The sequence below is a fragment of the Saimiri boliviensis genome, chromosome 5, assembly GCF_048565385.1.
Source record: "Saimiri boliviensis isolate mSaiBol1 chromosome 5, mSaiBol1.pri, whole genome shotgun sequence".
NCBI lineage: Eukaryota > Metazoa > Chordata > Mammalia > Primates > Cebidae > Saimiri > Saimiri boliviensis.
Genome location: NC_133453.1, coordinates 147,031,317 through 147,319,674, shown reverse-complemented (window position 1 = coordinate 147,319,674; position 288,358 = coordinate 147,031,317). Strand labels below are relative to the sequence as shown.

Sequence of the window (288,358 nt, the reverse complement as noted above, 5' to 3'; positions counted from 1 at the left end):
CTACAATTAATTCTCGTTCTACTGAGATGGCAATTGTTTTTATTGCAGTCATGCTAATTGTCTTCTCTAGTCTACTATGAGCTTGGCAGCTTTTTCAAAGTGAAACAGTCATTAATTAGTCTGCTTCTCAGAATCCAACATGTAAACACTTTACGTAAGTCATATTTGTGATTAGACTTTTATCCCCAGTATTTTATTTGCATAATTCATTTTGCTAAATTTCTAGTGTCGCCCAAAAATTTCTCCCAAGCTTAAAAAAAAAAAATTAAACCCTACTACTATTAAAATTTTTTTCAAAGTTTGATGAGACTGGGTACAGATGCTCACGCCTGTAATGCCAGCACTTTGGGAGGCCAAGGCAGGCAGATCACCTGAGGTCGGGAGTTCGAGACCAGCCTGACCAACATGGAGAAACCCTGTCTCTACTAAAAATACAAAATTAGCCAGGCATGGTGGCACATGCCTGTAATCCCAGCTACTTGGGAGGCTGAGGCAGAAGAATCAATTGAACCTGGTAGCGGAGGTTGCGGTGAGCATAGTCCACTGTACGTTAAAGTGGCTCAGTAAACATTGCATAAGGATGAGTGAGTGGAAGAGAGATAAGACTGTTAAGACTGAAATCTGATTGGGCCCTAATCCATGATAATTTTACTCTTATGAGAGGTAAAGCACGATAAGAATATATATGGCTCATTTCTGAGCCACATGACGGACACATCAGGTGAGCAGCTACCAAACGACAAAGATGATTAAAATATCACATCAGCAAATCTAAAATGTGTTGCCAGTTATCTTAGATCTCTACATACAAATTTTTGTGTAACTAGTGAAATATAAAATGATCAACTCCTATCCCCAGAACAGAAAGTAACAAACCATGACAAAACATGCCTTACTCGAGTTTTCTTCAACCCTATTAAGCAGATGTTGAACATATTCTCAAAGGAAATGTGTGAATGGAAACTCAATCATTAGCCTGCCCTGTACCCACGTATTTTGGAAGGTCCTGCCTTAGTCTTACTTCACTAGACTCTTGTTGAATCTGGTAACTGGACCCATTTACTGCAAGATGCTCAAGCACAATTATTTCGGATGGTGGATTGGTTTTGCCTTTATAGAAAAAATGTTTAAATACATCTGAAAGTTTTAAAATAGGAATTATGTGCTAGCCACATGAGAATAAAATGAAACAGCCTGATAACTGAAACAATAGTGTGTGGCCAGGGACCTCTCAATATGGTACAGAATAGCCTTTAAAATTTATCCAAGTATCTAGATTGATTTTAGAGACTACTTTTAGTTTTATTCATCTGGCCTTCTTTTAAGATTTTGATTATTTAAGGAAAAGACAACACCCACATCTGTAATTGCTAGACATCTCCTCTTCTGGGTTTTGAGCTTCTCCAAAGCAGAAACCTTGTTTTTTTTCATGTTTGCAGTCATAGCGCTTAACATAGTGTATTACGCAGAATCAGCACAAAATGCATATTGATCATCTGGATGAACAGACGGATGGAAAAATGGATTGATAGATGAACTTATTCCTAAACACTTGAATTTCAGGACTCATTCACTCAGTAAGAAAATCACATCTTCTCATGGTACTTATTTCAGACAAAATAAATCAAGTTCTAAATGTTATGACCTGGTTCTGCAGGACACGCATTGAGGCTTAGTCTCCAGGATGACCAGCCACCTGTGATTCTTATCTCGTCCTGTTTTTGTCATCCTCCTTACACTCTTTATCCACAAGCTTTCCTAGGAAAGGTCTACAAATAAACTTCTCTCCTTCTCTCATCATTTGCCTTCTCTGAGGAATAAGAGCAACAATACGTCTTTATATTTTGTACAATCCTTTGGGTTACGAAACACTTTCACGTTTCTCCTTTCATTCTTACACTATCCATGTGAGAAAAAAAGAGGAAACTGAGGCTGGGAGTTGAAGAGCTGGTTAACCTTTACAGTTAGCTAAGTGGCAGAGCCTCTTCTCAGACTCAAAACTGCCAAATGCAAACCCAGCATTCTTCCATACTCCCTATAGTACTGGCAGAGTTAAAAGTACGAATCCTACCGCAAGTCCTACTGCTGTGTCTCCATCCTTTATTTTCTGTTAATTTTCACACTCGCTGTCAACACTGCATATTTCAAGGAAAGTGACAATTCAACTTCCTTCTCTCTTTTTTTTTTTTTTATATTTTATTACGTTTTAGGTTTGGGGGTACATGTCAAGAACATGCAGGATTGTTGCGTAAGTACATAGATGGCAGTGTGGTTTGCTGCCTTCCTCCCCATCACCCATATCTGGCATTTCTCCTCATGTGATCACTCCCCAACTCCCCACCTCCTGCTGTCCCTCCCCTAGTTCTCCCCGACAGACCGCAGTGTGTAGTGCTCCCCTCCCTGTGTCCATGTGTTCTCATTGTTCAACACCCGCCTATGAGTGAGAACAGGCGGTGTTTGATTTTCTGCTCTTGTGTCAGTTTGCTGAGAATGATGGTTTCCAGGTTCATCCATGTCCCTACACCGGACAGGAATTCATTGTTTTTTATGGCTGCATAGTATTCCATGGTGACTTTTGAAATCTTCCTCTCCAGGAAGACAGCAGGTCTTGAGTGAGCTATGGGAAGGGCTGGGCCAAGAATTTCTCCCACAGTTGGCAGCTTGTCTGCCCTAACTTTGAATGGATTCAAAGATAGAAGAGGTAAAGATGGACTGGAGAAACGTGCTATGCATAACACTTAAATGTTCTTCCATGTGCCAACCAAGTTGACATATATGGGATTTAGCTGAAATATTGCCCGACTAGTAAGGTATAAGTTATAGAAAGAATGCCTTTAAAATAAAGAGGATTCTTCACGCAGTTGAAAATGTTATCAGAGAGAATGAAATTGAGCAGGAAGCAGGAAGGCTTCAAAAGCATCTTGCTGTTTAACTGGGGGAGCTGCTCCATTAGTGCAGCTAATTGAACACTCCGTTATCTCACTTGGATTGTCACTGCAGAAGAAAAAAAGGCTCTATTTTTGCTCCCTGCAACAGAATCTGAAACTTGTGAAGAGAGGCAAGGGCAGGATATATGCTGATTACTTTACTTTGACATTAGATCTGTGCCTAGAATTAGCTGTGCACAGATATAAATATCCTTTAGACATGTCCATCCACAAGTAATCTATATTATCACTGGCAAAACTGGCCAATAAGAAGTGAGAGTAAAGGAAAAGTTTGCCAACAATTAGGAAGAAATAAAATCTGTGTAGTGTTTTGTTTAATGATGCAAGCATATAAAATAAGATGAGCAGCCATCTTGTACTTAAGCATGAATGGATGCAAAGTTATAAGTAGAAGAAAACACTTTTATACATGATTTTAGCTTTGTAAAATGCTAAAAGGCACATCTCCTGATTCCAACTAACTTTAATGATACAGGCATACTTGGACTGGTTATATGGCTGTTGTTTAAAAAAATGTAAAGTCAGATCCACATTTTATATCATAGGTTAAAACATTTCAGTTAGAATATAAGTTAGTTTTTAATAAAAAGTGCCAACAATATGAGGTGGGAATGACTTATCAGTCAAACGCAATACAGGAAATGACATTAACACAAATTTTAAAATTAAGGATGTAAAGATTGAAGCTTCCGGATGCCAAGATATCCTTTAACCATCAAATCTTAAAGAGCTAAAAACTAACATTTCACAGGTATAATGAAGGTTAAACTTAATGGAGATTCTCAAATTAAGGTGAAAAGCATTGGAGCCAAGTAGAAAAACAGGTAATTTCATTAAAGAACTAGCAACAGAAGTAAACACCCTTATCAGTATAGAAAAAATAGCATAATAATTAAAGTAATTAAGACATAAATAGAATTACTCTTTAAAAACATTGTAACATTAAAAAGCCAAGATTTTTTTTTGTAAATAATTATTGAAAAAATATATAAAGCTTCAAGTGTTTGAAATAGTCCAAACGTGCTGGTCAGAAATGGTGATAGAATACATTTTCTAGACAACTGTTTGGCAACAATCATAAAAGATATTTAAGAACATTTCTATTTGGGGTTTTCACAACTCTACTTACAGGAACTACATAAAGGAAATAATGTAGTTCTATGATGTGGATACATATCTGTATACAAGGACAGTTATTATTGCATTATATGAAATAACAAAAAGAAAATAATGTTTGTTTTTGAGACAGTCTTGCTTTGTCACCCAGGCTGGAGTGCAATGGCACAATCTCTGCTCACTGCAACCTCCGCCTCTCAGGTAACTGCGACTACAGCCATGCACCACCATGCTCGGCTAATTTTTGTATTTGTAGTAGAGACACGGTTTCACCATATTGGCCAGGTTGGTCTTGAACTCCTGACTTTGTGATCTGCTTGCCTCAGCCTTCCGAAGTGCTGGGATCACAGGTATAATTTTTTTTTAAGTTCAATTTTATTCAATGCATATAGAGGAAGTGCATATATTTTAAAAATAACAATTTTATAAGGTATAAGTCTAAAAGATAAAGGACTAGTTTTTAAAAATATCTTGCTAGGCCGGGCGCGGTGGCTCAAGCCTGTAATCCCAGCACTTTGGGAGGCCGAGGCAGGTGGATCACGAGGTCAAGAGATCGAGACCATCCTGGTCAACATGGTGAAACCCCGTCTCTACTAAAAATACAAAAAATCAACTGGGCATGGTGGCACGTGCCTGTAATCCCAGCTACTCAGGAGGCTGAAGCAGGAGAATTGCCTGAACCCAGGAGGCGGAGGTTGTGGTGAGCCGAGATCGCGCCATTGCACTCCAGCCTGGGTAACAAGAGTGAAACACTGTCTCAAAAAAAAAAAAAAAAAAAAAACCTTGCTTACATAAAATGGAACACTATGAGTCTTTTAAAACATTTTGAAAGTACATTTAATAATGGAGAAAAGCATCTCCAATACACTATTAGGTGAAGAAAAGCAGGCTACAAGAAAGCCTGTATAATATAAATTTGTATTTGTCATCAAAGCAAATGATAACAGCTGCTATAAATAGGTGGTAGTAATTTTTAACTCATTATCCATATTGTCTAAATTTTCTAACTCAATATGTATTACTTTTGCAATAAGAATATGTAAAGAATGAAGTTTCTCAAGAAAGCTTTGTATGAAATGTTCTTTATATGGTAATCAGTGTTATACACAGGGTGCATATGTGCATGTGTGTGTGATTAGAGTAAAATATATCAAAATTGAAATAAGTTTTGCATATCATAATTTTTATGCCTCTCTACAATTAAAATTACAACACCAAATTTTATACAAAAAAATAAGACATTACATGGTTCCTATAAATATACATCAATCTCCAAAATAATAATTTTTTAAAAACTACAAATTCTGGAGTTTAAGAAATAAATGAGTAACTGAACTAATGAGAAAATAAGCACTGATCAGACACCAAAAACTGAATGACAGCTGGAATCCAACAGATAAAACCAGCTTAGATGTTGATTTTCACCATGTGGCATATGCCAAAATCTCAGGGAACTTGGCTTTTGTTTCGATGTGTCTGTTTTCAAGAAGAATGAGGGCCAAGAGAGAAGCCTAGATTCTGTCCAATGCTGACAATCTAATGGGAAACCCCTGCAGAATCCTAGCTCCAGGGCTCCATTCACAATGTGAAGATGAACTACAGCTCAATCCGCCCTTTAACAGAATATTAACCTCAAATTTGGCAATTGGTAGAGGAGTAAATTAAAATTTTGTAACTACAAGCAAACATGGGTTTGAAGGTTTGAGGCCTAAATCTACACTGTGGCATATGGAAAACTAGAAGGTAAAAAATGAAATTTAAACTTGTCTCTATTTGCTAGTATGTTCAGAACTTTTCAGAGGTGAACATAAACCCTATGTATAGAAACATAATATAGCCCAGGCTTCAAAGAATTACCACAGGTCTATTTTCAAGGAACATGAACTCACAATCAAAATGACAAAAGCACTGGAAGAGCCAGGAGAAGTAAATGGAAATATAAGACTCAAAAGGATACATGATTTTAGAATATGGGTATATACCCAAAGGATTATAAATCATTCTATTATAAAGACACATGCACTGGTATGTTCACTGTGGCACTGTTTACAATATCAAAGACCTGGAACCAACCCAAATGCCCATCGATGCTACACTGGACAAGGAAAATGTGGCACATATACACCATGGCATACGAGGCAGCCATAAAAACGATGAGTTTGTGTCTTTTGTAGGGACATGGATGAATCTGGAAACCATCCTCAGCAAACTGACAAGAACAGAAAATCAAACACTGCATGTTCTCACTCAGAGGCGGGTGTTTAACAATGAGGACACAGGGAGGGGAGCATCACACACTGGGGTCTGTTAGGGGGACTAAGAGAGGGACAGTGGGAGTAGGGAGGTTGGGGAGGGATAACATGGGGAGAAATGCCAGATATGGGTGATGGGGGGGATGGAGGCAGCAAACCACATTGCCACGTATGTACCTATGCAACAACCCTGCATGATCTGCACACGTACCCCAGAACCTAAAGTGCAATATATATATGTGTGTGTGTGTGTGTGTGTGTGTGTGTGTATATATATATATATATATATATATATATATATATATGAATTATTTTTTTAAAAACAGTGCTGACTAAAAACTCCTCCAGGTAGAGGACTTGATTTGGCTATTTACAGAACTCTACACAGCAGGTTAACTGGCCACTAACCTTCTTAAAACACTGATGTGGATTAAAGTGAATACTGGAAAGGTGAGGTCCACTTCGGCTCACACAAGTTTGTTTTAGTTTTCCTGGGGAAATGAGTCATGTGACAAAAGTAGGTCATCCAAGTTTATAATTAATGGAAGTATGAATATATAAGGAATTAAAATGAAGATTAATTTTATTTCTCTTAAAATCAAAGGTTACTAGCCATGGGTATGTTACATAACCCACCTATTTGCATTTCAGTTTATGTTAATCACGTTATCATTCCTAAATCCATTTTCAGAAGTGAGATTTACAATTTGTAATCCCTAAGAGATTTGCTGAATTTGATACTTCTCGGCCCACCGAAGGAAGTCTTAATTATTTTTATCTAACAAGACTACCAGTATTTTTTTTTACATACATAGCTTTTCTCTAGACTTTTCCTCAATATAAAAAGCTACAATTCTGAATCCTACCCTCTTATTAACCACATCCATTTGCGATAATTTTGCACCTGTTGTGGTGACTTTCACAAATGCATCAGGCTGGTGCTGTGGTTTATGCCTGTAATGTCAGTGTTTTCTAAGGCAAAGGTGGGCGAATCACCTGAGGCCAGAGTTCAAGACCAGCCTGGGCAACATAGCCAGACCCCACTTCTACAAAAAATTTAAAAATTAGCCAAATGTCATCAGGCACACCTATAGTCCTAGCTACTCAGGATGCTGAGGGGGAAGAATCGCTTAAGCCCAGGAGTTCAAGGCTGCAGTGAGCTATGATCACACCACCACAAGTTAACCTAGATAACAGAGGGAGACCCCATCTCTAAAACAAAACAAAATACACAAACAAACGTACTTCATTGGTTCTGCAAATCTTAGAAAATAACCCATTGTACACAGTATTATAAAAATAACAGTGTACAATACTGCAATGAAAAAAATAATAAACAGGCTCTAAACCAGGTTGACTGCAGAGGAGACAGAAGGAAGAGAAAAATCATCTTGTTGCTCAGTTATTTTGAAATCAGCTGAGTGTCAAATCATGACCAGTAAAGAATGTGGCAGATGGCCAGAGAGCTTGATCAAACAGATCAATTCAAAGATTTCCTTCCTTCATTAAACAACACAGCCATCAAAATTGAAATGAGAATTTAATCAAGAGGAGATTCCTGAAGATTCATCAATTTGTAATTCAATTCAAAAACCGGGCAACAGATAACCACATCTATTTGAGAAACAATTTTTAGCTCTGAAATGTGCTTGGCCCATTTTGAGAATATTAAAAATATTAAAATGCTGAAAGGTGTTTAAAGCCTCACAATGTTACAGATATTGTGCCTCATAACAAAATAATCAAATACTAAAAAAGCCTTCCAAAAATAGAAGCAGATGTAAACATAAGTGTATGTATATGAAATATGACAGCAAGAGGGTTAAAAGAGAAGGCATAAAGGCATTTATAATAAACTGCAATCTCTCTTCTTATAGGTCTTTTTATTTTACCTGTAGAATATCAGTTAAATTTCACTTTAATAACAGAACACACACACACACACACACACACACGATTAAAACTAATGTTTAAAATTGTGGCTGGGACTCTAAAGTGATGGAATACTCTGATGTGAACTACATTTCAAAAGATTAGCTAATTCCTCCCTCTGGAATCAATGTCCATATGACCAGAGTTGGAACATAAATACCTCAGCTCTTCCGGCCCTTGACCAGGATAACATGCAGTGGCCAAGGGCGTGGTCACATCCCCTAACTGACTGCCTTCTACCCTGCTTCACTTTCCTACTCCCATAACAGAACATTTTAGTATCACTTTCCAAATAAACTACTTGAAAACAAATCTTTATTTCCATGACCAATTTTGAAGAATTCAAATTAAAACATATGACGAGAATGTTTATTTTTCTGAATTTCTGTTAACATTTTATAATTTTCTAGATGTTCAGTTTTGCTAATTTTTATCACACTCAATTTTTAATTTGCAAAATACAAGAATATTTTTAAAGTTAAAAATACTTTAAAAGTTAATAATCTTGTTTCCATTTTTATTCCTGCTTTATTAATATGACCCCATTTTTCCAAGGCATAATGTATAGCCTTCCACAGTTTATTCTATATTCATAAAACATGCAAATCTTTTTTTTTTTTTTTTTTTTTTTTGAGACGGAGTTTCACTCTTGTTACCCAGGCTGGAGTGCAATGGCGCGATCTCGGCTCACCGTAACCTCTGCCTCCTGGGTTCAGGCAATTCTCCTGCCTCAGCCTCCTGAGTAGCTGGGATTACAGGCACGTACCACCATGCCCAGCCAATTTTTTGTGTTTTTAGTAGAGACGGGGTTTCACCCTGTTGACCAGGATGGTTTGGATCTCTTGACCTCGTGATCCACCCGCCTCGGCCTCCCAAAGTGCTGAGATTACAGGCTTGAGCCACCGTGCCCGGCCAAAACATGCAAATCTAAAAAAAGAGATTATTTGTTCTTTTAGTGCTCACTCTCTTTTCATTCACTAATAGGTAAAAATCAGTCTCATACTGGATTATAATTCACAATCTCTTAACTGTTACTGAGATTGTAGCAGTTCTTCTGTAAATAATCAGTTTATAACTTACCCATCATCTATTGAATTTTTACATTATTTATGCTAATTTTTAGAGATTTGTTCCTATTACTTGTATTAACGTGTTAGTTTAAATATTACATAAGACAGATTTTTCTCTAACAATAAAGTTGTTGTTTAAATAAGAGTGAAAGGAGTCCATAATTTATGTATATATACATGTGTACATATATTTATGTATAGATATACATGCACATATCCAAATGGACAGAAATTAATATACAATAAAAATGATATAATTTTAGGAGGAAAGACTTTTCTTTTAGTAAATGGCACTGGTATAATGAATAACCTCTGGGAAAATAAATTTTGACCTTCTTATGTCATATAAATATGCACTGGAACAGGAGAAAAATAAAATTAAAAAAGTTTTCAATTCTGAGTCAGATTTCTTATCTGAAAAGTAAGGACACATGCTCTCTCACAAGGAAGCTATGGCATAATAAAAGTGACAACTGTTATCAGCAGAACAGCATCATCTGTAACGCAAAACAGAAATACTATCATGTTTTATCCAATGAGTCGTTCCACTGTAGGGAGTGCTCAGCAGCTGGAGCATGCTATTAGGTGGTAAGGCATAGGCCGCTCGGGACCAAATGCTTCTCTCAAAGAGGAGAAATTTCAACAAAAGGTAGAAAAAATTACTAAACCTCTGTGATCATAATGCACATCGTTTGCATAAAAGGAATAAAAATGAGACATTTCTCCCGCAGATTGTAAGATATAAAATGAAGCAGACGAAACCTGCTTTCTTCTCATTAAATCAAAAAGAAATTATTCATCTCCATGAATGCAAATGAAAGCTTTCCAAATGCTATCGTCATAACACGGCAACTAAATGCCTGAGTGCCAGCCAGGTTCCTTCATTGTTCTAAATTGTAATAATTACAATTGACCATTACCGATAATTACAGTGATCAGAAAATCAAATTCCAATTTTTCATTCTCTTTCAATAAGTGTGTACCTTCCTTCCAGCAAAACCACCAAGTTTTCTTTTTCTTTACCCAAATCTCTTCTGCTCTTTTGTCCCATGCTCATGCAAAACAGCTCTCTCTCATGCTCTCCTTTTTATTTACCTTACAATGATGGTCCATTTTTCAGATTTCTCCCAGGGGCTAATCAGGAGATGTCCTTTACATGAGCATTAAATGAAGGTAGAATTGAAAGATTAAGTATTTCAAAAAGAGTTCTATATATTCTGAGTGCCTGAATCACTTCATACATACTCTTAGTATCCCAGTGATCAAAATAAAAGCCAGCAATCAAAGGTCCTAACAAATTCCTTGAGGAAAGCATGCAAGTTAAAAAAGAAATGATTAACACTCAGTTTTGCAGTCACACCATGTTTCTCATCCCCATAAATGTATCCATTTACTAGCTATGTAGCATATCTTGAGGTTTCTGTTGTTGGACTTTAAAAGGATACCTACAAATAAAATATTCAGTATTTATTTCCTTGAATTAATTCATTCTGTTCTCCAAGTATCTTCCTTGAAAATAAAAATGACTCTGAGTAATTCAAGCTTCCCTTAATCATCCGTGGCATGAGTTTATGGATTTGCTTCTTTTTAGGAGCATAATTCACAACAATCATTTAGGGAATCCTGGAGGTCATATTTGCAATCCAAGTTTAAATTTCAATGCATAGAAACTTTGGCTCTGGCCAGGCGTGGTGGCTCACGCCTGTAATCCTTTGGGAGGCCGAGGTGGGCGGATCATAAGGTCAAGAGATCGAGACCATCCTGGCCAACATGGTGAACCCCATCTCTACTAAAAATACAAAAATTAGCCAGGTGTGGTGGTATGTGCCTGTGGTCCCAGCTACTTGGGAGGCTGAGGCAGAAGAATCGCTTGAACCCAGGAGGCGGAGGTTGCAATGAGCCAAGATTGTGCCACTGCATTCCAGCTTGGCGACAGAGCAAGACTCCATTTAAAAAAAAAAAAAAATTTTGGCTCTGCAGTAACAGCTACAAAAAAGCATGAATAAATGGGCATGTTGCAGTGCGATGTATTTCAGTACAAAAAAATGTAAACTTCCGTGTCCACCAATAGATGACTTACCACTTAAATTATAGCACAGATATACAATAAAAAGTGTTCATCTATTATAGAATGATTAGATACATATGTACTTATTACATGAGAAAGCATCCAGGTACATGATTCCCCCTTACATGTATTTTAATGTGTATATTTATATACGAGAACACGGAGAAAGGACTGAGAGAATCTTAACCGCATGTTAGCAGTAGTTTAATCTGCCAAGATCTTAGGTAAATTTAATCTTACATACTTGTATATAACTTTTCTGTCTTTGATTCTAAGATACCTATGTTGCCATTTATCATCACATGCATGGTGATTTTTTATTATAGAGTTAAGAGGAAAGTGAATATATATAGAGAGATTTTTTTTCATGTGCCGTGGCTGCTTCTCTCATTTGCAGTCAGCTTAGTAGCCCTTATAAGCATTTGTGTTTGTCATCCCTGCCATAGGGGAAAGACAATTCATCTCTGGGATGAAGCCTACTTGATCATGATGAATAAAACATCATGCTGCTTGACTTCAAATTATACCACAAGGCCACAGTAATCAAAACAGCATGGTACTGGTACCAAAACAGAGACATAGACCAGTGCAACAGAACAGAGGCTTCAGAAGCAACACCACACATCTACAATCATCTGATCTTTGACAAACCTGAGAAAAAACAAGCAATGGGGAAAGGATTCCCTGTTGAATAAATGGTGTTGGGAAAACTGGGTAGCAATGTGCAGAAAGCAGAAACGGGACCCCTTCCTGACACCTTACACTAAAATTAACTCCAGATGGATTAAAGATCTAAACATAAGACCTAACACCATAAAAACCCTGGAAGAAAACCTACTCAAAACCATTCAGGACATAGGCATAGGTAAGGACTTCATGGCTAAAATACCAAAAGCAATGGCAACAGAAGCCAAAATAAATAAATGAGATCTAATTAAACTCCAGAGCTTCTGTACAGTAAAGGAAACAATCATTAGAGCGAACTGGCAACCAACAGAATGGGAAAAAATTTTTGCAATCTACCCATCTGACAAAGGGTTAATATCCAGAATCTACAAAGAATTAAAACAGATTTATAAGAAAAAAAAACAAATCCATTCAATAGTGGATGAAGGATATGAACAGACATTTTACAAAAGAAGACATCTATGAGGCCAAACATATAAAGAAATGCTCATCATCACTGGTAATTAGAGAAATGCAAATAAACCACATTGAGATACCATCTCACACCAGTTCGAATGGCGATCATTAAAAAATCTGGAGACAACAGATGCTGGAGAGGAGATGGAGAAATAAGAACACTTTTACACTGTTGGTGGGAGTGTAAATTAGTGCAACCATTGTGGAAGACAGTGTGGCAATTCCTCAAGGACCTAGAAATAGAAATTCCATTTGACCCAGCAACCCCATTACTGGGTATATACCCAAAGAATTATAAATTGTTCTAGTATAAGGACATAGGCACACATAGGTTCATCGCGGCACTGTTTACATCGCGGCAAAGACCTGGAACCAACCCAAATGTCCATCAATGATAAACTGGATAAAGACAATGTGGCACATATACACCACGGAATACTATGCAACCATAAAAGACTATGAGTTCGTGTCCTTCACAGGGACATGGATGAGTCTGGAAACCATCATTCTCAGCAAACTGACACAAGAACAGAAAACCAAACACCACATGTTATGACTCATAGGCAAGTACTGAACAATTAGAACACGTGGACACAGGGAGGGGAGCATCACACACTGTGGTCAGTTGTGGGGGCTAGGGGAGGGATAACAAGGGGAGAAATATCAGATATACACTATGGCGGCTGAAGGCAGCAAACCACACTGCCATGTACATACCTATGCGACAATCCTGCAGGATCTGCACATGTACCCCAGAAGCCAAAGTACAATTAAAAAAAAAAAAAGCTTCTGTTGTCTATTCTAATGGCAAGTCACCTTGAATGATTTGGGAGCACTGAAAGGGCAAACAAAATATATTTTAAAATATAACCTTTTAAATAAAAATATAAAAGCATAAATGTAGAAAAATAATATGCAAATAATAGAATCTCTGGAATACCAAGCATTGTACATAAAATTATAGATACTAACTTGGGTTTGGATGAACCATCACAGCTGGGAGGCTGTTTCTGGAGGAGAGGTCAGGCACAACACCCACCAGAGAAGTCAGCCCTCTCTAAGAAGGATTCAACATGGAGGGCCAAGTTTTGTGGTTTTTTTTGGTGATTTTTTATTTGTTTGTTTTTTGAGACAGAGTCTTGCTCTGTCACCCAGGCTTGAGTGCAGCAGCACAATCTCAGCTCACTGCAATGTTCACCTCCCAGGTTGAAGTGATTCTCCTGCCTCAGCCTCCCAAGTAGCTGAGATTACAGGTGTGAAAAGTAACTTTAACACGATAATGCAACTAATCTATAGGTTTTTTTTAAAGAGCTATTTGTACCCTTTATAAGCAAAAGACAATCCTGGATTATTCAGTTGTCCTATCTCTTTAGTCTTCTTTATCTGTAACATTCTCTGCCTTTCTTGGTCCTTCATGCTATTGATGGTTTTCAATGGTACAGGTCAATTATTTTTGAAGAATGCCTCTGAATTTAGGCTGGTCTGCTGGTTTCTCATGATTAGATGAAATGATGAGTGTGTAATCTACCATGGCAAAGAACACATACATACCCACTAGAATAGAAATTAGTAATAAATGTTCTACTTTATTTGAAAAATTATGGAAGAAAACACGAGTGCTCATCGGTGAGAGAAGGCAGCAGACTATTTTAATTCATTTTATCCTGGTCATGATTGGCTTAAGAGATTTAGAGGAGACAACGACCCTGGAGGCCCTCGAATATCCTCTCCCTGTTCCTCTAGAATAGCAAGCTACTAAACAATGTTTCTCAGGAGGAATTCTGAGAGATCAAGTTTGAAGATGTCTCAGTGCAGAAGGGAACACTGTGTGAGCAACAAGTTGTGTAGATGAAAAGTAATGCATATAAGGCCAGGTGCAGTGGTGCATGCCTGTAATCCCAGCACTTTGGGAGGCCAAGGTGGGTGGATCTCCTGAGGTCAGAGGTTTGAGACCAAACTGAGCCAGTTGGTGAAACCCCATCACTACCAAAAGTACAAAAATTAGCCAGGCGTGGTGGCAGGTGTCTGTAATCCCAGCTACTTGGGAGGCTGAGACATGAGAATCTCTTGAACTCAGGAGATTGAGGTTGCAGTGAGCCAAGATCTCACCACGGCCCTCCAGCCTGTGTGATGGAGTGAGACTCTGTCTCAAACAACAATAGAAAAAGTAATGCAGATAAAAAGTCAGAGAGAAATGTTGAAGATACATTGAACAGGTAAAAGAAGAGAAAGAGTGTGACAGAAACAAGAGAAATAGAATGCAGAGATGTTGAAATAGAGAAGAAAAGGAAGTCAAACATGTTACCCAGTCATGCTGTTTCATTTTACTGTGCCCGGTGTAGAGGAATATCTTGAGTAATTCTCTGGAGTTCAATATTTTTATTTTGTTCCTGCAGCCCATCACTTCATTTTGTCCAGAACAAACAACTGAACTTTTCTATGATAATTGATGAAGAAACCTGTAAGTCCTTGGAACATTATTTTATTGCCACAAGCCTGATCCTGCCTCTTCTACACATGGCGGTACTAGAATGTATCTTTTCTTTCTTTCATCCCAAAGGTCATTCTGCAAATTCAAACATCAAAGAAAAGGAGAAACTGGTGGATTCTTTTTCTGACTTTAGCAATTATTTTGTAAGTTTCATTTTGCCTTTTTTTTTTCCTCCCACAATAAGATTGAACAGAACACACTTACTAAATCTTCTGCCAAGCCAGGTCTTGCCACACAGTAAGCTTTTGAGTTACAAGAGCAAGTAGTCAAAATACTGAAAGTGACATCGTTCTTCTTACCACCAAAACCATGTGATTTGGGGGAAATTATTCCCCCCTCTGGGTTTCTGTTTTGTCCACTGAAAAATAAGAATCCTTAATTTGGTGCCTGCTAATGTCTTTTGTACCTTTGAAATTATGTTGGTCTATAAAACATAGACCAAATAATGATTTCTAAAAAATTGTCACCTAATTCTTTTTTGACTTAGTCCTTTATAATGTGCATATTTAATGTTTTAATACATATTTAAACATTTTATATTGTAGTCTGAACTTCTGTCTGATGATTTTTAATGCACCTAATTCTACCTGGTTGTCATGGGAAGGGTTAAGGCACAACAGCTCTATTAAAGTGAAAAATATTAGTTTGTTGAAAGGCACACCAAACCTATCATTTCCTCCCATCAAAAATGATTTCTTTCATGACAAATGGTGGGAAGAAGATAATGTCATCTTCTTTAGTCAAAAACTCATGTTATAGTATCAAGAAAAATGGATCTCAAAAAATATGCACTAGTTTTTAGCAATCAAAAAACATAGTGTAAATATTGGCTATTTTTAAAAGGGGTGCTGAGCTTGAGGTTATCTATGAATGTGTACCAAAAAACCCCCCACGATTCCTCTTAATAAGTGCAATTATCTCGGCAACAAATGATCATACTGTGGGAAGTGTAAGCAGAATCTTATAGCAATAACCTGTGGGAAAATCTAGCAAAATTCTAGAGTATCAAAATTTTGCCAATAGTCAAATGATGCCCCAGTCTTCAGATTATACAAACGACAAGTTAACCCAATGACTTGATACCCAGGAAACATCTGGAGTAATCAGTAAACATGAAAGTTCATTCACCCTTAGACAAGGCTACAATGATCTGATGAACCACCAGAGCCATGGCTCATGCCACGTTAAATGGGCTTCTTTTTGTTAGAAGTATATTAAGATTTTTAAGCCATATTGTTACATATAACATACTGCAATACCACCTTGGTTCTACTAAATCTAACATTTTTTTAATCAATGACCTGAATGAATACATTGTTATTTGTGGACAAACATGGTAACTTTTGTAATAGATAAAAGAATCAAGGATAGACATAGTATCAAATGAAACAGGCATAAATTTCAGCTCTAAATTGGGTTCTAGAACAATTGTACATATATACATTCAGGAAATCAGATCTTGAAAGTAATTCTTGTGAAAATTATAATGAGGTACAGCTCGAGCTAGAGGTTGCTCTATATGTGCTTTATAGAAATACGTGTTTACGTAAGTACTAGGTAAATTATCAAAACCAGAGAGAATGAGATCTGCCTCAATCAATCTCCATTCTTAAATAGCAAGTAATAAGGCCCTATCATTAAAATAAAATGAACAGGTAAGATCTATTGAGTATTTAAAGAGTGCTAGGCAGTATTTTAAGCACTTTATACGCATATTTTACCATCGTGTAAATCTCATGAAATAGCCACTGTCCATTCCCATTTAACAACCTAGAAAACTGAGGCTTAAAAAGGCTAATGAACATGTCCAATGTAACACAGCTAATGAGAGGCTAAGTCATGACTTCAAAATATTTTTTGATATAAGATCCACCCCCCCACACTTTTTTTTTTTTTTTTTTTTTTCAGAGACAGACTCTTGCTCTTTCCCCAGGCTGGAGTGCAGTGGCACTATCTCAGCTCACTGCAACTTCTGTCTCCCGTATTCAAGTGATTCCCCTCCCTCAGCCCCCTGAAGAGCTGGGACTACAGGTGTGCCACCATGTCAGGCTAATTTTTTTTTTTTTGAGACAGAGTTTCGCTCTTGTTACCCAGGCTGGAGTGCAATGGCGCTATCTCTGCTCACCGCAACCTCCACCTCCTGGGTTCAGGCAATTCTCCTGCCTCAGCTGAGTAGCTGGGATTACAGGCACGCACAACCATGCCCAGCTGATTTCTGTATTTTTAGTAGAGACAGGGTTTCACCATGTTGACCAGGACGGTCTGGATCTCTAGACCTCGTGATCCACCCGCCTCAGCCTCCCAAAGTGCTGGGATTACAGGCTTGAGCCACCGCGCCCGGCCTAATTTTTTTTTTATTTTAGTAGAGACGGGGTTTCACCATGGCCAGGATGGTCTTGATCTCCTGACCTCATGATCCTCCCACCTCAGCCTCCCAAAGTGCTGGGATTACAGGTGTGAACTACCTCGCCTGGCCACAACACCTTTTTTTTTTTTTCCACTATCACCTATAACCTCCCTAGTACAAACGTTAGAAAGCCAGAAACCCTGAGCTAAGTTTTTAGATAAATTACGTATACTAGCTAACAGGAATAGAAACATCTTGGTATTAATTATATGTCCTCAATAGCACACCCCTAAAATTGTCTTCAAGAAACATTGCCGAGAGATATCATACAGAACTCAGTATCAATTAATTTCAAATGAAAATAGTCCCTGGTAAATACATTTAAAATTTAGTTTAACAATGATAAAGCAATATTATTTCTGGACCTGAAAAAATACATTTTAGAACATCTAAATCATATGCAAAGGAAATCACTGAATCACTTCATTTGATCATTATTGGAGTTTTCAAGAAACTGCTAAGCTTAGGGTAATTGTAGAAAGTGGACACGAACAGATGTCAATATTTTAAAAGGATAAAATTCAGTGCATTTTCTGTAACACAGGACTAAATAATATGAACTCTCTTGTTAAGACAAATGAAAAAACTGGAAACTATGGAGAGGCCACCAATAAAATCCCCTTAAGAAGAAAACATCATTCTAGGCCTCAGATTATGTCCATAAACAATTTTCAAGTATAATACTCAACAAACATGAAAATGAGATAACATAAAGGGAAAGTAACAGTAAATTTTATCAACATTTAATATTTCAAAATTACTAATAGCATACTTAAAGGGAGACTGGATATAATTACTAGCCTTAGACTTTTAAATAACTGCTTGTTCAAGAATTTGAACAAACAAAAGTTTTAGTAGAAAACGAAACTATGAAAATTACTTTGCAGCTTTAAAAAACCCAAAAATCTCTAATTTACAAATACACGAGCTAAAATTTTAAAATGAGATGTGTTTAATAGTAAATTAGACACAGCTGAAGAGATAATTCGAAACTGTAAGTTATGTCAGAAAATACTGATTGAGAATTAAGCATAGCGGAGAGACAAAAACAAGAATGGGTGAGAGACATACTGGACACAGTGCAGAGTTCCAACATATGCGTTCTTAGAACTTAAGAGAAGTATATGGGACACAGGCAGTATTAAGCAAGAGCTTTCCAAAGCCAATTAAAGACATCACTTTACTGATTCAAACATCCAATTATTCCCGAAGAACACTAAATTAAAGAAATCTTCACAAAGATACCGCGCAGTAAAATGCAAGAATACAAACAACAAAGAGCTAAATTTTCTTTAAAGCTGATTTCTTAACAGAAACAATGGAACCAAGGGAAATAAATGAATATTTTCAATGTTCTATCAGTTCATTTTCATGCTGCTATAGAGAACTGCCCAAGACAGGGTAACTTGTAAAGGAAAGAAATTTAATTAACTCACCGTTCCATATGACCCAGGGTCCTCAGAAAATCTTACAGTCATGGCAGAAAGTACCTCCTCACAGGGCAGCAGGAAAGAGAATGAATGCCAGCCCCAGAAATGCCAGATGCTTCTATAACCATCAGATCTCGTGAGACTCACTAATTATCATGAGAACAGCGTGGGGAAAATCACCCCCATGATTCAGTTACCTCTACCTGGTCAATTATCCACACCTGCTCAATTACCTCTACCTGGTTCTTCCCTTGACCAGTGGGGATGACCAGAATTACAATTCAAGGTGAGATGTGCATGCGGACACAGAGCCAAACCATATCAAATGTGCAGAAAAAAAAATACCTACCAATTTTTAATTCCATACCCAGTGAAAATAAGAGTGAAAGTAAAATGAGGACATTTTTATACAGCAGAATTTAAGAAAAATAATCATGTAAGATATATAGATACATATTCGAATACACATAGACATACATATATATATGAATGAAATAGAGATTTATATGTAGATACATTGATTTTAAAGTGTTCTAAGATCTTTGCATTGTCTGGGAGAAGGAAAGAAGAATAAAAGTACAAATTAGTATATTAATACGTCTAATGTGTTTTTAATAGCCTCTAGCATAGCCACTAATAGAAAGTACAATAATAAATGAATTCCAAATAAATAGTAAACAAAATGGAATAATATAAACTAATCTACCAATGGAAAGCAAACAGGAATAAATTTTTTAAGAAAGCAGGTTTGAGAAATAGTTACCAAAAAGAAAATTGTAAACTCAAAAAGTTTAGTAATTACACTCAATGTAAATAAATTGGAAAGTCAATGAGAAGACAAAGACTGTAAGATTATACTGAAAGACCCATATTTGTATATAAAACATACAGAAAGGTTACTTCAAAGTAAAATTGTTTCTTAAACTGTACCATGTAAAAATGATAAAAAATAAAAACTAAAATAAATACATTATTTCAAAATGAGTAAACTTAAGGACAACAGGCATTAAAAGGAATAAAGTGAGGCACATTTTAAGAATAAAATGTTCAGTTCACCAGTAAGATAAAACACTTGAATTTATATGCAACTAACATAATCATTTGAAAATATTATAAACCAAACTGATATAACTACAAGGAGACATTCATAATTATTACAGAGGTTTTTAAAGCGACTTTCACAATATTATGGAAAAGACAAAAAATATATAAGGCATAGATTTAAACAAAAGGATTAACAAATTTGACTAGATAAGACATGATTTGTTGCACCCCACAACTATAGAATGCAAATTATTTTTAAGGACACCTAAAATATTTATAAAAACTGACCAAAGGAAATGTCAATACATTTTAATTATTAAAATGCTACAGAAAATATGTGATCACATTACAATTAAAACAGAAATTAATAATATCTTGCCATCATTTCTGGAAATTAAGAAATATAATTATTTATAACTCATGGGTCAATGAATGAATTATAAGAAAATAGTATTAATTAATAGATAGCTAAGATTCCACATATCAAGGTTATAAAAAGCAACTAAAGATAGGAATTTACAGCTTCATTTTTATGGATGAGAAAAAGGATAGGACTAAAAATTTAATAAACACTGAATCCAGCTCAAGATGTTAGAAAGGAGATAAAGATTAAAACTCTGAATAGACCAATAACAAGGGCTGAAGTTGAGACAGCAATTAATAGCTTGCCAACCAAAAAAAGCCCAGGTCCAGATGAGTTCACAGTCCAATTCTACCAGACATACAAAGAGGAGCTGGTACCACTCCTTCTAAAACGATTCCAAACAATCCAAAAAGAGGGAATCCTTACCAAATCATTTTATGAGACCAACATCATCCTGATACCAAAATCTGGCAGAGACTCAACAAAAAAAGAAAACTTCAAGCGAATATCCACGATGAACATAGATGCAAAAATCTTCAATAAAATACTAGCAAAGCAATTGCAATAGCACATCAAAAACCTTATCCGTATAGTGTAAATAGTATAACAAGTGGCACCCTTTTGTAGGCTGTTTGAATGTTAATACTAAATTCATCATTAAAAAGTTAACATGATCTCAAGGTCCTGCCTGTTTGGTCTATACACAGAAAATAGGGACTACCCACGAAGTGGAAATTGCTGAGAAGAGGGAGAAAGAAAGAGAATGACTAAATCCTCAGATAATTCTGTGGGGTTTTAGCCTTACATTTGTAAATATAAAACTACAAGGGTAATAATATTCTTAATTAAAGTAAAACCTTTGTAACACAAAAATATTGATTTTATGCCGGTACTTGAGATACTATTTAAAATGAAGTACTTCTGTTGTATAGCCCCCAGTGATGCTCTTGACTGTCTTCTAGCTCAGAAAAAAACAGAACTGCAAACATCAATCCAGCTCATGAGCAGCCCTTGCAGACATCCACTCCAAAAAGGAAACAGAAACAGACAATCGACTGTGAAATGGAAGCAACTAGCAACACCTTTAAAAATAATAATAACCCGATAGTGACTTTTTAGGGTTATATTTGCCAAAGAAAAGCAGCATACAGTTTTAGACATATTAAGACTTTCATAGCTAAATGTGACTTTGTGACCTTTAGTTATATTACCTGGTCTGTGATTCTGTAGGTGTTATTAATGTTTTACGGCACTGAAATCAAACAAAACTCGTGATGCTAAAATATAAACAGTTTTGCCCGCAGGACCACTGGTAATTGGTTAAGGTGGGATATTAACGTACATTAGAACACTTTTCCTAAGCTAAAAACTCATCCTTCTTCCTATGGGCCTGTTTCTCGACTTACTAGTTCTATTTTCTCCCTAAAAAGTAAGAAGAACCACATACAGATGTGTAACATTGTTTTCTGTTCACGACAGTTCCTAGGATGAACGGTTAAGAGGTTCACTCTGGAACTAAAAGAGGGAAAAAAAGCCTTTATAGATCTTTCTTTAAACTAACATAGGGGAAGGTGGTGGGGGGAGTGGAAACACAGAACGCAGGTCTCCATATCCATATTCCTATTGAAGCAATGCATCAAAACTTTTATTGAAGATTGTACACGCTGTCAAAAAACGGATTTAGAGCTTTCAGAGAACTGTGCTAAGTGCTGTGAATGTCAACAGGCATGTTGCATGTAACTTAGTTTACAAGTAACAAAGACAGATACATTGTAGGACACAAAACAATACACAAACCCAGGAGGTCCACACACAGTGAAAAAGATTCCAAACTGTAGCTCAAGATTTATGCAAATTTTTTTCCACTGGTTAGCGCATCTGAACTAGCAGCCAAATGGAGCAAAGGATCCTCTTTCCCAGCGAATTCCAGTCTGTGTTTTCTGAAGGCCTTTTCTGATTAGATGAGGCCCCCACACATGGAAAGCAATCTGCCTCACTGAGAGTCTACTGACTTAGATGTTTATCTCATCTAAAAAATACCTTCATAGCAATATCCCAGACTGGCGTTTGACCAAATAGCTGAGTAGTTTGGCCTGGCCAATTTCATACATAAAATTAACTATCAGGAAAACAAAATAATCTATATAGGTAATAAATATGCCAGAATGCTGTGATGTTTCAGGATGACCTTGTTTACATTTACATTGTCAAAGTTTGCCTTCACTTTTTATATGGGGAATTAAATCTGCTACTGAGAGCATCAAGTACTGATTTAATTTACAATCTTGATAGATGAGATACATTTCTGTTTTCTCCGCTCATAAAAGTAATAGGTTTAGATAAACCAGGCTGGAAATACCGCTCCAGACTTTAAAGTATAAGCCCTTGTTTGGAATAACAAGTGTGTATATAAGCATCATAAAATATAAACCCAAATATTTTATGATTCTTTTATACACATTATCTCCTTGTATTTTTTTAAAAATAAGGGGCAGGGCGCGGTGGCTCAAGCCTGTAATCCCAGCACTTTGGGAGGTAGAGGTGGGTGGATCACGAGGTCAAGAGATCGAGACCATCCTGGCCAACATAGTGAAAACCCATCTGTACTAAAAAAATACAAAAGACAATTAGCTGGGCGTGGTGGCAGGCACCTGTAGTCCCAGCAACCTGGGAGGCTGAGGCAGGGGAATTGCTTGAACCCAGGAGGTGGAGGTTGCAGTGAGCTAAGATCATGCCACTGCACTCCAGCCTGGCATCTGGCAACAGAGCAAGACTCCGTCTCAAAAAAAATTTTTTTAAATGTAAGTAAGGAACGCCTTATTAGCCATATTTTAACATGATTAAACCAACACCCCTGGCTCAGACTCTGCTATGGTGGGATCCAGGGTCGTTGATAGCCGATCCCATGGTGTTTTCACTATGCCCCACTCTTTCTTTGCATGTGGCTCCTTTTTAGCTGCATTCTGAGTAAACAGGTGTGGCTCTTTTCAAACCAATTCCATGCCTATGTAAAAAAAAAAAAAAATGGATCCTGAAGTGCCTTTTGCCAAAGATGCGTATGGAGAAGGGTCTGTGTGTGGAAGCTGCCAGGAGGCTGGTAGAGGATTGGCTATCTCTCAGTCTGGGCTGGATTCTCCCTCTGGTCTCTGGGGTTCTTTTTTCTGCTCAAAAAAAAAAAAAAAAGGTGCAGCACCTCAGAGATGGTTTAATCTCTATACACTGTGGTCCATGAGTACAAGATGTCACCGTGGCTAACGGGGCTTTCATGAGAGTGGCAGTCAGGGGTCTCCAGCTTCCCATGACATTTTGGGCCCTGGAATCAGACCACAGTTCTGCACTTGTCCTGGCACTAAAACTCATGAGAAGGTTGTGACTAGACAGAAGGAGAGAAGGCTGGAGGCCGATAGGAAGCAGTGCCAGTGAGCAAATGCCTTTATGGGTTTGGGCACCAGATGGTCAGGGAGCTGCTGGTGCAGACGGGCTTGGTGGCAAAGCGATAACTGTGGATGGCCATTTTATGGCAGCATATTACAGCACTTTATGAAAGACATGCGTTTCATGAAAATGTGCATTTCATCATGGAAATACTATGGATGGAGGAAATTTCTCAAAGCTGATAAGTGTAGGTGATTTTACTTGCAAAAGATGATCATATGTGAGAAAGGATATCTTAAGTGAGGAAATAAGTTTAAAAAACCTCATATGTATTGATTTAAAGGAAAATATTTTGGTGCTCATCAAAATAAAAGGCTAACTTAATAAGCTGAAAGGCTGCTTTTTTTGTAAACATAATTTTGGATCACCAGTGTTTTTCAACAGGACTTGAAATGCAGAAAAAAAAGGTAAGTTAGAGAAATCACGAGAAAAGGGCAAAAAAATAAAGCATAGGAAAATAAAGCCAGAAAAAGGTGAATTAGTGCCAAAAAAAAAAATCCACTCAGATCCTGGACACTTTGTTAGAACTGGGAACACAGATCCAGAACTTTCTAGCAGTTAGCGTAAGTGGGAAATATCCTTATTCATATAATTCAAAGGGGTTTGAAGACCCAAAAAAGCATAGATACATAACTCTGAGATCTCACAGTTCTCTGATGGTTCTAATAAGGAGGACACAGCATGAACGAATTATGCCTTAGGCTTCGCTGAGGTTATATCAATGTCCAAACATTTTATTCGGCAAAGCAATCACGACGGAACACAGGTAAATGATGGTGGTGCAGACTTAGTTTCTCAGCAGCGCAGAGCGTCAGGGCTCACCAGGGCAGAAGATCCCTGGACCAGAAGCCGGCAGTGCCCATGTGCTTTGGTCAGGGGAGAAGCACGACCATGCCACATGGGGCTGAGGACCCAGTGGCTGGAACAAAGACACGATTCCAGTGTTTTTGATACCTTATTTCTGACTTTGCCTTTGGGCCTCAAGGAGGTCCTGTGCAGCTGGTGAGGCCAGGGCCTTTGTACAATGACCGAGTCTACACACATTCAGAACAACGGCCTGAAACTCTGTGGACTGCGTCCCCTTTATTTTCCACAGGATTAACGCCCCTCATTGAATTCCCATCTCAAAGCTTGGCAAAATTGAAACTGATTATGGGGAAGCTAGAAATACTTCGATCTACATTTCAAATCCCAACATAACCAGAGGAAGGGAATTGCATGCTTTTCTCATTGAAAGTTTAGATAACCTTAGTAATGGTTCAAAATTGTTTCCTACTGGCTTCTCAATTTAGTACATTAAACGGTCTTTCAGATCATTGCTCATCTTTGGACTAAAAAAGGCACAGTAATACATGTTCATTTCCTTGGCCTGAGCTATTACAATAGCCTCCTAATAACTTATCTTCATCCTTTTCACTCATTCTATACTGGGCATCATGTCTGATCATTTTTTTTTTTCTTCTGATAACGGGATCAGTTCTATTCAACTGACAACCCTGTGATGTCTTTTCTTCCTTCAATAGATGTTTAAATTCCCATCTCCTTACCCTGATCTATTCTTTCCCAATACAGCACCATTATTCACACCGCTCCCAAAAATCTATTCCATCCTCTGACTTCTCACAATACCTTTCTGTTCTAAGACTCCATGATAATAGAGAAAAGAATTTTGGTCTTTGCAGAATGTATTGACTTAATGATATTCAAAATTTCTCTTGGGAGTCAAATACACTTCTCACCAAGTATGACTGAAAGAAAATTCCATTTACCATGAATTTAAGGATCTCGAAATTATAATATCTTCTCCACTCTCATAATTCCACAGGCCCTGCTGTTACTAGAATGATCTATATTGTAAACGAGTGAATTCAGTTAAGAATCTAAGAGGAAAACTGCTGGTATATTTTTCATCTTTTGCCATCTCATACCTTATAGACTGTAGTTAGACCCCCTGTTTGCCTCCCAGCATGCCAAAATTATGGAGATTTTTAAATAAATTCTACTGAAAACATGCATTTAAAAATTTTTTTTGTCGGGTGGGGGGGCGGACAGAGTCTTCCTCTGTCACCAGGCTGGAGTACAACGGTGTGATCTCGGCACACTGCAACCTCCACTTCCCAGGTTCAAGTAATTCTCCTGCCTCAGCCTCCCGAGGACACAGAGAAAAATGGAACAATCTTGAGAACAGGAGAGCTGGCGCTGGGGACAGAAAGGCAGAGTAAGGGAGGCGAGGGTGCTCACACTCCAGCCAGGCATGCAGTAGAGAAGAGGCGATGGCGCGGAGGACATGGCGGGGATCAGCGGGGAGGGCCTCACCTTGTGGATGCGGAAGAGACGGAGACGCGTCTCCCTCCTCTGGGACTCGAAGTCGCACGGGCGGCGACCCCAGCTCTCCGTCCGAGGCCCCGGACCCCTGCTCCCTCGCCGAGGCCCTGGGCCCGGGCACCCTCAGGAAGGCGCCGAGGCCACGGGCGAGTACACCGCGCGCGGAAAGCGCACGGCCCGGCGGGCCGGCGCCTGGGAGGGAGACTGGGGGTCGCGGGTCTGGCGCTGCAGCCTCCCGAGGCAGGAGAATTGCTTGAACCTGGGAGGCAGGAGAATTGCTTGAACCTGGGAGGTGGAGGCGCCACCACACCCAGCTGATTTTTGTATTTTTAGTAGAGACGGGATTTTACCATGTTGGCCAGGATGGTCTTGATCTCTTGACTTTGTGATCCCCCCACCTTGGCCTCCCAAAGTGCTGGGATTACAGGCATGAGGCATCGCGCCCAGCCAATTATAGAGGATAAAACCAGCCATAGAGGTAAATTCCTTTAGCCTTTCTCCTAGAAACAAACACTGTTCATTACATAAAGCCTTCAATTGCAAGGACAATTCTGTAAACCACGGTATTTGACCCTGGAAGCTTCCTAGTTTGAACACAAAAAAGGGGGTAGAGCGTTTACCTAGCTACAGCTCGAAGCTGTGTGCCTGGCCTATTTCGCTACAATGTGGTTAAGCCTCTCCCTCTGCACTGCCATTCACCCTATTCCTCATGCCTCAAGTCACATCACAAATGTCAACTCTGTCTGAGCTGCCTTCCAAAGTCAGCAGAGAACCCAGGACTGGGAAACCAGCTGGAGCTGGCTTGGGAAGTATGGCCTACCTGTTTCCTCCATGACCAAGCACACCACCACATGGGGGGAATGAAATGTGACCAGGTCCCAGAGTACCTGGGAAACAGAACCTCATTTTCAGTGAGGATTTTGGGCAGGCAGGTTAGAGGTGGACCTGAGGCCAACTCACTGTGATGGGTGTCACCAGAGAAGACGACATGGCTTCAGGAGAGAGTCTTCCTGAGAAGCTGGGCCCCTTTCTCATGCCGCTGCAGAGTAATCCATCCCTGGGTGGAGCTGACAAGGGCCAGACCAACCGGGGGTGAGACCCTTCAGACATCCTCTCTGATCCTCTCAGTTAGCTCTGAAGTCTCTCTGGTTTGAAACCTCATGTCACTTTTCTGGTATGTTTCTATTGCATTGGACATCTTGTGCCTTGTATTAGATGCATTGTGTAGTGTTTACTTATCCCTAATTTGCAGCCGCTTACCTGAGCATAGACACTAAACGACTCCATCTTTGCCTCTGGAAATACCAGGTGTAGGGTCTTGTACTTGGCAGGTGCTCATTAAGATCTCTCTCTCTCTCTCTCTCTCTCTCCCTTTTTCTTTTCACTTGAGTTCAGGTGATGAGGGTCTAGTAATAGGTATTGCTAAGCAGAGCAAATTCAAATAATTGTTTAGAAAAAAACAATTATATCTGATTAAGAGTATATAAAGAATAATGGGGGACAAGCTATGCTGAGCCCCCAATTTTAAGTTAGAGACAGGAGAATTCTGATGCCTGCCACAATTTTGGTTTCTTATAATGCAAACTTAACATTCAATGATTTTTTGAGTCCAAAGCAATCATTGACCATGGTGCTTGGGTATTGGCTATGAAGCCTGAATTTGAAAACACACTTGTAAATGTATTTTGCCTCATATTGAGATAAGCACATACAATACTTACATGCAATATTTTAAAGAAATACCAAAAAAAAAAAAGAAAAATGCTAACTGGCCACATCAGTTCTTAACTGTTTTATTAACTAGGACTGGTTTCTTTTTGTTCTTAGTTCCAGAAGAAAAGACTAAATCAGAATAGTTCTATATAGTTCTATGTGTTTTACCCTGTGGTTAGGTATTAATTGTTACACAACAAATCATCCCAAAACACGTAGACTTAAAAGAGCCATGGTTCACAGCTTCTGGGTGCTAGGAAACTGGATATGGCTTGGATGTATCTTCAGCTCTGAATCTCTCACAAGGTCACATCCAGGTGTCAGCTAAGATGATAATCTTGCCTAAAAGTTTAATTGAGCAAGGAGCTGCTCCAACTTACTCCTGTGATGTTGGCGGGATTCAGCCCCTTTTAAGTTATTGGGCTGAGAGCTCAGATCCTTGCTGGTTTTCAGCTGAGGCCACCCTCAGCTCTTCGCTCTCTGGTCTCCCCATTAGGAAGCTCACAGCATAGCAGTTGGTTTCCCTCAGGCTGAGCAGAAAGCAAGAGAGAGCGCTCAAGGCAAAAGACACTGGTGTTTTTTAGCTTAATCTCGGAAGTGACATCTGCTGTGTTCTGCACGTTAGAAGTGAATCACTAGATCCAGATGAAACTCAGGAAAGGGCTTGCCTACCAAGAGGCAGGAATCACCAGGACCCATCAGAGACACCGTCTACCCCAATCTGTGCTCAGGTCCCTGGTGTTCATGTCTCTTCCTCCTGAAATTCTGTAGATTCTGCAAAAGAAAAAGCCTTGATCCAGGCCGCCTTCTAGAATGCTGTAGTGAAAAGCAAGTCAATATGGTACATTCAGAGTAATTTTATAATTTAAAAATAATTGGCATTATTCCCAGGACTACCAAAGTTGCCAAGATCAGCTTTTAGATGCTCACTTAGGTCATCTGTGTTTAATGTATATTGACTATTTGCTCAATCTCCATCCCAAGACAGAGGGACTCAGATAACTGGCAAATGATATGAAGGAAAACCTTTCTGGAGTGTTCCATCCAGAGGCCACATCGGGACTAGCCTCACAGATTACAGGCGTTCTGAATTTGGGAGCATTGAAAAGAGCATCAGACCAAAATATCTGATTCAGCCCTACATAATAGCCTACATAATGTCCCCAAAGATCTCCATTTTAAATTAGAAATAAAGTTAATGTTTTACTTGAACATTCTGCAGGAAAGTGGTACGAGGTCAAGGTATTATTAACTATTAATACCTGGCCGGGCACAGTGGCTCATGCCTGTAATCCCAGCACTTTGGGAGTCCGAGGCAGGTGGATCACCTGAGGTCAGGTATTCAAGAGCATTCTGGCCAACATGGTGAAACCCTGACTTTACTACAAAATACAAAAATTAGCTGGGAATGACGATGTGTACCTCTAACCCCAGCCGAGACAGAAGAATCATTTGAACCCAGGAGGCAGAGGTTGCAGTGATCCAAGATTGCGCTATTGCACTCCAGCCTGGGAGACAAGAGCAAAACTCCATCTCAAAAAAACAAAAAACAAACAAAAACTATTAACAACTTAGCACAAAGCACTCTGTCACCTGATAAAAACTGAGAAAATGCAGCACAGGAGAGATCAGGTTTGTCTTGATGGAAGAAAGGAACGAGGGAATCACTGATGGTAATCTTGAACTGAGCACAGAGAAAGGCGAGAAGGGATGGCTCTGGTTTCAAAGAACCCATGTCTGATTCCTCCCAAGCCCATTCTTTCTGATCTGCTGTAACGTCAATTCTCATATTTAGGTAAGGGGTTCCCTTTAATGATCTCTAAGGGTTCTTTCAGCTTGAAGAGTTGTATCCATTCCTCTGCTAATCTTCTTCATCAAAGGACAGGTGGAAAGGATGCTGCATTACTCCTTAAAAGAAAGTAGAAGTCTAATTTTTTTTTTATTTTTAATTTTTTTAGTTAGAGTCTTGCTCTGTTGCCAGGCTGGAGTGCAGTGACGCTATGTTGGCTCACTGCAACCTCTGCCTTCCGGGTTCAAGCAAATTTCCTGCCTCAGCCTCCCAAATAGCTGGGACTAGAGGCTATTTTTAATAGAGACGGGGTTTCACTGTGTTGGCCAGGATGGTCTTGATCTTTTGACCTCATGATCTGCCCACCTCTGCCTCCCAAAGTGCTGGGATTTACATGCATGAGCCACTGGGAGTCTAATTTTTAAACTATGAGCTTTTACCTTAAAGTGAGCCCTTTGTTTTTAAGCTAGGCATTTATATGTACTCCAATATAATTTCTTAGTGCAACATGTATATTTTTGGTGCAAAACAAAATTATTTAGTGCAAAGATACCCTTCACTGGCAGTGAAAGACTTTCATTGTACAGTACAGTAATTCATCGAAATATTACTTCCGAGTCTTTTTAAAGTTAAAGAAGAATGTTTTAGGGCCCATTTGAAAAGTGTTACTCCTGTGAACTTGAAGGTCATTCATCATAGATAATATTCAAGAGAATTCCTGGCTAGGCCAAGAGCAGCCGCTTTTGTGCTATTTCAAGTTTTCAGACAGAAACCATAGTACCTTTACTCCTCTGTAAGGTAGAAAAACCATATCTAACATATTTGATTTATTAAAAAAAAAAAAAACTCAGTAATGTCTATTTCTTTTTCGCTCTTTAGAGGAAAGTAGAAAATGAGGGAAATCACTTTTTAAAAGAATTCATCAAAATAACTCTGTTAAAGGCTTTATGATTTCCAGGCCCTGAGCCAGGTTCTGGAGTCAAAGAGGTAGAAAAAAAAGAAGGAAATATGCAATCTAATGGAACTTATTAAATCAAATGAACCCAAGGACCTGATTTCTGTAGTAGATCATGCGGTCAGCTAAACAGAGCTCTTTGAGATGCGAATATGAGCTGGCAGGCACTGTCAACAACGGTGTCTGTACCTGGAGGAGTTTCCACAAGCAGCAGAGCCTGAGGTTCTATGCATTTAGGTTTGGAAACCTCATTAAACCAGTCATACAAGGATAGATCTCCGGAAGGATGAATCTCATAAATCGAACCCATAGAAAAAGTATAAACAAATGCTTGGATCATTTATAGTGAGATGTTCGTTCCCAGCAATAGAGCAGACCAGATAATTGAATACCTTCCTAGTCCAGAACATTCAGAAGTACTGATACTGCAGCAAACATAGCTTTAAATGGAGAGCTGAAATTCCAGCAAAGTCCCAAGGCCACAGTTTAAGAGGAATCTGCAAACCAGAACTGTAAAGCACGTGAGTGGACCCCACTGACATCCTCCTTTTATAGTCGGAGGTGGTGCTTCGGGCGGAGTCAGGTAGAAATTAGACTTAGATCCACAGTAAGCCTGTCCCACATGCTGCCACTGCCCTTCCCTCCCAGTAAGCCAGAGAGTAGAAAAACATCCAGCCTCCCATGGTTTCAGAGAAACAACAGGGAGCATGTTTGACTGACGGCAGGTTCTAGGTGGTAAAGGATTTGTAGGCAGAGGCTGATGCCCCCAGTGTATTCATGTATGAATTTATGCTCTCCTTATGGCTTGGGCGTGTATAAGGTAAGACGCTAATAGGAATTGTTTCCTGGATGGTCATGCCACTGGGACACTGTGGTGGGAAGCACGCTCTGAGACTGACATGCAGGAGAGGTATGAGGGAATGCTCTAGGAATCTCTGCCTGGAAGTGAGGAGTAGAGAGCAGGACTGAGGCGAGGAAAACAGCAAGACTCAGCCAACCTTGCAGGGAGTTCTAAAGATTGCATGGCTCTTAAAAATTATCTGGATTAGGACGAGAGGTGAGGCCCTTAGTGCTCCAGGTTGATCAGTCTTGGGATCCTCTGGGAGGGGGTCATGACTTTGAGTGGTGGGGCAATGTCGCAAGGGGCTTGTGCCTGGCTGCACTGTCAGATGGGGCAATAAGTCCTTACTCCTGAAAGGACTGTCTGTCCAGGGCTTCTGCTGGCAACACTGTCAGTGTCGGGGCAATAAGCCCTTTACTCCTGAAGGGATATCCGGGTAGTCATCACTATGTCACCGCAGGGACCCAGGGGAGCAAACACAGGCAGCTGTGAAGGGCAGGCCCTCCACCCAGGATTCCAGTGGACCCATCTGACAGGATAAAGGTAGAAAAGGCTGATAGTTCTCATAACTACAGCATAATTAATTTCAGATTTAAAAAACCTAATGAAGCCAAAACACCAGATTTTAAATAATGAGGTCGAAAGGGAGAATTCGCAAGTCCTAAGATCTTTGGATTATTCTGGTTAATTGGTGGAATTAAAACGGTATAGTTAACTATATCTATTAAAATATAAAAGGGAATCTTTAAAAATAGAGAAATAAAATGTATAGCTCTCCAGCCAGATACTAAAAAACAGTAACAGAAAATTGAGTATAATACATAGCATGTAATGACTAGAACACATCTAAATATATTGGTAAAATAATAAACATAAACAATCAAAAGATGTTATAAGGCATAAAATTAATATGCGTGTCACTTTAATACCTAGAATCCAGAGGATCTTAAATAGTCTAACTATAAGCCCCCTCTCCACCCTGCTCTGGCAACGGGCCCGCTAGACACCTTCATTTTCACGGGTGGCAGAGCCAGGAAGTAAGGGTCACTCCACACTCTTGTGACTACAAAGCCTGCCTCCCTCACTGCCTCAGCCCCTGCTTGTTCACTCTGGCCCCAAGTGCAGCCTTCATGTGGCCCCATGTCATGTGGGTTCATCCTCACCTGGACTGTGTTGTGCCCGTGACTAATAAGCTGGCATGAACTCATCTGTCCAGTGTTGTGTTTAGTTATTTCCATAACCCTAGTGTGGGAATCTCTCACCCACAAATGGGAGGAAGAGGAGATTAACATGTGCCAATAAAAAGACACAGATGTTCCTACTGAAATATTTTATAACAGAAAATGTAGTTGAGAGTAAACATGTATGTAGTGTAGGGAAATAGAAATATTAATGCAAAAGGAAGGAAAATATATAGCAGGCATAGCAGACATTTTCTTTTTTTCCTTCTTCTTTTTGAGATAGTCTTGCTCTTGTTGTCCAGGCTGGAGTGCAGTTGCACGATCTCAGCTCACCGCAACCTCCGCCTCCCAGGTTCAAGCAATTGTCCTGCCTCAGCCTCCCGAGTGCCTAAGAGTACAGCCACCCACCACCAAGCCTGGCTAATTTTTGTATTTTTAGTAGAGATGGGGTTTTGCCACATTGGCCAGGCTAGTCTCGAACTCCTGACCTCAGGTGATCTACCCGCCTTGGCTTCCCAAACTGCTAGGATTACAGGCATGAGCCACCATGCCTAGCCTCAGACATTTTCTAGCCAGAAGAAAGCCACCGTGGTATTATTACCATCCAGAAAAATAAACCAAACAGCAAAATGTATCATTAGGAACAAATAAATTCAGAACTTGAAGGTCAAGTATACAACTCCACAGAAATAGACAACAATTTTAAGTTTGTCTAAACCTAGCAACATAATATCAACTACGCAGTCAGAACTTCAAGGAGAAATTGGTAAGTAAAGTGATCACATATTTATCAAGTGTGTCAGTATTTAACTGCAACAAATAATTAAGAAAGTACATATTCTGCTCATTCACTCATGGAACATTTATAAAAATGGGCTGTGTGCCATAAAGACGAGAACATTTTCAGTAAAGATATGCAGACATTGTTATCCGATTGTTCTTCAATCGTAAGGCAATGCAATTAGAAATCAAAACATAACAAAAAATTATATGTTAATATTATTAAAATCCTTATAGGTCATTAGTGAACTATTTTTATTTGTAATGATAAGAAAACATTTGTATTAGTAATATAGTGTTGCATAACGGGTCGCCCCCCTACTTAGTGATTTCAAAACAATAATCTTTTATCATCTCTCATTTGTGAGTGGGTCATGTACTTAGGAGCAGCTCAAATATGCGTTTCTGGTTTGGGAGCTCTCAGGAGGCTTCAGGCGGATATATGGGGTGGCGGCCATGTCAAATTTGAACTGGAGAACCTTCTTCCAAGGCACATTTCTGGGAAGTGGGTGCTGGTAAGTCCATCCCTTCCCACCTGGCCTCCTACCCCAGGGCTGCTTGAGTGTCCTCTCACAGTGGTGGCTGACTTCTTCCAGAAATGGAGAGATCTGAGAGCCAAGGACAGCCAGGAAGAAGCCGTGTTTGGCAAACTACAGGTCTGCTAGACAACCTACAACCACCTGTTTCCTAGAAAACTTTCTAGCAGCTGAAGTAATTACAGAAGAGACAAAACTTAACGGTCCTACATGAATTAACTGAATTACACCAACTCTTGAAACTTAGCTTCAACAAAGTGCCAAAGAGGTATTGCTAATAAATTCTATTCAAGGTACAGATACTTCTAGTCTTATGTCATCTGTACTAGAGAATAGAAAAAGAACCATAAATAAATGAATAAATAAATAAATAATCAATAAAAATCTGTGGGAACAAAGCATTACAGTCCAACCTCATTGATGGAGAAGGATGCAACTATCCTGAATTAAAAATATATATATACTTTACAATTCTCACAAAAAGCAATGTACCTAGAATTAAGTCTAACATAGATATGCAAAACTTTTGTGCAGAAGTAAATGTAGCATTGTCTTTCAAGACAGAAAATAAACTAAAAAAGAATGAGTAGCCAGACAAAGCTTTTGTATCAGAGGTCTAAATATTATGAAGATATTTAATAATTAAATCAAATTCAATTCAAATGTAAATACCAGCAGCGTATTTCATTGAAAAAAGTTAAATATAAAATTTACATGAAAGTATATACGGCCAAGAAAAAAACAAAGCAACTTTGGAAAAGAAGAACTGTGCAGTAAAGTGTTAACTCAGCAGCCTGGGCTGCCCAAACCCTGCGTATTCCAAAGGGCTTCAGGATAGTACCTGACAGGCTCCTGGAGATAGCCTCGGAGCCGTCGTGATATTCTGTGTGCTGTGAGTGCCTTTGTAAACCTGAAGCTTTGGGTCACACCAGATGCTATCGACGTGCTTTATGGTGAATACCTGTTTATGCATGCCTGGGCTTTGGGTCAGACTGTCACTTTGACTTCTGGGGGTGGTGGACAGCTGGCTGCAGAATGAATGGTTACGGTCAGTCATGTGGAGCACAACTGGAAGCCCATGCCTCCCTCATTGGCGCTGGACTCTGCTACGGGCACCTTTTTTCCTGGCTGCTTCTAATCTGTATCCTTTCACTGTAATAAACAGTAGCTGTGGATCTAACAGCTGTTCTGTGTCCTGTGAGTCCTTCTAGCAAATCATGCACTGGAACCAAAGTGGGTGGGCACTTACTAACGAAAACTATCAAACCCTACTAGGAATCTGTGGAGATTAAAGAACGTGGTGGTGCATAGACACAGCTCACAGGCTAAAAGAGAATCAAATCTTAAGTGCGAAGAAACGCATTGCGGATCAACAAGTAAGAGGTAAACCATGGGATAAAAAGATCCAGACACTGTTTGTTCAGGAAAAAAATGTAGACGTCTATCGGACACCATTTCTAAAAATGTTTCAGAGAGATTAAAACCTAAAAGTGAACAGCAAAATTCAGCATGTCTTTGGAAGAACAAGGATAATGTTTTTGTTCTCAGGATGGGGACAGATTTACTAAAGTGGCAATCACAAAATAAATAATTATTATAATAATTTGAGAACATTAAAGTTAAACATACCTGTATACAAAAATACACCATAAGCCATCAAGGATCAGGTATCACATATATCTAACCATGTGCTATAGCTGACAAGGGCTTAGTATATTCAGATGATATATCCAGAATATGTATCAATCCAGTTAATTAATCCAACCAACAAGTACTTATTGAATGTCTATGTTCGAGGCCCTGTTCTAGTCACCAGGGTAATGGCAGGAAACGAAACTAATAAGAATCTTCCCTCATAGGAGATGTAGACACTGATAAATACATCAGCACATATGTTGATAAACCTCAGATTTCAGAAAGTGCCAAGGAGAGAAATAAAACAGGTGAGAGAGTACAGAGTTTGGTGAGAGATGGGAGATGCTAGTTTAGACTGGCTGTTCAGGGAGGACCAACATAAAAAGAATAATTTTGAACCTAATGGGCTATATGAAAATCAGTATAGAAAAGAAAAATGACCCAATAGAAAAAGGCAATTTTTGATAGGGCATGGTGTTTCACTCCTTGGAATTTGGGAGGCCTAGGTGGGTGGATCACTTAAGGTCAGGAGTTCGAGATCAGTCTGGCCAACATGGTGAAACCCATCTCTACTAAAAATACAAAATTTAGCCAGGTGTGGTGGCACACACCCATAGTTCCAGCTATTCGGGAGGCTGAGGCACAAGAATTGCTTGAACCTGGGAGGCGGAGGTTGCAGGAAGTTGAGATCATGCCACTACATTCCAGCCTCAGCAACAAAGCAAGACTCTGTCTCAAAATTAAAAAAAAAAACAAACAAAACAAACAACAAACAACAACAACAAAAAACAAAACAAAACAAAACAAAAAAAACGGAAAAAAAACACCAATTCTTGATTGAATGAACTGAATGAACTATATGCCCAATAAACATTTGAAAAGATCTCTGTAATTTATTTAAAAATAATTTTACATCTATGGTCCTATTAGAGAATTTATGAGGTTTTAAATAAAACACTTGGCCCTGAGTTGACAATTTTTGAAGCTGGATGATTGGTTAATGGTGGTTGATTATATTATTCTCACTCTCTGTCTCACTCTACACACACACACACACACAATTATACATAAAAATTTATATGATTATAGTTTATATAATTTATATATTTAATATGAATATAAGTATAAAAGTGATATGATTATAAATATAAATTAAATAAAAATAATTTATAATGAATTCTAAGATGATTAAGACACGAATAACAAATAATAGGAATGAAACAGGGATATGACCACAAATCATATGGGTATTAAAAATAACTAGTAAATGTTATGAAAATCTTTATACAAAAATTGCTGAAAGACAGACTTCCTCCAAATCTGTGATTTATTGAAGTAAATTCAAAAACATAAAATCTTCACAACCCTACAATTATAAAATTGAATCTGCAGTTAAACAATTTGTCACCAAGAAATGCCAAGTCTCAGAGGATTTACAGATGATTTTTACCACCTAACACTTGAGGAAGAGATAAGAAGTCATATTACACAAACCCTTCTAGAGAACAGAAGAGAAAATACTTTCCAATGAGGGAAAGATAATCTTGGTACACCACCACGGCCAAACCCAAAACCAAAATAAGAGTATGGGAAAAAATAAAATTGCTCTTGAATTCTTAACAAATTACTCTAAACTCTTGAAAGACAATTTTCCTCTTGAACATAACTTAAAAATAAATCCAGGCTGGGCACTTGGCTCACATCTGTAATCCCAGCACTTTGGGAGGCTGAGGTGGTTAGATCACTTGAGGCCAGGTGTTCGAGACCAGACTGGCCAACACGCTGAAACACCATCTCTACTAAAAATCCAAAAATATTAGCCAGTCGTGGTGGTGGTGCGAGATTGTAATCTTAACTACTCAGGAGGCTGAGGCAGGAGGATCCCTTGAACCTGAGAGGTGGAGGTTGTAGTGAGCCAGGATTGCACCACTGATGAAATTAAAGAGCATTCTAAGGACCTGACCAGTACTTTTCAAACCATCAATTCACAGTAACAGGGAGAGGCTGAGAGTCGGTCACAGGCCAGAGGAACCCAAGAAAACATAATGATTAAGTGCAATATAGTATCCTGAACGGGATACTGGGAACAGAAAAAGAACATTGGTGTAAAAACTTAGAGGAATACAAATACATTACTGTGAACAGAAATTCAGAATTTAATATTGGTTTCTTAGTTTTCACAAATGTACCATGGTTGTGTAACACGTTAACTTTAAGAGAAGCTGGATAAGGTAATCTCTCTATTTATTTTGCAACTTTTCTGTGTATCTAAAATTATTCCAAAAGTAAAACATTCATTACATAAAAGTTAGAAAGAAATCACAAAACTCTTAAGATGGAAAGTCAAGTGGCCACAACTAAACAAGTTAATATTTTGTCTCTATATTTTAAAAACTAGTTAATTTATGTTTATTTTTAAAATTTACTTATACATTTTAAAAATCTATTTTATACATTACTTTTATATATTTAAATTTTTATTTATTTGTAAAATGAGTTAATTTATATTTATTTTTTAAAATTTTACCTTAAGTTCTGGGATACATGTGTAGAACGTGCAGGTTTGTTACATAGGTACACATGTACTGACAGGCCCCAGTGTGTGATGTTCCTCTCCCTGTGTCCATGTGTTCTTGTTGTTTAACTCCCTCTTATGAGTAAGAACATGCAGTGTTTGGTTTTCTGCTCCTGTGTTAGTTTGCCAAGAATGATGGCTTCTGGCTTCATCCGTGTCCCTGCAAAGGACAATAACTATATATATACACATATATATACACACACACACACACACACACACACACACACACACACACACATTTTTTTTTCTTTGAGACAGAGTTTTGCATTGCTCTTGTGGCCCTTCGCTCCTGTTGCCCAGGCTACAGTGCAATGGCACAATCTTGGCTCACCAAAACCTCCACCTCCTGGGTTCAAGCGATTCTCCTGCCTCAGCCTCCCTAGTAGCTGGGATTACATTCCACTTTATACTTCAAATTTTTCCTATCCTTCAGGACCAGATCCAATGTCATGTCTTCCACGAGGCTTTGATCTTGCAGTTCTGCAGGAAAAGTTCTCTCCACTGTGCGGTTAGTTAGGTTGATTTCCTGCTGGCCAGGGGGCCTTTTGCAATAGGGATTTTGCATGAGACAAGTGAGGCTTCTCGTGCAGCATGTTAGCTGATATCATTTTCTGTAGTTATAATTCTGTAACTATGTATATTTGACAAGTCCTATGAAATATCACTCTTAAAGAAAAATTCTCTCAGCCTTGTTCCTAAAATCTGACCACAAAGACACTATTGCTTTCTAGGTCTGTAACATGAAACTGAACCTAAATAGCGTACTTTTTTTTTTTTTAAGATATCTCCAGGGTTTTTAACTATTTTTGCACAAGTAAAAGTGAATAGCAAAAATAAGTCAAAAAAAAAAAAAAAAAAGAAAGGAAGTGACGTGGCTTGACTTCTTCCTAAATTTATAGGAAGTACATTTTCTCATGGGAAGAAAAAAACACACTGATGATTAGAAACACTTTGCTTTTTGTTCAGCTATGACTTAACTATTTCCCACAAAATTAATCCACTGTTACCAGAATAGGGAAGCATCTGTATACACAGAGAGAAACAGAAGCTAAATATTCCTGGAAGACTCAAGTCACTTACACATTTCACAAACTGCCTTGTATCAAGAAACACATAATTTGTTCAAAAATTTCAAGACTTCAGCAGACTGAGTTTGCAAATACAAACATTTTGGCATTGTGGCAAAGGGAATGAGTGTCATGGCAGCAGTGAGCCCAGAAACATGGGTTAGGATTCAGATGATAATTTGACTCCAGATGTTATCACCATGGGGCACACAACCTTATACTACGAAAGGACCTCATGAGTCACCCCAGGGATTATCCTAAAATTTAAAGATTTTCTCCAGAATGTACCTAGTAAAGAAGTCTATTCTCGGAGGCAGCTTGCCTCATTCTGAAAACATTTTTGTTGTTATATGTTTGTTTCTTATAACTTGTTTTAATTATCCTGTTTGGGACTCCTAGCTTTGACATATGGTGATATTCAGAACACAGGGATTATTTATTTACAGCCTATGCCTTTACATAGTGGAAGACCTTTATTATTTATGACTCCTTGGATAAATATTCCAGGTTTCTACACGGAAGACATTTTTCATATTTCCTGCCATCTGTGTTATACCCTCTTTGTCAATATCAATCATCCTTAAAATGAGCTGCCCTGCTCCCACCAAAATGACTCACCTAACAATGCTTATATGAGATTCTTGAATGAGTTATCATGATATGATCACATCTTAATTTCATTTTCCTCTTTATAAAAGGAATTAATAATCTTTCCCAATTTTGTCAATTAACAGAACTAGTAAAAATTGTTTTAAATGTATGTATATAAATAACTGCCACAAGCATTTTTCAACAATGATGAACATGAGAAAAGCTATTCTGCCATTCTCTTGAGTGGAATATTTATTTTGAATTATTAAAATATTTCTAATTTTTCAAGTCCATTGACAATATCTCATTACGTACATTTTGATGGAAAAATTTTCAATAGACATAAATGTATTTAGAATGTAAAAATGAATTCAGAACGGAATAATAATTCTAGTTACAGCAATATTCACAGAGAAAGCACAACTATTGCCGCCTTTTAATCGGGTGGTGGATTTCAATTCTCACTATTCTGGCAGCCTTGTCACGGGATTTATTTATGTGAGGTTTCATTTGTCTAAATCTCATTCCTTCCTTGCATGAGTCATTACCAAGCCAGGAATCCCTTGTACCTTGCAAGCGACTTTCTGTATTACAGGCTATTAACCTTTTTCCTAATAAATTTTATTTTCTTTTTCTGTAGCTCCTCATTCTTATCTGTCAATGTCATTTTACAAGTCTTGAAGCTGTCTTCTATAGCAAAGCTGCAAATCTGTTTCCCCTTGAGCTTCTGATAAACGTACTAAACAATATATGCTGATGACCCAACATTGAGAATCACCTTTCAACTTGACACAGACCTGGTAGTCAATACTCTTTAGGGATATAGTTAAGAATCTCTAAACCCAGGAAATTACTTTGGTTGATCTCTAAGCCCAGGTAAATTCTCTTTTGCCCAGGAAATTAACGTATCTATCAAAATAGATAAAGGTCTAAAGGGCACTAGCAGTTTTTTCCTAATAGAACTAAACCTGGAGCTATAAAGCTGATCTGCAGGAATCATTCAACAAACTGTAGCCATTAGTATTATTGTTATCAGTTTGTATTAATCAACACACTATTCTCTAAATGCTCCCAAATTCACTGTTTAAAAAGCAGATAAGGGGTTGGGTTAAGATAATAAGTCTTTATTTTCTGAAACAAGGAAACTACTTAAGGTTTGGTCATCTGGGACCACAAAAAGATCTAACACCAAGGAGACACCGGGTCATATGCAGAGATTTATTCTTAATAGTTCCTAACTAAAAAACAGCTCATCAGGCACATCTGGTGACCTTGGAGCTGTCCTCGGTACAAGGGTTGGGTGGCAGAGAAAAGCTTAATGTAGACTCTTTACCTTCAAACAACTCATTCTGGTAAATAGACACTAACGTCATTAGCATTCATCTCCGTGGTATAGATAAGAAAATAAAGACCTAGAGATGAATCACTTTCAGACGCATCCACAGTCAGTCAATAGGTGTCTGAAGCAGTTTTCTGTGTTTTTCTTGTGCCAAATACTAAACTCTTTCTTCTAGAGAAGAGAGATCTTAAAATCATGAAGTCCAGTAATAGCCAAGATAGAGCTAGGCAGGGCTGGGGCTAGTCAAATATAAACATCACTATTAATGATGACAGGAATAATCACTGTGATTATAACCAGAATTAACATTTTCTCAGTACCTACTATGGGCCAGGCATGAGTTGGGGCATTTTAAATTCTGTTTTCCTTAAGATGGGGGGAGGTGATGCTGCAATAATAAAATATCATCAACACTTTCTGAGACCTAAAGTGACAAAGACCCAGAAGATTCTGTGGGACTCTGTCGGTTTCGGACTGACGGGCTGTGCTGTATGTTATTTTGCACTACCTGGCAGACAGACAGAAATATCAAATCACACACTGTCTCTTGAAGCTCCAGCCAGAAGTGGATAAACAGATGCCACAAACCAACGCACAACCCCAAAGACTGTGCCTGAAGGAGAAGGACCAGCAATATCCGGTGCCAGCGGCCACAGCCGCCATGCCTGTCACACCATGTACCTCCCCAAAAGACTTTCCAGAAGGGAAAATGGGCTATGGAGAGCTTCAGGGACCTGTGTAAATGCCGGGCAGCTAAGTGAAGATGAGCTCGGCCTTGACTCCAGGCAGCTGGACTCCACAGTCTGTGTTCTGTTTGTACATTTATTTTTTGGACTGGCAGATATTAACTGTATATACTTCTGGTGCACAACATAATTTTTTCTCTTTCTTTGTCCCAACCGACTGTCCTAAGAACATGTTTTGATATACAATACGCACACACTGTGGAATGGCTAAATTGAACTAAGTGACATATGCATTGCCTCACCTACTTAAACGGTAATTTGTGGTGAGAACACTTAAAACTACTCTCTTTAGAAGTGCTCAACTATACAAGACATTGTGCCCAGCTGTGGTCACCATGCTCTTCAGTAGATCTCCTGAAGCTTCTCCCCCTAACTGAAATGTTGTATCCCTGACCAAGTGGGAGACCCTCCCTCCGGCCCAGCCTCTGGTAAGCACCATCCCACTGTCTGCTTCTGTGATTTGGCATTTTAGGCTCTCTCCATCAGTGAGATCATGCCGTAACTGTCTTTCCACACCCAGCTTATTTCACTTAGCATAATGCCCTCCAGGTTCATCTAGGTTGTTGCAGACGACAAATTTTCCTTCTTTCTTCAGGCTCAATAGTATCAACTGTGTATTTATAACACATTTTCTTCACCTGCCGACGGATACGAGGTTGATTTCATATTCCGGCTGTCATGAATAGTGCTGTGATGAATGTGGCTGTGGACACTCTGCACCCTTTACCATCACTCATTTCGATCTCTCTAGCTGCTGTGGCTTGTGAAAGGTCACCAGGAAGTGACAGCAGCAGCTACGTACCAGGCGTGAAATGCACCATTATTTACAGCCTTTATTCCTCCCAATCCTTGCAGATTTTATTCATCACATTTTACCAGCGAGGACCATGGATCCTGCCGTGAGGACAATGAGGATATAGAACTTCTTCGACTCTCCCGAGCAGTAGCCAAGTTTGAACCTTAGCTTGCCTGACCCCAAAGCTGATGTTCTTCGGCATTACCTTACGACATGCTTGGCAGAGCCAGCACAACTCCGAATTTAAGAAATATGAATTCAGCACCTACTCTACACAAGTTCCACGAGACTCAGCCCTCTCTCACGCTGGCTTGTAGTCAGTCATTAATGATATTTGAGAGCACTAGGTCATCTGGAGAGACAGGACAAAAGCAATCAGCCCACAAGCTGTCTCCATGAGATCAGAAAAGAGGCACTTCTTTCTCAAGACGTGTTACTTCTCTCTCGGGATGCTGCCATATTATGCCGTTTTGTTAGAGTAAGGTCTCCTACTACCATCTGTCAGAGAACTGTTGTAAATCACATGCGAGTCCATGGAAGCTGTGATGTGCATGGTTCCTGCAAGAACAGGCACCAACCACACACCTTCAGTGGGTGGCCTGGCTCTGCTCACCAAAGGGCTTCTTCATCTCCTTCTGCATTTTTCCCAGGCTGGATTCCATTTGCATGTTGTGTTCTAGGACACAGGGAAGCAGCTCTGTTGTCACGATGCAACGGTAGTGATCAGAAATTATCACCCGTCCCATGAGAAAAAGCATGAGAATCTAAAAATACGTGGACTTCATACTTTAATGCTGAAAGAGAGTGATGTGAAGTCAGCACACGCCTGTTTTTTAAAAAGCAGGTTCTCACTTTGCCTCCCAGGCTGGAGTACAGTGGTGCCATCTCAGCTTACTTCATCCTCAACCTCCCAGCTCAAGTGATCCTACCACCTCTGCCTGCCGAGTAGCTGAGACTATAGTTAAGACTTTTTTTTTTTTTTTTTTTTTTTTCAGCAAGGCACAGTAGCTCACTCCTGTAATCCCAGCAGTTTGGGAAGCCAAGGAAGGCAGATCATTTCAGGTCAGGAGTTTGAGACTAGCCTGGTCAACATGGTGAAACCCCTCTCTACTAATAATACAAAAATTAGCCAGGCATCTGTAATCTCAGCTACTTGGAAGTCTGAGGCAGAAGAATCACTTGAACCTGGGAGGCAGAGGTTGCAGTGAGCTGAGATTGCACCACTGCACTCCAGCCTGGGCAACAGAATGAAACTTTGTCTCAGAAGAAAAAAAAATACTATTTTTTCCTTCTTTTTAGAGGTAGGATTTCACTTTGTAACCCACGCTTGAGTGCAGTGGCATGATCATAGCTCAGTTAAGCCTCAAACTCCTGAGCTCAAGCAATCCTCCTGCCTGAGCTTCCTGAGTGGCTAGGACTTTTGGCACCTAGCACAATGCCTGGTGAATCTTTCTATTATTATATTTTTTGTAGAGACAGGTCTCGCTATGTTGCCCAGGCCAGTCTCAAATTCCTGGCCTCAGATGACCCTCCTGCTTCAGCCTCCCAAAGCATTGGCATGAGCCACCAGCATGCCTGGCCCTACAAATGACTTACGGTCTGCAGATCTGAGTGTTCATTTCAGCTCTGCCACATTCTTCCTGGTGACCTTTCACAAGTCACTGAAGCTCTGAGCATTTAGCCGCTTCTCTTTCTAAAGGAGTTGTGTCCCCGGCTTGTGTGCCTCACACCAGGGCCCTGTTTCTGCTTTGTGAAGACTTTGAAGCACTAGGGGAATTGGGATCCACCACATGCCTCCTGGTTCTGCATCACCACGCTGTCTTCTGAGTGCTCCTCACCCTCATCACACACATGTGAGCTCCTGTTGCCAAGCCAGGCTCTGCATCAGATGTTGAGACACAAGAATGAAGAAAACTTTACCTGGGTAGTTAACTAGACCCAGAGCCCTGCCTTTCCAGCCCAGTCTCAGGCCCTCGCCACTGGCCCACATACTCTTCCCAGGGGCCAGCAGAGGAAAGAGACCTCGATTTGTGTGAAAGATTTAAAAACTTGTTAACACTTTCTGTTAAATGTTTCAAAATTTAGAGAACATCACATTTTAAGGAATATGACTTTTCTTCCTTCCCTTCTGCATCCTGCTTTCTCTTTGTGCTGTTATGGTTCACACTGGTTGACAATACGCTGCAGTGAGAAAGGTATTAAAAACTTGGCCAGGCACGGGGGCTCACGCCTGTGATCCCAGCACTTTGGGAGGCTGAGGCGGGCAGATCACAAGGTCAGGAGTTTGAGACCCACCTGAATAATGTGGTGAAGTCCCATCTCTACTAAAAATACAAAAATTAGTTGGGTATGGTGGCCTCTGCCTGTAGTCCTGTTACTTGGGAGGCTGAGGCAGAAGAATCGCTTGAACCCAGGAGGTGGATGTTGCAGTGAGCTGAGATCGCACCACTGCACTCCAGCCTGGGCAGCAGAGGGAGACTCGGTCTCAAAAACAACAACAACAAACTTGAGGTAGTGATCAAGTGCGGTGGCTTACACCTGTGATCCCAGCACTTTGGGAGGCCGAGGACTTCAACATCAGTCTGGCCAACATGGTGAAACCCCATCTCTAATAAAAAAAAAAAACAAAAAAATTAGTGGGGCCTGGTGGTATGCGCCTGTAATCCCAGCTACTCAGAGGCTGAGACAGGGGAATTGCTTGAACCCGGGAAATGGAGGTTGCAGTGAGCCAAGATCGCCCCTCTGCACTCCAGCCTGGGCGACAGAGCAAGACTGTCTCAAAACCCCCCCCCAAAACTTGAGGTGGTAAAAATATAAAGTTACCACCTTTCCACGCTAACTCGTGTGAAAACACGATGCGCTCTACATCTTTTGTGGTGCACTAACAGGTGAGTCAACATCATGCATGTGAGTTTTTTAAGTGAGTCATTTGAAGTCAAAATGGTAACTTGTGGTGGTGTGCTGGGAAGAAGCAACTTTTAGTATATACCATATTGCAGTTTATTATCCGCGAAGTACATTACCCAAAAGACTTATCCATTTTGCAATGTGTATAAAATGTGTCTTTATTCAGCAATTCAATTTCCAAGAATTCATTCTAAGCAAATAAGGACGTGTACAGATATATCGATGTAAAGATAGTTACTGTAATTTCTTTGGGATAATCAAATCACGGTACTTCCAAACTGAATCACTCAGCATTCATTAAAATGACAGTGTTGGGATTTCATCATTTATATAAATATGGAAAATTCATTTAGGTCCTAAGAAGGTTGCACAGCAGCAAAGATGTCATTATTCTACTTGCAAGCAAATAAAGGCGGAGAGACAGACCCACAGTCAGAAGCAGATATTCCTAGGTATCCCTAATTTTGTAATTTTCATTTTCCTTTTACCTGGATTTCATAATTATTCTGTATGCAACATGGGTTATTTGCATAATCAAAATGCCTTTTAAAATAATGTGTAAAAACGGTATTAATGGCCTTTTCTTCTTGGGCTCACTTTGCTAACATCTGTGACATAAGGTTAAAGACTGCACCATTCAGGGTCATTTCACTGCCAGCCTGCTCTGTGACAACTTTTGGTGCCATGAATTTCCAGAGGGTGGGATGCACGTCTTGCTAACTGCAGCATCGCCCCAACAAAGCGGCTCGTGGTTATTGGCCTGAAACGGGGATTTTGATGAGGAACTAAGGAAAGGGCATCTCCTTTTCCAGCTGTGAGCTTCTTGACAATGAGGCTGTGTCTTTTCTCATCTTTGGGACCTGTTCTGCTTCCCACCGAAATGTGGGCCAGGCGCTACCTGGTAGCAGTCACTCAGCCGGAGTGTGTTCAGTGTATCCAGATCTCATCGCTGGTGAGGAGATCAAGGCCCATAAAGATGAAGTCGCCTGTCCCCAGGCATATAGCACCTGCCCTCACGGATAGTGGGAGCACTGCGCTAACAGGGGTGCTTTCCGGGCAAAAGGATGACGGGGACACTGAACGCCTGACTAGAGAAATTCTTTTCTTCTGTTATACATGCATACAGACAACAGCAGTGAGCTTGTGGTGTGTCTTCAAGGTTCAGGAAGACACAACTTTTCCGGCAGAAAGCAATGACGCCTCAACAGAGCCAGACGACTCTCCATGGTCATGCCACTTAACAAAGCATGGCCACTCACATGTTCACCTGCAGCCTCAGAAGAACAGCTGCAACACCTGCCAGGCGCTTAGGGATGAAGCCCCGGGGGCTGATCAGATATCCTCCTCTGGAGGTGGGGCCACAAGGCTAATAACCACCAGACACAGATGTGAGCTTCGCTTTCACACTGACATGTGTCACCTCTAGCCAAGTGTCAGCATGCAAGCCAACCTAGAGACAGACCCTGACTTGGGTTGCGCGAGACTGTTAAGATCACATGGCCTTCTTCTCTTCAGTTACTCGAGAGCTCTTCAGTTCTCTGTGTGCCTTTTTAAATTTTGCTTCCCAAGAATGTGGTTTGTTTGAATCTGAAAATCTTCATAAACTGGTCCTCGTTTAAAAAAATTTTTTTTCTATCTGTTTCCAAAAATGCAGTTTTGTGTTTGTTGTGGGCTGTGAGCAAATCTCATTTCGTAGTCCCCATCTTTGGAGATGCTCCAATCAGTACCTCAGAGAAAGACAGAAATGGATACCTTCGTTCCTTCTGTTCTTTCCAGGCAACCTGCCACTGAGGGGAAGAGGGCCCAGTCACAGGATGCTGGTAAGTAACTACTGTGATTGTCAACGTGAGGGGCCAGAGCTCAGGTCCCATCCTGCACACGTGCGCAAGCCCACCAGTGGGATCAAAGAAGAAGGGCGGCAGTGACTGGAGAGGTCAGGACGAGGAGGAGATTCAGGAAGCCAGAAATCTGCAACATGAGATACAGCCCAGGCCCTGGGCTCATTCCTGCAGGGCTGTGCCACTGCATAGCTGATGCGGCCTGTGAGCTGGACCTTAGAGAACATTACATTTTAAGCAGAGGAGGGAAGGACATTTTGGGGAGATAAAATAGGATTTGCAGAGACATCAAAAGAACAATAGAAAATAGTTCCAGATAGTCTGAGCACACAGAGAGTCACCGTGGAGGAGACTGGATATTGGTCATATCCTACAATGCCTGCCCCATGGCTCGGGCCTCATACCACACCATTCACCGTGGCACCTGACATCTCAGTCAAGAGATGTCCCAGGTCTCAGTCGAGGGCATTATTACCTAATTATCCCACCAGCTTAGATTCAAGTCCTTCCAAAGCCTTTCTTCTTGTGGGAGGGGGAGAATCTCATTTATTTTATTTTAATTATTTTATGTATATAAGGTGTACATCATGATGGGTTTTTAAAATACATTTAATTGTGTATTTTTAAGGTATGTATCATGATGTTAAGAGATACACATATATAGTAAAATGGTCAATATAGTGAAGCGAATTAACATACCCATGTTTTGTGTGTGGAGCTACAGTATCTACAATCAACTCATTTAGCAAAAATCCTGAATACAGTCCACTACAGTACTGGCAGTCCTCATGTTCTACATGAGATCTCTAGACTTGTTCACCCTCTTTATCTGCTACTTTGTATCCTTCGACCTACTTCTCCCCAGTTCCTTCTGCCATACCTCCCCCGGTAACCACAGTGTAATTCTCTATTTCTGTGTATGTGAATTTGTTGAAAAGATTTTACATATGAGTGACATTATGCAGTGTTTTTCCTTCTGCACTGGCATATTTTCTTTAGCATAATGTCTTGCAATTCCATCCATGTTGTGGCAAATGGCAGGATCTCCTTTTTTGAGGCTGAAGGATATTCCTTGGTACATATATACCACAATTGCTTTGCCCATTTGTCTGTCAGTGAACATTTAGGTTGTTTCCTTATCTTAGATACTGAGAATAATGCTGCAATGAACATGGCAGTGCTCACTCGGTGAATGCTGATAGCCCTTCCTTTGGATGCATACTCAGAGAAGGAATTGCTGCATCTTAGGATACCTCTAACTTTGATTTCTTTAGGAACCTCCACTTGCTGGTGTCAGGTGATAACTCATAATGGTTTTGATTTGCATTTCTCTGATGATTAGTGACATTGAGCATCTTTTCATTAACCCATGGGTCATTTTTGTGTCTTCTTTGGAGAAATAACCTCAGATAATTTACTCATTAAAAAAAATTGGGTGATATGTTTTCTTGCTATTGAGTTGTGTGAACTTTTAATAAATTTTGGATATTAAACCTTATCAGATATATGTTTGCAATTATTTTTCCAATCTAAAGGTTATATTTTTGTTTTGTTGATTGTTTTCTTTGCTGTGCAGAAGCTTTTCAGTTTGACGTATTCCCATTTATATATTTTTGCTTTTGTAGCCTTTTGGTGTGATATTCAAACATTACTGCCAAGGGAATTGTGAAGGACCTTTTCTCCCATGTTGTCTCCTTGGAGTTTTAGGGTTTTAGATTTTACATTTAGGTCTTGCATCCATTTTGAGTTGGATTTTGTGTATGGTATAAGGGCCTGTTTTTATCCTTTTGCACATGTAAATCCAGTTTCCCCAGCATCATTTATTGAAGAGATTATCCTTTTCCCATTGTGCCTTCTTGGCGCTTTTGTCAATAATTAGTTTACTGTATATATTTTTAATTTGATTTGGGAGCTCTCTTTTGTTCCACTAGTCTATGTGTCTGATTTTATGCCAGTACCATACTGTTTTGATTATTATACCTTTGCAATCTAATTTAAATAACTGTAATAACTCCAATGTCTTTTTCCTTTCTCAAAATTACTTTGATTATTTAGCTTTTTCGTGGTTCCATACAAATTTCAGAATTTTTTTTTTTCTCAGAAGAATGCTATCAGGATTTTGATAAGGATGGCATTAAATCTGCATATTCCTTTGGGTAATATGGACATTTTAACAATATAAAGTCTCGAGATCCATGAATATGGGTTATCTTTCCATGTATTTGTGTCTTCTATTTCTTTTATCAATGATTTATAATTTTCAGTGTACACGTTTTTTACTTTCATGGTTATACTTGTTTCTAACTATATTTTTCATGCTTTCATAAATACAATTGTTTTCTTGATTTCTTTTTCACTTAGGTTGTTATTTGTGTACATAAATGCAACTGATTTTGTATCCTTTAGCTTTACCAAGTTTGTTTTTTAATTCTAACATTTATTTTGGTGGACTCTGGGGGGTTTACTAAATATGGTATAATGCCATCTCTAGAGATAATTTGAGTTTTTTTTTTCTGATTTCAATGCCTTTTTTTTTTCTTTTTCTTATCTAATTCCTCTTGCTAGTACTTGCAGTACCACGTTGAATAGAAGCAGCAAGAGTGGGCAGCCTTACCTTGTATCAAATCTCAGCAGAAAAGCTTTAGTTTTTTCCCATTGATTATTAATGTTGACTGTGGCTTTTTCACAAACAGCCTTTTTTTTTTATGGTGATTAACTTTCCATTTATGCCTCAACTGTTGAGAGTTTAAATCGAGAAACAATGTTGACCTTTGTTGAATGCTTTTTCTGCATCAATTGAGATGATCATGGGATTTTTATCTTTCAGTCTGTTAACGCAATGTATCACATTGATTAATTTGTATATGTTAAATCAGGCTCCACGTCAGTGATGAATTTCACTTAGTCATGTGACTGAATTTCGGGGAGCAGGGGAGGCTCAGCTCCCCTGCGAGGATGTTCTTCTGGGCTCTTGGTCTCTCACTCACCCAAGAATGGGAGAGGGGACCATGCAGTAAATATCGGACTCCAGAGAGTTTCGCTGAAAGTGATTTATTTAAGCAGAGAAAGAAAAAAGGAGAGAGAAAAAGATGAGAGAGAAAAGCTTCCACGAGATTGTAGAAGGGGATCCAGATATGGAGTCCGAAGAGGTGTGGAAGAAGGGGACTTTTAACCTGGGGCAAATTCCCACCTCATTCAAGCCCCCTGGCCTATGAATGGAGTTCCTTTAAAATGCCACCGGAGTGACTGATCTTCGATTCTTCCCACTCACCAAAGCTTAAACAGAGACCTTTAAGATCCCAGATGGAGAGGTGCAGAGGTGGGGAAGGAGGGAAGAAGGCATGGTGCTGGGAAGTTCTTGCCTACACCCCCGTGTGAACACAGAAAGAGAATACATTCCCTCAGTCATGATGTATCATATTTCGATGTGTTACTGAATTTGGTTTGCCAATATTTTATTATTTTTCATCAATATTTTCACTGATATTGGCCTGTAGTTTTCTTTTCTTACAATATCTGTCTGGCTTAGATATCATAGTGATCCTGGGCTCATAAAATGTGTTAGAAGTATTCCAAGTTGACTTTTCAGAATAGTTTAGGAAATGTTGGTATCAATTTGTCATCGAATGTTTGATGGAATTTAGTTGCAAAAGCCTCTGATCCTGGGCTTTTGTTGTTGTTATACTTGTTATGAAACTTTTAATTACTACTCTGATCTTTTTCTTTGTTATTGGTCCTTGTAGGCTTTTAATTTCTTCCTGATTCAATCTTGGTAGGTTACATTTTTCTTGGAATTTGTCTGTTTCCCCTAGGTTATCCAATTTACTGTCATAAAATTGTTCACTGTAGTCCCTTATGATCCTTTTCATTTCTGAGGCATCTGTGGTAATGCCCTTACTTTTATTTCTGATATTATTTATTTGAGGCTTCTCTCTTTCTTCTTAGTTAACCTCAGGGTCTGTGGATTTTGTTTGTCTTTAAACTAACTTTTGGTTTTATTGATTTCCTCTGTGTTTTTGTTTAATTCTATTTTGACTTATTTCTGTTCTGATCTTTGTTATTATTCCCTTCCTTCTGGTAACTTTGGGCTTGCTCTGTTCGTTTTCTAGCTCCTTGAGCGGTAAGGTTAGGCTATTTATTTGGGATCTTCCTCTCTTTTAGTATAGGTATTTATTGATCAGTACTCTTAACTATCTTAACTTTGGTGGTGGATACATGGACTTACATGGGTAGTAAATTTTTATGTAGAACTATATTCACCTAAATACACACACAGATAAGTTTAAGTAACACTGGAAAAATCTGAACAAAATCAGTGAATTTTATCCATGTCAATATTCCCGTGTGATATACTAAAATGGTTATCATTGGGGAAAGTGAGTCAGATGTACCTAGGATTTTCCTGTATTATTGTTTACAACTGCATGCAAATCAACAGTTACCTCAGTAATAAGTTCAATTAGAAAAACAAAATTTTATACATGTATCAGTGTGACATGCTTTAAGAGAAGACTTGTATATTCGCCTTTGCAGAAGGAGGAAAAGGTGATGAGTGATTCCCACTTCTTTTGAAAGGCCTGTAATTAACCCGTATTCTCTGCGTCCACATGCAGTATGGGTATCTCCCGTCCCAATAGTGCCCGTTAATAAATGACATGCGGGTTTTTTACTTCTTACTCAGGACTTTTACAAGGATAAGCTTAGCTGAGTTGTACAGTAACATTGTAAATTAAGCTATTTGAACTTTACAAGAAAGCAAACGTGGGACAAAATGCCTCACTAAAAGCCCACAGATGGTGAATGATAGGCAGGGAGTTAAACGTAGCTGTTTGCACCAAGTCTGCCTGCTCGTACTGTCTCAGCCCATTCTTTTTTTTTTGGGATGGAGTCTTGCTCTTTCACCAAGGCTCAATCTTGGCTCACAGCACCCTCCACCTCTCAGGTTCAAGCAATTCTCATGCCTCGGCCTCCCAAGTAGCTGGGATTACAGGTACACGCTACCACTCCTGCCTAATTTTTGTATTTTTAGTAGAGACGGGGTTTCACCATGTTTGCCAGGATGGTCTCGAACTCCTGACCTCATGATCTACCCTCCTTGGCCTCACAAAGTGCTGGGCCACACCCAGCCAAGCCCCATTCTTACCCAGAGGTCCCATTGCCCAGATTCAAAGGGTCTGTGGAAAACAATACTACTATTGACAGTACTGCTGGAAATACAGAATGTTTCTCTTTCTTAAGCCTCATATAGTTACCACCCCCACATTCATGCCTGCCACCAGCTTTGGTTGTCGGTGATGCCATGAACACTGGGCTCAGGCCATAGAGCTGTGTGGGCTCTCAGCAACGCCTACTCCTGAGATGGGGCTCATCAGCTGCAGAGACCTCCTTGTCCAGGCTTGGAAAATCCCAAGGGTCAGAGTGCAACTGAATCTTTTTCTTTTTGCAGTTTGCACCTTTGGATCTTAGCGCTACCTCTGGAGTTACCAGAGCACATTGAATCTTCTTTCCTATCCCAGTTCTCCCAGGTCTGCAGGCAGCGTCCCGGAAGTGGCTGGTGCTGCAGGGCAGCTGTGGACAGAGGACCAGGGTGGCCACTCCTCCAGGTACACTGGGATGGAGGTGACGGCCTGAGCTGTAGGGGTTCGTTTAGCAGCTGACACATTCTGGTCTAACCCCGACAAGGATGAAAGAGCTACCTTTGGGGAAAGGTGATGGAATCATAGAAATGTACCAGGAATCCAGTTTCTTCATGTTTGAGAAAATGACTTACACGTGCAAAAATGTCTATGCTGGAAATAACACAGCCTATACACAGAGCACTCTGATGTGAAGAGCCTTGCCCTGTATTCTCTTGTGTGAACCTGCCCACAGCCATGTGACACGAGCCAGGCAGCACACCTGCATCTAGACCTAGGCAGAGATAACAATGAGAGTCCACACCTAACGCTTTCCTTCTGTTCTGGATTCAGCCCCTTCGCTGAATTTCTTCTGCCAAAACGCCACGGCCCTTTCAGCCTCCCAGGTACAAGGAAGAACCTAAGGCTGTCTGCCCAGTGGACAGTTTGGTGTGGGGTAAATAGCACCGTTCTAGCTTTATGGCTTCGCCGAGCCCCTCCTGCTCCGGCCCGCTGGCCTCCTGCCCTTCCAGCCTCGTCCTGTTTCCCTCCATCCCCAGGTTGGCCCTCGTTCCCTTGGTCCTCACCCTTCTCCAGAAGGGTGTGCCTGGGTCCCTGTGCCTAGGATCTGCTTCCCTTTCCTGCACTGCCCTTTTTGCTGGCTCTTGTTTGCCTCTGGCCTCCCCCTCCTACAGCTTGCCCCTTGCCTCGGACACGGACATCACCAGGTCCGGCAAAGGGCGCCTCTGCCGCAGCCCAGAGCGTCCAGGTCTCCCGCACCTGCGCCACACACAGAGGCCAGACTCTCAGCTCAGCCTGGGAGCGCCCTGTTCCTTCGCTCCTGGGTCTGCCTCCCTTTCTGAGAGCAACAGTTCCTCTCCTTCCTTCTTCACCTCTGCCTCCCATGTCTGTCCCAGGCTTCCCCAGGGATTCACGTCCCATGTCTGTCCCAGACTTGCCCAGGGATTCAGGTCCCAAGTCCTTAACCACCACATAGGACAGGCACCTAGGACCTGGAAGGCAGGGCCGGGTCGGGGGTGTTCTGAGGAAAGCCAGGGTGACCCCAGGCCCTGGGGGAATCTCGGTCTTGTAAAAAAGCAGCTTGGCCACGGCTGTGGTTCCCACTCAGGTCTCTTACCAGCGCTCTCATCACGCCTCCCTGCTTTCCTCCTGCAGCGGCGTCTGCGGGAAGGGCTTCCTTTTCTTTTCTTTTCTTTTCTTGCATTTTAGGTTTTGGGGTACATGTGAAGAACATGCAAGATACAAGGTACACACGTGGCAGTGTGATTTCCTGCCTTCCTCCCCTTCACCTATTTCTGGCATTTCTCCCCATGCTATCCACCCCCCAACTCACCACTCCCCGCTCTCCCTCTCCTGTTCCCACCCCCCAACAGACCCCAGTGTGTGATGCTCCCCTCCCTGTGTCCATGTGTTCTCATTGTTCAACACCCGCCTGTGAGCTTTCTAGGCCCCGGGACAGCCCGAAGTGGCCACCAGAGGGCGCGCCTCCCCTGCAGCTCCGCACAGCCAAGTCCGGAAAAACCCCGGCTCCGAAGACCCCTCTGCTTTCTAACCTGAAAAAGAGGGGCCTGGAGGGGGTCCCGGAACTGCAGAGTGGTCAAAAATGCAAAAACGCAAAAACGCCATGAGGTCCAGGATGCTGCGCTTCCCTGTTATTTTGATTATTTTACCTGGACCCTCCTATACCCTCTGTTCCAGAAAATAATCTCAAATACTGAATCATGTATGACTTACTTTTTCTTTTAAAGGATTATTTTTGTTCATGGGTTAATTTGGGCAGAGATACCTCCACCTCCAATCTCTCTCCTGCAATAACAGCTCTAGTTGCTGTGAGAATTTTGGGCTTTTCTCAAACAGTCCATTCTCCTGTGCAATCTTTTTTGGTAATCGAAATAACCTCCAAAGGGCACTGTTATTATCTTCATTTTTATTTTTTGAGACCGAGTCTCACTCTGTCACCTAGGCTGGAGTGCAGTGGCACGATCTTGGCTCACTGCAACCTCCACCTCCCGGATTCAAGCGATTCTCCTGCCTCAGCATCCCGGGTAGCTGGGATTACAGACATGCCCCACCATGCCCCGCTAATTTTTTTTTTTTTTTTTTTTGTATTTTTAGTAGAGACGGGGTTTCACCATATTGGTCAGGTTGGCCTTGAACTCCTTACCTCGTGATCCACCCGTATCAGCCTCCCAAAGTAGTGGGATTACAGGCATGAGCCATCGGGCAGGCCAGGGCATTCTTCTGAAATCCCATAATATCCCTTGGTCATTTTTGTTGTCACCACAGACATAGTAAACTCATAAACAACCCTCCAAAGGCATGAGATTTCTCAAAAATGAGATATTAAAAATATAAAAGTTAAGTGGCTCTTACTCAGCTGGTGTTGGAAGACCCATGGCTGAGAGAAGCAAGAAGGAACCTCTGAAATTCTGCACAGTTGTTGAAAGCCAGATGCAAAATCAGTATCTAGAAATGGTGTGTGGGAGACTCGCATTCCTCCATTTTGAATCTGGTTGACTTGCTACGATCTAGAAGCTCACTCACAAATCCTCACCCTCTCATTCCCATCCTTTCTGGATTCAGTGAAAGATTTGCAGGTTGTGTAGCCTGAAGAAAATGGCTGCTTAATTCACAACCCACTGCAGCCAAATTGCAAAGCCCCCAAGGGTCAGGAAAGTTCTTCCTGGGAATCATCAGACATTACCTTTCACAGCAGGGTGGGAGGAGTGTGCACTTCCTTCTAAGAGCATGTGGACCTTGAGCCTCACGTCCACTGTGATTCTTGAAAAACAGTTATTTCCTCACTCATGGTTCTGTGTTCAGCAACCCGGGAAGTTTGCCCTGCCGCTCTTCCCCAAGGTTACGAGTGTACTTTGCAAGGTTCTGCCTCTCTTCCTCTCTGAGAACTTACTCTCTTCTGTGGCCCAAACCTCACCTCTGTCTACGCGTGATACTCAAATCAGTTTTTTTCCTGCTTGATGCTTGTCTCTCCGGAGCGGTTTCAATGACTTTATTTGGAGTCTCTGCTTGCCATGTGCTCTGCCTGAGAACAGGCACCAAGCTGCCTATAATTGGAAGATCTGCTTGCATTTCCACAGTGAACGTCTACACCGCCTCCCAGCCCATTCCCTTCATCATTTCTTTCCAGTAGTTCTCCAAAATGAGGCCACTATGGTGTTGATTATGGCAACCCAGCATCCACACAGCACAACAGGGGGCCCAGGGCCAGTCCCGGCTGCTGCTTATATTTTGGCTCCAGGGATCCATCTGATTTTGTCATTGAAGTGCTGGCACATCCATCCCCACTGATGTTTGTCAAATGATTTCCCAGCTCAGATTGGAATCTCAAAGGTAATTTTCACTAAATTGGAAATAGCTCCTCTGATATGTCTCTGAAAACTACAGTTTTTGTTGCCCGTTGGCGGGTATGACAGGACATCACCAGGAAGATGGACAGACCCAGCCTGCAACACCCTTCTTTCTACTGCCAAGGCTGTTAGCAATCCCGACAAGCTCTCACCTTGATGTTCAAGACCATCTTGCCCCCAGACACTCTGACGACCTCTCTCCCTGTGTGCCTTCGTGCAGGTGCCGAATTTTGCAGCAGAGCAGTACCAGGCCCCGTGCTGAAGCCTGTCTGCCTGCCAGCAGGATTTGCTCTTTCTTGTAACAGGCCCTGATTGAGTCCTCCCTGTATGGCAGGCATTGGGGGAGGTGTGGCAGGTCCAGCTGTCTATGAGCCAGACACCATCTCTGTCTTCAGCCCAGCTGGATGTGGAGAACATTCAACGAATAATTGCACATGTAATGAATAATTACATTTGTGATAATTACCAGCAAGGAGAAGGATGTGTTGTCATAAAATAGGCAACAGGATGGTCTCTAGGACTGGATGGGGGTGGGGAGTCAAGAAAGGGCTTCTTGATGGGTGGACTCAGAGGGGCTTGCGGGAGGGGGCACTAGTGTTCAGGGCCATTTTGGCAGCTACGCGGGATTGGCCAGAGCTGCGGCGCTCTTGGTCACCCCGCCAAATGCCATTTCACAACCTGCAGAGGAGGCAGGGGCAGCCGCAGAGATGGTTTTTCACAAGACAGCAAAGGGAGTAGGACCACAGACACGAGGCAGGACTGGCTTAAAGCTCCCACTTGGAGGGACAGAGCAGCATGCGGAGACTCACACTGTGAACTTTTGCTTTAAGAACTACCACAGGAACATACCGAGAAAGTGGAGAAAATCTACAGACTCTTTGAAGGAACTGGATCCCTGCTGCAGGCTCCCTGAGATGCCAGAGCTCCGTGAGTCTGCTTGCTTTCTCAGCAGGGAGGCTGGTGGTCTGGGGCGAGTGCTCAGCCGTCGACACCAGCTGCCTGAAAGTAGACTCAGTGCTGCTGTGGGGGCACGGTGGAAGTGATACTGGCCTTTAGAACTGCCGGCTGCATGGGAGTGGGGTGCGGCCTGTGATTGCCAGCTTTCCCCCACTTCCCTGGTGACCTATGTGATGCAGCAGAGACAGCCATCATCTTCCTGGGAATAAAACTCCATTGGCCAGAGAGCCATACCCCCACAGCAGCCACAGCAAGCCCTGCCTGAGGCAAATCAGAGCTCAGACGCACCTATTCCTGTCCCCATGGGGTAGTCTTTCTCTACCTACCCTGGTAGCTGAAGACAAAGGTCTCTTGGGAGCTCTATGGCCCTGCCCACCACCTGAGAAACCTGAACGCTTAACCAGGCATCCCTAGGGCAAGTTCACATCCATCTTATCATACTGTACCTCATACACTCTTGAAAGCACCACCTCCTGGCTGGAGGCCAACCAACACAAAACCAGCACACGAAACAAAAATACAGCCAAGGACCCTCAGAGTCCACGTCACTTCCCCGTTACCTCCACCAGGGCAGGTACCCACTCCAGCTGCAAGACCTGAAGACGGATCACATCACAGGACTCTGCAGACACTTTCCAGTGCCAGCCTGAGCCCGGCAGCTCCGCGGAGTGGCTAGAGCCAGAAGAACAACAACAATCAGCAGTTTGGCTCTCAGGAAGCCCCATCTCTGGGGAGAGGGGAGAAAACCACATAAAGGCAGCATCCCGTGGGACAGAATAATCTAAACAGCATAGTCCACCCAAACGAGAAGCAACCAGAAAAACAATTCTGGTAATATGACAAAACTAACTTCTCCAACGCCCCCAGTTTACCAGCAATAGCTACAAATGAAGATGAAATTGAATAGTTCAATAATCGACTTTGTGTTTCTTTTTCTGGCGATTCCTTAATTGTTGATTATTAAACTATTCAAGGAGGCACCAGAGAAAGGTGAAGTCCAACTTAAAGAAATCAGAAACATGATCCAGGACACAAAAGGAAAAAGCTTCAGTGAAACAGACAGCATAAAGGAAAAACAACCACAGCTTTGGGAAATCAAAGACACACTTAGACAAATGCAAAATGCACTGGAAAGTCTCAGCAGTAGAATCGAACGAGCAGAAAAAAGAACTTGAGAGCTTGAAGACAAGGTTTTCCAATTAACCCAATCTATCAAAGACAAAGAATAAAGACTTTTTAGAAATGAACAAAGCTTGGTGGCTCACGCCTGTAATGCCAGCACTTTGGGAGGCCAAGGTGGGCGGATCAGCAGAGGTCAGGAGTTTGAAACTAGCCTGGCCAACATGGTGAAATCCTGTCTCTACTAAAATACAAAAATCAGCTGGGCATGTTGGCAGGTGCCTGTACTCTCAGCTACTTTGGAGGCTAAGGCAGGAGAATCGCTTGATCCCAGAAGGCGAAGATTGCACCATTGCATTCCAGCCTGGATGACAAGAGTGAGACTCTGTCTCAAACAAACAAAGAAACAAAAAAGAACAAAGCTGCCAACAAGTTCGGAACTATGGTAAGTGTCCAAGCCAAAGAATAAATGTTGTACCTGAGGAAGAAGAGAAATCTAAAAGTCTATACAATATATTTGAGGGAATAATTGAGAAAAACTTCCCTGGCCTTGCTAGAGATCTAGACATCCAAATACAAGAAACTCAAAGAACACCTGGGCAATCCATTGCAAAACTGTCATCACCTAGTCACATAGTCTTCAGGTTATCTAAAGCCAAGATGAAGGGAAGAAACTCAAGAGCTGTGAGGCAAAAGCATTAGGTAACCTACAAAGGAAAACCTATCAAATGAACAGGAGATTTCTCCGCAGAAATCCCACAAGCTAGAAGGAATAGGAGTCCTATTTTTAGGTGCCTTGAACAAAACAGTTATCAGTCAAGAATTTTGTATCCAGTGAAACTAAGATTCATAAACGAAGAAGAGATAAAGTCTTTTTCAGATGAACAAATGCAAAGAGAATCCAGCACTCCCAAACGGGTACTACAGGAACTGCTAAAGGAGCTCTACATCTTGAAACAAATCCTCAAAATATACCAAAATAGAACCCCCTTAAGGCATAAATTTCACAGGGCCTAAGTAACAATAGCACAGTGAAAAAGAAAACAAGGTATTTAGGTAACAAAGAGCATGGTGAACAGAATAGCACCTTACTTCTCAATACTAATGTTGATTGCAAATGGCCTAAATCCTCCACCTAAAAGATACGGAATGGGCGGTGTATGGTGGTTCATGCCTGTAATCCCAGCACTTTGGGAGGCCAAAACAAGTGGATCACCTGAGGTTAGGAGTTCAAGACTAGCCTGGCCAACGTGGTGAAACCACGTCTCCACTAAAAATACAAAAAAATTATCCAGGCGTGTTGGTGCATGCCTGTAATCCCAACTGCTGAGGCAAGAGAATCTCTGGAACCCAGGAGGTGAAAGTTGCAGTGAGCCAAGATCGCACCAGTGCACCCCAGCTTGGGTGACAGAATGAGATGCTGTCTCAACAACAACAAGAAAGGGTATAGAATGGCAGAATGACTAAAAATTTACCAATCAAGTTTCTGCTATCTTCAGGAGACTCAGCTAATACATAAGCACTCACATAAACTTAAGGTAAAGGGGTGGGAAAAGATATTCCATGCAAATGGACACCAAAAGTGAGTGGGAGTAACTATTCTTATGTCAAACAAAACAGATGTTAGATCAACAGCACTTTAAAAAGACAGAAGGCAGTTTGTGTGGGAGAGGGGGCTTCGGGGAGCACTGGGGAGACCCAGTAGGAACAGGTGGGCTGGAGAGTGAAGCTTGCAGGCTTCCCAGTTCCATGGGCCAGGGTCCTGCCAGTGTTGAGCGCCACCTGTCAAGATCTGTACTATCATTAAAGTGAAATGTGCATTTACACACAAAAACTAAAAGAAATGAAAACAAAAGTCTGCCCCAGGTCAAACTGTCGGGGCTGCTTGCTCAAAGCAGCTCTTGGTTACTGCTGCTGCTTCTATACCTCTGGAGGATCTTCTGTCCCTCATTTCTTGATTTAGACACTTCAATTATTCCTCACCTCTTCTCTCTCTTCGCTCCCTCTCAATGTTTCATAGTTATGGTCTGATTTTTACTTCTTTTGCCTTTAAAACTTTTTATGAGTTGTGTGAGCATATTTTTCTGGTTGCACCAATTTGACAGTCTTTCTTGTCTCCCTTTTATCTGAGATAAGGAAATATTTTTCCCTGTGGTTCCCTTCTACTGCTAGTTTCTGGAGCTGTACCCGACTTTCACATTTATGACGTTTTAACTCTTACACTCCTATTCCTTAATCCCAAGTCTCCTGGGCTTGCTGTAGATGTTGGCTGAAAACTAAGAAGCAGCCTTCACAATATTAGGATGATTGTCACTGCAAACAGGAGTGGAGTGTACTTGGCTGTGACAGAAGGACCTGGGATTCCCAGACTGACACATCTAAGAAGCACAGACCAAAATTTAAAATCAAATGAAGTCTCAAACACTTTTGTAGCCTATCCAAAGGTATATAAAGCAGGGATTCGCAAATATTTTCTGTCAAGGATCAAATAGCGATATTTAGGCTTTGGGGCCATAGGGTCTCTGTCACAGCCACTACCCTCTGCTGTTGCAGAGTAGAAGCAGCCATAGAAACTGCGGGATGAAATAAGTGTCCTGAGCTCCAACAAAACTGATTTACAAAAGGAGGCCACTGCAAAACCCTGGTCTAAAGCAGAGGATCAAGAACTCTGGAGGGCTTGCTAAAGGCAGATTGCTGGGTGCCATCCATAGTTCCAGATTCAGCAGGTTTGGGGTGGCCTGAAGATTTCCAACAAGTTTCCAGAAGGTGTCCGTGCTGCTAGCTCATGGCATGCGCTGCTGATTTGCACTAAAGCATGACTCTCCTATACATATTTGTGAGTTTCCTAGAATTCCAGACGCTTTCCCTTTGCTGTAAACTTGTCCTCTGACTTATCGTCAAGATTTTCCACCATCATGATGCTTTTGCTTTCACAAATCTGCTTTCTTCTTAAACGTTTCTCCCTAGCAACATTTGCCCTTGCACTCCCCTGACCTTGCACCATGGTAGACCAGTTGCTCTCTAAGTGTGCTGCTCAGTGTCATCTGAGATAGTCCTTTATTGTCTTGAGGATGGGGCCGCTCTATCTCAGGTCCTATGTCTCCTTCTGTCTGGGATTTATATTGGTGTTTCTGCAGAATATCATGAAGGATTTATCTTTTACACAAAGGGTAAACAGTCTGAGGCCTATGATGACAGAAAATGTGTTTATCTTGGGATCAACACTCAATGTAATTATTTTTTACCAGGTGTAGAATTCTAAGTTGAAAATAATTTCCTCCATTTACTTTAAAGTTACTGCCTCATTGTATTCCAGTGTTACTAATGAGAAATCTGATGCGAGTTTGAGATTTCTTTACAGATTCCCTGTTTTGTTCGTTCTCTTCTAAAACATCACAACGATGCCTTTAGGGGTGAGCGATTCTGTAATTTATCTTGATCAACTGTTGGTGACTTTTTAAGTTTAGATGCATGCAGTCCATCCCCATGGCTCTGGAAAATGTTCTCTTAATAGGCTGTTCTTTGATAATTTCCTTTTTATCATTTTCTTTTTATGCACCTCTTTGGACTTCATGGATTTAAATGCTTTTATTAATCTTTTTTCCCCTCTCTCTCTTCATGTTGTCTTCATGTACATGCTGAGACTTGTCCTTCAAGTTTTCTTTCAGACATCGTGTCTTTTTAATGATACTTCTAATATTTAAGAATATTTTACTTTTCCAATTTCCTCTTTTTCATCACCATATGCCCTTGTTTAATGGGTGCAATATTGTCCCGCTTCTCTTTAAGACACAAGTTAGACTATTTTAAAAGTGTGCTACATTCGGCGAAGCTTTTGCCATCTTTCTCCTGAGTCAATTATTCTGTTTATGCATCTTGGCCTATTTTGAATTGACTGTTTGTGTCTCCCCCAAATCCACAGGTTAAAGCCTTAATGCCCAGTGTGGCTATATTTGGAGGTGGGGGGGGTGTCTATAAAGAACTAATTAAAGTTAAACAAGATCTTTAAGGTGGAGGGCTCTGATCTGAAGGGTTTCGTATTCTTATAAGAAAATATACCCCAGTGCTCTCTCACAGCATCTCTCCCTCTCTTTTCATGCAAGCCCCAAGGAAAGACCACCTGAGGAGGACACATGGAGAAGGTGGCTGTCCACAAGCCAGGGAAAGAGCCCTCACCAGGAACATGTCGAGAGAAGCAGTCACACACACACAGTCTTTTGACCTCTGCACAGTTGCATAGGAGTGTGCCTTGGGGTAGGAACATTTTCTTACAAAGAGATAAAGAGCTCCACACAGAGAGCTCCTGTGCTGGCCATTACCCTTTGTGGGGATCCTCTTTCTCTGTTCTGGACTGGTGACAAAGTTCTTCGTTCTGCTTAAGCATGTGCATCATATGGCACCTGAACAACCCCACTGTGATATCTTTTCCTAGCAGGGAGGGAACAGGGGCGCTTGTCTATGGCATGGGTATGTGGAACATCTCCCTGTGCTGGCTGTCGAGGGAGACCCACTGGCCATGGGGCTCGTCAGTGGGCACTGAAGCTGCCCTTGCTCTGTGTCTTCTTTATGTGTGTAAAGCCTTGTTCCATCCGGTGCCTGCGTGAGTCATGCCTGATAATCATGCAGTAGTAGGTTGACGTCCTGGGACTACCGCTCCTGGAGGCAGGCATTGCTGTGCTTTTCTGTTCTCCACCGTGCAGTGGGGCTCCTCTCCTGAAGGTGGTCTTAGGTGTCACTTGCTTGATTTGGACTTCCAGCCTCCAGAAACTTAATCTTGAATTTGCGGCCTCCCTAACTGTGAGAAAATTTAAATTTACGTTGTTTGAAGCACTTAATCTGTGACAATTTGTGATGCCAGCCTGAGCAGACTAAGACGTGACCCCTCCTTTGTATGTAATTAGGTTTATTTGATATTTCGTGGACTCTGTTAGCTCTCAGGTTTATTCCCCGACTCCCGGCTGACAGACTGCAGACTGCTGCCCCAATCAAACATGAGGGTAGCTTTATTTGTAAGAGTGATGTCCACGTAGGGAGCCCTAACCCCCCATCTGCAGTCCATTCAGTGACAATTATGTTGACTGCCAGTGAATGTCCAAGTCAGCACATGTCCAAGTGGCAGCCAGCTGACATGTGCCTGCAATGTGGATGTGGCAGAGAGGGGTCCTGGGCCTCAGCGTGGGAATGTTCCTGAAAGGCTCAATCCTTTCATCATTCAAGTTATCATGGCATCATCATTTGTGTAATGTACTGTGAGGCCATGCCGCCCTCACTCACATATACCTGACATGTGACACAAACCCACTGTTTATTATATAATTTTTTCACTTAATACAAAGTGGAAAACTGATAGCATATTTCTGTGTGTTCTCAGTGTCTTTCTGCCATAGTTTCTGCAGAAGATCTTGGAACTGGTTCACTCGGACCACGATGCCAGAGCAGCATTTTTCAAACGGATGTCTCAGGATTGGCGAGGCACCTCCCCTTGTCAGACAAATAGCACTGGACACACATGCTGCAAGACAGACTCCACTCAGTCTCTAATCAGTTCAGTTCCAAATAAAGCAAAGGTGACTGGGGTTTTCAAAGGAGAACTGAAGAGCACTAAATGAGACCATAGGAAGTAAAAAAAAAAAAAAAGTTGGGGGGCGTCCAGAAAAGAGACTGGGGCTGTAAGTAGGAAGTTACAGCGTGGAGTAACAGAGGATTACTGAAAATGGTTTGGCCTTGCGGGTTGGGACAATTCACGTCTGGCAGTCCAGCAGCATTGCATTTTCTTGAGCAGAGACTCACATAGCTAGTGCAGGTAGAAGCCAGGCTGGAGTGTGGCCAAGGCTCTCAGCACTGCATCTGGGCAAGTCCTTTGGATCATTTCGGAATTCAGAGTTCACACCCCAACCGAAAGAAAACATTTGGAAACAAAAACATTTGGAAATCATGCAGGGTCTATCTTCTCACTTTCCCAGCTGTGGACATACAAGGGTATAGAAAGCTCTGTATGAAACAGACTGTTTTCTGTCATTCAACATTTCTCAAACATGCTTGGTATCCTACAGAAAATCTATTTATATCCAACATAGCTAATGTTCTGGGGAACCCACTTTATGAAACAGGATTTTGTACTGCTGTTAGTGGTGAGTCACAATAAGAAGGCAAAGTTGCTTGAAAGTCTATTTTATCAGAGATGAGAATTGCAACTCCTGCCTTTTTTTGCACTCCATTTGCTTGGTAGATCTTCCTCCATCCCTTTATTTTGAGCCTTTGTGTATCCTTGCATGTAAGATGGGTTTCCTGGATACAGCACACTGATGGGTTTTGGCTTTTTATCCAATTTGCCAGTCTGTGTCTTTTGATTGGGGCATTTAGTCCATTGACATTTAGGGATAGTATAGTTATGGGTGAATTTGATACTGTCATTTTGATGCTACCTGGCTGTTTTGTTGGTTAGTTGATGCAGATTCTTGATTGTGTTGATACTCTTTTACCATTTGGTGTGTTTTTGGAGTGGCTGGTACTGGTTGTTCCTTTATATGTGTAGAGCCTCGTTCAGGAGTTCTTGTAGAGCAGGTTTGGTGGTGATGAAATCTCTGAGTGCTTGCTTGTTCACAAAGGATTTTATTTTTCCTTCACTTATGAAGCTTAGTTTGGCTGGATAGGAGATTCTGGGTTGAAAGTTCTTTTCTTTGAGGATGTTGAATATTGGCCCCCAATCTCTTCTGGCTTGTAGGGTTTCTGCTGAGAGATCTGCTGTGAGTCTAATGGGCTACCCTTTGTGGGTAACCCAACCTTTCTCTCTGGCTGCCCTTAGCATTTTCTCTTTCATTTCAACCCTGGTGAATCTGACGATTATGTGCCTTGGGGTTGCTCTTCTTGAGGAATATCTTTGTGGTGTTCTCTGTATTTCCTGGATTTGAATATTGGTCTGCCTTGCTAGGTTGGGGAAGTTTTCCTGGATAATATCCTGAAGAGTATTTTCCAGCTTGGATTCATTCTCTTCATCACATTCAGGTACACCTATCAGATGTAGATTAGGTCTTTTCACATAGTCCCACATTTCTTGAAGATTTTGGTCATTCCTTTTTGTGCTTTTTTCTCTGTTCTTGCCTTCTCTTTTTATTTCATTTAGTTGATCTTCGACCTCTGATATCCTTTCTTCTGCTTGGTCAATTCGGCTGTTGAAGCTTGTGCATGCTTCACGAAGTTCTCGTGTTGCGTTTTTCAGCTCCATCAATTCACTTATACTCCTCTCTATGCTGTCCATTCTCGTCAGCAGTTCGTCCAATCTTTTTTCAAGGTTCCTATTTTCTTTGCGTTGGGTTAGAACATGTTCTTTTAGTTCATTGTAATTTCTTACTACCCACCTTCTGAAGTCTGATTCTGTCATTTCATCACCCTCCTTCTCCATCCGGTCTGGTTCCCTTGCTGGTGAGGAGTTGTGATCCCTTTTAGGAGGAGAGGTGTTCTGGTTTCGGGAGTTTTCATCCTTTTTGCGCTGGTTTCTTCCCATTTTTGTGGGTTTATCCACCTGTTGTCTGTCTCTGTCCCAGGGAGTTGGAGCTTTATGAGTTTCCGTTGCACTGCTGCCTTTTTTGATTTTTCTTTCAGGTCTGACCCGTCCAGCTAGCAGCAGGCCTAGCCACTGCCTGCCCGCAGGGGCTTTGCTGAGCTGCTGTGGGCTCTGCCCAGCTGCCCTGAGCTCTTCCCTGTAGACTTTCAAGCAACAAAGATCAAAAGAGACAAAGAAGGACATTACATAATGGTAAAAGGATCACTGCAACAAGAAGAGCTAAAGATCCTAAATATATATGCACCCAATACAGGAGCACCCAGATACATAAGGCAAGTTCTTAATGACTTACAAAGAGACTTAGACTCCCACACAATAATAGTGGGAGACTTTAACACCCCATTGTCAATATTAGACAGATCATCCAGACAGATAATCAACAAGGATATCCAGGACCTGAATACAGACCTGGAACAAGCAAACCTAATAGACATTTACAGAACTCTCCACCCCAAATCCACAGAATATACATTCTTCTCAGCACCACATCACACCTACTCTAAAATTGACCACATAATTGGCAATAAATCACTCCTCAGCAAATGCAAAAGAACAGAAATCATAACAAACAGTCTCTCAGACCACAGTTAGAACTCAGAATGCAGAAAGTAACTCAGAACCGCACAGCTTCATGGAAACTGAACAACTTGCTCTTGAATGTTGACTGGATAAACAATGAAATGAAGGCAGAAATACAGATGTTCTTCGAAACCAATGAGAACGAAGACACAACATACCAGAATCTCTGGGACACATTTAAAGCAGTCTCCAGAGGAAAATATATAGCAATGAGTGCCCACATGAGAAGAAAGGAGAGATCTAAAATTGACACCCTATCATCAAAATTGAAAGAGCTAGAGGAGAAAGATAAAAAAAAACTCAAAACCTAGCAGAAGACAGGAAATAACTAAGATCAGAGCAGAACTGAAGGAAATAGAGACACAAAATCTCTTCAAAAAATCAATAAATCCAGGAGCTGGTTTTTTGAAAAGATCAACAAAATAGACAGACCACTAGCCAGATTAATAAAAAAGAAAAGAGAGAATAACCAAATTGATGCAATAAAAAAAGATAAAGGGGATATCACCACAGATTCCACAGAAATCCAAACCATCATCAGAGATTATTACAAACAACTCTATGCACATAAACTAGTAAACCTGGAAGAAATGGATAAATTCCTGGACACCTGCATCCTCCTAAGCCTAAACCTGGAAGAAGCTGAAACCCTGAATAGACCAATAACATGGTCTGAAGTCGAGGCAGCAATAAAGAGCCTACCACCCAAAAAAAGCCCAGGTCCAGATGGGTTCACAGCTGAATTCTACCAGACATACAAGGAGGAGCTGATACCATTCCTTCTGAAACTATTCCAGACAATCCAAAAAGAGGGAATCCTTCCCAAATCATTTTACGAGACAAACATCATCCTGATACCAAAACCCGGCAGAGACTCAACAAGAAAAGAAAATTTCAGGCCAATATCCATGATGAACATAGATGCAAAAATCTTCAATAAAATACTGGCAAACCGATTGCAACAGCATATCAAAAAGCTCATCCACCATGATCAAGTAGGATTCATCCCGGGGATGCAAGGCTGGTTCAACATACGCAAGTCCATAAACGTAATTCACCACATAAACAGAACCAAAGACAAAAACCACATGATTATCTCGATTGATGCAGAGAAGGCTTTTGACAAAATTCAACAACCCTTTATGCTAAAAACCCTCAATAAACTAGGTATTGACGGAACGTATCTCAAAACAATAAAAGCTATTTACGACAAACCAACAGCCAATATCATACTGAATGGGCAAAAACTGGAAGCATTCCCTTTGAAATCTGGCACTAGACAAGGGTGCCCTCTCTCACCACTCCTATTCAATATAGTACTGGAAGTTCTAGCCAGAGCAATCAGGCAAGCAAAAGAAATAAAGGGTATCCAAATTGGAAAGGAGGAAATCAAATTGTCTCTATTTGCAGATGACATGATTGTATATCTGGAAGACCCCATCATCTCAGCCCAAAATCTCCTGAAACTGATAAACAACTTCAGCAAAGTCTCAGGATACAAAATCAACGTGCAAAAATCACAAGCATTCCTATACACCAGTAATAGACTTCAAGAGAGCCAAATCAAGAACGAACTGCCATTCACAATTGCTACAAAGAGAATAAAGTACCTAGGAATACAACTAACAAGGAACGTAAAGGACCTCTTTAAGGAGAGCTACAAGCCATTGCTCAAGGAAATAAGAGAGGATACAAACAGATGGAGAAACATTCCATGTTCATGGTTAGGAAGAATCAACATCGTGAAAATGGCCATACTGCCCAAACTAATTCACAGATTCAACGCTATTCCCATCAAGCTACCAATGACCTTCTTCACAGAACTGGAAAAAAACACCTTAAACTTCATATGGAACCAAAAGAGAGCCCACATAGCCAAGTCAATTCTAAGCAAAAAGACCAAAGCGGGAGGCATCACACTACCGGACTTCAAACTATACTACAAGGTTACAGTAATCAAAACAGCATGGTAGTGGTACCAAAACAGAGATATAGACCAATGGAACAGAACAGAGGTCTCAGAGGAAATACAACATACCCACAACCATCTGATCTTCGACAAACCTGACAAAAACAAGCAATGGGGAAAGGACTCCCTGTTTAATAAATGGTGTTGGGAAAACTGGCTAGCCATGTGCAGAAAGCAGAAACAGGACCCCTTCCTGACACCTTACACCAAAATTAACTCCAGATGGATTAAAGACTTCAACATCAGACCTAATACCATAAAAACCTTACAAGAAAATCTAGGCAAAACCATTCAGGACATAGGTGTAGGCAAGGACTTCATGACCAAAACGCCAAAAGCAATGGCAACAAAAGCCAAAATAGACAAATGGGACCTAATCAAACTCCACAGCTTCTGCACGGCAAAAGAAACAGTCAGTAGAGTGAATCGGCAACCAACAGAATGGGAAAAAATTTTTGCAGTCTACCCATCTGACAAGGGGCTGATATCCAGAATTTACAAAGAACTAAAGCAGATCTACAAGAAAAAAACAAACAAGCCCATTCAAAAATGGGCAAAGGATATGAACAGATACTTTACAAAAGAAGACATACAGGAGGCCAACAAACATATGAAAAAATGCTCATCATCACTGGTCATCAGAGAAATGCAAATCAAAACCACATTGAGATACCATCTCACACCAGTTAGAATGGCGATCATTAAAAAATTGGGAAACAATAGATGCTGGAGAGGATGTGGAGAAATAGGAACACTTCTACACTGTTGGTGGGAATGTAAATTAATTCAACCATTGTGGAAGACAGTGTGGCGATTCCTCAAGGACCTAAAAATAGAAATCCCATTTGACCCAGCAATCCCATTACTGGGTATATACCCAAAGGATTATAAATCATTCTACTACAAGGACACGTGCACACGAATGTTCATTGCAGCACTGTTTACAATAGCAAAGACCTGGAACCAACCCAAATGCCCAACGATGATAGACTGGATAGGGAAAATGTGGTACATATACACCATGGAATATTACGCAGCCATCAAAAACGATGAGTTCACGTCCTTTGTAGGGACACGGATGAACCTGGAAACCATCATTCTCAGCAAACTGACACAAGAGCAGAAAATCAAACACTGTATATTCTCACTCATAGGCGGGTGTTGAACAATGAAAACACATGGACACAGGGAGGGGAGCACTACACACTGGGGTCCGTTGGGGGAAATGGGGGAGGGGTGGGGGGGTGGGGAGGTGGGAAGAGATAGCATGGGGAGAAATGACAGATACAGGTGAGGGGATGGAAGGCAGCAAACCACACTGCCAAGTGTGTACCTATGCAACAATCTTGCATGTTCATCACATGTACCCCAAAACCTAAAATGCAATAAAAAAAAAAAAGAAGGCAAAGTTGCCCAAGCCTGCATAGTGAGAGGTCACACAGAGATGAGTCCGAACGGAATCAGGAGTTGAAAGGCAGAGAAATGTCCCTAAAACTGGGGGAGACCACGAACTTGCTCTAGAGCCAGGAGAAGAATCTAACATCAGCCTGGAAGCTAAAGCCTACCTATGGGTACAAATTGGACAGAGGATACTCTTGCTGTGGTGTCAGAAGTTCAGCTGTGGTGCACCAGGCTAGCAGTGACCTCTGCCCCTAGGCACGCTGCACGGGCAGCACCAGGACGGAGGACATCTGAGGCTGAGAAAGGGAGTAAAAACCATCTTGGGTGTTATGAGATGAATTGGCTCCAAATTCAGATGTTGAAGTTCTAACTACCCTTTTGGTACCTCAAAATTCAGAATGCGACTGTATTTGGAGCTAGAGTGTTTAAAAAGGCAATTAAGGTTAAGTGAGGTCATATGCGGGGATCCTAATTCAATATGACTTCTGTCCTGACACCTCCATCCTACTTCTAGAATTGTGAGAAAATAAATGTCTGTCACTTAAACCATTCTGTCTGTGGTATTTTGTTATGGCAGCCCTGACAAACTAATACGCTAGGGGCACAGAGCAGGTGGGGAAGCCAGATGGGACCAAAAGAAAATGAAACTACTCAGTAGCCAAAGAAGACAGGTGCAATAAGCAAGCCAGGGTTAGAGTCTAAAACTGTCAGCTTAACTCTAAGCCTAACCCTAGCTGGCCAAGAGACACAGACCATCATGGCACGGGACGGGGACTGGACATTCCCAGAGAACTGGAAGAAAGGGCAAAGCAGTGGGCAGGACCCAGCTCCCCTATCAGACAGGGAAGAATCAGAGACTTACAGCCACAGGGAGCTCTTCAAAATCCATGCTGTAGCTGGAACCAATCTCAATATATGAACTGAGTTGAGAGACATGAGATATTTAAGATGCTGATTATAAAGTTATGCCTGAGCCTGGAGCACAGAGTACTGGTGACATGAAGCAATCCCAATTGTTTTAGATTATTTAAATCTACAACAATTAGCCTTATCTCTATGTTCATCACAAAATTTGGACATAATCACAGCAAAGAAATGACTACCACTTGTACCTAATGGGCTCAAATTATAAGTGAAGTTTTAAAGCATGAAAATAAGAAGATTTTATTAATACATAAATTGGCATGTTTTCAAGGGAGAGCTAGCACCTCAGGTCCTTTGCAAAATGTTGTCTAGGGAAGCTCAATTAAAATGTTTCTCATTGGGCCAATGGAAACTTAACAGAAAACATATCTTGACAATAAACTGGGTCTGTTGAAATGATGAACTTTGTTGTCCAAGGACTATGACTCATGTTGTGCATGGCCAAGTCCTAAGCTCTTCTTCAACTCTGCTACTGCCTGCTTTTCCTTGTCATCATTAGCTCTTCTTCCGGAGTACAAAGAAGAAAAAAACACGGGGTAAAAAGTGCTACTTGTGATTTTTTTTTTTTAGCACACATAAAGTAATCATTAGTAGGCATGAAGGCAAGGCATCCTAGAGTTTTGCAAGTTTATAAACACCCTTTGGTTAAAGTGTATTTCAGTGGGTAAGTATGCAAAGTTAGACTAAAAAAGACTGTGCAAAAACAAGACAGAATTGCATTTTAATGGATGATATTGATCTACCTGAAGAAGTAACTCTTTTCACTTAGAAGAAAGGAGTCCAGCATGGATTACAAGAAAACATAATCAAAGACGCAAGTTGAAGGTCATTTAAGAAAACATCAGTGAAGTTCCTTCCAGGCCTGTGCTTTGGGGCCACACGCATTCACTGAGTGAGCTTACACAAAAGACCTCTAACTAATTCCCTTTACTGTGATTCTAAATGCACCAGAAAACTTTCAGTTTCTCATTCGACCTTCCTTAAGTGAGTATAAACTTCCAGTTTTGTGATAGATCATTTTATTACAAAATCAAGAATATTTCACTTCACATATTGGTTTCCCGTCTGCTCGTTATTGTGGATTTCCTTCAATGATGGTACTGAAGCCTCTGCTGAGGCATAAAGAAAACTAAGTTTTGCTGTGGCAAAGGAGGTGGCAACCCATGAAACGCTTCGGTGCAAGTCAGGACTACTGGGGAGGTGCCAGTCTGGAGCAGGCATGCAGGTGTCCTGCTGGGGCATCCTCTCATGTGACCTAGGCCTGCAACCCACAGCAACACTTTGGGGTGATGTCTGGAACTCACAGGGAACCTAAAGAATTTTTATGTGGTTTATTATTGTGTCTGTTTCTTGTCTCTTTTTAGCAAGTAAAATCTAATTGAGTTTAACTGAATTGAACATGAATACATTACACAGGTACATTTTCTAGGGCTATAGCTGCCATAGATAGTGATCGCTTTGATATATCTGGGCAAAGTAAATCAAAAACCTTCTGGAAAGCACTCACCATTCTAGACGCCACAAAGAACATGTGTAATTCCAGGAAGGAGGTCAAAATATCAACATTAACACGAGTTTGGAAGAAGTTTGTTCCAACCCTAAGGATGATTTTGACGGGTTCAAGACTTCAGTGGGAGAAGCAAGTGCAGTTGTGGTTAAAATAGCAAGAGAACTAGAATGCGAAGTGAAGAATCGTGCAATCTCACAACAACACTTGAATGGATGAGGAGTTTCTTCTTAGGAGTTACCAAAGGAAGTGATTAGTTAAGATGGAATCTACTCCTGGTGAAGATGCTGTGAACGCCATTGAAATGACTACAAAGGATTTAAAATATTACATGAAGTTAGTTGATAAAGAAGTGACAGGTTTGAGAGGACTAACTTCAATTCTGAATGAAGTTCTATGGTGGATAAAATGCTATTAAAGGAAACTTTCTTAAGGAAAGAGCCCAGGGAGGGATAACTTAAGCCAGCATTTGAATTGAGGAGACAGAATTGGGATACAGTTGGCTCAGGGCAGCCAATGTAGCTAGAGTTCACAGGATAGAGTATGAGGGAAGAGACAACGAGAGAGAGAGAGAGAGAGAGAGAGAGAGAGAGAGAGAGGAAGAAAAGGCAGAGGAGGAGCAAAAGGAAGAGGAAGAGAGGAAAGGAGAGAGAGTGATCCATCTCCAGATTTCTGCAAAGATATCACTTGAATCTCCAGGTTAGTATTGATAAGTGCATGTGTGTGAAAATATCGAAGACTAAAGTATAGTCTAATGAAGTAGGCGTGAAAATTTCCAGGGATCACATGGGGCTAGGAATATTTTGTTTCTATCAGCCAGAAAGACAAAATGTTAAAATATGTGACACATTGGGTATAGTAATCGGAAATATATTGGGTCAGTAATGGAAAAAAAAAAAAAGCCTTTGATTAAAGGTTTAATCTGTCTCACCCAAGAAAGATTAAAAGCAAATTTAGAAAAGACTAGATTTTTTTCTAAATAACTTATCCGCATTCTAGGACAAAATGAAAAAAATGTTTTAAATACCATAATGTATTAAAATATATTGGAACTCAATACATACAGAAAAGCAAAGATAAAAATAAAAAGTCTAAGTTCAGTGGCTCATGCCTGTAATCCCAGCACTTGGGGAGGCCAAGACAGGGAGTCACAAGGCCACAGGTTTGAGACCAGTGTGGGCAACACAGCAAAACCCTGTCTCTCCAAAAAAAAAAAAAAAAAAAAAAAAAAAAAAAAAAAAAAAAAACATTAAAATTAAAAAATTAGCCTTCAGTCCCAGTACTCAGGAGGCTAAGGAGGGAGGATTTCTTGAGTCCAGGAGTTCAAGGTTATAGTGATCTATAATTGCACCGCTGCACTGCAGCTTGGGTGACAGAGAAAGACCCCATCTCTAGAAAAAGAAAAAAGGAAAAAAAAAAAGCAAACTCCAATGGAATAGTGGAAACAATAAGCCAGAAGAGAGTGAAAAAACATCTTTCAAGTACTGAAGGATAATCTGGCAACCTAGAATTCTGCACCCAACAAGAATATCTCAGAAAAACCAGAAACTGACTTTCTCCATAATAAATTTAAAAGAAGTCTTTTATATATAAGGAAATGATAGTAGATAAGAATGTGCATCTACCTCAATGAATAAAGAATACTAAAAATGGAAATGTGTGGGTTAATATTTGAGTGAGCACAATGCCATTTTTACATTTTGAAATCACTATGAAAATAGATGATTATTTAAAGCAAAGTAACTATGTATTTTCATTTTAAAACAAATTCAGAAGTAAAATGTAACAACAATCATGCAATAATGGGAGAGGAAATGGAAGCATACAGTCGTAAAGCTCTTATACTAGATTTGAAGTGGTAATATTACTTAAAATCAGACTTTCATAAGCCAAGACGCACATTATAAACTACGAAAAGTGAGAGCAAATAGGCTTCGATGAAAAAATAACTAAGAAGATAAATTAAAAATATGACAGGTGCTCAGCTGACTCAAGTGAAGGCAGAAAAACATAACAAAGGGGAGCAAAGATCAGATGGGAGAAACAGAAAACAGAGCAAGAGAGCAAACGGAAGCAATTAAAAGGCAGAGATTTTCAGATTGGGAAGAGACAGTAAGACCAACATATATGCTATGTACAAGAAACCTAATTTTCATTTAAAGACATGAATAAGCTAAAAGTATGGAAGAAGACATACCATGCTAACAGCAATTAAATAAAGCAACTATATTAATATCAAAATATACTTCAGGACAAGGGATGACACCAGGGAAAAAGAAGATCTTTCATAATGGTAACAGGAGCAATTCATCAAAAGAATATTATTACCCTAAATGTTATGCTCCTAATAACATAACTTCAAAATATATGAAGAAGAAAAGGCTGAGAGTTACAAGAAGAAACAAATTTACATCTGTAGTTGGAGATCTCAACATCCCACTGACAATAATCAATGAGAAGTAGATAGAAAATCAATAAAAATATAGCCAACTCAAGCAACATTACTGTAATCCTGACCTAATAGACATTTATAGAATGCTCCAGTATACATATTCTTTTCAAGTGAACATATACTACTTACCAAAATAGACTATATCATAAACCATAGAAAAATTCTGAATAAAAGTGACAGGACTGAAAAAAACCCACAATTTATCTGACAACAATTATATTAAATTAGAAATGAGTAACACAAACATCTGAAAAATCTTCAGGTACTTGCAAACAATAAACATGACAGCAGAAATCAATGAAATATAGTAACAATATAGAAATAAAACTAAAATCTGCTCTTTAAAAAGGAGCAATAAAATTGGTAGGAATTAAAAGGGGACATCACTACAAATCCTATAAGTATTAAAAACATGATTTTTAAAGTACTGAGAACATCTCATTATGGTAAGTGTGGTAACTTAGATGAAGTGGACACATTTCTTGGAATACCCAAATTATCAAAGTCCCGAATAGCTCTATATCTATTTTAAAAGTGCATTCATAGTTAAAATATTCACACAATAAAAATTTCAGACTTACATGGCTCCAGTGATTATTTCTACCTTCAAGAAAGAAACAATAATAATTCTCGAAGTTTATGTAAAAAAAAAGAAAATGGTCTCAAATCATTAGTCTGGGTTTCTACCTCAAGAAACTATAAAAAGGAGAGCAAAATACATTCAAAGTAAACAAAAGAAAGGAAATAATAAAGATTAAAGCAGAAATTTATAACACTAAAAGTGTAAAAACAATAGAAGAAAACCAATGAATTAGTTTTTTTTCAAAAATAATAAAAAATGATAAACATCTAGCAAGTTGACAAAGATATGAAAGAGAGAAACACGTCACCAACATGAGGAATGAAACAGGAAATATTACTGCAGATCACATAGCCACTAAAAGAAGAAGGGAATATTATGAACAGCTTCACACTGGTAAGTTCAACAACGTAGAAGAAATGGATCAATTTCTCAAAAGTCACAAGCTATGAAACTCAACCAAGAAGAAATAGAAAATCTGATTAGTCCTACAATCATTAAATTAATTGAATGCATAATAAAAATCTCCCACAATGAAATGTTCAAGCCCAGGTTGTTTTACTAGAGAATTCCACCAAACATTTAGGGGAGACTTTACAGAAATTTTGTGCAATCACTTCCAAAAAATAGAAGTTAGTATTACCCTAATACCAAAATGAAACAAAGAGTACCAAAAAAAAAAAAAAAAAAAACCCTTCAAAACTGTGGACCAAGATCGCTCATACACTTGGATGCAAAAACCCTCATAGGTATTAGCAAATCAAATCCACATGCATGGAAAGAATTACACACTCGATCAAGTGGGATGTATTCCAGAGATATATATATATCTGGTTCAATATTTGAAAATCAATCAATATAATAATTATATCACTAGGCTAAAGAAAAAATATATATCTCACGCAATCCAACACTCATTTAAGAGACACTCCTATCATTCAGGAAATTGCATGGACTTTAACAGTTCTGTGCCAGGAACCAGGGACAAAACCCAAATATAATTCTCCCTGTGTATCCCCAGGTTCTGCATCTGTGAATCCAACCTATCATGAATCAAAAATATTCAAAAAATGGAGTTTGTATTGAACATGTATAGACTTATCATTATTGCAAATAATACAGTATAATAATTATTTATATAGTGTTTACATGGTACTAGGCAATGTAACTAGTAATAGAGTTGATTTAGGAGGAGGCACATAAGTTATGTGCTCATACTATGCCATTTTGTATCAGGGACTTGAGCACCTGAGGATTCTGGTACCAGCAGGAGGTCTTGGATCTCTGCCCCATGGATATCGAGGGATAACTGTACATGAAGTTGATACTGGAACAATGCGAGCCTCAGGAGCTCCCCTCCCCTATATATATGTGGATTTTCTTGTAGTCAAAAACCCACATACTGACTTCTGACTCCCCAAAACTTCACACCTAATACCCTGCTGACTGTAAGACCTACTGATCGCACAAACAGATAAGTGAAAAATATTTTTGTACGTTATATGTATTATGTACTGTATTCTGACAATAAAATAAGCTAGAGAAAAGAAAATATTAGGAAAATCATAAGGAAGATAAAATATGTTTACTATTCATTAAGTGGAAGTGAGTCATCCTAAAGGTCTTCATCCTCATGGTCTGCAGGTTGAGTGAGCTGAGGAAGAGGAAGAAGGAAAGGGTTTGGTCTTGCTTTCTCAGGGGTGGCAGAAGAAGATCCACATGTAAGTAGATGTGCACAGTTCAAACCCATGTTGTTCAAGGGTCAATTGTATGCATATTTTTATCATATACACAATAAGGGATATTATGTTGCTACAATAATCAAGACAATGTTATATTAGCAAATAATAGATACATATGTAGGTGGAACAGAATAAAGAAGCCAAAAATAAACCCACACAAATAAGCCCAACTGACTAGTAAAGCAATTCATTTCAATGGAGGTGATAAAGGAATTTAATGGAGGAAGGATCGTCTTTTTAATAAACGGCACAAGAACAATTTGGCATTTATAAGCCAAAAAAATGAACATTGGCCTAAACATCACAGCCTACACAAAAGAATAACTCAAAATGGATCACACACACAAATCCAAAACGTAAAATTAGAAAACCTTTTTAAAAAGTCAAATGAAAATCTTCAGGATACAGGGCTAGGCAAAAACTTATTAGACTTGGCATGAAAAATCATGATCTAGAAAAAGAAAAACTGATAATACGACCTGACCAAAACTTTTGCTCTGTGAAAGCCTATGTGAAAAGAATAAAAACCTGGGAGAAAATATTTATAAACCACAGAGCTAAGGAACGACTTGTATCTGTAATGTATGTAGAACACTTAAAACTCCACAGTAAAAAGTAATCAGATGAAAAACTTGGCAAAATACGTTTCATTAAATAGGACAAACAGATTACAAACATATGAAAAGATGTCCAATATCATCGTCCATTAGGGAAATGCAAATTAAAATCCCAGTGAAATATCACTATACTCCTATCAGAATGACTGCAATAAACAGGCAAACAAACACAGTGATGGTACCAAATCCTGACAAAAATGCCACATAACTGGGTAACTCCTAGATTGTTGGTGGAAATATAAAATGGGACAATGGTATGTACAGCTGCTCTGGGAAAGGTTCGGCAGAAACCCTTCTTAGAAAACACTTACAATATACTTATTATACAACTCAGAAATTACACTCTTGGGCGTTTATCCCAGAGAAATAAAAACTTATGGTCACAGCAGTTTTATTTATAATAATTGAAAACTGGAAACAGCTCAAATGTCCCTCAGTGGGTGAATGGTACAACTGTGATACATACATATGGAACACTCAGAAATAAAAAGGAACAAACTATTCATAGGCTCAACAACTTGGGTGAACTCCAGGAACTGGTGCCAAGCCAAAAAAAATAATAAAGCCAATCTTAAGAAGTTACATGTGATATGATTCCATTAATGTAGCACTCTAAAAATGACAAAATTATAGAGATAGAAGACAGATCAATGATTGCCAAGGACTCAAGATACAGGGAGATGTCTGTTTAGTATGTTGACTGTGGTGGCAGTCACACAAATCTACAGGTAAGGTAAGATTGCATAGAAATAAATATCCACACGCAGACAAATGAGTGCATGTGAAACAGGTGAAATCTGAACAGAGGCAGTGGATTGCATCAAGGCCAGTCTTCCTTAACGATGTACTATTGTCATGTAATATGTTACCACTTTGTGAAACTGGGGGCAGAGTTCATGGGAAGTGATTATTCTTAGAACTGCATGTGAATCTATAATTACTGTAAAATGAAGAGCAAAAAAAATTTATAAATGCCTCACATACCGGCTCCTAGTCTCACCACTAAAATTTGGAAATGACTCAGAAGTTGTCTCCGGAACCAGAACTGAGCAGCCTAGCAGGGGTCTCAGGTAAGGGAGCCCTGCTCAAGGGGTTGGATTACCCTCAGAAACTCAGGCTTAGGGTCCAGCAAAGCAAACCTTGGTGGAGAAGCGTGAGGTTAAAACATTTTGATCATTGATATTTTAAGAGAAGCATTTCAGTAGTCATGATGAGGGGAAAAAAAAGAGAAGAAAATAAGTAAATAAATGTAGAAGGAATGAACAAATTAGAAAAATCACCTGCCTCTTGATGCGACGTGATGTGAAATACACAGAAGCTGTATTCTTGCCAAAAATATTTAGTACAAATCTAAACAACCTTTTAAATCTAATTTCTCAGTTGTATGAAAATGGAAAATAGAAGATTCAACCATGTAACTCCAGAACATGAAATATTATGGAAGCTCAGTCCCCTTAATAAATCAGCAGCATGACAAAAGAAAAAAGGAGTCGACTTTCTTTATTAAAGAGATGCAGTAACAAAGCGTAATGTGTGAATGTAGATTTCATGCATGTTTTAATAAAAGTTATAAAAGCCATTTTTTGAGGCAATTGGAGAAATCTGAATATGGACTGTGTACGAGATGATATTAGGGGATTAGTTTAATTTTCTTAGCTTTGATCAGGAGGGTGTCATTTTATAGCAGGATATTTCTATTTTAAGGAGATGTATAATGGACTTTTTATAGTGGTGAAATGTCATATCTACACTATCTTCCTTCTGAAAGAAAACGTATGGAAGAGACAAAAATTGATGAGAAAGAACTCTTCCCCAGGATCTCAGAGACGTTTTCTACCTGGACTGGGTGTTGTGTACTGGATGCACTCCAAATGTGACTTCAAAGGGAACACAGTTGGGTGCCTACTAAGTGCCAGTCTTCGTAGACAGCAGGCCTTTAGAGGTTATCTCATTTAATCCGCACAGCAATCCTCTGAGTTGAAATGCAACAGACTGTCTATTAAGATTATCTGAAATAAGAATCTCCTCGGGGAGACGAATTTGTTCTGAGAGTCAGGAGAGCGCATCAGGAAGTGAGATCATGGAAAAGTGGCTTTCTTAAGAGGAGAGTGAAGCTTCAAACATGGATTCACTTTTGGACATGGAGCTAATTGAAGATTTAGATCCCTTAACACACAACGCTTTTAAGAAATTGAATTTTCTTCCTGAGGACCAATTAGATTCACTTTACTTCAAGAGATGGTAATAATTTGTGACTCAAGTGAGTTTATAAGTATTATATGTATTTCTACACAAAATATGAATTTGAATAATAAAAATTTAGGAAATTTTTCCTCTATTAACTTGACATCCCTTAACTTCACATTCAGTTTTGAATGAGTAACAGTAATAAGTACACAGCCTACCTGAGATGCAGAAAGGAAAATCTCAGAGCAGGCAGAAGTGAAAACCGTAACTTCTGAAAAGATGATATTAATGACAAGTGTATTTCCTGATGCTGTCGTAGACCCAAAAAATACTAAGGAACCACACTCCCTAACAGTTAGGCAGAACTTTAAGGCTTATGTAACATCAAGTAGTCTTTCCTAGGTACCTAAACGCTACAACCTCTAAAGACATGAGTGGAAGGGGGAAGAACCCAGTAGCTGCCCACACTGGACACAGTATGCATTGTCCTTTGAATCTGTGATATTTTCAACTCTGCATCGAGCACTTCACATCTTGAATTAAATGAGGAAATTAATTGTATTGATCGTTGAAATAAAGAAAAAAATGAAAGACTTCCAAAAGATTAAGTGAAATTTTATTTTTTAAATTATTTTATTTTATATTTTTTGAGACTGAGTCTCACTCTGTCACCCAGGCTGGAGTGCAGTGGCATGATCTTGGCTCACTGTAGCCTCTGCCTCTCAGTTTCCAGCAACTCTCCTGTCTCAGCTTCCTGGGTAGCTGGAATTACAGGTGTGCATTACCATGCCCGGCTAATTTTTGTATTTTTAGTAGAGATGGAGTTTTGCCATGTTAGCCAGGCTGGTCTCGAACTCCTGACCTCAGGTGATCCGCCTGCCTTGGCCTCTCAAAGTGCTGGGATTACAGGCGTGAGCCACCGTGTTCCACCTATACCATAGTTTCTATTGCTATTTTAGAATGTATGCTTCTACTTATAAAAAACGTTAACTGTTAAACAGCCTCTGTCAGGTTGTCAGGAGTTATTCCAGAAGAAGCACTGCTATCCTAGGAGGGGACAGCTCCGTGCATGTTACTGGCCCTGAAGACCTCCAGTGGGACAAGGTATGAAGGTGGGAGGTGGTGACCCTGATGCTCCCGACCCTGGATGGGCCTCAGCTAATGTGTGGGCTTGTGTTTTAATGTTTAACAAAAAAGTTTAAAAAGTCAAGAGAGCAAAAATTACATTTAAAAAGCTGACAGGATAAGACTATAAAGAAAGAAAACGTTTTTGTACAGCTGTTCAATCTGTGTTTTAAAGTATCATCACGAAGGAATCAAAAAGTCAAAATCAAAACCAAAAAAATACTAAAAACTCACAGGGTAAAAAAGTTACAATAAGCCAAGATGAATTAATGAGGAATATGAGGAAAAATCTATTTGCTAATAAATGTAGTGTTGCCTAAGTGTACAGTATTTATAAAGTCTACCATAGTGGACAGTGGTGTCCTGGCCTTCACACTCACTCACCCTCACTCACGGACTCAGCCAGAGCCACCTCCAGTCCTGCAGGCTCCACCTGGGGCACGTGCCCTAAACAGGTGTACCCTTCGTATCTCTTATACTGTATTTTTTGCTGTAGGCTTTGTATGTTTAGACATGTTTAGATACAAACATACTCACCATTGTGTTACCGTTGCCCGCGGTATTCAGCACAGTCACATGCTGTGCAGGTTTGTAGCCTAGGAGCAGTAGTCTCTACCCCTGAGCCTGGGTGTGTAGTAGGCTGTGCCATCTAGGTTTGTGTAAGGGCACTCTAGGATGTTTGCACAATGATGAAATCACCTAACTATGCATTTTTTTGCAACGTGTTCCTGTCATTAAGAAAAGCCTGGGCAGAGCACGGTGGCTTATGCCTATAATCCCAGCACTTTTGGAGGCTGAGGTGGGCGGATCACTAGGTCAGGATTTCAAGACCAGCCTGGCCACATGGTGAAACCTGGTCTCTACTAAAAATACAAAAATTAGCCTGCTGTGGTGGTGCATGTCTGTAGTCCCAGCTACCCGGGAGACTGAGGCAGGAGAATCACATTGTTGTAACCGAGCGAGTTAGAAGGAACACCCCATGCTCTGAGTTTTAAATTGAGAGTTCTTTATTGATTTGCCTGTGACTGAGAGAAGGCTAATGATTAAAATTCTCTCCTCTGAGGAAGGGGCCTGATTATCTTTTATACCTTTATTTAGGTAGGGGAGGGGAGTACTCAGCTGCAGGATAATTTTACAGAAGCAGAAAAGCAGGTTAGAGGAAGGGGCTGGGGGCACAGGTGGTTTCCATACAATTACCAAAAAGAGGGGTGATCAGGCTCCTTCTACACAGTGCTTTAAGAGAAACTTTTTTCTTACAATAGCGGGGGGGGTGGGGGGGGCGGGAGGTATGCCAAGCAGGACGCGGTTACAATGGTTACAAACGTAAAGAACAGATGCTTCAATGCTTCTAAGTGCTGCATGACCCAGTTATGCACCCAAAGGGGCTGTGGTAAGGAGGGGGAAGCCAGCTTGGAGTTAGTTTACAGCTAAAATGGAGTTATGCTAGCCCAGGGCAGGTTATTACAGCATGAACCCGGGAGGCAGAGGTTGCAGTGAGTCAAGATCACGCCACTGCACTCCAGCCTGGGCGACAGAGGGAGATTCCAGCTCAAAATAAAAGCGCATATTTGGTCCCGTTGGAATGGATTCAGGGTCTCTAACAGCCTGGTTCATGTAGATTTGAACCTGACAAAATGACTTGTGAGAAACTGAAAGAATTGTTGGCAGGTTTCTGTTTATCAGGAACTCCTTTTGTGCTCATTTTGTCACCTTTACTTTCTGTAACAAAGTAAACCATGTTACATGAAATAATTCTGTTGAATTTCGATTTCGAGAGAGAACTTTCACCAGTTAACACACTGCTGATTTTGTTTTCCTCTTTCCAGGTTTTTAGATTAATATCAGATTCGACAAATTCTATAATTAGCGATGAAACTGAATGTGGATGACTGTTTCTCAGGGGAAAAAACTCAAAACAGTGAGACTTTTACTCTCTCAATTAAACGCTGCAATGCTAATTGAGTTCTTAAAACAGTTTATATTTTTTAAAGCAGCAGGAGAATTCTCTAAGTGGAGGGATTACATAGGTGCCCTGGAGCTCCAGCATGGTGAGTGGAGTCATACTTTACAATTTTATTTATTCAGTTTTATTTGTTGACTTAGATTTACCCAGAATGATTTCATCACAATTCTAAAAGGGGAAATAATTTCTAGGAAAATAATATAAATATATTTACTAACATACCCATTCTTTGCCCATCTCTTGTCTTGCATGTGTGTTTAGAAGTAGCAAAAACCACGTGTATCCTATGGCAAACTTACGGGAGGCCCTCTCTCCTGGTTGGGCATGTTGGCCTTGATCAGACTGAACAAAAAGCATCTCCAAGAACAACGAATCGCTGCAGACTTTAGCAGCACCCGAATGCTATTCTGATCGGATCATTGGAATACTCAGAATTTTTAAAGTGTCGGTCACAGAAATACTAACAGAAGAAACTGGCTTACAGGAAAAACCACAGCTTGAGAAGGAAGTCACTTATCTTTGAAATCGAACGTGTCAGCAAACCAAAGAAGCAGCTCTCCAAGTGACTCCCTGCCATTAACCAAAATTTCGAGGTGTACTTTTTCAAGGACCACAACTATTTCTTAGAACATATAGTGCAATTTTAAAACTGTGTACTTGAAAGGGATCCTTCACAAAAAGTTATAACACAGCATGTTTTCATGAAAATGCAGATGTCTCTTCTTCCGAACGGAAGTCTAAAGAGAAAAGGCAAAGAAAGAGACTCAAGACATATGAAGTGGGCCAGCTGCAGTGGCTCAGCACTTTGGGAGGCTGAGGCGGGCGAATCACCTGAGGTCAGGTGAAACCCTGGCCAGCATGGTGAAACCCTGTCCCTACTGAAAATACAAAAAAAAAAAAAAAAAAAAAAAGCAGAGTGTGGTGGCAGGCACCTGTATTCCCAACTATTCAGGAGGCTGAGGCAGAAGAATCGTCTGAACCTGGGAGGTGGAGGTTGCAATGAGCCCAGATTCCACCACTGCCCTTCAGCCTAGGTGACAGAGCAAGACCCTGTGAAGAAAAGGAAGAAGGAAGGAAGGAAGGGAGGGAAGGAGGGAGGGAGGGAGGAGAGAAGGAAGGAAGGAAGGAAGAAGGAAACGAAACATACAAAGTGGACCATTTCCAGGCATTGGATGGTTGCAGGATAGATGCCCACATGCACCTACAGAAGCAGAGGGCACGCCCACCAGGTCAGTCTCCATGAGTAGATGTGCAAAGCGCACCACCCCTCACTGCTGCCACCAAATGTTACAGACCTCCATGCATGTGGACAAAGCTAGAGAATATTTTGTAACAACGCTGCAGCAAAACCCTGAAGATGGAAGCAGAATGCCTCTCTGCCATGATGGCGGTTGAAAAGCATAGCCAGGGAGCAGCCACTGTCATCAAACCAGCTGCTGCCATTAAATGCCTCACAGCCGCAACTTCCGAATCTCTGAAGTTAAACTAAACTTCAGCTCTGAAGTCGGGCTACAGCAAAAGACTGTGAAGAATTTGATAGAGAAACAAGGCTAGAATACATCTGCATGTTGAAGAGCTATTTATGATTTCATGTCATATATGACAAATTTTATTATCATTCCCTTTAAAATTGAGCAATGGATTCTCATGGTCCAATGGGTGAACCTGTTTTTAATAAATGAATTAACTATGAGACTGCTCATTAAAATATAATATTGCAACTGTCTATGGAAGAATGGATTATACAATTTTCAGCTAGCATAAGAAAAACAAAAACTTTATTTGAACTATCAAGAAAGTAATTTTGCTGTCAACTCTAGTTTTTATATAAATTTTTATAACTTTGCTTTAAAAACTTCTTGTGAAATGGTTTGCGAATTACATGTAGTATAATAAAATACTTTAGCCAAAAAAAGGATATTTACTAGTATGCAATGTAGCTGTACTTTAGAAGCTTATACAGACTTTATAATTGTCCTTGGAGGCCAGAAGTTTGCTTTGTCAGTCATTCAGCTGGCTTGGAGGGGCTCTCACTAGATCTTCCTTTGTCCCTGAAAGGGTTGTAGAGGTGCGCATTAGTTTCCTGAGGCTGTCACAACAAAATACCATATACTGAGTATGGCTTAACCAAAAGAAATGTATCGTCTCGCAGTTCTGGAGGTGGGAAGTCCAAAATCAAGGAGGTGGCAGAGGGTTGGTTCTTCTGAGGGCTGTGAGGGAAAGATCTGTTCCAGGCCTCTCTCCTTGGCTTGTAGATGGCTGAGCTGTAGTTTGGTTACATGTTTCCTCCAAAACGCATGTTGAAATGTGATCCCCAGCGCCGGAGGTGGGGCCTGGAGGGAGGTGTTTGGGTCATGGGGGTGGATTCCTCATGAATGTCTTGGTGCCCTCCCTGTGGTGATGACTGCGTTCTCTCTCCATGAGTTCACGCAGGAGCTGGTTGTTTAAAGGAGGCTGCCAGACGCGGTGGCTCAAGCCTGTAATCCCAGCACTTTGGGAGGCCAAGGTGGGTGGATCACGAGGTCAAGAAATCGAGATCATCCTGGTCAACATGGTGAAACCCCATCTCTATTAAAAATACAAAAAATTAGCTGGGCATGGTGGTGCGTGCCTGTAATCCCAGCTACTCAGGAGGCTGAGGCAGGAGAATTGCCTGAACCCAGGAGGCGGAGGTTGTGGTGAGCCGAGATCACGCCATTGCACTCCAGCCTGGGTAACAAGAGCGAAACTCCGTCTTAAAAAAAAAAAAAAAAAAAAAAAGGAGGCTGGCCCCTCCTCCCCTCTCTCTCTTCCTCCTCCTCTCACCATGTGACGTGCCTGCTCCCATTTCACCTTCTGCCATAAGTAAAAGCTTCCTGAGGGTCTACCAGAGGCAGATGCCAGCACTGTGTTCCTTGTACAGTGTGCAGAACCATAAGCCAAAATAAATCTTTTTTTTTGTAAGTTATCCAGTATTATATCCAGCATTTTTGTAAATTTTCCAGGTATTATAAATTATCTAGTATTATATCCAGTATTTTATAAAATATCCAGTATATTTTTGTAAATTATCCGGGCATTCCTTTATAGCAACACAAAATGGACTAACACAGCTGCCTTCTCCCCCCGTCTCTTCAGATCATTTTCCCTGTACGTATGTGTATCTCTCTGTCCAAATTTCCTCTTTTTATAAGGACACCAGGTCATACTGGATTAAGGCCCACCCTAATGACCTTATTAATTTTCCTTTTTATAAGAACACCAGCCATAATGGGTTAGGGTCCATCCTGATGACCTCACTTGAACTCCTGTTTCCAGGTTAGATCAGGCTCTGAGGCATTACAGATTAGGGTTTAACGTGAAAGGTGGGGAGGATGCAGTGCAGCCCCTCACAGGGTGTATCCCCCTTTTGGGGCTGTGCTGCCCAAACCATCCTGGGAAGGGTAACAGGGCCAGAGGAGTGAAGAACTGTGAGCCCTGATTTACCAGGCTTTGAATCTCTCTCTTGCACTATGATGCCCCTGAAAACCCTACTGGTTACCAGTTGAATTCCATCAGGAACACCAGTGCCCAGGGTAAAGGCTGGAAATCTTTTCTCCTAAAGATCTTTAAGGGTGCAGCTGCTCTCACAGGCTCTGAGCATGTGGCTCCATCCATTCCCTATGCCCACATAAATGAATGAGTTCTGCCTTAATCCTGTTCCTCACTGTGGGGAACCAAGTGCCAGCCTCAACTTGCTAGGCAGATGCTATGTGACGTTTTGAGTGCTAAGCTCTTTACAGATATGGTCTCATTTTATCTTCCTCATAAGCCAAAGAGGTAAAGGATGACATTACTGTTTTATTGATGAGAAGGCCAAATTGTGAAGAAATCAAGTGATTTGCCTAAGGTCTCTGTTGATCATTTCATTAAATGAAGTATCATATCCATTATACTTTTTCATTTATCAGAAACAAAATACCACTCATGACGAGAACAGAGATGTGGAGGAACAGTAGAAGAACAGAGAAGTAGGAGAATTTCATTAGTCTCCAGACCAAAGACCAATACCTATGGTTAAAAAGAAAGGGACTCCATGTTCATAGTGGCGTTATTCACAATAGCCAAAAAGTGAAGCCACCCACTGTCCTTGCATGGATGGATGGATAAGCAAAATGTGGTCCATATATACAATGAAACATTATCCAACGTGGAAAAGGAAGGAAATCTTGTTATATGCCAGAACATGGATGAACCTTGATAACATTATACTGAATGAAATAAGCCAGGCACAAAAGAAGAGGCACTGTGCGATTCCACTTAAAGTGTCTGGAGTGCTCAGACTCATGGAGACAGAAAATAGAATGGTGGTTGCCAGGGGATAAGGAGTTGGCGATAGCATGCTTGTATTTAATGGGTACAGAGTTTCATTTTTAAGAAGATGAAGGTTTTATAGACGGTTGGTGGTGATAGTTGCACAAAAATGTTAATGCATTTAATGCCACTGGACTGTATACTTAGAAATGAATAAGATGATAAGTTTTTATGTGTATTCACCACAACTTAAAAATAATTCTAAAAAAAGAAAGAAAAGGCACTGACCCCAACCCACACACACTCGACAGTTTTTGAATCCAGATTTTCTGGAAATGATATAAAATGTCTTTTGATCCAATCACTCAGAAGGGTCAAGAGAAAACCTTGAATTTTTATTGGAAAGATAGCCTTGAAGCAAAAGCATGGTTTAGAACCTATGTGTGTGCATCTCCAGTGAACACTTGAGTAATAAATCATCGTTGCACTTGCAGGAAGGTCTCCAGGTCCCAGTGGTAGGGGTGGGGTTGGCAAGAGTGCAGCTTTAAAGTGTGGGCTCTGGGACTTATCCCTGAAGATAAGTTCTTATTTCTACTGGTTCTGCACAGTTGAGTCTAAGCACAGGTGGAGCTGGGGACGTAAACATGGGGATGACCAACGAAACACACTCTGACCCATCCCTGATTGCAAAATGAAAGGGTGTTGGATCCAGAATGTGGCTGGTGCTTGATAGGTGCACTGTCCCTAACCAAAACAGGGCAGAAGGGCGACCTACACACTCCTATTCTCATCCCCAGTTTGTTCCTCATCATCTACCTCTTTCTCTTCCTGCCTCTCCTGTGTAAATCTTGAAGTTTGTAAATTCTGGTCTGGCTTACTGCCCATAAGTATCCAGCACTTAGTTTTGAAACATATCAGCCCTGTACAAATGGCAGGCAGGGTGACTGTTAGAAAAGTAAATTTAACTGCACTATTCCTCCACATAAAATTTTCCGTGTTTCCTCATTCCCTGAGGCACATGATTGAAGCCTAAAGAACACATGTCCCATCTGCTCCCTGCCCATTGGTCCAGCTGCCACCCCAACAAGATCTGGCACCAGATCCATAGTCAGCAGTGCTGACCCTGCAGCCTCTGCAAACTGTGCTCACCAGCCCGCAGCGTCGGCTCCTACCACACTCACCTGCCCACCGCTCCCAGCTCAGCCTACAACCTCTCCTTAGCCTCCAGGTGGTTCCTCAACTTAGGTGTCTCTCCTTACCGTAATCCTAGAAGTTGACTTGCTGGTTGCATTATGATCCCCAAGCCCCAGCTGTGGAAGGAGAGTCCCTGGAGAGTGGGACAACGTCTTTGCCCCTGAGTTTCTAACCCTGGCATAGTGCCAGGTGTTTCAGGGGATTCAGTAAGCACTGCATGTGAAATGCACTGTGCCAGGTTCTTCTGCCTCTTTTTTTAACCCTTCCAAAGCAGGCTTCTATGCAGACCAGGCTCAAACCCACGCTTCCAAGGTGCCCTTGGGAGGTAACAGTGCAGTGTAGTACACAGACCTGCACGTGGCCACATGGCGTTGATTCTAGGCCTCGGTTTCCTCTTTGGGAAGCTAAAGTGACTGTACTAAATTCAAGGAGAAATTAGTTAAACTTTATCGCTTGCTTTTTGAATGATTCTTGAAATATGAAGACCAAGTATACATTTCTGGCTTATTTTTGCTTTTCTTTTCCTAGAGTAACTGAAGTTTTAAAAATCAACCAATGAAGGGAGGAATAAAAACAAATTCAGGGTCACATACATGAGACTGGCAGCACAGTGCAGCCAACTAACCTCTGCTCGCTGCTGACTTACAACTGGAAATGCATCCTGGAAGTTCCCAAGCCCACGCGTGTGGCAGAGGGCCTTGAACACCCAGCAAATGACTGAGCTCACATTATTCACGTTTTATTAGGTTGTCAGCCTTGTGTATCTCTTTCAAAACCATGTAGCTCATAAAAACATTCTTCACTTTTCCTTAGCTGATTTGATGCCGTTTTCTTCAATGGTGCTTAGTTATATTTAACGCCTGTGCTATACCTATGTCCAACAAAATGGAGAATAATGCAAAGCAGGCCGTATTCTGAAATGGGAAGCATTAAACTGAGGTTCTAGGTCCCCTCAAAAAGGGCAAAGCAGAGTGGACCTCACCTTATGTAGCATCTATCTCTAAACTTGACATTTTCTTTCAAAACTTTACAAAGCAATAAGAAACTCATTAACTTTTACAGCCAGTCAGAAAGGTAATAGCATCTGTAGCAATGGAGATGTAATTGGGCTTTTATTTAAATGTGGCAGGGAGTTTGTTCTCATTACAGGAAATAAATGAACAATCACAAATCACCAATGGATTCATGCTCCTTGCGGTGCTGCTGCCAGTGGCCCAGCAACTCGCCCAGTGCTGCTTCCTTATGTGGCTCCAGAGCGGTGAGCCCCAGAGGCAGGGCCCGGGATGGAAACCAGCTTTCTGCAGATCTGAAGTCACAGCAATTAGATTAATAATTATAATCATGACCGAAAATATTCTCTGTCCCCATTGTTGTGTTAAAATGGAAAAAGTAAAAAAAAATAAAAATAAAAATAAAAAATAAATTTTTTTTTTTTTTTTTACTTTTTCCATTTTAACACAACAATGGGGACAGAGAATATTTTCGGTCATGATTATAATTATTAATCTAATTGCTGTGACTTCGGATCTACAAAAAAAAAAAAAAATGTGGCCGGGCACGGTGGCTCAAGCCTGTAATCCCAGCACTTTGGGAGGCCGAGGCGGGTGGATCACGAGGTCAAGAGATTGAGACCATCCTGGTCAACCTGGTGAAACCTCGTCTCTACTAAGAATACAAAAAAAATAGCTGGGCGTGGTGGCGCGTGCCTGTAAACCCAGCTACTCAGGAGGCTGAGGCAGGAGAATTGCCTGAACCCAGGAGGCGGAGGTTGCGGTGAGCCGAGATTGCGCCATTGCACTCCAGCCTGGGTAACAAGAGCGAAACTCCGTCTAAAAAAAAAAAAATGTTGCAGATCATAAATATAATTCTTAACTTGGTCATGAAAAACACCGAATTGGGTCCTCCTCTGGTCTCTGCTATAGCTAAGCTCCTTTCCTGGCCTCCAGTTCCTATCCAATTCCTATTTCCTTCCCAATCCAGCAATTTCTCGTTGCCCCATTAGGTAACCTCAGAGAAACATGGGGAAGAACCAGTCTGAAAGTCTCAGTGGGTTCCCTCAGGTTCCTAACAGATAATAAATGCTGAGCTAAGGGCCCTACGCTCTTCCAAAAAGTGATGATGTCGAAGCTCTTTTTGGAAGTATGTAAAACTACTTTAGTGGTTTTGATTCATTTTAATCTTATATCAGCTACATTATTACATAAGGAAAATTCAAAGATGAGGGTAGAAATTTACTCAGAAAAAGCATAAATTGATTTCTCTTTAACGATGATTTCCCTTAATCTCGTTTCTCAAAACTCACAAATATATATGCATTACTGGGTATATACATGCACACATGTGTGTATCTCTTTCAAAAGCACATAGCCTATAGGATCATTCTTCACTTCTCTTCAGCTGATTTTCTTCAGTGGTGCTTAGTTATATTTAATTCCCATGCTATACTTTATGTCCAAACAAATGTAAAATAATGCAAAGCAGGCCATATTCTAAAATGTAAACATTAAATTGAGGTCCTAGGTTCCGTCAAAAAGAGCAAAGCAGAAAGGACCTCCCCTTACGTAGTAGCTATATATGCACACATGTGCATATCTATTTTTTATTGTTGATTTGTTTGTGTGTATGTGTATGAGTGTATACACATATGTGTATATATACACAGATATTCATACATTCATATACATGCCCACGAATCAACAACAAAAAATAGAGGGCACAAAAATCTAATTTATGTAAAACAAGAAAATGGCTACACTCAAAGTATCTTGACTGGAGCTTGAGAGCAAATGGAAAGTTGACTTCTGCCACGTGCGACCTCAGGCCAGCATAGAAGTGCTCCTAAAAGGGCACATTCCGTGTTCACTTGTGTGTTCCAGCCCCAGCTGCTTCCCTAATGGAAGGGGCCAGAGGGACACAGCGGGAAAGTGGAGAAGCTGGAAGAGCTCAAGAGTCTAAGCCTGGGGAAGGTGGATAGGTGTCCCCAGGGCAAAGAGAGAGCAGGTTTGTTGAAGGACACTCAAGGACAGACCGGGTGTAAGCTGTAGACAGGCTTTCCCTATCCTGCTTCCGGCTACAGACACATCCCACCCCTCTGCAGTACTAGCACAGCCAATGGGTCCTTTTTCTAAGATGAGTCATAGTGAGAAGAACAGCCTGGGCCTATGGAGAACAACTGCCATCAGGCAGTCAATCAGCGGCATCCATCAAACACATGATGGAGGAAAAATGGAAAGGCAGAGGCAGACTGGGACAGATATCACGAAAAGCAGGACTGTATTCAAGGACACAGAGAGGAACTCTTACCAACCAACAGTGCTTCATTCTGCCCAAAGATTATACGCAGCGGGCAGCATTTTCTGCACCTCAAACAAGAACTATCATGGAAGAGTCAGGATATTCAAGTAAGAGGCCACGTGACAGTGGGGGTGGACGTGAACAGAGCTGTCGGAGCCCATTAGGTTAAGGAAAGCAGGAAGAACATTGCGGAAATAAAAAATCCATGTGCAGCCACAACAAAGGAAAAACAAGACAGATGATATCATCAGGTCTCGACAGACAGACCAAGGAAAATCTCATAAACGACGTATTAAAAAGAACCAGGGAACTTAAAAATGCTTTTAACAAAACAATGGCCGGGAGAGGGCAATTTAGGCAAGGACAGCACAGCTCTCAGCAGATTCTTCTAACCCCGCCACCACTGTCCCCGCCACCAGCCATGGGGGAAAAAAATCTGTTTGTTTTTTTTTTTTCCCACTACACGTTCTTAATTCTTTCGCATTTTAAACCATAGATCTATGTTTCCAGTTTAACATTAATCAATAAAATGGCTGTTGGAAAACTCAGTGAAGAACAATACAGGAAATGTGACAAACCCTGCGACGTATGGGTATATGACCATCTTTGATCAGGTTTACAGCTGGTACTGCTCACCCCTCAGTGCCCATCAGTGTCTCACAGGAATGCACCAGGAGGAGAGAATCTCCAGCAGGGGGCCTGGAGGTGGAAGAAGCAGGGACCAAAGGAGCAGAAGAGGCCAGAAGGAACCGGACAGGAAGGGGAACCCCGTGAGAAGGGGGGACAGAGAGCATGTGAGTGAGAGCCAGAGCCGCGACCCCGGGCACCCAGCCATGTTAAAAACCTGTAGAATTTGCTTCAAAAGTTAGTGGCGTGCTCTAAGCAGCACAGTGTCAAAATCAGGTTTAAGGTTGTCAAAGGGGATTCTTAATGCAAAAAGCAACAGACTGGGCAAGAGTGTTTTTAATAGGTGGAATCAAAAAAGAGTTAATAACTAATTTTTTTTTTTCAAAATGTTCCTGGAAACAACATAAATAAAATTAGTTAGAAAGCAGAAGACAATTAAAAGAAAAATAGATACAATTAATTAAGAAATCGATGAAAAGATGGTCACTGTATTATAAGGCCTAAAATTTCATTTCCCACCTTAACACCTTCAAGTCTCATAAGGCCCCAAGGGTCTAAACCTAAGTCTCTGTGCTGACACCAGAAGTGTACCTGGCCAGCGGGAAAAGCTCCGTGCCCCGCCAGTTCCCCATCAGCTGGACTAGCTCTGCTTAACCTGATCCTCACTCTAATGGGCTTCACTTCCCTGCCAGCTCATCAAATTATTCAAAAAAGCCAGTCACATCCTCACATAGGGCCTGGGGGTACCTCGCCATCTTGTTAGTTCAAAGCCTGCCTCCTTTTCCTAGAGTCCCTGCAGGCTCTCTCTGTTCCTGTGCACATATGGCCCTGTGTAAAATGCAACGTCCTCCTCCCCAGGCCTTGAGCATATGTAAGCAACAAACTACCATGAGCTCATCTGTCCAGTGTGAGGTTTCATGGGTTCAGCCACCATCCTGTTTAGGGTAGAAGGTCACTTTCTCTCCCACAGAGTCATTGGCAAGTGGTCAGAACAGTCGCCTCATTTGTAATCAGAGAAACATTATCTGAATCACCAATGATATGGAATGTTTTTGCCCAATGAATTCATAAAATTACAAGCAAGTATTAATTAACTGTGTTGGCAGTGATTTGGATGGGAATATTCATTGGTGGTCTTTCAGGGGATATCTATTAAAATGCACATATCCTGTGACCTCCAATTTACCTTCTAGAAACTTTTACTTAGATGTACTGTTGGTAACAGAGAAAAAATTAGATAGGGCATAAATAGCCACCTATAAGACAATGGTTAAATGAGTTTTTATATGATCGCTGATAGGCAATTTTGTGGATTGGCTCTTCATCATTTCCAATCTTCTTCCCTCCTGTCTCCCTGGACTGCAGAAGCCAGAAAGCCAGAAACTGCACTTTCTAAGTTTCTTCGACTACAGGCATGGCTTAGGTCTGCTAATGAGATGTACTCCTGTGTGGTTTGACTTTAGATCTGTTTTAAGTGAGATGGAAATAGCATGAAGCAGTGTTTTAAAAAAATACTCCGTTGTTTAGAATGGTGTTAAATTTACAGAAAAAACTGAGAAGCTACAGAGAGCTTCCATATGCCTGCATATCCTTTTCCTATTATTCACATTTTACATTTCTTAAACTTAATGGATTAATAGTGATATATGATGATTGTTATTAAGTCAATCTCATGGTTTATCCAGATTTCCTTACTTTTTGTAGAATATCTTTTTCACTTCCAGGTTTCCATCCATAACCCCACACTTGCCTCTCGGCTCCTTAGGCTTTCTTGGCAGTGATAGATTCTCAGACTCTTCTTGGTTTTGATGACCTTGATAAATTTGAGGAGTAAAGGTTGTTCTTTGTAAGATGTGCCTCAAATGGAATTGGTGTGAAGCTTTTCTCTGATTAGGCTGAGGCTATGGGTCACTCAGGGGATGACTACTGAGGTCATGTGCCATTATCATCCATCACATTGCTGATGTGGACCTTGGTCACCTGGCTCGGCGAGTGTTTATCAGGTTTCTTCACATAAAGTTGCTCTTTTTTTTTTTTTCCACTTTCCACACTGTACTCTTTGGAAAGAAGTAACTAAGTTTACCCCATGCTTAAGAAGTGGGGATTTAAGCCTACTAGGATAGTTTCAGCACTCAAAAAACTTGTGCTTTAAGAAAGACAAGTATCACATGTTCTCACTTATTTGTGGGATCAAAAAATCAAAACGATTGAACACAGGGAGATAGTAGAAGGATGGTTACCAGAGACTGGGAAGGGGAGTGGGGTGGGGGCGAAGGAAAGGTAGTGAACATTAATGGATACAAAAAATAGAGTAAATGAATAAGCCCTAGCATTCAATAGCCCAACAGAATGACTATAACAAATAATTCAATTGTACATTTAAAAATAACTAAAATAGTATAATTGGATTGTGTGTAACACAAAGAATAAATGCTCGAGGGGATGGGTACCCAATTTACCATGATGTGATTAATATTTATTGCATGCCTGTATCAAAACATCTCACACATCCCATAAATATATATACCTACTATGTACCAACAAAAATAAAAAATAAAAAAGTCAAAATACTGTGCTTTGCCTATATACTCCTCTCATCCCCTCTGGCAACAACTATTTTTACTGGCTCTATAGTTTGCTTTTATTTGAACCTCATATAGTTGGAATCATCCAGTATGTGGCCTTTTCAAATTGGCTTCTTTCACACAGTAATATGCATTTAAAGTTTACTCATGTCTTTTCATGGCTTGATAGCTCATTTCTTTTTATGGCTGAATAATAGTCCCTTGTATGAATGTGCTCTAGTTTGTTTATTTAGGTCGCTTTCAGTTTTGGAGTTTATGAATGAAGCTGCTAAAACACAGTTTCATGCAGCTTTTTGTGTGAATATAAGTTTTCAAATCAATTCTTACCTAGGAACTTGAGTGCTAGATCACATGGTAAGACTACGCTTAGTTTTGCAAAAAGCTGTCAAACTATCTTCCGATGACTGCACCATCTTTCATTCCCACCAGCAGTAAAAGAGAGTTCCTCCATACTGTGTCCCCTCCAGCATGTGGTGGTGCAACCTTTGCAGATTTTATCTACCCTAATGCATGTCTTTTGGTTTGTGGTTTTAATCTGCAATTCCCAATTGAGAAATGATTTGAAAAATCATTTTAGGTTGCCATTTGTATGTTTTCTTTGCTGAGATTTCTGTTCAGATCTATTAATTATTTTTATTGGGTTGTTTGTTTTCTTATTGTTTAACTGTAAAAGTTCTTTGTAAGCTTCAGATGTAAGTTCTTTATCCAACATATGTTTTGATATGTTTTTCTCCAAGTATGAGGCTTATCTTTTTATTGTCTTGCAATGTCTTTTGCAGAGCATAAGCTTTTAATTTTAATAAAGTTGAACTTACCTATTTTTCTTTCATCCACCATGTTTTTGGTGTTGTGGTAAAAAACTCATTGCCAAACCCAAAGTTACATACATTTTCTCCTGTATTTTCCTCTAGGAGTTTCAGAATGTTGCTATTTACATTTAGGTTTATGATTCATTTTGAGTTACTTTTTCTTTCTTTCAACCATATTGAACAAAAGTTGTGTATGTTGAAGATGTACAATGTGATAATTTGATGCACATATACTATACATGTACATTGTGTAATGGTTACCATCATCAAAGTCATCCACATATCCATCACCACAGAGTTACCCTTTGTGTGCTTCTTTATAGCAATGCCCCACTCCCAGTACCAATTTTCTGTGTTAGTCTGTTCTCACACTGCTACAAAGAACTACGTCAGACTGGGTAATTTATGAAGAAAAGAGGTTTCATTGACTCACGGTTCTGCAGGCTGAACAGGAAGCATGGCTGGGAGGCCTCAGTAAACTTACAATCATGGCAGAAGGCGAATGGGAAGGAAGCACATCTTACTGTAGTGACAGGAGAGAGAGAGATAGAGAGAGAGTAAACAAAGGGGAAAGTGCCACACACCCCTAAACCATCTGATCTCATGAGAACTCACTCACTGTAACAAAAAAGCATGGGGAAATCTGCCGTCATGATCCAATCACCTCCCACTAGGCCCCTCCTCAAATTTGACTTAAGATTCAAGCAGGGACACAAATCTAAACCATATCAGATATGGTCATATAAACTTCATTTTTTCACTTGTCGATGTGGTGGATAGCATTGTTTTCCAGAGCTGAACCAGCTTTGCATATCTGAAATAAATTTGTTGTGAAGTACAATTCTTTTATGTTTTGTTGGATTCAAGTTACAAATATTTTTTGAGGATTTGTGTATTTGTTCCTGAGAGATAATAGTCTATAGCTTTTCTTGCTCTGACTAATAATGATTTATTTGATTTTAGCATTAGAGAAGTGCTAGCCTTACAGAATACATTAGAAAGTGTTCCTTCTGCTTCTATTTTCCAGAAGAGATTGTAGAGAATTATTATCTTTCCTTTCTTAAATGTGTGATACAGTGCATCAATGAAACTATCTGTTTCTTCTGCTGACATTTTTGGAAGGTTATTAACTCCTGATTTATTTTTTACATATACTGATCTGTTATGATTATCTATTTCTGCTTCTGTGAGTTTGTTTGTGTGTTGCAAGGAATTGGCCCCTTTCATATAAGTTATCAAATTCAGGGTCACAAAGTTATTCATGGTATTATTTTACTATCTTTTCACATCCAACGGATTCCTGCTAATGATAAATCTTTAATTTCTGGTATTAATAATTTTGGTCTTCTGTTTTTCTTATCAGTCTGACTAGAAGTTGATCAATTATATTGGTCTCTTTAAAGAACTAGCTTCTGATTTTGTTTATTTTTCTCTTATTTGCCAGTTTTTATGCTCATTGACTTCTGCTCTAATTTTGCTTATTTGTTTGCTTTAGGCTTAATTTTTTTTCTGTTCATAGTTACCAAATGTGGAAGCTTAGATAACTGATTTTAAATCTTCTTCCTTTGTAATATAAGTATTTAATGCTATAAATTTTTCTCTAAGTATATTTTTCACTGCATTCTACATATTTTGATAATTTGAATTCTCATTTTCTGTTAGGTCAAAATATTTTCTAAAAATTTTTCTTGACTGATGTGTTATCTGAGGTTAATTTATAATAATTCTAGTATTTTTGTGGTATACCTCTGTCATGAATTTCTATTTTAATTCTACTATCTGACTTTATATTTTATATTTCTATTTAAACAAATATGTTAAATATGTTAAGGAGTGCTTTATGGCCAAATATGTCTATCTTTGTCAGTGTTCAATATGAGCTTCAGAAGAATGTTATTCTGCTGTATTCCAATGAAGTATTCTATAAATGTTAATTAGATTCAGTTGATTGATGGTTCCGTTCAGTTCAACTTACATCTTGTTGGAGAATTAGCCTCATCAATCTTTGTGTAAGTCTCTGCTTTATCCCTGCTAATTTTTTCTTGTGAAGCTTGCTTTGTCTTAAGTTAATAGCTTCCCTGAGAGCATCCTGAAAGTTGGAATGGGTATGTGGGGCAAGACTCTGATGAAGCTGGGATCGTTGAGCCCCTACATTTGGATGAACCTTCTTTGCTAGTAGAAGCAACTCTCCAGCCCAGTAGGAATGGTCTCTCTGAACCAGTCTGGGGCAATTCACCTTGCATAGCTAAGGTGACTGCAATGGGCCACCTGAGGTAGTTGCCATGCAAAACACTGCTAATTTTTTTTTCAGGACCTACCCCATAGCTAGACTCATGTCACAGAAGGACTCTAAAGGCGAGGGGGAAAGTGTGACCCATGAAGAGGTGTGAGACACTCCAACAGAATTAGTTGTGTTTTCTTATTTATACAGGCAAAAGTCCAGGATAAATGTGCAGAAATGGATATTAAAGGCATGGGCTAATGAGAGGAAGAACATGAATTTAGATTAGGGTAAGTTTATTGATATGGGCCTGCTAAGCAGAGACTCTGCATTTAATATTGCAGCTTGGGGAGCCAAACATGGATCAAAAGGTGGCCTACAGCAAAGGAGTTACAATATAAATGCCCGGTGCGCCTTAGTTTAATGTTGAAGAAGGGATTGGGCTTAAAGACATGGGGATGTTAGAGTGGATTTTCCATTTAAGACCGACTTACATGCCCTGGGAGGCTTCAAAAGACATACCTTTCACCAAAATTGTGAGAGAGAAGTTTTTGAGGAGAGCCTCAGCATCCTTGACATGTTTGTTCTCTATAGGCAAGATCTTACAGTGGGAAGGATAGTCACTGAATTGGGACAACTACATGTAATGGGAGTAACTGAATCCCAGGGTTGCAGGAGCCAAGTACCAGCATTCAGCCACCAAAATCCAGGTGGGCCCAGCTGACAAGTGGACAGCAGGGTCACAGCAGCCACTAGAATAGTCTCACTCATGTAGGCCAGTGACATTGGCCAGTTGATCATGGTGCTCTGAGAAATGAAATAGATAGGAAACCAACTAAATTCTTACTTGATGTGTATAAGCAGAAAATATTCTAAGTCAAGGGAATAAAAGTCTCTAATCCTAAAAAACAGAGAATCATGATCCCTCAATTAATTATCAGGGGCAAAGTAAGGCCTTTATCCTTCCTGTAAGGGATAAAGGCCAAGACCCCTTGAGGAAGAAACCCATGACATTGCTGAAAATGTACTATGTTAATCTTTTTCTCAGACTTCCCCAAAGGGGCTTATGACCTTTTAACAAGATGACTAAGCATTAGGGAAAAGTAAATAATCAGACATTTTGGTGACTGCTGGACACCGGCTCTGAACTGACACTAATTTCCAGTGGCACTGAACACCACTGTGGTCCACAAGTCAGGGTAGGGGTTACGCAGGTCAGGTGATCAGTGGAGTTTCAGCTTGTCTTACAGTAGATCCAGGGAACCCCTGGACCCATCCAGTGGTCATTTCCCAGTTTCAGAGTGCATAGAGGGAGGAATGGACATATTCAGCAACTTTCAGAATCCCCACGTTGGTTCCCTGACCTGTGGAGTGAGGACCACTATCCACAGGAACTGCCTGTACCTAAACAATGTAAACCAGAAGCCATACTGCATTCTTGGGGAGATTACAGAGATTAGCACTACTGTCAACACTTAAAAGATGCAGGGGTGGCAACTGCTACTATATCCACATTCAATTCTGGTATTTGGCCTGTGCGGGAGACAGATGGATCTTAGAGAATGACAGTGGATTCATGAACTTAATCAAGTATTAACTTTAATTGTAGCTGTTTTAGCAGATGTGGTTTCATTACTGAAGCAAATTAACACATCCCCTGGTACCTGGTATCTGAGATTGATCTGGCAAATGCCTTTTTTTTTTTAATGTATCTATTCCAAAAGACCATCAGAAACAGTTTGTTTTCAACCTGCAAGGCCAACAATCCAAACTGAGTGTCCTGACCCAGGGGTATATCAGCCCTATGTCATAAATTCAGTTCATACAGAACTTGAGGCCTTTTCCTTCTACCAGATCCCACACCAGTCCATTACCTTAATGACATTATGCTGATTTAACCTAGTGAGTATGAAATAGAAACCACTCTGAACTTATTGGTAAGATATTTGCATGTCAGAGGGTGGGAAATAAATCCAACTAAAATGGAAGGGCATTCTACCTTAGCGAAGTTTCTAGGGGCCTAGTGCTATGGGGCATGTCAAAATATCCCTTGTAAGGTGAAAGAAAGTTGCTACATCCGGCTCTTCCTACAACCAAGAAAGAGGCACAAGGCCTAGCAGGCCTCTTAGTATTTTGGAGGCAACGTATTCCTCATTCAGATACCCCAGCCCGTTTACAGAGTGAACTAAAAAGCTGGGAGTTTTGAGTGGAGTCTGGAAAACGAGAGGCTCTGCCACAGGCCTAGGTTGCTGTGCAGGCTGCTCTGCCCCTTGAGCCACATGAGTCATCAGATCCAGCGATACCTGAAGTCTCTGTGGCAGGGAGAAACGCTGTGTGGAGCCTTCGGCAGGCCCTTATAAGTCAATCACAGCGCAGACATAGGACTCTGGAGAAAAACTATGACATCCTCTGTGAATAACTACTGTCTTTTGGAGAAACAGCTTTTAGCCTATTCCTGGGCCATTTTCGAGCCTGAACATTTAATCAGGGTCCCTCCAATTACCATGCAGACTGAGTTGGTCATTATGAACTGGGTATTTTCTTACCCACCAACTTAAGAGTTAGATGTGCACAGTATCAATCTATCATCAAATGGAAGTAGTATATATAAGATTGAGCTTGAGCAGGCCCTGACGGCACAGTTAAGTTACATGAAGAGGTGACAGAAGTGTCCATGCCTTCTGCAGAAGCCTGCACCTGTAGCCTCACAAGAGAGTTTCCTATGATCAGTTGTAGAGGAAAAGAATCTCAAGGCTGGTTTATCGATCTGCAGAATATGCAGGCACTACCCAAAAGTGGACAGCTGCAGCACTGCAGCCCCTCTCTGGATCATTCCTGAAGAACTGAAGAACACTGATAAAGGAAAAATCCTCTCCGTGGGCAAAACTTCAAGCAGCACATCTGGTTGTTCACTTTGTTTACAAGGAGAAATGGCCAGCAGTGAGATTTTATACTGATTTATCAGCTGTGGTGAGTGGTTTTGCATAATGGCCAGGTCCTTGGAAGAACAAGATAGGAGTATCGGTTAAAAGGAAGTATGGAGAAGAGGTATGTGAATAGACCTCTTCGAATGGGAGAACCACAGGAAGATATTTGTGTCTCATGTGAATGCTTACCAGGATTTTAGTAATAAAATGGATAGGATGACTCATTCTGTGGATGCGGTCAGCTTCTTTCCCATCCACATTTGTCATAGTCTAATGGCCTCTTTAGCAAAATGGCCACTGTGGCAGACACTGGGGTTATGCATGGGCTTGGCAACATGGACTTCCACTCACCAAGGTTGACCTGACTATGGCCACTGCTGAATGCTCAATCAGCCAGCAGCAGAAACAGCACTGATAACTTGATACGGCATCATGCTCCAGGATGATCAGTCAGCAACCTGGGCAGGTTAATTACATGTGATTGCCTCCACTGTGGGAAGAGCAGAGGTTTGTTTCTACTAGAAGACGCACTTACTCTGAATATGTATTCCCTGTCCTTGTTTGCAATGCTTCTACCAAAACTACAATCTGTGGACTTACAGAACACACTAGTCAGTGTTACACGATTGCACACAGCATTGCTGCCGATCAAGGAACTCATTTCATAGCAAACATGAGCTCATGCTCATGGAATTCATTGGCCTTACTATGTTTCCCACCATCCTAACAAACTACATTTGATAGGATGGTGGAATGGCTCTTCGAAGACTCAGTCACAACATCAGCTCGATGGCAGTACCTTGCAGGGCTGTGACAAGGTACTACAGAGGCTATATATGCTTTAAATCAGTGTCTAATACATGGTACTGTTTCTCCCAGATTCACAGGTCCCAGAATTCATTGGCCAGATTCATAGGTCTAAGAATCAAGGGCTGGATATGGGAGTGACACCATTCACCATTGCCCCTAGTGCCCACTAGCAGAATGTTTGCTTCCTGTTCCCATGACTGTATACTCTGCTTGCCTAGGGGTCTTAGTTCCAAAGGGAGGAATACTTCCACCAGGAGACAAAATGATTCCATTGAACTTGAAGTTAAGAGTGCCACCCAGTCATTTGGGGATCCTCATGCCTTTAAATTAACTGACAAAGAAAGTTACCATGCTGGCTGGGATGATTGATACTGGTCTGGCTGGATTACCAAGGGGAGATTAGACTGCTACTCCACAATGGAGATAAGGAAAAGTATATCTAGAATTCATAAGATTCCTTAAGGAATCTCTTAGTAAGACCATGCCCTGTGATTAAAATCAGAAGAAAGACTACAACCCAGTCTAATGTTTCAGATGACTCTCCAGGAATGAACGTTTGAGTCATCCCCCTAAGAAAAAGAGTTATACCCACCTGAGGTGCTTGCTGAAGGCAAAATGAATACAGAAAGGGTAGTGGAGAAAGGTAGCTATAAATACCAGTTACAACCACATGACCAGTTATAGAAACAAGGATTGTAATTGTCATGAGTATTTGTTGTTGTTGTTGTTTTACTTTTTTTTTTTTTTGAGGCAGACTCCTACTCTGTCACTCAGGCTGCAGTGCAGTGGCACAATCTCAGTTCAGTGCAACCTCTGCCCCCTGGGTTCAAGCGGTTCTCCCACCTCAGCCTCCTGAGTAGCTAGGATTACAGGTATGTGCCACCATGCCTAGATAATTTTTGGACTTTAGCAGAGAGGGGGTTTTGCCATGTTGGCCAGGCTGGACTTGAACACCTGACTTCAGGTGATACACCTGCCTTGGCTTCCCAAAGTGCCGGGATTACAGGCATGAGCCACCATGCCTGGCTGAATATTTCTTTCTTAATTTATTATTTATATGTCTCTGTGTGTGTCTCTGTTTGTGAGCGTGTGTGTGTGTGTGTGTGTATATATATATATATATATATATATATATATCCTTGCTCTGTTCTCTCTTATTCCCTTAGTATGTAATATAACATGTATTGAATTTCTTTCATACTATTTAAATATTGTTATTTTACAACATGATATTTAAGTTTTGGGATATAAAGGAAAAATATATACAACATCCAATGATTTTGCCTCCTTTTCTGGGAAAATATTTAGTGTGTTTTTGGTTGTACCCAGGATGTTTGTACCATGTTAGGCAGAAGTATGATCTTGTTATTGTCTCTTCAAGATGTTCATGGTTGTCGAATTGACAAGGGATGCTTATGATAATTATTTTTGTGTCAACTTAACTGCGCCATAGGGTGCCCAGATATTTAGTTAAACATTATTCTGGTTGTTTCTGTGAGGGTATTTGGAGATGACACTTAACATTTCAATTGGTAAAGTGTATTGCCCTCCGTAATATAGTTGGGCCTTATCCAATCATTTGAATTCTTGAACAGAACAAAAGACAAACCATCCTTAAGTAATGGCTAATTTTCCGAAAGACTGCTTTTCGACTTCATTTGTACCATCTGTTCTTCTGGATCTTAAACCTACTGGCCCTTACTTCAGATTAGAACTTCGAATTTGCCAGTTGCCAAAATTGTGTAAGCCAAATCCTTATTACATATATGTAACATGTAATATGTGTATGTGTGTTATATATGTGTGTGTGTATATATATACATGTATATATATTTTATATATATAATATATATACATATATACACACACATTTTTTATATATACATGTGTATATATATAAAAAATGTGTATATATATACACGTACACACACACTTGTATTAGTTACAGTTATCCTGAGAGTAACATATATACATATATATATGTATATGCATGTTATATATTTTATAAAAACATATGTGTTATATATGTAATAGTACACATATATTACATACATGTTACATATATAATGCATACATATTATATACATACATGTGTATATTATATATGTACAGACATACATGTTACATGTATACATACATGTGTATATTATTATATACATATTATTACAAATATACACACGTACATATGTATATATACATATATGTTGTTATATATACATATTATATATGAACATATGTACATACATATTATAATATATATATTTAACGTATATACATATATAATATATATGTACTTGTAATATATATACATATATATATATATATATATATAAAACTCTCAGGATAACTGTGACTAATACAAGTGGCCTAATGCTAATTCTAGAGAAGCAACTCTCCTAGGCTTTTAGTGGTGTAGGCTGTCTTTGGGTGTCATTTCTAGACATTAAGTCCAGCTGTGTCCTCAGCCCTGTCATGGATTAAGCAATTTAATGCCTTGTGCAAAGTTCTTCTCTGCTTAAATTAGCCAAGAGCCTTTTATCTGTGAATAAATTTTCATTGACACACAGAGGGATTATCATGAAGTCATTACAAATATTATGATTGGTTCATATCCTTCAACACACAGTAAGTGACAAAGAACTAGGTTGCAAAAACATCACATATACAATGATAAGAATAAAGGGAAAAATAAATTAAAATTACGTATTATAAAAACGTGTGAGTGTATGTATATCTAGCTATCTAGATAGATAGGTATCTCCGATCCTTTCTCTGACCTGTGTACTATTTTTATACACTATAATTTTACATACGCTTTAGACACAAAATCCATTATTATTTTTACTTTAAACAGACTTTAGAGAAATGAAAAATGAGAAAGTCAATAAATTTTATGTTACCTTTGTTCATTTCTACTACTCTTCACTTTAAAAGATTAGGAGTGTGGTTACATGATAGGACTAATTAAATAGAGAACTCCAAGAATTGGTTCCTCCACTGAAGCCACCATTAATCCTGGAAAAACTGGCAGAATCAACTTTTACTAAAATTCTGCAATCTAATTCTACACCTCCTACAAGAGTCAGAGAGTATCTAATGACAAAAGAGAAAGCTGAATTTCAGTAAGAAAAAACTGAGGCCTTTTTGCTGACCCACCTACCATTCTTTATTCCCCAGATCAGCAGTGGCCCTGAGAATCGCAACATGAATTTCTGATGTGCCTTGCTGGTGCCACTGCCTGGTTGGTAGGTAGGGAACTATAGACCTTGTTCTAAAAATAAATTGTTAACTGTAGGTTTTGACATATGTGGCAATTCCCTGAGAGACCAGCACAGAGGCTGACCATTATTTCATCCCCTTCTGCTGGAGTGGACTTTCAGGTATCATCTGATGACAGTGTTTGGGGGGCTCCCCATAGCCACCTAAGACAAGTGATGGAGGATGGAGCAAATAGCAGATGGGCCTAAATGTCTGGGAATGAGGGTGGCTAATGAGGTAGACTTTTGAGGAAATAAGAGCACTGTACATAATAAGTAATCTGGAGTGCAAGGTCTATGTCCATAGATAAATACATCCTCATAAAAAGAAGTAACAGTGCCCTAGACTTGCAACTCTGAGTATCTTTTGGCATGGAACTTTATGAAAGCTAAGGTTGAGTTATAAGTGGCCCGTCTAAATAATGAAGTATTGTACCAGCTCAGGGCCAATATGAAAAGACCAAAATAGGTGTTTTTTTTTTTTTCTTTAAATTTTTTGTTTTGTTTTGTTTGGGCTCCAGGCATTTAAGGAAATCTCTTTAAGGTCACAGGTTAAATGAGGAAATAATGAAACAGATTGTAAGACTATGTACAATAATGAATACGGTCTTGACAAAAATAGTTTGCAAAAATAAAAAAACAAAATGCAGTCCTTTACTATCACCGTCAACAAACCCTAGGGAAGGGGAAGAATCTGATTATCATAGTTACAATATCATAATATTCAAAGTGTCAAGTTTTCAACATGGACAGCGACAAACATCAAAAGGCATACAAAGGAGAAAAGTATGGCCTATTCACACAAAAAAAGGAAAAACAGAAACCATCAATGATAAAGCCCTAATATTGGATTCATTAAACAAAGAAATTAAATAAACTGTCTAAAATATGCTCAAAGAGCTAAAGAACATTGTGGGAAAAGGAAACCAGGAGAATTATATGTGAAAAAAATAGAGAATGGCAACAAAACAATAAATATAAAAAATGAACCAAGTAGACATTCTGAGCCTGAAAATCATGATAACTGAAATAAATAATTACCTAGAGAGGTTCACTAGTAGATTTGAGCAGGCATGAGGGAATCTGTGAATTTTAAGATGGGACAATTGAAACTAGCCTGAAGAGCAGAAAGAAAAAATAATGAAGAAAAATTAAGGCATAAGAAATTGTGGAGGATAAAATGCAGTGAGATGACATATTTAAAGTGCTTAAAATAAAACTGTTAATCAAGAATTCTAAATCCAGCAAACTATCAGCGAAAGGAAATGAGAAATTAATATATTCCCACATAAACAAAAGCTGAAGAAGTGTATCACTAGGAGGCCTGCCCTATAAGAAATGCTGAATAGAATCCTTCAGGCTGAAAGAAAAAGAAACCAGGCAGGAATTTAAACACATACAAAGAAATAAAGAGCTCTGGTAAATGTAATGATATAGGTAAATATATAAGCCAGTATTATTAAATTTTTAAATTATAATTCCTTATTTCCTTTTATTTTAAAAACAAATGCATACATATAACTTTGTGTTAATAATCATGCAATGTATAAAATTGTTATTTATGACAACATAAAGGGGGATACTGAACTGCACAAGAACAGAGTTTTTGTATTCTCTTGAAGCTAATTTGATATCAACTCATACTAGATTATTTTAAACTTCAGATACTAAATGTAATCCCCATAGTAACCACTACCAAAATATTTTAAAATACACATAAAAGAAAATGAGGTGGGCATTAAAATGACACACTAGAAAAAATCAATCTAACACAAAGAAAGCAGTATTGAAGGTTATCAGCAAGCAAAGAGATACAAGACATGCAGGAACTAAATTAAAAACTGGCAGGAGCAAACTTTTTCTCACCAGTAATCACTTTAAATGCAAATAGATTAAACTCACTAGTTAAAAGACAGAGACTGGCAGAATAGATTTTGTTTAAATGATCCAACTATATGGTGTCAAAAAGAGGCTCATTTTAAAGCCAAAGACACAAATATTATAGGTCGAAAATGAAAGAACGTAAGAAGAGAGTCCATGCAAATAGAGCTAGAGTGGCTGCACTAATATTTGAGAAAATAGACTTTAATTCAAAAACTCCTGCAAGAGACAAAAAAGGTATTAAATATTGATTTAAAAGATCACTTCACCAAGGAGATATAACAATTGTAAATATATATGTATCAAACAATAGAGCCGCAAAAGATGTAAAACAAATATTGACAGAATTAATGGAAGAAATAGATAGTTCTATAAAAATAGTTGGAGGGCCGGGTGCTGTGGCTCACGCCTGTAATCCCAGCACTTTGGGAGGCTGAGGCAGGTGGATCACGAGGTCAAGAGATGGAAACCATCCTGATCAACATGGTGAAACCCCGTCTCTACTAAAAATACAAAAAATTAGCTGGGCATGGTGGCGCGTGCCTGTAATCCCAGCTACTCAGGAGGCTGAGGCAGGAGAATTGCCTGAACCCAGGAGGCAGAGGTTGCAGTGAGCCGAGATCGCGCCATTGCACTCTAGCCTGGGTAACAAGAGCAAAACTCCATCTCAAAAAAAAAAAAAAATAGTTGGAGACTTTGTATTAGTTTTCTGGGGCTGCTATAACAAACTGTCTTGAATTGAGTGGCTTAAAACAAAATAAATTTATTATCTCTCATTTCTAAAGATGAGAAGTCTGAAATCAAGTTTTTGGCAGGGCCATGCTCCCACTGAAGTTTCTAGAGAAGAAGTATTTCTTGTGTCATTCAATTCCTGGTGGCTGGAAGCCATCCTTAACATTCCCTGCTTTGTAGCACCTTGACTCCAGTCTCTGCCTCCATCTTTACAGGACCTTCTATCTTGTATATGTCTTCACATTTCTCTTATCTTATAAAAACAGAAGTCTTTGAATTTAGGAATTTAGGATTTGGATTTTAATACAGTAAAAATTCATCTTAGTTTAATTACATCTGCAGAGACCCTGTTTACAAATAAGGACACATTCGTAGGTCCTGGGAGTTATGACTTCAACATATTTTTGGGGGAACACAATACAACCAACAACTGTGGTAATAGACATGTAAAATATGGTGAATGCATGATTCTGACAAGGTGTGCACACAGCAACAAGGATATCTTTAAAAGACTTATCTGAGGGAAAAATGAAGAAGCAAAATTCCATTTATGTATTTTAAAATGTATGCATACAAAGCAGGTCTACATATTTTACGATGTCACCTACAAGGAAAGAATGCATACCAACTATTAAATTAAACTAAATTAAAATGAAGCCTGTGGTTGGGGGTAGAATGAAGTAGGAGATGGGGACTGATACAGTTTGAATCTGTGCGCCTGCCCAAATCTCATGTCGGACTGTAATTCCCAATGTCGGAGATGGGGCTTGGTGGAAGGTGACTGGATCATGGATGCTCATGAATGATTTAGCACTATCTCCTTGGCGCTGTCCCCATGACAGTGAGTAAGTACTTGCAAGATCTGGTTGTTGAAAAATGTGTGGCGTCTCCCCCTTGGCTCTCTCTCTTCCTCCTGCTCTGGCCATGTGATGTTCCTGTTCCCCTTTCACTTCCCTCCCTGAGTGTAAGTTTCCTGAGGCCTCAGCAGAAGCCAAGCAGACACCAGCATTATGCTTCCTGAACAGCCTGCAGAACTGTGAGTGAATTAAACCTGTTTTCTTTATAAATAACCCAGCCTCAGGTATTTCTTCATAGCAATGGGAGAACAGACTAATACAGGGACATAAAATAGAAGAAATGAAAGAGGCTGTTCTCAAGTTAATGAGAGGCCTTGACCTGGGTGGTATGCTTAATGTCGTGTGCATTTGAGCTCAAAAAAAAAAAAAACCTGATAATAAAATAAGCACATAGAAATAATAATGAACACATAATTAGCACTTAACATATGTCAGGTACTGTGCTAGCTGTTATAAACAAACTAAGTAGGTACTAGAAATACCTCCAGTTTACAAATGAGGAAACAGACTCAGAATGGAAAGCAAGTCATCCCAGGCAAGGCCACACAGCTGGTGGAACCAGGAATTGAATTAAAATCTGGCCCCAGAGCCCTGTTCTCAGCCATGCATGAGAAAGTTATTGCCCAAGCGATATGTCTATATATTTATATACAGTCCTGCATCATTTAATAATGAGAAGACATTCTGATAAATGCATTAGGCAATTTTGTCATTGTGTAAACATAATAGAGTGTATGCGCACAAACCTAGATTATATATATGCATATTATTTTAGGTATATTATATATTTGTTATATATACATATTAGATATATTTATATTATATACTTATTTCATATATATATATATATATATATATATATATATATGGAAAACCAAATGTCCCAGCATTATTATTAAATATCAGTCATTTCCCCTACTTGATCGGCAATGCCAATAACATGTGCCATATGTTAGGTTTCTATATATACTCCATTGTAATCTTAGGGGATCACCATCATGTATGTGATCCATTGTCGGTTGAAATGTTGTCATATGGTACATGACTATATGTTCTATCTAACTATCTGTATCTTATCAATATCTAACTAACACAGTAAAAATATTCTTAACTTTACTTCTTGTTTGATCTCTTAAATGGCATTGTGAAATGTTATAATATCAATAAACACAAATTTATAGAAAATATTAATCATTGAGATTACCAAATCTCTAGCCCAAATCCCTAGCAATCTCTTTAAGAATATCTGATGGTGGTTTGTTCTGTACTTGTGATTATCTTGAAATAGTATGTAATGCAATATAGGAGAGAAAAATCATGAATATTGAGTTTTCCTTTTGTTTGGAAAATAGCTAAATTGTATCTTATTGAAACCTGATACTATACATTGATTCCCTTTTCAGATTGCCTTGGATGTGGATTTTGTATGATCTTGATTCTACATTCTCAATACTGAAAGTATTCTTTGACGCCAGACATCCGAAGGTCATTTTATGAATGAAACAAAAGGGACTCATTTAAGTGCCCAAATCTACCTTAGGTCCTAGAGATTGCAGCTGCCCCAGATCTACATAAATCAGAAGGCACAGAATAAGGACTACAAAATTATCAACAAAAAAATTAAAGTAGATACAAGTTTTACCGCCATTTGACTTCCTTAGAGAGAGATGGCTTGTATAAAATGTGGCATTTTCTATTTCTCCCCAGAGATACAGTGGGGACTCTGTTTAGTCCTCGACATGCACTGTTGATAATGTGAAAATGTGCTTCTGGGAAAGTTTCCTGTGGCTACAACTTCCTCAGATGACCCGGTGCCGTATTAATAAAATGTTAAAACTCACAAACTCCTGATGAGTCAATAAATAATGCAGGCTGAAATCACTAAATATTATGCCTCTGGGGGCTGTTTCATTGAAATGTACTGATTCAACACTTTTCTGAGAAAGTTCTGCCTCATTCAGCATTCCTGCCTTGGAGTTTGCTAGCCTGAATACCAAGGCCCTGGAAGGCTGCTGTCACCTTTCTCAGCACACAAATGATGGGGATGTAAGGCTGGTACTCACAGAATTGCAATTGCCTCTTGTCATTCAAGGCGGTTCATTTCTACCCAGTTTCCGAGTCTGTGGAAAGAAATCAGACAAGGTCTCTGCTTGACTAGTAGATTTTGCTCTTCCCCACCCTCACCATAAAGTTTAAAGGCACAAACTGAAAAGACTTTGAAGGCTGACTCAAAGCTTTTTTCTTCTGTTAACAAAAAGTTAGAGTATTATGCTCAGGATGCTTGGTTTCATAACCGTATCACTGCTCCTATTCTAGAATTTCTAGAGCCAATTTATCAGTAATGGCCTCTCAGGCAAGCATTTGCAATTTGTAGGTTTATTAACAATTTTTTTAAACTGGCAACACTTCCATGTTTCCTTACACAGGGAGGAAGACATATCTGGAGTGACTGTGGAAAGAGCAGGAGAAAACATAAACCGATTGCATCCTCAGAGCAATTGCTGATGGGACACAAAGGATGCTTTAGGCGAAGCACTAAGGCCTGTGTCCCCAGGCACAGAGGTGCTTGGAACTAAAACCTCACTGTCCTCTCTGTGTTATCCTTGGCTCCAGAGCAAGGAGAGAGTTCCAGGGCAGGTGTGTACAGTATGTGCAGGTGAATCTGCATGTTGGTCTGTGCGTTCATTTCTCCTCTCCACCCCAGCAGTTAGTGGTGATTTATAAGCATCCTTCTGCATGCCCTTGTGATGTGAGCGAAAGAGCAGGAACATTTGGTTTAGGAAACAAATGCAGTCTAAGTAAGACTGGGAGCCTTTACTGGGTTGGTTGTCAGCTTTTGGGCAGATCCCTTAACTGTCTTACTCCTGGTTTTCTCACCTATGAATTGGGGCCATGATCTTGTAAAAGAATGAAAATGACATGAGTAATTGCAAATAATTATAAACATCAGCAAAAATTCGATCTACATCTACTGCGGCTTCCATTCCTTTTCTACTACGTGGTAAGTTTCTTTTAACTTTAGCTCTTCTTTCTGCAAGGGATCTTCCAGATTTCTAGGAAACCAATTCAAAGACTGACATACAGTAGAAAGCTTCATAGAAAAAAATGATTAAACAGTTGCAGGCATGGGTGCAAAGAGTAACATAGCTGCTAAAGGAAGCTTGAAATCCTTGTCTAGTCCTGGGGACCCAGCTGGAGTTGTCAGGAGTCAGCAGAGCAGGTGCTCAGCTGAGGTTTGGAAGAATTCTTTGCCCATTAAAATACTTTATAAAGGCTAGGCGTGGTGGCTCATGCCTGTAATCCCAGCATTTTGGGAGGTCAAGGTGGATCACTTGAGGTCAGGAGTTCAAGACCAGCCTGGACAACATGGCAAAACCCTGTCTCTACTACAAAAATTGGCTGGGCGTGGTGGCATGCACCTGTAATCCCAGCTACTTGGGAAGCTGAGGCAGGAGAATCACATGAGCCTGGGAGGTGGCGGCAGCAGTGAGCCAAGATCTCGCCACTGCACTCCAGCCTGTGTGACAAAGCAAAACTGTCTCAAAAGAAAAAATAAAACAGTATATAAGTACTTAACTATTTATCCAGAATGCTCATTTATTTCTGGGATGAGGTTTATGCATTTCATCATGCAAAAAGTTCTATTCAGATCAGGACTAGAATAAATATTAATACGTATTTACAAATGTTTGAAATGTACAAAAGGCTCTGTCAGTGATCTGCTATAAAGAAAAAGAAAGGCTGCATCAGCCTTTGAAGTTGTGTTTGCTCTTTGAAGCTAGAGGAAGTCATATTGCCTGAGTGCTGCTCTTCCCGTTAAGAAGGTAGAGTTGCTTGAGGAATGCCACCAGATAGGCTGCGATCTGGGAGCGACCTAGAGGATTCCAAAGGCTCAGTGTGCTAATTTCTGAAACAGGATAAAACCTCCCATCACCCCAGAGCGATGGGATGGCAGGCAGGCCTTGGCGAGCCTCACCTCATCTCCACCCTCCTCACGAAGCCCCAGCCTTACGGTTCTCTGCCTTGTGGTCCAAAATGGACTGGCTGTTTCCAGCTAAAGGTCAGGCTATCTTAGGCATAGTTGAGGTAACAGAAGCATCCTCATTGCTGGCTGCATATTTTTCATTATTTTATCTTCTCTTGGGGGCTTTCAGAGGCACATTTTGGTGAGAGAAAATAAGTCTAAACATTTACTAACTGGAAATACTGGCTTCTGGCATCCTTGTGCCAGTTGTGTGGGATCTATTTCTTAATAAGATCATAATTTAAGAGCAAGGTTGCAGATTGGGACTGTGCTTTCAGGGACTTCTGGACTTGGCCTGTAAATAATGAACAAAGTCATAAAACCTATCCAGGGGATAAAAGGTGTGTCCTTCATTGAAGCCCTAAGAGACCATAGTCCCCAGGCTGGCTGGAGAGCAGCACAGTAGCCGCCCTGCTGCAGCGGGAGGGGTGTGAGGAGATGTCACAGACTCTGAGCGGCAGGGATAGGGCCAGCTCCAGCCCATGAAGTCAGAGGCTGAAGAGTTCCTAAGTCTCAGAGCCACAGCCCCGCCCAGCCCCAGGACTGAAAGATGCCAGTGACTCATCCAGTTCCCCAAGGAGTTCCTGCCCAGGACTTTGAGAGAGAAGACCCCAGGGAACAAGCACTTCACCACAAGGGGAAACTGGAGCTCCAGTAGCTGACATTAAATACCCGTGTTGTCTTTGTTATAGATTTAATCTCCCTGACTCTGTTTACTTTTCCTCTTTGTCTTTCATCATATGTGGTCGTAAAGCAATGAATCTCAAACTATGTTTCTAAAGCATCTGCTGGGAAATGAAAAGTTACTCACTATACACGTATAAATATACATGCATATACACATACATGTACAACTGCGTATGCAAAAACACATGTGAATACATACACATATACACGAGCATGTATCCACGTGTATCGTATACATGTACACATATGCATACACATGCTTACGCACTTACAGACATACACATAGACATAGACAAAAAGATAGCTGTTTTGGCTGAAGCGGAGGCCTCACTCGCTCCCTCACACTCACCCTCTCCCTTCTCTGGCCTTCATAGTGACACCAAGCACCCTCACAAAAAGCCTACGCTCTGCCCAACTCCACTTTGAAATCACTGAGCTTTGATTCAGTTGAAGGCTCGTTCCCGCCAATCAGCTCACCAGTGAATCTGAAAATGGACCTTTGCGTGAGTCAGTACTTTCTGATATCAAAATCTCTTGAAGGAAAGAGGATCATTCCTCTATTTTGAGGGTTGAATTTGGCAAAAAAAAAAAAAAATTAAAAAAAAAAAAAAGAACTTTAAGGAACAGGACTTTTCAGTGAGCCATCTATGGGGGACTTGCTTAACTTCCATAAGCCTGTTTCCACAGCCTCCGTTTTCTACAAGTAAAACGAGAATAAGGATAACTCTTCTCTCACAAAGTGAGGATTAAATGGTGGAGGTGATGCATGATAAGTACTTAGCACGGGGTCTGGAGCCTAGTAAGAACTTACCACGTGTTCTCATCTTTGCAATCACAGGTAGCAGCCCTTGCAACTGTAGAAACAATGCTAGCAGCGGCGGTAAGAATCACAGGGCATAACAATAAGAATATGTAGGAGAAAAGCAACTGTGGCTAAGTAACCTATCAACCTGAATGGGAAAAGAAGAAAGAAGTAAGAATTTCAAGCCAGATGGAAGAAATCTTTAGGGCTAACCAAAATCTCCCAAAATGAGTGGGGAGGAATGAAGCGTAAACTATGTGATATTAATGGGTTAGAGATGTCCAGGAGTTTAGGGAAGATATTACACATGAGCAGAGCATTTAGAGACTGACGGGTTTCTGGAAAAGTGGAGGCAAGCAGTGTAGGAGGAAACAGCCATGGGTAAAGATCAAAATTCCTGATAATCGCAGATTACACAGGACCGGAGGGGTTTGTGCTATGAAGGGGAGAGGGCTTGTAGTGGAGATGGAAGATGAGGGAGGCTCTTAGGAGCCACATTATGGAATCCACGGAGGGCTTATAAGGGCAGGGATGATCCTGACTCAGATAGGATGTAGAGCACTATCTCTGAATGGGACAAGAACTCTGCCAGGCTGGTTCAGGATGAGGTGAGTGAGGGTGAGGTCTCGCGCAGCGTTTGCAATGAGTGAGCCAATTAGTGGCTCCATGAAAATGGCAGAGACACCTTCCTTGTTCCCTGTTGGGGGAACTTTACCAGTCACCTGGTAAAATTGATGCTAATTTCTGACACCTGCTCATTAAATATGCCTGCACTTCACATTGCCAAACATGCGCAAACCCTCCATTTGAAAAGTTTAAACGGACATTGTTAACGAAGAAAACCCCACAATTATTAAATTTAGAAAGGGAAAGGAGACTCTATTTCTTATAAAGAGGTACATCCTGCAAGGTCATCCTGCAGGCTGGGAAGCATGCCTCTGGCTGAAGACCAGAGGTAGGCACTTTGAAGGAGAAAGGGTTGGGGTAGAAGCTTCATTCTGAATAGGTTGGCTAAACACACACATTCAACAAGTTACAGGAGGAGCTATGAATATTCATGAAGGTGGTCCTGACACATGCCTAGTGAACAAACATGCATGTAATATACAACCCAGATTCACTTTGGGGTGGAGACTTAACATTTAAATTAGTTACAGTTAACAGGTTTTTTCAGGACACAGAGGCTCTTAAGTGCACAGCCTCTGTAAAGCAGCCAGACCAGTCCATGATTGGTGGGCTCGCATCAGGAGAAAGTTACTGAAATCAGTCTCTTGTCCAACTGAAGCTATAACTATGGCTGGTGGAACGGGTTTAGTGAGTGTCTGTCTGTGAGCTGGATGGATTGTGATTGTTTTAATATTGCTTACCTTGAGGCTAGGGCTTGTTCAGCTGCTAGAGAAAAAGAAAAACCGTGTGGCTGTTAGAACATAGTTTATCCTTGAAGTGTACGGGAGTGTGACTTGCCTCTTGCCTGGCATGGTAGGTGCTGTTTATAATCTGGTATCTTATGGCCACAAAGAGTCTGCTCTGTCATGCTTACAATCTCTATTTTAACATTAAGGCTGGCTCACGCCTGCAATCCCAACACTTTGGGAGGCTGAGGCGGGTGGATCACAAGGTCAGGAGTTCAAGACCAGCCTGGCCAACGTGGTGAAACCCCGTCTCTATTAAAAATACAAAAATTAGCTGGGTGTGGTGGCTTGTGCCTGTAGTCCCAGCTTCTCGAGAAGCTGAGGCAGGAGAATCACTTGAACCAGGACCTGGGAGGCGGAGGTTGGAGTGAGCCAAGGTCACGCCACTGCACTCCAGCCTGGGCTACAGAGCAAGACTCCATCTCAATAAATAAATAAATTAATTAATTAATTAAAAGGAAACACTAATGCTGGCTGTTGTGACTAAACCATAACAGGGAGAGAGTATGACAAGGTATACCTGTGACTTCCCATTATGGCCAGGAACTCAGTTTAAGGTTTCTCTGGTGTCTCCTTGGCCACAAGGGGTCTATTCAATAGGTGAGAGAGTTTGGATTTTATTTTTTATTTATTTATTTATTTATTTATTTTAGACAGGGTCTTGCTCTGTGGCCTAGGCTGCAGTGCAGTGGCTTGATCTCTGCTCACTGCAAACTTTGCCTCCCCAGTTCAGGCGATTCTCATGCCTCAGCTTCCCAAGTTGCTGGGACTACAGGTGTGAGCCACCATACCTAGCTTTAGTAGAAATGGGGTTTCACCATGTTCATCAGTCTGGACTCAAACTCCTGACTTCAGGTGATCCACCTGCCTCAGCCTCCAAAAGTGTTGGGCTTACAGGTATGAGCCACTGCACCCAGTCTGGATTTTATCTTTAGTTTACAACATGCATGCCCATACATGCACATACATGCACACATGCGTGCACACACATATTTCTAAGGAAGAAAATATGGCTAGCTGTTACAGTCCTCATTTCTGTAACTGGCCACAGGATCATAGCTAATATTTATCTCAACTAGTTGGGGATTCTTTTTCTGCAGGTGACCCAAACCTTAATTCCTGAAGGGTCTGAGTCCTTAGCAGTCCTGCCTTTGTGGGGTCGCTATTATCGTCCATATCCACTTCCAAAAGTTGCCAGAGTAAATTACCACAAACTGGATGGTGGCTTAAAAAACAATTTTTTTCTGTCACAATTCTAGAGGCCAGAAGTCCAAAATCAAGATGTCGGCAGAGTCCATTCCTTCTGGATGTTCTGGAAGAAACGTTTCCCCATCCCCTTCTCCTAGCTCTGATGTCGCTGGCATGGCCTGGTCATTTCTTAGCTTGTTGCTGTGTCATTCCAGCCTCTGTCCCCACTGCCACATGGCGCTCTTTCTGTGTGTGTCTGTGTCTCTTCTCTGTTTCTTATAAGGACAATAGTCACATGGATCCGAGCCCACCCTTATCCAGCTCATCTACCCTTGATTACTTTTGCAAAGACTGTACTCCCAAATAAGATCACATTCTCAGGTATTGGGGGTTAGGACTTTAGTGTAGGGGGACACAGTCTAGCCCGCAAACTTGTCCTCTAACATTTTCTATGGTACATGGCAGAGCCCAGAGGCACTCAAGAGCATCTCCTGGGTTTTTAGGGGGACCTGGTTCTTCCTATCTTCCTTGTGAGCAGAAACTCAATTTCTGCTTAGTGATCAGCCAGGACAGTTACTCTATTCTTTAGAGTGGAATAAGAAGACTCAAATGACAGAATAAAGCCTCACTGTATCGTTCAATGGATACAGCCTTCTTTTCTCCAGCAGAAGCACTTCTCCCTTTGGAACTAGTATCTCCAAACCAGCAAAGCATAAAGTTCTGGAGGGAGAAGCAAAACATCCTGCAGAAGGAATATGAGAAGAACCATTTCCCATTATGTCTCTTTGATTTCCAGACTTCCGTATTCTGTTTACTGATTCCTGCCTCAAAGCATACACCACTTCCAGAATGCTGTAATTGAGTCTTCTCAGGCCATTCTGCCATTATATCAGGCCAATTGCCTTTAAGGGAAGGGCTATGTAGGGGGATGTATACATTTCATGGGCATGAGCTTATTGCCACACCCCTTTGGTTGTGAATTGAGTTCCTGGATTGAAGCAGTGTGGTGTGAGATAAAATGATAGTGAATATGGCATTCCAGATTCATGAATAGTAGGTCTGGCAGAAATATTATCATTATGGAAAGAAAATAAATATCTAGCATGAGTGTTTCTTTTCCAGTAAGGACAATGCAGGAATTGGTGGGGATCAGTGTTGCAATTTGTTTGCCCTACCATGTCCCCTGAGTGTTTTCCCTGGGAAGTTAATGCTGCCGAGCCTGTGAATGGCTCCTATCACCACTGCCTTAGCCACTTTATACCTGGACCCATTGAGCAAACACCCCAGAGCCTTCCGGCACACCCACTGAATGTGTCATCACGTCCGCCTGATTCCTGAAAGTCTTCTGGGAAGCAGATGACCTTCAGGGAACATTTACATGAGACACAGGTACGCCCCACCCGGTGTTCATTCTGAGAGGTCCGTTTACACATTTCTTCTTCAGTCTGTAGCTAGTTACCCAATCCCATTCTTTCCCAGTCTCTGACCATCCACTCAGCACTGCACGTGAATCCGTGTAGATCTGTACTTCTGCCATCTGTTGTGCAGACAAAATGAAAAACTAAATTTGACTGCTTCAAGTATTGTCCACTGGGAAGCTATCCTTTTTCTTTTGTTCTTCAGGACCACCCTCGAGTGAGGCAGTAGCATCCACTTACGGCTGGTGATAGCAATCACAAACTGTCTGAAAACCAGCCACCATAGGCAACTCCCAATCAGGTCATAAGTGTAAATTAAGTTATGAGAAGAAAAGATGGAGAGGAGGAAGATTCAATCGGAGTCCTTAGCAGTCACCTGCTCATGAAACCTGCTTCTGGACTTGCTCAATCTCATTCTTCTCCCGCCTTACGGCCTGGTGCGTCGGTGCATAGCCAATCCATGATGAACAGCTCAGGCCAAGTGGTCAAGAAGTTCTCATTTTGCCTTGACAAAGCTCAGTAGCATAGCAAAATAAGAGCCGATTCTTCAAATAATAATTATATGCAGAGTAGAACATGGCTTTTCTCCTAAGCCCTAGATATTTACATTGTGATTCTCATTTGGGCTTGCCAGAAGCTCCTGAAAACAGATATTCAATTATGCTTTTATATGTCTCCATATGGCCCCAGACATTTGCCTTGGAGCTTTGTTGGTTAATAAATGGGTTGAGACAGCACTCTCAAATGTGATGTCCGTTGCCTCCAAAGACATTTTCTCAACACCGTGTCCATTTTTTAGTGGTAGGTAATAGATGAAATAACAACTTCTCTTTCACTTTGGAAGAAAAGCTCCAAAATGCTTCAGACCACAGCCAAGGCATGGGCCTCAACATTTCCTGGGGTTTATTATTCACTCTTTGTCACTCATGTGTCTCATTAAGACATTTAGGGTTCTTGTCGTGCCTGCTCATCAAGTTCAACCAAGGTGGTGTCCCGGGTGTGGTGGAAGAGGGTGTCTGTGGGATGCAGAGATTTCCCTTAACAAGTAACAAGTCTATCACAGAGAGCAGGAGAGTTTGGCTTCTTCAGATGTGAGCCATCATTAAGTTCAAATTCACTCCGCCAGCCCTGCAAACTGTGAGACCTGCTCCGTGGTGCCCGAGTCAGCACATTCCGCTAGAATCTCCGTCAGTGCTCTCACATGGATGGGGTCAGCCTTATTCAGTGTTGAATTCTGCGTGCCATGGCGTCATGTTCTTAGGATTCATGTGCTACATTTACCCATGTTTCTAGTGCTTTGAATTGGTGAATTACCCTTTTTATCATTTGTCTTCCTTTTCTCTTTTTTTTTCTCTCTCTCCTATAAACCATGTCCTTCTGGATGGGACTTTGCATTTCTCCCTGTGGAACATACTTGGTATCTGTGACCCTAATTATGGGTCTCATGCACTAACAGGTGATGGGAGTGAGCCCTGAGAGTCTTAGATATCACCTTACCAGGGAGCTCAAGCATGTGAAGTTATTAAAAGGTCTTCAAACGCAGGCAGATGCCACAGGCAGGGAGAGGAGGCTGCTTCCTCCGGTAAGGATGGCTCAGAGAGACTTGGGATGTAATATCCCAGCTTTTCTTGAAACCACACACATAATTCAATTCCAAGTCTTGACGCACCCGCTGCCACAATCAAAGCCTAACTTATACACAAATGTATTGGCAAGTCTGAGGATGGAACTTACACAGTAATTTTGCACCTTCTCAATTACATTCTGCCTCTATTTTACACAGCCCTATCTGCCTTGCTGCTTATAAGTAAAACAAAGATGTTTTGTTTTGTTTTTAGTGTCACCGGAGAAGCTGTCTGATTCTCTGAACATGACGCAAGCCTTGCGGTCACCACCACCGTGAAGGTCAGGTACAGCACCCAAGGCACTTGCTGAAGTAGGCCTTCCTTCCCCTGCAACTGAGGTGATAATTGAATCATAATGCCACTGCACGCCTCGGGTTATAGGAATCCCATTTCCCACTCAGCATTGCATTCAAGACAAGGGACACACCAAATCAACCCTAACAGCGCACGTCAGATGTTCATAAATGGCTCACCTTGTCTGTACTTGATGCATATGTTCTTACTCAGAAAAGAGGCAAGGGGAAACAGCTTTGAAGAAGGAGCCCAAACAATATTCCACTTCATACTTGTTTTTAAACTTCAAAAAGATAAGTATCTAAATGCTACTTACTAGATAAATGTAGGGGTGTATTTTAGCCATTGGAGATTTCCTAGGAGTAATAATTAACTATGCAACCAGGCAACCTTATTATTAAGCACTTAGTATGCTTTTGACATCAGCCCCATCTCGATGTCTTTGAATTGCATGAGCTGTTTTGTAGGACAGGATGCATCTGTCCTGGAAGCGTCCCAGAGAGGCAGCAAACCCCATCGCTGGCTGGATTGTGGCTGTGTAGGGAAACTGCCTACATCTAAAACTCCACTGCTTTTACTGAGTGATAATGGCTGGATGAAATCTGTGGTCTTTGTGAGCTCTGCAAGGGCAAAGCCGGTTAACTTGTTCATTCCAAAGGAGTAATCTCAGTATTTTTACTGTGGCTTGTGACATCAAGGTTAGTAGAATTTAAGGACTTTTAATAGAGTTCGCCATTTACTACATCAATGATAATTAAAGGAATTAGCTAAAATGCACTACTGCTTAAATGTAATGGAACAATAATTCTTTTTTTTTTTTTTTTTTGAGACAGAGTTTCACTCTGTCGGCCAGGCTGGAGCGCAGTGGTGCGATCTCGGCTCACTGCAACTTCCATCTCCTTGGCTCAAGCGATTCTTTTGCCCCAGCCTCCCAAGTACCTGGGATTACAGGTGTGTGCCACCATGGCCAGCTAATTTTTCTATTTTTAGTTGAGATGGGGTTTCACTATGTTGGCCAGGCTGGTCTTGAACTGCTGACCTCACGTAATCCTCCTACCTCGGCCTCCCAAAGTGCTGGGATTACAGGTGTGAGCCACTGTGCCCAGTCAATATTTCTTTATTTAGGAGGACTCCTCACCACCAACACCTACTTCTTTGATACTTATAAGAGTGAGAAAAAAGTGGGTTACATCTGGACAATTGTGTGTTAAATGTAATTAGTGTGTTTGTGTGTGTGTATATATACATGTATATTAAATATAAAATGTACGTGTCCTATGATTATAATTTTTCTATTCAGAAAAGTCCTCATCTTGTTAGTTATACATCAGTTTCCCCAAATCCTTGATTCATTCACTTATCAGTCATTGTCTATTTCACAGAACTTTCACTGGTTGCATTTTAAGACGTGTTGCCTGCATGGCCTGGTTAACTGGAAGATTTGCTGTCCCTGAAAGAAGTCTAGTCCAGCAGGTTTGAAAAAGTCCCTAGGGGCAGAGCATCAGAGCAGAAAGTGAGTTTCTGAGAATACCTGGAAACCCTGAGCAGGAAGGCAGGCCTCAGCACTAGACAGCGCCAGGACAACAAGAACCCACCAAGCACGGGTCTGTGGGTTTGTCCAGAGTCCCTGGGGAGGCACCTGTTGGAACCTGACTGGGCTCTGACTTCTCTGGCTACATCCTTCTCCCCTTCCCTTTTCCGTTCTGCTGCAGCACCGCGGGCCCTCCCCTTCCTTGAGCATGTGGCTCATGATCCTGCGGGGTCTTTGCACTTACTATCCTCCATTTTGGAAGGTTCTTTACCCAGATACCCAAGTGGCTATTTTCCTAGCTTCCTTCACTCAAAAGACTCTTCTCTGAGGCCTTCCCTGACTCCCAACTTCCTGTCCCCACAGACCAAATATGACCCTTTCTGATTTTCTTTTCTCCTCTAACAGTTACCGCTATCTAACATATCACCTATGTTCCTTATTTACCTTATTTATGGTGTCTCCTCGACCAGGATCTAAGCTCCATGAAGGAAGGGCCATTCTTTAGTTCACTGGGGATTGCCCTATGCCTCAGAGGTTGATACACAGTAGGTGCTAATAAGTATCAAATAAATGCACAAAATGATCATGCAAAATCTTACCCTGAGTCCACCCTGCCCCAGGAATGACTATTGCTAGCACTCTAGTATATGCAGCAGATTGACAAACTGGCCTCCAGAAAAGCAGTGTCTTGATTCTGGGCTTGGTGAGGGGGCTTGTTATGGCCAATGGCAGGTGGGCAGAAGTGGTTGTGTGCCAGTTCTAAATCAAGGCCTTAAGAGGTCTGAAATGTTTCTGTCCAGCCCCTCGTGCCTCTGCCACCACTGTGAGAAGTACGTGTCGTGGTCAGCCTGCTGACTCGGGAGGGCGAGAATCAGGTGCAGCAGACCAGAGCACTGCTTCAGTGTCAAGGTAGAGCTGCTCCGTGACCCAGAGATTCTTAAGAGTAAGTTATTTTTCTCAAGACCAGTGAGTTTGTTACACAACAGAATTGTGGCAATACCCAACCAATCCAGCATGAGTCTTTTCCATTATGCTATTATGCAGTTACACCACTGATCATTCCTTATGCATTGTTTTGTTAAACCGCATGTCTTAGAGATCCTCCAAGGTCACTAGAGGTCCTCCAAGAGTAAGCAAAACTTACTCTTTTTAATGGCTGCAGAGTATTCTGCAGTATGGCTGTAGCGAAATTTATTTTTTCATTCCCCTGCTGATGAATATCTAACTTCCCAATCTCTCCTTAAATCAACAATGCTGAAATAAACATTTTTATTTATGTATGCCTTTTCACACATGGGCATCATATTTAAGATAGATTCCTGGTGTAAAGTTTATGAATCAAAATATGTACATATGGAAATTTTGAGAAATACTGCCACTTTTTCTGGAAGGCTAGACATTTGGACTCCCACCAATGAGGAATGAGAACATTGATTATCCTTCATCTTCTAAATTAACGCCAGTCTAATAGATGAAGAAAAAGTCTCATGGTTGGTTGCAACATACTATTTCTTGATTTTTAAGTAAGTTTAACACATTTTCATATGTTTACTGATTATGTTTGAGTCTTCTGAGAGAATATGTTCATAGGATAAATTTTTCTATTAAAATGTTTTTCTTTCTTATCAATTTTAGGATCTTTTTATATATTCTTGATATTCATCCTTATTGATGAAATGTTATAAATATTATCTACCAATCTACCACTTGCCTGTTAACTTTATGGTATTTTTCTTTCTTCCTAAAGAAGATTTTAGATTTTTATAAAGGCAAACCTTTCATTAGATTTATGTAGGACTTTTGATTATTACACATTGCTTAGAAATACTTGTATACTACTTCAATGTAATAAAACCACTCCCTATATTTTCTTTTATTAATTTATAATCTTAATTTTTCATCTGGCATTTGTACCACTGCAATATTATTAAAACACTCTATAATGTTTTCTCCTAATAAGCTTACAGTTCGGTTTTATATCTAAACTTTTTTTATAATGTAAGAAACTTTTATATAGATATCTAATTATCCCCAAATTATTTACTGAATGAGCTATTCATTTGCTATTGACTTTAAACACCATTATCTTTGTCATAAGCTACTATCTCACTAACAGAAGAGTATATTAATTTTTAAAGAGCTTTAAAAAATGTACTTAGAGCAAAAACACATAAAAATTTATATGTTAATCGTTGTTAAGTGTACGGTTTAGTAGTGTTAAGTACATTCACACTGTGCAATCATTACTACAATCCATCTCTAGAACTTTTTTAATTTGCAAAACTGAACTCTGTACCCATTAAAAAACAGCTCATCATTTTACCCTCTCCCAAAGCCTGGAAACTACCATTGTACTTTCCGTCTCCATGAGTTTGACTACTCTAGGTATCTCATATAAGTAAAATCATGCAGCATTCTTTTTATGACCAGCTTCTTTCACTTAGCATAGTGGCTTCAAGATTCATCCATGTTGTAGCATGTGACAGGATTTCATTCCTTTTTAAGGATAATATTAAGGATATGTTTCTGAAACCTCTAGTCTATTTATCAGGTCTTCTTTTCTACTTTTGTACCAATACTACAATGTTTTAAATATAATAGATCTATAGTGATAAGAGAAAGTTGATATAGTTAGATATTTGTCCCCTCCAGGTCTCACGTTGAATTGGATCTCCAGTGTTGGACATAGTGGACGGTGCTTGGGTCATGGGGGCAGATCCCTGGCAAATGGCTTGGTGATATCCCCTTGGCAGTGGGTGACATCTTTTTCTAATAGTTCATGAGAGAGATGGTGGATTAAAAGAGCCTGAGACCCCCTTCCCTCTCTCACCTTCTCTCTCACTCCCTCTCTCACCACGTCATAAACCTGCTCCCCTTCACCTTCCACTGCTGGTGGAAGCAGCCTGAGGCCCTCACCAGAAGCAGACGCTGACACCATGCTTCCTGTACAGCCTGCAAAACCATGAGCCAAACAAACTGCTTTCCTATGTATATTACCCAGCCCTGGGTGTTCCTTTACGGGGACACAAATTGGACGGAAATACAAGCACAGTTGCCATCCTGTTGTCCTCTCTTTAAAAATGAATGCGACGGAATGCTGGGAAGATGGTCGCCTAAGAACAGCTCAGGACTTCAGCTCCCAGTGAAAGTGCAGAGGGTGAGTGGACGCCGCATTTCCAGATGAACTCTTATTGCCCACAGACCAGGAGATACCCAGGCAGAGGGGTCGCCAGCGTCGCAGTCCCAGCCGGTGCGGCTGTTTTGGCCCCCGCGGGGCTGATTCCGCCCGCGCGGCTGCTGTGACCACTCCCTGTTGCTGCGGTTCTCCGTACAAAAGCCACTGGTCTGGGAGCCCTCTTAGCTGGCGAGCAGAGCCCTGAGACGGCAGAGTGGGCCATTCATCTGAAATAGCGAGTCGGGCCAGGAGATTCCTAGGCAAAAAATCCGCCAGGAGCCGGCGCCGCAGTTCGAGCTGACTCCGTGAGTCGCAGCACGGGAGATCCCGGCGCCTTTTCAACAAGCGACCGGAACACGGGGTCGTTCAACTTAAAAGAAAAGACTCTGAGTCAGGGAGCCAGGTGATCAGGCGCGGTTGGTCCCACCCCTCCACCCCCAACAACAACGAAAACAAAACCAGTAATTGGAAACCCTCTGGGTTGAGCCCTTCAAACCAAGCACAGCTGAACCGGGACGGTCCGGCTCCGTGGGGGAGGGGCTTCCGCCATTACTGAGACTCTCCACCTCTATGGAGGCAGGCTGCCGTTGCCGAGGCAACCCGCCGTTGCCGAGGCAACCTGCCACAACAGAGAGAGTCCACCATAACAGAGGCGCGGCCACCATTGCCGAGACAGTTCTAACTAAGCCCTTATAAAAAGGACTACAGGGAAGAGCTCAGGGCAGCTGGGCGGAGCCCAGAGCAGCTCAGCAAAGCCCCTGCGGGCAGGCAGAGGCTAGGCATGCTGCTAGCTGGGCGGGTCAGACCTGAAAGAAAAATCAAAAAAGGCAGTAGTGCAACGGAAACTCATAAAGCTCCAACTCCCTGGGACAGAGACAGACAACAGGTGGATAAACCCACAAAAATGGGAAGAACCCAGCGCAAAAAGGATGAAAACTCCCGAAACCAGAACACCTCTTCTCCTAAAAGGGATCACAACTCCTTACCAGCAAGGGAACCAGACCGGATGGAGAAGGAGGGTGATGAAATGACAGAATCAGACTTCAGAAGGTGGGTAGTAAGAAACTACAATGAGCTAAAAGAACATGTTCTAACCCATCGCAAAGAAAATAGGAACCTTGAAAAAAGATTGGACGAACTGCTGACGAGAATGGACAGCATAGAGAGGAGTATAAATGAATTGATGGAGCTGAAAAACGCAACACGAGAACTTCGTGAAGCATGCACGAGCTTCAACAGCCGAATTGACCAAGCAGAAGAAAGGATATCAGAGGTCGAAGATCAACTCAATGAAATAAAAAGAGAAGGCAAGAACAGAGAAAAAAGCGCAAAAAGGAATGAACAAAATCTTCAAGAAATGTGGGACTATGTGAAAAGACCTAATCTACATCTGATAGGTGTACCTGAATGTGATGAAGAGAATGAATCCAAGCTGGAAAATACTCTTCAGGATATTATCCAGGAAAACTTCCCTAACCTAGCAAGGCAGACCAATATTCAAATCCAGGAAATACAGAGAACACCACAAAGATATTCCTCAAGAAGAGCAACCCCAAGGCACATAATCGTCAGATTCACCAGGGTTGAAATGAAAGAGAAAATGCTAAGGGCAGCCAGAGAGAAAGGTCGGGTTACCCACAAAGGGAAGCCCATTAGACTCACAGCAGATCTCTCAGCAGAAACCCTACAAGCCAGAAGAGATTGGGGGCCAATATTCAACATCCTCAAAGAAAAGAACTTTCAACCCAGAATCTCCTATCCAGCCAAACTAAGCTTCATAAGTGAAGGAAAAATAAAATCCTTTGTGAACAAGCAAGCACTCAGAGATTTCATCACCACCAAACCTGCTCTACAAGAACTCCTGAAAGAGGCTCTACACATGTAAAGGAACAACCAGTACCAGCCACTCCAAAAACACACCAAATGGTAAAAAAGCATCAACACAATCAAGAATCTGCATCAACTAACCAACAAAACAGCCAGGTAGCATCAAAATGACAGCATCAAATTCACACATAACAATACTATCCCTAAATGTCAATGGACTAAATGCCCCAATCAAAAGACACAGACTGGCAAATTGGATAAAAAGCCAAAACCCATCAGTGTGCTGTATCCAGGAAACCCATCTTACATGCAAGGATACACAAAGGCTCAAAATAAAGGGATGGAGGAAGATCTACCAAGCAAATGGAGAGCAAAAAAAGGCAGGAGTTGCAATTCTCATCTCTGATAAAATAGAGTTTAAAGCAACAAAGATCAAAAGAGACAAAGAAGGACATTACATAATGGTAAAAGGATCACTGCAACAAGAAGAGCTAATGATCCTAAATATATACGCACCCAATACAGGAGCACCCAGATACATAAGGCAAGTTCTTAATGACTTACAAAGAGACTTAGACTCCCACACAATAATAGTGGGAGACTTTAACACCCCATTGTCAATATTAGACAGATCAACCAGACAGAAAATCAACAAGGATGTCCAGGACCTGAATACAGACCTGGAACAAGCAAACCTAATAGACATTTACAGAACTCTCCACCCCAAATCCACAGAATATACATTCTTCTCAGCACCACATCACACCTACTCTAAAATTGACCACATAATTGGCAATAAATCACTCCTTAGCAAATGCAAAAGAACAGAAATCATAACAAACAGTCTCTCAGACCACAGTGCAATCGAGTTAGAACTCAGAACGCAGAAACTAACTCAGAACCGCACAGCTTCATGGAAACTGAACAACTTGCTCTTGAATGTTGACTGGATAAACAATGAAATGAAGGCAGAAATAAAGATGTTCTTCGAAACCAATGAGAACGAAGACACAACATACCAGAATCTCTGGGACACATTTAAAGCAGTCTCCAGAGGAAAATATATAACAATGAGTGCCCACATGAGAAGAAAGGAGAGATCTAAAATTGACACCCTATCATCAAAATTGAAAGAGCTAGAGGAGCAAGAGAAAAAAAACTCAAAACCTAGCAGAAGACAGGAAATAACTAAGATCAGAGCAGAACTGAAGGAAATAGAGACACAAAAAACTCTTCAAAAAATCAATAAATCCAGGAGCTGGTTTTTTGAAAAGATCAACAAAATAGACAGACAACTAGCCAGATTAATAAAAAAGAAAAGAGAGAATAACCAAATTGATGCAATAAAAAACGATAAAGGTGATATCACCACAGATTCCACAGAAATCCAAACCATCATCAGAGATTATTACAAACAACTCTATGCACATAAACTAGTAAACCTGGAAGAAATGGATAAATTCCTGGACACCTGCATCCTCCCAAGCCTAAACCTGGAAGAAGCCGAAACCCTGAATAGACCAATAACATGGTCTGAAGTCGAGGCAGCAATAAAGAGCCTACCACCCAAAAAAAGCCCAGGTCCAGATGGGTTCACAGCTGAATTCTACCAGACATACAAGGAGGAGCTGATACCATTCCTTCTGAAACTATTCCAGACAATCCAAAAAGAGGGAATCCTTCCCAAATCATTTTACGAGACAAACATCATCCTGATACCAAAACCCGGCAGAGACTCAACAAGAAAAGAAAATTTCAGGCCAATATCCATGATGAACATAGATGCAAAAATCTTCAATAAAATACTGGCAAACCGATTGCAACAGCATATCAAAAAGCTCATCCACCATGATCAAGTAGGATTCATCCCGGGGATGCAAGGCTGGTTCAACATACGCAAGTCCATAAACGTAATTCAACACATAAACAGAACCAAAGACAAAAACCACATGATTATCTCGATTGATGCAGAGAAGGCTTTTGACAAAATTCAACAACCCTTTATGCTAAAAACCCTCAATAAACTAGGTATTGACGGAACGTATCTCAAAACAATAAAAGCTATTTACGACAAACCAACAGCCAATATCATACTGAATGGGCAAAAACTGGAAGCATTCCCTTTGAAATCTGGCACTAGACAAGGATGCCCTCTCTCACCACTCCTATTCAATACAGTACTGGAAGTTTTAGCCAGAGCAATCAGGCAAGCAAAAGAAATAAAGGATATCCAAATTGGAAAGGAGGAAATCAAATTGTCTCTATTTGCAGATGACATGATTGTATATCTGGAAGACCCCATCATCTCAGCCCCAAATCTCCTGAAACTGATAAACAACTTCAGCAAAGTCTCAGGATACAAAATCAACATGCAAAAATCACAAGCATTCCTATACACCAGTAATAGACTTCAAGAGAGCCAAATCAAGAACGAACTGCCATTCACAATTGCTACAAAGAGAATAAAGTACCTAGGAATACAACTAACAAGGAACGTAAAGGACCTCTTCAAGGAGAACTACAAGCCATTGCTCAACGAAATAAGAGAGGATACAAACAGATGGAGAAACATTCCATGTTCATGGTTAGGAAGAATCAACATCATGAAAATGGCCATACTGCCCAAAGTAATTTACAGATTCAACGCTATTCCCATCAAGCTACCAATGACCTTCTTCACAGAACTGGAAAAAAACACCTGAAACTTCATATGGAACCAAAAGAGAGCCCGCATAGCCAAGTCAATTCTAAGCAAAAAGAACAAAGCGGGAGGCATCACACTACCGGACTTCAAACTATACTACAAGGCTACAGTAATCAAAACAGCATGGTACTGGTACCAAAACAGAGATATAGACCAATGGAACAGAACAGAGGCCTCAGAGGAAATACAACATACCCACAACCATCTGATCTTCGACAAACCTGACAAAAACAAGCAATGGGGAAAGGATTCCCTGTTTAATAAATGGTGTTGGGAAAACTGGCTAGCCATGTGCAGAAAGCAGAAACAGGACCCCTTCCTGACACCTTACACCAAAATTAACTCCAGATGGATTAAAGACTTAAACATCAGACCTAATACCATAAAAACCTTACAAGAAAATCTAGGCAAAACCATTCAGGACATAGGTGTAGGCAAGGACTTCATGACCAAAATGCCAAAAGCAATGGCAACAAAAGCCAAAACAGACAAATGGGACCTAATCAAACTCCACAGCTTCTGCACGGCAAAGGAAACAGTCAGTAGAGTGAATCGGCAACCAACAGAATGGGAAAAAATTTTTGCAGTCTACCCATCTGACAAGGGGCTGATATCCAGAATTTACAAAGAACTAAAGCAGATCTACAAGAAAAAAGCAAACAAGCCCATTCAAAAATGGGCAAAGGATATGAACAGATACTTTACAAAAGAAGACATACGGGAGGCCAACAAACATATGAAAAAATGCTCATCATCACTGGTCATCAGAGAAATGCAAATCAAAACCACATTGAGATACCATCTCACACCAGTTAGAATGGCGATCATTAAAAAATCGGGAAACAACAGATGCTGGAGAGGATGTGGAGAAATAGGAACACTTTTACACTGTTGGTGGGAATGTAAATTAATTCAACCATTGTGGAAGACAGTGTGGCGATTCCTCAAGGACCTAAAAATAGAAATCCCATTTGACCCAGCAATCCCATTACTGGGTATATATCCAAAGGATTATAAATCATTCTACTACAAGGACACGTGCACACGAATGTTCATTGCAGCACTGTTTACAATAGCAAAGACCTGGAACCAACCCAAATGCCCAACGATGATAGACTGGATAGGGAAAATGTGGTACATATACACCATGGAATATTATGCAGCCATCAAAAACGATGAGTTCACGTCCTTTGTAGGGACATGGATGAACCTGGAAACCATTATTCTCAGTAAGCTGACACAAGAGCAGAAAATCAAACACCGTATATTCTCGCTCATAGGCGGGTGTTGAACAATGAGAACACATGGACACAGGGAGGGGAGCACTACACACTGGGGTCCATTGTGGGGAAATGGGGGAGGGACGGGGGTGGGGAGGTGGGAAGAGACAGCATGGGGAGAAATGACAGATACAGGTGAGGGGACGGAAGGAAGCAAACCACACTGCCATGTGTGTACCTATGCAACAATCTTGCATGTTCATCACATGTACCCCAAAACCTAAAATGCAATAAAAAAAAAATTAAAAAAAAATGAATGCGACATTCTTCACTGCTGTGGTCTGAATGTGTCCCCCAAAACTCATGTGTTGGAAATGTAATGCCCAATGCAACAGTGCTGGGACACGGGGCATTTTGAGAGATGTTTGGGTCTCTTCAAATTAGTATCGTTACAAAAGGGCTTGAAGGGCAAGTTTGGTCCCCTTTCATCCTTCCTTCCTGATATGGTTTGGCTATGTCCCCACTCGAATCTTACCTTGAATTCCCATGTGTTACGGGAGGGACCTGGTGGGAGGAAATTGAATCAGGGAGGCAGATCTTTCCTGTGTTGTTCTCATGATAGTGAATATGTCTCCAGCGATCTAATGGTTTTAAAAACGGGAGTTTCCCTGCAAAACTCTCTTGTCTGACGCTATGTGAGACATTGTCTTTCACCTTCTGCCCTGATTGTGAGGCCTCCCTAGACATGTGGAAGTGTAAGTACAATAAACCTCTTTCTTTTCTAAATTGCCCAGTCTCAGGTATGCCTTTATCTGCAGCATGGAAATGGACTAATATACTTTTCTTCTGCCATGTGAGGACACAGCATTCCTCCCTTTGGGAAGATGCAGCATTCAAGGCACCACCTTGGAAAGCAGAGAACAGCCCTTACCTGATAGCTGAACCAGCCAACACCTCAATTGGATTTAGCTTGTAGACCGGTCAGAGATAAATTTCTGTTCTGTATTAATTACCTAATCTCAGATATTTAGTTACAGCAGCACAAAACTGACTAAAACATCTGCCACGTGAATTTTAAGATCATTTTATCAAGTTCATAAAACTGTCAGTTAAGTTGAAATTTTTCCATTAAGATTTCAGGAGATGTACAGATTAACATGGAGAGAATTTACATTTTCCATGACTGTATCTCTCCATGTAGGTAGATGGTTATGTCTCCTCTTATTTTTTTTAAACATTCTTCAACAGAGTTTAAAATTTTATTCATATAAGGCTTGTACATTCTTTGTCAGGTTTATGGTAGAATTTGCTGGCTACTCTTCAACACTTAATCAACCCTTTTCTTTGCACAAGCAGTTAGATTCCCTTCCCAGCTTTCCTTGCAATTAGGTGGGATCGTATGACTGAGGTTGTAGTTAGTGGAATTTGAGCAGACATGATGGATGTTACTTCCCAGCCAGGACCTTAAAACCATCCCACACTTTCTCTAAGCTCTATTTCCTTCCTGCCTTGGATGACAACTCCCAGGGTGATTTTGAGAGAAACCTGTGGAAGGTGACAGAACCCCTGTGGAACGATGCAATGGAGCAGAGTCCCATCCTCCCCATCTGGACTGCTGCGCTGGGCTGTTAGGAGAGTGAAAAATGAACTGCTCTTGGATGGAGCTGTTACATGTTTGAGTGTGTTACCATAGCTGGTTCCGCCCCAATCAGTGTCAAACCAGTGACCTTAAGAAGGTGTGATGCCGCAGAGGGGCCCTGAAATACGTGGCCTCATTTAGTGGTTGGGCAGTGGACACACACTCAAGAAGAGCTGGAACATGGAGGCCTGCCTTCGTCCAGTCAGGCTGCTGTCACAAAAATATCACCGACTGAGGGCCTTATCCACAACAGAAATTTATTTCTCACAGTTCTGTAGGCTAAGTCCAAAATCAATATGCTCACAGATTCAGTGTCTGGTGAGGGCCGCCTGATTCCTGATTCATAGATGGCCCTCTCCTCATAACCTCACATGGTGGAAGCAGGAATGGGTCTCTGGGGCATCTTTTCTTTTCTTTGTTTTGAGATGGTGTTCTGCTTTTGTTGCCTGGGCTGGAGTGCAATGGCATGATCTCAGCTCACCGCAACCTCCGCCTCCCAGGTTCAAGTGATTCTCCTGCCTCAGCCTCCCAAGTAGCTGGGATTACAGGCATACCTCCCCCTCCCAGGTTCAAGTGATTCTCCTGCCTCAGCCTCCCAAGTAGCTGGGATTACAGGCATGTGCCACCATGCCTGTCTAATTTTTTGTATTTTCAGTAGAGATGAGGTTTTTCTATATTGTTCAGGTTGGTCTTGAACTTCTGACTTCAGGTGATCCACCCACCTTGGCTTCCCAAAGTGGTGGGATTACAGGCATGAGCCACGGCGCCTGGCTGGGGTGTCTTTTCTAAGATCAATAATCATAAAATGGGGGCTCCAGCCTCATGACCTCATCACTTCCCAAAAGCCCACCTCCTAATACCACCCCAGTTGGGAATTAGGTTTCAACATATTAATTTGGGGTAGACATGAAGATTTAGTCTAGAGAAAGGTCCCAGCCACACAGGGTCAGACATTTGGACAGGCTCTCCATGATAACTTCAGGGTTGACAAATTTACCCAATAAAAAAAAACACAGTACATCTCATTAAATAGAAATTTCAGATAGACAATGAATTATGTTTGACAAGTATGGGTATGCTTGTTGGCATGTAAAATTCACTACTAGACAATGGATAAGAATCCTACTAAGGTTTTCAGGAAATTATATTACCAAAGAATTCAAGAACCTAAGAAAACCTGAGAATGTGCAAAAAACTTTGGGTCCCTAAATTGACAACGGCAGGAAAACTGCTACAAAAACCGTGTAGCCCTCCCCACGCCTGCCATATCCTCTCTAGTGCTCACTTCAAATAGCGTCATGAAGGAAAATGGAGGGAAAAAAAGTCTCCCCAAAGGGAGAATCCAGGCACAACTGAAAAATGCGGGCAAAGCAGATTCTCCAGGAGACTGGATAAAGAAAATGTGGTACATATAAACCATGGAATACTATGCAGCCGTAAAAGAGGATGAGTTCACGCCCTTTGCTGGGACACGGATGAAGCTCGAAACCATCATTCTCAGCAAACTGACAGGAGAACAGAAAACCAGACACCGCGTGTTCTCACTCATAGGTGGGTGTTGAACAATGAGAACACATGGACACAGGGAGGGGAGCATCACACACTGGGGTGTGTTGGGGGTGGTGGGGGCTAGGGGAGGGATAGCAGGGGTTGGGGAGGTTGGGGAAAGATAACATTGGGAGAAATGCCTGATGCAGGTGACAGGGGGGATGGAGGCAGCAAACCACCATGCCATTGGTGTACCTATGTAACAATCCTGCAAGTTCTGCACACGTACCCCAGAACCTAAGGTATTAAAAAAAAAAACAAAACAAAACAGGATCAGCCCTAGCTCCCCAGGGGCTAAGCTCACTGTCTCCAAACAAGAATTCTGGTCTGAATATCTGAGTTAAGAAAAAAGACTTCATGTGGCTTCCTGCACCATCCTGCTGGAGCAAGAGCCAGAAGACCTTCAGGAGGGTCACTTCCTCATCTCACATCTGTCTTAGGGCCCGTTGTGAAGGTGTTGCCTGCAGGAGCCAGCCCCTGGGTGTGTGGAGGGAAGGGCACCCTGACTAAGCTGCCCACCGGAGGGAAGCAGGGCCAAGGAGAGCGGAGGAAGCTCACGTGGTAACTCCAGGGCATGGACCATCTTGAGGAAAACCGACTTTGAGGAGAACTGTTTAGACTAAAGAATTCCATGAGTTCTGGAAATCTCAGGGTAGAAGAGCAACTCCTAAGGAGAGATTAAAAGGTGGGAGAGCTCAAAGGCAAAGCCTATTCTTATCTGCGCCCTGGACCGGCCCCTCCCTACCCCATTTCCTAGACAGTGCGATGGAATTTAATGCTGCTCACAGTGTCTGGACTGCAACACACAATTTCTGTTTCCTGTAGTTAGGTGAAGTTGATAATTTAAGTAACAGACAAAACTAGGGGACCCCCTGGCCAGTCTCAGGCAGGCAGCACAGTGTGTGCCCTGTATGCTAGTAATAGGTACATGTGAATTTTGTCCACACTTACGGAAATGGAGAAAGAAGAGCTGCAGTAAATACATAAGAAACAGCCATCAGAAAGGCTGTGGGCAAAGCTCGATATTCAGATTTATTCTAGACTTCCCTCCCAGATCATTTTAAATTACAAATCATCCATATGGAAACCGGGAAACTGTTTTAACTTTTCTTTTCAGCTTTTAGTTATATCTTATATCATTTTCTAAAATGGAATAACCTGGAAATTAATTTATTTCCTTGTCACTTTTCCATTAGAAGCTCGAATTCATTTCTGTTTTCATTACCAGTACACAGTGGTTTGTCCCAAATTGCCTTCACCCAAATCCTACCTGTATGAACTTACGACATTTTAATAAAATGGTTATTTGCTTGGGGAGAAAAAATTATAATAGGTAAAATAAATCTCCTTATCTTTGAAGTAGTTTGAATGTGAGATTACAGTATGTCCTTTCTGTTAATACTTGGCTTCAGGATAATCCATGATTCCTTCTTTAAAAGTTCAATACTAAAGTTGTTATGCAGCATTTTACTAGAAGATAAAGTGCTCCCATTCTTTATACTCCATAACACTGCTGAGATTCAAGGTGCTCCATAAATAATACAAGCTTCTTGCCCATCATTAACAAAAGACACTGCTAAGTGGACAGAAAATTCAGTGTTTCCCTTTTATGGAGATCATAGGACACACAGTTAGCCTGCCATCAGAAATTACTATCTGCAGAAACCCTGGCCTGGAGTTTTTCACACTGAAAAATGGAAAACTGGGGGATTTTAATGGAAGACGCCGAACACTGGTTCAAATACTGTCTTCACTTGAGAACTGGTCCACTGAGAAAAATGTTTAACTATTGCTTCTCTTCCATTGAGAGCACACTCTTCTAGCAAAAGCATTCTGAGCCAGGAGTCTGAGGGCTTTCAAGAAATCAGCTTGTAGGAAGGCCAAATGAACTAAGTCAGATCCCAGTGTGATGATAGTCGTATTCTCATTTATGATGTGTCATGAATCACAGCTCATGCCTGTCAATTGCACTGTGATAAATATGCCACTCAAGCAGGTTCACTGTACAGCAGAGCCTGGGAAAGCAGCTTGGGAAACGCACAGGGTAACAGGCAACTTGGAAAGTGTGCAAATCCAGACAAGGCAGGTGGCTGCAGGACAGATCAAACAAAGCCGACCAGATGTCCGGCACCTGGTGTGGACATGCTCTTCCACAGCCCAGATTTAGTTCCAATGCATCATTTCTCAACTTTCCAAGCAGCAATTAACCTCAAGCCTGCACTAACATCTTTGGTGAGTTTACAGCCTCTGGTTTCTATCTATCCTCTGATTTAGGATATTCTCAGCAGCAGGTTGATCCTACATACTGGGAAGTGCAGGTACAAGGATCGTAATGTGCAAGCTCTCGTGACCCTCAGTGTTTCTTTCCAGCTGATGCCCAAGTTAGACTCTAGGCCTCTCCAGATGTTTCGTCTCACAATATAAAATGCACCTTTCACTTGTTTCTCTCATGCAAATCTGAGCCAGATTGCCAAACTTCTTCCCCTGACCGAATCAGCCAAAAACCCAGAAAGCAGTTAAACATTATTTGCTATTTTCCAATGACGTGGCTCACCATGATTAACCTCCATAACACACAAACGTGTTCCCCAGAAAGAAAAGCCAATGCTACGTTCTAGAGAAAACGTATTACCCCTTCATATGGTTTGGCTCTGTGTCCCCACCCAAATCTCATCTAGAATTGTAATCCCCATGTATTGAGGGAGGGAGGCGATTGGATCATCTCCAATGCCATGCTTGTGATAGTGAGTTCTCATGAGATGTGATGGTTTTAAAAGTGGCAGTTTTCCCTGCGTGCTCTCTCTCTCCTGCCGCCTTGTGAAGAAGGTGTCTACTTCCCCTTTGCCTTCTGTATGATTGCAAGTTTCCTGGGGCCTCTCCAGCCATGTGGAACTGTGAGTCAATTAAACCCCTGTGTTTATAAAGTACCCAGTCTGAGGTAGTATCTTTACAGCAGTGTGAGAAAGGACTAATGGACCCTGCTCATCCCAGTGGCTTTCTTTCCTGTTGGAATGTTTCAAAACTAGATTTGGGGCATGTTAAAAATGTAGATGCCTAGGCCTCACTGCAGACCTATTAAATTAAAATTTCTGGGAATGGGGCTTACAGACTTTTTTTTATAAGCATCCAGATAGTTCTGTGCATTGTAGTTTGATAAATTACTTGAGGTAGGTTTTCTCTGAGATGTCTTTCTGCCTGATACTGTGTGGTTCTAGAAGCATTCAAAGACAACTGTCAGTGTGCACCCCAAAGGCACCCCCATGGTTCTTCAGCAGCACCGGCCACCTCATTCTCAGACCACTGCAGGACTGTGCAGAGGGAGTGATGGACAGGGCAAAATGGGACAGGGAACAGCTAAGGACTGAAAATCACAGGTCTGCTTTAAACTTCAATGCCTTTACTTCTGGCTCTGCAGTCTTAGAGCAATTACATGACCTCACTAATTTCGGGTTTTCTACTTTCAAAATGAGAGTAAAAACAGGTACTTCCCAGATGGCAGGAGGGCCGAATGAAGCGACAAAAATACTAAGGCTGTATATAGTGGTATTTAACTAAAATTTGAATTGTTTAACTCTGTAAATGTTAGTTCCCTTCCCAGTTTCCCATTTGTAAATGATCCCTGGTTCGTGGGTTATTTTGAGTATCACTTTAGATGTATATGAGAGAGACTCTGGATGACATTGTGAAGAGCAGAGACCCTGAATCCCTTTACGTGCTGGGGAAGAGGAACAGACAAGGCCATGAGTTCAACCTGAGAAAAGGGCGATGTGGTCGGCTGAACAGTGGTTCCCCCCCGGACGTACACCTTCTGATCCCTGAACCTGTGATATGTTAACTTGCAGGGCAAAGGGATTCTGTAGAAGTGATTAATTCAGAACTTTGAGTTGTGGAGATTATCTTGGGTCATCCAGGCAGGCCCTAAATATAATCATAAATTTTCATGTAAGAGAAAGGCACAGGGGACTTGATGACAGTGGGGAAAGGGCAGTGTGATGCAAGTGTGACACAGTGTGGGGAAAGGTGATGTGATGCAAGGAAGGGGCCAGGAGCCACGGAATGCAGGCGGCTCCAGAAGATGAAAAGGCAAGGAAGCGATCCTCCCTCAGCACCTGGGAGGAACCAGCCCTGCCCTGCAGACACCTCGCTTTTGTTCCCATTGACTCAGTTTAGACTTCTGACCACCAGAACTGTAAGGGAACAAATTCCCATTGCTTGAAGCCACGGAGTTCCTGGTAACTTGTTACAATAGTCACAGTAAGGGAATGCAGGTAGATTTAAAAGTAACACTATTGCTCACAGAGTAAGGAGCAGGTTTTCATCATTTACAGACGACAAGTATCTAAAACCTCAAGGGTAGTTTGAACTCACATATTTCCTTCACCAGCACTTACAGGACACTCACTCAGTGCCTGGCCTCGTGCAGCTCCCGATCAGTCTGACAACCTAAAGTTTAGCCTGCTCCAGCCCCTCTGCCCCACCTGAAGCATCTCAGGGGTTGGGGGCTTGGGATGCTAAATTCTTCTCCATGCTGCCGGCCCAGGATGCACTCAAGCTGGCACCGTGTTCCCCAGAGCTGGTCTCAGTATGTCCAGAGTGGGCGTCCTGGAATCCTCTCAGCCTGGGAGGTTCTCAGGGTGGCTCCAGCAGCCCTGTCCTCTCAGGACCTGCCCAGGTCAGGAGACACATGGAGGGAAGGGTAGGGGCTTTCCTCCCAATCCCTAGAAGTCTCTCCACCCACTGTCCCAACCCGGCTTCCTTTTGGCTCCCTTTGTCCTATTGCCATCACTTTGTCAGAATCATATTGCCAACCTATCGTAAAGGGTGGCTTTGCAGTAAAAATGAAGCCGATGCAACCAGTTCAATACACAGAGGCTTCTGGACCAATAATAGGAAGAGTGTGTAATTTCTCATCCACACCAGAAAGGTGTGCCAATACAGACAAGGCAGCCAAAGCCGACCAGATGTCCGGGCACCTGTGTGGACATGCTCTCTTACAGCCCAGATTTAGTTCCAATGCATCATTTCTCAATTTTTCAAGCAGCAATTAACCTCAAGGCTGCACTCACATCTCTGGTGAGTTGACAGCCTCTGGCTCCTCACTATCCACACTCTGATTTAGGGTACTCTTCAGCAGCAGGTTGATCCTACGTTCTGGGAAGTGCAGTTACACGGATCACAATGTGCAAGTTCCCGTGACCTGCTGGACTTGGCAAGCTCCCTCTAAAGATGGCACAGCCAGGAACCACAGGACTCAGGCCAGGGCAGGGAGAGTAAGAGGAGGCAGGCCCCGCTGTCAACCTCCATCTTCCCTCATCCGCGGCGGGCACTGCAGTGGACTTCCAGGGGAGCCCTTCAGAAGGCTCGAGGGCTGAGCCGAATCCTCCAGGTGAAGAAGCAGGACACAGGTCTTTATTTCCCTTCTCCTCCAGAACTCCACCTGGATCAGAGAGAGCCACCTTTCCCAGGTAGGGCATTTGCCTCCCTTGACTGCCTCAGCCTTCTGATTATGCAAGGCTCTCGCCTGTAACTAGAACTTCCTGAGGAATCAGTGACTCTCTGGAACCCATCAGCAGAGGGTCTTCTGCCACATACATGGTCATCCATGTCTCTTTTAGCCACCCATGAAGTTTCTATTTTCCAAGATGCCCAAAGGCCCCGAGCCCTTTGCAGGGCAGTCCGGAATCACACAGTTTAGATCCCGTCACAGAGTCTTCCTTCATAGAATGTCCCTTCTCCTGACCAGCGTTTCATGCTCTTTTGTGATGGTCTTCCCACTCTACCTCCCCTAAGGTGGGCAAGTAACACCGGATATGCAGTGAAAACTTTAATTTCAGATGAACAACTTAACTTTCTAGTTTTTTTCTTTTTTAAAAAATATCTAGGCCGGGCACGGTGGCTCAAGCCTGTAATCCCAGCACTTTGGGAGGCCGAGGCGGGTGGATCACGAGGTCGAGAGATCGAAACCATCCTGGTCAACATGGTGAAACCCCGTCTCTACTAAAAATACAAAAAAAAAAAAAAAAATCAGCTGGGCATGGTGGCGCGTGCCTGTAATCCCAGCTACTCAGGAGGCTGAGGCAGAATTGCCTGAACCCAGGAGGCGGAGGTTGCGATGAGCTGAGATCGTGCCACTGTACTCCAGCCTGGGTAACAAAAGCGAAATTCCATCTCAAAAAAAAAAAAAAAAAAAAAAATCTATTGCCATACCTTTTCCCAAGCCCCTCCACCAAATCTGGAAGAGACAGTTTCCAGAACCCTACCACAATTTTATCAGATCAAAAATACACACTTAAAGGTTTTTTAAACTTACTGACATGTGAGGGGGGATGAAGTGGCAGTTATGTAATTACGTAATAATTTGGTAGAGATATTTCAAATTATAGGATGCATAAAGGAAAGGTAATAAAAGGGTCTTGGGCTAAAGGCCTTCAAATCTGTGATATACAAAGAGTGCAGGCCCAAACCATGAAGTTCAGAAAGGCAGGGTCCTGCACTGGCAGAAAGTGCACAATCAGGCTGGGCACGGTGGCTCACACTTGTAATCCCGGAACTTTGGAAAGGCTGAGGCAGGCAGATCATCTGAGATCAGGAGTTTGAGACCAGCCCGGCCAACATGGTGAAACCCCATCTTAGAAAATATAAAAAATTCACTGGGTGTGGTCACGCACACCTGTAATCTCAGCTACTCAGGAGGCTGAGGCAGGAGAATCACCTGAACCTGGGAGGCGGCCATTGCATTCTAGCCTGGGCAACAGAGTGAGACTCTGACTCAAAAAGCAAAAAAGTAATGAATAAAAACAAAGTACACATTCAGATGATGTTTCCTCCCTGCCTCACACTCTCGGGAAGAGAAAAAAGAACAGCTGCACAGATCCCACGGTCTCTTCCGGAAGCTTCCCTAACTCCGGTATCAGTTCCAGACTGGACAGCCGGTAGGCTGCTCAGGCAGTGGGTCAGAGGCTCACTGCATGTGCCAAGGCTTTCTGGCTTAGAGGCCCCATTCAGTGCCATTTTGCTAAAATTCTGTAACCAGACAGTTAAAGTAAGTTTTATCTATGTATTTATTATTTTGTTTTGTGCTAATGTGCATGTGAAGTTAACAATTTTGGGCCCATTCCATGAACATTCTGCTGGTAAATACCCACTATAATGTCTCTTTTTATTTTCTGAAAAATGTTATTTGAATGCAGATAAATAGCCATTGAAAATCAGTAGAGTGTGTGTCTTTTGGCCAAACAGCAGGAGAGCTGGGAAGGGAAGTTGAAAGGCTTGGGTAGTGCTCCTTTGTCATTAGTGGGATCATCAGATTAATGATGAAGAATGTATGATTTCTACCTTCATGAGGTCACTGCTGGCCTTACCAGACACCACAAAAAAAATGCAAGGATGTTCTGAGCTGGGAAGTTAACATCCTGAGTGTTCCAGAATCATAAGCTTTAAATCCTAGGGTTTAACCCTGACATTATGCCATCAGGGAGCCGGTAGCCAGGTGAAGTGGAAAATATAAGCTATTTTCCCAATTTCAAAAGACCTGTGGAAATTAGCCCATGAATCCTATAAGTGAAAATGTCCTCCAGCCAAAGACCTGGGGAATAGTCCTGTAGTTGAACGAGCTGGGTTTATTATCTGTTGGAGGAAGACGGACTACGCACAGGGCACACCAGCCGGAACTGTGGGGTGTATAAGGCAGAGGGTGTTTGCCAGGACTCATTTCAGAACTGGGGCTTGTGTTGGGTGATCTGGGGAAAGTGTTCAAGGAAGTGGGGCTTTGCTTCAGATTTGGTGTTAAGAAGGAGATGCTACCCATGAGTTAATCTTATCTAGAGCCAAGTGGCAGGCTTTATTTATTTTAAAATTTATTTATTATACTTTAAGTTCTGGGGCATGTGTGTAGATTGTGCAGGTTTGTTACACTGGTATACACATGCCACGGTGGTGGTTTGCTGCGTCCATCACTCCGCCATCTACATTAGGTATTTCTCCTAATGCTATCCCTCCCCAATCCCCCCACCACCTGCTATCCCTCCCCTAGCCTCCAACCTCCCAGACCCCGGTGTGTGATGTTCCCCTCCCTGTGTCCGTGTGTTCTCATTGTTCAACACCCACATATGAGTGAGAACATGTGGTGCTTGGTTTTCTGTTCTTGTGTCAGTTTGCTGAGAATGATGGTTTCCAGCTTCATCTATATCCCTGCAGAGGACATGAACTCATCCTTTTTTCTGGCTGCATAGTATTCCATCATCTATATGTGCCACATTTTCTTTTTCCAATCCATCAAATTATAAAGCAGCAGCACTCACTTGCATGAGCTAGAAGAGTGGGACATTGAGTCAGTTTTATGGATTGAACCATGTTCTTGCCCGGTCTGTGTTCAGACCTAGCGACACGGTGCCCTTGTTCTCGTCTTAATCCATCACACTCACAAGTGGCCTCCCTGACCATGATGTTCAGTGAGCTGCTTATGTTCATCAGGAGAGACCGAGGCCCAGCTGTGGGCACTGGGCCAGCTCCTGCATATCAGGGCCCACCTTTGTCTTTCTTACAACAGAGCGGTAATAACCAATACACACCAGGACTAAGTTAGCACTGAGTGTTCTTGTTTACTGTGGGACTTTACTGAGTAATGTTTCATTACATTTCTTTCTCTAGAAATGCTGAGAAGGCATAATTTGGTGGAGACGGTATTTCAAATTATAGGATGCATAAAAGAAAAGGCAATAAAAGGGTCTTGGGCTAAAGGCCTTCAAGTCTTGCCATATATAAGTGTGCAATGATGTGTGCAATGATGTGTTGCAGCCACTGAGCCAAATCCTGGGAGACCACAGGCGGATGATTGTGTCTGTCCCCACTGGTTCCCAGGAAACTCACTCCGCCAAACACTCCTACAGCGAGGTAGCTCCCTAAGTTAGGCAGCCTGCGTCCACGAGCTGCACCTGTAACTCTCCAGCACCTGAACACTTCACTCCACAAGCATTTCCAGACGGCCCACCTTCCCCTCAGGAACACAGAAGTCCCCTCTCACTGCTGGTCCCAACTAGATGAGCAGGCCCCTCCCTGCTGCTCAAAGCACAACCAGAAACCTGGCCCAGAGGCAATCAGAACTCTAAATGGTGATCAGAGGAAGACAGACTGGTTTGGGGACCCCAGAAGGGGAAAGAAGGCACAGTGACAGGGTGTTTTTTGCCCCCAAGTCCAACAGAAGGTGACCCCAGCCTAGCACCCATGGCAGCCAGCTGGGCTTGCTCCTGCTCTGATGGAACAGGGCCCTCTGACAATACCAGGCCAGCCCGACACCACTGACGAGGAGGGACCTGAAGTCCTGTCCACATAAGAGGCCCTGGGGAGGCTGTCCTCCCACCCAGAAATGCCTGGTGGGGGTGGGGGACACCTGCAGGGTACCTCTTCTTCAGGCAGCCTGAGCTGGGAGACACTCAGGGCGCAGCCTGGGGAAACTCAGACTTGTCCTGAGGCCACATCAGCAGGGATCCAGAGAGTCGCAAAGACCCCAGATAAACCAAGCAGAAGAAAATAACACAGCAGCGACTCTGGAAATTAGACGCCCGTGGAACCACAGCCTGCCAGATGGGCCAGGATCCATCTGCCAAACCTAAACAGGCCACTGCCTTCTAAAGCAGAAGGGTCACAGGGGACCCAGGTCACCTAACATGACAGGCAGAACGTCCATCACACAACTGAAAACTCACCAGCATTACAAGAGTGCAGAAATCACCACCAGCATCAGTATCACCCTCAGCTGCTGCCAAGACCCAAGTATCCGATGTTGGAATTATCTGACAAGGGTTCCAAGGTAGCTGCCGTTAAAAATGCTTCGGCAATGACAGGTTCTCTTGAAATAAATGAAACACTGGGAAATCTCAGCCCTTTCCTCACAGCCCCAGGGCTGGCAGCCACTGCCGTGGCTCCCTGTCACACCTGAAAGCCCTCACTGACTCCGTTTAGGGGCGGGTGCCTTTGCCTGTCACACCTGAAAGCCCTCACTGACTCCGTTTAGGGGCGGGTGCCTTTGCCTGTCACACCTGAAAGCCCTCACTGACTCCGTTTAGGGGCGGGTGCCTTTGCCTGTCACACTTGAAAGCCCTCGGTGACTCCACTGAGGGGCGAGTGCCTTTACCTGTCATACCTGAAAGCCCTCGGTGACTCCATTTAGGGGCGGCTGCCTTTGCCTGTGTAACCACTCTTCATAGGAAAGTGTCCCCGTTCACAGGGCTCCAGTGGTTTCTGCCCCCCAGCTGCAGCAAGTGAGTGACTGAAGGGCTCTGCAGGGCTAGCAGACATTCCCCTGGGGACACAGAGACGACGCTTTAGATCATAATCTCCCAGAAAATGCCTTGAAATCCTCTTTCAACACCTTTTCCTCCCAGTCCTGTCCCAGCCCTTGATCAGGTTATTCACTCATCAGCCACGTGCTGTCGGCTGCCGTTTTCCATCTGGTGTCTGAACTATAAAATCACGTCCTACATCTTGCCTTAAGACTGGAGGGAGATCCAGCTCCCACTGCCACACTTGGTCAGCCTCCCAGCATGGGGCTCAACACAGTTTAGGGCGGAAGTGGAAAGAACATGCTGTACCTTCCGGTTCTTTTTCCAGAATCTAAAGGTAACTGAATCGTACCATCGTCTGGCCCAGAGCCTTCAGTCACCCCCACCACTCTTAGGGAAAGCACTAGGGAATCCCGAAGACCCCCACAGCGCCATCTCCCACCAGTGCTCCTCCTGCCCACCGCCACCCTGCCCTCCCTGGTCTTCCTCTCATGCACACCTCTCAAGGTGCAGCAGGCGCTGCCTCTGGGACTCGCCCAACCCTGTCCCCTCTGCTCCCCTCTCACAGGCCATCCCCATACCCACACACTCGTCCCATCTGGCTTGCATCAATGTTCCATTACTATTTCACCAGCTGCCCACCGACCTCTGGTTCCACATCGTGGGTGTTTCTCCCCCTTCTCATCTCATGTCCTAAAAGCATTCAACAAACACTCACTCAGGGAACAGACTCTGCTGCTTTTCATGTGTAATGACCCCTCCTAGACCCACTGCCAAAGCCCCTGTATTTTTTTCTTTATTTTTCTTTATTTTTATTTTATTTTTATTTTTGAGGCAGAGTCTTCCTCCGTCACCCAGGCTGGAGTGCAGTAGCACGATCTCGACTCACTGCAACCTCCACCTCCTGGGTTCAAGTGATTCTCCTGCCTCAGTCTCCCAAGTAGCTGGGACTATAGGCATGCGCCCCCACACCTGGCTAATTTTTGTATTTTTAGTAGAAATGGGGTTTTACCATGTTGGCCAGGCTAGTCTCGAACTTCTGACCTCAGGTGATCTGCCCACCTCAGCCTCCCAAAGTGTTAGAATCACACACATGAGCCACCACGCCCGGCCTAGCCCCGGTATTTCTGATGTGTTACTTTTTGGTATTTGGGTCCAGGGAAATAATCACTTAGGAAGAGACAACTGACAATGTCTTCTAAACTTTTCTTTTTCTCACCAGAGAATGTGTTGCTGGATGTCATTGCCAAGGTGGCAGGAGGAATTTGTTAAACTTCAAAGGAACGCCTGTTTCTCATTTAAAACAAGAAGACGGCACCTCCCGTGTGGGAGGAGTGAGGTTTGATCCTGCAGAACATAAACTTAGCTGACGTTTTTGAGTGCTTCTTGTGCTCTGGTCTGTCCTGGAGACTGTCTCGGCAGGCACTATCATTAGTCACCGGGGTTTGGATGAGGTGGGTGGCCTGCTGGAGGTCAGTCGGCAGAGGGCAGAGCTGGAATTGCAGGTGAGGTCGTTTTTGTGGGGCCACCGTGTTTCATCACCGTGCTAGAGACAGCACAGAGTGCAGAGGGAACAGAATCGCCAAGCCTGGGTGCCTTGGAGAGGTTTTCGGAGTCAAGACCCAGCACGCTTGTTCTGGCTGTAATGCCTTAACTCAGCCCCAGAACACCGCACAGGAAGCTTGGACTGCAAGGCCCTGGGGATGTTCCTTCTCAGCCCCGGCCCTGCCCATGCCTCCAGGAAAAGCAGTTTTAGGGACCATTAGTGTTCCAGGAATCATGGTGTTAAAGAGTTAACCTTTCTTTCAAAGCAAGATGGTTTTAGCCAAAAATTTTCACAGGGACAGAGGACGGCATATACCAGCGACAGACTCAAGACTCTCAATCAAGCCAGCCAGAGGGTCTGCATCCCCTTCCACCACAGACCCCAAAACACAGGCCACCGATCTCCATTCCCTGCCATTTCCAAGGAAGAAAGGATGAAGTGAGCTGGGGTTAAGGAAAGCAGCCGCAGGACGTTGAGTTCCTAGTCCCAGTTCAAACAGCTATTTGTGTGAGGCTGGGCAAGTCACTGGGGTGGGCCTCAGCCCCCACATCTGATTTTACCTGAGGCGCCACCAACTCTGGGAAGTCCTCCATGATTGTCCAAGGCTGGATCCCTCCCTATGTGGCCCTTATCTATTTATCTACCTAATTCCCTTTCTGAGAACGAGCTCCTTCCAGCTAAGAGACGCTTTTTCACGACTGCACTCCCGGTGTCTGGCACAGGGGCCGGCACCTGACAGGTGCCTGTCTTAGTGGTTGGGGCTGCCACATGCAGCACCACAGCCTGGGGCGCTCAGACACAGACCTGCATTTCCTCACACTTCTGGAGGCTGCACGTCCCAGATCGTGGTGGGCAGGGCTGGTTCCTCCTGCGGCCTCTCTCTTTGGTTTGTAGATGGCTGTTTTCTCGCTGTGCCCCAGACGGCCACCCCCTGACTGTGTGTACATCCTAACCTCATCTTCTGATACGGACACCAGTCAGAATGGCTTAAGGGTCACCGTCGTGGCCTCGTTTTAACTCCATTACCTCTTCACGAGCCCTATCTCCAAGTAAGATGACAGGCTGAGGTGCAGGGGTTAGGCTTCAACATGTAAATTTGAAGACTCTTAATTCAGAGCACAACAGGATCTCACATGTTTTGGGCAAATGTACTGAATCTCAGCCTACAGTCCAGTGGGGTCACATCGATGTGAAGTCTGAATTTCAGCTGTGGCTTGGCATCAGTCAGGTGGCTTTGGCTCACCTCTGCCCAGTTATTTCCAGGAGTCTGGAAGAATCTCAGGAGAGCTCAAGGAACCTGGGAGCAAACACCTACTGCTGGCCCCCGCCACTGCCACTCCTGCTCCTCCTGACAGCAGGGTCCCCATCTCCCCCAGTCACAGACACTCGAATGAGCCCCCATCCCCGTGGCCAACCCCCTGCCTCCTGAGCCCAAGACTCTTTGGTGGAGGCCCCAGTACATATCAAGACCATTTTCAAAATGACTCCTTCATAATTTCTTTTTACGGCCAGACACCAAAGTCCCCCAGATCTGACTCTGGAACAAATATTCGTATTTTTTCTACTTGAACTAACCTTTAAAAAAAAAAGTGTTTGGAACCTGATGCCATAGATGAGCTCTGAGCTTCTTTCTGTATGTTTGGAAATTCTGAATCTAATTGAATAGCATGAACTTGTGTTTTCCACAAAGGATTTGAGGCACTGTTTTTTTTTAAGAGACTAAGCACACGCCCCTCACCAGACAGCACCCAGGGCTTGGCAATGAGGATGCTGGCGGGGGTTTCATGTGGTCACACAGGAGCCAGAGAACAAACAAGTTTGACCAGGGAACAGGGGGCATGCTGAAGTATGGCCGGGACTACAGAAAATCATAATTCCAAGTGGATGGTAATTTCTTGAGCATGATGATGTTTGAAAAATACAACAGAAGTTGATTCTGTACTGTAGTGCCCTCTTATCCACAGGGCAGATGTTCCAAGACCCACAGTGGCTGCTTGAAACCTTGGGTAGTAGTGAACCCTATATATGTTTTCTCCTGTACATACACAGCATGATAAAGTTTAATTTATAAAGTAGGCACAGTAAGAGATTAACAGCAGTAACTAATAATAAAATAGGACAGTCGTAACCAGATACTGCAATGAAAGTTATGGGAACGTGGTCTCTGTCACAAAACATCTTATTGTCCTCACCTATTTTCTCACTGTGGTTGACCACAGACAATTGAAATCACAGAGCAGCACCACAAGCTGGGCGTGGTGGCTCACGCCTGTGATTCCAGCACTTTTGGAGGCCGAGCTGGGAGGATCATTTGAGGTCAGGAGTTCCACACCAGCCTGGCCAAACCCCATCTCTACTAAAAATACAAAAATTAGTTGGGTGTGGTGGTTCGCACCTGTAATCCCAGCTGCTCGGGAGGGTGAGGCAGGAGAATCACTTGAACCCAAGAGATGGAGGTTGCAGTGAGCCAAGATCATGCTACTGCACTCTAGCCTGGGCAACAGAGTGAGACTGTCTCAAAAAAAAAAAAAAAGAAAGGAACACAACAGATGGGGAACTGTATGGTAATTACCAAAATGTGCAGGAGGAAAACATCCCCACTTTAACCCTGATGGATTAATTTCACCAAGACTATCTTTATCTTAAAGATAGTTCAAAATAATATGTTTGGAAAAACAGCTACACTATTAATATTAATAAAAAGATACTAACTGGCGAATTCTTGGCTATTTACCACAGAAAGAAAACGGGGCAAATAGAGTTGGAAAAAGATTAAGCTTCACAGCTTCCTAAGGTCCTTCAATGTAAAGATGAGCAGCTTCAACATGAAGTGAAAAGCATCTGCCACGATCTTCTAAAATCACCGGGAAAATAATTGACCAGCAGCGTTGGTGCTGAGACATAACACGCTCTCTGCATTGTTACCCGTTGCCCAGAATATGTGGTCGGTGACTTCATCGATGCATTGCTAGTGGAGGAAGGCAGGATCAGAGATGAAGCTGCCCAAAACCCAGCAATAGCAAGGAGCAGCAGCCGGAGCCTCCCGCCACACTCTTAGAAGCCTGCGGCGAAGAGCACAGAGGGAAGAGGGTGGTGTGCACCCGCAAAGGACAGACCCTGAATCAGCGCCACCCGCCCCACTGTGCCTCCAACCAGAATAACAGATTCCCTCTCCACCCCATGCTGCCAGGCTGGAGCGAGGCTGATTGAGAAGAAAAGTTGGAGGGAAGCAGTTTAAGCGAGCCCATGACTGCAGAAGCCCTGACTGCCACCAAGGATCTCGGCAGATCCTTAGGCAGGAAAGCCACAGGAGGGAGCTGTTCAGCTGTCTTCCCTGTGGGCGGGAAGGAAAGGGTATGTGACTGTCACCAAATTCAGGCTCCCACCAGCCCTCCAACTACCAGGCCTAACAGCCAAATCCGTGGACACTTCGTCTGTCCTGACTGGAGGTTGAAGGGTGCGAGGACAGAGGTCAGGAAATTTCACTGGGAGTACATAGCTAACTGAGAATGCTAAATAACAGCTCTCTCACCCCAAAGACCCAGAATTTCATGAATTAGATCAATAAATAACAATATAGATCTCCTCCCAGGGTAATGCCTAAAATGTTATGAGGCACTAACAGACTAACAGCATCAGCAACAAGGTAAAGACAGAAACACCTGGCTGTCCATCCTGGGGGCTGGTCTTCCTCTCAGAACCCCAGGCCAGGAGAGCCGGAAGAAGAAGGAGTGCAGTCTGAAAGCGGCTCAGAGACCTGCTCTTTCAGAGAAATCCAAAGGTCCACACAAAGCTGCCTAATTTAAGCAAAGGTAAGAGCAAAATAAATGTCCAGGCACACACTGCAGGCAAACGCTAAAGAAAGGGCAGACCATGGCCCGTGAAGACAGACACGGATTTCCTTCTGCAGCAAAATACATAACTGAATTCATGCAAGAAAGTTCTCCAAAATGTTGCATAAGAACATTTAAAATCAATAAGAAATGGGTTTTAATAAAAAAAAGAGCTAAAAGGTAGACAAACAAAATGAAAGGTAAATTGTAGAGCTTTGGAAACAAATTGAAGAGCAAAAACTCATTTCAGAACAGGAAAAAAAAAAAAAAAAAGAAAGAAAACCCATCCACACTGTAAACAGCAGGAAACAGAATAGATGATGCCAAAAATAACAAAGCTACCATCACAGAGGAAGAATTGTAGATCTCCACTGGGAATAAGAGGCATAAAACACTTCCCTGCATATTCAAGCCAGAATGAGGAAAAAGAAGGAAAATTCATTTTGCATAAATAAATATACCATGTATGTGATGGCAGGAAATTAATTTCAGAAAGTAAATGTTATAACTCGTGACTTTGTAAAAATGACAGAGATAATTACACTATGAAAAATTAGGAAAAGGGAAGATTACCACGAAAGTAATGAATTGCCCACCCTATTAAACATCTTTTCAGTTTTTTCTCAATAGTACCCAACAGATACTCTTCTAAATTGATAAATAGTAAAGTATATCACAGGGTGTTGTATAAGGAACCTGTGGAAAACCTAAAAACTAAAAGATAACTAATCATATACTGGGGTTTGAAGTGAGAAGTGGAGAATTAATAGAAACTGTCAGGCTGATAAATCATGAACTATAGGTTCAATTATATGATGTAAAATTATGTAGGTAACCACTTGAACACATAAAAGCAATACATCTTTCATTTTAACAAAAGGATTGCGCATATATCAGAGGAAGGGGGGAAAAACCCAAAAAAGAATGCAAAAGAAATATTAATTACAGGTATGAAAAGATATTAAACCAAGTATATCAGCAATATGTATTAAAAATGTAAGTGCAGATCCAAGATAAATAAACCGAAACAAAGTGCCTTAAAAAGCTTAAACACACAATTATGAGTATAAAATAATAAGAAATACAGATTGGTCTGTGTCTCTAGAGCCCCTAAAAGACCCTTGTAATTTCCTGAGTGACGGGGTACCAGGAGCATCTTTTTTCCTAATATTTGTTGGGAGCATCTTTGGGTTCCTGGTGTGGAGCTTCCAATCCCTTGAAATTTCCTGGGTGACAGGAGCATCTTTTGTTCTAATGAACAATTCTTGGTGGGATCCTAGATGGGAGCTGGTCACCAGAAAGACTGAGCCATGATTAGAAGCTTGGAACTTTCAGCCCCACACCCCATCCTCCAGGGAGAAAAGAGGAGCTGGAGATTGAATCAATAATCAATCATGCCTACGTGATGAAGCCTCCTTAAACATTCCTAAACACAGGTGCGGGAGCTCGAGGGTTGAAGAACACATGGCAGCTCTATACCCACCCCCACTGTGCCTTTCCTTATGCGTTGCTCCCATTTTATAAGAAGCTGTATTCTTAGAAGAATATTCCTGATAAGAAGTGGGTAAACACAGCAAAGTGTTCCCCTGGGTCTTCTTTATAAGAAGTGGATAAACATAGCAGTGTTCTCCTGGGTTCTCTGAGCTGTTCTACCAAATGACAGGACCTAAGAAGGGAGTTATGGGAACCTCCGATTTATAGCCAAGTTGGACAGAAGCTGTGGGTGACCTGGAGACCCACCCCCTACAACTGGCACCTGGAGCTGGGCAGTCCTGGGAATTGAGCCCCTCCCCTGTGGCACCAGCGCTAACTCCAGTTAGTGTCAGAGTTGAGCTGGTGCTGGAGAACGGGTTGGTGTGGGGAAAACCCCACACACGTGGAGGCAGGAAGTGTTCTGCGAGTGTAAGAATAAACGAGGGAGGCATCTCAGCAAAAGAAGTAAGCGGGGCTGATTTTAAAAGCAGACAAGTGTGAATTCAAGGTAAATACTGAAAATAAAATGAAAATCTGGTATTCACCGTTAACATCCTCTGGTAAAGGGAAGGATGATTGAAGGAGGAATGTGGCTGACAGGAAGTGTGGCCCCGCCAGGCCAGGGAGCAAGGCTGGGGGTGGAGCTCGCAGGTCCTTCTCAGAGAGGGACCCATTCACAGGCACTGAACATACAAACCCCTCAGAAACACTCAGCACATTAAAAATGTTAGAAAAAGTACCAAAGGCATTGTGCTTAAAGCATACGGTGAAATAACTAGAAATTAATTTTTAAGTTAAAAAACGTGGAAACTTAAAAACACTCAACACAGCTCGGGTCGGGCTGGTCTGAGTGCAGTGGGTGTACAAGGAATTGGTGACAGCCTCTCACAGGTTTCTTTGCTCCTTTTCCATTTCCACTGCTGCTTCACTCCACTAGCCTTTATTTAAAAAGTCTATTCGAAGAAGGTACAAAAATTGACCATACAGAATATGGACTGCTGGTAAAGCTTTGATGAGAATAAAATGCAGAGCTGAAAATACGTCCCTGATTAAATTAGAAAGGAATAATTGGAAACACATGGATTAGGCATCTACTAACTAATTTAGAAAAACAATAACAAAATAAAAGTAGAAGAGAACCGATAACATGGATGACTCTTGAGGACATCATGCTAAGTGAAATAAGCCAGTCACAAAAGGACAAATACTGTATGAGTCCACTTGTATCAGGTACCTAGTCAGATGTATAAAGACCAAAAGAAGGCCAGGCACAGTGCCTCACGCCTGTAACGCCAGCACTTTGGGAGGCCGAGGCAGGCACATCACTTGAGGCCAGGAGTTCAAGACCAGTCTGGCCAACATGGTGAAACCCTGTCTCTACTAAAAATACAAAAATTAGCTGGGCTTGGTGGCACATGCCTGTAATCCCAGCAACTCTGGAGGCTGAAGCAGGAGAATTGCTTGAACCCAGGATGCAGAGGTTGTAGTGAGCAGAGGTTGCACCACTGAACTCCAGCCTGGGTGACAGAATGAGACTCTGTGTCAAAAAAAAAAAACAAAAATAAAAGGACCAAAAGGAGAATGGAATGGTGGTTGCCAGGGACTTGGGGGAGGTGAATGCGATTCACCTGGTGTCAGAGTTTAATCTGGGAAGATAAAAAGAGTTCTAGGGATGTGCGGCTGTGAGGATTACACACATGTGAATGTATTTAATGCCACTGGTGGTACATTTAAAATTGGTTAAAATGGTAAATCTTATGTTATATATATTTTACCAAAATTTAAAAATATACAATCATTTTAAAAAATAGAATGAAAATATTAAAAATAAAAGCAGAAATTTAAGAATTACAAAAACATACTTTGTTAAGGGGAAGTATTAATCAGAAGGCAAACTCACAGAACTCTAACACAGCAGCAGAGGAAATGGCAAGAAGGCTAATGGAAGAAAAAAAGGAAATTTAGAAAAGCTGTGCAAAATGTGACATGTGACTGTGCAGAGAAGACAAGCGTGTGACCTGCAGCACTGCAGAAAGGCTGCCTTCTGAAGCCAGCTGTGTGCAGACACGGGGGGCATCTGACCACAAAGAGTTTCAGAAAGATAGAATCTGTGAGCCCCATCCCCAGGGGCCATGACTTTGAGGCCCCTTCCCCAACTCAGGACAAGCTACTGCATTAGAAGGTCAAACGCATGTGGAGATGAAGTCAACAGTGATTAGAAAAGGAGCCATGGAGCCGGGAGCGGGGGCTCACGCCTGTAATCCCAGCACTTTGGGAGGCTGAGGTGGGCAGATCACGAGGTCAGGAGACCGCAACATGTCTGGCCAACTTGGTGAAACCCCGTCTCTACTAAAAATACAAAAATTACCTGGGCGTGGTGGCGGGTGCCTGTAATCCCAGCTACTCAGGAGGCTGAGGCAGGAGAATAGCTTGAACCTGGGAGGTGGAGGTCGAAGTGAGCCGACATGGAACCACTGCACTTCCGCCTAGCAACAGAACAAAAAGAAAGAAAAGGAGCCATCCATGATGAGGTTAGAAACATTTTGATGGACAGAAGTTCTAGGAAGGCTGGGAAGGTTTTGTGCCACACACACAAAAAAAAGGAAGAATGAGAAAAAGTTAAATTATGTAAGAGTTACTTCCTGAGGTGTGCACCTTCAGAGGGCTCGGCTTAAAGCTTCTCGTGAGTGCAATGAGCAGCTACATGTAACCCACCTGTGCTGCTTCCACTAGTTTGCCCCACAGGCTCCCAGGGCCCAAGGGAAAGGCTGAGCCACGTCCTGGGCTGGAGATGCTCCTGCAATGGTTGTGGCTTGTGCTACACTGCCTCCTGCTGTCACCTGGGAGGGCTGGGTCAGCACAGGGACCTCCAGGACCCTGAAGACAGGTCCCCAAATTACTAAGTCTAAGGATGCTAAGTCTGATGTCTAAAAATATAAACCAATAAAACTCATGGCAAGCTAAATAAATAAGCACAGGAGAAGGGAGAAATCCACACAATTACAAATGAAAAAAGGAGAAATAACCACAAATACAGAGGAAATCAAACACCTGAAGTGCCTATCCTGCAAAGCTACGCAACTATGTTGAAATGCGGATGGAATTAATTTTATTTAAAAAAAATGTAATTAAAATGGTCTCCAGAAGAGCTCGAGGATCTAATCTCCCTGATGAGAGAAATCCAGAAATATACCACAGCAGCCCCAGACAGCCCCAGCTAGTTCTTTTACACTGAAATAGAAAATAATTCAAAACCAATGGGTGGTTATAGAATATAGAGGTTTCTTAAGTCAGCATCAATTTAAATCAAATGTGGACAAAAAAGCGCACAAAAGCAAGCTGTAGAATGATTAATCTTAATTATAAATATGGATAACCAAAGTCATGATACTACTTAAAGAACATCTCAGGAATCATATACTAATGATTTGGTCTTAAGGATTCTATTAATATAATTAAACATACTACTAGAGAAAAGGAAAAGACTTTCTGATAATCCCTCTGGATACTGAGAAGGTTCTGATAAAAATCTAACATCTGTATTTCCCACAGAGAGCCTTAAGAGTTGGAGAACACACAGGTATTTTTTTTTTATTATGGCAAAGAAAATACATGTCTTCATACAAGTTAAACGCTGAGACATTAAAACATCCCACTGCTGTCAAGAACAAGGTAAGTATGCCACTGGAATAACTGTTACTCAACACTGATCTCAAATGCAGCCAGATTCAAGAAAGAAACATTGGAAAAGAGAAGTCAAAAGGAAATATTAGAAACAAGCAGGAATCACAATTTGTGGTTGATTGTAACATTAATACATGAAAACCAACTACTTTCTTATACATTGGGATAAAATAGAAAATAAAGTAGAATAAATCATTCCATTGGAAATGGTAGCCAAATGATAAAACATCTGGAAATAAGCAATTATAAATTCATAAGATCTTAATGAAGAAAATCATAAAACACTACTAAGTTACATAAAATCAGACTTAAACACAAGATTTCATGCTTTTGAATAGGAAGACTCAATCCGTAAATTCATTGTGACTCTAATTTTTTAAAAAAAGATTCACATGAGATTCAGAGCTGAAGGGAATGTTGAAAGTATGGATATTAGTATGAATAAAACTTTAGAAATTAAAGGCATTCATAAAGAGATAAATAAACAGAACAAAAATAGAACCAAACACTTAAAGAACTTTAGTTTACAAAGAAGGCTCCATTTTGAAGAAGCGGGGAAAACACTATGACTGTATTTCTGAAATGAACTATTACATAGTAATTGAAATAACTGGCCGCCATATGAAGGAAAAAGCATGGATCTTTCCCTCATTTCCTGCAACAAATGAATTCCGGGGAGTCAGAAGATGTGAAATAAGCAAATAAAACCATAAAGTTTCCGAAAGAAATAGGAGTAAGTTTATTTATAATCTCAGGATGAGGAAGGCTTTTAAAAACTGGGAATGAATCCTACCACTGACAAAAATATTGATAAATTGACAACATAAAAATTTAAACTCTCTCTATGCCAATAAAGAAGGAAATCAATAAATAACATCAAAAGACAAATGATAAACAAAAATATTTTGAAGACATAAGACAAAAATGTCCCAAAGTGCACGAGCAAATTAATTAAGAAAAAGCCAAATAACCCAATTAGGAATTGGGTAAAAGATATCAGCTTATAAAAATTAAAATTACAAAAAAAAATTTTAAATGTTCCATTTTTACACATGATAAAATAAACCAAAAGCAGAATAATATTCCAAAATATCATGTATCACTGGTTATATTGGGGAAAACATTAAGGTTGAAAATGCCCCATGCTATTATAGAAAGCTGAGGAATTGGGCCTTTTATTGTACTCTTCATGGAGTTACATCTATTGATCAGTTTCTAGAAGATAATCTGGCAATATCTACCAAAATTTTAAATACACATAACCTTCAAACTCAGCAATTCCATTTCTAAGTTGGAATTTACACCAAGCTTTAGTCACAAAAGTATGTCAAGATGTTATGTACAAGCATGCCAATTATAGATTTGTATATAAAAATAAAAACTGGAAATATCCATATGTTCACCAGTAAAAGGCTATTCAAATAAATGACAGTCCGCTGAGACAATGGAATGCTAAGCAGCTATTAGGAGGAATGAGGTAGATCTTTATATGTTATTACGGGACGACCTCTAAGATGAAACACCACGTGAAGAATGCAAGGTGCAGAGCACTTCGCAGGGCGTTCGAGCTGGGAAGGGATGTCTCTCTCCATGCCCCCGTCCCTCTCGCTTTGGCCTCTTACCTTCCTTTCTTCTTTTCTGGAAATGCCCCTAGAAGCTCATGAATGGTCCTCTCTGAGAGAGAGAAGAGGCAGTATGGGAGGCTGTTGTTTTTAACCACTTACACTTTTCTAACTATGTGCACATCTATTCCCTATTATTACTTTATTAAATGACATAGTTATTTCAGGGGTCAAAATATGCACAACTTTGGTTTGCATTTTATGTGTTCCTGTACAAACCCCAAAAAGGTTTCTTTTTTAAACAAAAATGTGGGAGGGATCAATTTTGGGTTAATGATAAGAAATGAAGCATTCCCTTTACATATCAAAACACTTCTACTTGTTTCTAAAGACATGGTAATAGAAAAAATAAATAAAAATCTTGTGCACGGTTCATCCACAGCATGTGGAAGGAGAGACTGCTGGAAGTTCCTGCTCCAAACCGCCCAAACCGCCTGAGGCTGGAGTGCCCTGATTCATCAACTTTCCTGTAAGTGAGGTCTCTTCTCTTAAGTCACACACACAGGTACTTGTGCACACACACACACACACCCTGAACACACACAAGCTTCCACCTTCCTCTAGTGCAAATAAATTCATGTGCATTACCCAGAAATGAGTGAGCTGGATGGCTGGAAAAACACACATGATTTATTTAACTCTGAAAATAAAATCTTCCCTCATGATGTTCCCATCTCAAGGGTTAGAAGCAAACTAAAAATCTCTAGGGGCTCAGAAGCCTTCTACAATTTTGAGGTCTGAGCAGCTGTTTGATGATACAATGGAACAGGAGAGGTCTTTCTTGGTGAATTACCTTCTGACCTCACTAAAAAAAATAAGAAAGAGAAGAGACAAAGTGATACTGTCAGCTAGGTAATCTAAGGGAAAGGCTGTATCAGCAGTTAGGTTTAAAAATTAAAGTTTCTCTTGTTTTCAAGTTGCTCATCTCCAGGGAATCCACCCATGGACTTTGAGCCAGTTTTCTGGGCTGTCCACGACAGGTGGACGGGCTCACGGCAGGCAGATTCTCAAAGGCCAGAACCTAGAGTTGCTGGCTTGTCAGTCACTGAAGGTCTGCCAGCTCCTCCCTATCCAGAGCCCTGCGGCCTGGATACCTGCCTGCCACTGGCCAGGTATCCAGAAAAGGGATGGGCCACATCACCCTCTCCTGGCACCTGGCATAGTAGGGACCAGAAGAGTTCCCAGTCCCCACTTCCTGGCCCTGACACACACAGAAAGGGCCTAGGAATATGCAGTATGTTCACTTGATGCTGTGCATTTGTATGGATGTGCACATTTCTAAGACTAATCCACTCCAGTGCATGTGAATCAGCTAACAATTATTTTTTTTAAAGTCCACATAAATGGCTTCACTTAGCTTTAGCTATTCTTTTGGGCTGTTAATTCTAGTAGAACTCTATTTGTCCTGTGGGTTCTGCAGAATAGAACAGATTTGCTCAACACCTCAGTGTCTGAGAGCAGCGGCATTTAGGAGTTATCTGGGATCCACCAGAGACACTCCATGGGGCCTGGTCCTTGTTCAGAATAAACAGAAACCCATGTCCCTTTGATTTCCTTGACAAGGTAGGTTTGCAGAAGTCAGTGAGGCTGGTAAAAACATCCTGAGCAAGACCCACAGTCTCTCTCTGTCTCTCTCTCTCTCTCTCTCTCTCTCTCTCTCTCTCTCTAACACAGAAACCACATAAAACTGCTTCTCTCTACCAACTGTCTTTGATAGAAAAAATAAAATAAAAGTTGAATTGCAGAAAAGCTAGCAGATTTAGTTTTGAGTTTTTTTAGTTTTAGTTTTTTGTTTTCCTTCCACCGGTAAATTATTGGAATGGATTTAGTGAGTCCGGTTTATTTTAGCTTCAATCTAGGTTTGTACACAGGCAAAAAGCAAATGTTGAATTTTCAGGTAGACCTTCATGGCAAGTGGCATGCAGACATGCAGAACCAGCTGTCCCGGCGGTGAGAAGCCACTGGGAGCTCTCTGAAGGGCTTTCCAGGCAGCGGGCTCACGGGCAGACTGACCTCTCAGAGGCCCTGCTGACCGACAGCCCGGACAGGCAAAGGGTAGGGGTCAGCCCATCTGAGAGTATTGAACCGAGGGCTGAGAGCCTATCACCTAACAAGGAAACCATAAGCAACGCGACTGACAGCCCTACGGGAACACCGGAGTTGCCACGTTTAACGCTGTCCTGGATTAGCACCCCCAAATCTCCCCAAGCCAAAGGCCTTGCCCATCTGTGCGTTTCCCACATGTACAGAACGAGGCGTGGCTACGCGAAGTCTTTGGACACGGCCTCCACGAAGTTGGGAGCCGACATGAGGATGCCGATGGTGCAGATGATGGTGAAGACCGAGAAGGCCATGAGGCACAGGCGGTCCACCACGCAGGCCGCGAACTTCCACTCGCTGCAGACCGCCTCGCTCTCGTCCTGGCAGCGGAAGCGGTTGGCGATGTAGCGGACCTCCTCCAGGATCTTGGCCAGGTCCGGGTCCCCCTCGGGGGGCTGCCCGCCGTGCAGGAGGTGCTCGTCGTGCGTGGGGGAGCAGGCCATGCGGCCGCACACCACCCCCGAGTCGGGGGTCGGGGCGCAGTGCACGCCGTCCAGACCGCGGAAGCCGATGTACAGCAGGTTCCCGTTGCTGGCGGGCGGCGGCGCCACCGCGCTCATCTCCACGCTGGCCAGGCTGCAGCGCCGCCGCACGTGCTGACACGCCGGGCGCACCTTGTCCTCCCCCGGCCTCTTCATGCGCAGGAACCACGCGCACCAGTTCAGGAGGACGACTCTGGTCTGGGGAGACAACAGAACGTTAAGAGCGGGCCCCCAGGCGGGCATCGGCTGATCCCGACAGCAGCGAGATCCTACAGGACAAGGCCTGCTTCATGGGTCCTCGGGGGTAGCAGATGTCACAGCATCCAAAAAAATTAAAGAAAGAAAGAAAGAAAGAAATTAAAAAGCAGATGATTTTAGCAGGCAAGCAGCGCCTGCGCGTGACAAGCACTTAGTTCAACGTGAGGCGAGACTCAAACTGAGGCACCCTGAGAACAAGCTACATTTTTCTCCGGGGCAGGCATGCTGCAATCTCACGGACGATAGCCTCGTGGAAGGAGAAAGCTATCTGAGCTGTGTAAAAAGGGAAAGTCAGTTTCCCTTTCTGATCCTTGTTCATCTGTAACCCGGGGACCTTCAGACCTAACTCTGGCTCCCACACTACGTGTAAGGTGCTCTGGAAGGCCACTGCGAATTCACAGAGTCCTGGGAGGTCTGACGTTTTCAAATGCAACCCCAGGACATCCATAAGACACCAGGTGAACTTGAGGCTTGAAACAGTTCGGGCTTCCAACATCAGATTACCACATCTCTTATGATGTGACCACTTTGCAAAGCTGTTTTTCAAAGTTACCCTGATAAAAAGCAAATACCAAGGAACTTCATGTGAAATAGAAACTAGGTTAGTGGTCTCCAATCTGATCCTGAGTTTTGAGAGGCCCGGCTGGGCCCCGTAGGGGCTACATTGTTAAGGCATAAATACTTATTAAAGTGTTTTGATTTATTTAAAAAGAGAGTCTTGGGTATTACTTCTTTTGGCCAGGGGCTCTGTGAAAAATTTCCTGAGACACTAATGTGCTATGAACCAAGAAAGTTTTGGAACCTCTAACTTAGCTCACTAAGCTTCAATGAAGACTGAATAAGGTAATGTCTGGGAGAGTACTTTTTTTTTTTTTTTTTTTTCCGAGATGGAGTTTTGCTCTTGTTGCCCAGGCTGCAGTGCAACGGCAAGATCTTGGCTCACCAAAACCTCCACCTCCCAGGTTCAAGCGACTCTCCTGCCTCAGCCTCCTGAGTAGATGGGATTACAGGTGTGCACTACCACGCCTGGCTAATTTTTTATATTTTTAGTAGAGACAGGGTTTTGCCATATTGGTCTGGCTGGTCTTGAACTCTTGACCTCGTGATCTGCCTGCGTTGGCCTCCCAAAGTGCTGGGATTACAGGTGTGAGCCACCGCACCTGGCCCTGGGACAGTACTTTGAAAAGTTGAAAATAGAAGTCAGCAAACTTTCTGTAACGGGCCAGGGAGCTACTCATTTCTGCTGATGTAGCATGCATTGAAGGCGTCAAATGGATAGCCATGTTTTCTGAAATAACTTATTTACAAAACACTTGGTGGACTGGATTTGGCCACCTAGGCTAGTTTGCTAACTTCTGGTCTAAAGTGTGTCCTAGAGTGCATGAAACCTGGAGAAAAATAACCAGAGTTTATCCGGGTTTTGCCTCTCATGGAAAGAAGGGAGACATCAATCTAGGTCAAGAAGCATTCTTGCAAGCCTATTCAGGTAAGTGTGTGAAAAGTGGGCCCTTTCCCTGAAATTATCCAGATCCTGATTTCATTTACATTTTGTTTTATGATTGTGGGGAAATTCCATCAGTAACCCAGAAGGTATAGTTCCTATCTTTAGGAAATATACAGATAGTAAGTTGTGCAGTTCATATCTGCGGGGCTTTCATTCTTGGTAATCTTTTTATAACATCTTATCAAAAATAACTGCAACAAACAGGTTTGGGGACAAGAACAGGGAAGCCTAAGACCAGTTTCGTTGCAGCTATAAAGATAACCCTTTGTTTCCCATTGTACTTTACAAGCAGGTGGCAATCTGCATGTCCTGGAAAGGTTGGGTCTGCTGACCTTGGAGAGCTTTTTAGGATCAGTAAGGAGTGGGCACATATGACCACATGTGAAACCTTGGATGAGCTGGGTCCTCCATGCAAGGCTCATGAGACAAGTCATCTCACTTGGGCCTTTCAGGGTCCTGTAAAATGAGTATAATCCCCCCACTTTACAGACCAACAAAGTGAGGTTCAAAGAGGCTAATAAACCGGCCCAACGACATACAATGAGTAAGTAAGTGGTTATGTCACTTAACATGTTTAGCCTTTCCCAGCCTCATCTGTAAAAGAGTCTATGAAGTTCTCTTCAAGACTCATGCACCTTTAGCCCAACCCCTCTGGGAATGCACCAGAAAGCCTGAGCCAGCTCCCCGGGGAGGCTGCAGGGCCATGAGTGTGCCTGCATGCAGTGGCAGCTGTGCACACAGGGAGCGAGCAGCAGCAGGCACTTCTCCCTCTGTGGCAGGGTCTACACGTCTCCTGGTGCACATCTCAAGCTCACAGGATCCACACTGCCAAGTCTATTTTGAATTCCATGGCCTGAATCATTAGCTTTCAAAGCCAAAGCACTTAAAAGATAAAATTATCCTCTTGGTCGTGCTCTTGACCTCTTCTGTTAGGCTACAGTTTTGTTTCTGGCTGTGCAAATGTCACATAATGCCACTGCACCCGGCAGTATTTTCTTCATAGCAACAGATCATAATAAAAGTCCCTCGGAGGCTGTTTATGTTTCAAATACACGTAGAATGAATGAAAAATGCAGTGTGTTATGTAAAGCAGGAGAAATGTATAAGCTTCATCTTTCATTTGCAGCCAACTGGTTTTAATAAGCTTTTATGCTGAGAGGTGAATATGCTCTTAATTAAGATTTTTTCTGGAGCAGTGGAGTGCTCCAGGTCATTAAAAATGGTTTTGTGTCTCAATGTCTTAATTCTCTTATCTTCTCTTCGGTCAAAATACTTATAAGAAATAAGAAGTGTTTAGGTTTTTGTATTTGCATAAACAAATACTGGAAGGAAAAAGAAGGAATTCATTCAAATGGTTATCAATACTGGTGGCAGATGCAGGGTAAGGGGCAGGAATGGGAGCAGGATTTCCTTATGTATAATTGTAACCTTAATTTTATTTTGACTTTAGAAACCCGTAAATGTATTACCTGCTTCAAACTGATTGATGGACAGACAGAGAGACCAGCAAAGAAACAAGGTCCCCAGCTCTCAGGGCTCCCACCTCTGGCCTTGCGTTTTCCTAAGTGTGTCAGGGTTATAAGGAAGTCAGACAAAAATACAGGTGAATGTGTGCAAATGTACCCCAGTGTTTAAAGGCAGGGGGTCTTCACAAAACAAACCTCAGGGACCACAGTGATGTGGTCTGTGTGTGAGATGTCACATGTAGGCTAAGCTCACACTACTGCTGGTGCAATGAGCTAAAAGTGAGTCTTTTTTTTTTTATTGCATTTTAGGTTTTGGGGTACATGTGATGAACATGCAAGATTGTTGCATAGGTACACACCTCGCAGTGTGCTTTGCTGCCTTCCGTCCCCTCACCTGTATCTGTCATTTCTCCCCATGCTATCTCTTCCCACCTCCCCACCCCCCCGCCCCTCCCCCATTTTCCCCTGAGTCTTTTTTTTTTTTTAAGAGTTGGGGTTTCACTTTGTCACCCAGGCTGGAGGGCAATGCATCATGATAGCTCACTGCAGCCTGGAGCTCCTGGGCTCACGTGATCCTCCCACCTCAGCCTCCCAGGTAGCTAGGACTACAGGCACGTGCCACCATGGCCAGCTCACAATTAAGTCTTTACTAAATAGTGTATGAGAGGAATGGGCCATGTGGGTAAACCTCTGAGAAGAAACGTTAATTTTGTAAAGCATTTCTTAAGAAGTTGCTAAGTGAGCATTTGAGTGACTAAACTACCGCACAATGAATGTTTCAGGAGGCCCAGAAATCCCCTATTCCTGGAGGGCACCTGACTGCATCTCACCCCTTACAGTTTCATCTTGCTTACTGGTGATTCTTAGATTCCCTTCTGAACTGAGACGCAAGTGGTCTCCAAGGACAGGCAGCACTTGGGATGTGAGGGCATTTTGAGCTCCCCAAATCCTTAAGCCTGGCTCTCTAGACCGGAGGACGGGGAAGCTTTACAGAGCCCACATGAAGGGAGGAAGCGTGGGCCAGAGCACCTTTCCCTGGCATTGGGTTTGGTTTCTGTGGGGTGGGGAATGCTCAGGCCCTCCCTAGGCCCTAATCAACGTTTCCTGACTGCCAGGCGAGGGTGGGTACAGAACTCTGGACATCGGACACTGCAGGAGAGGAACCCTGGATGGGTGAGCACCCATAGATGTGGCGAGCATGGTGCCAGCAGCTGGGGCAGGGGTGGCATGGCCCAGGCTAAGCTCAAAGGCTGTGGGATGCAATGCTTTATGTTTCCATCCGTTCCCTTTTATCCCCTCCCTCTTCCCCACTGGTGACGACTAGTCTTTGTTTTACAGACTTCTGGTTGGATGATATCCCTGTAAGTACTGCATGTACATATTTGTACATGGCTCATTCTGTTTCTTACTCTTTCCACTCCTCATTCTGTTGTGAGGCCTCAACCATGCTGCTACGCGTCTGTCTCATCTGTTGCTTCCAACTGCAGCACAGGGCTTCATGGCGTACATCAAAAAAAACCAAAACACTGTGCTAGAAGAACACACAGAGCAGCCAGTCTGAGAGCCCGACTCTCAGCGTCAGATTAGACAGCAATGCCATGGGGCATCCAAGACACATGCACCACGGCTGCACGCTACACAAAGACACGCCAATGGGTGATGAAATACAAAAACAAAGCTATTTCTTTAGGAATGCCCATTTTTTTGTGTGATTTTAAAAACTGATAAACCCTAGGAGATGCCTCCTTTAGGGAGGGGCTCCAATTCCATCAGGGGTGGGAGGAACATACCCACTTGGGCATCTTGCCCCCATCGGGGTCGTGGTGGTGGTACTGCAGCACTATCACCGTCACCACCACCGAGAGGCCCACGATGATCATGGTGCTGGCGAAGTACTGTGCTGTGGAGAGAACAGATACAGGGTGAGACCCGGGGCTTCTGCAGCACTGAATGTCACAAGACAGGCACAGCCTGACCAGGTTCTCTGACTGTCAGGGCCTCGGGGTGCAGTGATACCCATGTGCTAGGCAAACAGCCTCCTGCCACCGGCCAGGTCTGCAGCCCACATTCTAGGTGGACGAAACCAGCCAGTGTGGTCTGACTTCCTGCCCACGGAGTGGCCTTCCCTCACTCACTGCACTTCCATGCACTCTGGCCTCCCTGTCAGTCAATAAGAGCTAGCATCGCCTGGCAGGATGGTGAGAAGGTTGCTCCTGTGAGTCAATCCTGGATGTGAGGGTATGCAAACCACCCAGTGTTTATGCTGCAGGCCTCCATGGTGCTCCAGAGATACAACAAGGGCAAACCACCTGCATACCACCTGGCTGCCACCTGTCCAGCCCGAGGAAGGGGTCAGTGGCAGGGACTTTTCAGGACAAGAACTTCAGCCTCAGCTTTGGCTCTGATGGGCATCGGTGTCCTTCCACCTGGGCCCAGGTGAGAAGCAGCATGGAGCATCTGAGTGCTTCCGCCCTGGTCCACTGGCTACCAGCTGTGAGTTTGGAGTGGATGCTCAGCCTCTTTGGGCCTTGGCTCTTCAATGGGGATTGGGCAAAGGATGATGTTTGTGTCCCCACAAAGTTCATGTGTTAAAACCTTAGTCCTAACTAGGATGGCATCTGGAGGTGGGGCTTTGGGAGGTAGGAGACTGTGATTTATAACAAGAAATAGGTATTTGGTCTTCCTCCCATTTCCTGGCACACGGCTCCTAAAACCTTTGAATCGCTGAAGTCATCAGTGTCTTTTTATATGCTAATAAGATAACTTATGGCTGTGGTTCCTGGATAGTTTCAGGACGGGGGTTGGTTGCCAGGGAACCAGCCAATTAATTAGAGAGTTGGACCCTTCAAGCCCTGTCCCTCTGCCCAACCCTTGACCCCTGGGGAGGAAAGAGGTACTGAGGGTTGAGTTGATCCCTGGTGGCCAGTCACATAATCAATCATGCCTATGTAGTGAAGCCTTCATAAAAACCCAAAAGCATGGAATTCTTCAGAGACTTGCCCAGTGCTGAACATGTGGAGGTGTTTGGAGGGCGATGTGCCCAGAGACGGCACAGAAGCTCCATGCCCCTTCCCAAATACCTTGCCTTATGCATTTCTTTCATCTGATTATTCTTCATCTGTACTTTATAATTAATGAATAAAGGTATCTAAAGTGTTTCCCTGAGTTCTGTGAGCCAATCTAGTAAATGACTGAACTCAAAGATGTGGTTTTGGGAACTCCCCACCGATTTATAGACAGTTGGTCAGAGGCATGGGAAGCCAGCACTTCTCATTGGCATCTCAAGTAGAGATGGTCTTGAGCCTTAATCTGTGAGTGCCATGCTAACTCCAGGTAGTGTCAGGACTGAGGTGAATTGCAGGACACCCAGCTGGTTTCCAATAATTGGTCCACGTGGGAGAAAAGCCCCCATTTGGTGTCAGGAGTGTTGTGTAAGTAGAGAAATGGTGAGTGATCTTCTCAGAGGACTTGAAGAGGTCTGAGGGATTAGAGTCCTTCATAAAAGGAGGCTAAAGAACTAATTCACTCTCTGCCACATAAGGCCACAGCGAGAAGAGGGCCATCTGTAAACCAGGGAGTGGCCCCTCACCAGAGCCCTGCTGGCACCCTTATCTAGGACTTGCAGCCTTGCAGAACTGTGAGGAATAAATGCCTGTTGCTTAGCCTCGAGGCTACAGCAATTTGTCATGGTAGCCTCCACTAAAATAAACAGGAGCCCCTTCCTTGCAGGATTTGCACAATGATTAGCAATTACATGGGCCAAAATATCTAAGAGAAAGGAGGTGGTGTTCTTCAGTGGACAGCTCTGATTATCAAGCCTTTGGTGTGGCTGTGGGCTCAAGGGGCTGAGCTCTAAGGGAAAGCATTTTGGTGCAGGAGTCTAAGTGTTCAGCTGGCCAAGAACACCACAGGCCCTCATGCCAGGAAGGACTCACTGACTTCCTACAGAGACCAAGAGGTACCTGGGAGACCTCTGCCAGAATGTGGAAGTTCGAGACCTAAAGTTACTGTCAGGGCCCCCGAGGAAAGGAAGGAGACTGGAGCAAACTGTGACACTTATGAGCTGAATTGTGCTTCACCCTAGAATTCATATGCTGAAGCCCTAACCCCTAGTACCCTAGACTGTGGCTGTACTTGAAGATGGGGTCTTTAAGGAGATGATTAAGTACAATGAGGTCATCCGGGTAAGCCCTATCCGATCTGACTGGTGTCCTTTTAAAGAAGAGGAGATTTGGACACACAGAGAGATACTAGGGATGCAGGTGCAGTGGAACTACCAGGAGAGGACAAAGCATTGAGGAAGTGGTTGTCTGCAAGCCAGGGAGAGAGGTCTCAGGTTAAACTATCCCTGCTGGCCGCTTGGTCTTGGACTTTCAGCAGTGCAGCTGTGAGAAAATAAATTTCTATTTAAGCCCCCAAGTCCATGGTATTTTGTCAAGGCAGGCTGAGCAGACCGACCACCTATGGAGAGATGGGCGTCAAAGGATTGCTCGGAGTGAAATTCTATCAACAGAGGGCAGCAAAGCTGACGTCCCTGAGGCCATCAGCACCCCATCCCTCCAGATGTGGGCTACACACCAACCAAGCCTTTCCCAGCGGGTAATCAGTCCAGAGAGGGCCTGACAACTGCCTCAGGAATGGTGGCTGCAAATCTCTACTGAAAGCAATGTGTTGGAGGGTAGAAAGAATGGAGTCAGACCCAGGTGGAAAGGTGGTTCTTTCCTGCCTGAATGGTACCAAAAGAAAAATGATACCCACAAAACTTTTTGTACCAACAGTTTCTCTGGCCAAAATATTACACATACAGGGAGTTCCACAAAGAAGGGCCTTGGCTGCCTGGTTCCTAAATCCTGGGGGTATCCAGGTAGGGCTCTGCCTCCAGCCCACCCCCAGGTAGACACACAGCACGGGACCTCGAGCGGCAGGGGCTAGCAGGTGTAATGACATTCTGTATACTCCTTCTGACCTTCCCTGCCCAATGGGAGTGGGGACTCTAGGTTTTGTTTTTCCTCCCTGGGCAGAGGGTCATGCCTTATACCTGTGCAAACTATATTTTTCTCATCCATATTTCCCTAAACATTTTTATGTTATACAGAGATGCTGTGTTATCTCAGGACACCATAACTGTGTGCTTCTCCCATTTTAACAACGAGTTTGTGGGAAAACAACACCTTAAGCCAAAATGATGCATCTCTAATGATAAAATACCTGGCTTCAAAGCAAGTATGAGGAGAAGAATTATGATGCAAAGGGGGGCGTGTCTGCAAGTCAAAGCCAAATCTCAAAACTGAATATCCCCTTTCCCTTACTTGGGCCCATGTGCCTCTGAGTAGTGACAGCAAATCATCACCTTCCAGACAAAATGGGGGCAGCACAGCCATATTTCTTCTAGTTTCATCTGCTGGGAAATCCTAGGCACTCTCTAAGCCTGTATCTCTAAGAGAGTGCTCGACTCTTGCCTTACCTATCAATGGCACTGAATCGGATGTTGCGGGCATGATCTCAGCCACAAGCAGCATGAAGACAGTAAGAGAGAGCAAGACTGTTATCCCTAAAACACAAACACACAGCAGTTCCTCAGACAAAACAGACAAAAAGGCCTCAATTCTGTCTAACAAGGGCTCATAACCTGACACTCAAAGAACTAGGAAGGTGCTGGGGGGAACGTCATGGAATGCATGTGCATTTTCCTGGGGACAGTCCATGCCACTTATCAGAGTCCCAAAGGAGTCTCTTACAGAGACAAGTTCAGGACCCAGAATTTCAGAAGCAACAACTGAAAATTTTAACTTAGCACAATTATCTCTCATATTCTTTGTTAAATATTATTGAGAAGTAGTTTCATGTAACAGGGAAAAGAAAATCTGCAGTCAGGAGACCTGGTTTCAGGTTTTAAGTTTGCTACTCAGCTAGCTACATGACCTTACATATCACATTCAACCTTGCTGAGCTTCATACTCAGAAGATACGGGTTTGGAAATGATTTCTACCATATGCTACATCTGATGTTTAGTCACTCTTTAAGACATTGAGAAACTCATTCCACCACTCGAAATCTTGGTTTTCTTAGCTTCATACAGGAATGATCATAAGAATTACACTGTACTGCAACATACAAATGCAAGCTGATACCGAGCTAAATTGTTTCCTTGGTGACCAGTCACTATCAAGGAACAGGTGGGATGGTAAGAGGGAAGAAAGTATAGGTCGCTTGGGGCAGAATGGAGCTGGACCCTCCCCATGCATCCCCCATCCTCTGAGGGTCCTCCAATATTCTTAGGGCCACACAGCCATCCAGTACAGAGCCTGAATCAGGGACCCCTGGTGTCTTGGAGCCAGCCTGAGCTAGGAGGTCCATGTGGGATGAGCCTGGCAAGCCCCAGGAACCCTGATGGAGTCCTGTGCTGTCTGCTGTGAGCCCTGCAGAGCTGACCTCAACAGAGGGCCTCCAGTCTCAGACTCCCACCAGAGACCTGGCACTCACCCAGGGAAATCTTCTCCCCAGAATCTGCAGGAAGCAGAAACACCAGCAGGGCGAGGGCGGAGATGAGTACGCAGGGGATGAGCAGGTTGAGGCCATAGTAGAGGGTCCTGCGGCGCATGGTCACCGTGAAGGTGACGTCGGGGTAGGGCTCTTTGCAGCACTCATAGAACTTTTCACTCCTCTTGCCAGGGATTCCTCCATAGGAAGGAGGAGAAAAGGAGCCATTGTTAGAATACAATACATTACCCTGTTGATTTCAATGTGTATACCACACACAAGCATAGCTCTAAAGTTTGCAAAGTGCTAAAAAAAAAAAAAAAAAAAAAGAAAAGAAAAGGAGGGGGGGCATAATTAGCTTGAATAAAACCTTGTTGATTTACTATCTTAGTGATACTTGGGCAAATTGGTAGACATTCTTTTGATGGATTGGAAACATACAATCACAAATGATACATTACCAATTTTACACTATTATAAATGTAATCATTTATAACATTTATAAATGTAATCATTTTCTACTTAAAATGATCAAACACAAGTTCCCATCAGCTGAAATTTGCTGTTCAACTTGCTTTTAGAAATGGAGTGGATCTGAGTAACACAGCGATCTCCAACCTCACACTCGTTTGTTGAAATGCGTCCTCACTCTAGTTGCCAGTTCCTCTTGGAAAGCATGGCATATCCTAACTGTTTTCTGTTTCTCCTCCTAGAGCTCTCACTCAATTATGGAGACTACTGCAAAATTCAATAAATGCTCACACCAAAAAGGACAGTGGAAAATCCCAAACTGCTAAAGCTTGCCCAGGAATAGAAAAGCTTTCTTCCTGGCTGTTTGTCTCATGGCTTACCCACGAGGTCCCATTCTCCATTGGGGATATAGCCACTGATATCTGCCTCCTGCATCTGCAGATCCAAGGACCAGCCTCCGTAAGACCAGGACCCGAACTTCAGTTTGCAATGCTGCACATCAAAGGGAAACCAGCGTACATCGATGTAGCAGGAACTCTTGAATATGCCTGTGTGGGTGATGGAAATAGAAGGCTGAAACGGAAGCTGGCTGAGATGTGCTCAAAATACATAGCAGTTCCTTCAGGCAGTTCCACCCCTCCACACTGCAGATAACCCAGGCCAGAGAAAACGGAATCTGTCTTTTTATTTATTTATTTATTTATTTATTTATTTGAGAAATCTTTCAAACAGAATCCCAGCTAAGCATCGCCGTCTTTTAAAATCCAAATGTAACACTGATGTGCTCTGTCAAAGACTGTGCTGTGAACTTTTCGTGCAAAAAGTTAGCTCTATAATCTTGCGTTTACCATGAGCATCTTCTGATTCTAAATAATAGAAGAATGCAAAATATCTCAGAGAAGTTGATAACGAGGATGAGGTTGGAAACAGAATCTAAAAGGGGTGTGTGTGTGTTTGATGCAGAGTGAGGTAGGCATTTTCTGTAGGTTTAATATGGGAGAACACATGGTTATCTAGAAATTTAATCCAGAATTCTAGTTAAAGCTAGAATTTTAACTAATTTAAATTCTAGATCAAGAACAGAACAAGCTGGGCAGTGTGTCATGCCCGTAATCCCAGTGACTTGGGGCACTGAGGTGGTAATATCAGTTGAGCCTAGGAGTTTGCGACTGGACTGGCAACGTAGTGAGACTTCATCTCTAATTTAAAAATTAGCTGGGTGAGGTGGTGCATGCCTGTAGTCCCAGCTACTGGGAGTTGGAGGCTAAAGTGACGTGAACTATGATCGAGCCCCTGAACTCCAGCCTGGGAAACACACCTAGAACCTGCCTCTAAGAAAAAGAGTTAAAAAGAATAAGAACTGATAGGTTTAAGCAGAAGAGATGGTGCTTGCAGGAAGAGTTTCAGGTGAAAAGGGCTATTCCAGGCTGGGACAGGTTGGAAGCAAATTTCGGAGGAAACCAGAAGAGGCCACTCCAGTTATTCACGCCCATGTGCTCTTCCCAGCCCAGAGCAAGGCTGCATGGCACAAGAAGACGGGCACAGACTCAGTGTCCTGGTGCTCCTGGGGCAGGGCTGGCACTCTGCAAACTTCTGCTACTGAATTACAGAAAGAATGCATGGAGGAAAGGCCTCAATGGCCTTGCAAACAAGGACCCCACCCCACCATCAAATCCAGAAAAGATACCCATTTTGTACCCCGGACTTCCTAAGTATGATTTCCACCCTCACGCAAAACGTTTACAGGAATCTGGACTCCTCGGAGACATTCCCCTCCATTAATGACTGGATCCCCAAAACCCACACTGTCTGCCAGTTGGAAAGCTGTGTAACCTCATGAGTCCATTTCTACAAAGTGGCCCAAGAGAGAGAATTTCTAGACAGAAAGCTGATCAATGGTTGCTGCGAGTGGGAATAGGAATTAACTGCATACAAGTGAAAGGGATCTTTATGGGGTGATGGGAATGTTCTAAAACTAGACTCTGGTAATGGTTGCATAATTCTGTAAATATACTAAAAATTGTTGAATCGTGTACTTAAAATGCATGATATGTAAATTCTATCTCAATAAAGCTGTTAAAAAATAAACACATGAAATGAGGGGAAAGTCATGTTATGATCAAGTCTCTATTTCAAAGCCTGAGCTCCAAACCTTCTTTTCCACCCATGCCCCTCTAACTGCAGACAGGGCAGCATCCTGGGACTAGTTCCACACCCCCAGGGTGCAGGTGGGGGTCCCAAACCAGGCAGCTCTGGGCCTTTTCTGCCACTGGAAGGAAGCCCCTCATGGTCACAGGACAATGTGTCCTGTCCTGACCAGGATCCAGGGCCACACTGTGGTGGGGACACAGCCCCAGCGGGGGTGGCTGCACTCAGAGAGCTAGAGGCTTGGGGTGCCGCTCCTGTAGCTGAAAATAGCCTCAGCCTTCCAAACAACCTGCAGCAGCATCTTCTACACTGGTGACTACCCGAGGCTGTTTTCTAAAATAGCCCTCAGAACAGAAGCTGCAGCATGCAGGCCTCGTAAGAAAGACCTTGGGAGTGAAGGAAGGCTCCCCCGACTGCCCCCATCTGCAAAGAACCTGCTGGTAGGAGGAAACACCAGGGCTGGCAGGAAAGCGGATGCTTTAAGAAGCCTGAACATCTGAACTTCAGTCTGTTCCAACATTATGGGAGGTGCTACCACTGACAGGTTCACTCGCTTCTTTGTTCATTCAGGGGTGGACGCTAAGGTGAGCAAAGGCGGACTCTGACCCCAGGATGCTTGTCACCTGCTGACAGGGAGGGCGTGCAGACGGCAACCCAGAAGGCAGAGTCAGCCTAGCCAAGGCAGTGTGGTGAGTGCGGGCGCATCTCCAAGGTGGTGTGAGATGTGTGTTACGGTGTGTAGTGTGAGTCTGAGAGTGTATGAGGTGTGTATGTGGTGTGACACATGTAAGTGTGCAAGGCGTGTGTATGACGATGTGTGGTATGAGATGTGTATTACAGTGTGCAGTGTGAGTCTGAGAGTGTATGAGGTGTGTATGTGGTGTGACATGTAAGTGTGCAGGGCGTGTGTATGACGATGTGTGGTGTGAGATGTGTATTACAGTGTGTAGTGTGAGTCTGAGATTGTATGAGGTGTGTATGTGGTGTGACATGTAAGTGTGCGGGGCGTGTGTATGATGATGTGTGGTGTGAGATGCATATGTGCATGTGAGAGTTTAGCTGATGTGAGAATCTGAGGTGTGTGGGGGTATGTGAGTGTGTAGGAGTGTGTGTGATGTCTGCCTGTATGTGAGCATGGGAGTGTAAGTGTGTGGTGCGTGTGTATGTGGTGTGTGAGATGTGTATGAGTGTGTGGTGAATGTGAGAATGTATGAGGTATATGTGTGTGAAAGTATGTGTGGTGTGAGCATGTGTGTGGTACATGAGTGGTGTGAGTATAACTGGTTTGAGTGTGTGTGTGCATGTGTGTGTGAGTGGTGCTTGTGTGGTATGTATGTCAGTGGTGCGTGTGTGTAGTGTCTGCACGTGAGTGGTGTGTGTGTCTATGGCATGTATACATATGTGTGGTGTGTCTGGGTATGTGTGAGGGGTGTATGTATCTGTATAAGTGTGTGTGCAAGTGTGAAGGATGTGTGTGAGTGGCATGTGTGTACATGTCTGAGGTATGTATATGTGTGTGTGGTTTGTGTGAGTGGTGTATCTGTGTGTGCATGTGTGTGATGGGTGTGAGTAGTGTATCTGTGTGTGCATGTGTGTATGCATGGGGGGTGTGTGAGGGGCACGTGTGGTGAGTGGTGTGTATGAGAGATGTGTGTGAGGTGTGTATGTGTAAGTGCTGTGTAAGAGGTGTCTGTGTGTGAGATGAGCGGTGTTTATGTGAGTAGTGTGTAAATAGTGTGAGTGGTGTGTCAGTGGTGTGTGTGAAGTGGTGGATGCTGGGTGTATAAGTGGTAGGTATGAGTGGTGTGTGAGTGGTGTCAGTGGTGTATGTGTGTGAGTGGTATGTATGGAGTGGTGAGTGGCTGTGTGAGTGGTGTGTGTGAGGGGTGTGTGAGTGGTGTATGTGAGTGATGTGTGACAGTGTATGTGTGAATAGTGTGTTAGTGTGAGTGGTGTGTGTGTGTGTCAGGAGTGTGTGGTATGTTTTCGTGGTGTGTGAGTGGTGTGTGTGGTGTATGTGAGTGGTGTGAGTTAGTGTGTGTGAGTAGTGTGTGTGCTGTGTGTGTGAGGGGTGTGTGGTGTGTGTGAGGGTGTGTAAGGTGTGTGTGTGAGTCATATGTGTGAGTGGTAGTGAGGTGTGGAGGTAATTGCAGGTTGCCTCTCAGCAGAAAGTTAAATAGCTGCAGTGTGGGAGATAACCCTGGAATAAATACATTAAAAATCCTCTAAAAGATCAAAAACCCCAACTGTTCATATCAATAGGTCAGCACCCACCCCACATGCACCTCAAGGCCATAAACCCATCTCCCATGCTGTGTGAACTGGACTGAAAAGCAATCTGGGAGCACTTAGCCGTCGAGGTGGAGAGAGGGGAGACACAGCTGGGAAGAAGTCAGTCGCTAGCAAGCTCTCCCTTGAAACCACCAGACCTTGCCTGTGACCTGCGTGTGCTCTTTAGCGCACACACTCAGGATCCTGGAACTGTCATATTCCACCCCTGCAGCTGGAGCGCTGCATTGTCAAGGCACTGAGTCCCACGGGAAGGAGGATGGTGAGCTGGAATGGAGAAGCAGAGCCTGGAGAGGTGGCCTGCAGGCTGGCAGGCGAGGTGGCCGCTGCCTGGCAAAGGAAGCTTGCTGTACTTGTGCATTGGCTTTAAGGCGCACACGGCAGAAAATAAGGACCTATGACACGCACTGGCAAAGGCAGCTGGACTGAGACAAAGGAGGGGGATGGACTTCTAAGGGTAGAAAGCACATAGAAGCACAGAAGAGAGAAGAAGAGGTGGGAGTGAGCAGGGGTGAAGCAAAGAGCTGGTCCACCACACAGGGGCACCCACCAGACTGACGCCCAAACTCGCTTCAATCTTCTAACTGCAAGAAGACAAAGGAAGTGTAGCTTACCTGGAGGCAGGTACTGGCAGTGCCCGGAAGAATTCACCAAGACGTTGGTGTGGAATGTGGCGTCAAAGCGCTCATCGGCACTAGAAACAGGAAAAGGACTGCATGAGCCAGTGCCACCAGGCTGCGGATTTCCCGAAGCCCTGGGGTCTGTCTTCGCTGGAGCAGCAGAGACCTTGAGAGGGGCCCCTGTCTGTCCTCACAGCCCCACACCCCACCTGAGAGCACCACTGGCACTGGCCTGGGAGGTCTTCGAGGAGCATAGCTGGGAAGGAGCCAGTGTCCACCTCCATTTCCATTTTCACACCGCACTGTGATTTTTCTCACACTGTATACAAAATAAAGCTCTTAACCAAAGTGAAACCTGTAAACAACTTTGGAGGACACTGGAAGATGCGACATTTTCATGACAGCTAGAAGAAGAGAGGGTGGGGGAAGCACACTGCCATCCTGTGCGCCCCATGGGGCAGGAATTTTCCCTCGCTGTGCTCAAAGCTCTAGTTCCCACCTCTTGAAGGGGGCCCACACTTGGTTAGTGCTTCACATTTACATCTTCAATGAGGGAAATTACAGTTGCAGTGGGGAGCTGGACACCACAACCCCAGAGGGTTCCCGGCTCCACAGTTAGTGATGAAAAGGAGAGTGGGTGAAGACAACAGAATTAAGTGTGAGTTTTAGATGGACACACCTCTGCCCCTCCCCAGCCTATGTTCCAGCCTCCTGAAGCCAGGAGTTAACAACTGGGTTAAAGGACACACACATACACATACAACTGGGCTAACGGACACACAGACACACACAGACACACACACACACACACACACACACACACACACACACACAGAGCAGCAGCAGCAGCAATTACACCAACAGCCTGTACTAGCCTTAGCTTCTTCTATTTTCTGGATTCTGATGCACTGACATCTGGGGCCTTGCTGACTCTGGAGAGACCCTGAAGGGATTGTCAATTTACTGAGAGAGTCAACAACTTCAGCCTTTCAAACACAAATCAGTCAATCCAGAACCACCACCCAAAGACATCCTTTATCAGGCTGTCACACGGAGGTTGTCCCCAGTCCTGCCTCATCACCACAGGACCAGGTACCAGCCAAGCAGGGAGAGTCCCTATGCCCCAGGGCCTGCTGACATTATTCTAAGGAGCCAATCCTAAGCCTGAGCCTGCACACCCTGCTCCTCCTTTCCTTCCCGCAGAAGCTACAGTGAAGCAAGGCCCGTGCTCAGGTTTCCCGCACTCTGCCTTCCATGCGGCCCTGGAGCTTCCCTGTATCCTCGCATGCTGCACTGTGCTTCTGCTTCTAAGGAACTGTGAGTAAAACCATTTTCCTTCAAGACAGTCACTTCTGTGTCTGAGTGTCTCACCATGCCTGATTAAAACCAGCCCCAGGTACCTTTAAAACACAGCTCTACAGATAAAGAAAAATAAACCACCTCAAGAAAACACTGGCAGCCAGTCAAGGTCCCAGCACCCCAGAGTAAAGCTCCCCTCATTTTGACCACCGTGGCCCCTGCAGGAGCTGCCCACGACTACGAGCCTCAAGCCTCAGGGAGCCTCTCCCATGTCTGAGACCCTCCAAAGGGGAAACTCGGAATCACAGATACCGGAGGACAGTGTCCAGTATGGGATACACAATGGAGGGCACACGCCGAGAAGGATCCCAGAAGAATGAGTCAATGAAAAGAAGAACAAAATCACTTCTTAAAAAAGGCCAGGTGCAGTGGCTCATGCCTGTAATCCAAGCACTTTGAGAAGCCAAGGCCGGCAGATCATGAGGTCAAGAGATCGAGACCATCCTGGCCAACAGGATGAAACCCCATCTTTACTAAAAAAAAAAAAATGTACAAAAATTAGCTGGGGGTGGTGGTAGGTGCCTGTAGTCCCAGCTACTCAGGAGACTGAGGCAGGAAAATCGCTTGAACCTGGGAGGCAGAGGTTGCAGTGAGCTGAGATCGGGCTACTGCACTCCAGCCTGGTGAAAGAGCAAATCTCCATCTCAAAAAACAAACAAAAAAAAGTGACGTCCTCACAAAATTCAACAGGATGTCACAATTAGTTAGAAAAACAGAGAGCAAATGGAAATTAAAGGTATGGTTTATGAAATAACTTTTTGTGAATGGGCAGGAGGCTTGGCTGATAGAAATCACAGAGATGAAATGTAACACAGAAGGAAGATGGCGCAGAGGACAAGGCGGGGGGATCTCAGCTCACTCACAGAAGCCCCATCCGGGAGAGGGGGAGGGAGAAAATTACCCAAGAAATAACACAGAGACACTTCTCACAGCAGAAAAACCACCCAGGCACGAAGACAAAAAAAAAAAAAAAAAAAAAAAAAGGTTTTCAAGAACATTAAGGCCTTGAGGAGCTTGTTCCCAACATATATTTTTTTTGGTCAGCTTTGGAACAATGAGAGTGAAAACTGAGAAAGAAGAAATACACTTTTAGACTAAACCTGGAGATCGATAAAAGAGATTTAGATGATGAGTTGTGCAGGAGGCCTAGAAAAGGGTGGGTCCAAATCCCAGCAAGACCTTCAGGTCCTCAGGACGGAACCAAATGGGTTCAGAGCAAAAAAGAGGAGATATACTGAGCTGAAAAATATGATGGTCTTGATTCAGGACACATTTTTTGAAGTTCTTGGAATAAGAAAAAAGGCAACCAGAAACTCTAGGAAAAAATAAATAATTGTATAAAGAAGTCATGATCTGAATTTGAATATAAAACAAAAAATGTAATGAAGTTTAAGGGAAGGAAGAAAGGGGAGAAGGGGGTAAACGGCAAGAGAGGGAGAGAGGCGGGAGCGAAGCTGTCATGAAAGGACACATACGTGCCCCCTTACTTCCAAACACACGTAGGGAAAGAGAGAGGACGAGGTAGGACCAACATGTAAATATTTGTATCTGACTGTGAATAAATCACCTTATAAACAGTGGGCACAAAACAGCCGAAAATGTGGACCTGCACAGCCTCACTCTGGAGAGTTTCACGATCTTCAAGCTAGGTTCTCCGGAGCCCTAAGATCCTGCGGAGGTACCTCAAGGTTTCTGAAAATATTCACCTCCAATATTTTAGTGCCTTCGGATTTGACAATAGTCATAAAAGTCACACACTCAAACGACTATTAACAAAATTTTAACTCTTAGAGACTACCATTATGTTCATTTATGTGTCCTGTTTAACTTCTTTTTGCCTGAAAGTTAAACTAAAGTTTATCTGGCCATGAATGTGCACACATTTGAATCCTTATAAAGGAGTCACTGCATGAGATTTCGGTTTTTCATAAAAAATTAAGTCTATGCTTCCAATTACATGGCATCTAACCCACACTGGATGTGGGATGCATTCCTCCATCCATCACTCTTAGCAGCAGCAACATAGAAAGCATGGCTGGGCACAGTGGTTCACACCTATAATCTTAGCACTTTGGGAGGCCCAGAGGGGAGGATTATTTGAAGCCAGGACTTTGAGACCTGACTGAGCAACAAAGCAAGACCCCATCTCTACAAAAAAAATATATATATATATACAAAATCAGTGCAGTGGTATGAGCATATAGTTCCAGCTACTCAGGAGGCTGAGGCAGGAGGATTAGTTGAGTCCAAGAGTTTAAGACTGCAGAGCTATGTTTGCACCACTGCACACCAGCCTAGGAGACAGAGTGAGACCCTGTCTCTAATACATAAAAAATATTTTTGAAATAAAAATAAATTTAAAATGTTAAAAGAATAGTGTGATTTGATACATGTTATGAGGAACAAAGTTTTGCTTATTTTAAGCTTGGGTTTCTTCCTGTCTGATTTTCATATTTATAATCAAGATGAAGCATCTGTTAGATCAGTGATTTAACTCTGAAAAAAAAAAGTTCCTACAAGCCTTTCTTTCAAGCATTTGGATCAATTTAATTGAAGAGACTCTCGAGATCACAAGGCAAATAGGTAAAAACAAGATAAAAAAAACTGTTGCTATTAGCAACAGCTTACCTATGTGATTCAGTGATTTCTGAATGTTGTTCATCCAGACAGAATATTGAGCTACATGAAATTGTAACACATAAATGTTATCAAAATCCAAATCTTAATACCCATGATGGTCGTTTTACGCTTCTTTCCCATAGGCAAATTGATTTCATAAGTACATAATATAAAAGTAAACTCTTGTGATGGATTTGTGCTAATACTGCTTTATCTGTTTTGAGCATTAGGGGTGGAGATAAGATGGGTTTGAAGAAAGACCCTGTTGCTAAAAGCTGAGTTTGAAAACAGTGATCTAAGGTGGGAAATGAAGAACCTCAGAAATGTGAGTGTCCAGAATTCCTACAAGGACCTCAGTGGCCACGGCGCAGGCTGAGCTCCCCCAGGGATGCCCAACAGATGCCAGTCAACAGCGATCACATCACCAGTGCTGGGCAGCCCTGTGCAGGCAAACGCCCATAACCGTGCAAACAGGGGTGGGGCTGCAGGGATTCAGTCTCCCTTGCTCCTCTTCTGTGTGTATTTAAACTGTTCTGTATTAAATAGTTTGAAAATGGTCAAATATATACTTTTCTTCACTACTGGAAGACATAGTGCATCTGCACAGTTCTTGAGGATGCCACCCTGTGGCCTCTCCATCCCTGCAGGAGCCGCCTTTCTCTGGCTGCCTTTGTCCTCCGCCAGCCAGCAATGACCGGAAGGAACTCACTCTTGCTGTGAGGGGAGCTCTGAGCCCTACCCCTACCACAGAGGGGGCGACTGGGGCAAATTTAACTCAAACATGTAGGATGCAAGCTCCATGTCCTTAGCGGGAGGAGGAGGAGGAGAGGTGTCTGCACAGGCTCTAAAGGATAGGCAGAGCTCCTGCAGATGGAAACAGGGGTAGACAGGCCCCTGGCAGAAGCACGGTGGGATCACACACCTGGAGATAAAACAGAACAAGGGAGGTTCCAGGAAGGTCTGACTTGTCTGGATCATGGCATCTGCCTGCACCATGTTGACCTAAGCAGTGAGGCTGGAAAGAGGGCTCAGGAGCAAACAACTGCTTAGCCTCCCAGGCAGGGCTCAGGAGCCCAATCCTTATGGGATTACAAGCTGTGCTTTCAGACATCAATGGCAGTATAGGCAGGGGGAGCCCCTGGGGCACAGATGGACCCTGTGGGTCTGAGATCACACCTTTCCTTCCTCCACATCCCCTGGGGTCCTCGCACACTGGTGCCTGGTCTCATCCCTGCAGAGCTGCTGACCCTGGAACAAGAGCCCTCTGATCCTAGGCTCAGTCTTGCCTCCTGCCTCAGTCAGCTCTGTAGCATCGACCTCCATTGCTGAGCACGGGAGGCCTGAACTCTAAGCCAGAAAAGAAGGAAGTGACTGCCTTCACAGAGAAGGCATCGTCTGACCCAGAAGCCCAGTTCTTCAAACCTTGCGAGGAAAAGCCAGGGCAGCCCAGCCATCCAACAAGCCCAGCAAGCCCAACTCCCAACAGGGCACGTGTTCACCAGAACGAGCCATTGCATTGAGGTGAAGATGAATAATAAGATGATAATAATAATAAGAAATCCAGGCAGTCTGTACTGCTGCAAAGAAAATGCTACATGTGGGTTCAGGATGACCCTAAACAGGAAGGGCTCATGTGAAATCAGTCCCATTCCCTGTGAGCTCTCAGCAACCTTGAAAGACTGAGAGAGAGAAGGGTAGGAGAGATGAAGGTGAAATCTATCCAAAAAGGAAGGGAGGAGGCAGGATGATGCTCATCTATCTGATCTAAGGTGTCATTTACCTTAAATCTCTCAAGAAAGGAAAAATAAAAGCTGCCAACTCCCCAATTCCATGTGAAGATACCACTGATGGAAGGAATGCCTGGATTACAGAAGGAAAGCAAGGCTGTTGAGAATGGATGAATTTTCTGAATAGAAGACAGAGAGAGAGAGACACCCTACCATAGTTCTTTTGATTTAGTTCTATATTTTATTCTAAACTGTTGACTGCAGCCAACAATGTGGCCTGTCATAGTCCGTGACCAAAAATGTCTTGAATAGAATCAAACTTTTATGGTCATTTCTACCTGCCAGAGATTCCAGGAAGAAGAAGTCTGAGGTACCAGGAGGAAGCTTCCAGAAAGATGCATTCAATAATCTTTTTAAAGAAAAAAAAAAGTATTTATTTACGTATTTACATTATTTGTTCATTTATTTAATTATTTTGAGACAGGGTGATGCTCTGTCACCCAGGCTGGAGTGCAGTGGTGCAATCATGGTTCACTGGAGTCTCAAACTTATGGGCTCAAGCCATCCTTCTGCCTCAGCTTCCTGGTAGCTAGGACTGCAGGCACATGCTATCTTTTCATATTTTGATTTTTATTTTAGATTAAGGGGTACATGTGCAGGTTTGTCACATGGGCATATTACATGTGATGCTGAAGTTTGGGGTATAATTGATTCTATCACCCAGTAGCGAGCATAGTACCCAACAGTTTTTCAACCCTGGCCCCCTTCTCCTTCCTCCCACAGTAGTCTCCAGTGTTGCCATCTTTATGTCCATGAGTACCCAGTCTTTTCTTCACCCACTGATTTGCATATTAAATTGAATATAACATGGGATATTATAACAACTGGATACAACATAGGATGGATTACAACAATGCTATAAATAACATGGGATAAGATTAATGCAGCAAATATTCAATTTCCAGACTCCCTATGTTTGTTCCTTGGGTTACCTGTCTATCTCTGACCCAGCAAAACATCATCTTTCTTTTTTTTTTTATTTTTGAGATGGATCCTCGCTCTGTTGCCCGGCTGAAGTGTAGTGGCGCGATCTCGGCTCACTGCAACCTTCGCCTCCCAGGTTCAGGTTTAGGCAGATGCCACCATGCCCAGCTACATTTTATATTTTTAGTAGAGATGGGGTTTCACCATGTTGGCCAGGATGGTCTCGATCTCTTGACCTTGTGATGCGCCCACCTCGGCCTCCCAAAGTGCTGGGATTACAGATGTGAGCCACTGTGCCCAGCCTTCAAAATGTCATCTTCATCCTTACAGCGTTAGGAAAGTGTTGCATCTGGCATAGAAAGTCCCCCAACTTGGTTCTTTTTCTGTAAAATTGTCTTCCTTTACTATCCTTGCTCATTACTGACCCTTTGCTCATCATTGTAAATTTTAAATTTACTTGTACAGTCTCATGAAGTCCCTGTTGAGACTTTAGTTGGAATCACATTAAATTTAGTTGGAATCACATTAATCACATTCAATTATTTTGGAATAATTTGACATCTTTAGGGTATTGAGTTTTCCCAGGCATAAGTGTGATACAACTCAACATCTATGTCGATCTTTCTTAAATTTATTTTTTGGTACTTGTTAACACCTGCAAATATTGAAAATAAAATTTGTGAAATTACATTTTCTAATTATCTGTTGTAAGAATATAGAAATACATTTGACACTTTTATAGATCTTGTTTTGTATCAGATATATTTTTTCTAGACAGTATCTAGGGATTTTCTAAGTAAAAACATGGTATGACTTATAAATGATGATGAATTAGTTTATTCCATTCTTATTCATAAATATTTTATTTTACTTGTATTACTATTGAAATTCATATAATTACTAAGATATTTTTAAAGAGTGATGACATTGACATTCTTATTCTGTTCTACATTTAGAAACTTCTAATGTTTCAGCGTTAAGTGAGACCCTATGTCAAGTCAGGGGAAACTTCTTCCAATTACAAATGGGTTTTAAATAACATTAACTGATTTTTCTCTATCAGAATGATCATTTATTTTGTTCTGCTTCATTCTTTTAATGGAATAAATTATATTCATGAACTTTTTGAAAATTAAGAAAACTGGACATTCCTAACAGAAACCTAAACTTGTTAGGATTTATTTTTAAATTATTGCTAGATTTCGGTATGCTGATATTTTAGTTAAGATGTATACATTTATGTTCATAATGGTATTTTATGGTGAGTGGAACTTGCCTGTAAACCCATCCTGTTAAATTTCTTTTTTAAAACATATTGATCAAAAGAATGAAAAGATGAGCTACAGACTGGGAGAAAATATTTGCAAGACACACATCTAATAACAGACTGTAATCCAAAATACACAAAGAACTCTTAAAACTCAGCAATAAGAAAACAAACAATCCAATTAAAAAATGGGCCAGGCCAGATGCAGTGGCTCACACCTGTAATGCTAGTATTTTGGGAGGCCGAGGTGGGTGATTTGCCTGAGCTCAGGAGTTCGAGACCAGCCTGGGCAATATGGTGAAACCTCATCTCTACCGAAAAAAAAAAAAAAAAAAAAATTAGGTGGGTGTGGTGGCAGGCACCTGTAGTCCCAGCTACTGGGGAGGCTGAGGTAGGAGAATTGCTCGAACCTGTGGGGTGGAGGTTGCAGTGGGCCGAGATCGTACCATTGCACTTCAGTCTGGGCAACAGAGCAAGACTCTGTCTCCATTTAAAAAAAAAAAAAAATGGGCCAAAGACCTCAACAGACACCTGAGCAAAGACGGTATACAGATGGCAAATATGCAAGTGGAAATATGTTCCACATCATCATCAGGGAAGTACAAATTTTAAAAAAATGAGATACCACTACACATCTATCAGATGGCCAAAATCTAGAACACTGGCAAGGCCAGGTGCTGGCAAGGATGTGGAGCAACAGGAGCTCTCACTCACTGCTGGTGGGCATGCACAATAATGCGGCCACTTTGGAAGACGGTTTGGCAGTTTCCTACAAGACGAAGCATACTCGTACCACGTGATCCAACAACTGCCCTCCCTGGTATTCACCCAAAGGAGCTGAAAACCTGTGTTCACACAGAAACCTACACACACATGTTGACAGCAGCTTTATTCATAATTGCCAACACTTGGAAGCAACCTTCAGTAGGTAAATGGATAAACTGTGCTACATCCAAACAATGGATTATTATTTAGTGCTAAAAAGAAATGGGCTGTCAAGCCATGACAAAACACGGAGGAACTTTAAATGAGTATTACCAAGTGAAGGAAGTCCATTTGAACAGGCTACAGACTGTATGGTTCCAATTGTATGATATTCCAGGAAAAGTAAAACTACAGAGACAGCAAAACTGGTGAGTGGCTGCCATGGATTGCAGACAGAGGGAGGGATGAATAGGTGGAGCACAGAGGATTTTGTGGGGCAGTAAAGCTATTCTGAATGACATTATAATGGTAGATACAGGTACATTTGTCCAAACCCATAGAACCCATGCAACACCAAGAGAACCCTAATATAAACTGTGGACTCTGGGTGGTAATGATGTGTCTACATCAGTTCATCTATTACAACAATGGTACCACCCAGGTTGGGGATGCTGATGAGCGGGGAGGCTGTGCTTGGGTGGAGGTTGGGAGGCGACATGGGAACTTGTACCTTCCAAACAGTTATGCTATGAACATCAAATTGCTTTAAAAAATAAAGTCTGTTTTTTGCTAGTCTATTCCATTTTTGGTCTATTTTTCTAGAAAATATGAAATCTAACTTTTCAAATGTTTGGCATAAAGTTGTTTATGATATCCTATTTTTAAGTCTTTTTCTGTAGTTAAAAACCCCTTTCATATTTAGTAAATGTTTTTGCCTTATATTCTTGATAATTATTTCCTGAGTTATATTGATTTCATTAGTTTTTAAAAACCAGTTTGTCCTTTGTTGATCTCTATTTTAATTCTCTTATTTAATACATTTTTAAGCTTATCTTTATTCCTCCTTGTTTTTTCATTGGATTTAATGTTATGTTTTATAACTTCTTGAGTTTGGTAATTAACTCACACATTTTCCCAAAAAGGATATTAAAAGCCTTTAGGATTTCCTAAAAAAGATGTCTATGCTGCTATCAACATATGTGTGTAGGTTTCTGTGTGAACACAGGTTTTCAGCTCCTTTGGGTAAATACCGAGGAGGGCAATTGTTGGATCATATGGTAAAGATGCTTAGACAAGTATCTTTTCTAACATAAGCATTTAAAGGCTATGTATGTCTGTCTACACTCATATACATATGTGAGTGCATGTGGGCACACACACATACACATGCAAACTCACGCCACATAATGCTAAAGGTTTTTATTCACACTTATTTAGTTTTCCATATATTTTATTTTTAGTGAAATGCGAATGTATTTTTTCTGTATCTGTATCTATATCTACATATTGGATAAGGCTTGTTAACTATGTTGCTCAAAACTCCTACATACTTACATTTTTCCCTTCTTACACTATCAATTATACTGAAAGAGGTACATTAAAATCTATTATAATTGTGAACTTATCCAGTAAACTTCAAATTAATTTTTCTTCAATTTTATTAGATGTATACATGTAATATTTGTTATAGATCCTTAGTTTTCAAAATCATTTTCACTTGACCTTATTTAACCTTAATTATACTTGCTTTTCCTACTGTGTTTGTGTGTGGGGGTATGTTATAAACACAGCCACTCACATTTTATTTTTGTTCCTGTTTTTCTTTTTCCTTTTTTGTTTTCATCCCATACACACATATGGTTTAGTTTCATCTTAACAGCCTATCATTGGATTTAAATGCATAGAGATGTATTGGGGAGATCTGTGTTGTAACCAGCTGGCTACTCCATGTAGTTTTATCTTGTCTACTGTAATTTTTGTTTTCATCTCTACTCTCTAATTTTATGCTTTTGACTTCTTTCTCCTTGGATTGCATTTCAGTTTCTCCCATTTTCTTCATCCCTTCTCCATTAGACCCCTACTTGTTTGGAAGTTCAATACAATATTCTTAATGTGTCTGGTCTGGTGGTTATTCCCACATTTTAACCTTGTATATTTTACTTAAAGCTGATGACTCCATAGCCTTCCAGAGTATTAATAAGTACACCTGAGGGTTTTACCTCCAAGCACTGTCCAAATTACTATTTCATGCTGCATTTTCCAATATTTTAATTCCACTTTGCTTTTATCTTTTTTTTTTTTTTTTTTTTTTCTTGAGATGGAGTCTCACTCTGTCACCCAGGCTAGAATACAGTGGCGCTAGCTCACTGCAACCTCTGCCTGCTGGGTTCAGGCAATCCTCCTGCCTCACCATCCCAAGTAGCTGGGACTACAGGCATGTTCCACAATGCCTGGCTAATTTTTGTATTTTTAGTAGAGACAGGGTTTCACCATGTTGGCCTGGCTGGTCTCAAACTCCTGACCTCAGGTGATCTGCCCGCCTCGGCCTCCCAAAGTACTGGGATTACAGGTGTGAGCCCCCAGGCCCATTCCTACTTTGTTTTTAATATTAGGAAATTGATTATTATTTTATATAACCACACCTGTTGACATGTACCTGAATTTTTACCAATTGCTTTGCTCACTACCTCTCATACCTAGTTCCTAAGTATCTTCTGGTAGATTTTTAAAACAGTAGCACAGCCCCTGTGCAGCAAACTCCTTTAGTATCTGTTTTCCTGAGAGTCTTGATTTTGCTCCCCAGGAGCAAAATCCCCAGGTTTAGTTCAGGATAAAACTCTAGGTTGACAATTATTTCCTTTCATACTTAAAAGATGTTATTTTCTTTCAGCTTTCTGGCTTCTGCTGTTGCCTGTAAAAGGTCTGCAGTCAGTCTAATTGCTATCTCTTTGTTAGCAAGCTATCTTTCTTCTCTCGTCGCTTCTAGGATCTTTTTTTGGCTTTGGACATTCTGCAGCTTTTTTGCACAATATGTCTTGGGCTCATTTCGTATCACGTATCTTTCCTCAGAATTGTATCTCCTGAATCTGAAGATGAATGTTTTTCATCAATATTATTACATGCTCAGCTGTTCTTTTGGGACATGGCTTCTGTTAAAAAAAAAAAATCATTGTATTTCAATGGAAAACAATGTGTCCCTTACTGCACATAGATCTGACTTAGCAACACTCACCCTGTTCCCTGTCTCTGCTGCTTTGCCACTGCGTGTGGACTGCAGGCAGCTGATGGATGCAGGAGTTCTTAGTCACCCAGTAGTGATTTAATTCATAGTTACCTTGACTTTCTGCCCCTTTAGATAAATAAGCCTTGTGCCCACTTAGAATTCATCTCAAATTCCTTTACTCGATATAAATGTGTACTAGTTTGACTTTCCCATTGAACTGAGGAGAATATTTGCTTGGTTTCCTCATGCCATATGAGTAAAACAGATTCTTTAACAGGAGCTCATTTTTATATCTGTATGTGAGTCATAACTTTACCTGTTTTCTGAAAATAATCTTTTAACATTTCTCCCACATGGTATTTATTATGGCCTTCTACTATTCTAGCTAGTGTGTGTGGGAGCACCTATTCCCCGCAGGAGAGGAGAGGGCCCTCCTTGGCAGGCACAGCCTCTCCTGGTGGGTGCAGGCTTCCAGACCTGCTTTCTGCATGACCTTGGCCATACCATGCTCTGGCTGCCATGTCTGAAAATAATCACAGTGCTTTCCTCAGACAGTTGTTCATGTATGTAAAGCAGCTGAAACAGGACCTGACACACAGAAGCCCTACAGAATGTTAGGTATTATTGCAACAACCGTAAATCATTCTTCCCTATTTTCCATCTATTTACCCTTCTATGATTCATGCAGGAAATGGCCTCTGCTCCTTCAACTGCGTCTCATCTGACATCCTGTGCCTCAACTGTCTTTAATTTTGATGTCTTCATTATTTCTCATCTCTCTTAATTTTACTTGATACTTTTCAAAGCTGCTTTTTAAAGGGTGTTTTTCTCTTTTTTGTGTTTTTAATTCTTACTTGTGTTTAATCATTTTCAAATCATTTGTTAGTTTCTATTGTCTTAAGTGCTTAAGAATCCAAATCTGCCTTTTGCTGTTTGTGAATGCTTGCTCAAAGTGAGCTCTTTCTGTATGTGTTTTAATTTGAAGTTCATCTTTAGCAAATTTTTAAAACTTGAGTTTCCATATTATTTCTTATAGTGTTTCATTCCTCATGGAGTCTTCATCTGTAATATTTTCTTTAAAAATTTAAAGATGGCTACATGGCACAAGAGCTTAACTGATACAGATGCAGGCCGAGTGTGGTGGCTCATGTCTGAATCCCAACACTTTGGGAGGCTGAGGCAGGCAGATCACTTGAGGTCAGGAGTTTTAGACTAGCCTGGCCAACGTGGTGAAAACCCGTTTCTACTAAAAATACAAAAATTTGTCAGGCATGGTGGTGGGCACCTGTAATCCCAGCTACTCAGAGGCTGAGGCACAAGAATTGTTAGAACCTGGGAGGCAGAGTTTGCAGTGAGCTGAGATAGTGCCACTGCACTCCAGCCTGTGAGACAGAGCCAGACTCAGTCTCAGGAAAAAAGAAAAGAAAAGAAAAGAAAATATATATATGTAGTCACAGGTGTGGGACAGGATGGATGTGGAGGGAGTAGAATGTGAGAAAGAAAGGGGCAGAGCCCTGGCTACCCTCACAGCATGGCCTGCACACCTGGCCTCACACCTGGACACTTATCAGAGCATGGATGATTCATCAGGCTGCAGAAAACCCGTGGCTCAAACCCAATCACCACCCGCAGAGCACGTTCAAGGTACATAAAGCTTGCTGACTGGACAGACTGGAATGAATCCCCAACCTGTGTTGCTGCTGTGTCTATGGGGATCCTGTGGGCCTGGCCAAAGGGAAACTTCTCTCCAGATGCCCTGCACTCCCTTCTGCCAGGTGCCCAGAACCTCACAGATCAAAACACTTTTCATGCCACTACTTGTGGTGCTGGAACTTCCTGAGTTCTGCTGGACATAGCAAATACCACCTCAGATGCATCAGAAGGCACCCCTTCCCTCATCTGTTGTGAATTCCCAGGAAAGACTTTGAGCCCTGCCTAAAACAGTCACACTTCTTTTTCATCTTCTTGTGTGGGATGGTAGTTTTTTTTTTTTTCAAATTCGAACTTCTCAGGAGAGTGCAGCATTTTGGAGGCCCTGGCCTTCTCAGTTCCAACCCACCTCATACAGGACAAGCAGGAGGAAGCATGAGTTTTACTCCCACCTTCTTGGCTAATGACTTTTATGACCCAGGATGGTTGACTGAACTCCCCAGGGCCTCCTGTGGGAAAGAGCAGGGATCCTCAGGCTCTACCCTCCTGCCTGCTCGTAGCTCGTAGCCTGGGTATTCCTTCTAACAGTTTTATATAGCCGAGTTAAATGGATGTGAAGGAGCTCATGAAACTAAAAAAAAAAAAAAAAAAAAAAAAAGGTATTTCCATTTCTAAACTATGTGACCTGTTATACCCTTCTGGCTCCAGATCTAAGAAACAAAAGGAAAAACAGGGCTAATTATCTCCAGCAGTAGAAGGAGAAGATGTTCTGACACTGGATTACTATGCACACAAGACTATTCACTATGGGTGGAAATTCATCCCAATAAGGAAAGGGTCACATTGAGACACAAAGGGGAAGGAATAACATTGCACCCTGCCAGCTCGTTCCCCAGTGACAATGCTGACTGGGCAAGCAGGCAGCCTTCAGAGCGGCCTACACAATCGAGGCCCAAAGTCCACACTTGGGGTTCATGAGGAACTGACTCAACAATCGCCAGGCTGATTTTTTTTAAAAAGAGCTTTTCCTTTAGCTTGAGTGAAGAAATTGACCAACCTTAACCTGAATAAATATAAACTCTAAATAATTTAAACGAAGCATAGGCTTTCGGAAAGATACCACTTGCTATGACAGCATAAATAAAAGATAAATGATAAGGAGGTAATATGGCTAAAAATGACAAGCAGGAGCCGCCCAGGGTTAAATCAGGTCACAGGGTTAGGGCCCTATTCTGAAGGGACTGGTGGCCTTGTGCGAAGAGGGAGGCCAGCACGTTTGCCTCTCTTTGCCTCTTCCTCTCTCTTTCTCTTTGCCATGTGAGGACACAATGAGAAGAAAGTCATAAGCCAGACCGAGTTCTCATCAGGGAACCAAATCTGGCACCTTGAACTTGAACTTCTCAGCTTCCAGAATTGTGTGAAAATAAATTTCTGTTTTATTTAAAGCCTCCCAGTCTATTGTATTTTATGGCAGCCTGCGCTGAGTAATCATTATTACTCTCGCTAAATATGACTAAGAAGTCTGAATATAATCCATGAATAAACATAAGAAGGCTGTGAGCAGTGCAGAGAAGGCAGAAGGGATAGCACCTTTGCAACAGGCAGAATGTCATGGTGCTGAGGTCTCTAGGTTTACTATTTATCTTACCTATTCCAAACTGGATTCTGGAGGAGAATGCACAAAAAAACAAAACAAAACAAAACAAAACAACAACAACAAAAACAAAAACCCAACAGGTGTGACCAAAGAAGTCTTGAGAAAAGCTTGCCCTCTCTCAACCAAAGATCAGGAGAGAAGCAGCCTGACAGCTGGACTGTGTCTAGCCAAGAATCCCGCCCCAGAAACATACCAAAGGAAAAAGCCAGACTCCACCAGCAGCCTCAACAACGAAGGCCCAGTGAGGAGTCTAGATTAATGTCCCCAGGCAAAGGGAGATGCTCCTCCCTATACCTGCATGAGGTGATGTTAGAGACGGCCAAGCAGGGACTTCATCTTGACCCAGTCACTACCTGCTTTATCAGTGGAGAACACATAAGGAGCCTGGACTTCCCCTCCTGTCCTAGCAGTACCAAGGTTCCCATCCCTCCATGGTATCAACAGAGCCTGAGTGGGAAGTCTGGACCACTCGAGAGCAGGGGTGGTGTCCTCCTCCTCTGAGAGCAACGTCAGAGGAGGCCTAGTGAAAAGGAAGACTGAAATAAGACTTCGGGTCTCAAACAATAATACCCAAAATGTCCAGGGTATAATTTTAAAAATGTAATACCAAAATCAAGAAAATAATTCAATTTTAATGAGAAGAGAAAATTAGCAGATGCCAAAACAGATAATTCAGAAAGTTCGCATTCTCTGGATTTTAAAACCTCAATCATAATAATGCTTTGGCAGGCAATTAAGGACATGCTTTAAACCAGTGAAAAAGTAGAAAGTCTCAACAGATAAAAAGAAGATGTAAAGAAAAACTAAATGAAAATTTAAAACTGAAAATGTAATAACTGGGATTACAAACATGTGGGCTGGGCTCAACAGTAGAGTGGAGATAGCAAAGGAAAGAACCTGACTTGAAGACAGAACAGAAATTATTAAATCTGAACAATGGTAAAATAGACACACACACACACACACACACACACACACACACACACACACAAATCAACAGCAGCTCTAGGGCTGTGAAGCCATAACAAAATCTGATATTTGTGTCATGAGAGTCTCGGAAAAAGAGAAAGAAAATGAAAATAAAAAATATTTGAAGAAATAATTATTAAAAATTTTCCAAATTTAACAAAAGATGTAAATCTACAGATTCAAGAAGCTGAGTAAAACCCAAACCAGATAAAATCATGTGAAGAATCATCATAATCAAACATCTGAAAATTAAACACAAGGAGAAAGTCTTGAAAGCATCTGGAGAAAAATGATCTGCCAGGGGGATAAAACAAAACTAAAACTAAAGAACAACAACAAATTTAAATGACAAAAGAATTTTCAACAGTAACCACAGAGACCAGCAGGAGGTGGCATGACAGTTTTCAAATGCTGAAATAAATTATCGGTAAACTCAAAATTCTAAATCCAGTTAAAATATCTTTCAGGAATAATGAAGAAATATCAAGACATTTTCAGATGAAGAAAAACGAAGAGAACTAGTGACCAGCAGAATCACCCAAGAAGTATGGCTAAAGAAAGTTCTTGAAAGAGAGAAAAAATAATAAAAGAAGGAAAAGAAAATTTATCTACTTTATTTGAACCAGTAAGATGTTTATACCAGTAGTCAGTAGTAACTTACATACATAAAATGTAATATCTAGAGCAATCATAAAATAGGTACACAGAGACGTACTCAAAAACACTATAAATAACCTGCAAACATTACTCAAAAAAACCCACAAGAGTAATTATGTTATTATCAGATAAAGCAGCTCTTAGAGGAAAGAAAATTATGAAAGACAGATGTAAATTTACATAATGATAAAAGCCCAGTCTACCAAGAAGATGCAGCAATCATAAATGCTTTCTCAAACAAGAAAGCTTCAAAATACGTGAACCAAAAACGGATGGAAGTTTTCAAAAGATATAGACAAGTTTACAACTGTATTTGGAGACTTCAACACTCCTCTCTCAATAATTCATGACAGGACAACTAGACAGAAAATCAGCAAGGATATAAAAGAACTTACATCATCAAACAACAGGATTTAATTGGCATTTAGAAAACTGTCTACCAACAACAGCAAAAATACACTATTTTCAAGTACTCATGGAACACACACCAAGATAGATCATATCCTGAGCCTAAGAAAAACCTCAATATATTTAAAAGAAGTGAAGCCACACAAAGTGTGATATTTGCCCACAATGGAATCAAACTAGACATAAATAGCATTAAGATGACAAGAAAATCTCCAAACACTTGGAAACTGAATGCCAAACTGCTAAATAATCCATGAGTCAAAGAGAAAATCTCAAGGAAAAGAAAAAAAGTACACTGAACTGAATAAAAATACAATGTATCAATATGTATGACATGCTGGTAGTGCTGAGAATAAATTTATAGTACTGCTTTTATGAAAAAAGAGAAAAAGTTTCAAGTCTTTATCTATGCTCACTCGGTAGGAAACTAGAAAAGAGAAGACAAGCTCCACAGGTAGAAGGAAGCAAATAATAAATATAAAAGTATAAAGTCACTGACACAGAGAAAAGAAAAAAAGAAGAAGAAACCAATGAAATGAAAATCTGCCTCTTTGAAAATATCAATAAAATTGACAAACCGATACCAGGAATGTATCCCATGTATCACTACACAGACATTGTAGATATCAAAAGAATGATGAGGAAAGCTATGAACAACTCTTTACACAGCACTTAACACCTACATTTTGCAACTTACATGAAATGCACCAATTCCTTGAAAAGCACAAACTACCAAAACTCAACCAATAGGCTATAGATAAGCTGAAGATCTCTAAAACAATTAAACACATTGAGTCCATAATTTTAAATATTTTTAAAAAATATATCTCCAGATCCTGATAGCTTCGCTGGGGAATTTTACCAAACATTTAAGGAAGAATTAATGCCAATTCTATAACTGTCTCCCAGTAAATACAAAAGGATAAAACACATATCAATTCATTTTAAGAGACCTTTATTAATCTCATAACCAAAGGTAGTCAAAGTCAGTAGAAAAAACTTACAAAATACAAAAACAAAAACTACAGACCACATTTTCTCATAAGTATACATAAACAACTCAATAAAATACTGGCAATATAGCTTAGCAGTATATTTAAGGAATTACACACACGACCAAGTAGAGTTTGTTCCATGAATGTAAAGCTAGTTCAATAACTGAAAACCGATTAATGTAATCTACCATATTAAGAAGCTAAGGAAGAACAATCACATGATTATATCACTTTATGCAGAAAAAGCAAGTAATAATACTCAACACTTATCCATAATAAAAAGTCTTAGAAAACTGGAATGGAGGGAAACTTCCGCATCCTGACAAAAGAGATTCGACAAAAAACCTAGAGCTAGAATCATATGTAATAGTGAAAAACTGGATGCTGTCCCCAGAAGATCAGAAACAAGATAAAGATGTTCACTTTTAACATTCTAATTCTAGAAATCCTAGCCAGGAAAGTAAAGAAAATAAGAGGCCTAGAAATCAGAAAGAAAAAAAATTAATGTTCCTATTTTTTTTGTTTAACATGACATGAGGGTCTATGTGGAAAATCTAAAGGAATCTCAAAACAAAAACAAAAAAATTAAAAAAACCTTCTAGACTTAATGAGTAAGTTCAGCAAGGTCAGAACTACAAGATCAACATAAAATAATTATTTGTTATACTAACAATAAACATGTGGATACTGAAAACGCAGTATCATTTACAACTGGTCAAAAATGTAACAAATACAAATTTAACAAAATGTGCATAAATCTTACATGCTGAAAGCTACAAAATACTGACGGAAAAATCATAGATTTAAATAAGAGGGACATACCATGATCATGGATTGGAAGATTCAACATATTAATAGTAAAGATGTTAACTGTCCCTACAATAACCTATAGGTTTAACAAAATTCCCATTAAAAAACCATCAAGAGTTGTGTACATATGGATACACAAAGTCAGTCTAAAATTTATATAAACAAAGAAACTAAAATAGCTAAACAAAATTTGGAAAAGAACAATGAAATGGGAAGAAGCACTTCACTCGATGTTAAGCCTTATTACAGCAAAACCAGAAGAGTAGAGGGAGAGATGTTCAGATCAAGAAAATAGAACTGAGAACCCAATAGTAGACCCACAAAAATATGCCCAACTGATTTTTTCAAAGCATTTCAGAGGAGGAATATAGTCTTCTCAATGAGTGGAGCTGGAACAATTGAAAATCCATAGGCAAAAGGATAAACTTAGATGTGAATCTCAGCTATCATACCAAAATTGACATTAACTTAAAATAAATAACAGACTTAAATGTAAGACTTAAAAATAAGTAACTTTTAGAACAAAACATAGGAGACAATCTTCAGGACTCTAGACTATGACTTCTAAGACTTAACATCAAAAACACAATCCAGCAAAGTAAAATTTGATACATGACTTTATTATAATTTTTTAAAAGAACATGTTTACTCTGTGCAAGACCCTGTTAAGGAGATGAAGAGATAAACTACAGAAAGACAAACTGTATTTTCAAAACACATATCTGACAAAAGTCATCTAGAATAAAGAACTCTTAAACCTAAAGACTAAAAATAAAACAAAACCACACATGATCTAACTAGAAAACGGACAAAAAAGACATGATCATATATTTCAATGAAGAGGATATACAGGTGACGAACCAACACATGGTAAGATGTGCAACATCATTAGCCACTAGAAGAATGTAAATTAAAAACACAATGAGTTATAACTACACACCTACTAGAATGGCTAAAATTTAAAAAATAGTGATAACACCAAATCCTGGGGACGATGTGAAGTAACTCGATCACTTCTGGTGGGAACAGCCACTCTCGACAAGAGTATGACAGTTTCTTATAAAACAAAACATCTGCTTATTATACAAACTAACAATTGCATGCTTATGTAATTTATACCAGACAAATGGAAAAGTCTTCAAAAAAAAAGGACAAACAGATATGTACATGGATGTTCATAGAAGCTGTAATTGCAATAGCCAAAACCTGAAAACATTTCAAATCTCTCTTAATGGATTAATGGTTACACAAATTGTGGTACACCCATACCATGGACCACTATTCAGCTGATCTCAGAAGGCTGCAAACTATATTAGTCCACATATATAATATTCTTGAAATGCCACAATTACAGAGATAGATTAGTGTTTGCCAGGAGTTAGGGACAAGAGGGATGGATGTGGCTGTAAAGAGTTAGTGCAAGAGATCTTTGAAGTCGTGGAACAGTTTTTATCTTAATGTGGCAGTGGTTACATGAATCAATACATGTGACAAAATTGCTTAGAATTATATATACACACAAAAATGCATGTATGTATAACTGGTGAAATCTGAATAAACTCTGTGGCATATACCAATATTAATTTCTTGGTTTTGATACTGTACTAGAGTTAAAGAGTTACTGAAGGGGAATATTAGGAGGAATAGGAAAATGTACCTCCCCTTAATTTTTTTCCATGTCTTGTGACCTATAATTATTAATATTTCAAAATAAAACTTTTAAAAGTTAGAAATGTACTAAATCCAACAATGGTGAACTAGAAAGTATCATCTCTATGAATTATTATGTCACGATTAAAATGATGATTAGAAAAAACCCATGGAAAATATGAGTGAAAAAATGCAATCAGTATAACCCCATAGAATGTATTTATTAGATGGAATGAAAGAAGATATATAAAATGAAATTTAGCAGTTTAGGGAAAGAGGAACAGAGATTAAGCAATTTGACTGTGTGGTAGCTATCAATCTTGTTCTTTTGAAACACGAAGGCTTCTTTGCCTTGCCCTCAACCTGAAGTCAGCTTTCCTAATAAATGAGGTAGAGTTCAACAAAGCCAAGATAAAGAGATTGTATCAATGTAGGCTTAAAAGTCAGAAATAAATGCAAAATGCAAACTCAGATGCTACCTACCACAGGTCTTTATGAAGCCATGAATTCACTGGTAGGGACAAAACATTTAATTAGCTCATGGTCCTAACCTTTAGAGGCATCATCTGGAAGTCAATAAAGTGGAATCCATACTATATTTTGCTTACTAAGAACATCAAAGGAGCTATGTTACAGACACAACATATTTTCCCTATTAACTACAACATGCATAAGGAATTCTGTAATGATTCACTGAAGTTCTCTAGCATTAATGCATCCCTGGGAAAAAGAGAAGCACAAAGTAGGTATCAGGGAGAAACATTCGTATTGTCAAAATCAAGTTCTGGATCATTTTTTTGCCATCAGCCACCAATGGTGAGAGCGCCATTCATCATTCAGTTGGTTTTCTCTGGATAGCAGGAGGGAGACAAGCATGTAATCAAAGTAAGCATATGGGCTGAAATTCATGATTTCCAGCCACCAAATACCTCCTAGTTTCCACCTAATTAAAGAAATGCAAGCTGGTATTCATGCCCAGCAGGACAGAGTCTTTCACAAGTGACCCAGGAGGACTACGTATGATGGATTCCTGAGCTGTACTCCACACCTGCTGTATCAGACCCTGAGGAGGTAGAGATGTACTTTCCATTGTTAACAAGCACTCGGCTGCTTCTTAGCCAGAGCAGACATTGGAAATTGAATCAGAGGAGCAAACCAGGCGGGCAGGATCTAGAGCCCCCACATGCAGCCCAAAGCATCATCCAAGAACTCCCTGAGCAGCCCAAGAGTCGTTAAAGTTCTTCCCGATTTTCCCCTCTTGGCCCAAGGAAGACTGCAGTGGGGCCCCTCCACAGTGTCCCAGGCAGCCCGGGCAGAGCAGTTCTAAGTCCCTGACCCCGGGACTCCAGGCAGCAACCCTGCTGCTGCTCCAGGCTACCAACATGTGGCCCAGCTGCAGGGGAAGGAGAGCTGGCAGACCCCAAGCGCTGCTTCTTGGCTCTTTCACTCTTTCAGGTGCTTTTGCAAATTTGTAGTTTTCCTCACAGTGGTTTGGTGCATTTGTATCAGGTTTATTTTTTAGTATTTTATGGTTATCATCATGAGTGTAAAGGAGGTCTTTTCTTTCTATTTCACTTCACTGTTCTTCACTGACACCTAGCTCAGCTATTGTCTTCTTTCTTAAATCTCTTATTAGTTCGAAGTTTGTCAGCTGAGTCTGCCTTTAGGTGAATAATAACCGGAAGTAATAAGAATATTGTCTCTTCTTTCTTTTTCACTTGCTGTCATAGGGCTCTGGCTAGGGCATCCACCAGGCAGCTGAAAGCAGCGACGGCTGTTGCCTTAGTCAGTTCTGGCTGCTATAACAGTTTGCCACAGACAGGGGCTTAAGGAACAAATAGGTTTCAAGGGGAGCAAATGGGAGACAAGAAAGTCTGTGAGAATGTTTTGCTTACGCAGGTGCAACTGCTCATTTCCATCTTCTCTCCAGCCAGTCAAAAGTCCTCTAGGAAGAAGGTGCATGGCAGCCTCACTCCCGGAAGCTTTTGCCCGTACTCAGAGAAGTCAGCTCTGAAAAATCTGCTTTCTCTATCTGTTTAAGCTCAAATGTCTTCAGTTTAAAATGACGTTCATACCCATTCTGGGGGTCCATGAGTGTCCCCATACTTACACTGTTTCTCAGTTTTCTCTTCTTGCATTAGAAGTATCGACCTCAGGCTTTGGTCCCTAATTTTATGTCTAGTGGTTTGGAAGTTATGATATTATTTCTGTTACTCTGATAGCTATTCAAATATTTAACATATATATTTATTTGTACTTTTTTTTCATTTTTTTGCATTTAATGAGGGTTATCTTTATCATGCATGAACCAAAGAAGGCTGAAACCAAACTTCTGTTGTTACTTCTTCTACTTCTTAGTCTCCTGCCAACAGAAACCTCTAAGTCATTGTTTATATTTAACAACCACATCGAATAATTAGACTGAACTACGACTTTTAGTGATTTCATCACTCACGAGTGCTGACTATATCCTAGTTGGGCCTCTTCCTTGGTTTCTTCTCATTTTGCTGGAGAAGAATTACAACTCTTAAGTAATTCTTTCAGACTTAAGTCTTTACACACTTAAACTGCTTTAATTTTTGCTCAGAAAGTTCAGTAAAATATTTTATTTTAAAAATAATTGCCCTTCAATATTTGAAAGTAGTCCTATATGAGGCTGCTGTTTCTTGCTACTGTGATTCTTTGCTTTGAGAGCTTATAAGGGTTCTGCTTTCATCATGAGTGTTTTAAAATTGCAGCAAGATATTCAAGACATATGTCTCTTTTTATTCACCCCACTCAGCTCTCAATATGGTATTGGCACATGCATAGATGAATATAACCATCCCACTTCAATTCCGTGGGGAGAAAGATGTATTGCTCAATAAATGCTGTTAGAATTATTTTCTATCCCTTAAAGAAAGTAAAGTTAAACCCTTACCTCATAGCATGCACAAATATTTTAGGGAAGGAAAACATACACAATAAAAACCAAACTATTTTGTTTACCAAAACTTATCAGAAGAAACTATAATAGAATAAATTGATAGTCTCCTTGTCTGGGACCCCCAACACCATGAAGGATCCATAAAGAAAAAAACAGGAAAATGTGACTACGTAAGGATGTAAAATTTACATTTAAAAAAGATGACAAATAATGTGAAAAGATCACCAGAGTAATTTCAAATGGATAATCCTTCAAGATAGATTGGCATGGGTAGTGAAGGAGAAAGGATAATTTCTACACTAATTTGCTTCTCGGGCTAGGACCCATACCCTGTATCCTGACCCACACAATCAGTACTTACTTAGTTTTTATCTAAGGGTTCGGGAAGATGGCTCTCTGGATCCAGAGATCCTGAGTTCCAAGGGCAACTCCCTCCTGGAAAAGGATAGCAGCCCCACTAGTCCTTCACCCACTGCAATGTGCTGCTTGCCATGTGCTACTCATCACACTAACTTGGGGGGATTTAAAAAATGTGAATAGAACGTGGTTGCTCCCGGTAGCTCACTGGACAGTCAGGAGGAACAGGGGTAGCAAACTGACATCTGCAGCATCGTGTGATATTTACAAAGGGTCCTCCAAGGTATGCAGCAGCCCAGAGTAAGCCACTGTGACCGGGAGTCAGGGACAGATTTCCAGGGGGAGAAGTCTGGCTGGCCTGGTCACAATTCCTTAGGTTACAGCCAGTCTCTGACTCAACTATCCTGTTCTTTTCCCTCTCCCTTTCGTTCCCAGCACACGTATTGAGGGTCCTGCCTTATTTGGTCCCTTCCAAGGTGGTCTCTCCCCATCCCTGCTAAGGGCCTGTGCCATGACCTACCTTACATGTCTTCCCATGAAGTGCCCCATCTTAAAAGTCCAAAAGGGCACCATTAACAGCAGTGCCAGGACCTCAGGCACAATCCGGGGCTGTCCCAGACAGACCAGCACGTATGGCCACCTAGCTGTGGACAGCTGCCCATGCCCTCCCACTGGAGGAGGCTCTCTCCCTTCCAGATCTTTCTAAGATGTTATGTGCCTGTCATACATCATCTGCTCTGCAAGATGCACTTTCTGCCCTTGTCCTACAACCACAAAGAGCCTGTCAAAGATTGGGAAAAGCACGAGGATTTGGAGTCAAGGCCTCAGAACTGCATCAACAAGCCCTTTAATCTCATGAACCATTTCCTCAATTGTGAAGCAGACAGAGTAATTTTAGATGACTTCACTGAAGGACACATAATTACATCAGATGAGACCACCCAGGGTAAAATGATTTGCTACTGATGACACATGCCTCAAGGGCAGTGAATGTGAGTCTTCCTAGAAGCACAGTATCTTACACAGAGCAGGTGACCAAATAATACCACCCCGCTGATAGCATCAGTTCCACCAACCCTGTGGCCCTGGCCCATAAGGAACCCTCAGTTACTCCAGGTTTTGATACAAGCAATGGGGCACATCCTGCTTAGGCCCCCACACCCTGCACCCCTGAGGTCCTAGCATGCTGGAGAGGCTCAGCTGCCTTCTGGTGCCTCACACACAACTTTGTAAGTCTCCTCCTGTGCAGACAGCTGAAGATCACATCGCTGGTGGGCAGTGGACATATGCAGAAACCCCACAACAGGCTCGGGAAGGGACGGGGTGGCGGCTGACCCTGGCCTTTACCTAGCTGCCCGCCCTGCTCCCTCAGGCAGCTCATGATAAAGACTGAACCACCCAAATCGAGTTCCTGTCTGACGTATTTATCACACAGCCCTTACAACCCTGTTGGCTCTGCGTTCCACGCCACAAAGATCTATAAGCTCATCTCCAAAAGCCGTGCTTTGGGGCATGATTAGTTTCAGGGCCCTTAGGGTGCAAGGGGTTGGGGAGCTACTCCATGGACTGGCCCTTTGCCACATGTTGGAAGACAGCCTCGTCCTGACCACCTCAATGCACTGCCATCCCCACAAAACTCCGTTCACCACAGCACCTGTCCTCTGCTTGAAATTCTGCTCAAACTCTTGCACAGCAGTTGGGTTCTGTCATTCCACACTCTGCTGTGGGACTCCTCTGTGGCCCATACCGGCTGGCAGGGAATTTGGTCAAAGGAAAGGTAAATGTCAGACGCCGAGTGAAACCAGTCAAGAAGCGACACTATGAAAACCTCACAACAGCTTCAGAAAAAACAAACTCAGTCTTTTTAGGAATTGGAAGGCTGACTGGCAGAGCAGCCCAGAGCAGGTGCGAAAGTGGAGCCAGCTCAGCAGGAGGGAAAGGGGATCTCTCTGCCTTTTAACTTTAGAAAATAAAGCACAAGAGCCTGAGCCTATGTGACAAGAGACTGGCCAGTAATGAGTCAGACTCTGGAGTCAGGCAGACGCAGCTGGGCGACCTCGGGCAACGGGCTGAACCTCTCTGAGCACCAGTTTCCTGCTGTGAGAACTGTTGACTCTCAAACCGACTTCATAAAGTCCAGCAAGAAGGCATCAAGCCACGATGTCCTGGCTACCATTCGCTGGCACTGGGCGAGTGTCCGGTAAAGGGGGCTTAGCTCCAGGGTGCTGAAGACCAGGAGCTGAGGGCAAGTAAGCTGAACGCAGTGGATGGACCTTCAGAAAGAACCGATGAGGCAGGCAGCATTAACAGTCAACCAGCAGCCGTCCCCTCACTCTGGTGCAGACAGGCGGGCTCCAAGTTAGCCCGAGGCAAACTGCTTGGCCACCAGGGGCTGAGTAAGGACACACAGGCACTTGCCCTTCCTCCCTTCCTCTTGCTGAGATGCCAGAAGAAAGAACAAAAGCAAAACGTGCCCACCGCCATGGGCTGGGAGGAGTGTACAAGCAGAAAAGAACTGAGAATAACTTCCGGACCAAATCACCTCCTGGGAATCAATTGCTAACAAGTCAAGAGGAGAATATAAATAAATATTTTTTGAAATTTTCAAAGCATAAAGGAACTGAAACAAAAATTCTATCAAAGGTATCAGGGCCTCTCCCGTCTCTCCTGTCTCACTCACGGTCAAAGCCAAGACCTCCATGACTTGGTCCCCAGCTTCCCCACCATGTCTCTGACCCTCTCCCTGACCACTGGCCTTCCCCACCCAGCAGTTCTCTCCAGCCACGGCAGCTGTACTTGTTCCTAGGACAGACCTGGACGGCGTGTTCCTGCCTCAGGGCAACTGATGAATTTTTAAAAAGATAAAATCACGACACTTGCACAAATATAAAATGACCATGTGTCAAAGACTACTTAAGTCATTAATGAAGGAACCAGGAAAATGTTCAGACCAATTCTGCAGAGCATCCTAAAAGCAGACACAGACAAAGACGACTGGGCACACTGACCCAAATCTGTCAGCAGGGGAGCTGGTCCACCAGACAGAACCCAGTTGCTTCTCTGTAGACTAGAATCATTCGTTTTGCCATCCGTTTTCTAGAAGTGAGAGTTGAAAACTAGTTGGAAGACCATGACAGGCAAAGTCTGCTACAGACTCGGATGACCAGGAAGGCACCTGTGACCATGCATAGCATTCCACGGGAACCCAGCTGTCTTTCTTCCTCCTTCACTGTTCTTTTGCATTTCACAGTCTTGCACAAGCCTTCTCAACAGGGCCCCCGAACTGGCTGTTCTTTCTGTCAGAAACACCCTCCACTTGATATTGCAGGGCCTGTTACTTCGTGGCCCTCTAGTCAGTCTCGTCTCTCCCTGACCTCTGGCTCGGCCCTCACTATTCCCTGTCCTGCTTCATTTTTCTGGGAGCACCCACACTCTGGCCCATGCCCCCTCCTCTCTTCCACATGTCTGTTTCTCTGGTGGGTTAGGGTCTGGCTGGATCACTGCTGCATCCTGTGTTCCCAGAGCAGTGTGTGACTGTGCCGTGGGAGCCTTCACTAAATATTGGTTGAGCGAATGAATGAACAAATTAAAAACAAACATCCACGGCGACCATGATGAGACAGGGGAGGGGGAGATGGACGGTTCGGAGGATGACTTTGAAGATGCAAACACAGGCTGGCTGGCTCCGCTTGCTTCTTGAAAACAGGCTGCTACTCGCTCCCCCTCTTCCCACCACACATGAGTTAGAAACAGCTTCCCTCCAGCTTGAGTTCAAATATTTGATAATACAGAAGCTGTAACAGCACATCCTCAAAAGTCCTCTGAACTATGACTGTCTTAGTTTGTTTGCTGTTGCTTATAACCAAATGCCTGAAACTGAGTAATTTATAAAGAAAAGAATTCATTTCTTACAGTATGGAGGCCAGGGGTCCAAGGTCAAGGAGCTATATCTGTTGAGGGCTTCTTGCTGGTGGGGACTCTCTGCAGTCCCAAGGTGGTGCCGGGCATTGCACGGGGACGGGGCTGCAGGTGCTGGCTCAGGCCTCTCGTCCTCTTCTTATAAAGCTACCAGTCCCATTCCCATGACAACCTATTGATCCATTAATCCATGAATAGATGAAAACATTCATGAGGGCAGAGCCCTCATGACCCAGTGGCCCCTCAAAGGCCCCACCTCTCAATACTGTCATATTGGGGGGTTAAATTTTAACACAAATTTTGGAGAGGATAGATATTTAAGTATTTATAGAGGGCAAATATGCGAACTATAGCAACCATATCACCTTCCAGTGATGCCCCTGGGCCCTTCAGGAGCCTGGCCATGACTGTGTGAAGACACTCTGAGCATCAGCAGGCCAATCTCGGTTAGGCCGAGGGATACCACAATCTCAGGAGCTATTGGCGTGACAACACTACATCTCACAGATTCACTCCCTAAGATGCCATTCCCTGTGGGCACTGCCTTGGTACCATAACAGACACATTGCAGCCCACACAGAGCAGGCACCACTTGCTGGGATGCAGGCCTGGGCTCTTCTTTAGTCCAGTGAAAATTGCCACCTGCCTGCCTCCACTGCTCTGGCTGGGAACACCCTCACCCCATCTCAAGACCTAGGACTCTCTCTCTTCCACCCACATTGTTGCTATGCTCCCCACCAGAAGCTGAGATTGGATGTACAGTCACACCAGGATGAAAGCAACTAGAACTGGAGTGTATGGCTCATCTGTGCTGTAGCAGACCATGTCGACAATCATCCTCCCGTGCCCAAGACAGCTGCCTACAGCAAGCATCTGCAGCTCTGCACTTGATCTACACATGGGGCAGGCCAGCCAGAGATGCCAGGGAGCTGACACCCCTGGAAGCAGCTCTCAGCCTGTGATGGAAGGCAGCTGGCAGATAAGCATCCCAGTTTCCTGAGAACAAGTCTGAGATGTGCTATACACAGTCTCCCAGAGCTCCCCAGTTGGAATGGGCTCTGGTTGCCCGTAGCATGATTTGCTTTCAATGCTCACTCCAACGGCTTGCCTCCCCGTCCTGCCTCACTCCCCATCCCCGATCCTGCTTCCCAGGATCCCTTCCCAAATAAGCTACTTGCTCAGGAATCCTTGTCCTGGGTTGACTCCTGGGGGAACCTATGACACCTGGCAACTCAGTGATGAGCATGATTACGAGGCCTTACAGGCTGGGCCACACTGCTCTCAAGTGTGTCCTCCCTAGGCTCTGCTATCACCCACAGGGTCAGGGAAATGAGTGAAAGAAAGACACAAGCCTGCAGATGACAAATGCAGCTTTGCACAGTCAGTGAAAAAGGATGGCTGACACCCCATGCTGTTCTAAACTCTCAGAGCCAACAAAAACATCTTTAAATATCTTCATCGAAAAAGATTTCCAATATTGCAATAGAATTTTCTGACCAAGCAGCTCAGAAACAGAGAAGCCCAGAGAGGCTGAGGCAGTTGCCTGTCTCCGCACAGTGCAGGGGCATCCGCAGAACTGCCGGGATTCAGACTGCCCTTCTGCAAGCCAGCTGCTGATCCCAGCAAGGCCTTTAATTCCATCCAAAGGGGAAAATCATGGCAAGCCATCCATAATTGCTACCCATTTTGGGCAAGATGGTGTTCAGAAAACTCCTTGTGCTGCAGGCTTAAAGTAAAGCAGAATAAAGCAACAAAGAAATCACTGGGCTCAGCACCAGACAGAGACGCTTTTATTCCTGCCCATCCTCTCCTCAGAGCAACCTGGCCAGCTGGCTGGCAGCGGCACAACTTGCTCCCCATCTATCAAGGAAATATAGCAGCCCATTCCAGAAATGATGCAGAGATAGCGGTTTTGCAGTGACCCAGCCGCTTCAAAGCACAGAAAATGCGTTATATCCCAAAAAGCAATAGTGACTCACGTGGGGACTCCAATGTCAAACTAGAATAGAGCGAGAATTAGGACAGACACGTTTGGGAGGCTTCGTCTGAGCTACATCAACACTCCTTTCAAAACGGGGGTTTATACAGAACGATGCATTTAACCCCCTCCTTTAGGAAAAGCCCCTCTACTCCATTCAGACAACAACAAAATCACAGATGAGTCTACTGAGCAGAACACATTATTTTCTGTGCCTGGAAGCTGGCAGAAAGCATTAAACTCAGTATTTCTCAAAATCCCCAATGAAAGAATATCGGAGGGTCAGGATATTACTAGTTAAGCCTATTTTTGCTATTTCCTGTGTTAATTTTTGGACTCAGTCTCAGTTGGATGCTTTCTAGGTTGCCTACATGATTTCTTTCTTCTCTGGCTGTTCTTAGCAGCACTGTATCACACTGGTCTGTCCTCTTCACTCCTCCTCCTAATTCCTGCCCTCCCTTCCTCTGTCCATCTTGTCTTTGCACAAACATGTATCAGTTGCTCCTTAGCTAGGTGCTAAGAGGTAGCAGACCCTAAGTGCCATCGTGGAAAGGAATCCTTCTGTATGTGACAGAGAAATGTGTTCTAGACTTGGCAGGGGTGAGGGTGTCAGGGAGGTTTCCCTGGTAGACTGGGAGTTGAGGGGTGGGCATTCTTCACCCTGCAAGAAGCTCATATAAACGCTCCACCTGGAAGCATCAGTGCATCAATGAGCTGAAGTACAAGCAGTAAAGCTGGAGAGTGGACGAGGCTAAGGGCAGGGGTGGGCTGCTTGGCAGATACCTGGGGGCTGCACAATGAGTCCAGATGGCAAGGGGAAGCCAGCCAGCAAGGGAGACAGGGATAACAAGATCTGACTTGTTTGGAAGCTCTCTCCTCATGCTTGCTTCTCCTCCCACATTGCCCCTTTCAGTGGGCATACGGCGGAGTGTGATTCCCCTTCACGATGCACACCTCCTCTGATCTCTCTGTTCCCTGAGCCTTTACTTTGACCCTTGCAGTTTCATCACTTTCCTTCCTTAGCTGTGATCACTCGTGTCCCCAGAGCACCCTGTGGCCTCCCTCCATGCCTTCTTGCCCTAGATACGGGTGCCCATTTCCCCTTCCTCACGTACAGGCTGGGCCCTGCCTACTCTGACCAACAGAACGTGGTGAAGGGCTGTTGCAGGACTCCCACACTCAGTCCTTAGAAGTTCCAGCAGCCTCTATTTCCTTCCTGTCAGAGCACTCCTGGCCACCAAGCTGGGGGACACTGAGCCTTGCGGAAAAGGCCCAGAAAGGGTGGGTCTGAGCTTGGCACCAGGATCAGATCCCCACCAGCTCAGCCCAGTCCTGCCCCGCTGTGGAAGTGTGCTCTTCAGCACGCTAGCCCAGTGGAGCCCCAGCCCATGGCTGTGCCCAATGCCACATGAAATAGACAACCAACCACGTGGGCTGGACAGCCCATGGCATCATGAGGAATAATATGAGCTGTCTGCTTTAAGTCACTCAGTTCTGAGTGGTTTGTTCTGCAGCAATAGATATGTGTCTACAAGTGGCTTAACTATTCTCTGAAATCTACTCATCCCACGTTGGGTTCATGTGGACCTGCAGGCCATATATTTAGCAGTTACTTCAAAAAAGTCCCATATTCTATGTCTCAGGAAAACAAAAGCAGAAAATGAAGCAGCCTCTACATCCTCCATGACGAAGCCCGGCAGACATGGTCTATGGCCACGTGGGAAAGAGGAAAGAGCAGAATCCTTGAGCAGAGCTCAAGAGATGTGTGAGTGACAGGGTTCTGCACCAGCAGCTGCGTCAGGCATGTGGGGCAGGGACTGTTTCTAAGGACCTGGACCCTGGTAACATTCATCAGGCAGAGACCGCGATATCTCTGATCCTTGAAATTCAACTACAACTTGGAAATTCCTCATTAGCCAGAGCATGTGGAATCATCAAACATTGTACATTTTGGAGTTAAAGACCCTACATATAAGCCATATAAACTGCCTCATATAGCCTTATTAATAAGATTCCACCACCATATTATACATATAATATGGTGGGGCTTTATATATATGGAGATAGCATCTCATTTTGTCACCTAGGATGGCATGCAATGATGCAATCAAAGCTCACTGCTGGGCTCAAGGGACCCTTCTGCCTCAGCCTCCTGAGTAGCTGGCACTGCAGGTGCAGGTCACCATGCCCAGCTAATTTGTTGTTGCTATTGTTAGAGATGGGGTCTCACCACATTGCCCAGGCTGAATGTTATAAACTTTATTCTTGATTTCAAACTTAAAAAAAAATCTGAATTGGGAAATGAAAAACATTATTTTTTTTCCTAAATTGTTAAATTACCATCTAGTTCTAAAAGCAGAAATCCTCATCATTCTGCCTGTCAACACACAACTGCCTTTATAGAATGTGTGCTCTTTTCCGAGTACCAACCTAAGTGTGCTCCACACATCCACAGAGTGATCCTCCAAACTCTCTGAAGCTGCTGCTTCCCCTATTTTTCAAAGGAGAAATCTGAGGCTCAAAGGTTATACAGACTGTAAATATTACAGCTAAAATTAACACTCAGACTTCCTCAACCCTGACCCTTTGCCCTCGGAAGTCAGACGCAATGGCCTCATTATGCACTGAGTCGCATCCTCCTCACACTCACAGGTTGAAATCCTAACACCTGGTGCCTCAGAGTGTGACTCTATTTGAAGATAGAACCTTTGAAACGGTAATTAAAGTAAAAGGGGGTCATGAGCGTGGGGTCCTACTCTAATTTGACTGGCGTGCTTATGGGAAGAGGAGATTAGGGCACAGACGAGGACAAGAGAAAGTTGTGTGAACTCAGTGAGATGGCAGCCACCTGCCAGCCAAGGAGAGAGGATCTGAAGAAGCCAGCCCTGCCAACACCTCGATTCAGACTTCAGGCCTCCAGAATTGTGACAGGGCAACTTCTGTTGTTTAAGCCTCCGAGGCTACAGCACTTTGTTCCAGCAGCCTTGGCAAACTAATACAGCCCCCAAGAAATAGAAGACCCCAAGTCCAGGCATGGAAAGGCATGTGTTTGATCCACTCAACAAGGGACCACTTACTCCCATTTTAGACGTTTTTCAAAGCTCAGTTGTCCAAACTAATTTAAGAAGCAAAAAAGTGGCAGCAAATCAGAAGAGGATACTCTTTCAGAGACAGCCCCAATGATTCAAGTGAAATGTGGCCCCCAGCAGCAAAGACAGAGACAGAATGAAAAGTCAATACAAGAAATGCCATCACCCAGCCTTCTGGAAGTAGCCATGTAGGACAACACATTGCTTGTCCAGCGGGATCACTGAGTGACCATCAAGGGCAATTTGGTCACACCGTTCCCTGCATCAGGAAAGCCTGGGCTTCCTGCTTCATTCAGCTGGGATGAAAGATAGCAGTCATCATTAGGAAGTAACTTTCTTTTTCTGATGCTGTTTATGAGATCTGAGACCTTATTAATAAGAAATGTTCTGGGGTCCCTTATTTGACTATGCAGTTTAACAAAAAATTTTACTGCTTCTAGAAACTTACCCTGCATAGACAATTGCCTTTTAGGCATCTGGTCTGCAAGTCAGACTGCCTTTGTTTACCAATGTGTCCCTTATTTCCTGACCTCAGGAGAAAGACTATTAGAATACAGGTATACACCCTGCAGGGGAAGTTTCTGAATGCAGCTAGAGATGACGGTCCTCATGCTCACCTGCAGCATCTCTGCCACAGAACTCTCTTAATGCCCAAGGCGGAAGACATCAGATGAGGATGTAGGCCCAAACTGTGGGCTCCGGCAGTGCACCCCATAGGCCAGCACTTTCCACTGCTGGTCATAACTACTGCCATTCAGAGAACAAAGGCACTGCCTGAGGCAAGAATACTACATGTGCTGATACACACAGGAACAATGCTAGGCCCCCAGAACACACAAGTTCGTGGACATCTTAGGCAGCACACTAGCCAGTGTGTGCATGTGTGCGTGCCAAACCAGGGAATGCTGGCAGAGGCAGCCAGAGCTGCTTCTCAAAGGCCTGGCCATTCGGAAAGCCATGTAGGGAGCAGTGGTCCCAAATCGTAGACAACACATCCAGCATTTCTGTGAAACATTCAAATATACTTGATAGCTACATGCATGCAAGTATAAAATCATGTCTTCCTTTGCTCAATAGGCTTACCTGTTATAGAGCAGAATGTCTGGCTTCCAAATCTGGCCATCTGGGAAACGCACAGTCTTCACTCCTGGGTATTCTGACACATTCCACTGTAGATAGTGATCTGTCCAAGACTGACACACACAATGACATTAGCAGCACTTCACTTCCTTGCCTACTTATATTTCTTATACGCGATTATTAGGTAAGGGCAAAGTCAAAGAGAATTCCAGATACTTTTTTATAACCAAATTGCTATTTATAAAATATCATGAAAATGGGAATTCAATAATCCCTTCCAAAATGACTGTGAAGAGCATAAAAATCACATTTAAGGCCCTGCTGTCACCATGAACACATTCAGATGGCAGCAATAAAGTGAATTCCAACTCTCTGCATGTCCCCGAGCCTCCTCCTGCAGTGGATGGGGTACTTCTAGCCAAATGAATAACTGTTTGCTTTCAAAGTTTTCACTGTGAGAATACTCTGAAAAAAGAAATCCACTTACTTCCATTGGAATAAGAACCCGGCTGGAGGAATGTAGAGTATTTATTTCCATAAAACAATACCGTGCAGATGCACAGGAACCTCTCAGACCTTCGAACGGAATGTTTTCAGATTTGAATTCTTATTTTGTCACAGGGATAGTGCTTCTGAAATCTGACAGTGCAAACCCTGAGCCCTCATGGTGAAACACCGAGTCGGGATGAAAGGAGGCAGGTGAGGACTCAGGAAGCACTCACACAAGCTCAGGGCCAGGCCTTAATTAAGGTTATCGAGTGACTTTTGCCAGGGGAAAAGCGATGTCTGGGGTCCTCCCTCCCAGGACCACGTGCTAAACAGCCCTTCCTAGAGCCCACAGGCTCCGCAGAGGATGCTCTGGTAGGATCCTACCTGCAGCTGCCACATAACCAGCAACACTCCACGGGAGGCTCAGGGCTGACAAGTTTGAATTCAGAAGCTCCTATAATTGCACCATTATCCTGTATTCTGTCCCCCTGCTACCGCCCATGCTCTGGAGTTCACACTTTCCAAGATTCAGAAAAGTATGTGATGCACAACCCCAACCTGGGACCAGAGTGGCTCCTCAGAATCAAACGTGGTAATTTCTGCAGCAAAACATGCCTATTTCCAGTGAGACAAATAAATGCCTCAACTGCACACAGATTTCAATTTGACTTTAGACCAAAAGAGTGACGCAAAGTCACAAAAACATCAAAAGGGGGAAAAAACGTCAGAGCTGCTGAGATTTGGGAACTGCAGATGAGGGGCTGTGGGCCTAGAGCTATTGATACTGCCAACAAGGGACTCGAAAGACATGTCCCAGACCAACCATCCTCTGAGGAGGGCAGGCAGCATCCACAGAGATAGTCCCAGGTCTAGAAGGATCTAATCTGACATCAGAGGAGAGGAACTATCCAGGTGAGTGACATCATTTTGCAGCCAGGGACCTCCAGGAATGAGGATGTGTTCATGGGTGATGTGCCATAGTATCCTCCAGGGCATTCAGAATTGACAGGTGCCTGCTGGGGTCTCTAATGAGATGGACGTAGTTGGGGAGGGGGCAGGGGGCCTACTCAGAAAGGGTGGGTCCTGTCCTAGTTGTCTTCCAGGAATGCCTGGGTGCCAACCAAGCCACGCTTCCTGCAGCTCGCTCCAACTTGGCACCTGTGCCCTGTGCTTCCCTTCATTTCTCTCCCTTGCCCTGGGCACGAGGCCCTTCCACAGCCAACACCTGTGCTTCCTGTGCCACAGTCTTGCCTCTCACCCTGGGATGCTTCTCTGGTCTGGTCACTAATTATCACAGAGCTGGTCACCTTCACCATTATTACCACATGAGTCAGGGCCACAAGGTTCTGTAACTGCCCTGGAAAGTGGGCATGATAATCCAAGGCACTTCTCCCCTCTCCTCTGCCTGCTGAATAATGGTCGGAGATGGAGGGGAGACAGGAAATGGGAATGGAAATTGGGAGTGCTTGGTTGGTCAAACCCAGACCTCTTCCAAGACACACCCAGAGCTGCAGGCTGCCTCTCCACACCCATATACCCCACTGTGTGTACCACAAACTCATCCCTTCCCAGCCAGACCACAGCCTTTATGCTAGTCCAGTGTGCTGTGTATGTCCAGACTCACCATAGTCCAGGGGGGTCAGTGTGATGTCTGCTCCCATTTACAAGAGGAAGCTGGGGTTCAGAAAGCTAGGAGGTTTTAGTCAGTCACTGGGTCAGGACTTAACTGTGTTATTTGACTTTAAGCAAACTGATCTTTGGGCTCTACCAGAGCTGGTGTTTCTGGCTCAATCTCCCTGATGCTGCTGCCCATCTGCTATTTTCCCTTGCTCCAAACCAGGCTGACCATTGTGTCAGAGGCGTTTGAACCAGGGCCACTCCATCTTAAATAGGAGCTGGGTAAAACAGGGCTGAAGCCTCCTACTGGGCTGTGTTCCCAGATGGTTAGGCATTCTAAGCCACAGGATGAGACAGGAGGTCGGCACAAGGTGCAGCTCACGAAGACCTTGCTGATAAAACAGGTTGCAGTAAAGCAGCTGGCCGAATCCCACCAAAACTGAGATGGCCACAAGAGTGACCTCTGGTCATCCTCAGGGCCACACTCCCAGCAGTGCCATGACAGTCTAGAAATGCCATGGCAACATCAGGATGTTACTCTATATGGTCTAAAAAGGGGAGGCGTGAATAACCTACCCCTTGTTTAGCATATCATCAAGAAATAACTATAAAAATGGGCAACCAGCAGCCCTTGGGGCTGCTCTGTCTGTGGAGTAGCCATCTTCTTTTTCCTCTACCTTCTTAATAAACTTGCTTTCACTTTACAGACTTACCCTGAATTCTTTCTGGTGTGAGATCCTAGAACCCTCTCTTGGGGTCTGGGTTGGGACCCTTTTCCAGCAACAGCTGTGGCAGAAAAGGTCGGGGGAAGCTGCAGAAAGCGTCCAAATCAGACAGACCTGGGTTTGCACCAAGGCTCTGGCAGAGACTAGTGGTGAGAGCTTGTTCAGGCAAATCACTGTCTCTGAACTGCAGGTTCCTTATATGTACCCTGCCTCATAGGATGAGATGAGACCATGTGTGCAGCCGCAGATTAAAGTCAAATGGCCCTAGTAGGCAAGTGATGAGTGATGGCTTAAAGAAAGAGAGAGAGAGATCCCCATTTTATAAAATCCTGTGGGACTTGGGAGCTGTAATAACAGTCATAACATAGCTGCAACTGAAGGTGGGGAAGTGAGTGCCCACGTGGAGCAGGAACTTCATGCCGCATGCTCTGGAGCCCAGGTCCACACTCCTGAGCCGGGGGTGACCCCCTCAGGCTCCCATGAAGGTTTCCTAAGAATTGATACGGAATAAGACCCTATAAACAACAACCTTCTAGAAAAAGTTTTTCTCTCAAAGCACTTGCTTCCTAGGTCCCTCAGGAAGAGGCATCAGGCAAAGTCTTTGTGGACAGCACCTGGCATGTTTTCCAGAGTGGGGATCTGAAAAGAAGCATCTATGAACTTGGACTCCTAGACCATCACATTTAGAGGAGTGTGTGCTCTTCCTTCTCTCCCTCTTTCTGTGTGATTCCTTCTCATTAAATCTTCAAAAGAAGAGTGTGCAGGGTTGTGAGGGGACATTCAAGGGTGGAAGAAGCCATTGATCTAAAAGGCACCACAGGAATCCCAATTCTTCCATGGCTCAGGTACCTGTGCCCCACTGGCGCTGCTCGGAACCCACAGGAATCTAAAATATGTGTGAATGCTAGCAGCATGGAAGCTCTGAGGGAGGGCAGAGGAGGGGAAAGGGATGAGAGAGAGGAAGGGAGGGAGGAAAAGGAAAGCTAACTTTTATTTAAGAAAATACATTATGGTATAATAAGAAAATGATTCGGTTTTCCTGGCGCCGAGCTTCTAAAGCCCTTGGAATTTCCTGAGTAAGGGAAGTGTCTTTTGTGATCCATAAATAACCCCTTCTGACTGTGCCTGAGGCCTGAGTTTACACTGAAGAGGTGACTTAGGGTTGGGCACCCAGACAGCTGTCATGGTGGCGGGTCACTGAGTGACTGCAGGAAGGAGCTTTCCTTCCTCTGCACTCACAGCTCTGGGGAAGGGGGAGAAAGGGGCTGGAGGCAGGGTTATCAACACTCTTGGTGGGCACATCCAGGTGCCAGGAGGGTGCCCTTCCTGCCGCCATGCCCTGCCCTCAACATCCTTCCACTTGGTGGCTCCTGAGCTGCATCTTTTAGAATAAACCACTAAACATCAGTCACAGGTTTTTCTCCTCCCAAGTTGTTTCATGACGCTGAATTTCTGTTCCGAAAATCTGAATCCATGTAATCTTTTCTCCAGGGTATTTTATATAAGTAGATATTAAATATTTCTTTGATAAATATATTTTAATTTATATTTATAAATAAACGAGTTTGCATATTATTTAAAATTTTATTAAATAAGGAAAGTATTTTCCAGAGCTCCGTGAGCCATCTTAGAAAGTTACTGAACCTGGGGGAGAAGGGTATGGGAACCCTCGAATTTTCAGTCACCTGGGTAGACAGGGGTAGCCTGGGTACCCCACTTGCAGCTGGTATCTGAAGTGAGGCTGAGCTCTTTAACCTTTGGTTCTGATGTGAACTCCAGGCAGACAGTGTGAGAAATGAATCGAATCGGCGGCCCCCCTGTTGCTGCTGGAAAATTAGTTGTTGGTGCTGGAAAAGACATCATACATTTGATGTCAGAAAACACTTGTCTTTTCAAAATTCTTCCAGTGCCTTATTTTGATAGAGGAGGAAAGCAGGCTTCTTTCCACCCCCACTCTTCTCTTGGGGAGACGTAATGATTGAAACATTGCTCTCACCTTGGCACGCTGTCACAGCCCTAAGCAAGACATTAGCTGGCTTGTCTGTGCACAGGAAGCATGGCATTTCCATGTGTCAGAGATCAAGTGATAATGAATTCAGAAATTAAAAAGGTAAACATTTGAGAAAAAAAAATATGGTTTAAAATCTAATCATCTATGGTGTGAATGCTATTAGTACCGTAATTAGAATTAGGAGGTTAAAGTTAGAGAATGACCCAGGAAGGCCGGGAAATCAAATACCAGAATGGTCACGGTTGCAAAATAAAGAGAAGACAGAGGTTTTTTGTTGTTATTCTTTGTTTTTTTAAGAAGAGTCTTGCTCTGTCGCCAGGCTGGAGTGCAGTGGTGCAATCTCGGTCCAAACCTGTGCCTTTGGATTCAAGCAATTCTCCTGCCTCAACCTCCCTAGCAGCCGGCACTGCAGGCGCACAGCACCACGCCCAGCTAATTTTTGTATTTTTTAAAAGAGACAGGGTTTCACCATGTTGGCCAGGATGGTCTTGATTTACTGACCTCGTGATCCCCCTGCCTCGGCCTCCCAAAGTGCTGGGATTACAGGCATGAGCCACCATGCCCCCCAGAGAAGACAGATTTTTTAAAAGCAGATGTTAAGTCTCTGGATAGTTCAAATGTTTCTTCAGAAACTGAAATGGCTTCTGTCATTTCTTCTCATAGATTAAATCAGATTATGTCTGACAGGCCTCTCAAAATGGTAAAAACTAATCTGCAGAGAAAACTGGCTGCAGAGGAACCAGCAGCTTCCTCCTAGGAACATGAAGAGGTGAACAGAAAGATCAGCCTCCTTCACTCCCTCACGTTTCTGAACGATCAAAATCAAGGGCACCTGGGAGAAAGAATAACAAAACCAACAAACTGTGGGTCAAAGAGAATTTTTCATTTTTTCACTTTTCTGCCTTTTGCATTTTCAATATACAGAAAATGTATCATTTGCAGAGTTCAAATACCCTGGAGAAAACACTGTGTGGATTCAGATTTTCAGGACAGGCATTCAGCAACATGAGACTCGAGAGGAGAAAAACCCATTGCTAGAGCCCTTTCTGTGGCTCTCTGCTCCCGCCCACATTTGCACTCCCCTCGGAACCCGGCCCTGAGAGCCTTCAGTATCGAGCTTCACTTTGTGCGTGTCCATTATCGTGCTGGGTCAGGCCAGGCTGGTTCCCAGTCAGGGAACACAAGAACAGCAATCAATGGAAGGCTGCTTAGAAGTGACCCCTGGGCAGCATCCAAGCTTGCCCTGGTGACACCCGAGTTCCCCATGTCCATGCTGTAGACATGAATAGGAACGCCAGGGCTTGCATACTGAACACTGGGGAGGGGCAGGGGCACAGAGACACAGACATCAGTTAGATGACTGTTAAGGTTTGTTTTAAACCGAGGATTCTTGTGAGCCCTTAAAAATTCAGTTGGGTCCTCTGTAGGGACATGGATGAATTTGGAAATCATCATTCTCAGCAAACTCACACAAGAACAGAAAATCAAACACCGCATGTTCTCACTCATAGGCCGCTGTTGAATAATGAGAACACATGGACACAAGGAGGGGAGCATCAATGCTGGGGTCTGTTTCAGGGGAATAGGGGAGGGACAGTGGGAGGTAGGGAGGCCGGGAAGGGATAACATGGGGAGAAATGCCAGATACAGGTGACGAGGGGGTGGAGGCAGCAAACCACACTGCCATGTAGGTACCTATGCAACAATCTTGCATGTTCTGCACATGTACCCCAGAACCTAAAGTGCAATAATATATATATATACACATATATACATATATATATATATATATATATATATGTATATATATATATATATATATATATATATATATATATAAATTCAGTTGGGAAGCAATGTTACAACTGCTAGATCATCTAGAGAAGCAGCTTTCCAGGTAAATGTCATCTCCCACCTCCTCCTCTCCCACCTCCTTTTATCCTCCTGCTCCTCCTTTCTCCTCCTCTTCCTCTCCTCCTCCTTCTCCTTTCCTTCTGTTTTTCTCCTCTTTCTCCTCCTCCGCCACCTCCTCTTTTCCTCCACTTCCTCCTTTTTTCTTCCTTTTTCTCCTCCTCCTCCTCCTTTTTCTTTTTTCTCCTTCTCCGCCTTTTTCCTCCTCCTCCCTTCCTTCTCTTCAGCCTCCATCTTCTTCTCAACGTATTAATTACACAGCCGGATCACAAATAGCTTCACGGTAGAAACCGGGTTATGTATTTCTGGGTCCCCTCACCTGGCCCAGTTCAATGCCTTCCACCTAGTAGGTTGCTCCAGAAGAAGAGGCGAGTTAAAAGGCGAGTTTTCAAACAAATGAAGCTGCAGATGCTTCTGCCAATGTAGGCTTTAATTAAAAATCAGCTGTGCTTGAAATAAATTTGTAGGTCTCTGGTGACACCCTCTGAAGCAAGGATGTTTCTGAACTCAGTATTAGAAGTCATAATCCAGTTACATTTCTCTTGGAAATCACCATCCTTTAAAGAAAATTGCCAAATCGTATACATTGCTGAAGACTATTCACTTACTTAGGGCTACAGAAGATAGGCACCAGAGAGAGAGAGCTCCCCATATCATGCATTTCTCCCTGTAAGAAAAATGTCAATAGCAGCTCTGTTCTTTAGAGGGCATGGCAAACATCCAACTTCAATTAAAAAGGGAAGCACCTGCCTCATTCTGCAGAGCCGGACCTTACACACTCAGTACGGAAGTGCTGCACAGTTGTTCAGGAGATGGCTTTACATCGTGTCACACCACCTAAGCATCTCAAGGTTCACCTGGCGTTTTTGCTTCATTCACTCATTCAGCCAAAGTTCTTCAGCACGTGCTACAGGTGAGACTGTGAGTATGGCAGTGATCAAATCCACCCGGAACCCTGTCCCCATCCCCTCCTCCTCCGATGCACACATTCTAAGGGGGAGGAAGACTCAGAACCAATGAACAGATAGAGTGAACACAAAGCGAGTTAGATGACAAGAAGCCTTGGGGATAAAAATGAAGCAGGATAAAGAGAACACAGTGGGCTGGAGGTGGAGGGGAAGCTTTGGGACCATACATCAGAGCTCAGGGAGGACCTCAATGAAGAGGTGACCTTTAGGATGAGACGAGTGAGAAGTGAAGGAGAAAGCAAGTGGTTCTTAGGGAGAGTTTTTCTGGCAGGGAGAGCAGTCAGTGCAAAGGCCCTGAGGTGGGCACGTGCTCGGGTGACATGTGTCCCCCAACATCCAGAGGGCGGTAAGTGCAGCCAGGAAGCAGAGGACAGAGGGGACGGGAAAAGGAGGAGGAGCCAGGCAGGGAGGGAACTGAATCCAAGGCGACTTCCACAGACTTCAGCTCCTCCTTTTGTCTTCCTCCTCTTTATCTCCTCCTCTTCCTGTCCTTCTCCTCCTTACTTCCTCCTCCTCCTCCTACTTCCTCCTCCTTTTACTTCCTCCTTTTACTTCCTCCTTCTCCTCCTTTTACTTCCTCCTCCTCCTCCTCTTCCTTCCTCCTCTTCCTCCTTTTGTCCTCCTCCTCCTTTTACTTCCTCCTTCTCCTCCTTACTTCCTCCTCCTCCTCTTACTTCCTCCTCCTCCTCCTTTTGCCCAGGGAGACAGGAGCCCCTGGAGGAAACTGTGCCAAGGAGGTATATGTTGGCTGCTATGTTGAGGACAAACACCACCAGAAGAGGCAACGCTGAAGCAGGAAGGTTGCATGGGGACTTCTGATCATGGAAGTGAGAGATGATGCCCATGCAGACCAGGGCGAGAGCATCATGGCTGATGCCCAGTAATTAGATACTGGATCGGTTTTGCAGGTCAAGCCGCTAGGATTTGCTGATGTATCAGAGGTGAGGTGTGCAAGACAAGAGTTAAGGATGACTCTGAGGTTTTTGGTCTGAGCCAACGGATCCATGGTGTTAACAATTTATCCAAATGAAAAGTCTGTGGGAGGGACAAGAGTGAGAATGACCCACGGATGCTATTATGATGTTAGAGGCAGCAAGGACAATCATAAATGCAGGGCTCTGAGCAACAGCCAGAAGACAAGTCTATAAATGGGAGGAAGGGCTGAGCCTTCCAGGAAAGCACGGGTCATGTGTCCTGAGTAAAAGGAGGGAAGTTAGAGTGGATGGCATAGGTGAGGGCAGGGATGTGGTCACTGAAGCATGCTACTTTAAATCCTGCAGGGAAATCTCCAGAGGGCTCTCACCTGACTACTGTGGAGGTTCTGCAAGGGTCTCACATGTAGCTAAGGGTGTACCTTGGGCAACTAGCAATGGCTTTAAGCAGATCTGTTTTCTTTTTTTCTGAGATGCGAGTCTTGCTCTGTTACACAGGCTGGAATGCAGTGGCGCAACCTCAGTTAACTGCAACCTCCACCCCTTGGGTTCAAGCAATTCTCCTTGCCTCAGCCTCCTGAGTAGCTGAGATTACAGGCACAGGCCACCATGCCCAGCTAATTTCCGAATTTTTAGTAGAGACAGCGTTTCACCATGTTAGCCAGGCTAGATGCAGATCTGTTCTCTATCCCTCAACTCCACATGTATTTGCAGGAAAACTCACCTGCCCAAGAACCACATAGGACTATCCTTTGCCTCCATTTTTACTTCTCCCATTCCACTCTACAAAGAAGGCACATTTCTCTTATCTTACCTCAACTCCCATCTTGGGACACCAACCCAAGAACCAAACAAAGGGTCATTTCAACTATCAGCGTTTGCGTCTGCATGAATTACCTTACAAATTGGATGGCAAATACTTTCAAAGGTCAGGTGAGTTTTAATTCTTTTAAGTCTTTGTTTTCAACAAAATTGAAAGAGAAACTAATCAAGTTGTCAGCTGATACATTTGATGAAAACTACAGTATTTTGGGCATATAATCTATAAGAAGTTTAAAGCTTGTGTAGCATTGCTTTAACAAAATGCCTTTCGTGTCCAACTGCTCATGTTACTACACCTGGTTAAAAAACAGCAACAGAATTGATATGAAAACTGTTATCATTCTCTCCATTCAAGTAATAAAAAGTCATCTGTGGATACATGAACTAATTTAAAACAAACTCGTCTTTGGCAGAGATATAAATTGCCAATAAAAATTCATGTTTTATAATTACTTAAAAATTTTAATTTATGCCACTTTGATGAATTATAATACCAATAATCATAGCAATCCTAAATCAATACAAAAGAAACAAAATTTAAAACTTACGGTGTAAAGGAATAATTCTGATGTAAATATTTACATTTGAAAGAACCAAGGCATAGCGATTAATAAAATACTTTCCGCCAGGCACGGTGGCTCACGCCTGCAATCCCAGCACTTTGGGGAGTCAAGGTGGGTGGATCACCTGAGGTCAGGAGCTTGAGACCAGCCTGGCCAAGATGAGGAAACCCCATCTCTACTAAAATACACAAAAATTAGCTAGGCATGGTGGCGCATGCCTGTAATCCCAGCTACTTGGGAGGCTGAGGCAGGAGAATCACTTGAACCCAGGAGGCGGAGGTTGCAGCGAGCCTAGATTGCACCACTGCACTCCAGCCTGGATGACAGAACAAGACTCTGCCTCAGAGGAAAAAAATAAAAGACTTTCAAATATAAAATTACATTACATTAGGATAAAATTCCATGTGGAAAGTAGAATAGAAATGCAGGCACAAAGAGAAAAAGGGACTAAGCTAAAATCTGACAGTTTAAAAAAAGGCTTGTTCATATGGTGTTTGAATGACATGGGCACCAAATTATTAAGGCATGTTGATTCCATTTAAAATAGAGACTGACCGTTTTATTTTTCAGTGTCAATATTTACAATTGGATATAAGAGGCATCACTTGCAATTAATTAAATTTAGGTTAGCATTGCAGATATCAAATTCAAAATCCACAGATGATATGTAGCATTTCAAAATTCTTGCAAGCATCATAAGAACACAAAGTACAAGGGCCTCTGGTTTAGGAACACTCCACCTGTTCAAACATGCAGTTCTGGAGGCTACAGAGGGCAGGGCCAGAGCTCAAGTCCTGGCGACTGGCTATGGTGTAGATTGTAGGCATCTACATGTTCCTGTATCTTTTTTAAATATTTTTTTGAGATGGAATCTTGCTCTCTCATCAGGCTGGAGTGCAGTTGCAGTAGCACAATCTTGGCTCACCGTAACCTCTGCCTCCTGGATTCAAGCAGTTCTCCTGCCTCAGCCTCCTGAGTAGCTGGGATTACATGCACACACCATCACACACAGCTAATTTTTGTAATTTTATTAGAGACAGGGTTTTACCACGTTGACCAGGATGGTCTTGATCTCCTGACCACATGATCCGCCCACCTGGGCCTCCCAAAGTGCTGGGATTAAAGGCGAGAGCCACCACACCCAGCCACCCCTGTATCTTCTTACTTGTCTTGCCTGAAGTGCTTCTGAAGTGTCCCCGCATCACCCTGGCATATGTGTTGAGCTTGTCCCTGCACTGAGCACTGCCGACTGTACTGCCATACACCCAACATTCATTGTTGGCAGGTGTGGAATAGGGGTGACAGCCATGGCTTTTTTTTTTTTCCTAAACCGCTCAGAAGCAAGCATCTCAGGTACGAGGACAAGTATCTTGGGAGCAAGATCTTGCAGGCCTATGGGTGAGATTGTCACTCTGTTAACTTACCATTTGCAGCCAAATGTTGGTGGTTAAAACTTGGTTCTTCTCATCCTTAAAAAAAAAAAAAAAGCAGCAGCATAAATATGATATGGTTTACAAAAGAAGAAAGAGACAGTTATTCACATGGGGCTCTGACTGTTGGGATCCTCGTTGTGTGTGGAAATTAGAATGTGCCAAGTACTTCCAATATATGCAAGCAGCATTTCCCCAGAGTTAAGCTTTTCTATTTATTCCAAAGTAAGACACGTTTATTATAGAGCACTTACAAGAGATGCAAAGTATAAAGAAGAAAATTAAAACTCTGCAACCGACCATCCAGAAATGACGCCTGCTAACGATTTAGCTATTTATCTTTGTATTTGTAAATGATGCATACACTTGAAAAAAACATAAAAATAGGTGAAAATCCAATTTTTAAAAGTCAGGTTTATTTCCAAAATATATACAGTTTTAAACAAATACAAACATGTTATGCCTCCCTACCCCAGGAAAGGGACCATGGCCCTGTGCGGAGCTGCTGCACCCTGTTCGGATGGTGCCCCGTGGTCTGTGACTCTGCCTTGTCTTTGAAGATCTGGGACATCTTTTCTCTCATTCTCTATCTCCTAGGAGGCACCTCAGGCTCTTGAAATACACCTGAAGGTAAAGCCTACCCAGGTGAGTAAACTAAAGGTGAGAAAAATGAGGTGACTTTACAAAGTAGCCATTCAAACTTGGATCTTTCTGACTCCAGAGCCCATTTTCCCACGTTTCCAGAACATCTCCCTGAGGTCTGACTCCAGCTAAGTCTATGTGCTAACCAGGGAGCTTGGACAGGGTGCCAGCTGTGGCTTTGCTCCAGCACAGGACGTCTGAAGAAGAGACCCGTCAAGACTGGCCTTTCCAAATGGGTTGCAACTAGCGTTTTCGTATGGCTGACCAAGCCCAATATGGCTCAGCATAAAACAACATGAAAGGAGGCAAATGAGTGAATCTTGTACAACAGTTACACTGAAAATACTGTGATTCAGTATGAAACAACCAATGCCAACCTAAAGGCCTCTGAATTTAGCAATTGACACCCTCTCCAGGGAAAGTATTAATTAAGGCCCCTGTGAAGATGTGCCCAGAAGCTGAAACCTCAAGCTCCCACAATAGAAACTACTTGGCCTGGTTCACCAATGGGCAGTTTCCAAAAAAGAAGTCCCAGAGGTAGAAAGAACGTGGCATCTGCTGGGGTGTGTCAGTGTGAGGGATGCAAATGAAAAAGAGTGCTGCCTCTCATTAAAATAAAAGTGTGTTGAGCATGTCCAAGATTGGCAGGGACACTTTGATGTATCAGTGCTCCAGCCCAGCCGCTCACATGCTGGGCACCTCTGGAGTGAGATGGGCCAGGCAGGGCAAACCCCACAGACAGGACAGGGCTGCCTGGTGAGGGACATGGGATGATGTCTCAGAGGACTGCAGGCCAGGGGCAATGTCCACAGGAAGCTGAACATTCATTCAGTTACAGGAAAAAATATAGCCCATTTTCTAAATAAAATGTGCCAGGAGTTTTCAGTCGGAGCAGTTGTAGAGCTAACACATCTCTATACTCTGCACTGAGCAAATGATCCCCCATGGAGCTATCCATTTAAGCTGCTGGAGCACTCTCCAGTTCAATCTCCGGTATTACTGGGAAGCACTGTTAGAACTCTTCAGAACGTGTATCTGTTGCCTAAACTTATTAAGGAGTTGTTGTTTTTAATGGACTTAAAATTAGCAAGGGTTCCATTTAGGTGCCCTTCCTTCTTTTAACTGCGTTTGTGTCTTCATCTTCTGAGAGAAAGGCTTCTGTGGTTTGGGAGCTCAATTACTACCAATCTAATTAAAAGGCTTTCTTCCTTCCAACCTTCTAACAGAAACCCCATCAGAGGGACACTGAATTTCTACAGTATGTGGCAGCTTGGGACCAAGAACGGCTTGGTCTGTAATCAACAAGCAGCAGCTGCCACCACCTGAGCATGCAGGGATGCCCCTTAGGAGAGCCCCCGACAAAGACTCCAGAGGGAGAGAGGAGGGCATGAGGAAACATGCTCCCAGAACAATCTCCCTCCTCCTGGCACCTGCCCAGGTCACGCATGGGCTGAGTCTCCTGGCTCTCTCTCTGCAGTGACAAGTCCCTCACCTCCTTCCCATCCCCACTGTGCAGCCTGCTGCCCCTATGCACACACAAGTGCACACACACAGACATCCTCTATTCATCTTCAGACCGGGCTTTCTGACCACCAGTACGATCAGACCACTCTCCTCCAACTGCAACGTCCAAAGGATCAACTCAAAAATCCTTAGTGAAGTACACAAGCCCTTGCTACAAGCCATCATCCAGCCAAGTTTTCATTCATTCATTCATTCATTCATTCAACAAATATTTATGGAACACTTCCCGTCCCCAGCATTATGCTTGCCTGATGTGTGCAGCAATTAATATTGCTCCTGAGCATCTAGAATAAAAATTGTGTGTGTGTGCTGGGGTGGTGGGGGATGAGGTAGGATTATACAACACAATAATGATACACTGTTAACCCATAACCTCAAATGGTAACAAAGGTCATGAAGGGAGGGAACAGGGCCCCTACTAAAAGGAAGACAGGGACATGGACTTCACCCAGAGTGACAAGGGTGGCGTCCTGGGGCTGGCCTCTGATTTAACAACCTGTGATCCTACAATACCACAGCAGTATGTGGGTCCCCTCCCACCCACCATGTGCACCCCAGCCCTGAGCCTTTGTCCCTTGGTCCCCACCACCAGCCCTGCTTGCCAAGGCTCTATGCAGGCATTACTGTCTCCAGACCCCCACGCCTGTGACCACAGATGAGAGGCAGTGGCTGCAGGCCTTGGTCTCCTCGTTTGCAGAATGGCTCCTGACTGACTCCTTTCCCACTTCTCAAAGGGGTCCTGTGGAACTCTGGCAGCGATAGGTCTGCAGGTGCCATGTTTTCTCCTGCAAGATCTTGACCAGCTGGCAAGAAAAGCCCTTCCTTCCCCAGGGCTGCTCCAAAAGTAGGTTCAGAGTCCATCTCTCCTCTCCCCTCTCCTTCCTCAATCCCTGTCAAGCCATCCCCACCCTGCTGCACTAAAGCTGAGCTCCTGAAAGGCTTCTGCACAGAGGAACTGGGGCAGGACTTCAGCCCTGCACTCAACTTCCTTGCCTCAGGGTTTGCACTTGGCCACACAGGAGGCAGGTGAACTGAGAGACCTGGGGATGGTGGCCACACCTCTGATGAGGAAAGTCCCCAGATGGGATTATAGTTCCCACATGGCCCTCTGGCCCCCAACAGAAGGACATTCAGGGCAGATATGCAGGGGATCCACTCCCACTGCCCAGGACTTACCTAGGGATGAAATCCAGTTCCTCACCCCAGGAGGGAAGTTTCCTTGTCTTTCACCCAAATACCCTCCACTGCTGCCAGAGCCCCCAGCCTGCCATGCAGCACTTGAGCCTTAAACCATGAATCAGCAGGCAGAGCTGCCTACAACAGTCATTCCCTCCCAAGTTGGAGCCCCCCCACCCCGGTCAAACAAGGGGGTTCCTGCAAGAGAGGGGACAGAAACAACCAACCCTGGCCCAGAGGCCTGTGAACAAATATGCAGGTTTAGTTTCCTGAAGAATAGCATCCACAGGAACCTGAGGGCCTGCAATTAAGTAGCACAAACTCTGTGTTTTAGTTTGCTTGGATGCTTATAACAAAATATCATACACTGGGTAACTTAAAAACGATAGAAGTTTGTTTCTCACAGTTCCGGAGGCTGGAAGTCCATGATTAACCTGCCACTATGGTTGAACCCTGGTGTCTCGTGAGGGCTGGCTTCCGGGTTTATAGGCAGCCACATTCTCACTGGCTCCTCCATGGTGGAAGGGGTGAGGGAGGACTCTGGGGCCTCTTATATAAGGGCACCATCCATGATGACTGCACCCTCATGGACTAATCACCTCCTAATACCATCACCTTGAGGATTCAGATCTCAACATACGCATTCAGCAGAGGACACAAACATTCGGACCACTGCACTGTGAAAGTGGGTTTCAGCAATTTGAGATCCTCAGGCTGCCCCCTCCTATTCCTGCTGTGCCCCACTGGGCAGGAGGCATGGAAGAACAGAGTCCACACGGGCAAAAGAACCTGGAGGCTCCCAATTCAGCAGGCAACTGGCTTCTGTGCATTTCAGTATTGTCTCCTGCAAAGCAGGGATAAAAACAGCTTCCCTGACTGCTATAGCAGGTGGGAAGAGAAGGGGCACACTGCAATCTGTGCAATGTCACTCAGTGCCAGGGGCTGTCACCGTGTGGCTACTCACACACACGCTCTCTTGCAAAACCTAACTCCCTTCTCCCTCTGGGATAAACGCAGGAGGAGGAAGTTCCCCAGCCCACCACAGAGTCCCAGAAGGCCAATGTGGCAAAGCACCCTCAAGACAGCGTGCCTAACTCTATTCTTTTTCAATCTGAGCACTTCAGTTGAGAGCATACCTTGATTTAAGTGATCATGCTTTTTAAAATCAATCTCTCTGAGAAATTGTGTGTCTGGTTGAGAGTACAACTGCCGTGGTAATGCGTAATGTGCTATCTTGCATTTCTGCAGCAATTATTCTTTTGTGGATTACTGGGTGACATCATTCAATGTGATTTTACTGAGCTCCTATCACATTTTTTTTTGCCTTTGTATAGATGCTAAGAAAAAAAAACAAAAGCAAACACATAACAATAGACCTAACCTCCATTTCTAAATTCTTGTTCGAAGAGAAAACAGCTAGATAGTATAAATTCCTATTTGTGTTGCACTCTAAAGTTTTTAACAAGGGTGATTTCTTTTATTTAATGTAATCTTTACACCAATCATTTTTCTCTTAGTTTTACAGCATAACAAACTGAGGTTTTTCCTGAGTCAGCAAGACAGTGGGTCTGACAAAAGACTCATAACCAGAATAAGAAATAAACTCCTAAAAATCAATGAGAAAAGGGCAGGCAATCCAATAGAAAAATGGGCAAAAGATGAACAAGCACTTTACCAAGAGGATATCAATAAATGATACCCGAAAATAACAAAGCTAACCCTTAAATAGAGTTTGAATTTCTCAATGTCACATGCACAGGCAAACAACTCATTTTGGCTTCATGACAATAATCCAGCAAAGTAAGTACTATTATTTTTCTCACTTAACAACGAGGATTATGGGAGACCCCCCAAATTTAATTTTATATGTCTCTTCTGTTTGAATGCTTTGCCATGAGCATATGGCATATTACTTTTATAATCAGAGAAAGGGAATGCATAAATATATCATTTATGAAACAAACAAGCTGCTGGCCCTAGGTCACACAGCTAAGTACAGAAACTGAGATCCAACCCCCTAACCTGTTTACGACCTTGTTTTAACAGCAAACACGATGATTATGATCATGGAAAATAATTCCCTTTGGTAACTGTACAAGACAAGTTTCAGAGTATGGTCTGGGAACCCCTAGGTTTCCAAGATGCTTTCAGAGGACCAGCGAGTCCAATCTTTTCTCATAAGGGTTAGGCGTTACTTCCCTCTTTCACTCCCCACTCCCCTTGAGTCTTCCACAGAGCTTTGCAGAGGCTACAGGACATAGGGACCACAGCCGACTGAATGCAGAAGCCAGTCAGAGAGTCCAGATGTCTTCTATTATGTGAGGCATTAAGGAGATTTGCAAAAATAAAAAGCAATTCCCACTGATTTCTTGGGGGAAAATGTGGTTATTTTCCATAAAATACTATTTGTGTTAACATTATGCTATTTATGGAATGGCCTTACAATATTAAGTGAATTAATGAACTTTAAAATGCTTCTCAGCTTTCATCTCCAATGTGGTAAATATTGATAGATATAATAATGTAAACAAAACTTAGAAGATCCTCAATAACCTCAAGGAGAACAAAAGAGTCCTGAAGCCCGGATGTTTGAGAGCTGCTGATGGGGAGCTTGGCATTTCTAGGACATCCTGGTCCTTGTACCATGGGGTCTGGCCTTCTCAGGATGCAGAACCTGGCTCCACCTCTGCTCACATTTTGAGATTGCTCAGGGTCTGTGTGTTGGAGACCCAATGTAAAACGTACAGATAATACAGACTCTGGGCGCTGGTATTCACTAGCCATGTGGGCTTGGGGTGGTCACTGAACTTTTCTGAGACTCAGTTCCCTTATTTGTGAAAACAAGGGTGATGGTTGTCAACTGCTCTCTCTCCAGCATGTTGCAAGGACTGAATAGGTAGCATGAAGAAAAGTGCCTAAAACATAGCAAAGTTCTCCACTGTTCAATTTCTAGAGAAAAGTTCCTTTGATAGAAAGGTACTGAAAAGGCTAAGATAATTGGCTCAAACTGGCAATATCTCCTCACTATCTGTGGCTGCCTATTTTTAGAGGTGGCACATAATTACCAGTTGTTTTTCTGTTTCTAATTTAACTATGTAATAATTTGTTTTGGTTCTCAGTTTATTCATTTAGCTCTGCAATGTTCCTTTTATTCTGTTATTTTATTAGCTCATCTTTGAAACCTGATTGGTTTGGTTCCCACTGAAATTAAGGCTTAGGAATTAAGTGTCTAGAGGTCATCATTAATATTCCCAGTGGGTTCATGGTTATTCTGCGATGCATGAACATACAGATGAGAATCTTTTCAAAAAGTGTGTGCAACCTGACTTCCTTCAAGCCTAGGATCCTGGCCTCATCCACCAGCTAGCCGTCTTGGCAGAGGGTTAAGCTAAGCAACTTCACTATTTCTAGGATTCTGGAGCTCCTTAATCACAGCTGAACTGTTTACAGATATATGCTTATTTCTGACTTTACCATTAAACACTGACAAATAGAGGAAATGCATTATGCTTTAAAACACAGCACCCTGAAGACCCTGAGACTGGAGACATTGCTCCAAAGAGCCACTGAGGTAGAGACTGCAATCCTTGGAAAAACTTCTGCCTCTAGAACTCCCCCAATAGAGTGATTATGAACTCTTTGATTTTACTTTCAACTACCAAAGTTAATCTTGCACAGTTCTAGAACACTGATTTCAGGAACAATGCAATGTATAAGGCCTAAGGGATTTTAAAAATCAGACCACAGTATAATATGTATATATTTATATGTATTTTTTCCTCCCAACAGGTCAGCATGCAATTCCTTGAGACATAATCCCAGGAAAGATCCAGGATGACAAGATGGAAAACTGGCTGATCAGCCTGAGTCCTTTAGGAAGAATAAATTCCAGGTGAACAGAGGCAAGTGGGTCTCCTGAGCTTTGGACTTCTATCTAAGCAACACCACTGACTTTTGCTCCCCCTGTGAAATCCACTGCCCAATGCCGGATTGAAGGGAGCAAGGCGCACCACGAAGCTGTTCGGCTGTCTATGTGTACAGGAATAAGAGAGCTTAGGAGGTGAGCCCCACCCAAGCTGGTGTCCATTTGGTTCATGCTCGGTGGACTCCCATCCCCAGAGCTGCCCATCCTTCTTAGGGAGGGAGGAAGAGTTCAAGTGTGCACTTTTCACTGCAACTGAAAGGCTTCCTTTCTTTCTATGAGGAAGGGCCCCATCTCCCTCAAAGGACCTAACTCTTGGGAATGAAGCCTGGAAGATGGATAATGAGAGTGGAACCTAACAGAGAAAGAACTGATCTTGAATTAGCAGAGCTGACAACGGGAGGTGAAAGGAGACTTGTGGAGTAGGGGAGAAAGTGGGGAAGAGACTCTGGGTTTCTGGCATACTGAGTGGAGCAGGAATCAAGCCTCTCCTAAACTATCCTTGAACAGAAAGGATAAACCTCTCTTTACGTTTAAGGCATCATCCCAACTGAATCAATTTTCAGGAATTTCCTTGACTGTTTACAAACTGTATCTCACTGGACTAAGAGCAAACACCTACATGCACAGCCAGACTCTCACAAATGCCTTGTTACAAAATTTCTGTAATCAGGCTTTTCCAATGAATTGTCAGAAAGCTAGTTGCAAGAAATCTCATCACAATTGGGGTCCTCTAAAGAACTGAGTTAGAGACAAGGAGACCCCAACAGAGCTCTTGGTATGGAACTGGTGCAAAGTGGGTTTGAAAGGCCAATAAAAAGGGCAGGGATAAGATACATGAACGGAATTTAGAAGCAGTAATTTATTTTTCTTTGTTGTTGTTGTTGTTGTTATTTGATGTCTCTAATACTTCTACAAATAATATAGGTTGATTGGTTTAATAAACAAAGACAAAAATCAGGCCATGAATCAGAAAAGTATGACATAAAAATAACATATCCCTATTACCTCACAGAAAATACGAATGAGGCATCAGCCAAATAAAAGCAAATTGGAATGGTAGCTACAAGGGGGTATGCGCATGAGTGAATGAATGATTAAATAAATATATACATAAATAAAAATTTTAAAATAAGCACAAGGAAGAAAGGCAAGCAGATACACACAACTAATATATAAAGTAGCCTGGAAAAAAGCCGGAACAAGAAAGGCATGCTTCTCATGAGTTCTTTATATTAGACTATATAAGTCTCTGATCAAATTAAGCATGATTTCAAAGATGAGCTAATAAAATAACAAAATAAAAAGAACACTGCAGAGCCAAATGAATAAACTGAGAACCAAAACAAATTATTACATAGTTAAATTAGAAACAGAAAGAAACAAAACAGACACAGCTAAAAATTGAGTTACTGGCATGAAGGCAGGGCATGAGATAATCACGGTGTGAGATAATCACGGTGTTTGCAGAGCAAACACACAAAGAAATTACATCAATTACGGAAGAGGTTGGAAATGGAAGTGAAACAAGAAGCCACAGCTAGAGCTGAAATGGAGACTACAACATGAGAAACTAGTTAATAAGTATACCTGGATAATACATGGGGGACCTGCTTCTAGTTCTAGCAAAACAGGAGACTCTATAATGTGAATGCCATCCTGCTACAAACGCCTAGAAACTCTGGAGAAAATCAAGCAAATGTCTTCTGAAATGCTGATTTCAGCTCACAAGAAAGCATAAGAAATCCTCAAAAACAACAACAACAAAAATCCAAGAGGAAACTGAAAAGAACCTTGTAAGTATGTGAGCTGACACTGTAGCACAGTGCAGGAGTGTCGGACCAGTGGCCAGTTTTATTCACAGGGAGCTTAAGTGATGCCTAAGTGGGACTATGGAAAAGATTCTCTCTCATAGGTGGAGGGCTGAACCAAACCCCCGACCCATTTCCACCAGCATGGCACAGGAATCTTGAAGAGACCACTGGACAAAAAAGAAGCAAGTTAGTCTGTCTCAATCTGGGCTGAAAGTGGAGAGCCAGGGTATACTCCATTTTCTGAAAATACATGGGCCTTCTTTCCAATGGAGAATTCAAATGTAACCAATCCATAATGCCTGGGAACTCTACAAGCAATGGAATTAGCATAAAAATTGTTCCAGGCCAGTGAAACTTGAGGCACCGGACAAACACAATGAGAACAAATAAATTAGCAAACCACAAAAAAGAAACAAGGAATAACAAAAAATCGTTGCACAGAAAACACAACAATGATTACACCCTCCTGATCAAAAATACAAAGCACATAAAGTAAAAAATTTTCTATCAGTGAAAGAGAGAAAACCAAGTCAGGAGGAATAAGCCACCAAAAACACGGACAAGAGAAATATCAGAGGGATAATACTGAGTAAGTATGTTCAATGTGATTAAATGCATTAAAGAAATCACAAACACAGTAAAAGAATAAGATATTCTAGGGATAAAAACACAGATTTGAGAGAAAACAGAAGTAACAGCTTTGAAAAGTGAAAAACTTAGTAACTGAAATAAAAGCTCAGTGGGTGGGTTAAACAGTGAGTTCGAAAGAACAGAAAAAATCTGTAAGACAGATGCAATAAAATGACGTACAAGGTAGCTCAGAAAGATAGAGAGATGGAAAATGCGAATGCTTGAAAGACTTGAAGGGCACAATGAAAAGATTCAATACGTATATAAAGTAGTTTAAAAGAAAGCTTAAAGAAATGATGGCTGAGAAATTTCCAGAACTGGCCCACTTATCCTCAGATTAAGGAAGTACAGGTTCCTCAAAAATATAAACATAAATGAAAGACTAATCAAAGCTCCATCATTTTTTAGTTCTGGCATATAAACAGCTTAGAATTAATCACTGTCATACTTACAACAGAAAAAAAAATGAATGAACCGAAAAATCGATAACATTTCTTGGACTCGGGAGGGACTGACGCTGCAGAGTAAGTGCCACACTGAAATCTGGAGAGACATGGAATTCCAGGCACAGCCAAGATCTGCTCACTCAAAGCAGAAGCCACTGGAGCTATGAACTTGCGGTAATGCTTAGATGATAATTTCAGTGAATCTCTGGTGGCTGAGTGTCAACCAGCAATGAGTGAGAGTAAGAAACCGACAGAGAGCCAAAGTCTTGTTGAGGCCTCTGCAATTTCCTGGGTTTTATCTCTAGAAACTTCACCAAGTTCTCATGGTAAATACCCAAGGAAGATCTTGTGGCTGCAGCAAGAGAAGGGGAGAAGTAACCACTGGAAAACAGGTCACCCAGAGCCTTCTCCTCAACAAAATCCTTCCTTCCAGGGTTTATCAGAGCCTTATCCCTGTGAGGGAAATGGCATTTGTCCCACTCCAGCACCCTGTGGCCTGTCTGTCTTACCTAAGGGGGAAAACGCTATACCACTACTATACCACTGGAGAAACACTTGTGAAGGTCATAGCCCAGACACACAGGCCTGCTAAAACACTACCATGTAACAGGATTACAGAACGCTTCTTCCTCTTATCCACACTTATCACCACACCAACAGGGGTCCAGTATGACTACTATGAATTACAATCCAATGAGCTGTAGATTCTCTGAGAAAGAGTACTTAATTAAAGAAGACAGATGTCAAGAGGGAAGACAAAAACAGCACTAGAAGAACCTGAAGCCTCTGGCAGTTAAAGCTATCGCAAGTATCAAATAAAGCCCAACTACTACTAGTCACATGAATTTCCCACACTAAAAAGGTACTTAGCTAAATTCATAATGTCATGAACATTTCTGGTTTATGACAGAAAAATTACAAGGCAATGAAAATAAAAAACAGTCTAAAGAGACAAAGCAAACCTCAGAACACAACTTAGATATGACACAGATGTTGAAATTATCAGAGAAGAAAGTAATGTGATCAATATGCTAAAGGTGTTAAAGAAAAAATAAACAACATTCAAAAGCGGTTGGGTAATAGCAGAAAGATAGAAACTCTAAGAAAGAATTGCAAGGAAATACTAGAAATCAAAAACAGTGTAACAGAAATAAAGAATGAGTCTATGCAACTTGAACACATTTCATCAAAAATGTAAGTTAAATGAAATTTAAGCATTTTAAAGTTTTAAAAGAAAAAAGAAAGTATGTATTTGATGGCCTCATGAGGAGACTGGACACAGCCAAATATGGAATCAGTGAACTGGATATGTCAACAGAAGCTTCCAAAACTGAATTGCAAAAAGGAAAAAAAAAAAAAAAAAAAACCAGATTATCCAAAAATTGTGGGACAATTTTGAAAGGTATAACACATGTATAGTTGAATCACCGGAAGGGAGAGCAAAACAGAAAGAATCGTTGAAATAATAATGGCTGAGAACTTCCCAGCACCACGGACAGACACAAATCATAGATACAAGAAGCTCAGTAGACAAGAAGCAAGGTAAATATCCAAAAAAAACTAAACATAGATCTTACGCTTATCCCAGAAATTAAATCAGAATGAATCATAAGCCTATTTATAAAATATAAAACTCTAATACTAGAAGAAAATACAGGATTAAATATATGTGACTTTGGGTTTGGTGATTATGGTTTTTGATACAACACAAAGACATGATGATCCATGCAAAGAAAAAATTAGTAAGTATTAGTAAGTTGGACTTTTTCAAAATTAAAAAGTGCTCTATGGAAGATACTGTTATAAGAATGAAAAGAAAAACTACAGAGTAAGAGAAAATTTTACAAAATACATCTCCGATAAAGAACTTATATCCAAAATACATACAGGAAAGAACCCTAGCAATACAAAAACAAACATCTTGACTAAAAAATGGCGAAAGGCTACAAACAGACAACTCACCAAAGAAGATGTATAGATAACAAATAAACACATGAAAAGATGCTTCATATCATGTTATGATGTATATGCAAATTAAAACAATGCAATACTACCATACTCCTATCAGAAAGGCTAAAATCCAAAAAGTTCACATTACCAGTTGCTGGGAGAATGTGGAACAACAGGAATGCTCGTTCATTGCTGGCAAGAATGCAAAATGGTATGGCCACTTTGGAAGACAATTTGGCAGTTTCTTGCAAAACTAAACCTAGTGCTACCATATGATACAACAAGTATATTCCTAGATATTTACCCAGTGAATCTACAGAAAACCTGCCTGTGAATGTTTATGGCGGCCTAAAGCATAATCGCAAAAGCTGGATGCAATCAAGATGTCCTGTAATAGGTGAATGAAACCCCATGGCACACTCACACAATGGATTATTATTCAAGTATAAAATGAAATGAGCTCTTAAGTCATGAAAGATACAGGTGACTCTTAAAGACATATTGCTAAGTGAAAGAAGCCAGGCTTTTTTCTTTTTCTTTTTTTTTTTTTTATTTTTCTTTTTTATTTATTTTTCAACTTGCTCAGTGCTTTATTTTTTATTTTATTTATTTATTTTTGACTCCCAAATCTCCTTTATTGAAGGGAATGGGGCTCTTCGGGGTCCTCACTGCACGGCTTGTTCATTGGCACTGCTTCCCTAGTCGGGCAGCTCGGGCAGGCTGGAGAACGGCTCCATGCACAGGGCCTCAAAGGTGTCCTCTGCCCGGAAGGCCAGCCCCACTGTGGCTGGGGCCTGTGGCCGTGCTGTTCGACTGGTGAAGCCACACTCGCCCAGTGTCTTGCCATCATCCCAGAGTTGGTCATCCTTGTACAGCGCTGCTCGTCGGGCGGCTGCTTGAGGATGCCCTCGACGATGCGCTTCAGCTCGGACACTGTGCTGGACTCCTTGGCGTCCGTGAAGATGGTGGCCTTGTGGCACCGGATCATGAGGAACACGTCCATCGCAGCGGCTGCTTTACGTTCATTTCTGAGTTTTTTAGATTCTACCTGACACAGAACAGCAGGTCTACTTGTCTTTTTGTTAGGAATAGATAAATGGATCACAGAGTCCTTTTAGGGCAGAGAATTCTGTATCATATTGTAATGGTTTAACATACACTTATGGATAATTCCAATTGCACTGTTTATCCTCTAAGCATTTATTCTAGTTTCACATTTCATTAACTCTAAGATGCCATTCCATTGTAAGATATGCCCAATTTCAAATTTTAAAAAAATGTGAAACTCATGTGCATCTTAGAATGAATGGAATATGGTGTTAAGTTTCTTTGCATGCGTAAGGATAATGATAGAGAAAATATATAAAGTAGCAGAGACGGCTAATGATCTATCACAATGTCATGCACTCTAATGTTTGAAAAACATTAATTGGGATAAAGGGCCTACATGGGGGATTCTGCCAGAATCAAAATTGATATTTTTATAAATTATCTCAAAGGCAGGGAGGGAACTTTCTAAGTTTGCAGATGCCCTTAAACTTATTTAAACACCAAAGGCTACTAGAAGTGACCTATAGGGACATGTTGCTGAACTATACGAATTAGGAGGAGGGCCGAGTGCGGTGACTAGCACCTGTAATCACAGCACTTTGGGAGGCCAAGGTGGGTGTATCACCTGAGGTCAGGAGTTCGAGACCAGCCTGGCCGACACATGGTAAAACCCTGTCTGTACCAAAAATAAAAAAGGGCGGGGGACATCTGTAATCCCAGCTACTCAGGAGGCTGAGGCAGGAGAATTGCTTGAACCCGGGAGGCGGAGGTTGCAGTGAGCTGAGACCATGCCACTGCACTCCAGCCTGGGCCACAAGAGTGAAACTCCATCTCAAAAAAAGAGAAAGAGAGAGATAAAAGGAAAGAAGGAGAGGGAGAGGGAGAGGGACAGGAAAGGATGGGGGAAAAGGATTGAATCGTGGTAATACCAGAGCATAAACAACTGCAAGTCAGGGAAAAAAGAGAAGTTACGAGTCATCATCAACCATTTCTAAATATCCTGGTTTCACGTTACCCTGCACTCCTTAACCATGAAGAACAGAACAAAAACATTTTTCTCTTCCAAATATTTCAACACAGACACAAGAGAAAGGGAAAATATGGGTATTTAAAGCAATCAAAGGCATAGAAAGGGAGGAGCCCGATGGTGGGGGCTCCTAGGAGGACATGTCCACATTACTAGACTCCCTCAAAGGACTCAGAGGTCAGCCGATAAGAGTGGGTATGAGTGCAGGTCATGTAGGCAGTGCCAGCCTGTCTCATGGCTGCCTTAATGTACTAGCATGAGCAGTCGGTGAGGCCGCACCTGAGTAAAGTAGCCTGAAGAGTTTCCCAGGGCAGCTGGTCCAAACTGTCTTCCTCTTCAGCACAATTCTTGGACAAAATGCCCACTACTGGTGATTCACATTTATTAAAGACTTTCACATTTATTAAAAATATGTGATGGAGAGGAAGGAATATTGAACATGATATGCCAAAGCTTCAGTCCTCTATACTGGAGCCACCAATGGTAAATCCAACCCTGACCTAATGGCGCTCTGCTCTTTGCCCAAAGTGCATGTTCTGAGACTGTATGTTTCTATGAACACTGCTACCCAGTCAGCCCCATGTTGAACTCCAAACAAGGAACACACTGGTGAGAGAATTTGCTGGAAGTCCTGCCTTGTGAAACCAGGCTGGGGTCATCCCTAAATCTATGGTCTAACAGAGCCCTACATAAATTATGGACATTAGTAAACAGAAAGAACTGTAACTCCTTCTACCAATTCCTAGTTCATGTTGTCACAAGGATTCTAAGAAGTCCCGTAGAATCTGATTAAACTGGCAGTTTTTAAACATATTTATGGAATCATTCTTGTTTTTCCATAAAAATCTATAAATAGTGAGTTCTGTACAGATCTTCAGGCTCTAATTCTTCTCTTACAGACTTGCAAGAAGGTAATAAATTATTGGTGTCCAGAAATACCTTGGCAATTCATTCTAATTAATCAAACAAACAGAGTTTTAACACAAGAAAAACTATACGTCTCCCTTCTCCAGCCCAAAATTCCATTTCCCATCCAATCTAGGGCATATACTGGTGTCCTCTTCTACACGGAATAGAGAATCACTAAATAAATCAAATACCAATCATTCCTAAACCCTTTTCTTCTTCTGAAAAGGAAAATAAAGTGACTCCTGACATGAAGCCACTACACCAATTACCAAGAAAAATGTTCCTATCACAAAATCAGGAACCAAATTACTTTGGAACTTTTTCATAATTTAGGTGATTAAATAGTTTGCATAAATTTCCAAAGTAATTTCTTCCTTCATAAATGGCCTTTTGTTATATGCGAGCCACTTAATATGCCAGGAAAACGTTTTTTTCATTATAAACCCTGAACTGGCTGGGAATAAATTGCTAAGAGTAAATGGTGTCCAAGTTTGAATCTATACAATAGTTAACAGTCGAATTTCTGTCCCACACCATCCATCCTCCTTATCTCATCCCTTCACATGTAGACCAAAATAAATTTGCACTGGTTTTTACATTTATTATATCCTAGAACAACAATGTTTCTTTTCGATTTGAACAAGTCCCTTGGTCTGTTTTGTGTTGCTCTAACAGAAATATCATGAAGGAGATGATTTATCAAGAAATGTATTTCTCACAGTTCTGGAGGCTTGGAAGTCCAATTTCAAAGGACTGACATCTGGCAATGGGGCTTCTTGCTACAACAGCCCATGATGGAAGATGGAAGGGCTAGAGAGTGCTCAAGAAAGAGCAAGAGGGGACCAGACTCACTTTTATAACATATCGACTCTTGAGATAATTTGTTATCTTTCCCTTTCACAATAACTCATTCCTGAAAAAACAATATTAATCATTATCAGTGAATCACCTCTTACTAGGCCCACTTCCCAATACTGTTGCATTAGGAATTAAGATCTCAACATATGAACTTTGGGGGACACATTTAAGCCATAGAACCAAGGAATACATTTGCTCTAATTTATATTTTATAGAAAGTCAGGTTATCATGAAATACCAGGTTATAAAATAAGGAGATTCCTAGGAAAGAAACAGCCCCATAGCATTTTATAACCCAATCGAAGAACTTTCCACTAAACCTTAAGAATCAGATTGTTTCTACTCTCACCTTTCCCCCCAGACACATCCCAACCTTCTCATCTACTCTTCCATGTTTTTTTTTTTTTTAACCTTTCCAAAAATCTCACAATACTCACTCACCCCTCAGAAGGAACTTTCCCAGTCCCATCTCAGTTGTGCTGCCTAAAGTTTAAAGGCATTGTGTTTCCAAAGCTCTGCCAGTAGATAGCTCCATCAGAAAGGCAGAGGTACAGACAAAGGGAAGGGAAGACAAAGAGAGCACAATCTCCCCTTCTGCTCTTACAAACTGAACACACCACACTAAAAGTAATGAAAAGCTACTCCAATAAACTCACACATGAAGAGGGAGGGAATGATACTCCAAAGGTTGTGGGTATGTATTATTGCTTTGGTAGAAGGGTGCCAGATAAGGTTTCCAAAAACACATGAATGGGGAGAAAAGTGACTGTCATTCACTATGTTTGTCTTCTCTCATTTCACTGAATTAATTCTAACATCGAATTTATAAATAGTAAGTACAGCATGGGGAGAAATGACAGATACAGGTGAGGGGACGGAAGGCAGCAAACCACACTGCCATGTGTGTACCTATGCAACAATCTTGCATGTTCATCACATGTACCCCAAAACCTAAAATGCAAAAAAAAAAAAAAAGTACAACTGTAAAACACTGCTACATTTTTACATTCTAGACTCTTCCTCCTCCGGGTATGGGTTCATGGATTTTTCACCATAGATCATTGGAAATGACCCTGAGAGAATGAAAGACTGATTGGCTTCCATCACTGAGGGCTATTTCTTTAAATCCTAACTTACACATAAATTTGTATATATAAAATAAACCAAGTCACCACTCAAGGCAATCTTTTAAAATAAGACTCAGAGCTGATGAGGGTATGGTGAAACAGGCAGTTTCCTACACTGAGTCCACATATATAAACCAGCACATGCTTCCTTCAAAGCAACGTATAAGTTGCCTTTAGCAAAGAGAGTTTTTTGAAAAACGATATTAATTTTTGAGACTACTAATTTCTCTTTTTTTTTTTTTTTTTTTTTTGACAGACTCTCACCCTGTCACCCAGGCTGGAGTGCAGTGGTGCAATCTCAGCTCACTGCAACTTCTGCCTCCTGGGTTTGAGTGATTCTCGTGCCTCAGCCTCCCAAGTAGGTGGGACTATAGGCGTGCACCACCACACATGGCTGATTTTGTATTTTTAGTAGAAGACAGGGTTTCATCATGTTGGCCATGCTGGTCTTGGATTCCTGACTGCAAGTGATCCACCTGTCTTAGCCTCCCAAAGTGATGGTATTACAGGCGTGAGCCACCACACCCAGCTTGAGCTTACTAATTTCACATCTAAGAAATTATACTAAAAAACAGTCAGTGATCATAACAAAAATGGAAACCAAAGACGTTGATTGTAATTTATTTATAGTGCTAGCAATATTATCAACAAAGTTAACTGCCTAGCAATACATCACTGCTTATACATAAAATGGACTATTATATAAGTCATTTTTTTCAAAAGCATATAATCATATTAAAAATAAGATATACAGTGGAAAGAAGACATCACATAAAGTTGTACCTATGGCATTATCCAATTGTTGAAGGAACTGTTTAAGTTCTGTTCTGTGATCCCCATATTTCACATCCTGTGTTGTCATGAATATGATCTGACTGATTATTTTCATGCTGAATTGTTCTCTGAAATATTCTCATCTAACATATAACCTGCTTTAGTAAGAAATTACAGGTAGAGATTGTAAACACAAAGGTAGAATAGAAATTACCCAATTTGAAAAACAAAGGTAAAATAAACTGAAAAATAGAAATCAAAGACCTATGGGACTACAACAAAGTATCTAATAATCATGTAACTGGATTCGTAGATAAAAGGGGAAAGAAGGTAGAGTTGAAAAAGTGCATTAATAATGACTGACACTTCACAAATTTGATAAAAGACACAGATCAATAGCTTAAAGAAGTGAGCAAACCCCAAACAAGATAAATCCAAAGAAATATCCACCATGACACATAATAGTCACTTCTAAAAATTAGGGACTATGCAGAAGCCTTAAAAACAGAGAAGGCAGCACTTTGGGAGGCCAAGGCAGGTGGATCATGAGGTCAAGAGATGGAGACCATCCTAGCCAACATGGTTAAACCCTGTCTCTACTAAAAAAAAACACAAAAATTAGTAGGGCATGGTGTCATGCGCCTGTAGTCCCAGCTACTCGGGAGGCTGAGGCAGAAAAAATGCTTGAACCCGGTAGGTGGAGGTTGCAGTGAGCCAAGATCACGCCACTGCACTCCAGCCTAGCGCCTAGCGACAAAGCAAGACTCTGTCTCTCCCTCCAAAAAAAACAGAGAAGGAAAAATGACACATTAACTATACTGCAAAAACAATTTAAATGACAGAGTACTATTCATTGGAAACCACAGAGTTCAAAAGGAAGTAAAACAAACTTTTCAAATGCTGAAAAAAAAGATCAACTCAGAATCCTAGATACAGCGAAACATACTGGTCAATGAAAGGAAAATGAAATTCTCAAATTAAGGCAACTAAAAGATTGTGTTGCCAACACATCTATCTTTAAAAGAATAGCTAAAGGAAATTCAACAGACAGAAAGGAAACATTAAAAGAAGGAAGTGTGGAGAGAAAGGAGGAAAAAATACAGCAAGTAAAAGTATAGGTAAATACAATATAACTTTTTTCTGATGTTGAGTATTCTAAATTATGTTTGCTGGTTGAAGCAAAAATTATAAAACTGTCTGAGATGGGTTTAATGTATGTGGAGAAAACAGTAAGGGTAACTACAGGAGAGGATAAAGGGAAGTAAAGCTTCTACACTGCAGACAAACTAATAAAATAATATTAGTAGATATAGAAATAAGCTATTCATAAATAATATGATACCTAGAAAAACTCCTAATATTCAAATAATAGAGTATTACTCATTGGAATAATTTATATATACATAAAGAGTTTCACTGACACTCACTGAATAAATCAAATTCAATTCTTAAAAATGTTCAAATAGCCTGTAGGAAGGCAGGTAAAACATAAAAAAGAGAAACAAACAAAAAACAGAAACAAAAGGCACACATAGGCCCCTAACATATCAGTAATTACATTAAATATAAATACTCTAAGTACTGTAATTTTTTTTTATTAACTTAATTCCACATTCTAAGTTCCAGGATACATGTGCAGGTTTGTTACATAGGTAAATGTGTGCCATGGTGGTTTGCTGCACCTATCAACCCATCACCTACGTATTAAGTCCAGCATGCATTCACTATTTTCCCTGATGCTCTCGCACTGCCAGGACCCCACCCAACAGGCCCTGGTGTGTGTTGTTCCCCCTCCCCCACACCCCACATCCATGTGTTCTCATTGTTCAGCTCCCACTTATGAGTGAGAATATGCAGTGTCTGGTTTTCTGTTCCTGCATTAGTTTGCTGAGAATAATGGCTTCCAGCTCCATCCATGTCCCTGCAGAGTACATGATCTCATCCTTTTTATGGCTGTGTAGTATTCCACGGTGTATATGTATCACATTTTCTTTATCTAGACTATCATTGATGAGCATTTGGGTTGATTCCATGTCTTTGCTATTGTAAATATTGCAGCAATGAACAAAGACATGCATGTATCTTTATAATAGAATGATTTATATTTCTTTGGATATATACCCAGTAATGGGATTGCTGGGTCAAATAATATTCCTGGTTCTAGGTCTTTGAGGGATTGCCACACTACCTTCCACATGGTTGAACTAACTTACATTCTCACCAACAGTACACAAGCATTCCTATTTCTCCACAGCCCTGCCAGCATTTGTTGTTTCTTAACTTTTTAATAATCGCCATTCTGACTGGCATGAGTTGGTATCTCATTGTGGTTTTGATTTGCATTTCTCTAATAATCTGTGATGTTGAACTTTTTTTCTTTTATTTGTTATAGGCCATATAAATATCTCCTTTTGAGAAATGTCGGCTCATGTTTTTTGCCCATTTTTTAATGGGATTGTTTGTGTTTTACTTGTAAATTTGTTTAAGTTCGTTATAGATTCTGGATATTAGACCTTTGTCTAATTGCCAATTTTTTCTCACATTCTATAGGTTGTGTGTTCATTGTGATGATAGTTTCTTTTGCTGTGCAGAAGCCTTTTGGTTAGATCCCATTTGTTAATTTTTGTCTTTGTTGCAATTGATTTTGATGTTTTCAACATGAAATCTTTGCCCATGCCTACCATCCTGAATGACAGTGCCTACGTTTTCTTCTAGGTTTTTATAGTTTAGAGTTTTACATTTAAGTCTTTAATCCACCTTAATATTTGTATATGGGTATAAGTAAAGGGTCCAGTTTCAGTGTTCTGCATATGTCTAGCCAGTTCTCCTAGCACCATTTATTAAATAGGAAATCTTTTCCCCACTGCTTGTTTTTGTTAGGTTTGTAGACAGTCAAATAGCTGTAGATGTGTGGTCTTATTTCTGAGTTCTTTATTCTGTTCCATCGGTCTACATGTCTGTTTTTATACAAGTACCATGCTACTTTGGTTACTATATCACTGTAGCATAGTTTGAAGTTGGGTAAAGTGATGCCTCCAGGTTTATTCTTTTTGCTTAGAATTGCCTTGGTTATAAGGGCCCTTTTTTTGGTTCAATATGAATTTTAAAGTAGTTTTATTCTAATTCCGTGAAGAATGTCATGGGAATTTAATGGGGATGGCATTGAATCTATAAAATTACTTTGAGCAGTATGGCCATTTTCACAGTATTGATTCTTCCTATCTATGAGCATAGAATGCTTTTCCATTTGTTTGTATCCTCTCTGATTTCCTTGAGCAGTGATTTGTGGATCTCCTTGAAGAGGTCCCTCACTTCCCTTGTTAGCTGTATTCCTAGGTATTTTATTCGCATTGTAGCAATTGTGAATGGGAGTTCATTCATGATTTGGCTCTCTGCTTGTCTGTTATTGGTGTACAGGAAAGTTTGTGACTTTTGCACATTGATTTAATGTCCTGAAGTTTTGCTGAAGTTTCTTATCAGCTTAGAAAGCTTTCAGGCTGAGACAATGGGGTTTTCTACATATAGGATCATGTCATATGCAAACAGACAATCTAACTTCCTCTCTTCCTATTTGAATAACCTTTATTTCTTTCTCTTGCCTGATTTCCCTGGCCAGAACTTCCAATACTATGTGGAGTAGGAGTGGTGAGAGAGGGCATCCTTGTCTTGTGCTGGTTTTCATGGGGAATGCTTCCAGCTTTTGCCCATTCAGTATGATATTGGCTACGGATTTGTCATAAATGGCTCTTATTATTTTGAGGTATGCTCCATCAATACCTAGTTTATTGAGCATTTTTAACAGGAAGGGATGTTGAATTGTATCGAAGACTTTTTCTGCATTTGCCAAGATAACCAAGTGGTTTTTGTCTTTAGCTCTGTTTATGTGACAAATTACGTTTATTGATTTGCATATGTTGAACCAACCTTGCATCCCAGTGATGAAGCTGACTTGATCGTGGTGGTGAAGTTTTGTGATTTGCTGCAGGATTTGGTTTGTCAGTATTTTATTGATGGTTTTTGCATCGAAGTTCATCAGGGATATTGGCCTGAAATTTCCTTTTTTTGTTGTATCTCTGCCAGGTTTTGGTATCAGGATGATGCTGGCATCAAAAAATGAGTTAGAGAGGAGTCCCTCTTTTTCAGTTCTTTGAAATCGTTTCAGAAGAAATTATTATTACTACCTCAATTTCAGAACTTGCCATTGGTCTATTCGGGGATTCAACTTTTACCTGGCTCAGTCCTGAGATGGTGTATGTGTCCAGGAATATATCCATTTCCTCTAGATTTTCTAGTTTTAAATAAAGTAATTTAATACAGATTGGCAGAGAAGACTAGAAAAACAGGTCCCAATAGTCTTTAAAACACATGATGCTGGAATAATTGACATCCACATACAAAAAAATAAACGTAGATACAACCTTACATCCCTCACAAAAAGTACTCAAAATGGATCATAGGCCTAAATGCAAAATACAAAGCTAGCAGATAACATAGGAGAAAACCTACATGACTTTGGTACAGTGATGACTTTTTACATGTAACACCAAAGGAATGATCTATGAAAGACAGTACTGATAGACTGGACTTCACTAAAATTAAAACCTTTGCTCTGCAAAAGAAAATTTCAAGATAATGAGAAGCCAAGCCACAGAATGGGAGAAAACAATTGAAAGAGACAAATCAGATAAAGAACTGCTATTAAAAAAATCAATGAATGCTTAAAATTCAACAAAAAGAAAACAATCCAATTGAAAAACAGGTCAAAGACCTTGCTAGAGTTTGTTTGATCCCTCCAAATCTCATGTGGAAACCTAATCTCCAACACTGGAGTTGGGGTGTAATGGGAAGTGTTTGGGTCATGGGGCAAATCCCTCATGAATGGCTTGGTACTGTCCTCCTGGTAATGAGTTATTACTCTTTTAGTTCACATAAGAGCTGCGAGAGCTAGTTGTTAAAAAGAGCCTGGCACCTTCTTCTCTTTCTCTCCTGCTTTCTCTCTTATCATGTGATCTCTACACATGCTCCTCCTCCTTCACCTTCCGCTATGAGTAGAAGCAGACTGAGCCCTCATCAGAAGCAGATGATGGTGCCATACTTCTACAGCCTGTAGAACTGTAAGCCAAATAAAACTCATTGTTTTATAAATTACCCAGCCTCAGGTATTCCTTTATAGCAACACTAAATGGACTAAGACAGACATTAACAGATACATCACCAAAAAAGACATACAGATAAGCACATGAAAATATGTTCCACATCATACGTCATCAGGGAAATGCAAAGTAAAACAACAATGAGGTACCACTACACATTTATTGAAATGGCCACAATCCAGAATAATGGCAACACCAAAGCCTGGCAAAAATGTAGAGAAATAGGAATTCTCATTTATTGCTGGTGAGAATACAAAGTCATACAGTCATTTAGAATGACAATCTAGGATTTTCTTACAAAACTAAACATACTCTTACCACTTAATCCAGCAACTGCCCTCCTTGGTATTTACCCAAAAGATGTGAAAACACATGACCACACAATACCTAAACACAGATGTTTATAGAGGCTTTATTCATAACTGCTAAAAACTGGAGGCAACCAAAATGTCATTTAGTAGGTAAATGGATACTCTATGGTACCTGGATAATGGATTATTATTCAACACTAAAAAGAAATGAAATACCAAGCCATAAAAAGACGTGGAGGAACTTTAAATGCATATTACTATGTGAGAGAAGTAAATCTGAAAAGGCTACATTCTCTATGCTCCCAATTATGGGACCATAGCCCCAGAGTTGACTTTCTGGAAAAGGTAAAATTATCGACACAGTAAAAAGACCAGTGGTTGTCAGGAGTTGGGTGGAGCGAGAGATGACTAGAGTGAGCAGAGAAGACTTGAAGCCAGTAAAACTATTCTGAATATTATAATGGTAGATGCAGGTTATTATACATTTACCCTAACGTATAGAATGTACAACACCAAGAGCAAACCCTAATGCGAACTATGAATTTTGGGTGACAGTCATGGGTCAGTGGAGGTTTGTCAATTGCAACAACATACCACTCTGGTCAGGGATGTTAATAATGGGGGAGATTATGCATGTGGGGCAACAGAGTATATGTGGGAAAACTCTTGCACTTTTGCTCAATTTTGCTGTAAACCTAAAACTGCTCTAAAAATACAGTCTATTAAAAACAGTAACAAAAAAGCATGACCAAACTATAAGCTGTCTACAAGAAACTTAGGTCAAACCATACACACAATCTGAAAATAAAACGATAGAACAAAATATAGCATATAAACTTTAATTTAAATAAATCAGTTGCGGTCTGATATCAAATAAAGCATTCAGAGCAAAGAAAATTACCAGGGATAGGAAAGGACAGAATCTGAAGATAAACATGTCAATCTGCCAAGAAAACACAGTAATCTTAATTGTGTGTCATCAAACTTCAAAACACTTAGATGACCAAAAATTACAAAATTGAAAGGAGAAACAGGGGCATCCAGAATTATAGCTGGAGATCTTTATACTTTGTCTCTCCACAATTGGAAAGAGGAAGAGACAAAAAATCAGCAACGATACAGGCAAACTTAACAGTATCAACCAACAAGATGTAACTGAAACTTACACAACACTCCACTGAACAAAAGCAGAATATACTCTTTTTACGTGGTCATGGAGTACATACCAAAACATGGCATAATCTGGACCATAAAGCTAAAAAATGTAGAATAATTGAACTAACACAAAGTATCATTTGGAATCAAATTAAAATAAATAATGGAAGAATAATAGAAAAATATCCAAAGGCTAAAACATTGAAAAATACATGTTCTAAGCGACCTGTAGGTCAAAAAGAAGGAGTCAAGAGAATTTTTAAAAAATATTTTGAGTATGACAATACAACATTAAAATCTGTGAGACAGAAAGCAAGTAATGCTGAGAGGGAAATTTATGATTTTATATATATATATATATATATATATATATATATATATATATGAGAAAAAAGGAAAAGCCTCAAATAAATAATATAAGCTCCTACCTGAAGAACCTATAAAAAGAAGAGCAAAAAAAAAAAAAAATTCCCAGAGAGCAAGAAGAACAGAGGAAAATAACAGAGGTAAGAGCAGAAATCAATGACATTGAAAGCAAGTAATAGAGAAAATCAACGAGACAAAGAGCTGGTTCTTTAAAAAGATCAATAATATTGAAAAACCTTTAGCAAGACTAACAAAGAAAAAAGAATTTTCAAATTACCAATATCAAGACTAAAATAGGGGCTATGAATATAGACCCTTCAGATATCAAAGGATAATAAGAGAGTACTATGAAGAAATTTACACTCATAAATTATACAATTTAGATGAAATGGGTAAATCCCTCAAAAAAAGACAAATAATTACAACTCACGCAGTTTAAAATAAATAATTTTAAGAGTTCTATAATGCAGAAACTGTAATTTTAAAACTCTTTTATTTTTTTGTATTTTTAGTAGAGACGGGGTTTCACCATGTTGACCAGGATGGTCTCGATCTCTCGACCTCGTGATCCACCCGCCTTGGCCTCCCAAAGTGCTGGGATTACAGGCTTGAGCCACCGCGCCCAGCCAAAACTCTTAAAGTCTCTGAGCCCAGATGAGTTCACTGTAACAAATGTTTATATTAAATGTTTAAAGAATAATTTTAGCACCAATTCTACATCATTGCTTCCACAATATGAAAGAAGAAATACTTTTCAATTCATGTATTAAGCTAGTATTACCCTGCCTACAGAAACAGACAAGGTATAAAAAACAAAATATAGATGAATATCTTTCATAGACACAAAAATTCCATAACAAGTGTTAGCACATTGAATTCAGCAATATATAAAAAGAACTATGTTTCATGACTAACCGAGGTTTATTCTAGGGATTTAAGGCTGGTTTAATATTCGAAAATCAGTCACTACAAAAGGCAAAAGAAGAAAAACTACATAAAATAGTCATATCAAATAATGTGATTCATATCAAGAGCTGCAGAAAAAAACATTTGATGAAATTCAAGACCTATTCATTACAAAACTCTCAAAAAACTGGATAAGGGCAAACTTCCTCAACGTGGTGAATAGCATTTACAAAACAGTTACAGTTAAAGTTATATTTAGTGGTAAAAGAATCAATAATTTCTTTTTAAAATAGGCAATAAGGCAAAGATGCCTGCTCTCACTACTCTTATTCTACTTTCTTGAACTTACTGCACTGGCTAAAACTTCTAGCAGTGTGTTATACTGCTAGTGTATATTATGTTCTCCTGCTAGTATATGTTATGTTATACTGCAAGAAGTTTAAACCAGTGCAATAAATTCAAGAAAAGGCAATGAAAGGCATACAGATGGAAAAGAGAGAAATAAAACTGGCTGTTTGCAGAAGACGTAATTGTCTGCATAGAAAATCCCAAAGAATCCAGAAAAACAAAACAAAAACAGAATAAGTGAGCTCAGCAAAGCTGCAGGATACAAAATTAACATACCAAAAATCAACTCAATTTCTATACACCAGCAATGAACATATGGACATCAAAATTAAATATACATTAAAATTTACAATGTTTAACAAGGAGGAGGAGGAAGGAAAGAAGGAAGGGAGAAAATGGGAACAGGAAGAAGGAAGAAAATGAAGAAAGACCAACGTATTAGTCCCTTTTGCATTGGTACAAAGGAATACCCGAGACTGGGTAATTTATAATGGAAAGAGATTTATTTGGCTGTTGGTGCCAGCATCTGCTTCTTGTGAAGCCTCAGGAAGCTTAAAATCATTGTGGAAGGAAAATGCGGAGCAGGCATGTCATATGGAAAGAGAAGGAGCAGGTGAGGGGGAAGAGATGCTAGCCTCTTTTAGAAGTTGGGTCTTGATATGTTATCCAGGCTGCTCTCAAACTCTTGGCCTCAAGTGATCCTCCTGCCTCAGCCTTCCAAAATTCTGGGATTACAGTTTTCAGCCACCATGCCCGGCCTTAGTAGGTTTTACTACTGCATTGAATAAATGTCTACTCATTTAGTATTTCAATGGATAAATGTCCTTCGACCTTTCTTAAATTAGGTTGCATTTTTGTTGAGTTGTAAGAGTTTCTTTAACATATGCTGAATACTAGACTCTTAAGAGATACATGATTTTATATACTATCTCATATTCTGTTAGCTGTCTCTTCATTTTCTGTGGAGTGTCCTATAGATGTGTCTATTAGGTCTATCTAATTTAAGCCTAATGGTTGCTAACTCTATTGTTAAGTCTAATGTCAGTCAGATTTTAATTATTGCTTTATGTAGCTGTTTTAAAATTATATACAAGAAATAAGGGTATCACAAAAAAGGTGTCCACTGGCTAGGAGATGAAAGACATTCAAGTCTTCCATTTCTTTTTTAACCATCTAGTATTTCTATCATTACTGAAAAAGGGATACTAAAGTCTTCAACTATTTTAATTGAATTGTCTATTACCCTCCTTTAATTCTGTCCCTTTTTGCTTCATGTATTTGAGGACTCCATTGATAGGTCCATATATATTTATAATTGTGATATATTCCTGACATATTGATTTTTTATGATAACAAAAATTTTTTTTAGTCTGTAGTAATACTTCTTTTTTTCATAGTCTTCCTCTGACACCCAGGCTGGAGTGGAGTGGTGCAATCTTGGCTCACTGCAACCTCTCCCTCCCGGGTTCAAGCAATTCTCCTTCCTCGGCCTCCTGAGTAGCTGAAATTACAGGCACCCACTACCACGCCCGGCTAGTTTTTACATTTTTAGTAGAGATGTAGTAATACTCTTTAACTCTATTTTGTCTGGTATTGGTATAGACACTCTAGCTCTAGCTTCATTATGGTTTGCATGGTATTGTCTTACTGCATCTATTTTGAACTTATTTGTGCCTTTGAATCCAAAATGTGTCTCTTACATATACAGCCAAATTATTTTTATTTATTCTTTCAATCTCTGTCTTTTCATTGGAGTGTCTAATCTACCTAATTTCATGTGCAATCTGATAAAGTAGAATTTACGGCTATCATGTTTGTCCTTTCTTCCTCAGGGTCTTGCTCAGTCACCCAGGCTGGAGTGCAGTGGGGTAATCAATCACAGCTCACTGCAGCCTCAAACTCATGGACTCAAGCAATCCTCCTACCTCAGCCTCCTGAGTAGCTAGGACTACAGGTGTATGTCACCACGCCTACCTAATTTTTTTTTTTTTTTTTTTTTTTTTTTTGGTAGAGATGGGGGTCTCACTATGTAACCCAGGCTGGCCTCCAAACACAGGCCTCAAGCAATCCTCCTGCCTCAGCCTACCAAAAGGCTTAAAATCTAGGTGTGAGCTACTGTGCCCAGTCTGCTATTTCTTTTCTATATGCCTTATGTGCTATTTATTATTTTCTAAGTGGTTTGTGTGCTTCCCCCAATCCTTCCCTAATGCCTTCTAATTTGTTAAGCAGATGTTCTCTAGTGCACCATTTTCATTTCCTTGTCACTTCACTTACTTTTTGTAAAGCTGTCTTTCCTGGGTATTACATTTAACCTCTTTACTTCTAACAGTCTTGTCTGGATTGATACTAACTTAAAGCAACAGTGTACAAAAACTTTCCCCCTATATAACTCTGCTTTCTCCTCCTTTCTTTGTGCTGTTATTGCATTAAAAATCATATCTGTATACACTATATGCACATCAACATGGATTTATAATTACTGCTTTATGCAGTTGCATCTCAAATCAGAAAGAAGAAAAAAAGAGTTACGAACCCAAAACATATTTCCAGTGTCTTTGATATTTACCTATGTAGTTACTTACTGATATTCTTTATCTCTTTATCGATTCCAATTACTGTAGACTTTCCTTTCATTTTACCTAAAGTACTCTTTTCAGTATTTTCTTATAGGAAAAAATTTCCATCAATGTATTGTCTCAGCTTTTCTAAAATCAGAAAATGCATTAATTGCACCTTCATTTTTTGAAAGATATTTTTACTGGGTATAGAATTCTTAAAGTCTTTTCTTCCAACACTTTGAAAATATCCTGTCCTACTGCTTTCTATCTTCCACAGTTTCTGTTGAGAAATCAGCTGTTTATCTGATTAAGGCTACTTTGCAGGTGATGAGTTGTTTCTCTCCTGCTGCTTTCAAGATTCTCTGTCTTTCAACAGTCTGATTATGATGCATCTAGGTGTGGATCTTTGGTTTCATTTTTCCTGTAGTTCGTTAAGCTTTAAGAATGTGTACACCATGCTTTTCATCCAATTTGGGAAGCTTCTACTCACTTTGGCTTTAAATAGGCTTTCTGCCCCTTTCTCTCCTCTTTCGTTATAGGACAACTCTTTTGCATATGTTGGTATAATTATTTTCTCACAGGTTTCCAATGCTTAGTCCATTTTTCCCCATTATTTTTTTTCAGTTATTCAGATGGGATAAACTCAGCTGATCTGTCTTTAAGCTTGTTTCTGTCTTCCCCCCATTCAAATCTTTTTGAAACTCAGTTAATTTTTCATTTTCATTATTGGAATTTTTAACTCCAGAATCAATATCTTTTTATGTATACGCATCTTTACTGACATTATTTATTTGGTGAGATATTCTTATACTTTCCTTCAGTGTTTGAGACAGTGTTTCCTCTACCATTGAATGTATGTAAAATAACTGGTTTAAAGTGTTTTTCTAGTAATCTCAACATCTGGGCTGCCTTAGAATAGTTTATATTGACTCTGCTTTGTTTTTTTCCCTGCGTATATGCTCTTTTTTCACTGCATGTCTCATGTATTTTTGAAAACTGGAAATTTTAAATACTATAACGTGACACATCTGGAAAGTATATCCTCCAATCCTAGGTTTGTTGTTGCTGCTATTGTTTATTCAGTAACTTCTCTAAACTAATTCTGTAAAGTCTATATTTTTTGTTGTGTGTAGTCACTGAAGTCTTTCCTGTTAGATTAGGTGCCAGCTATTCATGAAACTGAGATTTCCTTCAATGCTTGGAATCCATGAATCCCGTTTGCCAGTGGGCTGTGTGCTGGGGCACACCTTCAGCACACAGCCAGGCAGCTGACACTCAGCTTTGCCATTCACTTCCTGCCCATGCACAGTCCCAAAGTCAGTCAGAGGTGCGAAGCTAAGGCCTTCTCAGATCTTTCCTGAGCAGGCGCACAGCCTTACACATGTTTTTTTGGAGCTTTTTAAAGAACTTGTGGACATCTAATTCCCCAGCCTTTCCTTTTAATCTTTTTTAAATTAGTTTATTGCCTTCCTCAGTTGATATCCACTGTCTCAGGTAACCCCAAGGTTAAGCAATTACTTCTAAATTTTCAACCCATCAACCTAGGGAAAAGGCTATCTGGACTGGGAAAGCTCTGGATTGCTCAGGTAAAAATATTCCTGCAAGTGGGGTCTTCTACTGAACCGCCAGACAGACCAAATATTGACAATTCTCCAGCAGTGAGACTCTGAGGAGCTTTAACTCTGTTCTCTCCACTTAGGTGACAGACCGAATGATGGTTTCATCATGACTGCAGCCTATTTTCAAGGCTACCAGGGAGCTGGAGATGGGGGAAGGAAATAAGGCAGGTTAAAATGTCACAGAAGTCAGTGTTCTTACTAAGATTTGAACTATTTTTTATAAAAAATGAATGCTCCCCAGATCGCTGCAAGCTTTTAGTCTCATTTTAGTTTATTTCTAAAGTTTTGAAAAATGTGCTTCTGGCAAATGTTGGCAGTTTCCTTCTCCTTTCTGATTTTATGGGAGAAATAATTTTCAGAGGCTATTATTCTGCTATTCTCACATACATACCTCAACACTCATATTTTAAAAGTTCTTCACAGGCTGTGCTGCATATTCATTTTAAGAACCACATCACACAAGCGGCAACTGCTTCTCTTGGCCCTGGCGTAATACTAGCATTTTACTCTTGGAAGAAGAAATACCAGAAGGACTCTGTATGATGAGCATAGGCAAGGCAAGAGCACAGGTGCATGCTGACCGCAGAGGTGGGTTAAGAATGCATGGCCCTCAGCCCCTCCCTGATCGTGGTTCCCAGATCTCTGACTGCCAGGCACATACTGCACGGGTAGCATCCTAGAAAAATTCTCTCTGGGAAACATGATCTGCCCAAGAGAAAAGATCTAATCATATTAAGATCCCCCAAATACCTTTCCATCCAAATCATGTTATAATGAAGCCCACACCTCCAACACCACCACCGCCATACAGACATACGGGAAACCCCTGCCCCCATACACACACCACACACACACAGCTTCTACCAAAGATCACCTACCATTATGAGAAAGGCTCTAATATGACAGAGACCAAAATAAATGACAGATTAAGGGACTGTGAGGATGCAGACAATACAGGAAGTAGAAGAAAAATTCCATAAAAAGTGAAAGCAAGAAGGAGGAGGAGCAAGCAGCAGGAATAAAACAAAGCAGCAGCAGAAGAAAGAAAGAAGAAGGGGAAGGGGAAGGGAAAAGGGCAAGGGGAGGAAGAAGAAAGAAGACAAAGACAACTTCAGTACTATATCAGAGCTAAGGCATTGCTTTAAAAATACTAACAAAAATCAGATACTACCAGTGAGAAGCATTCAGAGAGCAAAACAAAGTTCTTGGGAACTGGAACACTGGAAGAAAGGAAACAACAAAATTCTAAGAAAAAAAATTATTCAACTTATCCCTAGCCACGCAATTCATCAAGTATAAGGGTAAAAATAAAGTCATCTAAGACTTCAAAATCTTACTACGCTCCCTTTCCCAAACTGCAATAAAGGACAACATCCATCAACTGAGAAGATAAACCAGGAAAGAGGACCCTGGATCCATAACCGGGGGATGGCAAGGGAAATCCTCTAGTCGGCAGCTATGGAATAAAACGAATTAGCTATTTGGTCTTTGTCCCTGATTCCTGACATACAGCTTCAAAAACTGTTGGTGACAGAAATTCCTTGTTATGCTAATGAAGTGGCTCATGGAAGGGGTCTCCTGAGTGGTTTCAGGATGAAGGCTGGTTGCCAGAGAAACCAACCAAGTGAATGGAGAACTGGAACTTCAAGGGGAACGGTGCTGGAAATTTAGCTCATTTGAGTGGTCTAAAGTTTAATCAATCAGCCCAGTGCAGTGGCTCAGGAACCGTGGGAGGCCAAGACAGGTGGATCACGATGTCAGGAGATCAAGACCATCCTGGCTAACACAGTGAAACCCCATCTCTACTAACACAAAAAATTAGCCAGGCGTGGTGGTGTGCACCTATAGTCCCAGCTACTTGGGAGGCCAAGGCAGGAAAATCACTTGAACCCAGGAGATGGAGTTTGCAGTGAGCTGAGATCGTGCCACTGTACTCCAGCCTGTGTTAACAAAGTGAGACTCCATCTTAAAAAAAAAAAAGTTTAATCAATCATGCATACAAAATGTAACTCCATCGATAACTCCAGACAGCAAGGCTTGGGGAAAACTATCTGGTTGGTGAACATATCAATGTACGAGGAGGATGCCACTGCTGGTCTCCACAGAGACAGAAGACCTTGTGCTTAGGACTTTCTAGACTTTGTCCTATGTAACTTTTCACCTGGATGCTCATTTGCATTTCTGTAATAAAATGATAATCTCAAGGACAACTGTGTGTCACATAATGACATTTCAGTGAACCATGGACAGCACAGCTGAAAGTGGTTCCATAGGAATATAAAGGTTGAAAAAAATTACATTGCCTAGTGATGTCATAGCTATCATAGCATCATAGTGCAATTATTTTTTTAAAAAAATTTAGTGTAGCCTAAGTGTCCAGTGTTTACAAAGTCTACAACAGTACATACTCATGTCCCAGGCCTTCACATTTACTCACTACTTACTCACTGAATTACCAGAGCAACTTCAGTCCTGCAAGCTGCACTCATGGTAAGCACCCTGTGTAGGTATATCATTATTTTATCTTTTGTTATCTACTTTTGCTATACCTTTTCTATGTTTAGATAAACGAATACTTACAATTGTATTACAATTGCCTGCACTATTTAATACAGCTCCATGCTGTGCAGGTTTATAACCTAGGAGCAATGGGCTCTACCATACAGCCTAAGTATGTAGGACGCTATAACACCTAGGTTTGTGTTAGTATACTCTGATGTTTGCACGAGAACAAAATCACCTAATGATGCCTTTCTCAGAATGTATCCTCATCATTAAACGACAGATGACTATATAGCATCAAGTTCTGTAAGCTGTTCTAGCAAATTAACAAATGTGAGAAAGTTGCAGGAAGCCCCAAATGTGTAGATGGCCAGGCAGAAGTGCAAGATAGTGTCTGAATTGAACTGGAATGTAGAATACTCAGCTGATGTCGGAAAACCTTTGACAAAAGGCAATCATAAAAGAAAAAACCAGCCTGACAGCTGCAAAACAGGCCTAGGAAACAATCAATTTACATTTAAGCAGAATAATAAAATGCTTCAAAAGATGTCTCTAACAACACAGAAGACACAGATCCACATGTGTCTGAACTCGGAGGGAGAAATGTACACATCTACTGAAGAGTCTGGGGATGGAATAGTGATCATTACATGAAAAATTCAATAACCGGCCAAAGATATTAGTATCAACTCTAAGGAAAAGAAATATAGCCTATTGCATGGCTCAGCTGTGAATCATGATTTTATAGATTTTAATATAAATACTGTATATTAATTTAAACAAAAATGATTATGGAATTTCATGAGGTAAATGTGAGAAATGAAGGGAAGTATATTAATTCTGCATGGTGATGGAGGTACAGAGTGCATGGAGAACCAAGCCCTCACCTTCAGTTTTGTGAGGTTCTTCATTGCTCAACAGAACTAAAGCAAAAAGCGGTAACATAAGCATTTTATTTCAAGTGATGCTCTCAAAGAAACAACTAAAAGAGTTAGAACTGGTTGTCTATGAGGAATGTAAGTGGAAGCCGAGGAACAATAATCCTCACAGAACTATCTCAGCTTTTAAACTGTGGGCAAGGGTTATATTATCAAAATACTAATTTTTTAAAGTATCACCAATCACAAGAGTATTGTGACAGTACCACAGGAATTATTATTATTTTAAAGAACAGAATTTAAGAGGTATGGTAGATTCCCCAAGCTCACATAACTACTAAGGGTCTCATCTTTTTTGTTTTGTTTTATCATTTTTTTTTTTTTCCTAAAATGGAGTCTTACTCTGTTGCCCAGGTTGGAGTGCAGTGGTGTGATCTTGACTCACTGCAACCTCCACTTCCCAGGTTCAAGCTACTCTCCTGCCTTAACCTCTCAAATAGCTGGGACTACAGGCGCTCGTCACCACATCAGGCTAATTTCTGTATTTTTAGTAGAGACGGGGTCTCCTCATGTTGGCCAGGCTGGTCTCAAATCCCTGACCTCAAGTGATTCACCTGCCTTGGTCTTCCAAAGTGCTGGTATTACAGATGTGAGCCACTACACCCAGCCTCATCTCATTTTTATATGTTGTTCTTATGAATTCAAATATTTTGTCTCTCTCCGAATTGTCCTAGCAGCCACATATAAATAAGTATTTCAGAATTGTGGAAGTGAAAAAGGTTAATTCTGATAAAAACGGATGTGGAAGTCTCTTTATGGACACCATCATTTGAACCAGACTTTGAGCAATCTTCAGCTGTCCTTTCCGTGCAGGAAATGTGGCTGGACGACTTTCCTCCCTCCTTTTCTGTTGCCACAACCTGGCTTCCTCCCAGGTTTGGGCTGGGTGAGGCTGGCGCTGAAGTGAAGGGGTTTCCTGAGCCTCCACTGTCTGGCAGCTGTCTAGTCCTGCTGAGCATGGTGGCTCCACCACGAATCTGGGCCAGCTTTGGTATCCAATCAACAAAATCAGGAGAATGACAGCACATCCAATGGGCTTGCCACAAGGACCAAGTGAGATAACACCCTTACCGTGAAGCAGGCACAGGCACTGGTGACTGCCACCAAGCGTCTCCTCTTGGTCTGGTGATGAATCCAAAGCTCTCCTGGCCCACATGCTCCTCGGGTAGGCAGCTCTGCATATCAGCCCTTGGCGGGTGAGTTCATCCTGCGGCTACATGCTCTTTCCTCCTCCCAGACTCTGATGCCTGCTCCAGCAACCAACAGTGCCGGCGCACCTCAGTGAAGACAAGCCCTTCCGCTACAGATGGTTTTTCATTAGCCTCCATTACAGCAAGCTACAGTTCTGTGACCACTGTTAACATGTGCCTGCTGCAGCTTTTCCCCATCTCCCTATTATCTGCCTATTGACTTATTTTTGTCTGAGAATGTATTATTTAAATCCACCTCTTGAAATTGGCTATTGCTGGAATGTTTTCAACTGGATCTGGGGTCCGATTCACAGCATGGTGATTATGGATAAGATTGGGTTTGTTTCTGTTGTCATAATGTGTTGCCTGTTTACGAGACTTTTCTTGTGTTTTCTAAAACCATTTCTTAGTTTTATTGGATTGTTCAGTTTTCTTTGTTCCATTATTGCCCTTCACGGTTTAAAAATTGTATATCCTATTTCTATTCTTATAGTGGTTATTTACAAGTTTAAGTGAATGCTATGTGAAAACACATAACATTTTTTTCTATATATGACTTCATATACCAGTCCATATGCATGCATGTGTGTGTGTGCACACACAAACACATACGTATATATAGGTATACATATAAATAGATGATCTAGATATACAGGAATATCTCAGAATGCATTTCTTCCCTGCTTTTTCTACCTCTGAAATACCCTACCTCACTCCTGCAGGACCATTTGTAGAGTGAATTGTAAAGTTTCAGTTACAGATTCCTCTTGATTTTTCAGGGATTGTTTGACAACTGACAATTAGGTGTAATGCCAAATTTTCTGAACTCTAACTGCTTTTATTTATTGTATCTCATTTATTCTGCCTAGAGTTTTGTTTTGGTTTTGCATAACTAGAATACATTATTCCAGCAATTCTTTCAGAAAACTTGTGGGTGGTAAACTTTTAATCCTTGCATACATGAAACACTTTTTTTTTTTTTTTTTTGCCTTTCTACTTGACGTTCCAGAGATCTGAAGACACTAATCAGTTTCTCATTGGAGCTCGGATATTATAGTCCTCTGTAATGGCCTGAACAGCCTTTTTTTCCTTATACTTGATGCACTGGACTTGAAGGATGCAGTGGGTTTGCTGCTTCTAAGTATTTGTGTCTTCCTTCAACTCCAGAAGCATTTTTTAAAAATCATTTCTCTATATCTGTACTTCTCATTCGTTTAGTTGTCTCTTTCTGAGATATGTATTGGAATCAAGTTGGAATTTCTTCCAGTACCTCCTGTCAGTCTGTGGTTTCCAAATTTAATTTCCCACTACAATACTCCTTAGAAAAGGTAGATTCCAGTCTGTTGTGGGAGGTACACACAGTGAGCCTGGGATACCTTATTTTATTTTCTGCCAGGAAATAGGAGAAATGATTAAGGATCAAAATGGCCACAGCAAAACAATGCAGGAGCCAATCTGACAGTTCAAGCATCAGAAAGAATAGCTGCAATGGAGTAAAACACATCAAACACCAAAACAATCAATAACTCAAAGTGAAAACACAATCTCACTGGTCACCTATTTCACTATCTTGGCTATTGCATAATCCATTCTCTTAATGAGCAAATAAACAAAAAGATCCTAGAAACAAAAAAATACAGTACTTTAGGAGGCCAAGGCAGGCATCTTACCTGAGATCAGGAGTTTGAGACCAACCTGGCCAACATGGTGAAACCCCATCTCTACTAAAAGCACAAAATGCAGCCAGGCACGGTGGCATGCACTTGTAGGCCCAGCTACTCAGGAGGCTGAGGTGGGAGAATTGCTTGAACTCAGGAGGCAGAGGTTGCAGTGAGCCAAGATCATGCCACTGCACTCCAGCCTAAGCAACAGAGTGAGATTCTGTGTCAAAAGAAAAGAAAATTACAAAGAAGACCTGGGTTCAAGTCCCAAACTGTTCTCTGCCTAGACAGGTACAGACATAAAAACACCATGTCACATGATCAACAAAAAGACAATAAGCAGAGAAAGTGCTTTAAAAATGTTAAAGTTCTTTAAAGTTATATACATATAGATGAGGTTACTTTAGGGCTTTTTTTCTAAAACACACAGTGATACATGCATCCAATGTCACACAAGCAAAGCCACCTACTAGAAGACCCTGAATACCAGCCCACTCTAGCTCAGCCCCCACAGCCCTTTCCAGATTTCCCGGCAGAATTAACAATAAAAGTAAGGAGGAAACTAATTTTCCTCCTAAAGAGTGGCATTTCTGAAATAAGTACAGTATTCTCAATCCAAACAATGCTATATTATGTATCCCACTCTGTGTTCATTTTCTCTATTTGAGACTAAGTTTCAAGCACTTTAGTGGTACTTTGGTCTACTTCAAGTGATGTCTAGAAAAATCCAGGAAGCCAATGGAGAGCTGCGTTGCGCCGACACATCAATGACCAGCTGCTTCCCGCTGTTGCAAAACACCCCCGGAAAGGGAAAATCTCCTGTCATGAATGTTCCTTTTCAGTTTTTACTTTTATCCAATGCCCATAATTGTCCCTGTCAGAAACAATGAAGGTACCATCTGTACACTGCTGTTTTAATATACACCTGATGGTTACTGTCAAAGGATTGTCTTGGACCATGAACTCTGCATTAATTGCTTTGTGCACGGAACAGGATGGAGGGTCTGAACAACACTGCATGTTTCACAGGGAAAGGAGGTGCTCCCTGCAGCCTCACATCATCTTCAGCTGCATGATATTTAGTCCTAAAGTTGAGGAAGCAGAATTAAAGCCTACTGTTCCCGGGACCATGAGTCAGTATAGATCACTCCCTGGCCTAATTACTAAGACAAAAGCCTCTGACGCAGTTTCTGTTTAGTCTGGAGTTGGAAAATGCAAGACCACTAACATCAAGGAGGAGGAAGCCTCCAGGACAGATCCAGAGACATCATCCTGCTGGAAACATTACAAACTATCTTAAATTTACCTAACTTATATGTATCCTGACTTCCAATTGTCTACAGAATGTGGCCCCGAAGAGTAACTACAAAAACCTGAATGTTTGCAAGTATCAGGATTCTGCGGATATTGTCCATTTTTATCAACATATGTGTGATCCCTCCATTTTTAATCAAGAAATTTTCTTGCCCTTTAATCTACAAATATTTTAGCCAAATTTAAAATACTGTCTTAAATGACTCAGTCACAAAATTGAGAAGTAACAACATTTGATAAAAGACTTAAGAAGTAGCACTTTTATTTCTAAAGGAAAATGCTAGAAGTGTTTTTTTGTTTTGTTTTGTTTTTTATTGCATTTTAGGTTTTGGGGTACATGTGAAGAACATAAAAGATTGTTGCATAGGTACACACATGGCAGTGTGATTTGCTGCCTTCCTCCCCTTCACCTATATCTGTCATTTGTCCCCATGCTATCTCTCCCCAACTCCCCATCCCCCCGTTCCCCCCCATTTCCCCCCAACAGACCCCAGTGTGTAGTGCTCCCCTCCCTGTGTCCATGTGTTCAACACCCGCCTATGAGTGAGAACATGCGGTGTTTGATTTTCTGCTCTTGTGTCAGTTTGCTGAGAATGAAGAAAGTTTTTAAATGTTGTTTTTAAAAATAATGTTTTTAAAGCTTTTGGCCATTTGACTTTCAAAACGCAAAACATATTTCAGTTAATACATTAGCTATGGCTACAAAGTTGAGGTTTTTCAAGTTAACACACCAAAATGTTCATTACCTAATTAAGACCTGTCTTTAAAATCAGTGTAGAAAACTTTCGATTTGCTAAGAAACTTTGGGAAATTTTCGCTTTTCCTTCAGAGTTGGATACACGTCCAAACAAAAACAAAATAAAACCCATCTCCACCTCAATCATTAGCCAACAAGTTTCATCATCAGATCCTGGTTTGAGGGACACACCACCATTCCTAATCAACCAACTGTTACAGAAATAAGCAGGGGCCACTGGCCTGAGACTATCTCCCATCTTTGAGTTGCTACTTAACAAAGGCAACCTAATTTAGTAAGTAAACAAACAGAAACCTAACAGGACTATAACAAACAGCAGAGTTTTAGCTGATCATCAACAGCTAGATTTCAGCCAATCACAGGCAGCCAACTTATCCCCCATGACAAATAAGGCATGTGCCTAGAGGTAGCCAGTCAGATTATCTACTTTGCTCCTGTGTTCAGCCTATAAAAGCTGGCTGCTCACTCTGCTGGGTGAGGCTCTTCTGGTCCTGAGTGCTGCTTGATTCATGAATTATTCTTTGCTCATATAATCTCTGCTAAATTGAATTTGTCTAATTTTTTTTGTTAACAAAATCCCTCCGAAATAAAAGAATATCCATACTGAAGTAAAGTCATTTTAATTTCAGTAGAGCATTTGATATTTTAATCAATCAAGAAATAGAAATAGAAGCAGAATATTAAAATAGGAGTGATGACCTAAAATGGAGCCTCCTAAAAGCACCTGTCTTAGGATGGCAATGGAAAATCTGAGGTGAGGGGCTGGGGCTTCTCATAAGCCCTTCTTTACTGTTGACTTTGTAAATAATGTGTGTCATGTCAACATTTTTAAGTATTAAAAATTTCTATAACTCATACATTATTCTCATATCATACACACATTAAATAATTAAAATGTCCATTAGGGCACAGGCATGGTGGATAATACAATGTCCAATGTGATATAGTTAAACAATCATGAACTCATTCTACTAGCAATCCTTTCACTACTCTTGAAAAACAAAATAAATTAATCACCAGTCCAAATGTCCATAAAGCTGCTTAAAAGTGATACACTTTATACACAAAAATCAATTCTAGGTGAGTTATAAACATAAACATTAAAGGCAAAACAACAGTAACAAAAACCCACTAAACAACAATAGAAAACTCCTAAAAAATATAGAAAAATATCTTCATGAACTTGGGGAATGGGAAGACTTTTAAAATATGACACAATTAGCACTAAACATAGAAAAAAGGATTTATAAACTAGGCTGCACTAAAATTAAGAATTTCTGTTCACCAAAAGACACCATTAATCTGTAAGCACGTTATACTTCAATTAAAAATTCACAAAAAGAGAAAAGAATGTCAAAAAAGTAAAATGATAAACCAAAGAGTCTAAGATATCTGCAAAACATATAACTGCAATGGTTTGAATGTTTGTCCCTCCAAAACTCATGCTGAAATTTAATTTCACTAGGATGGTATTGGGAGACGGAACCTATAAGAAATTCGTAGGTCATGAAGCTCCCACCCTCCCAAATGGACTAATGAGTTACCTTGGCAGTGGGATCATTATGAAGGGAGTGGGTTCACCCCTCTTGCTCTCTCTTTCTCACCCTCTCTTTGCCTTTCTGCCATGTGATACCTTCCATCATGTTATGACACAGCAAGAAGGCCTATGCCAGATGCCAGCACCTTGATATCAGGCTTTCCTGTCCCCAGAACCATGAGAAATAAATTTTTATTTTTAATAAATTACCCAATCTCCAGTCTGTTACAGCAGCACAAAACAGCAATTTAGGGTTTGTACCTGTAATATAGAAAAACTCATACAAATCAATAAAGAAAACACAAACCAACACAAAACAAAAAAAGAGAAATAGTAAAGAGACATGATTAGCTACTTCTCAAAATAAAATCTCAAAATGGAAAAATTAAAAAATAAAAATGTCCTCAACTTTAGCCATAATCAGAGAAATGCTAAGTAAAATCACAAGAAACTGTCACTCCACACCCACTAGAATGGTAAATTTAATAGACTAAAAATGCCAAGCGTTGGTGACTATGTAGAGCAACAAGATTTTTCATATGCTGCTGGTGGGAATGTTAATTGGTATAACCATTTTGAAAGTTGTTTAGCATCATCCAGAAAAGTTAAAAGCTTGCTGCTCTATGGCCCCGCTAATCTACTTTCACATCTATATCAGACAGAAATGCATACTCCTGTCCATCAAAAGACATACACCACCACATTCCTTGAAGTGTTCTTCAAAACAGACAAAATCTAAATAGCCATCAATATAATAATACGTGTTGTTATATTCATACAACAAAAAGAAAGTAGAGCTACAACAACTTGGGTGACTCACAAAAATAAAAACAAACCAAAAGAGCGAGATCCCAAAGAACACGTGCTGTGTCCTTGGGTGATTCCTCTTATACAGAGATCCAGAGATGGGCAAAACTAGACTCTGGTGTTTGAAGTAAGGCAAATAGTTTAGCTCTGCAGGAGGGAAGATCTGTATTGGGTGGTGACAGCTTAGGTGGGTTCACTTTGTGGTAACACACTGAATTGGTTTTGATATTGTGCCACATTAGTGTATATCTATTCCGTTACAATTTAAAGTTTTAAAATGCGGTTAAAGAATGACTTCTAAAATAAAATGCGTGTCTGTCTATGAGCTAGCCAGTGTGTTAAAGGTTACTTCAAATGACAATGTCTTAATGGAGAACTGGAACAACTGTTTCCTGCCTAGTGATTTCAATTGTAAATTTTATCCATTTGCACTTAATGAAATATATATTGGCAATCAGTGAGCAGCCTTACCCTAACTTTGTTAATCTAAATCCCTTATCATAGTATCTTCTCTGTGTAGCGTCTTAGATATTTTAGATTATAAACTCATTCAACAATCCTGAAATTTGAAACCAACTAAAGAGCTAACATGCCTTTTCTCCACAAAATAAAGCAAGTTAAGTTCTCTTCCCTCTCTAAGTCCTGTCCCCAGAGTATAGACACCACCTTTTTTACCCAAGACAAGAATATTTACAGACAATTCACTTTCAGTGATGCAACAGTAAACTTCCCATGCTGAGAATCACTCACAGGCGGGATTCATTAACCATGACAACTACAATTTCCTACTCCTTGTCCACTGCCACCTACAGTTTAGACAGGTCAGCTCCTGCACCTATGAGCTGACTCAGAGCCAGTAGTCAGCCACACATCCAGGCCTTTCCCACAGCCCATTCTTCTGCACTAATTTTTAACCCATAATACAAGCTTTCATATAATTCATCACTTAATTTCACATTAGTTTCAGTCCATTGTTTTGGCTAGCTGGGAGCTGAGACTCCAAGGCTTCTGCTGTATCTTCAAGCTTTACATCTTGGAAACTTAATTAGCATAGTACATGACACCTTGTCTTGAGATATCAAAAATAAGATCAACACGGAGCGCTAAGAATAACAGGAGTGTGTGTGTGTGAGTGTGCATTTACACACACATAAATATGCCTGAGTACATACTCTTTTACAACACTTTTCAATATTTTTTTGGCCGTAATAGTTTATAGCTGATGCTAATTAAGGAAATCACTGAAATTAAGAGCATGGGAATTGCAATTGGAAGATGTCAAATGACATCCTTCTTCTCTGAGGAGGAGTAAAACACGACCTAATCCTAATTTTAAAGATAAATCAATAAGAAAGCAGAGATTTTCATTGTCCTTCCTCCATGACAAGACTATTTCTTTTCCTTTAACAGAATGTCAAGGATGAAACTAAAAGCTCTGAGAGAGCTGAACCCTTCAGGGAATACCTTCAGTGGTAGCCTTGAAAGGCAACATTTACAAGAAATTCCTTTAGTAAAACTGCTTACAATTCTCAGTCTATACAGATCAAAAGAATTTTGTGGGTTTATCTCCCAGAGCCCTAAAGAGGTTCTAGAAGGACAAAATTGCTACCACAATACATGGTATCAATTATAAAGATACATTACAGATTGGTTTTTTATTTGTATCTAATAGCTGTACATATTTTGGAGGTAATAAATGTGATATTTTGATACCCATAGATAATGTATGATGATGAAATCGGTGTCGTTGGAATATGCACTACCTCAAACATTTATCTTTTATGCTGAGAACATTACAAGTCTGCTCTTCTAGTTATTTGGAAACATACAATAAGTTATTGTTAACTATAATTTCTCTACTATACTATCAAATACTAGAACTTACTCCTATCTAAATATATCTTCCATCTAACTTACTCCCCTTAACCAACTTCTCTTCATCATCTTCTCCCTACTTTCTTCCCAGCCCCTGGTAACCACCATTATACTCTCTACTTCCAGGAGATCCACTTTTGTAGCTTCTGTAAATGACTGAGCACATGCGATATTTATTTCGATTTAGAATTTCAGTTCTGCTATCAGTAATGATGAACTCGGTGGTTCTCACCAACTCTGCAGTGGGAACAATTAGAAGAGCTGGAGGTGGGGAAGAAAAATCATGTTTGAAGGCACCAGGATACTAACAGGGCAGTAAGGAACTGCAGAGACAAGACCCAGGAAGGGAGAGGAGCCCTGAGAGAGTATCAGGATTTGAGGCCGCCTTTCCAGAGCCCTGTGATTATTTAATAATGCTCAAGAGGCTAAAATTTTGAGCAAACCTTAACAAAAAGTTAAAAGGGGATGGAGTTCAAGGCTTCTTGAAGAGAGGCGCGGTGGCTCATGCCTGTAATCCCAGAACTTTGGGAGGCCAGGGTGGGCAGACCACTTGAGGGCATGAGTTTGAGACCAGCCTGGTGAATGTTGTAAAACCTGGTCTCTACTAAAACTACCAAAATTAGCTGGGTGTAGTGGCAGGTGCCTGTAATCCCAGCCTGTAATCCCTAGAGAGGCTGAGGCAGAATCATTTGAACCCGGGAGATGAAGGTTGCAGTGAGCTGAGATGATGCCACTGCACTCCAGCCTGGGTAATAAAGCAAGACTCCATCTCAAAGAAAAAAAAAAAGACTTATTGAAGAGAAAAACTCAAGTAAATCCTCTGTATTTATGCCCTATGATGTATACGCAAGAACCAGAAACAAACCGGCCTTTACAGGGACTGAAGCCCATCTTCACATCTTCTCAGCCCCTAATTTAATTAAGGTAATGTGTGGTTGCTGGTGCCCTTGGGGTGGATGTTGTCAGAAGCAAATATTAACAGGAGTAGAAGTGTTCTCCATCTCTCATCGCTACCATTTTTCCTGTACATTGTCTGGGACAAACTACAAACACAACCAGCCTCAGAAGGAGCACAGACCATGTAAGAGAAAATCAAAAAGAACCATCACTAACAAAAACAAGGGCACAAAGTGTCTTAAGAATAAAATTATCCGACAGGGCTGTCAAAGAAGTCTTATTAATATATTTGAAGAAACTTAGAACAAGCTTGAGAGCTAGAAAATATCACAAGAACCAAAAGGAAATTCTAACACTAAAGCATGCAATATTTGAAACTTTAAAAAGAAGTCAATAAACGGGACTAACAATAGATAGACATGGAAGAATTCAAGGACTGAATATTGAATATAGGTCAACAGAAAACAGACTGGATGAAGCATGGAAAGACAAAGTCATGGGAATTACAGCAAAGAATAGGAGGCATATGGAATAAAGCAGGCTTCTCCATCTCAGCACTGTTGACATTGGGGGCCAGGTCATTCTTTGTCTTGGGGAGCCATCCCATGCAATGTAGGACATTTAGCAGCATCCCTAGCCTCTTCCCAGTAAGTGTCAGTAGCATCCTTCTCCCCAGTTGGGGGAACTGAAAAAAACAAGAGGAGCAACAGTAAGGCATACAGCTGATCTCTTGAGAGAAGTACTGGAAGTCAGAAAACAGGGTAATAGACCATAGACTACAGCCCAAACTACAGCCCGCTGGCCACATGCGGCCCCCTGAGGCCATTTATCCGGCCCCCTGCCGCACCTCACTCAGGAAGGGGCACCTCTCTCATTGGCGGTCAGTGAGAGGAGCACAGTATGTGGAGGCCCTCCAACGGTCTGAGGGACAGTGACCTGGCCCCCCGTGTAAAAAGTTTGGGGACGCCTGCAATAGACACTGTGCCATGTGTAAAAGTGCTGTAACTAATCGGCAACACAAAGTCTGTATTTCTGAATTATCACGCAAAAATGAGGCAAGATAGAAATGTTTTGAAACAAATAAACATGGAGAAACCATGCTACTTCCAGACTCTCATGAAAGAGAAGTCTAAAGGGCAGAAGAAAAATTATGTGAGATGAAAGTTAGAAGATACAGGGAGGAATTAGAGTAACAAAAAAGGTAAACGTAAGAATAAATCTAAAAGACTACTGACTGCAAAAAAAAATTATAATCTTATAAAGTTTAAATATATTTATAGAAATAAAATATATGACGGTAACAGTAGATAAATTTGAATTATGGAATTAAAGTGTTGTAAAGTCCTCACAATGTATGGAAAGGTTGATGACTTTCATTAGACTTTACTTAGTCAAGGATGCCTGTTGTCATCTCCAGATCAACCACTGTAAGACGAAAAGAAATAAATATGACTAACAAACTAATAGAAGAGAAAATCAGAAGAGCATAAAATGAGCAATGAATCCAGAAAAGTGTAAGAAAAAAAGAGAAAAAAAGAACACAGAAGAGAGAGGGCTAAGTGGAAGTAAATAGTGAAGGATAGGTTTAGACCCAAATAGATCAGTAATCACATTAAAGATAACTAAAATACAAAGATCAGCAGTCTCCATTTAAAAAAAAAACAAAACTCAACTATGTATTGCTTACAAGCACCATCATAAATCATTTAAATACATTTTTAACAATGGTTTTTAAATTACAAAAGAAATACAGATTGAACATGCAGTGATGGTAAGAGTGAATGAAGAAAAATGTATTTTTAAAATGTATTTTAAAACTTGTATTAATTTACTAACGGGCCTAGGTGTACCACTTTAAAATCAATGCCTGTTAATACTGCTTAAGGCACCATACATCATGTTTATTATACCTTATAACTTTTAAATATTTAAATATTTCTCTACACATCGATAAACATAAAGAAAAGATAGCATAAACTCGACCAAAATGCCTTGTGTGTGCTGATTTTAACCCCTTGGTTTTCAACTTCTTGATTCTTTCTTGGGTTTGTTTAATTTAGTTCCTGTACAAACATATATTACTTCTGTAATTTTAAGAAACGTATCATAAAAACATTATTAGATCCAATTCCTGGTTCCTGATGCAAGAAGCTCAGAAGTTACAACTTTGTCCTAACAAGTAAGTAAAAAGTAGAACACGCTAAAAAAAACAACAGGTCTTCTTGGAGCCAAATTAAGAGGGGGACACACAGGATGAACTTCTGCTTTCAAGATTGGAGGGACAAACAAGAGCATACAGACAGCCAGGACTTTCCAGAGCAGGGACTAATGGAGCAAAAACCACCACGGGAACCAGCAGCAGAGTAAGAAAACCTGAACTGGAATTGGGAAATTGCTGGAGACTCAGTGTGTACAACTTTGAAAGGTTAAAATTCCAAAAGGATTCAATCATGGGGCCTCCCAAATATCACGAGATTTACTTCCAGAAGCTCTACTAGGTTCCCACAGGAAACACTGAAGAAGTATTTTCTTGTGCTTCTACCAGAAGGAGGTGAAAAAAGCCATTTGGAAATGGACCAGAACTTTCTGTTGTTCTTAATAAGGCCTGCCATAAGGAGAAATGAATTAACCGGAGTCTAACCTTCTGGCGTATTATCAGAGCCTGCCTGACCCAGGGGAAGGGAAATACTGAACTCCACCCAGTCTATGCAGCCTATCCCACGCAAACAGGGAGACACAAACCGAGAAATACTTACGAAGTTCACATCCAGAGGCACAGGCTCAATAAAAAAACTGAGACATAATCATAGCAGTATAGAATACTTCCCTTCTTTCCACTCCTTACCGCTACATTAGTAACTTACTAATCTACAGCAGTTCCTTTTACCCAGTACATCATGGCCACGTATCAAGAAAAAAATACAAAGCATACTAAAAGGCAAAAAAGCACAATTTGAAGAGACAGAGCCTGCATTAGAATCAGACATGGCAGAGGTATTGGAATTATCAGACGCAAATTTACAACTATGATTATTACGCTAAAGGCTCTAATGGATAAAGCAGACACCATGCGAGAACAGTTGGACAATGTAAGCAGAGAGATGGAAATCCTAAGACATAACGAGAAAGAAATTCCAGAAATCAAAAATAATGTAATACAAATAAGGAATATATTTGATGGGCTTACTAGTAGACTGGATACAGCTGAGGGAAGAATCCCTAGTATGAGGAACATCGATAGAAATTTTGAAAACTGCAAAGCAAAGAGAACAAAGACTGAAAACAACAGAATAGAATATCCAAGGATTGTGGGACAACTACAAAAGGTGTAACATATGTGTGATGGGACTATAAGAAGGACAAGTAGAGCAGGGTTCCTCATCCCCCAGGCCACAGATCTGTACCTGTCCCTGGGCTGTTAGAAACCGGGCCACACAGCAGGAGGTGAGGGGCAGGTCAGCAAGCATTACTACCTGAGCTCCACCTCTGGTCAGAGCAGCGGCAGCACTAGACTCTTACAGGAACACAAACCCTGTTGTCAACTTTACATGCAAGGGATCTAGCCTGCACACTCCTTATGAGAATTGAATGAATGCCTGATGATATGAGGTGGAACAGTTTCATCGCAAAACCATGGCCCCGACAGTCTGTGGGAAAACTGTCTTCCACAAAACTGGTCCCTGGTGTCAAAAAGGTTGGGGACTGCTGAAACAGAGAAAGGAACAGAAGTATTGGAAACAATGATTGAGATTATTTCCCCAAATTAGTGTCAACCAAACCACACATCCAGGCATCTCAGAAAACAGCAAGCCAGATACATGTGGGGAAAACAAATCCAACACTTAGGTTTATCATTTTAAACTATAAACAATCAAAGATAAAGACAAAATCCTGAAAGAAGACAAAGGGGGACAAAAACCCTTCCCTTTAGAGGACTGAAAAGATAAGAACCACATCTGACTTACCAGAAACCATGCAAGTAAGAAGGGAGTAGATTAAAATAATTAGAGCTGAAAGAGAAAGTCACCCATCTAGAATTATTAAAATTATCCTTCAAAGGATAAGAAAAAAATACATTCTCAGGCAAAAATTGAAGAAATCTGTTACAAGCAGATCTCCCTTGAAAATATGTTAAAAGAAGTACTTTAAAAAAGAAAGGAAATGATACGGGTTGAAAGTTCTATCTAAATTAAGACCACCAAAGAAGGAAGAAGTGAAGGCAAGATAAAAACTTTTGTTTTTCTTATTAATTTATCTAACAGATAACAGTCTGCTCAAAATAACAATAGCAACAATGTAGTTTATTATACTTATGTGTATATATCATATGTATATATATAATACATAAGTGTGTGTGTGTATATATATATATACACACACACACACACGTGGGGAAATCATCTTCCACAAAATCAGTCCCTGGTATTAAAAAGGTTGGGGACTGCTGAAGTAGAAAAAGGAACAGAAGTATTTGAAACAATGATTCAGAATTTCCCCAAACACCAAACCACACCTCCAGGAATCTCAGAAAACAGGAAGCCATGTATATATACACACACATGCACCTTATAAGAAATAAATGGTACAGGGACAGGAGGAAGAAATTCATTTTGCATTATAAAGTGCTAGCATTACCCACGAAGTGGAAATGGTATAATGTAACATGAAAGGTAACTTGGGTTAGCTGTAAATGTACATTGCAAACTCTAGGGAAACCACTAAAAAAGTTAAAAAAAAAAAAAAAAAAGAGGGGGGTGAACTATAGCTGATACACCAAGAAAGGAGAAAAAATATAATCATATAAAATGCCCAGCTAAACCACAGAAGTCAGAGTGAAAAACAAAAACTGAAATAAAGAGCAAAGACAACAAAAAATCAGTAGCAAATATGACAGATATTGATCCAACTATATCAGTGATCACATTGAATGGTCTAAATGCATCAATTTAAAGAGACTATAAGAGTAGATCAAAAAACAAGACCCCACTGTATGTGCCTACAAAAAAACCCACCCTAAATATAAAAACACATATAAATTAAAAGTGTCTTATGGATACAGAAAAACATACCACGCTAACACTAATCCAACAAAGTAGAAATAGCTATGTAAATTTCAGCTAGAGCATACTTCAAAGCAAGAAAAGATTCCAGGGATAAAAAGGACATTACTTCATGATAAAAAAGATTAGTTCTCCAAAAAGACATAACAATTCTTCATGGTTATGTGCCCAAAAACACAGCATCGATCTAATGAGGCAAAAACTATTAGACCTACAAGGATAAACAGGTAAATCCATTATCACAGTTGGAAACTTCAATACCCCTCTACCAGAAATCGAAAGAACCAGCAAGCAGAAAAGCAGCACAAACATGATTGAACTCAAAACACTGTCCATCAATTGGATAAAAGCAATACCTATAGTCTACTTCATCCAACAAGAGCAGAATACACATTTTTCTCAAGCTCACATGGAATATTCCCCACATTTGTGCCATAAAATGCACCTTAACAAATTTAAAAGAAGTTTAAATTTGTTCTGATAGCACGTTGCCTGCTATCAGAACACAAAAAAATTAAACGAGATCGGTAACAGAAAGATTAATGAAAAATCCCAAAATATGTAAACATTAAACAATAGTCCTTTAAATAAAGTATGTTTTAAAGAATTCTCAAGAGATATTAAAATATTTTAACTAAATGAAAATGAAAACACAACTTAACAAAATTTGTGGGATGCAGCAAAAGAAGTGCTTCTGGGAAAATCTATAGCACTGAATACAATATTAGAAACAAAGAAAGATCTAAAAATCAATATTCTGAGCTTCTATTTTAGGAAACTAGGGAACAAAAGAGCAAATTAAATCCAAAATTAGCAGAGAAATAGTAAAAATTAAGGCAGAAATCAACAAAATTGTAAACAAGAAATCAATAGAGGAAATGAATAAAAACAAAATCTGTTTTTTGTAAAACGATCAATAAAATCAATAAGCACCTAGCCAGGCTAAATAAGAAAAAAAAAGAGAAAGGACAAAAATTACTACTATCAGAAGTAAAAGAGAAGACATCATTACAGATTCTATGGGCACTAAAAGGATAATAAATAAATACTATGAACAATTCTATGCTCACGAATTTTATAACCTAGACAAAATGGACTACTCCTTGAAAGACAAAATTTCTCAAAACTCAAACCAGAAAAAAATAAACAATTTGAAAGGGCCTACATCTATTAGAGCAATTGAATCAAATAGTAATAACCTTCTAAAACAGAAAGCACCAGGCACAGAGGGGCTCACTGGTGAAGCCTACAGATTTAAAAAACAAATTACACCAATTATCTACAGTCTCTTTCAGAGTATACAAGCAGAGGAAATACTTCCTAAAACGTTCTATGAGGCCAGTATTACCCTAATACAAAAAGCAAATAAAGACAGTATAAGAAACGATAACTACAAACCAGTATTGCTGATGAACACAGATGCAAAAATGCTCAACAAAAATTTAGCACACTCTGGTGGCTCATGCCTCCAATCCCAGCACTTTGTGAGGCTAAGACAGGCAGATCAACTGAGTTCAGGATCAGCCTGGGCAACATGGTGAAACCCTGTCTCAACAAAAAAATTTAAAAATGAGCAAATTGATCTCAGCAATGTACAAAAAGAATTACAGACCATGATCAAGTGAGATTTATTCTAGCTATTCAAGGCTGACTCAACATTAAAAAATCAATTAATATAATCCATTACATCCACAGACTACAAAAGAAAAACAGTATGATTCCATCAATAGATGCAAACAATTTTGGCATAATTCAACTCCTATTCATCACAAAAACTTTCAGTAAAGGGTATAGAAGAGAACTTCCTCTACTTGATAAATATATATATATCATTAAGCATGATGTTAGCTTAGGTATTCTGTATATGTGTGTATATCTATATTTTGCATATGTATATATAAAATATGTATATGTATATATACAAAATACAAGTACATATAAATGTAAAAATATAAATATAAAACATACGTACATATATATGCATATTTATACAGAAATACAAATAAATTTATATACTTTATATATGTATATATACATATATTTATATATACACATATGAAGATAGTTTCATTTTGTATATATGTATATATACAAAATATATGTACATATTAATATTTATGTATATACATATTCAAAGAACCTATAGCTAATATTATACTTAATAAGAAACTTGAAACTTTCCCACTAAGATCAGAAAGGAGTCAAAGATATCCCCTCTCCCACTCCTTTTCAATAGCATACTGGAAATACTAGCTAATATAAAAAGACAAGAAAAAAGAAATAAAAAGTATTTAGATTGAGAAAAAAGAAGTAAAACTGTCTTTAATCACAGATGACATGATTATCTACATGGAAAATCCAAAATAACTGACCAAAAAAAAAAAAATCTCCAGGACCTAATAAGCAATTATAGCAAATTTGCAGAAGACAAGGTTAACACATAAAAGTAAATGGCGTTCCTATATTTCGGCAATTAACAAGTAGAATTCGACATTAAATAGTAATACCATTTAACCCCTCAAAAATTAAGCACTTAGGTATAAATCTAACAAAGTGTTTATAAGATCTACATGAGTAAAACTACAAAATTCTTACAAATTAAGGAAGAACTAAATAAACAGCTCTTCTATGTTCATGAATAGAAAAACTCACTATTGTCAATATGTCAGTTCTTCCCAACTTGATCTATAGATTCAATGCAATCCCAAACAAATCCCAGAAAGTTATTTTGTGGGTATCAATAAAGCAGTTACAAGGTTTGTAGACAGAGGCAAAAGACCCAGAATAGCCAACACAAGATTAAAGAAGAACAAGGAAGCCGAGGGACTGATACTATCAAACTTTAAGACTTATGATAAAGCTACAGTTATCAAGACTGTGGTATTGATGAAAGAATAGACAAATAGATCGATGAAACACAATAGAGAGCCAAAAATAGACCCACATAAATATAATCAACTGATCTTTGACAAAGACACACAGGCAATAAAATGGAGCAAAGATCATCTTTTCAACAAATGGTGCTGCAACAACTGGACAACCACACGCAAAAAGAAAAATGTAGACACGGACCTTACATGCTTCATAAAAACTAACCCAAAATGGACCACAGACCTAAATGAAAAGTGCAAAACTACAAAACTCTTGGAAGATAATAGTGTAAGACCTATATGACCTTGGATATGGCAATCACTTTTTAGATACAACACCAGAGGCACAATCCATAAGATAAAGAATTGAAAAGATGGGCTTCACTGAAGTTAAAAATGTATGTTCTGTGAAATACCATGTAAAGAGAATGAGAAAACAAGCTACTGGCTGAAAAAAAAAAATCCAAAAGACATACCCGATAAAGGACTGTTATCAAAAATATACAAAAAAAACTCTTAAATTCAGCAATGAGAAACAAAAAACACTTAAAACTTGGCCAAAGACCTTAACAGACACCTCACCAAAGAAGATATACAGATGGCAAGTAAGTTATGAAAAAATACTCCACATCATATGTCAGCGGAGAAATGCAAATTGTAAAACAATGAGATACTACTACATGCCTATCAGAATAATCAAAATCCAGAACACTGACAACACCAAAGGTTGACATGGATGTGGAGCAACAGGCGGCTCTCATTTATTGCTGGTGAGAATGCAAAATGGTACATCCACTTTGGGAGACAGTCTGCGATTTCCTCAGAAAATTAAACATACTCTTAGCATACGAACCAGCAAGTGCCCTCTTTGGTATCTACCCAAAGGACTGAAGCCTTATGTTCACATAAAAATCTGCATAGGATGCTTACAGTGACTTTACTTATAATTGCCAAAACTTGGAAGCAACCAAGATCTTCAGGAGGTGAATGGATAAATAAACTGTGCTACATCCAGACCAATGGCATATTATTCAGTGCAAAAAAGGAGTGAGCTATCAAGCTATGAAAAAACACGGAGAGAGCAAAATGCATATTACTAAGTGACATAAGTCAATCTCGAAAGGCTACATACTATATGATTCCAACCATACGACATTCTGGGAAAGGTTCAACAATGGAGACAGCAAAAGGTCAGCAGCTGCCAAGAGTTGTGGTGAAGGTAGTGATAAAAAGAGCACAAAGAAATTCCAGGAAAGTAAAAATACTCTGTACCATACCATAATGATGGTATTATACATTGCACCATTATACATTTGCCCACACCCACAGATTGTACAAAACCAAGAGGGAACCCTCTTATAAACTATGTATTTGGGGTGATGATGATGTGTCAACGCAGGCTCATCAATTGTAACAAATATACTACTCTAGTGGGAAACCTTGGTAATTGAGGAAGCTGTGGGAAATCTCTGAACCTTTGAGGGAATGTGTTCTCTTTCCAAGTCTACAAGGGGGCGTAGTTTTAGGGGCAAGAACTTCCCAGCATCATGCTCCCCTCCCTCCACTCTCCCGGAGATTTAACTTTTCGTGTTTAAATTTCGAGGGCTCAGGAAGAAACTAAGAGTCATTCACCCCAGCCGAAATTTAAAGGAACTCCTTTCATTGGTCAGAGGAACTTGGGACGGTGGGAATTTCTCCCAGGATAAATTCCCCTGCTCCTTCACCCACACCAGATTTCCAGCTCCCTGGAATCCCCTCCCACATAGCGGGAGCTCTCTTTCCCCTCTTGGATTTTCCCTCTGGGGTTCCCCTCCACCCGGTGTGGAAGCTGTCTTTCCTCTCCTGGATTCCATCTTTCTGGATTCTCTCATTCAGTGTGAGGGGAGTTTTCCTTCTCTGGTTTTCTCCCTCTGGGAACACTTCTCACTCAGTGTGAGAGTGGCTTTTCTTTCTCTCATTCAGTCTGAGAGCCAGCTGTTTCTTTCTCCTTCTCCTTTTTCTCTCTCTGCCTAAATAAATCACTTTTCTGCAACACTTTTGGGGTCTGGCATCTATTTCACGAGCACACTGTGCCGTGGTCTCCTCTCTCATTCTTGAGAGAGTGACAGACCACGAACCTAGAGAAATGTCCTGTCAGGGAAGCCAACAGCTCCCCTGAACCCCAACACCTTCATCTTACTTTTGCTGTGAAGCTAAAACTGCTCAAAAAAGTAAATATTTGTTTTTAAATTATAAAGGCCAATACCTAATTAGAGTTTTATAATATTTGATAATATTTTGTTGGAGTTGTAGCATTTTAAATAGTGGTTAATGAATGTGAAATCACAAATTTTGCTAACCTAAGCAGAGGGCTACCCAAAGGAATCTGGATAACACATAAGCCCTTAGGACACTGGGCTCCACAGCCCTGCCTGCCATCTTCAGTAGCAAAGCCTAAATGCATGACCACTTAGTTCTGCTGTCTTGTGGCTAAAGCTTTCAAAATGCTGAATTTGTATTTCAAAGCAATAAGATACCAAAAGAATCAATTTTGTATAATTATGTGTTTTACATTTATATAAAATTACATGTTGGTTCATATTATTTATTTTAAAAACCTTGACTTCTAGACATGCTTTATAACCAATGCATATTTATTTTATGCAAATTCACACTTAGAATGGCCTTTAGATGCATGTGCTCAGGTGACTGACCAAAAAGCACAAATAAAGGAGAAAAATTATGGAAACTTGGCAGATTACAACCTTACATATGCATCACTTCAAAATGATTTCTTACATATTATCTCATTCCCAGCCCAGTTACAAGCCCAGGAAGTAAATTAATAATCACCAGAAGTCAGAGTATGCATTTAAGAACAATTTAGGCACTTCCATTTAGCAAATTCATTGATTCATGATGTTTATATACACAGTTATACATCATAGACGGTGCATCAAAAACATCTCTTAAATCTGCCCCCTTCTCCTCAACCCCACAGTGGCCATCCTAGTTCCAACTTCCTTGTCCCTTCCCTTTCTCTCCCGCTCTCTAACCCATCTCACACACACTGCTCTCAGCATCTTCTGCTTAAACAGAGATCTGGTTACTTCCCTCCCGTTTAAAACTCCACCGTACCTTCCCTCTCTGCCTACTGCTTTGCAAAGGGGCCTGCTGAATAACTAGAACAGACCACAGCAGGTCAAGCAATTCCTTTGCAGGCTCACGTTGTGCCTCTAATATGTATGCAAAGTTTTTTCATTCCAATCTATAATTTATACTTGAATTTAATACAAATATCATGGTTTGGACCGTTTCCATTTCTAGGAAAATATGCATGGCAAGCTGGCCTTACAGCTTCCAAAACCCCTGGCACACTGCCTCCTAATGTCCTCAGAGATGCCCAGACTAGGGCCAGGTGAAATGTAAACTTGTGGAGGAACTCAGGACACTTCACACACTGCAACCTACTGTTCCCCAGACTCATTCTGCACCTCCTACCAAAGAAAAAAATCATAGCCTCCCCGTTGTAAGGTGTGCTTCTAAAGCATCATTCTTACCAAAGGGTCTGTAAAACTATCAGTAGTTTGGTCAGTACTACATTGGTCTTTTAGAATGTCTCAAAAAACACAACACATTAAATTTTCTGAGAAGTCTTGCAGCCTGTAGTGAAGATCCACAGGTTGCCAGTAGCCCACAAAACACACCCTGTTGAAGGTGAGCTGTCCTCCACTGCACTTCAGTCTCTCCTCAGCCTGTTCCCATTACCTGGAAAGGATTTCCTACTTTCAGTGGCAAACTCCTTCCCATTTTTAGAACTCTAACCACTGTCTCTTTAAAGCCATTCTCAGCTGCCCTAATTGGGAACAATGTTTTCTAGCACTTTGTGTAGATATTTATGTTAAATTTCATCACATGTAGTAATTTTGGATTTACCTGCTAATCTCCCTAGCCAGATCATGAGATCTCTGAAAGAAAAAATAATCCCTCATTCATCTGTTAATTCTCAGCATTTGTCAAAGTCCACAGTAGGAGCTCAATAGCATGTGTGGAATAAATTGATGAAAGAGTAAATGACCTTTCACAAAAATAAAACATGTAACATCATATGCTGTCTCCCTATCACTCCAGTCAGGAATCTATGCGGACAAAAAAGGAATCAGTAACAATATTTGGGAGGAGGAAAACCAATTATTGTGGTTTCTAGACAAGCCCAGTTAAAACGGGCAACAAATGTATAAAGAGAATCTACACCAGGCGACATTTTGCCATAGGAAGCCTTTACGAGAACCATTGTGTCTCTGTCCAGAGTGCTGAGATTTCAGCTGGAAAGACCTGGCTCCACTTCAAAAACCCGGCAGAGCCAAGTAAGGCTGGAATACAAATGTTTGCCTATTTCGTTATGTCTGATAGACTTCAACTTCATCCAGGATCTCAGGAAAGTCACATTAAATTAGTTACAATTCATCCAGTTTAAATAAATTAAATGACTGTGTTCTGCAGAAGTTACCAAGTCTAAAGGAAGCAGCAGATGAAAGACAAAGGACTTGTCCAATGTTGGTTTTCCTCAAAGCCCTCTCTCTAATCACAGAGTGACCTTGGGCAACTGACCACACCTTTCTAGGCATGAACTTATTGACCTCTGAGTTGAGCAGTCACATAATTAAGATGGAGCAGACCTTCAGTGAATCACCAGTGTACAGCAAGCACTTTATCTTATTTAATCCTTCCAAAAGTCTCTGAAGCAGGTATTACTATCCTCATTTAACACATGAGAAAACAGGCCTTGGAAAGGTAAGGTGGTTTGTTCAAGGCCACTCCCTGAACACACAGCATTGACTGGCTGGGAAATTCAATGTATTCACAGCCCACCCTATGGCCAAGGTGGGAGAGAAACTTTCTCCCGCCCCCTTCCCATGACCTCTGGCTGCCGACAGCCTTCTTCACATGCATTTCCTAAGGACACTGGAATATCATTGACACAAAGTTCCAATTTGCTATTTTTGTAATTTTCTAACACGACAAAAGTTGTTATTTTTAAATGTTCACGTGGTGTAACACTAACTTATGCCTAAACTTCTCCTAAGACTCAACGCTTCTCATAATAACTTGGTTTCCTAAGAGTCTCTTAAAGAAGCAGACATGCCCAGAAAAAAGCCTGCAGTTTCTCCGTGAGTGGTCCCTTCTCTAAAAGGGGCTGCCGCAGCCTTAACAACCTCAGAAGTCTGCTCAACTGCTTCCTCCTGTTCCTCTACTGAGGGGCTACTGCATCATCACCCCCATCCAGGCCACACAGGGATACCCACTCCAAGGGAGGCAGCTGTGGAGCAGCCACAAACAGTGAGGCAGCCTGGCTGGAGCTAACCCTGGGCAAATGGGGGAAGAGGCAGGTACAGTCCCTTTCTCACCCTGTCATACACCACTTGCGGAGTGTGTCAGCTCTGCTGCCTGGTCCTTTTTCACGTGGTTTCTTCATGAAAATGACCATAATCACATATCTAGCTTTAAGGTCCCTTCAACTTCTTTACATATTCTTTAGTTGATCACAGTGACTGATAGGGTACTACAGTGTCCATTTTATTAACAAGAAAGCCAAGGCTCAAGATGCTTAAGAAACTTCCCTAACACTAGCCACCCAGAAACCAACACAGCCAGAACCCACCGAGGATCCCAAATACAAATCCTGAGCTCCTTAAAGGAAGTGAGGAGCTGCTCCATAAACAGCAACTTTTGCTGTTTTGCAACCCATGAAACTGCACCTCCCTTCCCCTACAGCTCTTCTCTCATAATAACTTTTCCTCATCATTGCATACACATTCAATATTTTAAAGCATGATTCTGCCTGTAGGAGGAAGTACACATTTAAGGTGAGTGCAGTATTGGAAGGGAAGCAACATACTACAGCAATTTTAACAAGGTTAAGTGATACACCATTCATCAACATGATAGTAAGGGTAACTTTATTTGTAGGAGTATGAAATATCACCTCTTATCTTATTCTACTTTGCCAGGTGGCTCTTAGCACCATTTCTTTTTTAACCAGGAATTGTGGCTATTCTCTCACCTCTTTCATACCATGCTCTCCCTCCCAATGAACATCATCAGCCCTGTGCCCACCCTGCCCCACTCCAGGGTACTCCACGATAGACTCCAATACTCTGTATAGACAAGACACCAAACCTATTTATAATGAATTAAACACTTGCGTGAAGTATTTGTATCGTATGGAGAATATACCAATGAATATTGAATAACCAAAGCACCATAGAGGAGCAAAAGGCAAGTTTACACAGATTGGCCAACTGAAATGGGCACTAAAGGCTGCAAGGCAAGAGGCCCATGGAGCTGGAGGGACAGACACGTGTATTCCTGGTGGGGAGCCCAGAGACCTCAGAGCAGGACTCCAGGTACCTGTCCTCACCAGGAAGGCAAAGCATGCCCGTTGCTAGGATGGGGGCACAGTGAAAGCTCACAGCTGCCTCTCTTGCCCTCTGCCTGGACAGATTCACCAGCTGCAAAGCTCAGAGCCAGGCCCCACCAAAGAAGTTATATACCATAGGCGGCAGAAAAGTCTAGAAGTGGCTAAATTGACACCCAATGCTGGACTGCATGTCAACACTTAACACCGTAAGGGAGACTAAAAAGTGAACGTCACTTTTTAGTGTTCTTGCTACTGAGTCCCAGTTCAGGACGCTTGAGTTTCTAAACCGAGGGAAAGGCGGGGCCCAAGTACCCACACACAGGTGGCCCGGGTGATGGAACAAGCTTCACCAGGTCCCTCCTTGGCGGGCGGGGAGACCGAGGACTGAGACACTCGGGAGAGGGCAGACTGGGGACAGGCTCAGAGCATGGCTCTGCCTCGCCTGGGGCCAGTTAGGGTGTCCCAGCCGAGCTCCCCCGCCGGCCATCGGACGCTTTCTAAAACGCCCCTCGGAGCCCAGGGAGGGGACTCACCACGTCCATGATCTGCAGGAGGCTCAGGGAGAAGTAGACGGTGAGCGGCTGCGAGTCATTGGCCACCGGCCTCTCCAAGGGGTTGTAGTTCTTCACCAGCTCCTTGTAGAGCTTCCTCTGGAACTCGCCTTGCAGGGACACTAAGGAGAGGAGACCCGGGCAGGGGGCTCAGGCAGGCCGGCGAGGGGCGTACTCCCATCCCCCCCTGGCGGCGTTCCCGTCGCCGACCCGGTGCAGCCCAAACAAGCCCACCCCCGCTGCGCCCCCGCAGCCCTCGCCGAGGCGGAGAGACCCCAAACCTGTCCCAGGCGCGGGGCCGCAGAACCGCCCGGGACGTGCCGGGATCCCGTGGAGGAGTGGAGGGCGGGGAGACCGCGGCTTTACCGTGCAGGAGCGACGCGGCCAGCGCCAGCCAGACGCCTCCCGGCGAGCAGCGCATGTTGAGTCCCGGAGCCGGCGCGCCCCACGCCTCGGCTGCCGCCCGGGCCTGCGCCTGCGGCCACGGAGCCGCCTCTCCGCCCCGCTCGCGCGCTTTAAGCAGCCGGGCGCGCGCCCCCGCCCGGCCCGCCCCCGCGCGCCTCTCCACGTGACGAGCCCCGCCCCCGCCCCGCCCCCATGCCGCCCGCCCGGGCCGGCGTCTCGGCGGCCGCCCGGGGAACTGCAGGCCCGGGTGCGAGCGGGCGGGACCCGCGGCTGGGCACGCTCCGGGCGCCTCCACCCGCAGTCTCACCGAGCGCGCTCTCCGCCTCGCGCCTCCCGTCAGGCCCGTCGCTGCCCAAGGCCGGGCTCTGCCTCCCCCCGCTCCCGCTCTCAGCCAGAAGCTGCGCCGGGCCGTCGCTCAGGAGAAAGCCGGGAGGATGCTGGGGTCCCGTCCCCCAGGACCCCCTCCTCGTGAGGCCGCCGCGAGGAAGCCCCCTCCTGCCGCTTTCCGCAGTGTGCCCGGCGCCGGTCGGCAGCCGGCCTCGGCCGGGCGGGAAGCGCTGAGGCCCCCTGTGGGGCAGGAGGGAGGCCGCCGGCGCGTGGCGGGATTCCCGGCGGTCCCCGAACGTGTGGCTGGTCCTTTTTTAAAGGAGATTAAACGGATGGAAAAGTTAACTCCAGCACTTGGGGTTCTCACCTCGGCCCTTTTGAGCGAGCGCACTGGGATAGTTAACGCGAAGGAGAGGCTCGGACAGGCCCGGGGAGTGCGGAGGGTTCCGGCTGCGGAGGAGCCGCGCTTCTGGGAAGGGCGGGAGGACGGCTCCGAGGGGCGGCTTCCCGGGAGGGGGAGCTCGGCCCCGTGGGCGCGCCGCGTCCGCGTAGGGGGCGCTCCCGCTTTCCCGCCTCCCCAGCGTCCCAGCTCCGCCAGACCGACTCCCACGCCCACGTTTTTCAACCGCCTGAAACCAGGGGATCCTTTTAAGACTCCCAAGAAGTAGGGAAAGGCTCGGCACAAGGTGACTGAGCTTGACTGTACCCCGGTGGCAGGCATGGAAGACTGAGCCCAGTTCCTTGACTTGGAAGAATGAAGTGCGTTGCCCTTGCCGTGAAGTGTCTTAAATTAAAGCAGGGGTATTCCTGTTCTTGGACACGTGTTGAAACAAATGTCTGCACAGGCTCTCGTAACTGCGGTAAGGGCCTAGAGGAAGGAGGATTCGCAGTTTTTGGAGGGATCATAGAGGAGGTGACAGCTGAACTAGATTCACCTCAAAGGACAGCAGTGGTTCAACCAGGAGAAAGGGAAGCCGGGGTCCCTGCAGAGCAGACGGGCGGGCCCTGAGCTTCATCTGGTTCCTGAGTGCCCCCAGCACCTCCGGCAGCCTGGACAGCACAAAGCAGACACTTAGTGAAGAAATTATCTGCAGGGGACTGGTTGTTGGTAAAGAGGGAATGACAAGAAGGGACCTAAAACCCAGTAAAAGAGTAGAGAAAGCTCATGAAGCATCAGTGAAAAGATTCTCACTAGCGCATCCCCTCCACTGATCATGGGACTGTAACACTCTGCCAAGCGTCAGCGCTGAAAGTGCCCTGCCTTCCCTTCTAGAAGAGCATGAGCCCATGAGGCAAGGGAATTTATTTTTCTTGAGTATGGCCATTGGGATCACATCCCTGAAACCAGAACTGCTTCCTTACCTACATGGCATCCCGTGATACCGGAAACCTAGAAATAAACCATTTTCAGGTGGGACAAGCAATTCGTAAATCTTTGTTTGTCCTCTCTTCTCTGCCAAGCACTTGGAGGACTCAGAGTCGCAATCCACTGACTCAGCTCACGACGGACGACTGTGGGGAGTGTGGAAAGTGAACCGGAGTCTCCCCTGTACCATGAAGTAGGTCTGTGAGTTTGGCTGTATTGACTCCCATCTGCGGGAATCAGGTTTTTTATTTGTGAAATGAAAAGAGTAGGACATTCTCAGAATAGAGATGACTGGACTATGTAGGTTCTACCCTCACTCCCGTTCCCAATGTAAGAAAACAGTGAATAAACATAGCAGGATATGAATATATGCCTAGGCATACCGAAAATATGGGTTCTGAGGGCAAGAGGAAAATTGTGACACACTCTCAGGAGGTAAGGTGACCTTGGGCTTGGGGCCTGTGAGAGGTGGGGAACTGGAATGGAGATATTCGCATAAATCCAGAAACTGGTAATCTCCCCTCCAATGTTAAAAAAAAAAAAAAAAAAAAAAAAAAAAAAAAAAAAAACCAGAAAACCAACCATTAGCGAGGGAAGTGGAAGGACACATGTTTTCTACTTAAGCTCCGGATAGAGGGAAAAAGATAATTACACATTTAAAAACCAAAAAGTGCATCAGGCTTAGGTGTGGAGTCCAAATGTGTATTACATGGTTTAGGATTCAAGAATTCCTCTGGAGGAAGATTTAGTAACTTTACACACATGGGATTCCAAAACGCGCCTCCAAATCACTATATTCAGGAAAATAAGTTCAAAATAAAAAAGATAACCAATTCAAGGAAGCAAACTCTACCTCATCCTAGGACATTGTCATGAAGGGACAATAGGAGAGTAAACAGGAAAATGTGTGCCTCACACTTTCAGACAATAGAACACTGAAAAATAAACTGTAACATTTGTGGCTGGGCGCAGTGGCTCATGCCTGTAATCCCACCACCTTGGGAGGCCAAGGCGGGTGGATCATGTGAAATCAGGAGTTCGAGACCAACCTGGACAACATGGTAAAACCCTGTCTCTACTAAAAATACAAAAATTAGCTGGGCATGGTGGCAGGTGCTTCTAATCCCACCTACTCAGGAAGCTGAGGCAGGAGAATTGCTTGAACCTGGGAGGTGGAGGTTGCAGTGAACAGAGATCAAGCCATTGCACTCCAGCCAAGACAACAGAGCAAAACTCTATCTATAATAATAATAAAATATGTACATTTAAAATGGTAAAGCCATTTATCATACTGAGTGATGTCAGTTGCAGTGATAACCCTCAATTATCATTGGCTTACCACAATGAAAGTTTCTTTCTCACACCGTAATCTAAAAGTTCAGTTGGCTTTGCTGGGTGGCTGCTCTCCTTCCCAGGTCCTTCCGATACTGGATAGTGAATGTAAAACAAAAGCAAAGTCAAAGAATAAATTCTGAGGACTTTTTTTTGTTTGAGTCAGAGTCTTACTCTGTTGCCCAAACTGGAGTGCAGTGGCATCATCTCAGCTCATTGCAACCTCTGTCTCCCAGGTTCAAGCAATTATCCCGCCTCGGCCTCCTGAGTAGCTGAGATTACAGGCCCACACCACCACACCCTGCTAATTTTTGTATGTTTAATAGAGACAGGGGTTTCATCGTGTTGGTCAGGCTGGTCTCGAACTCCTGACCTCATGATCCACCCACCTCAGCTTCCAAAAATGCAGGGATTACAGGCATGAGCCACCACGCCCAGCCAGGAACTTTTCAATATTGACAAAAGATATCAAACTACATATTCACTTGATATGAATTTGATTACTGTTGAATTTGTTAGTAGAATTTTTAAAAATATTCTATGTATATCCATGAGGGATATTGCTCTACCATTTTCATTTCTTGTAATTTTATCATCTGATTTTGGTAGAAGAATTACTATGGTCTTATGCTTCCTCCTCCTCTACTTTGTAAAATAGTTTGTGCAAGATATAATTTCTTTCCTAAATGTTTTATGAAACTATCTAGTGAAACTATCTGTGTCTGGAGACTTTGTGGAAAGATTATTTTCTTAATATTAACCCAATTTTTAATAGATACATAGTACAATCCAGTTTCTATATCTTCTTGGGAAAAACTTGCTAAATTGTATTTTTAAACAAATTTGTCCATTTCATTTAAGTCATTGCATTTATTGACATAAGGTTATTATGTGCCTTTATTACCTTATTTATAACTAAAGGTCATGTGGTGATACCTCCTCTTCGTTACTATTTCAAGGAATTTGTGTTTTCTCCTGTTTCTTCTTAATGACACTAAGGTTTGTCAATATTACTAATCTTTTCAGAGTACAACTTTTTGCTTTGTTAATTTTCTTAATTTTATTTTTTTTAATTTCATTGGTTTCTATTCTTATGTTTCTTATTGCTGTTTACTTATATGAGGTTTAATTTGCTCATCTTTTACAAGTTTCTTAAAGTGTAAACTCAGGTTGCCGATTTCAGATTCTTTTCAAATGTAAGCATTTAAGTATGTAAATTTCCATCTGAACACAAGTTGCCTCCTAATTTTGGTATGTTCTATATTCATTACCTCCAGTTCAAAATATTTTCTAATTTCTTCATGATTTCTTCTTTGACCAGTGGTTTACTTCAAATTATGCTTTTCTGTTTCCAAAACAGCACGTTTTTTTCTAGATATATACTGTTGGTTTATACTGTCAATCTCTCAAACTGTTTGTTCTAGTTTGGCACAATGTATGAGTGATCTAGTTACCTCACATAATTTATCTACTTGTCTTTGACTTAATTTCAGATTTTTTTTTTTTTTTTTGCTTATTAGTAATTTGATCTCAATGTGGCTTTTAATTTGCATTTTTCTGATTACTAAGGCAGTGGAACAAGTTTTTATATATTTATTGTTATTTTGGGTATCCTTTGTGAAGTGATTTCTCAGGTCTTTTGTCCATTTTTCTATTGTGTTGTCTGCCTTTTTCTTATTTATTTGTAGGAATTAATTCTTCATACAGAATGAGTCCTTTGTCAGACATCTATATTGAAAATATTTTTTAGAATTCTGGCTTCATTTAACTTTCTTACGGGCATCTTTTGATGAATAGATATTCTTAATCTTAGTGTAGTTCAATTTATCAACATTTCCAGTCACAGTTTGCATTTTTTGTATTGTGCTTTAGATTGCTTTGTCTGTCCCAAGGTCGTGAAGATAACATCCTGTGTTTTCCTAGAGTTTTATGATCTTACCTTTCATGTTGAGATCCGTCACTCATCTGGAATTAAATTTTGTGTATGCTATGAAGTGTGGTAGGAATAGGGATTTATTGTCTTATATGAATATTAAATTGACTCCATACCACTTAATGAAAAGATAGTCTTTCTCCCTGCATTGCTATATCACCTCTGTGTATCACGTAACAGTGTATATGTGGGTCTAGTCTATTTGCTTAGACTTGCACCCATATCACACTCTTTTAATGACAATAGCATTAGTGTAGGTCTTTATACATGGTAGTGTGAATTTTCCACCTTTTTAATATTTCTTCAAGATTGTCTTGAATATCCTTGACCCTTTTCATTTTCATAAAATAAAATAATTTATTTTATATTAACTGGACTGGGATTCCATTGAATTTTTAGATCAACTTGGGAAAGATTGATGTCTTTGCTGAGTCCTCTATTATACAAACATGTTTTCTTCCACTTATTTAGATCTTATTTAATTTCTCACAATAATATTTTGTAGTCTTCAATGTAGATATTTTACCAAACTTTCATAAGAATTATTCATAAACACTGATGTCTTTTGATGCTGTTAAAATGACTTATTTTTTACATTTAATTTTAAAACCATTACATGTATAAAAATATACATGATATTTGCATATTGATCTTGTATCCAGTGAAGTTCTAAACTCTCCTATTGATTATAATGGTTTTTCTGTAGATTATCCTTCCCAATCCTTATTCTTCCATTTCTTTTTCTTGGCCTGTTTTGCTCGCTGTAACACTAGCTGGGACCCTCAAATTCAATACTGAGTAGATACCAGAGCATGCTTCTTTGTCTCTTTTCTGATCTCAGACAGAAGGCCTTCCATCATTTACCACTGTATTAGTTCCCTAGAACTTCCCTAACAAAGTACTGAAAACTCAGTGGCTTAAAACATATAAATGTATTGTCTCGCAGTTCTGGAGGCTAGAAGTCTGAAATCGAGATGTCATATGCTCCTGATGAGACTCCAGGGAGAACTTTCCTCATCTCTTTGCAGTTTCTGGTGGTGGCTGGCCATCATGGGTTTTCATTGGCTGGCAGCTGCACCTCTCCTATCTCTGCCTTCATCTTCACATGTTGTTCTCCCTGTGTGTCTGTGTTCAGATTTCCCTCTTCTTATAAGGACACCAGTCATATTGGATTAGGCCCCAACTTAATGTCCTCATTTCAATTTGATCACATCTGCAAAGACCCTATTTCTAAACAATGTCACATTCACAGGCATTAGGGGCTAGGATTTCAACATCTCTTTTGCTGGAGACGTAATCCAACCCACAACAACCACTAAGTAAAATGTTAGCTGTAGTTTTTTGTTGCTCTGTTTTGTTATTTTATTTTTTTAGATAAATCTTTTCACAAGAAGAAAATTCCCTTCTATTCCTACTCAAATAACAATCCTTAAAAAGCACAAATGAGTATAGAGTTACATCTTTGTAAAGCATTTATTAAGATGAGATTGTTTTTATCCTGTGTTAGTATTTTGAATTGCAATGACTTTTTATTGTTGAGTTAACCCTACACACAATACAAAGACCTAGATTATTGATCAGATTTATATGAAATTCAAGTCTCATTCAGCACCCGCCTTTACTAATGATTAGTTAAAGATGCAAGCAACAGCAGCAACATACACCACGTCAATATCTGGGAGACCCTGAGCTCTTCACACTCAGCTCTCTGCATCTCCTTTTCCTACTCAGAGTGAATTCTGCATTCAGAGGGAGGACTACAAACTGCATAGAGGGCAAGTTAGCACAAGAAAGCAGTTGGATTTAGTTATCACTCAGCTTTTACGTCCTCCAAGGCAGGCAGCCCTGTACTGGCTACATGACTACCTTCTATTGCCCAGTGCCGAACTGCAACCCATAAATTGAAGATCTATTTATAACAGATATTAGATACAAGTCAAGTACATCATCCTGAAAGTGCTCCTGGATCAGTAGTCTGTACCTAGCAACCCCCGCTGAAGTTTCACTTATGGTGTAGCTGGTGGGTTTCATCAGCCATTCTTTGCTAGGAGTTTGGGTCATGATTAAAACTGCCTCAGAGGCTAGAGGAATGAGCTATAGACACGCTGTTTACCCATTCCTTCTCATCTTGTAATTCTGAAAAGTAGCACATTTGGTTATAGTATATTATTGTTTTAAAAGTATTGCTGAATTTGTTTTGCAATGATCTCCTTAGAACTTTATCTTTATCAAAGGAGCATGCCTCATAGTTTCTTATTTTAATAATAAGCTTGTAGGATTTTGGTATCAAGATTGTGCTGGCCTTCTAAAATGAGTTGGGAATTAGTCCCCATTTTTTACATTTTGAAGGAGTGTAAGCTTTGTGTTATGTATATATTTTCTCCTAAAATTATTAGGAAACTTAACCGGGAAAGTCATCTAACTTGATGTTTCCCTATCAGAAAGCTTCATTTTGCAATTTTTTCAATGGAAATATATGAACAGAAAAATCAAGTCATAAGTTTGAGAAGTTTGCTTATCTGAACATTTTTAATGCCTCTTTGAAGATGTGTTGTAGATGATGCCAGCATCTCATTATGGATGTCTGTTACTTGTCTTTTCTAATGCAAGTTGAAAGGTTTTTTTGTTGTTGTTTTATTCTTTAAATGCAAACTAATTTTGGATTTTCTACTGCGCATTATGAGTATTATGCTGTGAGATGCTTCTCATTTAAATTTTGTTCAAATCCTATAAAAAATATCTATATTTACATTTTAGCCTTCTGTAGGCTGTGGTTCCCATATCAGGCTAGTTTTCCAAACCTTTCAGTAATATTCACATTTGTCCTAGACCTGTTCCATCTAGTGGTCAGTTAGGAAAATGAGCAAAGATCTATTGGCATCTCAGTTCTCAGAATCTGATTATGATCAGTCTCAGAGTATGCTGATTATGATCAGAACCGTTAATGTACAGGTCAGAGGTGAGTCCAGGAGCTGATAAACAGCTTTATGGGATCACTTTCCCAAACTTGGGCTCCACTATCGCTTCAGTATTTTCTGGTTTCCCAACCTTCCCTTTTCAGTCCTCTGGCCCAAAACTGCTCTGTTTCATAATTACAATCTATACCAGACCCACATAGTGCAGAACAGAAAGAAAAATTAAAACACCTGGGATTGATTCTGCCCTCTTGGATCTGTAGCCACACCAAATGCTAGAGTGAGGGTCCCTCTCTCTGCTGCTTAGCTCCTTTGGTTTTTCCATTGCTGGCTGTTTTTGCTCTTCCTGCCAACCACATTATACAATTGATGGTTTCCTTTGATTTGCCTACTGATGTTTACTTCGCAGAGTTCCCAAATTGCTGCCTATGCATTTTGTTCAGGTTTTATAGGTTGTGTTTGTTAGGTTGGTGTGTGTTTACTCCATCTTCCCTGGAACTAGATCTGGAAAGTTATATTTTATATCTACTATTCAGTTAAGGTTACTAATATAATTTATATAGGCATAGTTACATTTTATAGCTACCAGTTAGTTAAGGTTACCAATATAATTTATATAGGCATAATTAATTTTATCAACATGTGGTTTCTTAATTCACTCTACTTCCCTCTATGTTTAACTCTTTTTATAAACATATATCTTTTATTGTAGTGAGTGTCTTTATATGGTGAATTCTCTGCCTGATATGTCTATAAATGTCTTTATTTTCCATTTGAATTGTGAATTTTTTTATTGTCAGAATAATAGGAAAACAGAAAACAGTTTAGACGAAGTGTACTACTTAATGAGTTATTACAAGATAAATGTCCCTTTAACTCCACCCATAAATCAGAGAGAGTTTAACAGCAACCACAGAAGGTTGAGGCCATCTTCCCAAGATAAGCACTATCCCTCCCCTAACAAGACTAACTGCTGCTCTAGCTTTTATGGAAATACCCTTATTACTTTTCATTATTGTTTTGTTATCTAGTTGAGGAGCCTAAACTGAGTTTAGGTTAGCCTGGTTTTTAAAATTTTCTCTCTGTAGCTTCCTAAAGATTTTTTTTATTTAAGAAACCAGTCCTGTGGAGTCAAGATTCTGCCGGTTGCATTCCCATGGTAGGGTTTAACATTTTCATTTGTCCTCTAGATTTCCTGTAGATAAGCAGTTTAATCTATAAATTGAATCTAATTTAGATTCCGATTTCACTTTGGGAGGAAGATTACTCCATTGGTACTGTTGTATTCATTGTCAACAGGCATATAATATCTACTTTTCTTTCACCCTCCCTCTCTCTCCCTCCCTTCCTTCTTTCCTTCCTTCCTTTCAGATGGAGGTTTGCACTTGTTGCCCAAGCTGAAGTGTAATGTCATGATCTTAGCTCACTACAACCTCCACCTCCTGGTTCAAGTGATTCTCCTGCCTTAGCCTCCTGAGTACCTGGGATTACAGACACCTGCCACCATGCCCAGTTAAATTTTATATTTGTAGTAGAGATGAGGTTTCACCATGTTGGACAAGCTGGCTCAAACTCCTGACCTCAGGTAATCTGCCCACCTTGGCCTTCCAAAGTGCTGGGATTACAGGTGTGAGCCACCATGCCTGGTCCTATCTTTGTGTGTGTGTGTGTGTGTGTGCGTGTGCGTGTGTGTGTGTGTATGTGTGTGTGTGTGTGTGATTGGTAGCAATAGATTCATGGATGGTAGTGCTTAGATTTGTTTAATTTGTAATTGTTGCAAAGTAGTAATACTCCAGTTCTATCATTTCCTCTTTCTTTAAAGATATCCACACATCTGTCATTACCTTCTGAGCGGTAGTTTGCACAGGAAAGGAAGTATACATATTCCTTTTATTCACGAGATTTTAACACAAATACCTGGTCCCTTAGTATCCTATAAAGTTAACTAATCAGGTAGGGGTGTGTGTGTCTGTGTGTCTGTGTGTGTGTGTGCACGTGTATGTGTCCAGGTGTCCATGCAAACCACCAACTTCAGAAAGCACAATTCAACAAGAGTCCCAGCTACGGACCTACAAAATCTATCCCAGTGTTTGTGATAAGGCTGTGTCTCACAACATCCTGCTTATTGTTCCCAGG

General features: G+C 41.7%; 1 protein-coding gene and 1 pseudogene across 1 annotated transcript; both read right to left on the bottom strand.

Annotated features, from left to right (window-relative positions):
- Nucleotides 1-154,206: 154,206 nt before the first annotated feature.
- On the bottom strand, nucleotides 154,207-278,458 carry CHRNA7 (cholinergic receptor nicotinic alpha 7 subunit). Its single transcript, XM_003940558.4, has 10 exons — nucleotides 278,311-278,458; nucleotides 277,927-278,066; nucleotides 219,315-219,359; nucleotides 207,856-207,965; nucleotides 173,819-173,898; nucleotides 169,148-169,315; nucleotides 168,300-168,494; nucleotides 167,280-167,366; nucleotides 163,606-163,715; nucleotides 154,207-158,785 (listed from the first exon to the last, which is right to left on the bottom strand). Exons 1-10 carry the CDS (start codon nucleotides 278,363-278,365, stop codon nucleotides 158,267-158,269), a joined length of 1,509 nt encoding a protein of 502 aa, XP_003940607.1. The 5' UTR covers nucleotides 278,366-278,458; the 3' UTR covers nucleotides 154,207-158,266.
- LOC101050933 (elongin-B pseudogene) lies at nucleotides 232,090-233,375 on the bottom strand (annotated as a pseudogene).
- Nucleotides 278,459-288,358: the final 9,900 nt, after the last annotated feature.

What these genes read in the sequence shown, in the direction of transcription:
- CHRNA7 (XM_003940558.4), bottom strand. Translation starts at nt 278,365, where the DNA reads ATGCGCTGCTCGCCGGGAGGCGTCTGGCTGGCGCTGGCCGCGTCGCTC. An exon ending in TCCTGCAGATCATGGACGTG is followed by an intron (nt 219,360 to 277,926) that starts GTGAGTCCCCTC and finishes TTTTTTTTTAAG; the next exon opens with GATGAGAAGAACCAAGTTTT. An exon ending in TGGAGAATGGGACCTCGTGG is followed by an intron (nt 168,495 to 169,147) that starts GTAAGCCATGAG and finishes CTTCCTATGGAG; the next exon opens with GAATCCCTGGCAAGAGGAGT.